General features: G+C 46.5%; 10 protein-coding genes, 1 long non-coding RNA gene and 4 pseudogenes across 18 annotated transcripts in view; 7 read left to right on the plus strand and 8 right to left on the minus strand.

Annotated features, from left to right (window-relative positions):
* LOC122420044 (zinc finger protein OZF-like) overlaps positions 1–6,432 on the plus strand; it is a 6,712-nt gene extending 280 nt beyond the window's left edge. The window contains exons 2-4 of the mRNA XM_043434771.1: positions 1,313–1,351; positions 2,999–3,125; positions 4,439–6,432. Of these exons, the coding sequence (XP_043290706.1) occupies positions 1,337–1,351; positions 2,999–3,125; positions 4,439–5,610 (1,314 nt within the window). The 5' untranslated portion in view covers positions 1,313–1,336 and the 3' untranslated portion in view covers positions 5,611–6,432. The remainder of the gene's footprint in view (positions 1–1,312; positions 1,352–2,998; positions 3,126–4,438) is intronic.
* A 5,862-nt stretch (positions 6,433–12,294) lies between these two features.
* Positions 12,295–22,005, plus strand: LOC122420045 (zinc finger protein interacting with ribonucleoprotein K-like). The gene is made up of 4 exons (XM_043434772.1): positions 12,295–15,190; positions 17,145–17,215; positions 18,647–18,773; positions 20,029–22,005. The coding sequence occupies exons 2-4, from the start codon at positions 17,201–17,203 to the stop codon at positions 21,174–21,176; spliced, it is 1,290 nt and encodes a 429-aa protein (XP_043290707.1). The 5' UTR covers positions 12,295–15,190; positions 17,145–17,200; the 3' UTR covers positions 21,177–22,005.
* Positions 22,006–39,572: 17,567 nt separating this feature from the next.
* Positions 39,573–48,187, plus strand: LOC122420512 (the record flags this gene model as incomplete). The annotated part of the gene is given in 4 exon segments (XM_043435653.1): positions 39,573–41,831; positions 41,928–42,950; positions 43,412–43,586; positions 48,060–48,187. Coding segments are annotated over 4 exon segments (3,585 nt in total), but the record flags the coding sequence as incomplete, so codon positions are not given.
* Positions 48,188–55,203: 7,016 nt separating this feature from the next.
* Positions 55,204–78,026, minus strand: LOC122420021 (zinc finger protein 304-like). 4 transcript variants are annotated; one of them, XM_043434693.1, is made up of 3 exons: positions 77,225–78,022; positions 75,297–75,423; positions 55,204–57,184 (listed from the first exon to the last, which is right to left on the minus strand). In XM_043434693.1, exons 1-3 carry the CDS (start codon positions 77,804–77,806, stop codon positions 57,150–57,152), a joined length of 744 nt encoding a protein of 247 aa, XP_043290628.1. In that variant the 5' UTR covers positions 77,807–78,022; the 3' UTR covers positions 55,204–57,149. The 4 variants fall into 4 exon arrangements, 3 of the variants coding, with proteins under 3 accessions (XP_043290628.1, XP_043290630.1, XP_043290627.1); XM_043434695.1 differs by lacking the exon at positions 55,204–57,184 and adding an exon at positions 62,621–68,476; XM_043434692.1 differs by lacking the exon at positions 55,204–57,184 and adding an exon at positions 70,468–73,483 and having other exon boundaries at positions 77,225–77,981.
* LOC122420041 lies at positions 57,195–61,128 on the plus strand (annotated as a pseudogene).
* A 1,636-nt stretch (positions 78,027–79,662) lies between the features above and the next one.
* On the minus strand, positions 79,663–85,800 carry LOC122420065. Its single transcript, XR_006263163.1, has 4 exons — positions 85,238–85,800; positions 84,315–84,441; positions 83,603–83,724; positions 79,663–82,996 (listed from the first exon to the last, which is right to left on the minus strand). It is a non-coding gene; the product is annotated as an uncharacterized LOC122420065 (long non-coding RNA).
* Positions 85,801–90,971: 5,171 nt separating this feature from the next.
* LOC122420513 (zinc finger protein 805-like) lies at positions 90,972–130,088 on the minus strand. The gene is given in 12 exon segments (XM_043435654.1): positions 90,972–93,270; positions 93,273–93,302; positions 93,305–93,397; positions 93,400–94,587; positions 97,440–97,535; positions 101,980–102,032; positions 103,030–103,156; positions 105,261–105,438; positions 114,802–116,429; positions 122,898–122,993; positions 126,917–127,043; positions 129,806–130,088. Coding segments are annotated over 12 exon segments (3,753 nt in total). The 5' UTR covers positions 129,839–130,088; the 3' UTR covers positions 90,972–93,166.
* Positions 130,089–132,557: 2,469 nt separating this feature from the next.
* AURKC (aurora kinase C) lies at positions 132,558–141,019 on the minus strand. 2 transcript variants are annotated; one of them, XM_043434793.1, is made up of 7 exons: positions 139,327–141,019; positions 136,032–136,068; positions 135,574–135,765; positions 135,043–135,181; positions 134,315–134,463; positions 133,032–133,206; positions 132,558–132,861 (listed from the first exon to the last, which is right to left on the minus strand). In XM_043434793.1, exons 1-7 carry the CDS (start codon positions 139,370–139,372, stop codon positions 132,691–132,693), a joined length of 909 nt encoding a protein of 302 aa, XP_043290728.1. In that variant the 5' UTR covers positions 139,373–141,019; the 3' UTR covers positions 132,558–132,690. The 2 variants fall into 2 exon arrangements, with proteins under 2 accessions (XP_043290728.1, XP_043290727.1); XM_043434792.1 differs by lacking the exon at positions 139,327–141,019 and adding an exon at positions 136,189–136,781.
* A 6,422-nt stretch (positions 141,020–147,441) lies between these two features.
* On the minus strand, positions 147,442–168,946 carry LOC122420023 (zinc finger protein 264-like). Of its 3 annotated transcripts, none has more exons than XM_043434700.1 (7): positions 168,560–168,946; positions 166,727–166,853; positions 166,359–166,446; positions 166,115–166,205; positions 159,751–159,979; positions 154,768–154,905; positions 147,442–154,102 (listed from the first exon to the last, which is right to left on the minus strand). In XM_043434700.1, exons 1-7 carry the CDS (start codon positions 168,584–168,586, stop codon positions 152,475–152,477), a joined length of 2,328 nt encoding a protein of 775 aa, XP_043290635.1. In that variant the 5' UTR covers positions 168,587–168,946; the 3' UTR covers positions 147,442–152,474. The 3 variants fall into 3 exon arrangements, with proteins under 3 accessions (XP_043290635.1, XP_043290636.1, XP_043290637.1); XM_043434701.1 differs by lacking the exons at positions 166,359–166,446; positions 168,560–168,946 and adding exons at positions 161,047–161,186; positions 167,169–168,536 and having other exon boundaries at positions 159,751–159,846; XM_043434702.1 differs by lacking the exons at positions 166,115–166,205; positions 166,359–166,446; positions 168,560–168,946 and adding an exon at positions 167,169–168,534 and having other exon boundaries at positions 159,751–159,846.
* On the plus strand, positions 168,793–186,019 carry DUXA (double homeobox A). Its single transcript, XM_043435655.1, has 5 exons — positions 168,793–169,021; positions 181,422–181,579; positions 184,200–184,309; positions 184,891–185,029; positions 185,911–186,019. The coding sequence occupies exons 1-5, from the start codon at positions 168,793–168,795 to the stop codon at positions 186,007–186,009; spliced, it is 735 nt and encodes a 244-aa protein (XP_043291590.1). The 3' UTR covers positions 186,010–186,019.
* Positions 186,020–199,702: 13,683 nt separating this feature from the next.
* On the plus strand, positions 199,703–206,343 carry ZIM3 (zinc finger imprinted 3). Its single transcript, XM_043435656.1, has 6 exons — positions 199,703–199,723; positions 200,745–200,801; positions 202,773–202,917; positions 203,469–203,570; positions 205,094–205,263; positions 205,324–206,343. Exons 1-6 carry the CDS (start codon positions 199,703–199,705, stop codon positions 206,341–206,343), a joined length of 1,515 nt encoding a protein of 504 aa, XP_043291591.1.
* A 5,719-nt stretch (positions 206,344–212,062) lies between these two features.
* Positions 212,063–215,566, minus strand: LOC122420516 (annotated as a pseudogene). Its single transcript, XR_006263302.1, has 2 exons — positions 215,553–215,566; positions 212,063–212,796 (listed from the first exon to the last, which is right to left on the minus strand). The product of XR_006263302.1 is annotated as a cystatin-C-like (transcript).
* Positions 215,567–215,732: 166 nt separating this feature from the next.
* USP29 (ubiquitin specific peptidase 29) lies at positions 215,733–219,841 on the minus strand. The gene is given in 8 exon segments (XM_043435658.1): positions 215,733–215,995; positions 215,998–216,297; positions 217,017–217,256; positions 217,872–218,157; positions 218,159–218,277; positions 218,280–218,615; positions 218,618–218,942; positions 218,945–219,841. Coding segments are annotated over 8 exon segments (2,766 nt in total).
* LOC122420053 lies at positions 216,517–217,773 on the minus strand (annotated as a pseudogene).
* A 47,415-nt stretch (positions 219,842–267,256) lies between the features above and the next one.
* Positions 267,257–267,354, plus strand: LOC122421809 (annotated as a pseudogene).
* The last annotated feature ends 21,004 nt before the right edge of the window (positions 267,355–288,358 follow it).

The following is a 288,358-nucleotide window of genomic DNA, read 5'->3' on the forward strand; positions in this document are numbered from 1 at the left end:
GAGATGATTATACTTACTTTTAATGGATCCTGTAGTTGTGTTTTCACACTCTTTTTGCATTATGCCTACTTAACAATTCTATAGTATACAGCCATTTAAGAGTTTTTCTTCTGTTTCAGTGATTGTACTCTGTTAATATTTATTTCACCATTATGTCATGCTCCTCTGGTAGTATTGGAAGAAGATGATTAAGTTATCTTGTTAAAACACTTGTTTTAAAGGGAGGATTAAATGAATCATTGTAACAATAAAAACTTATAATGCTGGGAATCCTTACCAAGATACTTAGAACCCAAGAAGGTATTTTCATGTTTATTTAAAGAGGATTGAACAGTGATCAGGTCATATAGGTTCTTTCCTTTGTCTTAAGTTTAAAGAGTCATCAGTGATGCAGTTATCTCAAACTGTTGGAAGCCAAGCAGTTTTACTCTGATTCTACCAATAATCCCTTTCTCACAGATTAATTTTCTGGTGCCATTTTCTTCTTGTAATTCTCTTTTTTTTTTTATTTTTTAATTTTTTTTGGTTGCACTGCTTGGCTTGTGGAATCTAGGTTCCCCAACCAGGTATAGAACCCGGGTCCACTGCAGTGAAAGTATAACATTCTAACCACTGGGCAACCATAAAATTCTGAGATTCATTTTCAAAGTGAAGTTAGTCAGTGGTGTTTCCATTCTCTACAACAGAAGAAAAAAGCTTGTAGGAAGTTAATCTGTTTGAACATTTATGGGAAAAAAACTGGATATATTAAAGAATGTGGTTAAAGTATAAGTTTTTTAAAAAAATTTTTTTAAGATAACCAAAGTATAATTGGAAAAGGAGTATAGGGACTCCTGTCCAAATGTTGGGTCCAACTACAAGCTATGAGAGGAAAAAGTTATTATTGGCAAGGGAGAAATGGAAGAATGGAATCAAATGGCAGTGTCAGAAAGAGCTCTGCTTAATTTTTATATGCATGGCTTGGGGCTATAATAGCCCTATATGACCTGCCACAAGCATCTCCTATCTAACCAGATACCTTATTCTTTGGATCATTGGGCTCCAGTCGCACTAGCCTCATGGAGCTACTCAGACACATCAGACATGAATCTGATAGGCTTTGCACTTATTAGTTCCACTTGTAGAAAACCTTTTCTGAAGTCAGACATATGACCTTATGGCACAAGTCCATAACATTTTCTGCCCTCTTTATGCTTTAGTTTTCTGTTGAGTAATTTGTCTTCACCTGAAATATTAAATAGTTATCTCATTAATCTTCCTTGTCTGTGTTGCTGATGGGAATTAAAGTTACATGGCCCTCCTCTTCCTACAGGTTCCATGTTCAGCAGAACCACTTATGGACTCTTCACTGGTGAGTGTTGGTGTGCTGAAAGGTTTCGCTGCTGCTCTTTGTGAACTTGGTGTCTGGACACCCTGGAGAAACTCTGAGTGCAGAATTCCAAGTCCAGGCCAGAGGGTATATGGAAAGATTCCAAATTTGGCAACCAGGGGACTGAAATGTGAAAGATTGTAGGTATAGGGGTTAGTATGTCCAAATGCTTGGGGATGCAATTGAGATGAGTGTATTTTAGGACTGTTGGGTCTCTGTTTATGCAGCAGGAACCGAGAACAAGGGAACCAGAGTCTGGGCTAGACTGGTAGCCTGATAAGACGGGTTTCTGTTCTGAGAATGATGGCAGAAATGGGATTTTTATAATAGAAAGGAAAACTGATGTGACTTTAAGTTTTAAGATGCTGCCTCTGGGTGCAGAATGCACAACAGCCTGGTGGAGAGGAAGACAAAGAAATACAGAAGCTGTCTTAATTTTCCAGATGTGCATGGCTCTAGCTGCACCAAAGTGGTGGATGTGGAGATATAAGAAATACTTGATTTCTACATTTTTTTTTTTTTAAAGTAAAGGCTGATCAGATTTTCCAATGTGAAGGAGTCACATGCCTCCAAATTTTTTCCTTTTGCATCTGGAAAGGTGGAAGTGCCATCAACTGATTTGGGGAAGTCTGGTAAGAGGACTTTTCAGTGAGAATATTAGGAATTGAGTTTCGGCCCTGTTAAGCCTCAGATACTGCAGTGGCTCCCAAGTGTAGGAGACAAGTGGATGGCTGACCATGTAGATCTAGAGTAATGGGGAGGCTTTCCGATGCTATTAGGGGACAGAGGAGACACAGACAGACAAGGAAGAGGAGTGGTCATCAGCAAGGAGGTAGGGGGAAGGGGAAGGCCAGTTGGTAGGTCAGGTTTCTGTGGGGAAAAGCTATGATACTGATGCAGAAGAAAAGCAGAAATGGGATAAATTGATAGCAAAGTCATGCTGGTGCTTATTTCTTCTCCTCTGACTCACTAGGCTTTCGTGGTGGAACTTGGGAAGCTTGTGACAGAATGTCACAGTTTCTGTAGGCTGTGTCAAGGGGGTGTGGATTTTGAATAGGTGTTATATGAACAAAGATTGTAACTGTTAAAGAGACATAATGTGCAGTATAGAAGTGGAATCTGACCAGAGGTATTTAGATTATGTGTCTTGTGACTGAGATAAAGTCAGGATCAAGGCCTGGTGAGAAAGCCAACTTTGTGGTCCAGGTGGTGATGATGGGGGTCAGATGTCTGAGAACGTCCACTGAGTGATATGATATGCATGTGGGGAAGGTGTGTGAACTGATTGACTGAGGGCTCTGTAGTAGTACTTTGAGAAGGGTGGGTTCAAGTTGCTGGTGTCTGGAGTGGATCACCCTGGGGACTGTCAGGCTGTTGTCTTACAGGAGAGGAAAGGGGCCCTGCATGCCAGGCCCACAGCCAAGAAGGCATCTGTCTGTAGACCTGCGTGTTGTTGCTGGGATTCAGAGCTAGTGCTCAATCATGAAGAGTTTTGGGTACCACTGCCCTCTAAATTAGGGAGCCAGGGAGGATGATGACACCAGAGTGAATGTGGATTAGGGTTGGAGGTGTTCATGGGGTCCTGGGGAAAGAGGCTGCTCATGCACACATCTGTTCCCATCATCATAGAGCCCTGTGACCTTTGAGGATGTGGCTGTGTACTTTTCCCAAGAGGAATGGAGACTCCTTGGTCAGGCCCAGAAATTCCTGTACCGCGATGTCATGCTGGAGACCTTTGCACTGGTTGTGTCTTTGGGTAAGGCCCTCACCCCTATCCCAGCATCCTGGACAGGTCTCTGCCTTTCCCCTTTTCTCTAAGAGCAAGTCTGTTCTGTTCACAGCTAGACGGTGGGCACCTCTTTATTACTGCTTCCCTCCCCCTGTGCTGTGGGTGCCAAGACTGAGTGAGTGTGTGTTCCACCTCCTTTCACAGGTGGCCCCAATGTCAGTGGCTGAGGTTTTCTCAGTAAAAAATTTTCTGTATCATAAGCCTTGGAGTTAGCTTAGTGATTTCCATTCATTTCAGCCTCTCCCTGCCAAGTTGACTCTCTAGACCCCTGTACCTTTGTGCAGCTTCTGCCTCCTTCCTGCTGACATTTCTTTGGGCCTCACTCTTTCAGGAATTGTTGGGACCCAGCATGGTCGCCATTTATGGGGTGCACTTGGCTATAGCTATGAGATTCAAAGATTATTTTTATCATTATTTTTTTCTTGAATTCTTTTGAGATTGGTTGTTTTGCCATGGGCAGTACTTAACACTAACCTGTCTTGTTCTTCTCTTAGAATGTGGATCTTCTAAGTCCCATGTTGTTGTCCAGTTGAAGCTGGGAGGACAACCTTGGGTATAGGAGAGAGTGGACATGATTTCAGGCACAGGAAGCAGGGCTCAAAATGGGTCTGGTCCTGGTGATTGACATCACAGGGAGCAGTGACGTTGTGGCTGGATTCAGTCAAATTTTGAATATGTCCTGGCCCCAACACTGTTTGTGGTCTAAGAGCAGTGACTTGTTATCTCATTTCTATTTCTCCTCCATTCTTGACACATTCCCCCTGTGATTTCTACTCTGGCTTCCAACCAGGATTATCCCTCACCTCTCTGGCTTCCACTCCTCATTGTTCCTCAACATCCTCACTCTAAAGCTTTCCACTGTTTGCCTATGCTTACTGTGTCATAAAACCTGCACCTTTCCTTAAAATAGTCCTGAACACCAGCTACTCAGTGACACAATATCGTGGGCCTCGACATAGCTTTCCACACAGCACACATGTGTCACTAGCAGCCAAGGCCCTGGTGAAAACCGTTCCTGTAGGAGTGCGTTGTGGACCACTGGCGCCTCCATTTAATATCCTCCCTCTTGTGTCTTTTGCCTGGTGAGTCCTTCCTGTTCTGTGATGTGCAGAAGCCCAGTTCTACAGATTGGGGCTTTTCCTTACCTGCCCACAGCTCCTTTGTCCTGAACTAGTCCCATGGATTTATTCTTTCTATATCAGACACATATGGCGCAACACATCTGCCTTTTAAAAAAACCTTTTCCTACATTAAGTTCACCCTCGTTTTTCTGATTTCAGGGTGTTGTCATACAGCAGAGGATGAACAGACACCTTCTGAGCAGAATTTTTCTGTAGAAGTGCCACAGAGAAATACCCAAAAGACAGACCTGTCCAGCCAGAAGATCTGTCCCTGGGAGATGGGTAACCTGGCCTTAGAAGGTGGTTTGTGTGTACCTGAGGTCCTGCGAACAAACCCTGGCCAGACACTGTGTGGGACAGATGTGAAATCCCACCAGGACGGTGGAGAGAAACTCATGAGAAGAGATTTGGGTAAGGCCTTAATGAAAAACTGCACAGTCCATGCATTGGAGAAGGCTTCTGTGTGCCAGGAGGCGAGGAAGGATTTCTCTGGTAGCTCTGGCCATGTCCAGCACCAGGTTAAACCACAAATGATGGAGTTTGTAGCAGAGTTTCACAATGGAGAAAAGCGTTTCAAGTGCAATGAATGTGGGAAACTCTTCTACCGGAAGTCTAGGCTTGCTCAGCACCATCGAGTCCACACCGGAGAGAAGCCTTATGAATGCAGTGAGTGTGGGAAAGTCTTTAGATGCAGCTCCAGCCTTGCTATACATAGAAGAATTCACACAGGGGAGAGGCCTTATGAGTGTAGAGAATGTGGAAAATTCTTTAGGCAACACTCCCAGCTTGTTGTGCACCAGAGAATTCACACTGGAGCCAGACCATATGAGTGCAGTGAATGTGGGAAAACATTCAGTACTAAAACCAAACTTGATCAGCACCGGCGAGTCCACACTGGAGAGAGGCCTTATGAATGTGGAGAATGTGGAAGAACCTACACCTGTAAACGCATGCTTATTCAGCACCAGCTAGTCCACACTGGAGAGTGGCCTCATGAGTGCAATGAATGTGGGAAAGCATTTAGATACATGGCCAGCCTTGTTATGCATAGAAGAATTCACAGTGGGGAAAGGCCTTATGAGTGTAATGAATGTGGGAAGTCCTTTAGGCAAAGAGCCCACCTTCAAGTCCACCATAGAATTCATACTGGAGCAAAGACTTTTGAGTGCAGTGAATGTGGAAAATGTTTTAGCCAAAATTCTATTCTTACTACACACCAGAGAGTTCACACTGGAGAAAGGCCTTATAAGTGCTGTGAGTGTGGGAAATGTTTTAGCCAGAAATCTACTCTCATTAAGCACCTGAATTTACACTGGAGAAAAGTCACCTGAGTGCACCAAATGTGGAGAATTTCTTTAGCTATAGCACCTGAAGGAGAAAAAAAAAAGCTGAAAAGTTCACACCACAGAAAGACCTCACAAGTGCAACAAATACGGAAATATTTTCTGTCATAGGTCAGCTCTGATTGAGCACTGGACCTTCACAGCCCAGATAAACCCAAGAGTGCGGAGAATGCAGGAAAGCGTTCAGCTGAAGGTAAAACCATATTGGTCACTAGAAAGTTCATACTGGAGAAAGATCTTCAAACGAGATGAAGAGAGAAGCCAATGAGCTGTCTCCTTAATGAATCCATCTTACTGAACAGGCACTATGAGGGCATCATCAGCTGAAAGCTAATGCCATCCATGTGCACAGCCCTGGTGTGCAGAGGGCCTGTGGATACTCGGTTCTCTGGAAGCTTTAAGGAGCTAAGATCTACTTCCTTACCTGTGCAGCAGCCTTGCCAGACTTCATGTCACTGTGAGTTTCTTCCTTCTACCAAATGGCAGATTGCCGTTCTGGTTGTCAGTCCCCTAGTGTGATCAGGGTAGGTAGACCTTTGTGCTCTCCTGTCCCTTGGAGGGAAGCATGTGTAGCCTGAGCACTTGGGTGATGTCATGCTCTTAAATCCTGTCAGCTGCCTAGGATATGGCCTAGGCAGCTTTGATCTTGGGCATCCAGTGTGGGTTCTACTGGCAGCTCATAGAGGTTTACTCTGGTGGTATTGGGTCGTGTCATGTTCAAGATGGATTTTCTAGCTCCAAGTCACCCTTTGGGGAACTGCCTCATTTTGCACTGCTTTGTGTAAAAATAAAGACTATTGTTTAAGACAACATGCATCTTGGGGTTTGTTCACCTTCAGACTGCTGTTAAGAACTAAACTGGACTGTCAAGATGAAGAGTAAAAAAGTTTTATGGGTGTTTCAGACTTTGTATAATACCTCAGTTGGAATGATATGACAGAGAACAATGTTCAGTATAGTTTTGGTCTAATTTGCATTGTCCAAGGGCTCCTGGTATGGACTCCAGGGCTCTGTGGAACTAATGCTGTGACCCGGACGTTAGGATTTTTGATGGGTCCCGAAGCCACCTTGAGATGAGGACTGTGAGCAACACCAGTGATTTTTGGAGCTGCGTGAATTGTTCTCTTTTCACGTGGGATATCACATCATCCCCCCAGTACTGTTCAATGGAAGAAGTTCTCTAGGTCCAGCTGGAACAGAGCCATGTGCCATAATGTGCATAGTGTGGCAGGCTGGTGTTGCTGAGTGTTAGGCTACAGACATCAGGGGGAGCCATCCTTGGTTCAGAACCAAGGGGGATTAGTAGGAACTGACAGTCTAGCAACAGGAAGGGATACAACTTTTCTAAAAGGGCATTCATAAATGTTCCCATAACTGTGGCTGTTGATGATAAGGTTTTTGCAGAAATTTTCAGAAGTTACAGACGAGTTTCTGTTTCTGTTTCGTCCTCTTGAGCCTGCAGTCAGTGACTGAAGAATGTAAAGGTTTTAGCATCGCATAGCATCTGCAAAGTGTTTATCTTAAGGCCATTGCTGCACAGTGAAAGCAGTGGGTAAATGAGAGTGAGAGTCCTGTAGTCCAGGCATGTGATTTTTAGGACCCAGGCAGAGTTCCTAAATAACTCAAGTGTAAGCACCTTTTTATTGTTCAGCAGTCTTCATTTCTACTGTGACACAATTCCTCCCATGAGACCAGGAGAGGTGATAGATTTGAGGTGTGGTTGCCAGAGTTCTTTTCCAAAATGGAGATTCAGATTTTTATGTGAAGCCAATTTCCCGATTTGGTTGAGATGTACAGTTGCCATGCACTGAGCATAACTGCAGCTGAATTACAAACTTACCAGCTTGCAAAGTCACAACCATCATCATAGCAAACATCCATCACTACCAGATGTCTCCCAGGATCCCAGGCAACTACTCTTGACTGATTTTTCTCTCATTAAATTAGTGTTTTCCAGACTTATATCATTGGTTTCTCTGGTGGCTCAGATGGTAAAGAATCCACCTGCAGTTAGGGAGACCTGGGTTTGATCCCTGGGTTGGGAAGATCCCCTGGAGGAGGGCAGGGCAATCCACTCCAGTATTCTTGCCTGGAGAATTCCCATTGAGAGAGGAGCCTGACGGGCTATAGTCCATGGGGTTGCACAGAGTTGGACAGGACTAAGCACAGTAATATCATTGAAGAAGTCTAAATGATTACTTTTGTAATTGTCGTTTTCTTTCCCCATGCACACTTATTTTGAGAATCATCTATAAGTTGCCAATGTGAATAACTCATTTTTTCCTGATAAATATGCTATTTGATATATTTTCATTTTATTTCTTAATCCACTCATCTCTTAAAAAATGGGGTTTTGTGGTTTGTTTCTAGTTTGCCTGTCACAGATGAGCTTACTGTAATCATACATAAAATCCTTTATATGAACATCCAGCTTCATATTCTAAAATGAATTACTGTACCCATTTGCATTCCCTTCAACAGTATTCAGTTCCCCTGTATTCCTCACCAGTACTTGGTTGGTATGGTCAGTATTTTAAATATACCTGTTTGAGAAGTGTGGAGATGTATCTCCCTATGATTTGATTTCATTTCCCTACTGATTCATGATGTTGACCATTTTTGTATTTTATTGGCAAGTGTATATCTTCTTTGACATAATGTCTGTTTTCTTATTAGTGACTGAGAATAAGATAAATATGTGGGAACTTGACTTTCTTTCAGTGACTGACTTTGCTGAGTGGCATAAATATTTGTACTGACAACATTATTCACCATGTATACTCCTCATTATTAACATATTTCTATTACTTTAGGCCTAGACAGTTAATAAAAAAGGCAACTGACCTTTCCTTGTTGTATTTGCCAATTTCCCGGCACGAGTCCTCCAACTGTGGGCAATTTCATGCTGTTTGTGTGTGGTTGTTACTGAACCAGAGGCGCAGCAAGCTAAATGCTGAGATGCTGAGGTTTGCTGGGGGGAATTTTCTTTCACAAGACAGCCACATGAGGACACAGAAGGACAAGTTTCAGAACCACCACCTTCTTGGAGGTGAGGTGCTTGTGATATTTAGGGGATAAAGAGGCAGCCTGCTCTTAGGTGTGGGGACAAGCGATCAGAGAAAAGGTGAGTTAACTGGCGTGTGCATTACATGCTTCTTCACAGATACATGTTCATAAATGGAGGCACTTTGCATGATCTGAGCATGGAATTTTAGCTATCTGATGTCAAAATTCATTCATCAGACACCTGGGCAGGCCCAGTTTTAGGGGTTGGTAGTTTTGATCATTTGTAGCCTGCTCAGACTGGAAAAGAGTTGACTCCATGTTCCCAAGAACTTGAGACTCCTTTACTATAGTGACCCATATGTCAGAGGTGTCACCTCTAGGGCTTGTTAAGGTGTCACCTCTTGTGTTAGCACCTTGGCCATGGGAAACTTACATACAACTAAAGGAGGGGGAGGGAGGTCCCCAGAGCAAGCTTAATCAGTGAAGGCAGCTTACAAGCAGGAGGGTTTTAACATGCTGTTTTCTTTTCTGTAGTTCTGTAATACAAGCCCAAGAATTTGTCGTTTGTCAGCTTCTGTTCATCCTTGGGGCATGTTTCAAGGTCACCTGATGTGGACGTGGGAAGACAGGTGGAGTAGCACACCTTTGTACTCTTATTTCCATTATCAGATGACTTTATCCTTGAGAACCCAGATAATATTAAAATGCATTAAAATAGGAATGGTATGAGTTTTGAGTATCTTTACTTGGCCTATGTAAAGGAAGACATACACGCCTGAGTTGTGCAACCTCTTCATTCCAAAGAAATGTCTGGCACTGACTTGCCCAAATCCTAGGAGATGACCTCTAAGCACTTGACATTTTTGGCTCAATAAGAGTGTCTTTGTTTACCTGGGGCCTTTCTTGTGCTGGGCTGTGCAGTTTATGTTAATACTGTACTGGGATATTGAGAGGCTTAGGTTCTCGATACCAGTTTGACATTTGGAGAAGCTAGAGAGTAACAGGTCAGTCACACGGGTGCCCCTTGTCTGTGTGACAGACACTCAGAAAACCTGGACAACACCTAGGCTTGCATGGGGTTCCCTGTTAGGAATACTAGATGTGCATTGTCATATGTCGATGTCAGACTGAAGTGGAGTGGTAGGGGGCAACTGGAAGCTGGCAACGTGATCTCTCTTGGACTCTGTCCTATTGTGCCATCTTTCTTTGCTGATTTTTATCTGTATCCTTCACTGTAATAAGCCATGCTGCTGCTAAGTCACTTCAGTCATGTCCGACTCTGTGCGACCCCATCCCTGGGATTCTCCAGGCAAGAACACTGGAGTGGGTTGCCATTTCCTTCAATTAAACAGCTTCCATGAGTTCCGTGAGTCCTATGGAATCTGAGGGTGGTCTTGGGCATTCCGGAACATAATTCTGTTTTGAAAGGGTTTCCTTAAGGATAATTGATGTAAAATATTTTAGCAGTGCAGGCTTTGATAAAGTTTTTCCCATGCTTATACTTCTCAAGCCAAAAGTTTTCTCATGCCATTTGAGAGTTGTCCCCCTTTTAACTATAAAATACAAACCTGAAAATCCTTTCTGGAATAGATATTTTTCAAACATAACAAAAATGGGAAGGGCCCTGTTTGATGCCCAGTGAACCAATTTGCAATTTTCCACCATTATTGATAATTTCTTGGGTATTGTTCATTCATATTCTCACATTATGGGTCATTTTCACATAGAACGCCTAGCCTTGTCCTGTCTCAAAAGACTTATGTTAGTACTTATTTTCACAAGATCGAAAGAAACCTGGCAAGGATTTTAGTCACTTTTATGAAAAAGCCATTACACCATATGAATGGAGGTTCTTCCATAAAACTGAAGTGGTGTATCAGAACTTTGAGAAAGAAGGTTATACTCCTGCTTTATGGCATCTCAGTTTATGAAATGTTTTCTAGGAAAGCTGTGCTTCAGGATGGCAGGAGCAACCTGTAATGTATGTTACTAAATTGTATTCCTTTCCTACAGCTGTTGTAATGAATAAGCTCAAAGTTGATAGTTTCAGACAGCATCTGTTTAATTATTTCATTGTTCTGGAGCCAGAAGTCTTAAGTCACTTTCACAGGGGTGAAGTCAAGGTGTTGGTAGGGGCATGGTCTCTCTAGAGGCTCTAGTGATGAATCGCCATCCTTGCCTTTTCCAAATTCCAGAGCTGCAGTCCTTGTGTTTGTTTACTCAAGACCACTTCTTTCATCTTCAAAGAGCAGCAGTGCAGCATTTCAGTCATCAGATCGCCTTCCTCTGCAGAGTACATCTCCCTCTGCTTTTCTTTTATGAGGAGACTTGTGTGTACACCCCCCAGGCCAACATGAACTTTAGGCTAATCTCATCTCAAAATCCCTAATTGCACTGGCAAAGTCTCTGACCATGTAAGGTAACAGCTACGAGGAGGTTCAGGGTTGAGGAACCAGTTGTCTCCAGGGATATTAATCAGCCTGCCACTTTGAGTCTTTTAAAAATGTGTTTGTTTTAAGGTATATTCATTGCAGTCATGATGCAAAACATTACTTGTTGTAGATTAATTGCCTTTAATCTCTTAAGTATGACCTTGTAAAAAAATTTTCCAAAATGTTGACATTATTGAGTCCTGTACCTAATTGGGATCTGCCACATTCTCAATTTCATGTTCTTAAGTTCTCAGAATTTTAGAATGCCGGATGCCCTGTGTTTGATCTCTTGCTATGTGTGCTGGCCCCTCCTTTTTCTCTTTCACATAGGACTGACCTCTTTCAGGTGCCACATCAGTGGAGCAGTAAGGACCCTGGGTGCTTGATAGTGTGGACATTACTATATCAATGGCAGGAGATGCTTAAAAGTACATGATGTTGTTGCGAGGTTACTAGGAAAGTTGTGATGACAGAGCTGGGTGCCTGTCCTGTGTTCATCATTGACTGATGCTTTGATCACTGGACACACACCGTTTTTTCCCCATTTTTCTTTTTGTTGCTACACTCCAGTGACACCCGCGCAGCCTTCACTGGTCACATGTGATCTTTCATTGCTCCCTTTACGGTGTTTCACTTTTGACCTACATGTTAGATGTTATGAAGTCTGTACATATTCTTACAGTCCTTGAAGTGAGGCATTGCTTTTGAGAGTCAGGTATGTCTATGTCCATCAGCAATGTTCAACACAGCGCTCACTAGTCACCAGTGGCCATATGCGTGTTGAAAACCATTTGATGAGAACTGACTTGGTGGCTGGCCCAAGTCCACCTTTGTCCTTCATTTCTTTTGTCTTTTTTTTTTTCCCTGACACCACATGACTTGTAGGATCTTGGTTCCCTGACTAGAGATTGAACCTGTGCCCACAGCAGTGAAAGCTTGGAGTCCTAATCACTGGACCAGCAGGGACACCCCGCTCCCACCCAGCCTCATTTGTTGTTTGTAGAGAAAGGCTCCAGTTTCCTAGACATTCCCTGCTTGCAAAGAGCAGTCTTAATCAGTTCCTAAGCAGAGATTCTAGAGAGTCCAGAAAAAAGGAAAAGCAGTCAAGTAAGAAAAGTTATGAGACCTTGAACAATAAATCAGTGATAAAGCAATCAGAGGAAGTCTACTGCTTCCCAAAGGGATATAAACAATAATCTAAGGCATGTCCTTGTGGTGTTTTACAGAAAGAAATTTGTACCTAGGTTGAGGATGGTGACTACATGCTGACCACAAGCACATTGACCTGAGCCTTCCTGGAACCATAAGGTTGCTGATGAAGATTCCTGAAGCATTGCCTTGTTAACTTACTACCAACCAATCAGAAGAAAGTAGGTGAGTGCAAACAGGTTCAGTTCAGTAACACACTAGACTGTTTAAAATATCTGCTAGCTGCAACTTTGCAGTTTCAACATTCTCCCTTGTAACTGTACAGCCATTTCAGACCCAAACCAATCTTTGCTTTGCAAGTACCCTTGACTTCCTTGGTGGTCCAGTGGTTAAGAATCTGGCTGCCAGTGAAGGGGACACAGGTTTGATCCCTGCTCCAGGAAGATTGCACATGCTGCAGGGCAACTAAACACATGAGCCACAGCTATTGAGCCCATGCCCTAGAAATCATGCTCTGCAAGAGCAGCCACTGCAGTGAGAAGCCCACACACTGCAACTGGAATAGCCCCCACTTTCCACAACTGGAGAAAGCCCACACATAGCAACGAAGACTCCGTGAAGCCATCAGTAAATAAATAGAAGCACTGTTGATTGTTGCCAGCTCCAATTTTAATTCTTGGCAAACAACTTATGGAAACAACTCTGGCCTTTATTTTTTGCCATTATAAGCTTTCTCCATTTTTCAGTTCAAGGTCAAACAATTCAAGTGCTTCTTGCATCTCTGTCTCCTGGGCTGCTGTCCTAACAAGCCCTCAATAAATGCTTGTTTAGTTCAATTAGGTCTTCATTTCTGAAATTTTGGTTAATGCTCAGTAATAAAAGTATTATGTAATTGACTATGTTGTCATTAATTTTTACTGTCCGTTGCCTTTAACTTGAATGATAGCCTCATGAAAGCTTTAGTCTCTGACTCTGTGGCCCTTGATGTGTGCCATGCAGCCAAATTAGTACCTGTAATTGGATAGATAGTTAATATCTGTTTTTTTAAAGAGGGAGTAAATATGATGCTATAGATACTTTGTTTTTAAGTATTCTGGCAAAGCTGTCTGCTCTGTTTTCATAGCCCTTCCAGGTGTACTTAAAATTTTTTTAAATAAATTAATAGATCACATGTTACAAAACTATAATCACAGGTTGGCAAAGTTTCCTAGGTAACTGTGAGCTCTGCTTCATTCCCTTACTTCTCAGAAATCATTGTGTCTAGGGACCTTGCTGAGATCTAAACGTTCACATGGTGAAAAGTGATTTTGACCACTAACTGAGTAATAAAATAATGATCGGTTTCAGCAGTTATAACACTTCACAAATATTTTCAACTCTTCTTGCATTTTTACTGCAGTTGCTGGTGAAATTATATTGTCCCCAGCCAGGAAAGAGGATCTTGTAATCCAATCCTTTATCTCAGGCTTCAGTTGCCCTCTTTGGAAATATACTAGGACTGAGACTATGCAGCCACTGTCCGGGGAGAAAATAGCAAGCAGGAAGTCACTTTTCAGATAGGTAGGTCTTAGCTGCTAGAAAAGTACTGAATACACATCAAAATGTGAAGTAAGAAATATGTGTCAGGTCTTGGATTGGACATTGTCACTTGGTTTACATTTCTTCTGAGGCATCCAGAGATGCAGCACGTGGCCCGCTTGCTTCTGGTTACCCGTCACCCCTCCTCTGTCTTGCTTGCTATGGCTCTGTCTTCACTCTCTGCTTCCGTGACCATGACCAAACACAGTGACACTCATAAATCTAAAGCTTCAGCATACAGGTATTGGTAGAGCAATAAGATAGTTTATTAGATGCACTTTCTGTCTGAGTGACAACCTGGTATCATGTGCCCATTTGCTCTTTAGGTTTGAGAGACATCTGAGATGCTGTATCTGGGTTCCTCTCATTTTTTTTATTTTGACTGCCTCAGGTCTTAGTAGTGGCATGTGGACTTCGTTGACCATGGGCTTGGTTGCCCCTCCGCGTGTGGAATCTTCCGGGACCAAGGATCCAACCCCAGCTTCCCCTGCGTTGCAAGGGAGATTGTTTACCACTGGGCCACCAGGGAAGTCCCAATATCTGGGTTCCTCCCTCTGATCAGCACAGACTACATTCCACAGAAATCTGTGTGTGTCCCCTTTAAGTAGTGTGTTCCAAGGAAATCTGGGTGCGTCCCCTTTAAGAAGGGTGAACCCCGCCAGTATTTGGAGCCTTAGGGTGAGGCTGAATTTTCCCTGACTTGGGTAGCAGCGCCCCTTGCAGTGCACTAGAGCGATGTTAACTACATTACCCGGAATGCAAGGCGCGGTGCGTATGGGTCGCTGGGCCAACTGAAAGCTCAGGACTGAGGCACTTCCGTTGTAGAGGACGGCGTCCGGGCGGGTCTTCCGGCGTCCAGAGAGGCGACATTTTTAAACTCTGATCTGGTAGCTGCTGGGGAAGTTTGGGTCTTAAAGGTCCCCAGGTAAAGACGCTGTGCCCGCTATTCTGAGGAGGGTCTGAGGCTGCGTGGCGCCATCCGGCCTGATTCTGACTTGGGTCCGGGACAGGCGCCGCCGTGCCCGGGCCCCACCGCTCTCAGGCTCTGCTGAGACGGCCAGCTGACAGATCCGCTTGAGGTAAACGCTGCCCTCTCCGGGCCCTCAGCCAACTCTTAACCATTCTGCGGTATTTTTGTTCTTATCTGTGTTCTCTTACTAGTGTCCTCTGTGTGTGTGTATTTCTCTCCCCAAACCTCTGTTTTTCTAATTTTGAAATATCTGCGTGGGAAAAAAAATTGCTGAGATCTTCCACCTGCAGTTGAAAAAGCAGCTGTTATTAATAGCCGTTCACTGGTCACGTCGAGAAACGAGATACAAGTAGGACCCAAAAGCCGCCTGTGGAGGTTCTGCCAAAACAATTATCCTGTCTCCCAAATGTTAAGGCGTTGTCTGATGTTTCAGGTGAACATTTCTTTACTTTCTTGATAGTTTTGCCGGCTGTGTGGAAAATATTCGACGACTGAGTTTCCCTTTGCTCAGTTTTAAAACTTTTCTGTGACTGAAATCATATAAGTATTTTATGTTTTTCTTCACTTGCACAAGATGGTGTGACTTTTCCCATTTTTTTCATGGCTATTTGCTAACTTTTCATTTTTTGTAATTCTATATAGTGAGTGAGTGAGTAAAATGTCTATAAATCCTGCTGTTGAAGGCTTTCTCTCTTTCTCTCTGCTTTCAGTATTTATAATCATTGCTATTCTAGCCATACCTTCCATGTGTTCTGTTGTATATAAAGGACATGTTAGTGTGTATTTAAATGAACGTTTCCACTTTTTTGATCTTTTGCTCCATGTTATTAATTTTAGCTTAGTTCTTTGAATGACATGATTGTACTTATTAATGGATCCTGTAGTTGTATTTTCATACACACTCATGCATTATGTAAAGTTAACAGTTTTGCAGTATACAGCCACTTGGAGGTTTTCTGCTTTTTTATTTTTTAATTTTTTTTTCCTGCTTTTTTAGTGATTGTACTCTGCTAATAATACTTACTTTACTATTAAGTCATCGTCCTCTGATGATACTGGAAGAGAAAGTGATTAACATATCTTGTTAAAATACTTGTTTTCAGGGAGACTAAATTAATCATTGTGATGATAGAATGTTATAATGCTTGAAATTCCTATCAAGATGTTTAGAACCCAAGAAGATATTTCCATGTTTATATAATGAGGGTGGAATAAAGGTCAGGTCCTATAGGTTTTTTCCTCTGTTTTGGGTTTGAAGAGTCATCAGTGATGTCCAGTTATCTCAAACTGTTGGAAGCCAAGCAGTTTTAGATTCTAGCAACAACCCCTTTATCACAGATTAATTTCTTCTGGTCCCATTTTTTTCTTGTAACTCTGTTTTAGTCTGTTTGAACATCTTGAATTCTATTATATAATGTTCTAATAATTTTAGATCAGAACTTAGTGTATAGCAATTTTTTAAAAAGCAATTTTTAAGATTACCAAAGTAAAATTGGAAAAGGAATCATAAACTGTTCAGAAGTTAGGTCAAACTGTAGTAATCTATGAGAACAGAAAAATGTTTTATTGGCAAGGGAGAAAAGAGAAGCAGCCAGTCAAATGGAAGTGTCGGAAACAGATATACTGAATTTTGATATATTAATACCTGGCTTACGGCTATAATAGGGGTTTCCGTGGTGGCTCAGCAATAAAGAATCCACCTGCAATCTAGGAGACACAGGCTTGATCTCTGAATAGGGAAGGTCCCAAGTGATTCCCTGGTGGCTCAGAAAATAAAAGAATCTGCCTGCCATGTGGGAGACCTGGGTTCGATCCCTGGGTTGGGAAGATCCCGTGGAGAAGGAAATGGCAACCCACTCCAGTATTCTTCCTGGAGAATCCCATGGACCAAGGAGCCTGGTAGGTTATAGTCTATGGGGTCATAAAGAATCAGACATGACTTAAGTGACTAACACTAAGGAGGGCATGGCAACTGACTCCAGTATTCTTGGCTGGAGAGTCCCATGGACAGAGGAGCCTGGAAGGCTACAGTCCATTGGGTCACAGAGAGTCAGACACGACTGTAGTGACTGAGCATGCACACAGAGAGCTATAATAGTCCTATATGACCTGCCACAAGCATTTCATCTGCAACCCGATATCTCATTCTTCTGGATCATTGAGCTCCAGTCACACTAGACTCGTGGGTACTACTCAGGCACATCAGACATGACTGATAGGCTTTGCACTTATTTGTCCCACTCTTGGAAAACCTTTTCTCAAGATATCCACATGACTTTATTGCATAACTCCATAACATTTTCTTTCATCTTTTACATGCTTTCGTTTTCCCTTGAGTATTTGTCTTTGCCTTAAATGTTAAATGGTCATCATTTTTGTCTATGTAGCTGGTGGAAATTAAAGTTACATTGCCCTGCTCTTTCCACGTTCAGCGGAACCACTTATGGACTGTTCACTGGTGAGTGTCGGGGGTCCTGGAAGTGTTTTGCTGCTATTCTTCCTGGACTTGGTACCTGGAAACTGTTCAGAATCCCTCAGCCCAGGTTTACAAGTCCAGGTCAGAGATAACTTGAAGATATTTCCATTTTGGGCACCCACTGGACTGAGATGTGAGAAGTTGTCTTAAGTTCATGGGAAAGTCCACACAGATGCTTGAGCATGCTGTTGAGATGGGTGTGTTTTAGAATTTGTATGTCTCTGTTAAAAGTCTGGTAAGAACAGAGAGCAAGGGGACAAGAGTTAGGGTAGACTGGTAGTATGAGAAGATGGGTTTCTATTCTGAGAATGATAGTGGAAATAGAATTTTTGGAATGGAGAGGAAAAGTGATGTGACTTAGGTTTTAAGAGGCTGCCTCTGGCTGCAGAGTGTGCAATCACTTGGGGGAGAGGAAGACAAGAGATAATCAAAGGACTGTCTTAATTTTCCAGATTTGCATTGGTTATAGCTGGATCAAAGTGGTGGATGTAAAGGTAGGAGGAATATTTGGATTTTAAGTAGAGGCTGACCAGATTTTCCAATATGGAGGGGTCACATGCCTCCAAAGTCTTTTTATTTGCATCTGGAAGAGTGGAAGTGTCATCAACTGATTTGGGAAAGTCAGTGGTTTTCAGTGAGAGTATTAGGAATTGAGTTTCAGCCCTGTTGAGCCTCAGATGTTCCAGTGACTCCCAAGTGTAGGAGACAAGTGGATGGCTAAACATGTACATCTAGAGTGCTGGGAAGGCTTCAGGATGCCATTAGGGGACAGAGGAGGAGATGGGGTACTGTCACAAGACAGACAAGAGGAGTGGTCATCAGCGAGAAGGGAAGGGGAAGTCCAGATAGTAGGTCAGGTTTCTTTGGGAGAATGGCTTTGAAATTGATGCAGAATGAAAGCAGAAATGGAGATGAAGTGATAGCAAAGTCAGGCTGGTGCATATTTCCCTTCCTGTGACTCACCTGGCTTTTGTGGTGGAACTTGGGAAATTTGTGACAGGATGTCAGATGAGTTTACTGAAGATGTGTCAAGCAGGTGTGTTCATATAACACCATTTTAAATGGGTGTTATATGAACAAAGATTGTAACTGTTGAAAAGACATAATGTGCAGTATGGAAGTGTAGCTGGACCAGGGGTATCTAGATATGCATGTTGTGACTGAGGATAAAGTCAGGACCAAGGACTGGTAGGGAAACCTTCAGAACAGGGCTGGGGAGCTACCAGTGAAGAGTTGGGGTGTGATGGGAACCTGTTACATTGACAAGGATTTTCTGTTGCCATGTGCAGAAGGGTCTATGAGGAGACAGGAGATAAGCCAACTTTGTGGTCCAGAGTATGGACTGGGGTTAGGGTACTTACGGGGTCCTAGGGAGAAAGGCTGCTTATGCACACACTGTCCCCATCATCCCAGGGCCGTGTGACCTTTGACGATGTGGCTGTGTACTTTTCCCAAGAGGAATGGAGGCTCCTTGGTGAGGCCCAGAGACTCCTGTACCATGATGTTATGCTGGAGAACTTTGCACTGGTTGCATCCCTGGGTAAGGCCCTCACCCCTGTCCTAGCATTCTGGCCAGTTTTCTGCCTTTCCTTTCTCCAAAGGCAAGTCTGTTTGTCTTAACAACTGGACAGTGGGCACCTCTCTCTTAATGCTTACAAGTAGCCCCAATGCCAGCTATTCTGAAATTTTCTCAGTGAAGCTTTTATAGGTCAAATGATTTGAATCAGCTCAGTGAGTTCCATTTCTCTCAACCATTGCGTGCTAAGTTGATTCTGTAGACCTCTGCACCTCTGTCCTCCAGAGTCTTTTCCCTTCCAGCTGACATTTCCTGGGGCTCACTATTCCAGGAATTGTTGGGATCCAACATGGTCCCTATTTAGGAGGTACTCTTGGCTGTTTCTGTGAAACCATCATAGAAGATTCTTTGTACTATTATTTTGGACTCCTGGGCCAGTACTGACCACTCACCTGTCCTTTCTTTCTCTTAGCACTTGTATCTTCTAGGTCCCATGTTACTGTCCAGTTGGAGTTGGGTGGAGAATCTTTGGTATATAGGACCAAAGTGGACATGATTCTAGCGACAGGAAGAAGGACCCAAAGTGGGTCTGGTCCTGGTGATTGGCAGCATGGGGAGGAAATGATATGGCTAGGTTCAAATCAAATTTGAAGCCTCCCCTGGTCCCAACGCTATTTACTGTCCAGTAATATTTATTTACGCTATTTATTTATAACCAGTGACTGATTATCTCATTTCTGTTTCTCCTCAGTTCCTGACAGATTCCTTCTGTGATTTCTACTCTAGCTTCCAACCCAGGATTATCTCTCATATCTCTTTCTTCCACTCCTCATTATTCCTCAGCATCCTCACTCTCATGCTTTCCATTTTTCACCTACGCTTAATGTGTCACGAGGCCTGCATCTAGCATTGAAATAGTCCTGAACACCAGCTGTTCAGTGACAATCAGAATATCCTGGGCCTGGACATAGCTTTCCACACAGCACACATGTGTCACCAGCAGCCAAGGCCCTGGTGAAAACTGTTCCTGTAGGAGTGTATTGTCTGACTGTGGCTCTTTGCACTACTTTCCATCTTTGTATGTTTGCCTGGTGAATCTTCCCTGTTCTGTGATCTGCAGAGGCCCAGTACAGCAGATCGGGGCTTTCCTGTCCTGCCCACAGTTCGTTTTTCCTGTTGGATTTATTCTTTCTATGTCAGACACAAATTTGTGATGGGGTTGCCTCTTTGTACATTTTTCTCCATGAAGTTCACTACCAGGTTTTCTTTTTAATTTCAGGGTGTTGGCATACAGCAGAGAATGTTTCTGTAGAAGTGCCACAGAGAAATACCCAAAAGACAGACCTGTCCAGCCAGAAGATCTGTCCCTGGGAGATGGGTAACCTGGCCTTAGAAGGTGGTTTGTGTGTACCCGAGGTCCTGCGAACAAACCCTGGCCAGACACTGTGTGGGACAGATGTGAAATCCCACCAGGACGGTGGAGAGAAACTCATGAGAAGAAATTTGGGTAAGGCCTTAATGAAAAACTGCACAGTCCATGCATTGGAGAAGGCTTCTGTGTGCCAGGAGGCGAGGAAGGATTTCTCTGGTAGCTCTGGCTATGTCCAGCACCAGGTTAAACCACAAATGATGGAGTTTGTAGCAGAGTTTCACAATGGAGAAAAGCGTTTCAAGTGCAATGAATGTGGGAAACTCTTCTACCGGAAGTCTAGGCTTGCTCAGCACCATCGAGTCCACACCGGAGAGAAGCCCTATGGATGCAGTGAGTGTGGGAAAGTCTTTAGATGCAGCTCCAGCCTTGCTATACATAGAAGAATTCACACAGGGGAGAGGCCTTATGAGTGTAGAGAATGTGGAAAATTCTTTAGGCAACACTCCCAGCTTGTTGTGCACCAGAGAATTCACACTGGAGCCAGACCATATGAGTGCAGTGAATGTGGGAAAACATTCAGTACTAAAACCAAACTTGATCAGCACCGGCGAGTCCACACCAGAGAGAGGCCTTATGATTGTGGAGAATGTGGAAGAACTTACACCTGTAAACGCATGCTTGAGCAACACCAGCTAGTCCACACTGGAGAGTGGCCTTATGAGTGCAATGAGTGTGGGAAAGCCTTTAGGTACTTCTCCAGCCTTTTTATGCATAGAAGAATTCACAGTGGGGAAAGGCCTTATGAGTGTAGTGAATGTGGGAAGTCTTTTAGGCAAAAGGCCCACCTTCAAGGCCACCAGAGAATTCATACTGGAGCAAAGACTTTTGAGTGCAGTAAATGTGGGAGATGTTTTAGCCAAAAGTCTGTTCTTACTAAACACCAGAGAGTTCACACTGAAGAAAGACCTTATAAGTGTAGTGAATGTGCGAAATGCTTTAGGGATAGAACTAGTCTCATTAAGCACCTGAATTTACACTGGAGAAAAGTCACCTGAGTGCACCAAATGTGGATAAGTCTTTAGCCAAAGCACCTGAAAAGAAAATTTCACACCACAGAAGGGCCTCACAAGTACAGTATTGTGGAAACTTGGTGGTCTTTTTTTTTTTTTTTTTCTGGTCAAACGTCTACTCCAAGCACCAGAACCACTGTGGCACAGGTAGACCCAAGAATACAGAGCATGTGGGAAAGTTTCCGCTGAAGGTCTAACCTCATCTATCACCACAAAGTTCATACTCAAGAAAGGCCTTCAAACCAGAGGAAGAGACCAGCAAATGAGCTGTGTCCTTAGTGAATACATCTTACTGAACAGGCTCTGTAAGGGAATCATCACCTGGAAGTTGAATGCCATCCATCTGCACAGCCCTAGTATGGATATAGCCTGTGGGTACCCAATTCATTGGAAGTTTCTAAGAAGCTAAGATCTACTTCCTAACCTGTGCAGCGGCCTTGCCAGATTTCTGGTCATTGTGAGTTTCTTCCACCAAGTGGCAGATCCTCATATGGGCGTCAGTCCCCTCAGTGTGATCAGGGTAGATAGACCTTTGTGCTCTCCTGTTCCTTGAAGGAAAGCACATGTAACCTGAGCACTTGGGTGGTGTCATGCTCCTAGATCCTATCAACTGCCTAGGAAAGGAACTAAGCAGCTTTGACCTTGCACATGCACTCTGGGTTCTGATGGTTGCTGACAGAGGTTTACTTTCTTTGATGGCATTGAGTCATGTCATGCTTATGACATGTTTCTAGCTTCAAGTCACCCTACTTGACAAGTGCTTTCTTCTAAGCAGTTCTCTTTTCTTTTAATAAATAAAAACTTTTTAAAGCCACTGCATTTGTGTGTGTTCCAATCTTTGTATTCCTCACTGAGAATAGTATCATGACAGAGAATAGTGTTCACTCTAGTTTAGGTCTACTTTGCATTGTTGTCCAAGGCCTTCTGGGGTGGACTGCAGGGTTCCTTGGGACTAATGTTGAGACCTGTGTGTGAGAATTTTAGGTGGGTCCTAAAGTTTTCCTGAGGTGAGGACAAGTGAGAGCCACCAGTGGTTTTTGGAGCAGCATAAATTATTCTTTTTCTCACATGGGATGTCACATCATTCCCCCAGTATAATTCAAGGGAAGAAGTTATGTGGGTGGAGCAGAGTTGTGCCATAATATCCACAATGTGGGCAGGCTGGTGTTGCTAAGTGTTAGGTTATAAACATCAGCAGGGAATCATACTTGATACAGAAAGCATCAGGGCATTAAAAGGAAGTAAGAGACTAGCAAACAGGTATGAAAGGGTCTTTTCTAAAGCTGCATCCAAGAATGTGAGTTTGGCTGTTTATGATCAGGGTTTTGTAGGAATTGTCCAGAGCTACAGAGCTGTTTCTCTCCTCCAGAGGCCCCAGTCAGTGTCAAACTGATTAAAGGTTTTAGCATCCCATAGTAGCTGCAGATTGTGAAGGTGAAAGTCGCTTAGTTGTGTCCAGCTGTTTGCAACCCCATGGACTATACAGTCCATGGAGTTCTCCAGGCTAGAATACTATAGTGGGTAGTTGTTCCCTTCTCCAGAGGATCTTCCCAACCCAGGGGTTGAACCCAGGTCTCCTGCATTGCAGGCAGAATCTTCACCAGCTGAGCCAGAAGGGAAGCCTTGTTAACTCAGAGCCATTTCTGCACATTTAAGATACTGGGGAAAACGAGTGAAAATCCTGTAGTCCAATCATGTGATTTTTTTTTTAGGACCCAGGCAGTGTTCCTGGATAACACAAATGGAAACACCTTTCATTGCTCACCAATCTTCACTACTACTGCAGCAAAATCCCTCACATGAGACAAAGAGATGTGATGGTGTTAATGTGTGGTTGCCAGGGTGCTACTGAAAAGGACTTTCAGAGTCAGTTTCAGGGGATTTCCCTAGCGGTCTGGACTCTGGTCTCTCACCTCCAGGAGCCTGAGTTTGATCCCTGGACAGAGAACTAAGATCTGCAAGCCACCCAGCTGTGGAAAAAAAAAAATTCACATTTTTATATGGTGTCAATTTCTATTAGAATTTAATTGTGCTGTTTAGTTGGTATGCATTGAAATGAAAAGCCCTACAATGTACACCTTGGTAAATTTTAATACGTGTAAATCCACAGAACCATCATCATCATTGCATCCATCACTCCCATATGCACCTAACATCCATTTTAGAAGTCCCAGGCAACTAGTATTGATTTACTTTTTTCCTATGTAATTTTTCTTTGTAATTTCTAGACAATATCATTGGGGTCTTAATGTTTACTTTTATATATTTTTTCATGATGCATAATTACTTGAGAATGATTTGCTGTTACGAGTAATTCTTTTTTTCTGAAAAATACACTATTTGGATATACCACCCATTGACTGTTTACCTGTCTTTTTTTTTTTTTTTTTTAATGTATTTTGTTGTGCCTGGTGTTAGATGAGGTACACAGTATATTTAGTTGTACCATGGGACCTCTTAGATGCATCACTTGGAGTCTAGTTCCCTGACCAGGGATTGATCTTGGGCTCCCTGCACTGGGAGTGTGGAGTCTTAGCTACTGGACACCAGGGAAGTCCCTCCATTAATCTTTAAAAGGGTGTGATTTTACTTATTACAGATAATATGAAGATATACATAAAATTATATGACCATGTGGTTTCATACTCAAAAAAGTCAATGATGATACCCTATTGCCATCCCATTGATATTGGGGCATTCCAGTTTTCTTGTATTCTTCACTAGTAGTTGGTTGATATGGCCAGTATTTTGAGTATTACCTCGTTAGAAAGTGTAGCGGTAGACTTCCCTGGTGGTCTAATGGTTGAGTCAGCCTACCAGTGTAGGGAACATGAGTTTGATCCCTCGCCTGGGAAGATTATTCATGTGGGGCAACTAATCTGGCGCACCACTGCTACTGAACTTGCATGCTCTAGGGCCCACGTGATGCAACTACTGAGCATGTTTGCTGCAACTATTGAAGCCCACGCACCTAGAGCCCTAGGTGCCCTAGAGCCCATCCTCTGCAACATGAAAAGCTCTTGCAGCTCAATCAAAGAGTGGCCCCTCCTCTCTGAAACTAGAGAAAGACTGTAGCAGTGAAGACCCAGTGAAGCCAAAAATAAAATATAGCTGTATCTGACTATGCTGATCGAAGTTCCTGAATGCTTCATTCTTATACTCATTTGCCAGGTGTGTGTCTATGATAAAATGTGAGTCTTTTATTAGTAACTGAGAAACAAAACTCTGCTGGAACTTTTTTTCAGTGACTTTGCTGGATGGAATAAGTATTTGTGCTCACAATATTATTCACGAAGTATAGTCCTTCCTCATTATTAACACAGTTTCCATTACTTTATGTCTAGACACATATAAAAAATATACCCACCCCTTTTGATGGTTGTGTTTGCCAATTTCCCTGATATGAGTACTCCAATTGTGGGCAATTCCATGCTATGAATATTAAGTTTTTACCTCAACAGAGGTGCAAAGAACCAAATGCTGACATACCAAGGGTTGCAGGGGAGGAAGTTCATTCACAATGCAGCCAAGCCAGGAGACAGTCTCATATCTACCTTCCTGAAGGCCAGGTGCTTGTGATATTTAGGGGACAAAGAGAGAGCGTGGTCTTAGGTGTGGGGACAGGCGATCAGTTAGCGAAAAGCTGAGGTAATTGGTGTGTGCATTACATGTTTCTTCACAGACACACACACACACAAAAAAAAGACACCATCACTGGCTCTGCTGTTTTCAGAGGGAACCAGAGAAACAACGCATGGTCCACCGGTTTCTTGTCGCCCCACACCCTTACTCTGTCTTGTTCACCATGACCGTGTCTGGAGTCTTTTCTCTTGACTCTGACCTGACAGACACAACTCATAAATTGAGTCTAAAACTTTAGCCTACATCCATTGGAAGAGCAATAAAACAATGTCTATCAGATCCCAGATATGCATGGATGAGATAGAAAGCATCACCCGCTCAGTGGACATGAATTTGGGCAACTCTGGGAGATAGTGGAGAACAGAGGAGCCTGGCATGCTGCAATCCATGCGGTCACAAAAAGTTGAACGCGACTTAGCGACTGAACAATAACATAAGTGGATGCACTTTATATCTGAGTGACAAGCTGGTATCATGTACCCACTTGGTTTTGTTGGTTTGGAAGCACCTGAAATATTATGTCTGGCCACCTCTCTGATCAGCTAAGACCACGTTCCATGAAAATTTTAGTTCATCCTCTTTAGAAAGCGTGAAACCCCACCCCCGTCCTCAGAGCCTCAGGACTGTCTTACTCAGCCAGCCTGGTGCTGAGGCGGGACGCTTCCCACAGGTGGGGAGCTTCGCCCCTTGCCAAGTCCACAGGACACGAAAATCAGGCACGCTTTCCTCGGCGCCTCTGGACCAATGACGCCTCAGGACAGAGGCACTTCCGTTCTAGCGGACGGTGTGTGGGCGGGCCTTCCGGTATCTACCGGCGAGTTGTTCCCGCGCTGCTGCGTGCTCGTGGGGAACCTCTGAGCGCTGGCCGGCCGAGGTCGGGGAGTTGGGAAGCGCTGTGCCCACTGCTCAGTTTAATTTGAGGATTGGCGTGGGCGCCATTCGGCCTGACTCTGTCTCGGGCCGGGACGTGCTTTTGTGCTCGGCCGCGTCTTCGCCAACAAATGTCGCTGCCCCCGGCTCGGCGTAGGTGTATCCCATTCAGGTAAATGCCGCGTCTTCCTCCCCCAACCCTTCTCATTCAGCAGCGATTTTGTTCTTTATCTGTGGTCTGCTGTTGTTTAGTCGTTCAGTCGTGTTCAACTCTTCGTCACCGCGTGGACCGTAGCCCACCAGTCTCCTCCGTCCACGGAATTCTCCGTGCAAGAATACTGAAGTGGATTGCTTTTCCCTTCTCCAGGGGATCTTCCCCACCCAGGGATGGAACCGGCGTCTCCTGCATTGACAGGCGGATTCTTAACCACTGAGCCACCTGGGAAGTGAGTGAAGTCGCTCAGTCGTGTCTGACTCTTAGCGACCCCGTGGACTGTAGCCTACCAGGCTCCTCCATCCATGGGATTCTCCAGGCGAGAATACTGGAGTGGGTTGCCATTTCCTTCTCCAGAGGATCGTCCCGATCCAGGGATCGAACCTGGGTCTCCCACATTGCAGGCAGATGCTTTAACCTCTGAGCCACCTGGGAAGCCCAGAGAAAATAAGATACTGAAACATTAATTAGTTGATATTGGCTTCCCTTGACAGAGAGAGATAAAAGGTATTTTATTTAGGAAACTAAAGGTGCTTGGTGCAACCCTGAGCTAGTTTCCATAAGAAAGTACATGTTTTTAGAGTTGGGTACCAGCAGGGTTTTCTTAGATTGGATTAAATCTAGTTGGGTAAATGGATTTTGTTGGGAAGGGGCTAAAACAAAACCGGAGTCTGTTTCTCCCTTCAGAGTTTTCTTGGAATACTGCTTTTGATGACAGCTGGTGCGTTCCTTTGCCTTTAAGTGATCTGTGTTTGCTGTTGAAGTCTTTTTACTTTGGTTAAATATCTGACAGATTCTAAAATTTCTTTCAACCTCCAGCTAACTTTAAGATGCTGTAGAAGGCCAAGGATTCTCAGAGAGAAATACTTTTTGTTAGTTTGTTAAATTACATGGGGGCATCCCAGGTGGCTCAGCGATAAAGAATTCCCCTGCCAATGCAGGAGACGCAGGAGGAGGTGTGGGTTTGATGCCTGGGTCAGGAAGAGCCCCTGGAAGAGGGCAAGGAGTTGGACATGACTGAACAAGCTCAAGCATGTACATGCATAAGTTATGTGGTTTCTAAAAGTCTAGGGCCTGTGTACTGTACCCCACAGGCTCCTCTGTCCTTGGGATTTTCTTGGCCAGAATACCGGAGTGAGTTGTCATTGCCTTCTCCAGGGACTGTCTTCCCAATCCAGGGATCAGACTGATGTCTCCCGCATTGGCAGGCCCCTTCTTTACCACTGAGCCACCAGGGAAACTATAGTTATTTTCCTTTGTCCCCCAAAACCTTGGCTCTCTTAATTTTGAAATATGACCTGTGCGGTGGGTGGGAGTGCCAAGAACTTCAATGTGCTGTTGAATAAGCTGTAAAATTAATATCTATTCACTGCTCATGTCAAAAGTGGTATGTACATCGGACCTCAGAAGCTGCCTGTGGGGTTCTTTCAAAACAGCTCTGCCCGTACTCAGAAAGTTAATGTATTGGTTAATGTTTTAAGTAAACATTTCCTTTATTTTATTTTTTTTAATTGATTTATTTTTACTGCATTGGGTCTTCTTTACTGCCCAAGGGCTTTGTCTAGTTGTTGTGAGCAGGGGCTGCTCTTCGTTGCGGTAGGCAAGCTTCTGTTGTTGCAGAGCATGGACTGTAGGTCAAGCAGGCCTCAGTAGTTGAGGCATGTGGAATCTTCTCGGATCAGGGATCGAATCCATGTCCCCTGCACTGGCAGACAGATTCTTAACCACTGGATCACCAGGGAAGTCCCTCCTTTCCTTTCTTGCTTTTTGTGCCAACTATGTGGAAAACATCTGATTACTTTTGTTTAGTTTCATTCATTTGTTTTAAAACTTTATGAAGATGAATGTTTTATGACTTTTCTCTTTTGCACAATATGGTGTGACTTTACCCATGTTTTTCATGGCTATGAATTTGTTGCAGGAAGGGGTGAAGAGGTAAGGGGAGAGGTCACAGCCTTTAAAAGAACGACATGTCCATAGGAGGTGACTAAAACTGGTTAGAACCAAGTAAGTCCAAGATGGCGTAGGATTTGACTTCCTGTGGACCTTTTGAACCTCATTATAGTCTCAGTGGAATACATTAGCATCTAAATATCACCACCAGTGCCATGACAGTTCTAAGGCTAATCATGAAAGTCCAAAAAGTGGGTGGTGGCCCAATTCCTGAACATCTGTGCCACTTCCCCCATAATGGTTGGAATAATTCTCCTACACATTAGCCTGTGAAATTACCCAGGGCGTAAGAAGCAACCTCATCATATTTTGAGGCCTCTCGCTTTTGAGATGGCCCACACTCTGTGGAGTGTTTCTCTCTCAGTAAATCCAGTTCTTACCTATCTCTCACTGAATTCTTTTTGTGAGGAGACATCAAGAACCTGCACTTCATTAAGATCTGAGACCAGATGTGCGATCTCAATTAAAAGTCCCCATGTGGGTTCTGGCCATTTCAAGTCCTGGTATGTGGGTTGCAGGGTCTCAGAGGCACCCCTTCCTGGGCCTGAGAGTGGGCTTTTGTCTAACACTCAGAAATGAATTGTTACAAGGGACACAGGTGCTGACAGAGCAAGAGGCTTTATTGGAAAGGGGCACCCAGGTGGGGGCAGCAGGGTCAGGGAACCCAGGAGAACAGCCCCACCACGTGGCTCCAGTTTTATGGTAATGGGGTTAGTTTGCGGGTTGTCTCTGGCCCACCTTTCTGACTCAGGGTCCTTCCTGGAGGCACACACATCTCCCTGCCAAGATGGATTCCAGTGTGAGGGATTCTGGGAGGTCGGCAGGACATACCATCTCTTCCCTCCTCTCAGACCCTCGTGAAATCTCCCAGTTAGTTTTCAGAGACAGCACCTCGGTCTTTCTCAGGACCTTCTGTTGGTAGGCATCCCAAGCAAGTGGTTGTCATTGTACTTGGCCAAGGCAGGCAGTTTCAGTCAACAGTTCCCTAACACATGGTTTTTCCTTTCTTGTGCTTTATTCTGTAGGTGTGAATATATGAGTAAAATGTCTTTGTAAGTACTCCTGTGGAAAGCTCTTCTTTGTTTATGGATTGTTTTTTCTTTATTTTTCTTTTTGCCCTGTTTCCTATATTTATAAACATTACTGCTGTAGCCATACCTGCCATGTGTTCTGGGGTATATACAGCCTGCATTTTCTAATGTATGTGTTAAAATTATTGTATTTAAATGTACATTTCCACTTTTTAATTTTGTTTTGCTCTCTCTTACTAGTGTTCACTTAGTTCTATGCATGAAATTATTATATATTATACATGTTTTATCTATTCCATTTGTAGATTTTGAAACACTTATTATACAGTACATAAACTTACAGCTTTACACATACACACGTTTAGAGGGGTTTTTTTTTTACAAATAATTTTTATTAGAGTATAGTTGATTTACAATGTTGTGTTAGTTTCAAGTGTACTGGAAGTAAATCATATATACAAATACATATATCCACTCTTTTGTAGATTCTTTTCCCATGTGATTCATCAGTATTGAGTAGAATTCCTTTGCTATATACTGTTAAGTTCTTATCAGTTAGCTATTTTATATATAGCAACAAGTTCAGTCGCTAAGTTGTGTCCAGCTATTTGCAACCCCATGGACTGCAGCACACCAGGTTTCCCTGTCCTTCATTGTCTTCTTGAGTTTGCTCAGATTCATATCCATTGGGTTGGTGATGCTATCTAACCCTCTCATCCTCTGCCGCCCTCTTCTCTTGCCTTCCATCTTTCCCAGCATCAGGGTCTTTCCCAGTAAGTCAGTTCTTCACATCAAGTGGCCAAAGTGTTGGAGTTTCAGTTTCAGCATCAGTCCTTCCAATGAATATTCGGGACTGATTTCCTTTAGGATTGACTGGTTGGATCTCCTTGCAGTCCAAGGGACTCTCAAGAGTCCTCTCAGCACCACAGTTCAAAAGCACCAGTTCTTCGGGGCTAATCCTTCTTTATGGTTCAACTCGCCATTCCGTACGTGACTACTGGAAAAACCATAGCTTTGACTAGATGAACCTTTGTCAGCAAAATAATGTCTGCATTTTCATACGCTGTCTAGGTTGGTCACAACTTTTCTTCCAAGGAGCAAGTGTCTTAATTTCATGGTTGCAGTCACCATCTGCAGTGATTTTGGAGCCTCCCAAAATAAAGTGTGTCACTGTTTGCATTGTTTCCCCATCTATTTGCCGTGAAGTGATAGGACTAGATGCCATGATCTTAGTTTTTTGAATGAGAGTTTTTAAGCCAGCTTTTTTACTCTCCTCTTTCACCCTCATCAAGAGGCTTTTTAGTTCCTGTTCACTCACTTTCTGCCATTTGAAGTTGTTAATATTTCTCCTGGAAATCTTGATTTCAGCTTGAGCTTCATCTAGTCTGGCATTTTGCATGATGTACTCTGCATATAAGTTAAACAAACAGAGTGACCTAAATAAACAGCTTCCCTGGTGGCTCAAATGGTTAAGAATCTTCCTGTAATGCAGGAGACCCAGGTTCTAGCCCTGGGTCAGGAACCTCCCCTAGAGAAGGGAATAGGAACCCACTCCAGTATTCTTGCCTGGAGAATTCCATAGACAGAGGAGCCTGACTTGCTAAAGTCCATGGAGTCACAAAGTTGGGCACGACTGAGTGACTTAATACTTTGACTTTCAAACAGAGTGACAATATACATCCTTGTAATCTTTTCCCAGTTTTGAGCCAGTCCTTTGTTCCATGTCCAGTTTCAACTGTTGCTTCTTGACCTGCATACACGTTTTCTGAGGAGGCAGATAAGGTGGTCTGGTAGTCCCATCTCTTTTAAGAATTTTCCACAGTTTGTTGTAATCCACCCAGCCAAAGGCTTTATTGTGGTCTAGGAAGTAAAAGTAGATGTTTCTCTGGAATTCTCCTGCTTTCTCTATGATCCAGTGGATGTTAGCAATTTGATCTCTGGTTCCTCTGCCTTTTCAAAACCCAGCTTATCCATATGGAAGTTCTTGGTTCATGTACTGCTGAACCCTTGCTTGAAGGATTTTGAGCATGACCTTACTAGCATGTGAAATGAGTGGAATCATGGTAGCTTGTACATTCTTTGGCACTGCCCTGTCTTTGGGTTTGGAATGAAAACTGGTCTTTTCCAGTCCTGTGGCCATTTCTGACTTTTCCAAATTTGCTGACATACTGAATGCAGCACTTTAACAGATTCATCTTTTGGGGTTTTAAATAGCTCAGCTGGAATTCCTTCACTTCCCCTAGCTTTGTTTGTAGGAATGCTTCCTAAGGCCCATTTGACTTCTTACTCCAAGATGTCTGGCTCTAGGTGAGTGGTCACACCATCGTGGTTACCTGGGTCATTAAGATCTTTTTTGTATAGTTCTTCTGTGTATTCTTGTCACCTATTCTTATTTTCTTCTGCTTCTGTTAGGTCCATACATTTCTGTCCTTTATTGAGCCCGTCTTTGCATGAACTGCTCACTTGGTATCTCTAATTTTCTTGAAGAGATCTCTAGTCTTTCCCATTCTATTGTTTTCCTCTATTTCTTTGCGTTGTTCACTTAGGAAGGCTTTCTTATCTCTCCTTGCTATTCTTTGGAACTCTGCATTCAGTTGGGTATATCTTTCTCTTGCTGCATTGCTTTTTGCTTCTCTTCTTTCTTCAGCTCTGTGTAAAGCCTCCTTGGACAACCACTCTGCATTCTTGAATTTCTTTTTCTTTGAGGTGGATTTGGTCATTGACTTGTACAGTGTTACGAACCTCTGTCCACTGTTGTTCAGGCACTCTGTCTGTCAGATCTAATTCCTTGAATCTGCTTGTCCCTTCCACTGTATAGTCGTAAGGGATTTGATTTAGGTCATACCTGAATGGCATATGGTTTTCCCTATGTTCTTCAATTTAAGTCTGAATTTCACAATAAGGAGTTCATGATCTGAGCCACAGTCAGCTCCAGGTCTTGTTTTTGCTGATTATATAGAGCTTCTCCATCTTTGGCTGTAAAGAATATAATCAGTCTGATTTCAGTATTGACCATTTGGTGATGTTCATGTGTAGAGTCCTCTCTTGTGTTGTTGGAAGAGGGTTTACTATGACCAGTGCGTTCTCTTGGCAAAACTCTATTAGCCTTTGCCCTGCTTCATTTTGTACTCTAAGGCCATGCTTTCCTGTTACTCCAGGTATCTCTTGACTTCCTACTTTTACATTCCAATCTCTTATGAGGAACATGACCTATTTTTGGTGTTAGTTCTAGAAAGTCTTGTAGGTCTTCATAGAACTGGTCATCTTCAGCTTGTTCAGCAGTAGTTGGAATTACTACTGTAGTAATCCACAGTTGGATTACTGTGATGTTGAATGGTTTGCCTTGGAAAAGAACTGAGATCATTCTGTCAGTTTTGGGATTGTACCCAAGTACTGCATTTCAGACGCTTATTGTTGACTCTGAGGGCTATTCCATTTCTTTTAAGGGATTCTTACCCACAGTAGTAGATACAATGGTCATCTGAATTAAATAAATTCCTGTCCATTTTAGTTCACTAATTCCTAAGATGTTGATGTTCACTGTTGCGTCTCATGCTTGACCACATCCAGTTTACCTTGATTCACAGACCTAACATTCCAGGTTCCTATGCAATAGTGTTCTTTACAGCATTGGACTTTACTTTCATCACCAGACACAGCCACAACTGGGCGTTGTTTCTGCTTTGGCGCAGCCACTCCATTCTTTCTGGAGCTGTTGGTCATTGCCCTCTCCTCTTCCCCAGTAGCACGTTGGACACCTTCCGATCTGGGGGGCCCATCTTCCAGTGTCGTATCTTTTTTGGCCTTTTCATACTGTTCATGGGGCTCTTGTGGCAAGAATACTGTAATGGTTTGCTGTTCTGTCATCCAGTGGACAGTGTTCTGTCAGAACGCTCCCCTATGACCCGTCTGTCTTGGCTGGCCCTGCACGGTACGACTCATAGCTTTGTTGAGTTATACAACGAAGTTATACAACCCCTACACCACGAATATATATACACACACACACACACACACACACACACACACACATATATATATTCCGTGGTATTTAGCTGGTAAAGAATCTACCTGCAATGCAGGAGACACTGCTTTGATTCCTGATTTGGGAAGATCCCCTGGAGAAGGGATAGGCTACCCACTCCAGTATTCGTGGGCTTCCCTTGTGGCTCAGCTCCTAAAGAATCCGCCTGCAATGCGGGAGACCTGGGTTCAATCACTGGGTTGGGAAAATTCCTTGGAGAAGGGAACAGCTACCCACTCCAGTATTCTGGCCTGGAGAATTCCATGGACTGTTTTTTCCATGGGGTTGCAAAAACTTGGACATGAATGAATGGCTTTCACTTCACTTCACCATGACAAGGCTGTGATCCCTGATTTATATATAGGGATATTTATATGTGTTTATATATTTATATTTAATATTTATAAATATATTTAAATATATATATATTTTTATATATCCCAATTTTTCTACTTCTCCGTCTGCTTCATCCCTGTTTTCCCCACTGGTAACAAGTTTGCTTTTCATATATGTGGGTCTATTTCTGCTTTGTAAACAAGTTCATTTGGGTTTTTTTTTCCTTCTTTTTTCATATTTGACATATAAGGGATATCATGTGGTATTTGTCTTTTGCTGTTTGACTTACTTCACTCTGCATGACAATCTCTAGGTCCATCCTTGTTGCTACAAATGGTATTACTTTGTTCCTTTTTTATAGCTAATAGTCCACTGTATCAGTTTAGTCACTCAGCCATGTCTAACTGTTTGTGATCCCGTGGACTGCAACAACGCCAGGCCTCCCTGTCCATCACCAACGCCCGGAGATTGCTCTGTCTCGTGTCCGTCAAGTCGGTGATGCCATCCAGTCATCTCATTTTCTGTCATCCCCTTCTCCTCCTGCCTTCAGTCTTTCCCAGCATTAGGGTCTTTTCCAGTAAGTCAGTTCTTCGCATCAGGTGGCCAAAGTATTGCAGTTTCAGCTTCAACATCAGTCCTACCAATGAATATTCAGGACTGATTTCCTTTAGGATGGACTGGTTGGATCTCCTTGCAGTCCAAGAGACTCTCAAGAGTCTTCTCCAACACCACAGTTCAAAAGCATCAGTTCTTCAGCACTCAGCTTTCTTTATAGGCCAACTCTCACATCCATACATGACTATTGGAAACACCATAGCTTTGACTAGACTGGACCTCTGTTGGCAAAGTAATGTCTCTGCTTCTTAATATGCTGTCCAGGTTGGTCATAGCTTTTCTTCCAAGAAGCAAGTGTCTTTTAATTTCATGGTTGCCATCACCATCTGCAGTGATTTTGGAGCCCCAAAAATAAAGTCTGTCACTGTTTCCATTGTTTCCCCTTCTATTTGCCATGAAGTGATGGGACCAGATGTCATGATCTTTTTTGAATGTTGAGTTTTAAGCCAGCTTTTTCATTCTCTTTCACTTTCATCAAGAGGCTCTTTAGTTCCTCTTTACTTTCTGCCCTAAGAGTGGTATTATCTGCATATCTGAGGTTATTGATATTTCTCTCAGAAATCTTGATTCCAGCTTGTGGTTCATCCAGCCTGGCATTTTTCATGATGTACTCTGTGAAGGAGTCTTTTGGGCCTAGAAAAGAAAACAACAGTCTCAAAGGCCCTTGTTGAATCATCTAACTTCAGAGAAAACAAAACAGAAGTTTAGTTCCGCCCTGGTGCTCCATGCTGGTTGCATCTGTCTGGGACTTATCACCCCCTGTCCAGAAACCTTCCACCCCCAAAACCTGCCCAGAAGACTTATCACCCCCTGCCCAACTATAAATGTCATCTCAACTAAAGAATACTCAAAATATCCCCCCTGATTAACGTTTCCCTTATCACTTCCACAAACCTCCCTATAAATATGAAGCCTCCCTGATCCCTCTTGGTGCTCAGCCTGGTCATTAGGCCGACTGTCACCCCTTCTTGCCTGAATAAAGATAACCTACTTCTGTTGAGGTCATCTTTCCTTTTCTGCCTCGGCCCAAATTATACCTTACACTCTGCATATAAGTTAAATAAGCAGGGTGACAATATACAGTCTTGACATAGTCCTTTCTCGATTTGGAACCACTGTATTGTTCCATGTCCAGTTCTAACTGTTGCTTCTTGACCTGCATACAAATTTCTCAGGAGGCAGATCAGGTGGTCTGATACTCCCATCTTTTGAAGAATTTTCCAGTTTGTTCTGATCTACACAGTCAAAGGTTTTGTCATAGTCAATGAAGCAGAAGATTTTTTTTTGAAACCCTCTTGCTTTCTCGATGATCCTACAGACGTTGGCAATTTGATCTCTGGTTCCTCTGCCTTTTCTAAATCCAGCTTAAACATCTGAAAGTTTGCAGTTCACATGCTGTTGAAGCCTGGCTTGGAAAATTTTGAGCATTACTTTGCTAGCATGTGAGATGAGTGCAATTCTATGGTAGTTTGAAAATTCTTTGGCAGTGCCCTTCTTTGGGATTGAAATGAAAAGTGACCTTTTCCAGTCCTGTGGCCACTGCTGCAGTTTCCCAATTTGTTGGTATATTGAGTGCAGCACTTTAATAGCATCATCTTTTAGGATTTGAAATAGCTCAACTAGAATTCCATCACCTCCACTAGCTTTGTTTGTAGTGATGCTTCTTAAGGCCTGCTTGACTTTGAATTCCAGGATGTCTGGCTCTAGGTGAGTGATCACACCACCATGATTATCTGGGTCATTAGGATCTTTTTTATGCTTCCCTGGTGGCTCAGATGGTAAAGAGTCTTCCTGCAATGCGGGAGACCCGGATTCGATCCCTGAGTCGGGAACGTCCCCTGGAGAAGAAAATGGCAACCCATTCCAGTATCTTTGCCTGGAAAATTCCATGGAAGGTGAAGCCTGGAAGGCTACAGTCCTTAGGGTCGCAAAGAGTCAGACACGACTGAACGACTTCACTTTCTTTCTGTGTATTCTTGCCACCTCTTCTTAAAATCTTCTGTTTCTGTTAGGTCCATATCATTTCTGTAGTTTATTGTGCCCATCTTTGCATGAAATATTCTCTTGGTATCTCTTAATTTTCTTGAAGAGATCTCTAGTGTTTCCCATTCTGTTGTTTTCCTCTATTTTGCACTGATCACTGAGGAAGGTTTTCTCCTCTCTTATTGCTATTCTTTGGAACTCTGCATTCAAATGGGTATATCTTTCCTTTTCTCCTTTGGCTGTAGCTTCTCCTCTTTTCTCAGCTATTTGTAGGACCTCCTCAGGCAATCATTTTTTTTTCTCTTTTTTTAAAATTCATTTTGTCTTTTTACATTTCTTTTTCTTGGGGATTTTTTTTGGGGCGGGGGGGAGATCGCTTTGATCCCTGCCTCCTGTACAGTGTCTCAAACCTCCATCCATACTTTTTCAGGCACTGCTTATCGTGAGGCTGCCAGGACTAACGCCATGACAAGCGGCCCAGACTAGGAGTAGGCCTAAGTCTCAGTTCCCCGAAATGGTAAGATTCCCTACCCCCATCAGGCCACCTGGAACCAGCCAATCAACATGCGCCCAGTAAGAAAAAGGGAACCTATCAGGGGAAGAGCTGAAAAGCCCCCTGAAAAGCCCGCGAACGCCCAAGTTTGAAAAAAGCCCGCCAAAGTTTGGACCAATAAAATTGCTTTGCAACCATGTAACCAATCCGCTTAAGCCAGCTATCACCGGCTTATGCTCACCCTATAAATTTGTGTAACAGCTTGGGCTCGGGGCCCTCTGATCCCGCACCACTGCGTTGGATGCGGCAGGAGCCCTGACTCGAGTCAGCAATAAACTTCCCTTTTTGCGAGTTGCATTGTCTTGGAGGCCTTCTCTCTTCCCACTTGGAGATTTGGACATCGGGCATAACATTTGAGGGCTCGTCTGGGATCCCTTGACCAGGGGAAGAGAACACTTCCAGGACAGAGGGGAAGAATAGATAATAGCACCGGTGCTCAGGCAGGACAGGAAGTCCAGTGTAAATCCGAGGCCCTGCTGTGAGGCAGGAAGGTATCTGGCACAGGAGAAAGCTTTCTATGGGGGGTTAGGAACTCACCCTGACATTAGGTCTGGTGGGGGAATGGATTGGACGTTCCAGCCGGCGCAAGACCGAGGCCAGCGAGCGCGCTGGAAGGCAGCCAGCTCTGCGGGAAGGAGAGTTCCTCTCCTGAGCCCGAGTCTGGTGAGCAGTGGACACCATTCGGTAAGGTGAACCTAGTACCGGGAGGCAAGAAAACTCAAGGGGCCCGAAAACCCAGCGCTGTGTTGTCGGCCGACGTTTGTCTGTGCGTGTGTTTGTCTTTGGCTCTCCGTGTTTGTGTGTGCCGGCATTGTCTCTGGTCTCGTTCTCTTCGGTGCATCATTCTTTTCTCTCTCTTCTGACTTATTCTCCTTCTCCCCTTCTTCTCTGATCTGCCCTCAACTCCTACTCTTTTCAGGAGTTTCAGTGAACAGGCGAACGGTTGTGGGGGCAATTGATGAGTCCCAGCCAGGGCTACACTCTGGCAGACTCTGAAGGCCCTACAATAAGTGAGCCTCAGTAACTAGAGCCCAACCGGGTGAAACTCTCCTTTAACATCCTTAACTGAGGACGTGGCCTAAAATTCTTTCTGTGGGCACGGGTCAGGCACTTAAAGGCCATTAGGGCGCCTGCCACTTGAAGACTCCCGTGAGAGGATAAGGGGGTCCGGAACGGGCTAGAAACCCCTAGGGTGCCCGCCCCCAGCAAGAAAACTTCCGTGCAATGACGCAGGCACATAAACAGTTCCAAAAGCATACCATAAGCCCAACCTCTTGGCCGCCACCACTCCCGGTAGGATTTTTGGTGGTCGTTCTCAGTGACTTCTTCTCTCTCTCTCTTCCCTACCATTTATTCTTTGACCATGGGTCAGGGAGAATCTACCCCACTTTCTCTCATGACTGACCATTTTTCGGATGTCAGGGCCAGGGCCCATAACTTGTCTTTACTAGTCAAGAAGAGTAAATTAATAACCTTTTGCTCTGCAGAGTGGCCCGCCTTCAGGGTTGGATGGCCTCCGGAAGGCACCTTTTAACCGTCCATCAAACAGGCTGTGAAGGAGAACATTATGGCTCCTGATCCCTGGGGCCATCCGGGTCAGGTCCCCTATGTCATGGTCTGGCAGGATCTAGTGGAAAATCCGCCCAAGTGGTTAAAACCTTTTGTTCACAAACCTCCTAGTTCTTCCAATTCACAGGTCCTGGTGATGGAGACCCCCCCCCCGGAGGAAACCAAAAAGAAAGAGGACCCAAAACTAGTCTTTCAGGAATCATCTTATCCAAACCTGATAGATCTAGAAATGGAGATGAGGCCTCTGCCATATGTGCCCCCCTTGCAATTCCCTCCGAGGAGAGAAGCTCCCACGGGTGAACCAAGAGGACTAGGAGGGCCAACGGGAACCGACCATGAGGGGGGACCAGCATTAGGGACCCGGGGGAGAACTAGGGGAGATAGGGGTGGGCAAGACCCTGGGGACCCAGAGTTACCTTCATCCACTGTTCAGGCACTCCCCATCCGAGTGGGACCAGCTAACCCAGACGGAGAGCGAACCTATCAGTACTGGCCCTTTTCCACGAGTGACCTGTACAATTGGAAGACCCCAAACCCTCCTTTCTCAGAGAAACCCCAAGGCCTCATTGACCTCTCAGATTCCATTTTGTTCACTTACAACCCCACCTGGGACGGTTGTCAGCAGCTGTTGCAGGTGCTCTTCACCACAGAAGAACGGGAGTGAATTCTGGCAGAGGCGTGTAAACGGGTCCCGGGGGCCGACGGGAGGCCAACCGCCCAGCCTCATCTCGTGGACGAGGGGTTTCCTCTGTTGTGGCCTAACTGGGATTTTGAGCGAGTGGAAGGTAGGGAGCGTCTCCGAGTGTACCGCCAGACTCTAATGGCTGGCCTGCGGGCCACAGCTAGGAAGCCAACAAATTTGGCAAAGGTAAATTTAGTAAGGCAAGAGCCCACTGAGAGCCCGGCAGCCTTCCTAGAGAGGCTGATGGAAGCTTTCAGGCAATATACACCTATGGACCCCCAGGCTGAGGAGTCACGCGCTGCATTTCTGTTAGCGTTTGTAAATCAGGCAGCCCCAGATATCAGGAGGAAATTACAAAAGATAGAGGGATTGGGAGAACAGACAACACAAGATTTACTGAAAGCAGCTGAAAAGGTATTTAATAGTAGAGAGACCCCAGAAGAAAGGAAAGAGCGAATTCGACGGGAGGAAAGGGAATTAGCTGAGAAGATCAGGACGGAAGATAGGGAACATAGGGCGAGGGAAAACCGGAAGAACCAGAGGGAGCTAGCCCAGATTCTTTTTGCGGGGATAAAGGCCGGAACAGAATTGAGGGAACCTCAAGACCCCTGGACGGGAGAAAAAGAGAAACCAAAAAGGCAGGCCCTAAAGAAGGATCAGTGTGCCTACTGCAAAGAACAGGGGCACTGGAAAAACGAGTGCCCTAAGAGGGACTCAAGGAGAGGAATGACCCAGAGAGAGAAAACCCCCCCTGGAACTCGAGTTCTGTGTGCGGGGGAAGACAGTGATTAGGGGAGTTAAGACCCGGCACCCCTCCCCGAGTCCTGGGTAACCATACATGTGGAGGGGAAACCTGTTGGCTTCATGGTAGATACTGGCGCCCAACACTCTGTTTTAAATAAAAAACTGGGACCAATGTCTAAGAAATCCAGCTTGGTGCAAGGAGCCACGGGGACAAAAAGATATTGTTGGACTACAGAACGAAAAGTGAATCTGGGGACCCACCAGGTGTCCCATTCGTTTTTGGTGATACCAGAATGCCCAGCCCCTCTACTTGGACGGGACTTGTTGACTAAAGTTAATGCTCAGATCCATTTTGACCCTGGGGAAATGTCAGTCACGGATGGACTTGGACAGCCGATACATGTCTTGTCTCTAGCTTTAAGAGATGAATACAGACTTTTTGCGCCTAAGCCCTCAGAGGTCATAGCACCAGATGTACAACCGTGGGTCCATAAATACCCATTGGCCTGGGCAGAAACAGCAGGAATGGGACTGGCCAAACAGAGACACCCGGTCGTCATTGAGCTAAAGGCCAAGGCGATTCCTGTGAGGGTGAAACAGTACCCTATGAGCCAGGAAGCTCGGCGGGGGATCACTCCCCACATTCGATGGCTCATGGAGGCTGGAATTCTCAAGCGGTGCCAATCCCCTTGGAACATCCCCTTACTGCCGGTGAAGAAGCCAGGGGGGACAGATTACAGACCTGTCCAAGACCTGCGAGAAGTCAACAAACGGTTGAGTGACATACACCCTACTGTCCCTAACCTGTATACCCTCCTGAGCAGTCTGCTGCCTGAGTACACTTGGTACACTGTGTTGGACTTGAAAGATGCCTTTTTCAGCCTACCCCTGGCGGCCCAGAGCCAGGAGATGTTTGCCTTTGAGTGGACTGAGGGGGAAGGCCAACCGGTAGTACAGCTAACTTGGACCCGCCTCCCACAGGGGTTCAAGAACTCCCCTACCTTGTTTAATGGGGCTTTGAGTGAGGACCTCTATGAATATCGGACTCACCACCCAGAGGTCATCCTGCTGCAATATGTGGATGACCTTATCTTGGCTGGAACCACAGAGGAGGCATGCAGCCATGCCACCGGGGACCTCTTACAGACCCTAGGCACCTTGGGGTATCGCGCTAGCGCAAAGAAGGCGCAAATAGCCCGGCAAGAGGTCACCTACTTGGGGTACAAGATCAAACAGGGGCAAAGATGGCTAACCCAGGCCATGAAAGAAAAAATATTGCAGATACCAGAGCCCAAGACCCCCCGCCAGGTGAGAGAGTTTCTGAGGACTGTTGGATATTGCAGACTGTGGATCATGGGGTTTGCTGAGAAGGCCCGGCCCTTGTATGAGGGAAGTAAAGAGACCCCAAACTGGACTTGGACTGAGCCAATGAAACAGGCTTTCCAGACATTCAGACAGGCCCTACTAGAAGCCCCAGCCCTTGCCCTGCCTAACCCAAATAAGCCATTCCAGCTGTTTGTAGATGAAAAGCAAGGAACAGGAAAGGGGTTCTTGACGCAACAATGGGGACCGTGGAAGCGGCCGGTAGCATACCTTTCGAAGCGATTGGACCCGGTGGCCGCTGGGTGGCCCCCTTGCCTTCGCATCGTTGCAGCCACTGCCCTCCTCGTCCGTGACGCTGACAAGTTGACGTATGGACAGCAGCTCTTGGTTTACACCCTCCACGCCATCGAAGGGGTTTTAAAGCAGCCGCCGGGTAAGTGGATCTCCATTGCCCGCTTGACACATCACCAGGCCTTGCTGCTCGATGCCCCACGGGTGCGTTTTCAGACCCCTTGCTTCCTGAATCCGGCCACGCTCCTACCTAACCCAGAGAAAGACCGCCCTCTCCATGACTGCAGTGAGATATTGGCTGAGGCCCTGGTGGCACGAAAAGACTTAACTGATGTACCCCTAAACAACAGTGAGCTAGTATGGTTCACCGATGGGAGCAGCTATGTAAAAGATGGGCAAAGGAAGGCGGGAGCCGCCATAGTTGATGATTCAGGACAGACGATATGGGCTGAGACACTTCCCCCAAACACTTCTGCGCAAAAAGCAGAATTGATTGCCCTAATACAGGCTCTGGAGCGAGCCAAAGGGAAGAGAGTCACCATTTTTACTGACAACCGATATGCTTTCGGCACTGCCCGTATTCAAGGTCCAATATACCAAGAAAGGGGATTTCGGACAGCTGAGGGAAAGGTCAAAAATTTGCCCGAGATTCGCAGGCTCCTGGAAGGTGTCCAACTGCCCCGGGCAGTAGCAATAGTACATGTCCCCGGTCACCAGAAAGGAGAAGACCCTAAGGCACGGGGCAATCGTGCCGCTGATGCGGCCGCTCGAGAAGCGGCCAGCCGGGACTACGCCGCCCCCATATTAGCCGTGGGAATTCCATCTCCTGGTATGGGGACTTTGCCACCAGTTCCCAAATATGCCCTCCCTGATCTCGCCTGGATCAACGAGGATACCACTCTCCAGAAGGATGACAAAGATGGATGGTACCGAGATCAAAACAACAACCTGATATTACCTGCTATCCTGGGTCGTCACCTATGTGAACACCTGCACACAACTACACACTTGGGAGAGAAAACGACCTTAACACTTCTCCAGACGGCCTGCCTGAGGTTCCCTCGACAAAATGCAACTGTACGAGAGATAATCCAGGCTTGCAAAGCATGCCAGCTGATGAGGACAGGGAAAAAGCACACTGGAACGCGGTACCGAGGGGAAGAGCCAGGGCAACACTGGGAGATAGATTTCACTGAGGTAAGACCAGGCAAGTACGGGTATCGCTATCTGTTGGTTCTGGTAGATACCTTCTCGGGGTGAGTGGAGGCCTTCCCCACTAAGGGAGAGACAGCAATAGTGGTTGCTAAAAAGATCTTAGAGGAGATAGTGCCTAACGGGCTGCCAGTGACTATGGGCTCTGATAACGGACCTGCCTTTGTGAGCCAGATTGTACAAGGGCTGGCCCAAGCTCTGGGGACAAAATGGAAGTTATATTGTGAATATAATCCCCAGAGCTCAGGACAGGTTGAGAGAATGAATCGGACCCTAATAGAAACTTTGACAAAGTTGGCAATAGAGACTGGCGGGGACTGGGTGACCCTCCTTCCCTTCGCACTCTTTCGGGCGCGTAACACCCCTTATAAGCTGAATCTTACCCCTTTTGAGATTCTGTATGGAAGACCCCCTCCTGTGTGTCCTATTTTCGAAGGAAAATGCCTGCCACCCCCTACTTTGGGACAATTCCAGCAAACTATGATGGCATTAAGTAAAGTGCATAACCATGTTTGGAAATTGATTCGAGAGATACACGAGGGCCAAAATAAGGGGGCCATCCCCTCACATAATATTGGCCCGGGTGATTGGGTTTGGGTAAAATGGCACCAATCTAAAGTATTAGAACCTAGATGGAAAGTCCCTTATGTTGTTCTCCTTACCACTCCTACCGCTGTCAAGGTCGACGGGATTGAACCCTGGGTTCACTGCAATCACGTGTGGCAAGCCACACCGGAAGAACAGGAAAAAGCGCGAGCAGAATGGAAGGCGAGTCCTCACCCGTCAAATCCTTTGAAACTGAAACTCGCCCGCTGGGAGGCCTCCTAATTCTCCTGCTGATGGCAGCTCTCATCGACCCAGGAGCGACCAGTCGCAACCCTCATCAACCTGCTAAGATCACCTGGAGACTCAGCGACGGGCAGACTCATGAGCTGCTCAACGAGACCTCAGGAATCCACCCTCCAAACACCTGGTGGCCCGATCTATATTTTGACCTCACCGGACTCTATGGGGAAGATACGCTTTGGGATAAGTACTATAGAGAGGGGATAAAATCGGGGGGCCTAGGGTTCTATGCTTGCCCGGGCTACATAAGAAATAACTGGAAAACCTGTGGTGGCATGGAAAGCTGTTATTGCAGGAGCTGGAGCTGTGTGACCTCTTGTGATGGACCCCAGCGGTGGGATGTCGGAAACAGAGATCTAGTTAGCTTCACCTTCAAGGACCCCAGACACCTGGGGCCTCAGGTACGAGTACAGTTTAACCAGGAACGGGCAAAAGAGGAAAACCGCTGGACATCGGGACTGACTTGGGGTTTTCAGCTTCACGTAAATTGGCCCGGCCCTTACCCAGGTGAGCTTTTAATCATTAGACAGGTTATTGAACCAGTGCAGGTACATAGTGTAGGTCCCAATCTGGTCAAGACATCACAGGGGCGTCAGGCGATCCCCAGGCCAACCAGCCCTAGACCAAGCTCGCCGGAGACACTTAGCAACTCCCCTACTTTGAGCCCTGGGTGGAACCCAGCGGTAACCCCAGGCCCCCTGGCTATTACCACTAGCTCAACGAGTCAGGACCCCCTGTGGGCTTTAGTAAATGCAGCCTTTACAGCTTTAAACTATACCAACCCTAATGCAACCCGATCCTGCTGGCTTTGTTATAATCTTCACCCCCCCTTCTACGAGGCCATAGGCCTCAATGTCTCTTACAACCTGTCTTCAGGCCAGAACCCACCCCAATGCCGATGGGAAGAGCGTAAGGTTGGCCTCACAATGAGTGAGGTTTGGGGACAGGGACTCTGTTTGGGCACAGTGCCACGTGACAACGCTCCCCTTTGTGCCCGGACTGTTGGTAACCTAAGTTTACATGGCACAAACTGGATTGTGCCAGAGGTTGAGGGTTGGTGGATTTGTTCACACACTGGGCTAACCCCATGTTTAAATGTGAAGGTTTTTAACCAGAGTCAAGAATTCTGTGTCCTGATTGGTATAATGCCAAAAATCTTATACCACTCTGAAGAGGTTATGTACTCACATTGGAAACGGGAAATGCTAAGACAAAAGAGAGAGCCAATCAGTGCGATCACCATGGCAACCTTGTTCAGTCTTGGGCTGGCAGGAGCGGGGACAGGAATAGCTTCACTTTCTCTGCAAGGCCAAGGGTTCTCTTCCTTGCGAGTTGCTATAGATGAAGATATAACTCGCATAGAAAAATCAATCAGCCACTTGGAAAAGTCTCTGACTTCCTTATCTGAGGTGGTCTTGCAAAATAGGAGAGGATTAGACTTGGTTTTTCTTCAACAGGGTGGGGTTTGCGCGGCCCTGGGAGAAGAATGTTGTTTCTATGCAGACCATAGAGGAGTGGTAAGAGAATCTATGGCAAAAGTGAGAGAAGGGCTGGCGCAACGAAAGAGGGAACGGGAGGCCCAGCAGGGATGGTTTGAGTCCTGGTTTCAATGCTCCCCCTGGCTGACCACCTTAGTTTCCACCCTCCTGGGCCCACTTATAGTGCTATTATTAATACTCACATTTGGCCCTTGTATTTTAAATCAGCTAGTGTCATTTATTAAAGAACGTCTAAACACCATTCAGATTATGGTATTGAGGCAACAATATCAGATGGTAGCCCAGGATGAAGAGAAAGATTCCTCTACAGAAACAACAAGACGTGGGGGAATGTGAGGCTGCCAGGACTAACGCCATGACAGGCGGCCCAGACTAGGAGTAGGCCTAAGTCTCAGTTCCCCGAAATGGTAAGATTCCCTACCCCCATCAGGCCACCTGGAACCAGCCAATCAACATGCGCCCAGTAAGAAAAAGGGAACCTATCAGGGGAAGAGCTGAAAAGCCCCCTGAAAAGCCCGCGAACGCCCAAGTTTGAAAAAAGCCCGCCAAAGTTTGGACCAATAAAATTGCTTTGCAACCATGTAACCAATCCGCTTAAGCCAGCTATCACCGGCTTATGCTCACCCTATAAATTTGTGTAACAGCTTGGGCTCGGGGCTCTCTGATCCCGCACCACTGCGTTGGGTGCGGCAGGAGCCCTGACTCGAGTCAGCAATAAACTTCCCTTTTTGCGAGTTGCATTGTCTTGGAGGCCTTCTCTCTTCCCGCTCGGGGATTTGGACATCAGGCATAACACTTATCAGATCTATTTGTCACTTCCACTGTATAATCATAAGGGATTTGATTTAGGTCATACCTGAATGGTCTAGTGGTTTTCCCTACTAGTTAGAGGCCCATTATCAGTTAGAGGCCCATTACACTCAGGAACTCAAGAAGAATGCTCATTTGTCTTCAAGGGAGAGGAGGCTTGACAAAACTCCATTTGTTAGTTTATCCTGAATGTGCCTGGAAATTCAGATGATACTAGAGGAGCCACTTGCCTGTATCTGGAGGAATCCTAGAACTTCTCATCCCGGAGCATGACGCGTCTGTTACACGCCAGGAGCCTGGGATATGGAGGCCCCATCTTCCTCTATGGTTCCCCTTTCTAAAGAGGTGGCTCCATATGTTAGGGGGGAAAAAAACCCTTGGCTGTGAGAACTCTTTGTGACCCCATGGACTGTAGCCCTACAGGCAAGAATACTGGAGTGCATTGCCATTTCCTCCTCCAGGAGGTCTTCCCAACCCAAGACTCCAACCCACATCTACTGCGTCATATGTGGGTTCTTTACCACTGAGCCACCAGTGGGCCGGCGCGCCTTGCTAGTTTTCTGCGAAGAAAACCACCGCACTGAGATCAAACTGCCCCTGCTTCCGCCCGTGCATCGGGGTCCAGGCCCCCAGGCCCTCCCGCTGTCCCAGGCCCAGCCTTTCATGAATATGCATTTATGCATGCCCCCAGGAGTACTTCTTCCCTAGTGCAGGGCTTGGCGAGCTAGCTTCCTGTCTCTTTGTCACAAGGAATAAATGCCTCTGAATTACCCGAAAGTTCTTGGTGTGTTCCCTGGCTATGCACGCCAAGGGAAGGAACCACTGAACTCGGTAACATGAAGATGCACTCAGCACAACTTGGAGGTCGTGCACAGACATCCTAGGGGCACTGTGGTAGGGTCTGCAGGCTGACACCCCTCTGCAAGCCTGCGCACACATGCACATTCCTCCACGTCACGACAGAAGAGGCGTATGAGAGTTGTGAGACACGAGAACACGACCAGGGTATGCGACACACATCAGAGGCTCGTGGGAATGGATGGGAGTGTGAGGACACAAGTGCACACAGGCTCCAGGGAGCAGGCATGGGAGAGGGAGGCCCCAGAGCCTGGTGTGTGGGTCACACACAGGACCACAATCACGCACATGGATGAGTGTGACCAGGCAGCCTCTACCTGGCTGGGAGACAGGCCCGTCCTTCCCCATCCTAGCACCACCCTTGCAGGTTTGATGGTGTGCTGATGGCTGGGGCAGTCTGAGCGTGGGTTGGAAAAGAGTTTCCAGATGCAGTATTTTAGAAGAGAGTTTATTGAGAGCAAAAGGAAGAGGTAGTCGGGGGCGCTGAGAAGACAGCAGGCTGACTTCCTGACAGACAGGGAGAGCCGACGCTTTTGTGGGGTTTTGGCCAATTTTTATAGGCTTGGGATAAAGAAAATTCTTATGGACAGAGATGGCACTAAGTCATTGGTCCGGGCTCTTTTGGTGCCCACTTGGCCTAATATGGAGGTGGGAACTGGCTGATTAGGGACAGGATGGGTCATGACAAACAAGATGGCCCATGACAGTGGTTGCCATGGAGATGGGCTGATTCTGCCCAGTCACCTCTGCCTAGGGTTCTACATTGATGGTGCTCGGAACAGGAGCCGGTGCTCACCTTGCATCCCCGGCAGACTCACGTTTGAAGACCAGTTGCACACAGGAGCAATGGACCCACGTGCGGGGAGCAGCAAACCTTATGGGAAATGCCTGCTGTGAGGGCCCAGTCTGAAGGGCACAGAGCTGGCGACAGGGCTGGGGGAGGAGATGGTCTCTACTGGAGGGTCAGCGTGCGCCGAGTGAGTTTCAGTGACAGTGGATTAAGAACGGCTTGGGGAAGGGAAGAGCTATTTATCTGGAGTGTTAGCCATTGTTTGGATGGTTTGTTTTACCCAGAGGGGCAGAGATGATCACCGAGCTGTGTGACCGTCTTGGGTGAGTCCTAATTCTTCCTCCTGGTGTTTCTTCAAGTCTTTCCTCTCGAGGGGACAAGCATTTCTAAGACTACCTGAGAAGTTTGCTATGTATTGAATTGCAGCTACACAAATCCTAGTAAAATACATAACTAAATTAAATTGCAGAAAAAAATTCCATGTTTCCCAGGTGGCATTAGTGGTAAAAAATAAAATAAAATAAAAAACACGTGGGCCAGTGCAGGAGACATAAGAGACACAGGTTCGGTCCTTGGGTTGGGAAGATCCCCTGGAGGAGAGCATGGCAATCCACTCCAGTGTTCTTGCCTGGAGAATCTCATGGACAGTGGAGCCTGGATATCTACAGTCCACAGGATCGCAAAGGGTTGTGTAACAAGCGACTAACCATGCATGCAAGGTAAATTCCTGTTAAATTCAGAAAAACAAACACGGAGAAGAAATCTCACGGCTTAATATTATTAAAGCTTCTGGGCGATCCCACAGGTCTGTCTCTAACTTCCACAGTGTTTGGTCAGGACAGACCCAGGATGCTCCTTCCTTCAGCCTCCGATCCCCCTCCAACCCTTTATTCACTCGTAACCTCCAGGATCACCCACTCAACATCCTTGGACTCTGGGACCAGCCAACACCATTTTCTGAGCTGAGCTGCTTATTGCCAGCCAGCTGTGAGCTTCCAGATTCAGAATAATTTCTCCGCCCAGATGAAGGCGACGTCACCCGCCTGGTCAAGGTGCATCTGAGGGCCTCCTACCTACCTCTGAGGGCTTCTCTTTCCACCCCCGACGAGGAGGTGGCTCTGGAGGGGGTGGGCCACGGTTCCTCAGATTGACGAAGGAGAAGCAGGAGGTCCCCGAGCCTCTCGAAAATGCAGATCCAACGCTGTGGCTGCACCTTCTTCCAGGATGTGCAGAAGTGGTCTGGGGATGAGGGGGTCAGACCCCGGACGCCATGGGGCCACCCTGCTCACTGAGAAGAACCTGAGCCAGGCCTTCGTGGGTCCCCAGGCCCCAGGTTTTCCCCATGCCGACTCCACCTCCCTGACTTCCTGGAGCCACGTCCTGCACAAGCAGGTGAAACTCAGATAATGATGGTTGCCCACCTGACCAACCTCCACAGGCTGGCTGGTCCCCAGGCTGGGCTGGGTGAGTTTCTCTTCCAAAGGTTCAGCCTCAAGCCGAAACAATCAAAGGGAAACCACAATGCTTTTTGCAGAAAAAAAGAAAAAAGTTTCTGTGAAGTGTTATAAAGAGCCTAGAACTTTACCAGGCAAACCAGGGTGAGCCCGTAGCATGTGTGAGTCCCACAGTCACGCCTGTAGTCTGATGCCCCCAGGACGCTCTTATCAGTCAGGATGTTTTCAAATTCCCTTCTATGGCTGGCAAAATCTTTGAGGCTAATTTCAAAACTGGATTAAATAATCAATGTGACCTTTGGTTTTAAAAAAAAGTATTGTCCACAAAGATATAAATATAACAAGTCCTCACTCTGAGCCCTCCTTGGCGCCTTTTATATAATCAAATGCACACTCTGTGTTGCCAAGGGCACAAACCCTCCTGTGGTGTTCTATCCTATGTTGTTAGGACACACACAGCTCTCAGTGAGAAAATAATCATTTTTCCCTGCTAAATGTGCAATGTCTGAAGAATAGCTTGTGGTTTCTATATTCTTTGCGAAAGTAGCATTTTGAAGATGTACACTCTTTTAGCTCCTTTTAGCTCACAAGATTGTAGCAGGGTTGTAGCTGTACCTGAATCTGAGTCCTGGGATCCATGAGTTGGAGATGGCGGAGAATTCACTCTCAGGAAATGATCCTTGGTTCAAAGCAGAGAGTTGTTCTTTCCATTCCTGTGAGCGCTTTGGGACAAGGGGCCCCGTAAAGAGACCGCCCCCCCCCCCCACCCAGAGCCAGAATTAGGAATGAGCTGCATCTCAGTGGGCAAAGGGCCCACTAGGGTTCATTCTATCATCCAGTTTTCTCTGCATCATCTTCATGGCTGTGGTTACTCAGAGGGGGGCCCCAGTGGCCTGGATGCTCCACACAGCAAGCACCGAGCTCTGAGGGGTGGGATGACATGGACCACAGAGACATGAACAGGGAAGAGGGGCATCATTAAGAATCGTACACATACGTGAGAGCAGATGCGAGCAATGGAACATCTCTGTTACCAAGACAGAGCTCATGAGCGAGAGAATGGGGGAATCTTGATGTTGTCAGACAGGTGAGTAGGGTGGTGGTCCCTGTGTCTAGACAGCTTTGATGCAGGAGAGAGAGGAGTTTCAGACCCTTCTGAGCTCTGCTGATAACCCGGGCCTGGGTGACTTTGAGGGTAGAAAAATCAACCCAACAACTACAAGGCAATCAAATATACTCACCAAGAAGGGATATCTCCACGAGCTGCCTGCAGAAGCAGCTAGAGTCATCTGGTCCAGAGCTGTTTATCACCTCACCCAAAACTGTCTTGGGTGGGGGGAGGGAGACATCCCAAAGTCAGGAGGCTGCTGAGCCCTCCAGATGAAGGGTAAAAGTGTCACTTTCTACATGTACAGTGACTCACATGCACTGCGTCCATGCCATGTAGTGGAGGAGGGAAGGCTCCATAACAGATACTGGCAAGGTTCCAGGCAGGTCCCAAAGGACAAGGCTACCGTGAAAGTCTCCAGTGGACTTGGGACTTAAGAGAAGTTCCCTAGGATGTCTGGATGCTTGCAGTTCAATTCCTGGCTGATTCCTCCTTCACAAAGACTAACCTCCAGAACTTTGCTGTGTGATTATGTAGGACAAGGAAAGAAGTACATTGCCCACACAGCTAAGATGTTTCCCTGATTTAAATGTACTAGTGCTGTTTCACACTGTTCATGGGGTTCTCAAGGCAAGAATACTGGTTTGCCATTCCCTTCTGCAGTGGACCACGTTTTGTCAGAACTCTCCACTGTGACCTGTCCATCTTGGGTGACCCTACACGGCATGGCTCATAGTTTGAGTTAGACAAGGCTGTGGTCCATGTGATCAGGTTGGTTAGTTTTCTGTGATTGTGGCTTTTAGTTTGTCCTCTGATGGTGAAGGATTAGAGGCTTATGGAAGCTTCCTGATGGGAGACACTGACTATGGGGGAAACTGGGTCTTGTTCTGATGGGCGGGGCCATGCTCAGTAAATCTTTAAACTGTTTTCTGTTGATGGGTGGGGCTGTGTGCCCTCCCTGTTGTTTGACCTGAGACCAAACTATGGTGGATGTAATGAAGATAATGGCAACTTCCTTCAAAAGGGCCCATGCATGCACTGCTGCACTCAGCCCCCCGACCCTGCAGCAGGCCACCACTGACCCACGCCTCTGCCGGAGACTCCCAGACACTCACAGACAAGTCTGGGTCAGTCTCTTGGGTCACTGCTCCTTTCTCCTGGCACCTGGTGCACACAATGTTTTGTTTGTGCCCTCCAAAAGTCTGTTTTCCCAACCCGTGTAAGTTCTGTAATCAAGTCCCACTGCCCTCCAAAGTCAAATTCCCTGGGGGTTCTGACATCTTTCTGATACTGAAAGATTAATTCCCCAGGTCAGCAGGTGCCCAATATGCTACTGGAGAATAAGGGAGAAATAACTCTAGAAAGAATGAAGAGACATCAGCCAAGGTGAAAACAATACCCAGTTGTGGATGTGACTGCTGATGGGAGTAAAGTCTGATGCTGTAATGAACAATATTGCATAGGAACCTGGAATGTTAGGTCCATGAATCAATGCAAATTGGAAGTGGTCAAACAGGAGATGGCAAGAGTAGACATCGACATTTTAGGAATCTGTGAACTAAAACAGAGTGAAATAGGCGAATTTAATTCAGATGACCATTATATCTACTACTGTGGGCAAGAATCCCTTAGAAGAAATGGAGTAGCCCTCATAGTCAAAAGAGTCTGAAATGCAGTACTTGGGTGGAATCTCAAAAACGACAGAATGATCTCTGTTCCTTTCCAGGGCAAACCATTCAACATCACAATAATCCAAGTCTATACCCCAGCCAGTAACACTGAAGAAGCTGAACTTGGCCGGTTCTGTGAAAACCTACAAGACCTTCTAGAACTAACACCCAAAAAAGATGTCCTTTTCATCGTAAGGGACTGGAATGCAAAAGTTGGAAGTCAAGAGATACCTGGAGTAACAGGCAAGTTTGGCCTTGGAGTACAGAATGAAGCAGGACAAAGGCTAACAGAGTTTTGTCGAGAGGACGCACTGCTCATAGTAAACACCCTCTTCCAACAACACAAGAGAAGACGCTACACATGGACATCACCAGATGGTCAATACTGAAATCAGATTGATTATATTCTTTGCAGCCAAAGATGGAGAAGCTCTATACAGTCAACAAAAACGACCTGGAGCTGACTGTGGCTCGGATCATGAACTCCTCATTACAAAATTCCAGCTTAAATTGAAGAAAGCAGGGAAAGTCACTGGACCATTCATGTATGACCTAAATCAAATCCCTAATGATTATACAGTGGAAGTGACAAATAGATTCCAGGGACTAGATCTGACAGATAGCATGCCTGAAGAACTATGGATGGAGGTTCCTGACATTGTACCGGAGGCAGTGATCAAGACCATCCCCAAAAAAACAAATGCAAAAAAGGCAAAATGGTTGTCTGAGGAGGTCTTACAAATAGCTGAGAAAAGAAGAGAAGCTAAAAGTAAAGGAGAAAAGGAAAGATATGCCCATCTGAATGCAGAGTTTCAAAGAATAGCAAGGAGAGATAAGAAAGCCTTCCTCAGTGATCAATGCAAAGAAATAGAGGAAAACAATAGAATGGGAAACACTAGAGATCTCTTCAAGAAAATTAAGAGATACCAAGGGAACATCTCATGCAAAGATGGGCACAATAAAGGACAGAAACGTTATGGACCTAACAGAAGCAGAAGATATTAAAAAGAGGTGGCAAGAATACACAGAAGAACTATACAAAAAAGATCTTCATGACGCAGATAACCACGATGGTGTGATCACTCACCTAGAGCCAGATGTCCTGGAATGTGAAGTCAAGTGGGCCTTAGGAAGTGTCACTACAAACAAAGTTAGTGGAGGTGATAGAATTCCAGTTGCACTATTTCAAATCCTAAAAGATGATGCTGTGTAAGTGCTGTACTCAATTTGAGAGCAAATTTGGAAAACTCAGCAATGGCCACAGGACTGGAAAAGGTCAGTTTTCATTCCAGTCCCAAAGAAAGGCAATGCCAAAGAATGCTCAAACTACACACAAATGCACAATTGCACTCATCTCACATCCTAGTAAAGTAATGCTCAAAATTCTCCAAGCCGGGCTTCAACAGTACATGAACTGTGAACTTCCAGATGTTCAAGCTGGATTTAAAAAGGCAGAGGAACCAGAGATCAAATTGCCAACATCCATTGGATCTCAAAAAAGAAAGTGAGTTCCAGAAAAACATCTACTTCTGCTTTATTGACTACACCAGAGCCTTTGACTGCGTGGATCACAACAAACTGTGGAAAATTCTTAAAGAGATGGGAATACCAGACCACCTGACCTGCCTCTTGAGAGACCTGTATTCAGGTCAAGAAGCAACAGTTAGAACCAGACATGGAACAACAGACTGGTTCCAAATTTGGTAAGGAGCATGTCAAGGCTGTATATTGTCACCCTGCTTATTTAATTTATATGCAGAATACATCATGCAAAATGCCAGGCTGGATGCAGCAGAAGCTGGAATCAAGATTGCCAGGAGAAATATCAACCTTAGATACACAAATGACATCATCCTTATGGCAGAAAACGAAGAGGAACTAAAGAGCCTCTTGATGAAAGTGAAAGAGGAGACTGAAAAAGCTGGCTTGAAATTCAACATTCAAAAAACTAAGATCATGGCATCTGGTCCCATCGTTTCATGGCAAATAGATGGGGAAACAATGGAAACAGTGAGAGACTATTTTTTTGGGCTCCAAAATCACTGCAGATGGTGACTGCAGCCATGAAAATAAAAGATGCCTGCTCCTTGGAAGAAAAGTTATGACCACCCTAGACAGCATATTAAAAAGCAGAGACATTACTTTGCCAACAAAGGTCCGTGTAGCCAAAGCTATGGCTTTTCCAGTCATGTAAGGATGTGGGAATTGGACTATAAAGTTGAGCGCTGAAGAATTGATGCTTTGGAACTCTGGTGTTGTGAGAAGACTGTTGAGAGTTCCTTGGACTGCAAGGAGATCAAACCAGCCAGTTCTAAAGGAAATCCGTCCTGAATATTTATTGGAAGGACTGATGCTGAAGCTGAAACTCTGATACTTGGCCACCTGATGCAAATAACTGACTCATTGGAAAAGACTCTGATGTTGGGAAATATTGAAAGCAGCAAGGAGAAGGTGATGACAGAGGATGAGATGGTTGGGTGGCATCACCAACTTGATAGACATGAGTTTGAGCAAGCTCCGGCAATTGGTGATGGACAGGGAAGCCTGGTGTGCTGCTGTCCATTTAGTCACAGAGTGGGACATGACTGAGTAATTGAACGGAGTGCTGTTTCAGTTTAGGCTAATAACTGTTTAGGCTGAATAACTTTCAGTGTTCACTGCATTCCTAATACCCTTCTGAGTGTTCAGTCGTTTTATAAGATTTAAATGTTTTTGATGACACTTGGCTAGATAAAAGGCAGCACTCTGTTCCTTAAGGCTTAGAATGTGATAAGGGCATCAGGTGGGGCACCCAACAGGCTGTACAGAGACATGGTAAGCAACCTGCACTGTAGGGAGCACCCTGTATATAGCAAGTGGTGTGCGGCTAGCTAGGATTCCCAGGCTTCCCATGGATGACCTCGTTGGAATAACTTCAAGGAGCAAGGGTACAAAGGCTGTCTTCAGTTGCCTGGTATTTTGGCCCTGGGACATAAGGGAAGGTGTATAGCAGTCCAGAGTGTGAATGCCTGATACGGACAGTGATTGGGTGTGGACTTAACCAGCTGCTTCAAAAGAGGAAATGACCAGCATCAAGCCAGGGAGTTAAAGTGAATGAAGATAGTGTTTTCATAAAATTACATTTCAAGGTAACTAGTAATGACCTGTTGTGTCACACAGGGAACTCTACTCAGCACTCTGTAAACGGAATCTTTAAAAGAGTGGATGTGTGTCCACGCACAGCTGACTCACTTTCCTGAGACACGACGTTGTAAATCAACAAGACCGTGATAACAATTCAGAAGTAATAAAACACTGCGGTACCGTCATAGAAGCAAACTTTCAGACCATGGAAGCAGAAGAGAGTGCCCAGAGCTGGAAGCCAATATATCTGAAGAAATAATCGAAAAGAGTGCCAAGACATTTCAACGGGAGGACAGTCTCTCCAACAAATTGTAGGAAAGTGGATATCTGCATTTACATGAATGAGGTTGGACTCTTACACCATGGCCAAAAATGAGTTCAAAATGATCAATAAGCTAACAGTAAGATTAAACTCATAAAACACTTAGGGGAAAATACATAGGGGGAAAGCTTCATGATATTGGATTTGAAATTTTTTTTTTTTTTTTTTTTTTGGTGTTGACATGAAAAGCATAGGAAACAGAAGGAAAAATAAAGATACAAAATTCTGTGCAAAGACACAACTAACAGTGAAAAGGCAACCCACCGAATGGAAGAAAATCATTTACAAATTGTATATTTGATAAGTATCTAGAACTGCTACAACTCAAGAATGAGAAAAATAACATAAAAAAAACAAAACACTTAAAAGTGGTAAACATTCATGTCAATGTATGACAAAACCCACTGGAAAAAAAAATAAAATAAAATAAAAAAATAAAAAAAATTTTAAAAAAGTGGTAAACATAGACACTTTTTAAATTTATAGCTGTACTGAGTCTTTGTTGCTATGCTCAGTCTTTTCCTAGTTGCAGCAAGTGGGGGTTACTCTTCATGTGTACAGGCTTCTCATTGTAGTGGCTTCTCCTGTTGCAAAACAGAGGCTGTAGGCATGCAGGCTTCAGTGATTGCAGATCACACACTTTGTTGCCCTGTGGCACATGGAATCTTCCCGGACCACGAATTTAATCCATGTCCCTTGCATTGGCAGGCAAATTCTTAACCACTGAACCACCAGGAAAGTCCAAACACATTTTAAAAATGAATACACACAAATGGCCAAGAAGTATGTGATCGCAAACAAAACCACAATCAGACACTACTTCACATCCATTAGGACACCCACTATGAAACATGAAATGGAAAATAAAATTATGTTGAAGTGGTTGTGGAGATACTGGAACTCTGTGAACCTTTGATGGAAACATAAAATGGTACATCCAATAGAGGAAAGTTCAAAATATCAAAAACAGAATGAACATAGAACAAGAACAGAATGAACAAGCGATTCCAATTCTGGCTGTACACCCAAAAGAATTGAAAGCAGTATCACAAGGTGATATCTATGCAGTCATTCTCACAGCTGCAGTCTTCACAACAGCCAAAATTGCACTTTTTACAGCAGCCAAAATAATGGGAAAAAAACAAGTGTCCATCAATGGATAAATGCGCTAACGTGGTATACGCATACTATTGAGTATTATTCAGCCTTTAAAAAGAAGGGACTTCTGAAATATGAAGTGACAGATGAAATGTGAAATTATGCTAAGTGAAGTGTTCAGAAATACACAACCTGTATGATTTCTCTTACATGAGGCAGTTAGGGCAGTCAAATTAAAGGACACAGAGAGTAGAATAGTGGTTGCCAGGGGATGGAGGAGGAGAGGAGCAGTTGTTATTTAATGGGTACAGAGTTGCACTTTTGCAAGAGGAAGAAAAGCTCTGGACATTAGTTGCATGACAGTAAGAATGTACTTGACAACACTTAACTGCACACTAAAATTCTTAAGATGGCAAGCTTTATGTATGTGTGTTTTAACACAAGAAAGAAAACAAACCCCAAAGTACATAATACGTACTTCACATCGCCAATCAGAGCTGACTTTTGGCTGAACTTCTTTCCCCGTTTGCTTCCTTCCTAAGATCTTCTTCTGGTGTGAATTTTTTTGGAGCCGAATGAAGTTTGGCTAGTTTTGGTATATAGACTTTCCAACATTCATTGCACTCAGAAGGCATTTCTCCAGGGTAAATTCAACCATGTTTAAGGAGACTGGAGTCGCGTGCAATGATGTTCCCACATCCGCTGTTCTCAAAAGGCCTCATATCAACGTGAATTCGCTAGTTTTTATGGAGTCTGGAGTTTTAACTACAAAACGTTCCCACATTAACGGGACTAAAAAGGCCTTTTTCCAGTGGGACTCCTCCAATGTCTAATGAGTGTGGAGCTGCAATTAAGTGATTTTCTGTATCAATGCACTAGCCACCTACCTAGCCGCCTCTCCCCACCCGGCTTTCCCCACGGCCAGTGACCTAGGCAATGGGGGCGGCAATGAGCGCAGCGTGGTCGACTGTGGGCTCCGGGGGTGGGGGGGTGGGGCTCACAGTCGGCTCTGGGCAGCGGGCTAACATCTCTCCTCGCGCGATCCATTCACTTCGGTCCCCACTCAGAACTCAATGCCCTAAGAACGGTGAAAAGAGCACGAAAACCGACCAGCTCATAGAAGCCAGAAGTCCTCCTCCTAAATGCACGCGGACGAAATCATAAGCCTGCTGAACCCTATTGACTCGGTGATAGGCGGCGGCTGGACCAATGAGAGGTTAGAGGTGGGACGAGTGGCTGCGTGCGCATCCTCGGGGGCGGAACTTCCGGAGTTCTTGCCTGTCTTCTCTCCCCAATATTCTGGCCTGGAGAATTCCATGGACAGAAGAGCCTGACAGGCTACAGTGCGGGATTAAACTTCCCTCGTCGGGCACCTAAGTGATGGGGCAAAAAAGCGGGGGGAGAGGCTCAGGGATGAGGTCGGCTCAGGTGGGTTCTCCGTCTCCCGGGCCCCCACCTGGTCCGACTCCCACTTCCGAGTCTGAGGTCCGGACCGAGGGACGCCCGCTCAGGTCCCTGACGGTCAGCCATGGAGTCCAGAACTGAGGCCGGCCTTGTGAGCGGTCGCCTTTCAGCCACTGAGCCGGGGTGAGGGAGAGAGTTCCCTCGGGGGCGACGGTGCACGGCTTGCAGATGCTACCGAGTTGGCAGCCTTGGGGAAACCTGGGGTCACTTTTTCTGGGACAGAAGGAAACGAGGTGTCTCACCTGAAATGGCAGCCTGAGCAGGTGGGAGCCGTGGAAGATTGTGCAGGGAATGGGGATTGGAGAACCTTGTCTAGAGTTAGAAGATAAAAATTGGGAGAAAAGGATGCGAATGGAGGCAGGGAGACTGCTGAGGAGGCCACCGCGATAGACTCCGGTAGAATTATGGGAGAGGCTGGACTAGAGAGGTAGCGGGAGATGGGGTGAGACTCTGGGTAGGTTTCGTCAGTAGAGAGTACAGGATTTTCTGATGTGCCATGTGTGACTGTGAGCAGAAGCAGGGAGTGAAGGGCCAACTCAGGGATTTTTTTTTTTTTTGCCTGAAAATATGTAGATGGAGAAGTCAGCGAGAGAGCAGGTTCCAGGGGGAAGATCATTGCTCTATTTGGACATGTTGATCCTGACACATGTCAAGATGGAGATGTCACCAAATGGAGATGGCATATGTGGAGGTGAACATAATGTCGAAGCAGAAGGAGGAGGTGGGGCTGGAGATATCAAAGGAGTGGAGGGTGTGGACTGGGCCAGGAGGGATTGGGTGGTGGAGGAGGTGCTCATGGGCCCTGTACAGGTGAGTGGAGGGGTTCCACCTCTTACCCGTCCTAATTATCACCTGGCTGGTTTTATCATCCTGATATATACACCCTCAGGGAATGGCAGTGTCCCAAGATTTCTGTCCCTTTTTTCTGTCTTGTTTCTTAGACCATGTGCTCTCACCAGGTCCAGAACCCTATGTTTAGTTATATGGAATGGTTCCATTTCTGACAACTGATGGGGGAAGGTGTGGCAGGGAGTCCTGGCCGCAGGTTGCAAAATGTCCAGACAGCTGCAGGTGATACTGAGGTGGGATGTGCAGGGAACTGTTGGTTTTGTCATATCTGGTGGGAATGGGGTGCTGGAGCTGGGATGCACAGGTATCAGGCCTTGACTGATAGCATGAGGTTGGTGGTGGTTCATAAACCACACTCTTCAAATTTTGGCAGGATTTTCCAGTTTTAGCACATCAGATGACCTGTGTTGAATCTCTCTGTACATGTGCTGGGCCTTCCTTTTTCTTTCTTTCACCTGGAGCAGCAGAGAGAACCCTGGGTACCTGATAGTGTGGACATTACTGCATCAATGGCAGGAGACACTTAAAAGTACCCGGGCTTGGTGCGACATCCTGGGAAAGGGTGTCATGTCAGAGCTGGGAACCTGTTCTATGTTCACCATTGACTGATGCTACGACCACTGGCCATACCTTGCTTCTTCCTTTTCTTCTGCATTTTGCTTTCTGTTGCCACAGTCTAAGCACACCTACGGGGGCCTTCATTTGTCACATGTTCCATTTCATTGAACACTTTGCAGTGTTCTACATTTGACCTATACATGAGATGTCCTGAGGTCTGCACATATTCATATAGTTCTTGGAATGTAGCATCACTTTTGTTGTCAGGTATTTCTAGGTCCGGAAACAACCTTTGCCACAGTGCCCACTGCCACTAGTAGCCATGCCTGTGTTTACTTGGAGGCCTGCCTTTCCTCCCTGCTATGGTCTGAATGTTAGTTTTGCCCCCAAATCCATATGTTGAAAACCTTGTGCCCAAGGTGACAATATTGGGAGATAGGGACTTTAGGGTGACCAGGTCATGCAGGCAGAGCCCTTGTGAATGAGATTCATGCTGTCATAAAAGCTCCTTCCACCATGTGAGGACAATGAGAAGTCTGCACCCTAGAAAAATGCAGACTGATCTCCAGATTCCATCTTCTACAAGTGTGAGAAATAAATTTCTCTGCCTTATAAGCCAGCCAGCCTGTGATATTTTATCATAGCATCTCAAATCAATGGAAACAGTGACTCTTCCTTCAGTCCTTAGCCGTGGTCAGGGCTCTCTCATCATGTAAGCTCCCCAGGTCCATCTCTGCATAGCAGACCTTCCTCTTTCTGGCTTTGGTCTTGGGTGTGTGTGACACACATATTTCTGATGGGGCTGTCCTTTCCATCAAAATCAACGTGCACTTTACCAGCATCTATCTGGTTACAGGTTGTTGGCATGGAGCCCAGGGTGAGGAGGCCTCTTCTGAGCAAGGTGTTTCTATAGGGATGTCAGAGGTCAGGACTGCAAAGCCAGATCCATCCTCCAGGAAGGCCCAGTCCAGTGACATGTGTGGCCCACTCTCCAGAGACCTTTTGCCTCTGCCTGAGCATGACGGAACGTACTCTGATGAAGGACTGTAAATTTGTGGAGTAGACCTTTTCCAGCACCAGGAGGAGATTAGAGACAAACTTTGCAGAAGGGCTGAGAGGCAGCCTTCATTTCTGACCAACAGCAGTGTTCACACAGGAGAGAGGACCTTGACCTGCAGTGGAGATGAGAAGCCCTTCCCGGCAGCACAGGCCTTCTGCAGCAGCTGGGCCCTCATGGTGAGGGGCAGCCACATGGGGACACTGAGTGCCAGGAGGCCTTTGGTCGTGAACAGAGTGGTTACAGGTGCGCTCGGTGTGGGAAAACCTTCAGCCGAAAACAGATACTTGTTGAGCACCAGAAAATCCACACTGGAATACAGCTTTATGAGCACAGCAAATGCGGGAAATGCTTCAAGTACAAAGCCTACTTTATAAAGTATCAGAGAATTCACAATGGAGAAAGCCCTTATGAGTGCAGATAATGTGGGAAATGCTTTAGATGCAACTACAGACTGTGAGACATGAGAGACTTCACACCAGAGAAAGGCCTTATGAGTGCAGCAAATGTGGGAAACCTTTCATGTACAGGTCTACATTCACCAGACATCAGAGAGGTCACAATGTAAGAAGGCCTTATAAATGTGGTTAATGTGGGAAATTCTTTAAGTCAACACTCATTAAACATGAGAGAATTCATACTGGAGAAAGCCCAAGTGCAGTGAATGTGGAAATTTATTTAGGGACACATCCGTCCTCACTAAACATCAGTGTTCACAGCACAGAAAGGCTTTATGAGTGCAGGAAATGTGTGAAATTCTTTTGGTATATCTCCACACTCACTAGATATCAAAGAACTCATACTGTAGAAAAGCCTTATGAACTTTCTGTTCTGTTCTTTATAAGCCAGTCTGTGAATGTGAGGAATTCTTTAAGTACAAGTCCAAGCTTATTAAACATTGGCAAAATCACGTTGGAGAAAGACCTTATGAATGTAGCAAATGTGGTGAATTCTTTCAGTACAACTCCAATTTCATTAAACATTGGAGAAATCACATGGAAGAGAGGCCTTTGAGTGTAGAGAGTGTGGGAAAGTCTTCAGCCACAAGAATGTACTTTTTCAGCATCAGAAAACCTGTGGGAAAGTGTTTAGCCACAAGAATGTACTTTTTCAGCATCAGAAAACCCATACTTCAGAAAGGCCTTATGCATGCAGAAAATGTCAAAAGGCCTTCGTTAGGAAGTCCCACCTCCTACATCACCAGAAAATCCACAGTGAGGACAATATGAGTGCCCTTAACGTGGAGAATTCTTTAGGAACAACCCCAACTTCATTGTGATCCCCACAGTCAAAGGCTTTGGCATAGTCAATAAAGCAGAAATAGATGTTTTTCTGCAACTCTCTTGCTTTTTCAATGATCCAACAGATGTTGGCAATTTGATCTCTGGTTCCTCTGCCTTTTCTAAAACCAGCTTAAACATCTGGACATTCATGGTTCACATACTGTTGAAGCCTGGCTTGGAGAATTTTGAGCATTACTTTAGTAGCAGGTGAGCCGAGTGCAATTGTGTGGTAGTTTGAGCATTCTTTGGCATTGCCTTTCTTTGGGGTTGGAATGAAAATTGACCTTTTCCAGTACTGTGGCCACCGCTGAGTTTTCCAAATTTGCTGGCATGTTGAATGCAGCACTTTCACAGCATCATCTTTTAGGATTTGAAATAGCTCAACTGGAATTCCATCACCTCCACTAACTTTGTTCATAGTGACACTTCCTGAGGCCCACTTGACTTCACATGCGGGGATGTCTGGCTCTAGGTGAGTGATCATATCATTGTGATTATCTGGGTTGTGAAGATCTTTTGTATAGGTTTTCTGTGTATTCTTGCCACCTCTTCTTAATATCTTCTGCTTCTGTTAGGTCCATACCATTTCTGTCCTTTATTGAGCCCACCTTTGCATGAAATGTTCCCTTGGTATTTCTAATTTAATTAATTAAATTAATAACTAATTTAATTAATATTAGCCTCTAATTAATATCTCTAATTCCCTTGGTATCTCTTGAGAAATCTATATTCAGGTCAGGAAGCAACAGTTAGAACTGGACATGGAACAACAGACTGGTTCCAAATAGGGAAAGGAGTATGTCAAGGCTGTATGTTGTCACCCTGCTTGCTTAACTTATATGCAGAGTACATCATAAGAAGTGCTGGACTGGATGAAGCACAGGCTGGAATCAAGATTACCGGGTGAAGTATCAATAACCTCAGATATGCAGATGACACCACCCTTATGGCAGAAAGCGAAGAACTAAAGAGCCTCTTGATGAAAGTGAAAGAGGAGAGTGAAAATGTTGGCTTAAAGCTCAACATTCAGAAAACTAAGATCATGGCATCTGGTCCCATCACTTCATGGCAAATAGATGGGGAAACAGTGGCTGACTTTATTTTTGGGGGGGGGGGGCTTCAAAATCACTGCAGATGGTGACTTCAGCCATGAAATTAAAAGATGCTTGCTCCTTGGAAGAAAAGTTATGATCAACCTAGACAGCATATTAAAAACCAGAGATATTACTTTGCCAACAAAGGTCCATCTAGTCAAAGCTATGGTTTTTCCAGTAGTAATGTATGGATGTTGGACTATAAAGAGAGGTGGACTATAAAGAAAGCTGAGCACCAAAGAATTGATGCTTTTGAACTGTGGTGTTGGAGAAGACTCTTGAGAATCCTTTGCACTGCAAGGAGAGCCAGGCAGTCCATCCTAAAGGAAATCAGTCCTGAATATTCATTGGAAGGACTGATGTTGAAGCTGAAACTCCAATACTTAGGCCACCTGATGTGAAGAAGTAACTCATTTGAAAAGACACTGATGCTGGGAAAGATTGAAGGCAGGAGGAGAATGGGATGACAGAGGATGAGATGGCTGGATGGCATCGCTAACTCAATGGACATCAGTTTGAGTAAACTCGGAGTTGGTGATGAACAGGGAGGCCTGACATGCTGCAGTCCATGGGGTCACAAAGAGTCGGACATAACTGAGCGATTGAACTGAACTGAACCACCTCGTTGAGAAAGAATTCACAGTGGTAAAAACCCTATGAATTCAGAGAATATGGCAAATTCTTGAGGTATTACTCCAAACTCCTAGTGGTAAAGAACTTGCCTGCCAATGTAGGAGACACAAAAGATGCTGGTTTGATCCCTGGGTGTGGAAAATCCCCTGCAGGAGGGCATGGCAACCCATTCCGGTATTCTTGCCTGGAGAATCCCATGGACAAAAGAGCCTGGAAGGCTACAGTCCATAGGGCTGCACAGATTTGGACACAACTGAAACAACTTAGCACACAAGAACGCCAAACTCTGTACACTGGAGAAGCACCCTGAGTTGATTCGGAGTGGACATTTGGAGTACAGGAAACATGGGAAATTTTGGGGTACATCTCTCAGATATCAAGAGTTCACAGCAAAGGAAGGCCTTCTGAGAGCAATGAATGTGGATAAGTCTTTAGGTGAAACAGCCCTGTTGCACATCAGAGATTTCACAATGGAGAAAGACTTTATTTGTGCAACAATTTAAGTTCAGCCAAAACTTCCACCTCATTCAGCATCAAAAAGTTCACAGCAGAGTGTTGCAAACGGGGAAAGACTTCAGCAAAATATCTGCTCTAATTTTGACTGTTGTAAAATATATGTAACAAAGTTAACCCTCTGCCTTTTAAATTGTACAGTTTAGTATGTGTAAAAATTCACTTATTGCACAACTCATCTCCAGAATTCTTGTCATCTGGCAAAAATAAAACTCTACACCCATTAAACAACATCTCTTCCTACTCCTTCCCTACCAGATATGTCTCTATGAATTTGATTACTCTGGATACTTTATACAATTATAATCATACATTTTTCATCCCTTTGCAACTGGCTTATTTAGTTTAGCATAATATCCCCATGTTGAAGCATTTGTTAGTACTTCCTTCTGCTTTGAGAAGGAATCAGAATTGACCCACCTAAGACATAGGGAAGGGTGCTGATGGAGTCAGTACTACTAATACTATGCCACATATTTGTAGACGAAGAAATCCAAATTTTATTGACATATTTACTGAGGTACTGACACATATTAAACCATTCACTGGAAGTGTAAAATGTTATTTTCACACGAGTGCATAAGGGAACCATCACCAACATCATAATAATGAACATGTCCATTACTTATAGAATTTCCACCGACCCCTTTGTATTCTCTCTCTCAGCCCTAGCCAACTTGCGATCTCCAGGGAGCTATTACAGTGTGAATTTTTTTTTTTTTTAACCACACCATGCAGCTTGCAGGATCTTAGTTCCCCTACCAGGGACTGAACCCAGGACCTCAGGAGTTAAAACTGCAGAGTCTTAACCATTGGACTGCCAGGGGATTCCCAATACAGTTTGTATTTCCTGGAACTTTATTGTTATTCATGGATGGCTGCTTTCGGTAAATGCATTTATTTTTTGTATATATCTAAAATGTATTTCTAGTATTATATTTAATATTATTTTGTGTGTACAAAAGCATGGCATCATATAGGAATAAGCAAGGCCCTGTAATATACTAGAGCTGCATTTTCTGACAATCACTCTGAGAAAAAGTTGTTTAAAGTGGGTAAGTGAAAAAAAAATAAAGTGGGTAAATTAAGTTTAAGGAAATGTGAATTGTTTCATAGGAAATTAATATCTTAAATTTTGAACCAAGCTTCCATTGGCATATCTTTCTATATTTTTCTTATTTGGCTTTTTTCTTGTAGTGTCTTTCAGCTGTGTGTTTGTGTCATAAAAGTTCTTATCCATTTATCATTAATCATTTTGGTGTGGTAAAATGTACATAAAATTTGTCGTCTATCATCTTTGTTTAGTGATGGATCCTGGCAGGAAATGGCATATGATAATTTGCTCTCCTTTAGAGCTGGGCTTCAGCTTTTGAAAGAAACTCAGACTAATAAACATTTCAATAAAAGTGTTGTTTGCTAGGTTGGACCACAGTCACTCATGATCAAGGCAGGAAAGATACCACCTCTCCAACTCTCCCTCATGCCCTGTCTGGGGTCTTTTGCATGTTGAAGGTCATGAAACAGTCTCTAAAGCTTTGGTCTACATGTATTTTACAGGCAAAAAGATAGGTGACAGCTATGAGTGGACATAGAGTGTCATATGATGTGTCCATTTCGGTGTGTAGATTAGAACTAGATGTGGTTAGTGTGTGCAGGCCAAGTCGCTTCAGTCATGTCCGACTCCTGGCGACCCTATGGACTGTAGCCTGCCAGGCTCTTCTGTCCATGGAATTCTTCAGGCAAGACTATTGGAGTGGGTTGCTGTGCCCTCCTCCAGGGGACCTTCCTGACCCAAGGATCGAACCTGCTTCTGTCTCCTGCATTGACTGGCGGGTTCTTTACCACTATTACAAATATATTACTATCTCAAATTACAGGTCCCTAAGCTTTGTGGGCTTTTTCAAGACTCCTCTACAAATTTAGGAGCATCCCATTTAAGAGTAAGCGAAGGCCCTCCCATGGCTGGAGCAGGGAACTCCTTTTCCTGGTGTCCCTGAGGGTGCTTCTTGGCTTTTACAGGTCCGGTAGGAAGTGACTTACTCTCCAAGAGTTGGTAGGTAGTGTCGGCAGAGGAAGCTACATTACCCAGAAGTCTCCCTGGTGCATGGCCGTAGCTGCACAGCCTTGTAGGTAGAGTAGTTTCCACTACCTTAGTTACCTGTGCTTTCTCAAAGTTGGTAGTTCCAGATTGTGGCTAAAGGCTAAGGGAGGATGGGAAGGGCTCTGGGAAATGAGATTCTGAAGCTGTAAACCCAGCGGGGTTTTGCTGCCTCTTAAAGGGCTTATACCCAGAGTTCCTTGGAATGTAATCTAGGGCATGTCACAGAAATGTTTAGAGACCTATTATTTCAGACTTCATGAATTGTAGCAAACGTCCAACGACTGCACATAGAAAGGGATCCACCATACTGTAATGTTACTCAGCATCGTCTCATAGTTGTCAGCTATCTTGTTGGTTGTCAAAAACATGAACACTCTGCTTTCCATAATTTTCAGTAGGTTCACTCAAACACAATATGAAAAGCCCCCAGACAGGGCTTAGGATGGGAGATGTGGAAAAGGGATGTTTGTAGTCACCAAAGTAGCTTAAAAGGGTTATGAGGTGCCCCTGGTTCCCACAGAAAACGTCTTTCCTGCCTGAATAGTCAGTGATTAAGAATGTGAAACCTCTCTAACAGAAGCAGAACTTATCTTGTGCCATCTTCTGCCAGGACAGTATATGCCCCTCAGAATCTGACCATGTGTGCAAAGGGGCCAGCTTATCCCTGATATAAAGGTTTGTGATTCCATAATCTCTTCTCCTTGCTGGGAAATGGTTTATCATTTCACTTGTAAATTATCGCAACAGTATATACACAGGGAGTTGAGGTTTGTCTTTGGAAAAATATTTGTTAAATGGATGTTATTAAATGTTATTAATAATAATTTTATAGTTTTTCAAGGGAAGTGGCAGAAATGGTTCTAGAGAAATTTATTTGTGACAGTGGGTGAAAAGAAATCAATGAAGTTTGAGTAAGAGTGACTGATCGCTTCTCAGCCTTTTGGCTAAGATCAAGTGTGAGTAAGAGTCACTGAGTCTGAGAAGTCAGAAAATGAAGCCGAGACCTCAAGGCTTGCTGAAACCTTAGACACACTCAGACTTTGGTTAAAAAATGTGATTATTTTCATATTTGAAAACATGATGCATTAACAGTTTGGAGGGAAAGGTAAAGACAATATTTAAAAAGAGTTGCCGATAGGTAAAAATGAATAAAGAAATTGTGCTGTTTGTACTTACTAACCTATAAATGTTCAGTTAGTACTAAAAAGGATTCAGGTACAAGAGTAGCTGCATGACATACGTTGGAAACAAGATTGCCAGCTCTTCTGTGTAGAGAGCACGTGTTCTGTGTCCGGTACTGATTCTGTCAGAACACCCTAAATATTCTGACTTCAGCTTTTTTTTTTTTTTTTAACATTACAAAAAGTTAGCAGTTAGAGCTATTTTTCTCTCACTGTAATTGTGAATTAAATAATTTAGGGGCAACATTAGCTCATAAACATGTCCCCATAAACAACCTTCTCATAATGCCTTATGGTCTCTTCTGAGAGTCTGGCTAAGGAAGAACAACATAGGGGACTGAGAATTAATGTGTTTATTTTTCATATGTGGAAGACAAAGACTTCCTTTAGCCAAATTCCAAAATCTTGAACAAGAAAACACATTAGAGATAATTTCAGATAATCTGTGAAAACTAGCCAGCAACAGCCTCACACCAGTAAACTCAAGCTTCCAGAAATTAGCAAATAATTGACAGTGCCAACCTTCTAGAATTCAGCCAACAGTGTTCAGGCCCCTAGGTAACAACCAATCAGTAAATGCCTCACTATAGCAGCCCCACTTCCAAAAGTTCCCAAGTCAACTGTACTGAGCCTAGTAATACTCCTGGAAATTCATCAGTCCTTAAATATGCCCATTTTTGAAAGTGCCAACTCCTGAATGCCAGACTTCCCATTTTGAGGTGACTGCCTGACAACTAGAGCTCTTCCTTGCAGGCAGGAAAACAGGTAGTTCTGCCCCTCTTTCTCTGTATTAGATAACAAGTTCAAGTCACTGTTAGTTCACAACTTTGCAAACATTTCAAAGGCTCAACCTTTTAACTCAGTTATGAGTTTGGACTTGTGACAAATTGATGCACATGGGAGATTGAAAAAACCAATTTTCTATTATTGCTCACCTTGCTATTATCTATTTTTTGTATAAACAATATAAAAATGCAAGTATACATTTTTTTGGTGATAGATTTCGTGGAGAGTGGATATTTCTTAAATGTGGTAAAAAGTCCTCTTCAAGGTCTTTGAATGATATGCAACTATTCATTCAATATTGAAAATGGACAACATTATAGTTAAACATGAGAGCTGTATGATTTCTTCAACTAGTATTAAAGCAAGTGAAAAAGTAATTGGTAAGAAAAATTCAGATTAACAAGGCTAAAAAATAAATAGGAGAAGTTGTAAGGAGCTTCCACACTGATTATCGTCATCAGTCCTCCAACTCGCACTACTGTTGAGCCTGTATCTCATTATCAACATTCAGTGGGGAAGGGAACATAAACTGGATGCATCCACTGTAGAAGCGGTGGGACGCCTATTATGTTCACTGTGGAAGCCCCACCAAGATCTGGTCTGCCACAGCTGCCACCGCAGACCCCAGCCTGCCACAGGTGCAGTCCCACAGACACCCCCCTGTGCCTTGCTTCTCAAGGACAACTTGAGTCCTTGACGATGTGGTACATCAGCAGTGGGTCTACACTCTGCTTTGTGTTGAGTTTCTTGGCTTTTCATTCTCAGTCTGACACCTGGAATTTGTTATTAGTTCCTAGTTGTTTGAGATACTTGGAGGATCAGGCCATTCCTTTTCAAACCTTTTTTATTGTCCTTTTAAATACAGTTATTGTTTTCTGTGCTGTCGAAAAGTGTAGTTTTGTTGTGAGTTGAATCATGGCGGGAACAGAAGTACTGCCCTATAAACCTGTTCAGACCAGCTTCACAGACCAATGGGCTTGCAGTTCTCATAGTACTGGAGGCTACATGACAAACTGCCCTGTGGGTCACCAATAAACCAAATGAGGACTCCTTCCATCTCGAAATTGTTGTATAGTAGTGTGAGCTGGGCAGTATTATAGAGAACATTCTCACCAGTATCCACGTGCCAGGGGAATCATTGTGGGTCTGTGGGGTGAAGAGGCCAAACATCAGGTTAGGAAACTAAGGTCCACAAGAATTACATTCCTAGTGACCACTGCCTGGCCTTGGGGTTGTCTAAGCCTGAATCTTCTCTCCCCTGAAAAATCCCTGTATTTCCCATTCCTGTTACAATCCTAATTCTGTGCCTGCCGTGCTGAATAAGATAACTGTACAAAGGATGACTTAAGCCCTCAATGGCCACTCAGGGGAACACCTGATTTGAACAAAAAGGTTCATTTGAGAGACCCCTTTGAAAATGAAGGAATTCTTTAAATAATTAGAATTCTCAGGCCCAATGGATAGCCTTTTTTATTAGTATGCAGAGGCCTCCAAATTCAATTCTGAAATAAGTTACATCGCTAAAGATTCCTTGGCCAAACCTACTGAGCAAGCAGACAAGCTTCAGCAGAAACAAGGGAGACTCAATGCCCTGTAAACCATCTCCATGACCTCCAGCTGCCTCCCACACTCAGCTCGCTCTCCTCCCACATCCCGGGCTCTCCCCTCCCACATTCAGCTCTCTGTACTGCCCCTTCTGATCTCTCTTCTTAGCCCCTCTCCCCTTGCTCTTTTTCTTGCTGACTCCCTACTGGTAAGCAAAAGTCAGATTGATACTGTTTGCAGTCGCAAATTAAGGATTTGTTGTGGGGCAAAACTCTAGGTTGGTGGACAAAAAAAGAAGATAACAAATTAACAAAATCAGGAGTGAAGACATTACTGACCCTACAGAAATTAAAAGTCTCATAAGAGAATATTATAAACAATCCTAATCCTCTCAAATGAGACAATTTAATTAAAATGGACAAATTCCTAGAAAGATACGAATTATTAATTCTGACACAAAGAATTTATATAGAACTATACTAAGTAGATTTTGATACACAACATGATCCAGTGGGATATGTCCCAGGAAATACAAGGTTGGTTTAACATTTGAATATCAATTAATGAAATATACCATATAAATAAGACACAAGAAAAAAAGCCCCCACAGCCATATGATGATTATCACAATAAATGGAAAGGACTGGAACAGTCAGTCTAGAAATACATTCACACTAATATAGTCAAGTGGGCTTTAAAAAGTGAGCAAAGGCTAAGGAATGGAGAAAGGATAGTCTTTTAAACAAATGGGGTTTTAAAAAAATGATCCAGACACAAATCTTCCACTTTTCAACAATATTTTTGGAAAATGGATAATAAACCTAAAAACAAAACTATAGAACATCTAGAAGATAACACAGGAGATAATGAAGACCTTAGGGTATGGCGAGGGGTTTTTAGCTACAACACCAAAAACGCAATCCATTAAAGAAAAACTGAGTATCTTGGACTTGACTAAAATTTAAAATTTCTGCTCTGAAAGCAGAAGACACTGTTAAAAGAATATGAAAAGATACGTGTCATAAGTCATTACAAAAGTGCAGTTAGAGCAACAACAACATGCTATTACTACACAACTATTTGGCAAAAATCCAAAACACTGACACCACCAAATGCTGACAAAGACATGGAGTTAGAGTTCTTATCTATTGCTACTGGGAATGCAAAAGGATTTTTTGCAGCCATTCTGGAAGACAGCGTCTTACTCTTACTGGACTTCCCTGGTGGTCTAGTGGTTAAGAATTTGCATGCCAGTGTGGCGGGCACGGGTTCAGTACTTGGTCTGGGAAGAATCCCACATGCCACTGAACACCTAAGCCCATGCACTACAACTACTGAGCCTGTGTGCTGCAACTACTGAAGCCCGCAAGCCTAGGGCCCATGCTCTGCAACAGGAGAAGCCTCCAAAGTGTGAAACTGCACACAACAAAAAGAGTAGCCTCTACTTGCCACAAGTAGAGAAAGCCTGTGCATGACAATGAAGACACAGCACAGCCAAAAAAATGAAAAAGTTAAAAAAAGAAAACATATTCTTACTACTACCCAGCAAATCATACTCCTTGGCTTGAACCCAAATGAACTGAATACTTACATCCACTTACACACAATGCATGATGCGTTTATTCATAAATGCCAAAACTTGGAAGCAATCAAGATGTTCTTCAGTGACTGGATAAGCAAACTTTGGTACATCCATACAATGTAATATAATTCAATGATAACTAATACACAGATCTTCACAGCTGCTTTATTTGTAACAGCCAAACCAGAAACAACCCAAACATCCACTAACAGGTGAATGGATAAAAGAACAATTGTGGTATATCCATACAATGGAATAGTACTCAACAAGACAAATGAGTAACTGATACATGCAATAATATGGCTTAATGTCAAAAAAGTTATGTTTGGTGAAAAGTGCCAGAGTCCCCACTCTCCACAAAGTATATAATTCTGTTTATATGAAATTCTAGAATATGCTTGCTACTATTTGTGAATTGCGGGAAAGGGGGGGTTAGAAAGGACGAGGAGGAAAGGATTATAAAGGGACCCAAGGAATCTCTTGGCTGTGTTGGATATCTCCATTATCTTGATGTGTGGTCTCGTCAGTATATACACATGCTGAATCATAAAACGTTTTACACTTTACATATATGCCATTTATTTCATGTCATCATACCTCAACAAAGATGTTAAGAACTAAATAATACCCATAAATATCTGTATTTACCATTCTTCTTGGAAAGTCCCATCTGCCAACTGTTTTGGTTCTACCATATCCCTCTCCACACAATTTAGGAGCATAAGCCCTGCCTCAGGATCAGCAAAAACTGCAGAGCAATGAAGTCCACGTCTACCTTACTCACTAGGAATGCTGACTGGTCAGAGAAGCCCAAGCCCTGAATCTTTCTTCTGTCACTGCTGGGGTTCCTGCCTGTGCAGTGATGGCCAGAAGGTAAACAGCCCAGGGAGATACAGGAATCCACAGACCTTCATTTACTGAGACAGTGTGTCAGCCACAGGAGACTCAGAGGTGTGAAGGTCCTGAGAATTTCTGTATACTTTCATGCCATAGAGCCAAAATCGCAGGGACATATAGAGATGCCGCCTTAAGAACAGACACCCACCCTCTCACGAGCCTCAGTCATCCCCACTCCATTATCTCAGTGTCTCTGTACCAATGATGATTCCGACCTTTCCTGGTGTGAGTCCTATAATCTTGAAAAGGGACACAGCACGTTGACTGCATTCATAAGGCCTTTCTCCAGTGTGAAGTTTCTGGGTGTTAAACAAGTTTAAGAGATGCAGCTAAAGGGTCACCAAAACTGTTGCATTCATGACGTCCTTCTCCAGGGTGAGCTTTCTGGTGCCGAACAAGATGGGAGCTTCTGCTATAGGCCTTCCCACATTCACTGCACACGTAAGGCTTTTCTCCAGTGTGAACTCTCTGGTGTAGAATGAGGCTAGAGTTGCGGCTAAAGAATTTCCCACATTCACTGCACTCATAAGGTCTCGCTCCAGTGTGAACTTTCTGGTGTTGAACAAGGTGGGAGCTACTAATGTAAGCTTTTCCGCATTCACTACACACATAAGGCCTTGCTCCACTGTGAACTCTCTGGTGTAGAATGAGGCTGGAATTGTGGCTAAAGCATTTCCCACATTCACTGCATTCATAAGGCTTCGCTCCAGTGTGAATTCTCTGGTGCACAATCAGGTTGGAGCTATGGCTAAAAAATTTTCCACAGTCATTGCACTCATAAGGCCTTTCTCCAGTGTGGATTTTCCGGTGCTGCACAAGTGTATCTTTACGGCTAAAGGCCTTTCCACACTCACTGCACTCATAAGGCCGTGCACCAGTGTGAATTATCTGGTGCTGAACAAGTGTGTCTTTGCAGCCAAAAGCCTTCCCGCATTTGCCACACACATAAGACTTTGCTCCTGTGTGGACTCTCCTATGTTTAATGAGGCTGGAGTTATGGCTAAAGAATTTTCCACATTCAATGCACTCATAAGGCCTCGCCCCGGTGTGAATTCTCCAGTGCTCAATAAGGTGAGAGCTTTGGCTAAAGAATTTTCCACATTCACTGCACTCATAAGGCCTCTCCCCTGTGTGAAACCTCTGGTGCTGCACAAGTGTGTCTTTACGACTGAAGGCCTTCCCACATTCACTGCACTTATAAGGCCTTTCTCCGGTGTGAATTCTCTGGTGCTGAACGAGGTGAGAACTTCTGCTGTAGGCTTTTCCACATTCAGTGCAGTCATAAGACCTTTCTCCAGTGTGAACTCTCTGGTGCTGCACAAGTGTGTCTTTGCGGCTGAAGGCCTTTCCACATTCACTGCATGCATATTGTCTTTTGCCAGTGTGAAATTTCTGGTGAGTTTTTAGGTGAGACAAGTGAATGAAGGCCTTGCCACACTCCGTACACACATGTGATGTTTCCCCATCATGAAGTTTTCTGTGGTGAATAAGAGTGGATTTCTCCTTGGACAGATTTCCACAAGGTAGGAACCTAAAGGATCGCACTTCAACCGCCTGAGTTATCTGGTTGTCGAGGAGAGTGAAGGCGTTCATGAAGGCTTTCTCATCATCAGTGCAATTGAAAAACATCAGTTCATCACTGTCTCCCTGGTGTCGCCTTAGACTGGACTTGTGTGCAAATGACTCCACAAACTCAGCTCTTCTGCATGGACTCAGTCCACTGTGAGTGCTCTGATGCTGGAAAAGGCTAGAGCTATCCAGCATGTCCATCCCTTTCCCCCTGCAAGTAAGAGGTCTCCCTAACTCATAGGTGGCACAGCTCTTCACACATGAGGCCTCATCACCATCCCCTTGGATGGGATTGTTCCCACCATGTGGTTTCTGGTGCTGATGAAAGTTCTCACTCAACAGGAATCCTCGCCCACAGGGGTCACTTGTGTTCTGTGTAGGGCATGAACCCTGGTGCTCAGCCAGGTGGAAAATGTCTTTCAAGAGCGGGTCACTTCTCTCACACGGATGGACTTTCTGGATAAGTGGACAGGACCCAGGAATCCTGACCTCTGACACTCCTTCTACACAAATGCTCTGCTCGGAAGGGGCCTCCTCGTTGTCTGCTTCACACCAACAACCTGAAAGCAAAGAATGCTAGTGAAGGACATGTTGACTTTGGTGGGAAGCAGCAAGTCCATCAACTCTGAGTGTGTGACACACCAATGAGTGAGTCCCTGGGCTTTTGCAGGATGAGGGGGCCAGGATCAGGATAGGGAAGGGCCCATTGTCAGTCCTGCACCTTGGAAGGTATGGAGGACTTCTAATGATGTGTAAAGACACAATGATAGTGGACAGTACTGGAAGCGGAGGCGAGGTCTCCAACTCACTCCTCTACAAAGGGTTTCAGCAGGGTCTTGGCTTTTGGTGTCAGGTGAGCCTGGTGCAGAAGGCTGTGTCCACGCCCAGGAAAATCTGATTGCAAGTAAGTAGCTGGCTCTTCTGGACTACGTACAGATATGTGCACAACTTACGACATGTTAAAGCAGCCAATGTTACAGAGCATTTTGGAGTAAGCTGAGGAGAATGAGTGACAGAGGCCAGAGAGGTGGGAAAACAGACAAGGAAAGGAAGACAAAGGAGAAACGCCAAGTACAATGAACGGTGAGGAAAGGGAGAAGTAAGGTACTGCTAAGGGCCTTGGCAAGAAAACACTGGTGAACAGGCTGACAGTACAAAGTGAACCCTGCTTCCAGATGGTTCTCTCAGTTCCTATGGGGCAGTGCTAGGCTCTCTCTGGCCTCTCAGTGTGGCTGGAGTCAGGTCCACCCACAGGCACCCAGTGCTTTCTACCTCTCTGCCACTGGGCAACTACATGGGATCTGGAAGGTGGAAGTTGTGGGGAAAGAAAAAAAAGCGGGGGGGGGGGGGGGTGCAGAAAATAACAACATTCTTGATCAGCCCTACTCCAATTAATAAAAAAAAAAAAGGGCAGGGCAAATGAAAGGTCCAGATAGACCATCCCACAGAGAAGAAGAGAAGATGTTAAAAAACAAAAACAAACCCAAAGGAGGACTCACCAGAACACCCCTATGCCCTCCACAAGCAGGGACTATGTCAGTACCTATAACTCCTGGCACAGTCCGTCCCCAACAACTGTCAGCCAGAGCCCTGAACTCCTAACCTGATCCAAAAAGGCTTTGGGCAGCAGGTGTCAGATTGCTCAGGGAGGGGACACCACCACAGCCCTGGGCATCTACAGCCCCTACCCTAGGGACCAAGATGGGAGGGAGAAGAGCCCCTGATTTGACAGGACAGGAAGAGCTGCCCCCAGGGCACCAGGGAAAAACCAAACCTAAGGACACTGCAGCAGGCGTGTGAGCCTGTGGCAGGCAGCCTCTCCGATGGCCCAGGAAGACCTATCACCTGGTGTTCTTGCCCTTGCATGAGCCACTTCCCTTGATGGAGGCGACACTGACTGACCTGTTTCTAAGAACAGAACAGGAAAAAATGATGGGATCACTGTTTCCAGGTCAGGTTAGAAAAAGACCAGCTACCATCCTGGACATTCTCCACTCAGAGAGAAGGTTCCTTCCCTGCTGTGAGATGCGCTACAGAAAGGCTACAGTGACAAGGAAGCCAGGGGGCGTCTGACCAACAGCCAGCGAGGAACTAACGCTTACAGTCTAACAAGTCACAAGAAATGACCTTTTGGAAACACAAAACATGAGTGAGTTCGTGAATGAGATCCTCTCAAGAATGGCCTTCAGATGAGAACAGTTTGGCTGGGAGCTTGACTGAAGCCTTATGACAGACCCTGAGCCAAAAGCACCAGATAAGCTGTGACGAGTTCCTAGCATGCTGAAACTTACATAATGCCTTTTTATTATTTTATGTCACTCACTTTTGGAGTAGTTTGACATGTACCACTAGATAACTGAAACAGGGACTTACCCAAGGCGGCCACGTGTGCAAAGTTCTCCAGCATCACACTGCGGTACAGGAGTCTCTGAGGTTCCTCCAGCAGCTCCCACTCCTCCCGGGAGAAGTACACGAACACATCCTCAAAGGTCACACCGCCCTGCCACGATGGGGACAGCTGAGCCCGCAGACAACAGGACTCCCCAGGCCCTCCACTCACCTCCCACCCCCTGGTTCCACTGCTCCCCAGTCCCCCAACTCAGAGGTGATACTCGGCCACGACACCACTACTAGCTGCCCTCTCCTGTCCCTCTGACCACTGCGTGCAGCCCAGAGCAAAATCAGACAGGTGGGCAGACAGAGACTATGTAAGCCACGGTCCAGCAGGAAGGGCACCAAATCTCTCCCGCTGGCATCCTCCTGACCATGCCTCCCAGACACAACTTTAAGGCATCAGCCCATGTTCTTCCCCATGTACATCACTCTGAACCACACCTTCCTCATATCTGGGGTCCTCCCCCCCATTAAGACTGAAAACTTTCCGGTCCACACTTCCAAGGCACATCCCACCCCTGAAGTCACTCTGCACACAGAATCCAGGAAGAACACCTTTGTGTCTGACAGGCTCCACTGCCACCCCAGTGCCTGAGCAAGACACCCAGTCCTCAGTGCCCAGTTGGGACTTTCTTTGCCACCATCAACACTTCTGTAGATCACTGCAGTAGCCTCCTCCCTCACGCCCACACTCCATTCTCAACTAGACAGCAGCCAGAAGGAGCCTATTTTGATTTGATTCTCTCTTCTCTTCCAAATCTTCCATGTCTTTTGTGCATGCTACATGTTCAGTCACTTAGTCGAGCCTGTTTCTTTGGGACCCTAAAGACTGCAGCCCGCCTGGTTTCTCTGTCTATGGGATTTCCCAGGCAGGACTACTGGAATGGGTTGCCACTGCCTCCTCCAGGGGCTCTTCCTGACCCAGGGATTAAACCCGTGTCTCCTGCATCTTCTACACTGCAGGCGGACTCTTTACCACTGAAGTATCCGGGAAGCCCATGTCTTTCATCACCTTCAAAACAGAAGCCCAGCTCCTCAGCCTGCCATTTGCCCGACTCCTGACCCTTTTCTCAACAGACAGAACTAAGACCCATGGCTCCCTAAGGACTCCCAACTCAATCTTACCTCTAAGCATTTGCATAAGATGTTCCTGAGTCTAATACACCTGTCCAGTCTTCCTCCTACTGGCTGCCCAAAGCAGGAACCTCTTCATATAACTCTTGGCTTAGATTCAGGGTGCTGGGCTAGAAAGGACCCCTCCTTTGAGGCCCCTAGACTCAAGCGCAGAGGGAGGGACAGGTGAAGAGTCACAGAACATCAATACGTCTCATCAGAAAACCTCCACTGCCCCCACTTTAAAAACTCCTCTAACGTCCACAGCCACCACTCTAATCACCCACAATCAACACGCTTGGACTACTGCAGTCGACTCCCTCCTGGTCTCACGTCCCACCCTCAGGCTCCCCCAGCCTTTCCACTGTACTACCAGAAGGAGCCTGTCAACATCGGCGTCAGATCACCTCCCTTCTCTGTTAGAAACCTTCCGTGGTTCCCATCACCGTCAGTACAGAGGTCCAGCTCCCCAGGCTGCCATTCCAGTCCGACTCCTGACTGCTTGCTCTCTGTTCTCAGCACACATAACCGCAGACACCTGCCGTTTCCAGAACGTGCTTAATTCCTCTTCACCTCCAAGTGTTGGTACCTGGGACTCCTAAGCCCTGGAAACCATTTCGCACCTCATCTCAACACTGGGAACGGGATCCTCCCCACGTATTCACTGTCAATGACCGCCCTTCACCGCCTTCTTACTCAAGAGAAGGGAGCGACGAAGGCCAAGTTCGGAAAGCCTGAGAACACAACATCGCCCACACCTGAGTCGGCGAGGACTTGAGGGACCCTCCACTCACCTGAGCCCGGTCCATAAGCGCCGCAGCCGCCATGGGGTCCTGTGAGCAGAACCTGGTCGAGAAACTGGCGGTTGGAGCTGCTCCGCGGGAGCAACGGGACCCGCACACCCCCTGGGTGCGGTGGGCCCTGGACGATGGTCGAGCTCCGAGCCTTGGTTTCCTCCCGGTCAAAACGGCGTACGGGCTCCGGGTGCCGCCTCCGGAAGCGAACGAGGACGGAGAGCGAGGGCGAAGGCCTGGGAAGGAGTGCGGCCCCAGTCCACTGTTCCGCGCTAGGCGGCCCGTCCCACGGCGGCGACCATGGATCGTAATAACGACGCGGACTGAGGCCCCGACCTTATTACCGTCCTTTCCTATTCGCTTCCCAAGAGTCGCACGGAAAGCGGAACCTACGCCGACTCGCAGGCCCCACAGCCCCTCTGGACAGTACCGGCGCCAGCAAAATACGTCACGACCGTGTGACCGGAAGTCCCGCCTCTGTCTGAAAGGGCCAACGGAAACGCGCATATTCTGGGCTGCCATTGGCGCAGAGCGGATGCACCGCAGAACAGACTTCTGGGTAAAGGAGTCTGTGGCCGACATCCAACCAGGGAAAGGGCCGATTTCAGGTTGTCCCCGACAGCTCCGAGGAAGCAGGTGGAGAAAGAAAAGTCCGAGAAAAATGACGTCCTGAAGTACCAGAAGGTGTTAGTTGCTCAGTCGTGTCCAAATCTCTGACCCATGGCTTGTAGACCCCCCAGGCTCCTCTGTCCATGGAATTCTCCAGGCAAGAATACTGGAGTGGGTTGACATTCCCGTCCTCTAGGGAATCTTCCTGACCCAGGGATTGAACCCGAGTCTCCTGCATTGCCATCTGAGCCATCCAGGAAGTGCCAGACCTCCTCATAAAGGCGACGCGCCCAGATTTCTGTGATGACTTGTAGGAAAGCAGCGTCTTCCGACGTCTCCAGCAGGTGGAGCATTCTTTCATCCTGGGAGAGCTGCTTCACCTCTTGGGAGTTTTGGGGACTGAGATTTAAATTGAATGATGGAAGGGAATTCTCTGGTGGCCCAGTAGGTTAGGACTCTACCCTTCCCCAACAGGGGCCCGGGTTTGATCCCTAGTCGGGAACTACGAACCCCAAGCTACTAGCGCAGCCAAAAGAAAAAAAAAAAAAAAAGGAAAATTGAAGATCAATATCCCTCTCTTGTGCAGTCTTCATGTAGTAACATAAATGTTCCTGCTATTCGTTGATATCCAAAACGGGCTCAGCATCCCTTCTGAACTTGCCCAAAACGCACATTCCGGGATCCAACCTACACTTTCTGACACAGAAACCCCGGGGGTGGGAACTGGAAGTCGTGACCACCTCCCTGCCCCAACTACAGCAACTGAAATGGGAAAATACCTTCCAAATGGGAAGTGAGATGAAAAGTGCTTAGCACAAGACCTGGTGCTGAACACACACAAGCTGTCACTGGTACTATTCATCATGACCACAATTTCTTACACATACAGCTAGAGGAAGATGTCGGAGGCTCCTCTTGGCAGAATTAATTAATTGGTTTGTGGAATTTGCAACAAAAACCATTGAATGTACCATCACCATTTGTAAACTGCATTGTAAGCGGCTGCTCAGTGTGTCTGAGCATGACTGGGACATGCTGGGACTCTTTGTGACCTCACGGACTGTAGCCCTCCAGGCTCCTCTGTCCAAGGAATTCTCTAGGCAAGAATACTGGAGTGGGGGGCCACTTCCTGCTCTGAGGAATCTTCCCCACTCAGGGATCAAATCCACGTCTCTTGCATTTCCTGCCCTGGCAGGTGGATTTTTACCAGTGCGGCACCTGGGAAGCACATCACACCCTTTATGTCAATAAAATTTGTAATCAACTTACATAATCTATATGCGCTTCTTTCTTAAGAGCAGAGTTAAATGTTTATCATCACACTCTATGTGTATACATATGATTATCTGCATTTGGAAATGCCCATGTAAATGTGTGTGTATGTGAGCGAGTGAGCTGTTGTGTGTGTCTCTGGATGGTTCCACCTATTCATGTACAACCATTTGTACATCTACATCTGTCAATGTGGCTGTACAAAGGTGTCTATCTTTGCTTCTCTCCATGTGCCCCTCTCTCAGTGTATCCATTCCTGCTGTCCTTGTGTAGCCTATGTGTGCGTCCAGTTTTTCTCTGGATGTCTCCACACTCCTGCACACCAGTGCCCGTGTCTGCATGTATGTATCTTGCTGCCGGTGGATGCGTCTGTGTGTTGTCCATGCACGTCCCTGTGAGCACTGTTCATGGTATGTATGGGACTTGTGAGCACACGTATCTGGGTGTCCTGTGTCTGTTTTCACGTGTGCGTGTGTCTTTGATCAATATAAATATATCCTCTCTATTCTGTGCCCTGGTGGGTATCTGTGTGTACATCTGCATAAAAAGAGACAGACGCACTTCCATGTTTATTATAGTTCACAACAGCGAAGATGTGGAAACAACCAGAATGTCCATCAACGGATAAATTGTCAGGGAATGTTTAACAGGAGGATTCCTATGTGCTGCTTCTCATAAATCCTCTGTTCCTTTTCAGTGGAACAGCAAGCCACTCCCAGGACTGAGGTCATTATGTGAGGCAGGCTTGAGTCTCCTTCAGTAAACATTCTCTTTACGATAAAACTGCTTAGTCTCGATCCTCTTTCTTGAGATATGGATTGTCACCTGACCTTGTGATCACTATTAATCCCTTGGTAACAGTTGCTGTACATTTGGTTTTCTGATCTTTATCATTATCGAAAGAAATGTCTTGTACAACAGCCTATATATACTCACAGAAAGATTATTAAAGCACCTTTGCTCCATCAGAGCTTAGGTGTCTTTTTTGCCGCCCCCCCGCCACCCGCCCGCCCCCTGGCTAATTCTCTGGAGTGTAGAAACCCGTCATGCTCACTTTCCTGCCCAGGCTTCCAAGTCCCCCTCGAGAGGGCGCCCTGTGCCTTCGTGAGCAATCCAAGACCTGTGTCAAGGGCTTTATTGGTTCTCTGCGTAAACCAGGGAACATCAGCCTCTTTCTCTTTGACTTTCTTATTGTCAACTCTGGACCACCAGGCTCCGGTCCATTAAAGGACCCCGACAATAAAGGAATAAAAACACATATACTCAGCCTTGATAAAAAAGGAAATCCTGCCATTTTCAACAATACAGATGAACCTTGAGAAAGTCATGCTAAGTGATATACAGCAAATATTGTATAATATCCCTTATGCGTGGAAAAAGCAAAACAAAACCAAAAACTGAGCTGTAAAACATTACAGTGATGGTTACCAAAGGCCGGGGGTGGGGTGAGGGGATGGGAGAGAGATGTTCAGGGGTATACACTTACAACTCGTAGACAAGTAATTCCAAGAGCTCTAACATAAAGTACCGGGATTACAGACAATAAAACTATATTATAAACATTAAACTTGCCAAGAGATATCTTATTTGTTCCCACCACTAAAAGAGATGATAATTCTGTGGCACAATGGAGGCTAACTGATGCTACGATGGCAATCATACTACAGTGTAAATTTATCTGATAAATATGTTGTACATCTTAAACATACATAGTTATAGGTCAATTATATCTCAATAATTAATGGATAAATAAATAAAAATGAAGCCTTAAACAGTTTTAAGTAGTTAAGTAAAATGGATCCATTCATAAGTGTGTCCTTATGTCTTTAGATTATAATTTTAGACAACATTTTTGTATCCTAATTTAAGTTTTAAAGGCTTCATAAATCAAGGCATCACCTAAGATGATGTTTCGTAACAAGTAACATTTGCAGAGATGTTCTCAAGCTTCCAGCTTTCCCGGTGCGGCATGGCACACAGCGCATATTAATTCAGGTGTTTAATCTCTCAAACAAATTGAGAGTTTGTTTTGCCACTCAAAAACAACAACAACAACAACAAAAAACAGACAATAAACTGTCATTGGTTTCTCAGGAAAACCAGAAAAGTCATAAATACATTTCTTGGCCTGTTATATCTACTTATATTTTTCTTTCTCCTTTGTTTTTGTTGTTTAAATATTCCTGTGGTTGCTTTTTCAGTGCATAGTAAGGGCAGAGTTATGGTTGAAGATTTTTGAAACTGCACAGTAGCCGCTGGTTCTCTCTCCTTTATAAATTCTCAGATGCAATGTCCGAGGATGGATCCATTTCCTATATGACTCTTCCAATGACAATAAGTGATGACTGATTTCAGAAGATTTTCTCACAGCATACGAACAGTTATTTCTCTTTGGTATAATTCCTCAGAGTATGACGCTTCCTCTGTTCAGAAGATTTTCCCCAGGAGTTACATTCAAAAGGTCTTTTCGCAGTATGAGTTCTCTGATAGTGCCTGAGACAAGTTCACATGTAAAAGGCTTTGGCCCATTTCTTACGCTCACAGGGTTTCTCCCCAGTGTGAACACTCTGAGGCTTGGTAAGGAATAAATGAAGGCAGAGGGACTGTCCACATTCACTGGATTCACAGCGTTTCTCCCTCATGTGAGCCTTCCCATATGGAATCAGGGAGGAGCTATAACGAAAGGCTCTCTGATATTCTTATACTCAAATGGTTTTTCTCCAGCATGGATCCTATTAGGCCAGACAAATAAGGGCGAATGAAGGCCTTTCCACATTCACTGTACTCTGGGATCCTCTCTTGTGAGAACCCTCACACGATGAGTGAAAAAAGTTGTCACAAAAGGTGTACCCACATACTTTGCACTCAAAGTATGACTGTCTTTGGAGTGGGAAATGTTACTTGGAACAAAAGCAGAGCAGACACAAGACACTTTCCCACATTCTCTGCATTCATAAGGCTTCTCAGTGTCAATGTGCTGTTACTGCATGAGCCTGACCACTCCTGTGGTTCTGCTGAGCACAAATCCTCACGTGCTGACTCGGGCCCACCCTCAGGAGAAAGGCACATCGATGTTTGTTAAAGCCATCCCACATTTCTTCCACTTGCAGAGATTCTTGCCTGCATAGATCATGGAAGCTTTCCCTGGTGCATGTGAGTTCTGTTTGTGAAAAGCATCTACAGGAGTAATTGTTCCGGTAATTGCTGGAGCACAGACTGTCACCTGTTCTCACACCGCTGTGTTCACAGCTCATCCTCCTCCTGAAGACTCTCCTTGTGGGAAACTGTCCCTGGGCTCCACAGCCCTTCTTGCATTTCTGATTTCTAGTTTGCTCTAACCCAGAGTCCCAGAGTCAACTGACCCTGGAGCAACGTTCCCTCCAACAAGGGCCACTGAGAGGCAGAAAGCTTTATGGCCTCAGTTGTGCTTTCCGGCCCAACGGGAACCAATACCCAAAAGGACCCCATGGCGATGACAGCAGAGAATAAGCTCCTGACACGCCCGCTTGGCTTCTCCCCATGGCGAGGGGCTGGGTGCTGGCCGGGAAGTTCTCTCCACCCTCCCTGCAAGTGAAGGCTGTCTCTGATGTATAGGATCCGTAGTACTTTACAAATGAAGCCTGCGTTTTCTCTTCTGAAGACTCCATTCTACCACTTCTGCATCTGGTCGAGGTTTACACTACACCCGAAATCTCTCCCCGTGATTCACCTGCTGGGAGTTCCCGGCGGCTCAGCCAGGGGCCAAACTGTCTTTCAAGACTGGGCCACACATGTCGCAGGGGTGAGCCGCGTGGGTGGAGGGCTCGGCCTGGGCAGTTCTCATCTGCAGCCGGCTCACAGGAGCCCCCTGCTCAGAAGGTGCGGCCACACCCGCCACTCCGGGCCAACGACCTGAGGGAAGACAGATGCACGTTCAGCTGGTGGCCTCCGGTAACAAATGTGTGTCTGATAACTGGCAACGGGTCTGTGGGACTGCGGGCCTCACAAGGGGCCCAGAATCAGGAGGAGGAGGGGCCTCTGACACTTACAGAGGAAGGGAACCTTGGAGGAGGGGATACCACGATGGGGCACAGTGTGACCAGGGGCTCTCTGAACCACACCATGCAGATGGTCTCCAAGCAAGGCTCTTGGTTCCTTGAGCCGGTTGAGTGCTGAGAAAAAGGGTCTAGCCAGGGCCAGAAAAACCTGGCCTGACAGAATATCTAACCTGGCCCAGAATAGACTATCTGGCCTGATAGTGTTCAAGGAAAACTAAGGATATGTGCACATCTCGTGACACGTTAAAAGAAACCCAATGCTGTGGAGTGCTGCATGGAGGAGCAAGAAGTCAGATAAGATGTGCGACTAGAAAGGGGGGTGGGATGAACAGGTACCTAAGAGCAGAGTAGAAGTGACAAATGAGCAAAGCATCAAAGTTGGGGAAGGAGACACTATAGACGCAGCGCAAATTGCTGCTATAAAGTGAAGCCAGCCCTGATGCCCGTGCCCTCCACTCACCAGGCCTGGGCCTCCTCCAGGTCTTCTCTGCTCTGACCGGAGCAGCGTCTACCTCCTCAGGCACCCCAGGCTCCCCTCCGGCTGCAGCTCGGTAGCCCCATGAGACCTGGAAACTGCAAGTCCTAATGGGAAAGAACAGCTGATGAGGGGCCAGTAGTGACCCCAGCAGACCCCCTTCACAGAGAAGATGGCGGAAGGGGGCAGAACCTGGGGCACAGAGAGGCCAGGGATCTGGCATGTCGGGGGTAGACTGCAAGACTTCTCACCCCCAAGTACTTCATCTCAAAGTTCCCGGCAGCAGAGGTTGGGGCGGCTTTGGGAAAGGAGGAAGGTGTCCCTCGCCCAGCCCTGGGACTCACACTTTTACTCCAGGGAACAAGGAAAGAAGCTGCGCCATGACAGAACTGTGAGGCATCGAGAACTGCCCGTGAGAAGAAACTACATCCAGCTCAGGAAACTGAGAATCATGTCCCTTTTAACGCCTTCCAGCTGAGTGCTGGCTGGGTTTAAACACTATTTTATAATGAACAGAATATAATTTTGTTCATTAGAAAATAATGTAACACTGTGGGATGGCACTTCCAAGGGCAGGTTGTAGAATATGCCTGATTCTTTACCCAAAGCAACTGTGAGATAAATGTTTGTCTATTCAATGCACTAAGCTTTGGGGTAATTTGCCAGGTAGCAACGGATAACTAAAAGAGGGACTTACCCAGCGATGACACAAGTGCAAAGTTCTCCAGCATCACATCACGGTACAGGAGTCTCTGAGCTTCCTCTAGCAGCTCCCACTCCTCCCGGGAGAAGTACACGAACACATCCTCGAAGGTCACACAGCCCTGCCACGATGGGGACAGATAAGCTGGCAGGCAGCATCTCTCCCCAGAGCATCCCAGGTACCTCTTCTCCCCAGTGTCCCAACTCAGAGGAGACGCCTGACTTTGCACCACACTGGTAGTTGCTCTCTCCTCTTTTCCCTCTGATTACTGTGTGCAGCCCAGAGCAAAACCAGGCAGGTGGGCAGAAAAAAATACTTCCTAAGCTAAGTACAGTATGACGGGCCTCGAACTCTCTCCTGCCAGCTTGTTGTCCTGGTGTCATCCAAACTGGATCTCCCAGGCACAATCACGCTCGCGCTCACCTTCTCCCACCAGTCCCCAGGACTTGGGTCTTAAAGCTATCGGTTCACAATCCTCCCGGGGCTCCCTGCCTCTTCCCTCACTTCCACAGCCTCCTCTGGGCAGCCAGAGGAAACCTATGTAACGAAACGTGTTAAATCACCTCCACCTTATCCCCAAACTTTCAGAAGGGAGGTCTAGCTCCTCTGGCTGTCATTCCAGGCCTGACCTCAGCCCGGTGCTCTCTGTTCCCCTAAGGCACAAGGTAGAGCCTGATCACTCCCAACTCAGGCTCACCCCTGAGAGTCGGCACATGGCGCCGAAGTTTACTCCCGAGGTTGTCAGTTTAGGAATCTATTCATATGCCTGAATTCGGTATCCTAGCCCAGAAGCGACTCCCTCCAGAGACCCGCGACCAAGAACAGAGAGAAGGGAAGGCAGAGCCCCCGGACAAACACCAGCAGCTACCGCCAGGGGCGCGGACGCACGGCGTGGCCCTGGGTGACCCTCCACTCACCTGCGCTGGGTTCATCAGTGCTGCCGCACCCGCCACTGCCACTGGACGCAGTGGGAGGAATGGGGCCCCGTGAGGCGGGAGACCAGGGCAGGGTCCCCTCGGGCTGCGCCTCAAACTCCGAACCTCGCTATAAAATGATGTCAAACAACAACAACAAAATGACGTCAAATGCCCGGAAGGCCCAGGCCGCCGTCCCCGGGGCCCTTGGCGACGGAGCGCGGGTGGAGGCCTGCAGAAACGTGCAGTCTCGATGGAGACTGGCAAACGCGAGGCGCGAAGTCTCCTGTCCCATAGACGGAGACAGTGTCACGGCGAAGGAGCCGGGGCTGGGGCGTCACGGCTCCGATGAGGTGCGGAGATAGGCCCGCTACCTCGCTGGCCTTACCCGCCAGGCCCTAGAGACACGGACCCGGAGCTGTGCTCCGGTCCACGTGATCACCTTTCAACCGTCAACCGCTCCCGGAAGGAGGCTCTACAGCAACGAGACAGGAAGTCCCGCCCCGAAGGCGCCGGAAACGCCCTTTCCCGGACTGTGATTGGCCTAGGGGTGGGGGCGGGCACGTCTGTGCACCATAGTTAACGCCCAGCCTGTGCCCACGCGCGTGCGCTATTTCCCTTCTCCTTGTCGACAGCCCCTCGGCGCCAAGAGAAGAGACTGGGAGATAACTTAGCTTCACTTTTCCTAATACAGGGCGGGGCTTCCTCTTAAAGGAGACTGCCCAAATTGCCATAGGCCTGGGGGCAATGCCCCGCCTTCTCTGATCAACGCAGGACTTAGGGCCCCTTCCAGACGCAGGGCACGAGGCTGAGCTCACAAGCTATGGATAATTCTTAAAGCGATGCGAATGCCAGACCACCATACCTGCCTGCTGCAAAACCTGTGTGCAGGTCAGGAAGCTACAGAGAATGGACACGGACCAACAGACCGGTTCAAAGTTGGGAAAGGAGTATGTCAAGGCTGTATATTGTCACCTTGCTTATTTAGCTTATATGCAGAGCATGTCATGCGAAATAACAGGCTGATGAAGAACAACCTGGAATCAAGATTGCTGGGAGAAATTATCAATAACCTCAGACAGACAGACAACACCATCTTATGGCAGAAAGCCAAGAGGAACTGAAGAGCATTTTGATTCAAGTGAAAGAGGAGAGTGAAAAAGCTGGCTTGAAACTCAACATTCAGAAAACGAAGATCATGGCACCCTTCCCATCACCTCATGACAAATAGATGAGGAAACGATGGAAACAATGACAGACTTTATTTTCTTGGACTCCAAAATCACTGCAGCTGGTGACTGCAGCCATGAAATTAAGACATTTGCTCCTTGGGGTTAAAAAAAAAAAAAAAACCATGACCAACTTAGACAAGTATTAAAAAGCAGAGACATTACTTTGCCAACAAAGGTCCATATAGTCAAGGCTATGGTTTATCCAGCAGTCACGTATGGATGTGAGAGCTGGACCATAAAGAAGGCTGAGCACTGAAGAATTGATGCTTTTGAGCTGTGGTGTTGGAGGACTCTTGAGAATCCCTTGGACTGCAAGGGGAGCAAACCAGTGAATCCTAAAGGAGATCAATACTGAATATTCATTGGAGGGACTGATGCTGAGGCTGAAGTTCCAATACTCAGGCCATCTGGAGCGAAGAGCCAACTCATTAGAAAAGACCCTGATGCTGTGAAAGACTGAAGGCAAGAGAAGGGCACGACAGAGAATGAGATGGTTGGGTGGCATCACCGACTTGATGGACATGGGTTTGAGTAAGTTCCGGCAGATGGTGAATGACAGGGAAGCCTGGAGTGCTCCAGACCATGGGGTCACAAAGAGTTGGACACGACTGATTGACTAAACATTACTACTGTCATTAGTATTAACATGGGGCTTGCCTGGTGGCTAGGACGGTAAAGAATCTACTTGCAATGCAGAAGACCCAGGTTCGATCCCTGGATTGGGAAGATCTCCTGGAGAAGGGGGCTTCCCTGGTAGCTCAGATGGTAATGAATCTGCCTGCAATGAGAGTCTAAGACACAGGTTCGACCCCTGGGTCAGAAAGATCCCCTGGAGAAGGGAATGGCAACCCCACTCCAGTGTACTTGCCTGGAGAGTTCCATGGACAGAGGCGCCTGGCTGGCTGCAGTCCATGGGATTGCAGGCACAATGCTTTAATGTACAAGGCTGTGAAAGGCTAAGTTGTGGATACCTCTTTGCAAGAATGTTGGCATTATTTATGCAAACACAATTCCTTGAGTTGGCAAGTAGCCTCTCAGGTACTGATTAAATGCTTTACATAAAACCATACATTTGTATGTACTACTTTGCATAGTTCTTCTTTTCTATTCATATTTAGTTATCTCTTAAAGAGCAGGTAGACTTCTTAAACTACAGGTAGGCACAATGCCCAAAGAGTTGCAATATTACAAGTAAGAGTCTGATCTTGGGAACATCAGGACTAAGTGCCCTCAGGTCCAAGTAGAGTGGAGTTGATAGTTTCACGTTTATGACATGATGACATATCGAGCTCCCAATGACTGGGGCCTCCTTCTTGCCCGCCTGTCCTCTTCTTCTGACCCTAAGGACTGGCAGACTTGGGTACAAATATGTGATGATGAGATGGCCCAGCTGGAAGCTCAGAGGCTTTTCAGGTCATCAGGACCTGTCCTCATCAAGACATCATTACCATCAACCCACCTCCTGAACCTACAGCACCCAAGGGAGTACTAAGTCCTGGGGAGGTTTGAGATTGAGAACCACTGAGGAGATTCCCAGAACGGTGCACAAATGCAAGAACAATTAAGACACACATCCACAACCACTTCTGCCTGTATTCATCTGGCCACAACTTATGCACACGGTCCCAGAGTTAACTGTTAAGGAAAGCTGGGACATGCTGACCTTCCAGGCATCCAGAAAGAGACAATGGAGTTTGTTAGGCATCTAGTCGGTTTATGTCACAATCCATCAGTTTGGTTACCAGACATATTATTTCTCCAATGCATTCTACACAGTCATCCTTTTATTATTCCAACAACTCAAAACCCTACCTAATTACTGAGCCTATTAGAATTTCTAGGATGTGTTGTTCTTGTAGCATGTTCAAATACTGTTCCTTAATACCAGGAAACTGTTAACACAAAATAAATCACCTCAAGTCACATACGACATATAGTGGGTCCAAGACATAGTGGATGGATATACTGAAAATGTTTGTCCAAAAGAGAATGAAATAGTAGATAACTCACCCACACATGACACAACACTGTAAAGCAACTATACTCCAATTTAAAAAAACAAAAAGTAACCCACACAAAATAGACCCTAGAACTACATTTAAGGCCAGAGGAAAATGATCCCAGGTGAAAGGTCTGCAGTGACAGAAGGACCGAAGAGCCAAGAAACGGGCACCTGTGAATAAAGGCAGTTAATTATCTATGTAAAACATGAACAATATCTCGTTGAGGAGAACAATGGAATTACCACGTGATCCTCAACAATATCCATCACATCATGCAAAAGGTTGATATTAACTTATACTTTGCTGTGTTAAAGACATGCATTATAATTTTTAAGCTTAAACACTAATAAAGCAGAAGTATAGACATTACCAACTAACAGTGAAGTTTAGAATGTAAATAATCTACAGAAATTTTTAAAAGAATGTGTAGACACAGAACTGAAGCAAAGATAACCACAATAGGAAGATGCATTTTAAATTAAATATGCCAGCTATCACATGAAATGTATATTGAATAAATGTTTGAATTAGATGTCAGTAGTTTTTAGTAGGCTGAAAACTATCCAGCAATATTCAGTTTATAAGTCAGTTTTGAAGATATGTTACAGAGATAAAGCAAATAAAATTTTGGAAAATAAATATATTAGTTATTTAAAAACAAAATACAAAAGGGTGCATTTGTATCTGAAAAATAGATTTAAGAAACAAAATAGCAGGAAGACATATTTTTAAATTTGTATACAATCTTAAACATCAACTTATGTAAAATAATTTTACTCTAAGAATAAAAAGTTACATCTATAAATAAATTGAAACATCTTAATGCTATCTCAGTAATTTTTATAAGGCAGGAATAACATTGGTCAAGTTTCTACCAGATCCATACACCAAGATGAATAAATCTGTCCTGACAGATACATATAGAACTGCATATGCTAAATAGAGGATGTTTGCTTTTTAGCACAAAATAAATATATATAAAACAGACAATAAACAGGACTATAAAAAATTCTTTAATTTGCATAGGATGAAATAAAACAGAATGAAATAAAGCAGGACACAGATTAGTAACAGAAGATGTGAATGAAAACATCTAAAGATGTGCTTGAAATTGTTAGAAAATAACTATGCCTGAAGGAAGTAAAGATCATCAAAATGTGCTTTTTGAAAATAATCACATCCTCAATGCCAACTGGATAGGGCTTTTATTAAGCAGTATAAAGGGCAGAATTCCAATGGCTAGGACAAACAGACATGATCTGGCTTTACCTTGAGAATATGGGCTTGCACTAGCCACCTGCCTTCTCTGCACCTCAGTTTTCTAATCATTAAATTGAAGAGGGTCTCTATGGTCTCTCCTCTAAAGTGCTCAAGTCCTATTATTCAAAGCATAATTTTGCTGATTTTAAATCATTATAAGATATGCAACTTGAAACTTCAGTGTACAATGTATCAAAGCTAATGACAACCCTACATATTCTCATGAAGTGTAGTTAATGAATTCCATTAAATGGAATCTCCAGGCCAAAATGGTTTCACCAGAGAATTCTACCAAATATTTAGAGAAGAAAGAAAACCAACTCTCAAAATCTCAACCAGGATGGGCGGGGGGCTGGTGGGGAGGGAGAAACACTCAAAGTTCATTTTGGGAGGCCAGTATTATTCAGACAGCAGTGTCAAAAAAATAAACTATGTATAGGCCAATATGCTCATGATTTTACACATAAAGTTTCTTGACAAAATACTGGCAAAAGGAATGTGTGTATGTCTGTGTGTTCCATATTCTATAACTACAGGGATTACTGCAGAAATGCAAGGCTTGGTCAACATTCAAATCCAGTCAGACAATCCATCATATAAACAGGCTATAGAGGAAAAGTCGTATGATCGTATCAGCTGAAAGAGAAAAGGTATTTGACAAAATTCAACACCAATTCATAATGAAAGCTCTTTGCAAATGAGGAGGGAAACCTACCAAACTTGATTTTAAAACATCTATATAAAAACCCATACTGTCATCTTATTTAATGGTCAAGCAACACTGAATACTTTCCCGTTAACATTAAAAACAAGACATGGGAGTCCTCATTCATCATTTCTATTCAACATTGTACTGGAAATTCTAGCTAGCAGAATAAAGAAAGGAAAAGGAAATAAAAAGGATACATCTAAGGAAGAAGAAATAAGATGTTCACTATTCCCAGGTAAGTGTTATTTGCTCAGTTGTGTTCAACTCCTTGTGACCCCAAGGACTGTAGCCCACCAGGTTCCTCTCTCCATGGATTTCCCAGGTAAGAATACTGGAGTGGGTTGCCACTTTCATGCTCCAGGGATCTTCCCAACCCAGTGATTGAACCTGGGCCCCCTACATTGCAGGCAAATTCTTTACCGTCTGAGCTGAGCTGCAGATAGATAACTTATTGCTTATGAAGAAAATCCTGAGGAATCTGCAAACAAAGAAACTTGCTAGAACTAATAAATGAGTCCAGCAAGGCCATAGGATACAAAGTCAACATATAAAAATTTAATATATTTCTCAATAACAGTAATGACAATGATAAAACTGAAGTTAAAAACTCAATAAAAACCTAACAAAATATGCTCAGGATCTGTAAGCTGAAAATTATAAAACACTTATGAACTAAATCAGAGATCCAAATAAATGCAGAAACATACCATGTTCATGGAGTGGAAGACTCAACATAATAAAGATGCCAAATTTCACAAAAATGATCCATAGATTAATGGAATTTCTATAAAAATCCCACAAGATGTTTTTAATATATAGACCAGTACATGTTAAAACTTATACAGGAAACCAAAGGAAAAATTGACATGGGAAGCTAAATCAATTTTAAAAACTATAAAGAAAAAAACGATAAAGAAGATGGAAGTACTTTATCCAATTTTAAGACTTAATAGCTACAGTATTCAACATAACGTACTAGCAGAGGTTTAAATACACAGATCAGTAGGATCACATAAAGAACTCAGAAACAGTCCAAAAATTAACATGCCCAACAGATTTTTTTTTTTTATTAATTTCAGTTCAATAGAGGCAGGATAGTCTTTTCAACTATTCAAATGGTGCCAAGAACAACTGAACATCCTTAGGCAAGAAAAACCACAACTTAAACTGCACACGGTTAATACAAAAAGGAACTCAACTTGTATCAGAGATTTAAGAACCTAGAGCTTGCTGAAGACTTCTTAGACAAGACATGAAAAGCATGAAGAGTGGCCTTCACAATAATGCCATAGAGTAACACAACAGAAATCACATGGCCTACAACGGCCATACAGAACTCGACATGGAGTCACTTGAAAAGCCCTGAGAGGGGTTCACAGTGAATACATGATTATTTTTATGTCTTTCTGTACAGTATATTTCTTAACGTGAGGTAATACTATCACATGTTGCTTAAAAAAATAAAAGGAAGGAATCTCAAAATACCCTGACAAATGATATTAGTCATTAGTCCTTATGCTGGGACTAAGCCAAAGGCGACAACCGTGGAACTCACCTGTACCTGTACGGACACAAGCTCATTTCAGTCGGAAAATTTCCAGTCACTTTACTTGACAGTGAGTCTTCACACAAACTTTTGTAAGATTAAAAATGAGATTCCTTCTCTGAATGTATTGCTATCATTTAGCTTACATTAGCTGCGTGTTTTGTTCTGTTTTGGCTGCAATTTAACCTCTAGAAACTCACTGAAGTGTTCGTGAAGCCTCTCTAAGGAGGAATCAGAGGGAAGAACCGGGACATGTGGGAAGGATGCACAGTTACACTGTCCTACTCACCCTACAGACAAATAAAAAGATAAAGAGATTAAGTATGAGTGTCAGCTGGTTAAAGACACATGACACATTATGTTTCAAAAATATCAATCAAGCAGGACGGTGGCCATGGAAGTCGGAATCCGCTAAGGAGTGTGTAACAACTCACCTGCCGGAAAAAAAAAAATCATTTCAGTAAAATGGGTTCATTCACACATACATCTTTATCTCCTTAAATATGAAAGTGTAAGGCAAGCCTTCATATTCCTCACAGACACAGGCTGCTCAAGGGTAGAGACAATGCTGTAGAACAAAGGTGTGTGTGCTAGCTGCTCAGTCGTGTCCGCCTCTTTGCAACCCCATGGACTGTAGCCCGCCAGGCTCCTCTGTCCATGAAATTCTCCAGGCGAGAACACTGGAGTGGGTTGCCAGTTCCTGCTCCAGAGGATCTTCCCGACCCAGGATCGACCCGGGTCTCCTGCATTGCAGGCGGATGCTTTACTGTCTGAGCTACTAGGCAAGCAAAGGTGGCTATTAGTAAATCTTTTCAGACACACTCTCAGCTGTTTAACTCTCCTGACAATGGACAGCAGTGCATGTGTATACAAGATAAATAAAAGGAACGAGGTCATCTGATCTCTGCAACAACACTCCTCTTAACTCAGATAAACTAAGGGATGACAAAATGCCTCAGGCTCCTCATGGATATCTGAAAGCTGTGTTTGCATTTCTTCTTCTCTTCCCTGTCTCTTCCTCTTTTGTTTAAATATCCCTGAGATAATTTTGCAGTGTAAACTGAGGAAGAAGATGTGCCTGAAGGTTTTGCTAAGTGCAAAATAAAGATTGGCTCACTCTCCTGCATGAATTTTCAGATACAGAATAAGTTTCCAGGCTGACTCCGTTTCTAACATGATTCTTTAGATGACAATGGATATCTTGCAAATAGGTTTTCTCACAGGGAAGAAAAATGAGGGGATTTCTTTTTGGTATGAATGATCAGATTCTGAGCAAGATGTTTCAATGGCAAAAGATTTTCCTCAGGGGCTACGTGCAGAAGTCTTTCCCCAGAAAGAGTTCTTAGAGGTTCGACTCTAAAGTGTGGAATGACATAAATGTGCAGAGTCGTCCCACATCTGTCACACGGCAGAGTTTCCCCCAGTATGAACCCTCTGGTGCTGAGTAAGGGATGAGCTGCAACTGAAGGCCGTTCCACACTCACTTCACTCACATGGCTTCTCTCCACTGTGGATGATGGAGTGTCGAACGAGGCTTGTGCTCCACCAGAAGGCCTTCCCACACTCCACGCATTTGTAGGGCTTCTCTCCACTGTGAATCCGCTGGTGGCTGTTGAAGTATGACCTGCGGCTGAAGGCTTTCCCACACTCCGTGCACTTGTAGGGCTTCTCTTCGCTGTGGGTGGCGAAGTGCCGGCTGAGGCCTGACCGACTGCTGAAGGCCTTCCCACATTCCTTGCACTCGTACGGTTTCTCTCCGGTGTGGGCCCTTTTATGGAAGATGAAGGTGGAGCAGTAGATGAAGGCCTTTCCACACTCGGTGCACACATAGGGCTTCTCCCCGGTGTGGATCCGCTGGTGCGTCGTGAGCTGTGCCCCGCGGTGGAAGGCCTTCCCGCACTCGAGGCACCTGTAGGGCTTCTCTCCGGTGTGGATGATGGAGTGCTGGATGAGTCTAGTGCTGTTAGAGAAGCCCCGCCCGCACTCACGGCACTCATAGGGCTTCTCCCCGGTGTGGATCCGCTGGTGCGCTGTGAGCTGTGACCTGCGGCGGAAGGCCTTCCCACACTCGCTGCACTCGTAGGGCCTCTCCCCGGTGTGGATCAGCAGGTGCTGTAGGAGGTGTGTGCTCTGGCTGAAGGCTCTCCCATACCCTGTGCATCCATGGGGCTTCACTCCAGAGTGAAGCTGCTCGTGTCGAACAAGGGAGCCATGTGTGCTGAAAGCTCTTCCACAGTCCCCACACTCACGGGGAAAGTTTTCTTCATGAGTCAGGGGTCCTGTCACCAGCCCACGTGACTCCCGTTCACAGAGCATGTCTCTTGGAGGGACTCGCTGCTGTGCAGTCCTCGAGGGCAGACGGTCATCTGTCCCCAAACCATGGTGATCAGGGTTCACTTTCCTAGGGAGTTCCTGCCCCTGATGGCCTATGCCTGGTCTCAGGGGACCTTCCTGCATCTCCAACGGCCCATCCCCATCCTTGGTTTGCACCAGCTGGGAGTGTTCTGAGTCCCATTGAGTCAGTTGTTTCTGGGGAGAGACTTTGTCAGATGAGGCTGGGTGGGAAGGGGCAGACTGTGGGGCCTCAGGGTTTTTGTTGTCACCTGGAGGGAAGACAAGACACAAAAAGGCTCATACGTGATGGCAGAGTAGAAGAAACTAAATCACCATGTCAGTGGGAATAAGATGAAGACAGGGGCCATCTTTTCAGCCTGCTGTCTTTTCAGGCCTCTGAAACCCAAGGTTGCAATTTCTTTCTTTCTCCTGTTTGAATTCTTGAAAATTTTAAAGGGAAAGCCCAGCAGGGAGAGTATGGACAGGGGACAGAATGTCTGGAGACGAGGAGGGCAGACAGGAATGGTGACACTGCGTGTGGTGAGTCTGCTGCAAACCACAACACCTCACGGTGCTCTGCACAGGGCAGCCAGCGAGGAGGTACCGAGTGCTCCCAGGTGGGCGGCAGGGACGGGCTGTGGAGGCTTCCTGGTGAGGGCAGGCCTCCGGGTGTGGCAGAAGCTGCAGCACACAGAAGATGATGAGGTTCTCTCAGCCTCAGGAAAGAGAACGAACAAAGGCACACGGTCTTCCAGAACCAGGGAGCTGCCCTGCATGAGGGCACAAGGTTGGAAAGAGGAGGGCTCTGAGATGGGATTAGTGTCCTTACGAGAAGAGAGAGGAGACAGCTTGCTCCTTTTCACTGCCACATGAGGACAGAAGGAGAAAGCTGCCATCTGCACACAGGGGAGTGGGCCCTCCACAACCGGGATCTGCCAGCACCTTGATCCAGGTCTTCCCAGATTCCTGAACTGACAGAACAAAGTCTGCTCTACCTGGGCTGTGGCTTTCTCGTTATAGCAGCCCACGCTGAGACAGGAGGGCATGAGCAAGGTTCTCAGGCTGGAGTCTGGGGATGTTAAGTGCATTGTGTTCAAAAAGAAACGAATAAGCAGAGAAATAATTCTATTCCTACATCAACTAGTCTAGGTCATTCATGAATCAGTGATGACAATGAGCCCACAGAGCCGTGAAGTGAAACCTGTACCTGAGCTCCACCAAACAGAAGTTAGGGTCATGTGAGTATCATGGTCTCTGACCACACAAACCTAGGCCTGAATTCCAGAAGAACTCAACATGAGCTTTATGGCACCTGGCAAGGCACTCAAATGTCACAGGCCTTCATTTTCCTCTTTTGAAAATTAAAGCTAAAATGAGAACCTGTCCTGTAGGACTGCTGTGAAGATGAAGGGACACACCACCTATACCATGCGCAGTGGAGGGCCAGACACGGGGCAAAAAAATCAATCAATCAGATTCAACCTTTTATTACGGATCAGTCCAATATGTGCACCAGGGACCTAACCAGGAAGCAGGCAAACTGATGGCGTGAGAACAAGAATGTGTGGGTTAACCTTGGAGAGTTTTTTAAGAATAAAAGGATGAACCCCTCTGCAGGGCAACAGCGGAGACTCAGGCAGAGAACAGACATGTGGACACAGTGGCGGAGGAGAGGGTGGGCGAGCAGTATCAGAACACAGACATCACCGTGTGGAAGACAGCCAGGCAGTGGGAGGCGAGGATGGAAGCTACACACGGGACACTCAGGTGACAGGCGAGGCTTTAAGGATGAAGCAGCACAAAGACCAGGCTCTACTGTTGATATGAAGACGTGCTGAGACCTCGGGGGCTGGGGAGTGGCTGCGAGGGTCAGTGTGGGAGACAGGAACAAGGGGCACAGAGCAGAGACAGGGAGACCAGCCAGGAGCGTGCTGGCATCACCCAGGCAGAAGCCGAAAGCCTGGACTGGGAGCGTGGGGACGGGTCTCGCATAGCTGGCGGAGGTGACGGACTCGAGACGTGCGCTCGGAACGGACAGGGTCTGGTGCCGCCTGGATGGAGGCGCTGGTGGAGACGGGCGTGCCGAGGAGCTGTCTGAGATGTGCCCGCCTCCTGACCTGCTCGCGAGGCGGGAGGAGTGGGCAAGGTCTGAGCTCTCTCTCGGGTGTGTCGAGTGTGAGGTGCCTTGAGGTTTGGGCAAAGAGGACAGAAGACGAGAGAAAGAGGGTGCACCTGTCCCCTTGATGCTGGGAATGTCGGTGGCAGAGAAGGTGGCAACGGGCTCCAGCTGTCCAGAAGGAAACGTGAGACACTGTCCTGACTCGCAAGCACTAGTCCTGTGACACCAACAGCTCACGTCTGCTGAGCCGCTCTCTACAGTCAGGTCCAGTGAGGAGCAATTTCACACACAATCTATTACATCCTCTAACCACCCAACAGGCAGAAACCATGAGGACTGTAAATTTCCAGGACTGAACAGAGTGTAACAAACCACGCTCACCAAACCATTTCTTTCCTCTCCGTGGACACACTCAGCCTCTCTTCCCAGCCCTGGGCACCAGATGACAAGGTCAAGTCGCAAGTCAGTGGAACATGAGGGAAACACCGTGTTGGGAGCTGCTGTGACACTCTTCCTTCTCTGTCTCCCCTCTGCCAGCTGGAGGATGCCAGGAACCCTGGGGGGCCCACACGAATGACAGGAGGCACTCCGGTCCCAAAACACTGCCTGCTCACAGCTCCCCACAGACCCACGTGGTTCTTGGCTCAAGAAGAACACTTTTCCGTACACTGTGCCACAGAGATTCTGGAATACGCCTGTCCGAGCAGCTAGATTTACCTTGGCCAAACGCACAGACAAAGATCGCGGAACATCCTTGGGCCACAAGGCTGTGTGCTATGTCACACCTAGTCTTTAAGCTCACGCTCATGGAGCTGAGAGCCTGAACTGACCTGACACACCCCACACCTCCCAGCAGCATCACAGGGCAGGGCAAGCATGGGTCCAAAGGCTGCAGGGATCCCCCGCGCCCATGACAAGAACATTCTCACAGAGCGGACGGGCCGTGGCCTCCATGAGGTGTGCATGTTGCCCTGACCCCCCTGGCCAGCTGTGGGTACTCACACGAGCAGGAGCCAGGGGTGGGCCCTCTTTTCGACGTCTGTGACTCAGGGCCAGGCTCCGCTGGGGAGATCAGCTCTGGCTCAGGCAAAGGACATCCTGTTCAGAGAGAAAAAAAGAGAATGTGGGGATGTGTAGGAAGAAGAAGCCTCTCAACCGAGACCAGGACTGCAGGGTTTGGAAGAGAACCCAACATGCGGCTGCTCCCCTCCAGGCAAACAGAACCCTGCACCTGGGAAACATGTGAGAACACCACCCTCGGTCCCCAAAGACGGCAGATGTGACCGCCGGCTGCACAGACAGGACCCCTCCCCGATCTCCATCCCCAGACCCCCGCGCCGCTGAGACTATTTCCTGAGGACTTTACCTAATTCAGTGGAGTCAGGGGCCTCCGCCTGCCTCCCTGAACACCAGCAACATGCAGGGTGTCCTGTTACCAGCACAGAACAGGTCAGACAAAGTCTGTGGGGAGAAGTCCAAGTACCCGCGGCCTTAAATGCTTCCCGGGTGCTGGTGACCAAACTGGCAGGCTATGGACCCTGGTCTCCATCGTCACACAGACAGCAGCTAAGGTCCACAGTGTCCCACATCACCTGCTCCTGCCCTCGGGAAGCAGCTTACGATGTCTGTGAGGGGACTGGCCTCAGCACCAGGACCAAGGATGTGGAGAAACAGACACCTGAGTTGGCACCCCCACCTGGGAGCCAGCATCACCTCTGAGCTTCTTCTTAGACAACATGATACATTTCCTTTCAGGCACAGACTGCTCCAAACACACATCAACAAAGGAGGGGGTCAGGGACGCAGATAAGCTGTTGGTGGAGGTACGGGGCCCACACAGAAAGTGCGCCCGCAGCGCAGATCCTAAACCACGGCCCAGGACTCACCAGTCATCACTAGGCAGATTTCACCCCATCTGCTTATGTGCTCAGGGACGGGGCGATGCAAATTAAGGAGCCTGCCCTTTGCTGTCAGGAGTCACGCCCCCTGTGACCCCAGGGACTTTGCCTGTGCTGCCCTGTCCAACTGGAAGGCTGCTTTGCCCACTTTCCTCTGACTAGCTTACTCGTCATTCTTTGGGTCTCACCTCAAATGTCACCTCCTGAGAAGATTTCACTAAACTGCGGCTTCTGAGTCTAGGAGCTTCATGGCATTTTCTTAACCCTAATGGTAAGTCAAAGCTCGTATTTAGTGGACTTCCTGTTTCCAGTTCTGCCTGTAAGAGCTTCCGAGTCCCCACTCCATCTGAACAACAAGTGGAAAGCTGAACAGACAGAAAAATCGAGTCGTCTTGGGTCAATAACAGAGGCTAGGGGACAGGGTAAGCTGCTGTCCCCAAGACTGGAGACACAGGGAATACAGTGAGTCACGGGAGCAGAGACCAGTGAGCAGAGCTGCCACGGGAACCAGCGCCAGGTGAGGAGACCTGAACGATAATTAAAGAGCTGCGGCAGGTTCAGAGCGGACAACTCTGAGAGTAAAGAAGTCAAGTGGGACTCAGTAGTAGGCAGGCCCTCAGTGTCGTGGGATCTCTCTCCACGTCACGCGCAGCTGTCAGGAAAAACTGCTGTGAGTCATGCTAAGAGCTAGAGCGAGCATCAGAACCTGACAGGCCAGGGATGCTGGAACCATCAGATCAGGAATTTTCAATGGCATTGATGAATATGCTAAGGGCTTTAATGAACGAAGTAGACAGCACCCAAAAACAGACAGGCAATGGAAGCAGATAGAAGGAAACTCTAATTAAGAAGCAAAAAGAAATGTCACAGATCAAACACCACTGATGAATGCCTTTGATGAACTCATTAGTAGACTGGATGTGAGAACCGATGCCCCCCAACCTCAAGACTTACAATAAAATTACGGTACTGAAGACAGTGTGATACTGGTGAAAGATAAATGGAACAGAATGGAAAGCACAGGAACAGACTCACATAAGACACTCAACGGATTGTTGACAAGGTGCAAACGCAACACGACAGAGCAAAGCTCGTCTCCGCCACGAACGGCAGAGCAACAGGACATCCACACGTCACAAACGCCACTGAGACAGAGGCCTTACACCCTTCACAAAATTCACTCAGAGTGAACCACAGATCTAAACGGAATAAAAGCCCACAAAACTCCTACAAGATATTACGGGACAAAACCTAGGTGGCTACAGGTACGTGACACCTCCCTAGATATAATACCAAAGGCATAACCCAGGAAGGAAATGACTGATAAGCTGGACTTCATAAAAATTATAAACTTGTGCTCTGCCAAAAGATAGGAGAGGACAATCCACACACAGACAGGAGAAAATATTTGCAAAAGACATATCTGATAAAGGACAGTTGTCCAAAAATACAAATATTTCTTAAAATTAGACAGTAAGAAAACAACCCCATTTTAAAATAAGCCAAATATCTTAACAGACAGCTTCCCAAAAGCAAGGACAAAGACCTTAAAAAACATCTCACCAAAGACAATATACAGATGCAAAACAAGCATATGAAAAGATGCTCCACAGACTGTCATCAGTTAAGTCGCTCCATCGTGTCTGACTCTCTGCAACCCCATGGACTGCAAAGCGCCAGGCCTCCCTGTCCATCACCAACTCCCACAGTTTGGTAAAACTCATGTGCATCAAGTCAGTGATGCCATCCAACCATCTCATCCTCTGTGGTCTCTTTCTACTTCTGCCTTCAATCTCTCCCTGCATCAGGGTCTTTTCCAATGAGTTAGGACTTCACATCTGGTGACCAAAGTATTGGAGCTTCAGCTACAGCGTCAGTCCTTCCAAAGAATATTCAGGACTGATTTCCATTAGACTCTCATCAGGGAAATGCAAACCTAGACACCAGTGCACACCTATGAGAAGGGGTAAAACAGGAACACTGACAACACCAAATGCTGGGGAGCATGCTGCGCTCCAGGAACCCTCATTCCACGCTGGTGGGAATGTAAATGATGCCACCATTCTGAAGTCTGGTGGGTTCTCAAAAAACTACACATGCCCTCACCACAGGACCCACCAGTCACAGTCCCCACTCTTGACCCAAAGGTCCTGAAAACTCACACTTGCATAAAAACCTGCATGGCTGCACATGGACATTCACAGCAGCTTTTCTCATAACTGCCTACATTTGGAAGCAACCTAGATGAGCTTCCCTTGTGGCTCAGCTGGTAAAGAATCCGCCTGCAATGTGGGAGACCTGGGTTCGACCCCTGGGTTGGGAAGATCCCCTGGAGAAGGGAACAGCTACCCACTCCAGGATTCTGGCCTGGAGAGTTCCATGGACAGTCCATGGGGTCAGAAAGAGTCGGACAGGACTGAGCGACTTTCACTTCAGATTTCTTCAGTGGGTAAGTGGGTGAACTATGGCACATCCAACCAATATCATTCAGCACCAAAAAGCCATGAAAGGACGTGAAGAAACAGATGCCCATTACCGAGTGAAAGAAGCCAATCTGAAAAGGCTAAGTACTATCAGATGACAGCCATATGACATTCTGGAAAACACAAATGGAGACAGTCAAAAAAGATCAGTGGCTGGTGAGGGTTGGGGGTGAACAGATAGGACTTTTAGGGCCACAAAAGTAATCTGGACGATACTATGATGGATACATGTCATCTGTCCAAACTCATGGAATGTACAATACCAAGAGTAAACCCTAACGCACACTATGGACTTTACGTCATCATGTGTTCATGTAAATACATCAGCTGTAACGAATGTACCATGTAGGGAGAACACAGATAACAAAAGAGGCTATGATCCCTTGGAGGAGGAAATGGCAACCTGCTCCAGTATGCTTCCTGGAGAATCCCATGGACAGAGGAGCTTGGCGGGCTACAGTCCATGGGGTCACAAGAGTCGGACACGACTGAATGACTAAACAACACCCAATGCGCCTGTGCAGGGAGCAGATTGTGGGAAATCTCTGTACTTCCTCTCCATTTTGTGAACCTAAAACTGATTTTAAAAAAATAGTCTTAAAAAGACATTTTTTACAGGTATGACCATATTCCAGGGACTATGCCAAGCAACTTAATTTAAATGTATTAAAAAAAGAACTGAATTAAGCTTATGTACTAATTTAGAAAAGAAATGACATACGTATCTAAAATATTGAGCCTGTTCATTCAAGAACAAGGTATAAATGTCTGCACGGATCTGAGTTTTTTTAGGTCCTAAGCAAAGGACTATTTTGACTGTCCTTGTGGACCCTGCATGAAAAATTCTATTGCAGGATCTCCTTACAGCACCCACATGAAGTACGTAGTGCAATAAGCAGCATTTTACAGATAATGAAACGGGGGCTCAGGCAGATGAAATTATCTGCTGTAGCCAGGACTCGGTGAATGGCTGAGCCAAGATGAAATCCAAGGTCTGCTCACCTCTGGCACCTGGCCTATTTACGTACAAAGCTACCCAACACTGTTTCAGAGAACGCTGAGTCCACGAGTAGGCGATGGCCATGACAAGGAGGATGATGTCGTCATTAACGGCAGCGACAGCAGCAGGGGTCCACAAAGGCTAAACCTGCTCTCACTCACCCTCAGGACCGCCGGCCATGTGAGGAGGACGCTGCATGACTTCAGGACACCGCCTATGTGAGGATGGACACAGCAGGGTTCAGTCACTGGCCCGGGGACACGGCGCTCACGGGCAGGGCAGCAGAGTGGGATCAGCCGCCAGGGGCCGAGCACCAGACCCGGCCTCCCAAGTGCTCCCGTCAGAGGGAGACGGCACACAGCGGGTGTGAGGCCAGCAGCCTCAGACAAGTGGCTGTGGTGGGGAGAGGGTGGCATGAGCAGGGGCCGGAGGGAGGGGCAGACCTGGGGACGCCAGAATTCAGTATTTCACGAACCACTAAAAAGAAAACCTTGGGGTGGGAATCCCACACTGTGATTGGATCAAATAGAGACCTTTGTACAAACATCAAGTATCACTTACTCTTGTCAAGATTTCACAAAATAAAGGACTCGTGCCACCAAAAAATGCAAAGGAGAGCTTTTCGTGATCAAGATGTGCCTTTAGAGTGGACAAGCTTTCTGAGTCACTCATGCCAACAGCCCTACTTTCCTTACCATCCGAGGACAGTGTGTGGGAGAATGACATGAGGCGAGCATGAACAGACACACAAGACAGACATCCGGAAGGAAACAGGTGAGGGGGATGCGGGTGGCAGAGAGAAAGCACTTGGAGACTACTTCCTTCTGCAGATTAGCTGCAGCAGCAAAAGAAAGAAAGCCACACGGCGGACCCACAGAGAGGCAGAACGGGAGCCCCAGAAGCCAGGGCAGAACACGCTTCTCTAAATCACTGCATCGGTCCCTCGGGGAGCCCAGCAGGAATTCTGACCTCCGGGTTCTGTAAGACGCCCCCGTTCCGTCCCAACACACCCTTTTCCTTTGGCTGTGACCAAAGGCAAACTAGTCTTCTGGTCCAACCCTCCCTCAGTGAGACCTACGGGGCCCAGGCAGGAAGAGGTGAGAACAGAAAACAGCTGAAGCTCTGGGGGAGGAGGCTGGCGGGTCGCAGAGGCCTTCTCAGCCCGCCGGGCCTGGAGCCAGAGGGGGAAGACAGCAGAGTGGGGGCCTCACCCAGAGACACCAGGAGCCTGCAAGTCTCCAGCATCACCTCCCAGTACAGCGTCCTCTGGACGGGGCCCAGATGCCCCCACTCCTCCTGGGTGAAGGTCACGGCCACGTCCTCGTAAGTAACAGGCACCTGGAAAGTAACAGAGGCAGCGGGGTTGGTCTTGGGGCTCTTGGTGGGATCTGAGCCCATTCCTTTCCGTGGCGAAGACGCAGAGACCCGACACCTCCCGCAGGCTGAGCTCGGGGCGGGCCACAAGGAGGCGGCCACCACCCAGGGGTGACCACAGCCACGGAGAGACGGAAGCTTCCCGTGTGGGAGCCAACGGAGAACGACACGAGGTCAGCACCGTCTGCAGGGGCGGTGGGGCACAGAAGGGTAAGGGCGCGACGATCTCAGAAAAATGAGAAAGAAAAGGGGTGAAAATATGACTGATATCCCAACACCAATAATAATCACAGCGACAGCACCCCGCACCCACTGGTCCCCACTGCATGCCTGCCTCGGGCTGAGCGCGTTGCATGTTTTGTTAAAGTGACTGAAAGTCCCCAGCCTGAAGCCCCATTCCTGAGGTCGGAATCCAAAGTCCTCAATCAACACTTGCCTGTGGAACAACTTCTCACGATCATTGCACACCTCACAGGAGCATCACCCGAAGCGGTGATAGCTTCATGGAAGTGGACAGGCCTGTACGGGCTCCGCTGCTTTCTGAATCCTGGAGACTCCCAGGGAGAATCCACAGGAACCACCCCTGCTCATCTCTATCTGAGACCTGTCAGCATGTGTCCCGGAGCAAATGCCTCAGGACCAGGGAGCAGGAATTGCTGAGGACGGTGCAGGCTGTAGTCAGGCCTCGGATGGGCTGTCTGTCTGTCCTGGCTGAGCAGGATGGAGCCTCCAGCAAATGAGCTGGCCCTCCCGGACACGCCTGCTGCAAATGCTCTCAAAGGGTGGGGGAAGTAAGACAGACAATCGAAGATGGCTCCGTAAGGCGGTCTTTACTTCTGCAGAAGGGCGCACTACAAAGGTCTGGGAGCAAGCACACGGAGTGGGAAATCCACTGTTTTTATTCCTAAAATGAGGGTTCCCTCCTCCAGCTGCTCACAGGCTGAGAGTCACACAGTTATAATCTTCCTGGAGGCCACCTAAATTTTTGATTGGATGATTTATAGTAACTGTTTAACTCACCCCTTTAGTTCTTTACTAATGTCCAGGGATAAAGCCCTTGAAATTAGCCCGCTAAAATATCCTAGTGAGGAAGGAGAATCAGGAAGTGAAAAGAACAAAGGGCTGGCAACTAGCTGCCATTTTAGAAATCTTATAAGCCGGTTATATACCTTTCTGTTCAAGGAGATGGCAAGAGTGAACATCGACATTTTAAGAATCAAAGAACTAAAATGGACTGGAATGGGCGAATTTAATTCAGATTACCATTAGATCTACTACTCTAGGAAACAACTCCTTTACAAGAAATGGAGTAGCCCTCATAGTCAATAGGAGTCCGAAATTCAGTACTTGGGTGCATCTCAAAGACAACAAAATCATCTCTGTTTGTTTCCAAGGAAAATCATTCAATATCACAGTAATGCAAGTCTATGCCCCAACCACTAATGCTGAAGAAGCTGAAGTTGAACGGTTCTATGAAGCCCTACAAGACCTTCTAGAACTAACACCAAAAAAAGATGTCCTTTTCATCACGGGGACTGGAATGCAAAGGTAGGGAGTCAAGACATACCTTGAGTAACAGGCAAGTTTGGCCTTGGAGTACAGAATGGAGCAGGGCAAAGGCTAATAGAGTTTGCCAAGAGGATGCACTGGTCACAGCAAACACCCTCTTCCAACAACACACAGGAAGAGACTCTACAGATGGACATCACCAGATGGTCAATACAGAAATCATACGGATCATACTCTTTGCAGCCCAAGATAGAGAAGCTCTATACAGTCAACAAAAACAAGACCTGGAGCTGACTGTGGCTCAGATCTTTAACTCCTTCTGGCCAAACTCAGACTTAAATTGAAAGAAGTAGGGAAAACGACTAGACCATACAGGTAAGACCTAATTCAAATCCCTTACGATTATAAAGTGGAAGTGACAAACAGACTCAACGGATTAGATCTGATAAACAGAGTGCCTGAAGAATGATGGAAGGAGTTTTGCGACATTGTACAGGAGGCAGTGATCAAGACCATCCCCAAGAAAAACAAATGCAAACAGGCGAAATGGTTGTCTCACCCGCATGGGGTCCATCCAGGCCGCCGCCATCGCGGAGCCTTGTGGAGAGCGTGGGGCCGCAGCGGCGGCTCCAGGATTCACCGCCCGCCGCCCGGAGGAGGCCTAGGGCGGGGAGACCTCGGCGGACCGTCGCTCTCCGAGCCTCAGTAGCCCAGGCGTAGAGGCCCAGGCTATCGCATCAGACCTGCGGGGATGGATCCGGGCCCCGGCGGGCGCTCAGGAGCCACCCCCGTGACGGAGGACCCGGGGCGAATGTCAGGCTCGCACACTGACCGACGCAGAGGTGAGAAGAACAGCTTCCTCACCAGCCTTTCCAGCTCCGGCAGGGGACAAGCGGCCACGCCGGCTTTTCAGTCCCTACAGCCCCAGGCACGCACTGGACACCGACTGATGACGCACAGTCATTAAAGCGCCCGGAAGTCCCGGCCCGGTCCGCGGCTGTCATTGGTCCAGCTTCAGCGCAAACTCGCGCCGCTCAGACTTCTGGGTAACGTAGTTTTTTACCCGTGCAAACCAGAAAGGAAGGTGACAATCGGGTCCTGACCCTGAATTCTGTCGTCTGCTGCTTTCTGTTCACCCCCAGGATCACTTTCAGGCTCCCTGTGTAGAGCCTTCTAGGCCCTTAGAGGAAGTTGTAATATGTTTTGTGCGTGTTCTAGAAATACACCCAGGAACTGTTTAATCTACCACAGTTAAGATACACAGAAATGGTAATGACTGATACGAAGGGCCAAATTTATGTTCCACAGATCCGTAGAAACTTGAGATGGGGAACGTCGCAAAGGGCCCAGCGGGGACGATCGGGACGGGTCAGGGGACAGAAGCAAACAATGCGCGGTCCAGAGCTTTTGTTTTCGACAGTAGAGGGGAGGCAAGGCGGCATAAACGGCTTGGTATTGGCTAGTCTGAATCCTGTCAGGCCTTGGAGCATGGAGGCCGTCCTTATTTGCCTGTCACAGGCCGTTAGAGGATGAGAAGCATAGTCTACTGAAGTGTAAGAGTCAGAAAGAAAAGGGGTTTCTATTAGGGGCTTTGGCTTGTTTAATCTACAGGTGAAAGGAATAGCCCCTAAGAGTAGTTTGTTACCTCTAAGAAGTGGCTAGCCCTGAAAGGAGCAGTCTTGGGATCCTCTGGTGGTTTAATGGTTAGGGCTCTGTGCTCTCACTGCAGAGGGTCCAGGTTTGATCCCTGGTCAGCGAACTAACATCCAGCAAGCTGCAGGGGCCCAGCAGTCAATCAATCAATCAATCGAGAGGTAGAGACCAAAAAAATAGGCAGAGGGGAAACAAAAACAACAAATACATGAATCTCCAAATTAAAAAATCACAGTAGGCAGAAATTTCCTTCAAGCCATCTATCTGGTTACAAGGACAGAAGTATAATGAGGTGGTCTGACTAGAGGCTTATGCTCAACACTGCTTCAAGGCAGGCAAAGGATGTTACCCATTTGTAATTTAGTTTAGACCATTCAATTGTCAGGTATGTAACATACCTGTGAACAGATTACAGATCTTTAACCCTCAAATCTCAAGGATGATGTCACTGACCATTCCAGAGGCTGCAGGCACCCCACAACTGAGATAGGAAAGGTGGTCTATGGGTCAGAGCCTGAGTACCAAGGGGAGCGGTGTGTACAACCAGAGACCAGACTCGAATGGGTCTCCAGTATCACGTCTCTCTAGAGGGCCCTCCCAGCTGAACCAAACACTCCCATATCATCTCAGTAAAACTCACAGACAGGTCCATGAACTTGACTAAGCCTGCAACAACACACTCTTTAATCTCCAGTTATGCACACTTAATAATGCAGGAATTATGACACCATATTCATTGATCTTCTTTCTTGAAGTCAAAGGCTACAAGTTTCAACAGCAGAACAGTAAAGGAGAAACTGTTGACATATGTGCACTGGAAATACACGGCGTTAACCTGGTTGTTAACCAATCTGTAGAAATAGAGGCAAATACAGGGAATATTTGCAAGTCAAATCACTTGGCAATATATCTAAATAGATACAAGATTTATTGAGAGGCATGATTCTCTCTCGTCAGATATTCTCTATATTTTGTCTTCATTAAATCCTGAACACGTGTAAGAATTTCTGCTGTGACGTAACTTGTTACAATGATTTATGTGTATTTAAACCTTCACCTCAAAGCTATGACTTATTTTTGTCATAGGAAACTGTATTTGCTTAGTATTTGTTAAAGGAATTTGAACTTCTATCCCATTTTGCTATCATTTAAGTCACTGTGAAAATGAGTTAACATGCCGTGCTATCCTTTGAACGTCACAATTTGCCCTTGGTTAACATTTAGGGACTTAGATTTTGGGATGCTTGCTATCATGCCCAGAAAGGATGAATGGCTCAGTGTAGGTACTGTCTGTGTATTGTGTTACTGACCTGCTATGCTTCTGAAGGTCAAAAATCTTATGTTCCAAGCAGAGTGCCCAATAAAAATACTGGGCTCTGAGGTTCTAATGAGCTCCCCTAGGAGCCATTTCACACATGCTGTTGAAATTCACTGACGGAACTTAAACTAAGCGCTCAGAACTCCTAAGGCTTCCCTGGTGGCTCAGACGCTAAAGTATCTGCCTGCAATGTGGGAGACCTGGGTTCGATCCCTGGGTCGGGAGGATGTCCTGGAGGACGAAATGGCAACCCATTCAGTACTCTTGCCTGGAAAATTCCATGGGTGGAGGAGCCTGGTAGGCTGCAATCCATGGGATCACAGAGTCGGACAGGACAGAGCAACTTCTCTAGAACTCCTAAGGCTTGTCCCTGGCTTCCTCTGGACTCCAATCCTTGTACCTTTCCCCTTATCTGAGATCGCTTTGTAATCTTTCGCTGTGACAAAACACAGATGGTAAGCATGATAATACACAGAGTTCTTTGATGTTTTCCCAGTAAATCATAACCTGGATAATCTTGAGGACTTTCAAAATAGTCATTCATCATGACTCTTATTTAAAGTCTGACCAGTCTGTTCATATAAGCACATGTAGTTTCTCTTTGTGGTCAACATATGTCATACACGGTCCCCATTATATACACAGCTTTGTGTAAACACTCTGTGAGGGAGGGAGGCGATCAATATAAAAATACACTGCAGTGTGTGGGCTTTCACCAACACACACACATACTGAGGGAAACAATAAATTTAATGTGTCTAATGAGGGAAACAAAAAGGTTAAAGGAACAGAATTGGACCATGGCTGGAGGTGAGGATGATGAAAGAAAAATGGCTGTAAGATGGCTTGGTCACCCAGACACAAGACACCGGGATTCACTGAGATGTTTTTCAGGCACCTCAAACACAGTGTCCAAAACCAAATCAACCTTGTCCTTCTTCGATCTCCCTGCTACTTCAAACTCAAGAGATTATCTATATCTTTGACAAAGTTATGAGATGATGCCAGCACTGAAGACTGAATGTGGTTTCACACTCAAACTGAAAGGGTGGCCAAAATATACTGCAAAATGAGAAATGGGGGTCAGAGAACAATGCATATTACTTGATCCATTTCAGTAAAAATGAGTAGTGACAAGGAAACCAAGGATTCACACTATATGGAGCAATCTGGGAAAGTGATACGGGCATGGACTCTGTAAGCCAGCCTAAATGCCTCTAATCCCTAAACTCATACTTTGGACAACGGTACAACTTTGGGCAAATTCCTTAATCTTTCTATTCCTCAGTTTTCTGATTTGTAAAATGAGGGTAATATTACCTACCACATCAACTTGCTAGAAAGGTTAGGAGTTGACATGTCTAAACATTCAAGACAGTGGCGGATGTACAGTAATACCATGTGTTTGCTTGCTCTTACAACTTCTATGGGTGCATCCTCATGGTGATGATTCTGGCCATGTGACACATGCATAAACTCAGTGTGTATGAATACACAGAATGTGTGGAATTATCAACAAGGGTAACAGACATGAGAGACATTCACCCTGGAGACACAGCTTTGGGAGAACTCTGTGGCTCACTGAGTGTAAAATGCCTTCAATGGGAATTATCTCATTCATGGAACATATCAAAGTAAGAAAACAGCGGCTTTGGATGGGCCCCAGGAAGCACACTGTTTAATACTAATACATGGGCTGAAGACAGAGTCTCTGAAGAAGGGCAAGACCTGAGAAAGCAGGGAAGGACATTTAAGTTAGAGAGGTGGGCAGCAGTCCAAACGGGGCTGGGAGGTAGGGGGAAGAGGACAAAAGGAAACTCTAAGACCTGCCTAAGCCAGGTGACCATGATAGAGATCATCCTGTAGTTGTCACTGCAGTGAAAGGGACATGAGGGGGCGAGGACAGGCAGTGGACTGAACAGTCACACAGCGTGTCTGTGAGAGAACAGAGAAGGGCACAGCTCAATGGAAAAGTGAGGCATAAAGTGCCTAGGGGTGAGGAACAGGGTACAGATTATGAACACAGAAGGGAGTTAAGAGGGAGAAGTTAAAGATCAAAAACAGAGGCATAAAAGAAACACAGAGGTCCTACCCACGCTGGAAAATATGGGGGAATGTGTTCAACCACAAAGAGGAACAGTGACTGTGGAAGAGGAGTAGCCCGTACTCTTCAGGTTGTAACAAGTCTTACTGAGCAATGAAATCTTACACACAAATCTTCTCTGGGGAACAGAACTCTGAACAAGCTGAAGGTCGCCCAGTTTTAATTTCTTGAGAACTATGTATGGATAACAACAAAGACTGCAGGTCTTCCGTTCCTCCAGGTAATTTAGGATTTCTATTCCAATAATTAAGATAAAGTACCAGAGACCAATGACTTTGGACTACAAGTTTTGCTGTGTTCTGAGTCCTTTTTGGCATCATAAACTAGGCAAAGAAATAGAAGATGTATAAAAGAACAAAACAGAAAATCAAACAATTGAAAAATTCAAAAACCAAAATGAAAATTCACTGGCTGAGCTCCATAGTAGATTATACATGAGAGGGAAGGAGTCAGTGAGCTCAAAGAGAGCTCAAAGGGAATTAACCAATATGAGCAACAGAGAAAAACACCCTGGGGAAAACAAAAAGGTACAAGTCAGAGGGTCCTATGGAACAAGAACAGGAGACCACCACTCTTGTTACTGGAGCCCCTGAAAGAGAGGGGCTGGAAAAACTATTGGAAGCGTAACTAAAAATTACGCAAATTTTCCAAATGGCATATACCACACAATTTTTAAAGTGAAGCAAACACCAGACAGGATAAGCCCCCAAGTGCTATGGCAGGTTGCATCCTGATCAAACTTCCCAACTCTCTATACAGAGAAACAGCACTGAGAGCACGTGACGCAACGGGTGCAGCACAGACAGAAACAATGAGCCAGACGGCAGCAGGTCCCTCATCTGAGCCCACGGGAGACAGGAAACGCCTTGCCTTCCAAGTGCTGAATGAAAAGAACTGCTGACCCTGAATCCCATACCCCACAAAAACATCCTTTGGGAAGGAAGGAGACATAAAGACATTCTTAGAAGAAGGAAAACAAAAAACATTTGTTACCAGAAAACCTACCACAAAAGACAGGCTACAGGTGTTCCTGGGGTAAAAAATTTTAAGAAACTGTTAATGGAAGACCCCTCTGATTTTAAGAAGGAAGAAAGAACAATGTAATGAGTAAAAGTAAACAGACTGTGCTTCTGATGAGTTTTGCACAAGTTTTGCAAAAGTGGTTTGACAGCTGAAGCAAAAAAAAAACACATCATCTGATATGGTGCTCAACATACATAAAGGAAATACTGAAGACAGTTATATTAAAGAATGGGGAATGTAAACGTACCCAATGGAAGTAAGTGTCTACACGTCAAAGTGCTAAAATGTTGATACTGTACACTCTGATAAGTTATGTATGTACAATACAATACCAAAAGTAACCACTAAAAAACATGACATATACTCAAAAATGTCACAGATATATCAAGTGGAATTCCTAACATTAAAGTAACTCAAAAGAAGGCAAAACAAACAAAAAGTAGCCCCCAAAACCAAACAACAGGGCAAAAAAAACCAGGTAACAAAAACATCATAAAATGGTAATTGTAAGCCCTAAAAATATCAATAATTATTTTAAACTTAAATGACCTAAACATACCAAGTTTTCAAAAGAAATCAGTAAAATGGACATTAAAAAATGAGGCTGCTGCTGCTGCTGCTAAGTCGCTTCAGTCGTGTCTGACTCTGTGAGACCCCATAGACAGTAGCCCACCAGGCTCCCCCGTCCCTGGGATTCTCCAGGCAAGAACAGTGGAGTGGGTTGCCATTTCCTTCTCCAGTGCATGAAAGTCAAAAGTGAAAGTAAAGTCAGTCAGTCGTGTCTGACTCTTAGCGACCCCACGGACTGCAGCCTACCAGGCTCCTCTGTCCATGGGATTTTCCAGGCAGGAGTACTGGAGTGGGGTGCCATTGCCTTCTCCAAAAAAATGAGGCAAGTATATGCTATTCACAATAGCACATATTACATTACTTGAAATGTAAGAATATAGATAAGGTTGAAAATGTAATTATTATGGAAAAATATAATCATGCAAACATTAACCAAAAAACTCAACAGTGAGTACATTAATATCAGATAAAGTATACTTCAAAGCAAAAAAATTTCACACGAGCAAAAAGAAAACAGAGAATAAAGATAAAAGGGTCAATACACCAAGATAACATAGCAATCCTAAATGCGTCCGTACCAAGTAACACAGCTTTGAAATACATGAAGTGAAAGCTGACAGAACTTAAAGGACGAAGAGACAATTCTAGAATTAAACTGCAGGACAACACCCCCATTCTCAGTTATTGACAGAAATTCAAGGCGGGAAAACAACAGACAAAGAAAATCGGAGAAACACTATCAATGAAGAGGATCTGGCACACAGATATACAAGCTCCACCCAATGACAGTAGGATACACATTCTTTTCAAGCAGCCTTACTGAACATTCAAGATAGACTATATCTTGGATCATAAAACAAACCACAACAAATTTAAATAGCCAAATCAAATGTAAAACAAATGAAATAAAAAATAAGAAGAAAGCACAAAATACTCCAAACACTGTAAAATTAAGCAACATACTTCTAAATAATCGATGGGTCACACAGACAGTGTTGAATAAAGAAATAATTAGAACTGAATGAAATGTAATTAGAACATAATAAACTACAACAGTACCGTGAGGGAAATTTATAGAATTTAATGCTTGTATTAAAAAAGTGAAAAAAAAATCCTCAAATCAATAACCTAAGCACCCATCTCAAGCAACTGCAGAGGAAAATAGTACCAAAGCAAATAGAAGAAATGATGTAATAAGGATCAGAGAGGAAAAAAATCAGTGAAATTTGGAAAAGACAGAAGGGAAAAATGATATAAAGTGCTGGTTTTTTAAAACAATTTTAAAAACTGATAAATGTCTTAAGAAGACTGACATAAAAGAGAATTAACACATTTCTAACATCAGGAATAAAATATGGGTTATAAATACAGAGTCTACTGCCATCAGAATGATAATAAAGGAACACTTTAAACAAATAAGAACATTTATATGAAATGGGACAATTTCTAGAAAAAGATAAACTGTAAAAACTTATCTGATATGAAGTAGAAACTGAAGAGTTCTATACATATTAAATAAAATAAATAAGTAAGTAAGAAGCATTCAAAAGAGAACTCTTCAAGACTAAAGGGTTCACTGGAGAATGCTATCAATCATTAAAAGAACACACCAAACCGATTCTATACTATACACTGTCTTCTGAATAATAGAACACCTCTTAATGCATGTTAGGAGGCCAGAATCACCTAGACCCCAAAATCAGACATTGACAATGGACAAAGAAAAAAAAAAACTATTTAATACGTACCACTGTCACTCATGAAATGAGAGGAAAACTTTTTCAACAAAATACCAGCATATTAAATACAGTAATATATATGAAAATAACTGTACTCCATGACCAAGTAGGGCTTATTCCAAGGATACAAGCCTGGCTCAACATTCAAAACTCAAATAAACGTAATATATAACAACAGGCTACAAAAGAAAAAAACACAAGATTCTATCAGTTGATTAAAAAAAAAACATTTGACAAATTCAACACTCATTCACAGCAACAAAAAATTCTCAGTCAATTAGGAATATGGGAAACTTTCTAAACTTGATAAAGAAAGCTCTATGAAGAAAACCTTACAACTAACACCACAGTTTATGTGAAAATCTGGATGTTTTCCCCCTACTATCAGGAACCAGCCAAGGACATGTTTTCTCACTACTAGTATTCAAAATCATATTGGAAGTTCTAGCTAGTGCAATAAGATGAGAAAAGGAAATGACAGGTATACAGATGGGAAGAAAGAAATAAAACTTCTCTATTTGCAGAGGATATTTCTATGTAGAAAATCCCAAGCATTCTATCAAAAGAAAGAGCAAGATTGTAGGATATGAAAAATATATATATTTCTGTATACTAATAAAGACTCTATGGAAGCTGAAAATTCAAAAATCAATGCAATCTATAATTACTAACAACAAACAAACAAAAAACCTACATCTATATATAAATCTTATAAAAATTGTAGAGGACCTATTATTGAGACTTATTAAATAATAATGAAATAAATCAAGAGATAGGAAATAAATATACAGAGATAATACATTCATAAACTGGAACACCCAAAACAGCAAAGATGCTGACTCTAAACATCTTAATCTGCCAATTTAACTCAATTTCTTTCAAAAGTCAGTAATTTTTCTAGTAAAAACTTGCACAAAACTTTACATGGAAATTCAAAATAATGAGGATGCTAAATCAGTTTTAAATAAGACTGAAGTTTTAAATAAGAAGACTGAACTGGGTAAAGAGGAATCACTTTACCCAATTAAAAGACTTACCATATAATTAAAGAAATCAGTAAACCAGGATTAGTACAGGAGCAGAAAACATCTGAGTGTTAGGTCATTAAAACCATATGAAAAACAGATTTGTCTTTAAAAAATCAAAGCCTAAATAGTCTTAAACGGTGCAAAAGAACATGACCGTTCATATGTGAATTCTTACCTCCTTAAATATAAAGGTATTTAGTGGCTCAAACCAAAATTTAAGCTCCTTAAGAACAGAGACAATGTTTTAGAACAAAGATATTCGATGAACCGTTCCAGACCTGTCTAACTCACCTTACACTGGACAGCAATGAATGTATACACAAGACACATAGTATAGGTTCTTTACCACGGAAACAAAACGCGCTTCCTCCAAGTTAACTAAGGAATCTATGACAAAGTGCCACAGTTTGGCAAGGAAGTCTGAAAGAAACTTTTTTGCAGTTCATTTTCTAAGTCTCTCCCTTCCGGTTTTTAAAAACATTCCTGAGATAATACTGAAATGTAAACTAAGAAGAAAGATGGAGCTGAAGGTATCCCGAAGTGCATAATAACCACTGGGTGTCTCTCCTTGATGAATTCTCAGGTGCAGAATAAGGCTCTAGGTTGGGGCAATTTCCAATATAACTCTTTAGATGACAATTAATATCCTGCAATAGTTTTTCTCACAGGGAAGAAAACTGTGGGGTTTCTCTTTGGTATGAATGATCAGATTCTGAGAAAGTTGTTTCTTCTGGCAAAAGATTTTCCTCAGTGGTTACATTCAAAAAGTCTTTCCCCAGTAGGAGTTCTTGAAGGTTGACTGAGGTTTGCCCACTTGTAAAGGGTCTTCCCACTTCTGTCACACTGACAGGGTTTCTGCCAGTATGAACCCGCTGGTGCTGAGTGAGGGACGAGCTGCGACTGAAGGCCTTTCCACACTCACTGCACTCATAGGGCTTCTCTCCAGTGTGGATGATGGAGTGTCGAATGAGGTTTGTGCTCCAGCAGAAGGTTTTCCCACACTCCATGCATTCATAGGGCTTCTCTCCACTGTGAATCCGCTGGTGTCTGGTGAGGCCAGACCTGCGGTTGAAGGCCTTCCCACACTCCGTGCACTCATACGGCTTCTCTCCAGTGTGGATGCTGAAGTGCCGAATGAGGTCTGCCCGATTGCTAAAGGCTTTCCCACATTCTTTGCACTCAAAAGGTTTCTCACCAGTGTGGGCTCTTTTATGTAAGATAAAAGTAGAACAGTGGGTGAAGGCCTTTCCACACTCGGTGCACACATAGGGCTTCTCCCCAGTGTGGATCCGCTGGTGCCTCTTGAGGTACGACCTGTGGTTGAAGGCCTTGCCACACTCGAGGCACTCGAAGGGCTTCTCCCCGGTGTGGATGACATAGTGGTGAATGAGGGCCGCGCTCTCACAGAAGGCTTTCCCACATTCGCTGCACTCGTACGGCTTCTCCCCAGTGTGGGTCTGCTGGTGCCACATGAGGTATGACCTGTGTTTGAACACCTTGCCACACTCGAAGCACTCATATGGATTCTCACCACTGTGGATGATGTAGTGGCGAATGAAACCCGGCCTATCTCGGAAGGCTTTTCCGCATTCTTTGCACACAAACGGTTTTTCTCCAGTGTGGCTCCTGTTATGCAAAACAAAAGTGGAGCGATGGGTGAAGGCCTTTCCACACTCACTGCATTTATAAGGCTTCTCCCCACTGTGAATCCGCTGGTGTTGCGTCAGGTGTGACTTACGGTTGAAGGCCTTGCCGCACTCCATGCACTTATAGGGCTTCTCCCCGGTGTGGACCATGTGGTGTTGAAGGAGATAAGTGCTCTTACTAAACGTTTTCCCACACTCTGTGCATTCATAGGGCTTCACTCCTGAGTGAATCCTCTCATGTCGCGCAAGGAGGCGTTTCTTATTAAAAACTTTCCCGCACTCACTGCATTTGAAGAGACTTTCCTCGTCCTGAGTCAGGGGATCTTTATCTGATCCACAGGCGTCGCGGTCATGGACAGCACCCCCTGGAGGGACGGGCTCCTCTGTGATCCCTGAACACATACCACCAGCTCTCCCTAAGCTGCCATGTTCACAGCTTGGTTTCCCAGGGAGCTTCCCCTTCTGGGCTTCTATCTCTGGTCTCAAGCGTCCTTCATGCCTTTCCAATGGCTCTTCTGAATCGTTGATTTGGCCCAATTGGGACTCCTCTGAAACTCTTTGTGTTAGCTGTTCCTGGACTGAGGCTCCCTCAAACAGGGATGGCTCAGAAGTGGTAGATTCTCTGGTCTTGGGTTTTCCTTTGTCACCTGAAAGAAATTCAATATACAAAAAACCTGTTAATAATGCCAGCATGGAAGATCACTATTTCAGTGTAAAAAATGAAGATGAACATAGTGCCTCTGTGTCTGCCATGTTTCCCTACCTCTGAATCCCAGGATAACAATGTATTTCTTTCCTGATGTTGGATTGTTAAAACCTTGAAAGAGAGAGCCAGAGGAGTGACTGTGTGAGGGGATGGGGTGCTGGAAAAAGACACAGTCAATTACAGACTGGATAGTTATGCAAATAAATAACTCATGTGGGTCCAGATAGTTTATGCTGAAGAGATGACTCAGTTCAAGGCCGAAAAGACAAATTATGTGATCAGAAGGCTGAGGTTTGAACCATAAGATAACAACTAGGAAACAGATAGAGGGAAGGCAGGACACCAAGTCACCCAAGCACTGATTCAATCAGCTGTTTTTATGTAATGAGAGTCAGTGGAATTCTTATGTTTAAAATACTCCATGCATATATTGCCACACATCAATGCCAAGAGGCTAATGAGTCTGACAATGTGGTAGCTAATGTTTGGAAGCCCTCTGAAATCTGTTAAAAAAAAATCTATTGCAAACTGACTGGACAAAGACTTTGCAACAACTAACTTATAAAAGCTCAAGGAGCTAAAGAAAGATACAGAGAAAGTCACGAAAACTAGGTAAAAACAAAATGGAACTATCAATACAGAGAAAGAAAACCTAAAAAGAAATGAAAAAGGGGGAATTCCCTGGACGTTCAGTAGTTAAGACGCCAAGCTCTGTCAGGGACCCAGGTTCAATCCCTGGTCAGGGAATTAAGATCTCGCAAGCCACACACTGCAGTCAAAAAAAAAAAAAAAGAGAGAGAGAGAATGAAAGAAATGAGAAAGAAACTCAGGAGCAAAGCTTTCATTAACTGAAGTGAAAACCTCACTAGAATGATTCAAATAAAAATCTGCATAGGAAGAAGAAATAATCTGCCAAGTTGAAGATAGAAAACATTATTCTATAAGTATTGAGTCTAACAAACAGAAAAAAGAAAAGATTGAAAAATAGTGAGTAGAGCCTAAGGGACCTGTGATATACTTAATGAACGAACATACTCACTGGGACATTCCCAGAAAGACATGAGAGATAGGATCAAAGAGACTATCTGAAGAGCTGAAAACATCCCAAAATGGATGAAACATCCAAACAGCTCAATGAATTCCAGGAAAAATAAACTCAGACACACTGAGGAAACTGTAATCAAACTTTTGTAAGCCAAAGAGAAAGTATAGCAAGTATGAAGCAACTTGTTATATACAAGCAGTTCTCAGTAAGATTATCAGATTTCTCATCAGAAACTTGGGAGGCCAGAAAGCAGCAGCTCAATATATTCAAGTGTAAAACAAACAAACAAAAAGTGTCAAGTAAGAATCCTATATCTGGCAAAACTGTCCTTCAAGAGAGCGAGGAAGAAATTAAGACATCCCAATATACAAAAGTTGAAGGAGTTTGTTACCACTGGATCTGCTCTGTAAGAAATTCTTCAGGGAGGCTTCCAGGTGAAACGTAAGAACACCAGACAGTAATTCAAAGCCATATGAAGAAATAAAGAGTTTATAATAGTAAATACATGGGCAGTTATAAAAAATAGTATTATTTTGTAACTCCACATTGTGTATTTACATGATTTAGAAGATTGTTTTTTAAACTGGTTAACCTAAAGGCTTGTATCATTATAACTTTAGTTTATAAGTCCATGTGTAGTTTCCTAGAAATCTAAGACACTAATGCATTTAAAAGAATTAGCAGTTTAAGTTTCTAGGCATACAACATATAAAGATGTCATTTTGTGACACAAACACTTAAAAGAGGTAATGACAGAGCAGTACAGGATTTTTGTCGTTACTGAAGTTAGGCTGGTATAAAATCATGTGAACATTAAAACTTTAATACATTCATCAAATATAATCCCATGATAACCACAAATAGCTAGAGAACATATGCAGAAGGAAATGAGAAAGGAATTTAAATGTTTCACTACAAAATATCAACTAAACAACAGACTATAAAGCAAGAATGAGAAACAGAAAACTATAATACATGTAGAAATTAAATATCAAAATGACAGAAGTCTCTCCATATCAGCAATCACTTTAAACGTAAATGGTTAAACTCTTCAATTAAAAGGCAGAGATTAGCAGGATTGATAACACATGATCCAACTATATGCCTTCCACCAGAGACTCACTTTAGATACAAAGACACAGACTGAAAGTCAAAAGGTGGAAAAGATTCTGTGCAAATACTAACAAAAAGAGAGCAGAGGTTGCTATATTAAAATCAGACAAGACAGACTTTAAATCAAAAAAGATTACAAGCAACAATGAAAGATACTATATAAGTAAAACATATAATACAGCAAGAAGACATTATAATTGTAAACAACTATATAATGAAAGATCAAAACACAAGAAACAAAGAATCAAAGAATGGAAGAGAGTAAGAGACGACACTACAAAAAAAGATGGAGACTTGAACATCCCACTCTCAATAACGGAGAGAAAAACCAGACAAAGGATAAGTAAAGAAACAGAGGACTTAACATAATCAACTAACTAGATCTAACAGCTACATACAGAACATTCTACCCAACAACAATAACATACACATTCTTCTCAAGTATACATGGGATATTTTCCAGAAGAGACCACAGTTAAATCACAAATTCTTATCTCAATAGCTTTAACAAGACATCAAACAAAGTATGATTTGTTTCTAATGAAAATGAAAAAACATACCAAAACTTACAGGATGCAGTGAATGTGGTTGTTAACAGGGAGGTTTGTAGCTATAAACACTTTCAGTGAAAAACAAAAAGATCTCAAGTCAACAGTCTAACTTAACAATTTTAGCAGGAAAAGAAAGACAAATAAACCCAAACCTAGCAAAAGGAAGGGTGAATGAAAGATTAAAGATAAATAGTACACAGAATTAAAAAATAGGAGAATATCAATGAAACAAAGTTATTCCGGAAAAGATCAACAAAATTGACAAACCTTTAGCTAGATGAACTAAGGAAAAAGGAAAAGAAAAAAAAAACCTCAAAATACTAAAATCTGAAATCAAAATGGGGACATATAATGTTGATCCTACAGAAATGAAAAAGAATATAAGTGAATACTGTGAAGAACTATATACCAACAAATTGGAATATCTAGATGAACTGAACATATTTCTAGAAACACGAAACCTGTAAAGACTAAATCACGGAGAAAGAGAAAATTTGAATAGGTCTATAAGTAGAAAGAGACTGAATTAGTAATCAAAATCTCCCAGCAAAGAAAAATCTCGGGAGACTTGATGGCTTCACTGGTCAGTCTAACCAAACATTTTTTTTAAGAAGTATTAAGACCAATTCTCAAAGTCTTCCAAAAAAAAACTAGAGGAAGAAAACACTTTTAAACTCATTCTGAGACTAGTGTTACCGTAATACCAAAGAGAAGTACGCTATAAGAAAACTACAAAGCAGGGACTTCCCTGGTGGTCCAGTGGTTAAGAACCTGCCATGCAGTGCAGGGGTTGTGGGCTCCCTGGTCAAGAAACTAAGACCCCACATGCCACAGAGCAACTGAGCCCACATGCCACAAGGCTGTGTCTCAACAAAAGATCCCACATGACTCAAGAAGACCCCTCATCCCTAAGACCTGACACACCAAATAAATAATTAAATATTAGAAGAAAGAAAGAAAGAAATATCCCTTAGGAACAGGATACAAAAATCCTGAACAAAATAGCAGCAAAACAAATTCAGCAGCATATCAAAAGGATCATATACCATGACCCATTGCAGTTTACTCCAGTAATGGACGGAAAACAGAAAGGAAGATAAAAAGCCCTGCTGATCATCTCAAGTGATACCGTAAAAGCCTTTGACAGAATTCATGATTAAAATTAAAAAATCCACAAACTAGGAATAGGAAGAAAGTACCTGATCATATGACAGACTTTATTTTCTTGAGCTCCCAAATCACTGCAGATGGTGAGTGCAGCCATGAAATTAAAAGATGCTTGCTCCTTAGAAGAAAAGCTGTGACCAACCTAGACAGCATATTAAAAAGCAGAGACATTACTTTGCCAACAAAGGTCTGTCTAGTCAGAGCTATGGTTTTTCCAGTAGTCATGTATGGATGTGAGAGTTGGACAACAGAGAAAGCTGAGTGCTGAAGAATTGATGCTTTTGAACTTTGGTGTTGGTGAAGACTCTTGAGAGTCCCTTGGACTGCAAGGAGACCAAACCAGTCAATCGTAAAGGAAATCAGTCCTAAATAGTCACTGGAAGGACTGATGTCAAAGCTGAAACTCCAGTACTTTGGCCACCTGATGCGAAGAACTGACTCATTGGAAAAGACCCTGATGCTGGGAAAGATTGAAGGCAGGAGGAGAAGGGGACAACGGAGGATGAGATGGTTGGATGGCATCACCGACTTCATGGACATGAGTTTGAGCAAGCTCTGGGAGTTGGTAATGGACAAGGAAGCCTGGTGTGCGAAGTCCATGGGATCGCAGAGTCAGACACTACTGACAGACTGAACTGAACTGAACCTGAACATAATAAAAGCCATATGTGATAAACCAGAGCAAACATCATGCTCAATAATGAAAGTCTAAAAGTTTTTCTTCTAAGATCAGGAACAAGGTAAAGACCTCCAGTTTCAACACTTCTATTCAACATAATACTGGAATTTCTAGACAGAGAAATTGGCAAGAAAGAGAAATTGAAAGGATACAACTTGGAAAGGAAGAGGTAAAATTATCTTTGCCTGTAGATGATAGTTCATTACCTGTAAAAGCCACAAAGATGCCACAAAATAACTTAGAATGAATGAGTTCAGCAAAGTAGCAGGACACAAAGTCAATACATGAGAAGTCAGCTGCATTTACATACATGAATAATGAACAATCTGAAATGAATATACAAAACAGTTCCATTTACAATAGCATGGAAAAGAATAAAATACTTAGGAATTAATAAACAAGGTGAAATACTTGTACAATGAAAACTATAAAACCTTGCTTAAAGAGTTAAAGATGATGTGAATAAATGGGAACACGCACCATGTTTCCAGATTGGAAGTGTGATATTGTTAAGATATCAATATTACCCTAAACCTACTGATTCAATACCACTCCTATCAAAACCCCAACTTTTCCTTTTTCGGCTGTGCTGTATCTTCACCAACAATGTTTTTTGCAGAAATAAAAAAACCCACCCTAAAATCCATAATGAAGCTGAAGGCATTTTGAATAGCCAAAGCAGTCTTGAAAAAGAAGAACGAAGTTGGAGAACACAAAACCCCTGATCTCAAAACAGCACAAAATTAAAATGACCAATACGGTGCAGTACTGGCATAAAACCCAACAAAACTGGCATAAAACCCAACAAACAGACCAAGGGATAGAATCCTGAGTTCAGAGGTAAACCCTCACATATATCAGGAAATGATTTCTGACAGGGGTGGCAAAACCACTCACGGGGGGAAAAGGACAGTACTAACAACTGAAGCCCCGGTGCCCTCGGCAGCACAGACGTGGGCACGCGGGACAAACATCACTGAGAGGCTTCACCCAGCAGGAAGAGGTGGGGGCGAGGAGAGGTGGGAAAGAGGAGGCCGAGGAGGGCTGGGAAGGAGCTGGGAGAGGAAGACAAAAACCACATTGTTCATCATGACCAATGGACATGGCAGGACCAGCAGCTCGCTTCCCCCGAGCCACCAGCAGCGGTGCAGACTCTGCGCTGAGCAGTTTTACGCTTTAAGTGTCCTGTGATCACACACCCCCAGCAACCCCAGGACCGAGAGACCATCATGACTGGCGCCTTCAGGAGCAGTCCCCCTCGCCGACCTCCTGCTCCTCTCCTGGGATGGAGGGCTCAGGCACAGCTCCCCGCCCACCGCCCCAGTGCGGCCAAGTGCCCGGTGCCTTCCAGTGGAGGGATCAGAGGGCTGGTGTTTGTGGGGGTCAGAGGGGCATCACCCCCCGCTTCTCTGCTAGCTGCAGGGGGTCAGGACCACCTGAAGTCACATACTGACGGCAGAACGAACCCGGGGCCCCGAATGGCCTTGTGCTGCAGAGCTCCCCGGGACCCACAGGGATGGGGCGTGAGTCAGAAACAGCGGCTCCACTGCTTGAGCACCGAGAGGAGAGGCCAGAGTCCCCCTGACACTGCAGCCAGGCTGTAACTCAGCCGCACTTACGTGCAGACACAAGGACATCCCGAACTTCACCGGAGTCACGGAGTTGGTGGGCGGCACCCAGGCCTGAAGCCCAGGACACATCTGAGCTTGTACACAGCTGTCCTCGGGAAGGACAGAGGGACCTGGGGTCAAAGGGCTCTGTGGCTTCCAGACCACCAGAGGCCCGAACAAGACGCTTCCCGGGGAACCAGGGCCAGCGGCCTCTGTGGGTCTCTGCCCACAGCGTGGCTCCTACCTGGACAGGTGCTTCCGGAGAGGTCTCTCTTCACCGTCCACAGCTCCTGCCCGTGCTCCAGCTGGTAGATCAGCTCAGGTCTGGGGACAGGACACCCTGGGCATGGAGAAAGGAGGAAGACACGGGGGCTTCTGTGAAAACTGGGAAGACCGCTCAGTCTCGTGTGGGACTTCAGGCTGTGGACCTCAGAATGAAGCTGCTCCCACACATACAAAATGTGGCACTGTGACCCAGAAACCAAAGACATGCCATACTGCCATAGAGCTTTTATCCCTAATACTAAATCAGAAGCTAATACACAGCTGACAATCACAGTCAAAGGACTGTGTTCAAACAACTTAAATGCACTACATCACTTCAAAATTGAAATAGATTTATGATGTCATTTAAACAACTGACATATTTAAAATATTGACTGTTTTTGTTCAAAACAAGGTTATGTGTCTTCATTGATTAGTTCTGTTTTTAGAACACAAGCAAAGTTTTGTATTGTTCTTCCTACAGACCACAGATGAGTCTATCCCAGGGTTGCTCACAGCATTCCCGGCAAGTACGCATTATGATCAGGACTTTTTTTTTAGCCATGCAGGATCCTAATTCACTGACCTGGGATCAAATCATCACCCTCTGAATTGGGAGGGCAGAGACTTAATCACTGGACCACCATTTTTCAAAAAATTAAAGTTCATTTACAATGTCATGTTTGTTTCGGGTGTCCAGCAAGTGATTCACATACACAAATACCCACATTGCTTTTCAGATTCTTTTCCATTATAGGTTATTATAAGATATTGAAAATAGTTCCCTGTGCTGTATTAGAACCTTGTTGTTTATCTATTATATACAGAGGTGTGTATCTGTTGATCCCAAACTCTTAATGTATCCATCACCACACCTGCTTTCCTCTTTCGTAACCATAAGTTTGTTTTCTGAGTCTGTGAATAGCACCATTTTATAGATAAAAACCATACAGAAACCAACAATCAGGCAGATAATGTGATCTGCCAAAGAGCCCACAACTGGTGAACGGCTGGGCCGACACGCAGTCCAGGGCTAACCATCTCGGCTCTGTGTGCTGTTCCACCACAAAGCTACACAATCCTGCTCCCGAAGGTGCTGAGTCCAGGTCTGAGATGACGCCGACCCTGATGGGTAACGATAGGAGCGGTGAGGTTCACAATGGTCACCTGCACAAAACCTGGTCACTCGAGGCACTGTTCTGACCCTTTCCAGAAAGTTACCCACTTAAACCCTGTTGCAGCCCTGGGAAGCCGACTCCACCTTACTCCAGTTTACCAAGGAGCACCCCGAGGCCCAGACAGGGTCTGTAATTGCCCAGGACCACACAGTTTTTAAGGCGCAGAGTGGGGACTGAACACCAGAGTCTGGCTCTGACCCTGGTCTCCCCAACACCTCACTGAGGAGGAAACAGCAGACACCATGAGTGGGGCCAGCATCCTGAGACCAAGTGCAGGGCAGCTGTGAGGGAGGGATGGGAACACCGAGATGCACCCGCTGGGAGCAGGACTGGGGAGGGGCAGACTCAGTAGACTTCGGCATTTCATGAACTGTGAGAAAAGAGTAAAACTGAGACTCCTGCGCAGTGATATGGTGACATCTACTGCCACCAATATTTCACTAAAAAAAGGATTTTTACTTCAAAGGAATGCCACAGAGGACAGCTTCATGAAGTGAAGGTGCATGTTCCTTACTGTGAAGTTCCACTGTAGCAGGCTCGCCACAGAAGCAGAGTTCCCCTGACTCTGCTGCGGGCCAGGCGAGCCCGAGGGTCACACGGGAGGAGCAGAACAGTGCCCGGATCAGGCCTGCTGTGCAGTCAGCCAGTGACCAGGGTGAGCTGTGACTGGGATTCACAGCAACACCGGTGCTACAGGTGACGCACTTTCTGTTTCCCACATCCCTTCAAGAAGGGATTCCTGTACAGCCCTGGTGAATGGCAAACAGAAACCCAGAGGCTAACAAGTTGAGGACAAGTCAACCCGAAAATGCAGCCACGGGATGGAACGGTGAGGGTTAAGGGCCAGCGAGCTCGCGCCGCAGCTCAGAGACGGTCCCCCTATTGAAGAGAGGAAATTAGCAACAGTTGGGGGGAAGATGGGTTTATTACTGAACCAGATTTTCCCTAAAAAATCAGGAGGCAGAGAAAGAACAAAGGATGGACTTCCTCGGGGGAGTTCCCAGGGCCCCTGATGAAGTGTCCACGAGCCTTCAGAAACCAGGCTTCTCAACCTCTAGACAACTGACATTCAGATTCAGAAAGTTCTTTGCTGAGGAGAAGGGGAGGGACTGTGTCTCTCCTGTGCAGTGTAAGGATGTGGGAGGAGCTCCGGGTCTTCACTCAGTAGTTGCCTATAGCAACTCCATCCCAGTGGTGACAACCCATATTTCCAGATGGGGCCAAGTGTCCCCTGGGGAATGAGAACCGCTGGCTTAGAGGATATAAATCAGGTGACGCGGGAGAGCTAGTGTGATGGGGAGGGGCCACTAAGAGACTCTGTGGTCAGGAAACAGTTGGTGAAGAGGCCAGGTGGCCATGTGCAGAGAAGAGGTGGCCACGTGAAAAGCCGAAATGCCTAAGAACACCCACCAGGCAGAGAGAACAGCACCTGCAGAGGCCTGGGGCAAGCATGTCAAGTATGTCAGGTATGCACGGAAACAGCAAGACGCCAGTGAGACTGGAGCAGTGAGCGCGGGGAGAGCCTGGGGAGGCGGGGGGAGGGATCGGGGCTCGATGGTGGGCGTTTTTATTTGTTTAATTTTGTTATGAAATATCTAAATACGTCAAGCGTTTCCTGATTTTCTTTAACCTCCTCTCACTAACACAGAACACAATCCCAGGTCTCTAAGAACAGGCCTGTCTCACTGAAGCCCTGGGCTTACAGCCCTCCCTTCCCTCAAACTGAGCGGCCTGAGGGGACCATCCCCGAGCTGCTGTTTCTCCACTGTGGCTCTCCGGCCCATGCGGACTGGGTCATCCTCGGCTGAGCGGGGCTGTCGTGTCCACCCTCTGGTGCTGAGGGGCATCTCTGGACTCATCACCAGACCCCGGGACCTCCCACCTCCATGAGTGACGGGCAGATGGGGCTGCAGACGCTGCCCGATGTCTCCTGGGCACAAAACCGCCACATGCTGAGAAGTGCTCCTCTCCCAGCTTCTCCTTCTCGGACCAGCAGATGATCCCGGCCGAGACTGAGCGAACATGAGACACCCGTGAAGGCGCAGGAGGACAGAGAAGCCCCCTGACTGAGACCCTGCGGTTAGATAGGACCCGCTGGCACTGAAGACAAAGGCCTCCTGGGGCCCCGGCTGCCTCACCCTCTTCCTGGAGAACAGCTTGTCACCCACATCCAGTGCACGCGGGTGTAGGGGACGCTTGGGAACAGGCCCCATTCGGTCGGCTCCCTCTCTGGAATGTGAAAACAGGAACCTCAGACAGAGGCCGGTCTGTGCTGGGCCCTGGACTGAGAGGCTCAGGCGGTCACTTCCACCTCACGGACACCCCCACCCCCACCCAGAGCCCTGCAGCAGAGAAAGAGCAACAATATAAACATATGGAGCAACAAGGCATCTGGGAGCCTTGGAGAGCAGGGACTGGGGTGGTCAGTCACTCCTGTCAAACCTGATGGGGTGCAAAAGCCATTCTGAAAAGACAAAGATGTGAGCAAAGCCAGAGGAAGAAGCCAGGACAGGAGACCCAGAAGCCAGGGTATAATCCTGGTTCTCGTATTTCAGTCCCATGTGGCCCAACTGGAAATGCTGCCTTTGGGTTCTGCAGAACATTCATTTCCTTCCACCACTTTCTAAAAGCCAAGGGGGAACTTTATTCAAAGAGACACAGAGACAGCAGGCAAGAGGAGGTGAATCTCAAACATGAGTGCTGCTCTGAGGAAGCAGGAGGGAGGGAGGATTCCTGAGTTCTTCCTGAGAAGCCAAGACGGAGCCAGGGTCTGGGATGAAGGCGGTGGCCGGTGCCCGCACAGCAGAGTGGGAGGCCTTACCCAGAGACACCAGGAGGCCGCAGTTCTCCAGCATCACCTCCTGGTACAGGGTCCTCTGGGCCGGGTCCAGATGTCCCCACTCCTCCTGGGTGAAGGTCACAGCCACGTCATCGAACGTCACAGACAGCTGGAAGTCAAATACAGATAGTAGCATCAGCTTTGGGACGACTGGGTCTGATCAGAGCTTGTCTCTGCATCGCTGGTAAAGGTGCAGCAAGGTGGAGGCCCTCATCACCAGGCACCTCCTCTGCACTGGGCTGAAGGGGAGGTGGGCAATGCTGTGGATGTAACACAATTCAGCCCTACTTCAGAGACACTGGGAGTATGGTTCCCGAGCACTCCAAAAAAGCAAGTCACATGATGTTTTTGGCTTCCCACTGCAAATAAAAGTTACGTTTAGGACTTCCCTGGTGTTCAGTGGTTAAGAATCCACCTACCAATGCAGGGGACACGGGTTTAATCCCTGGTCCAGGAAGATGTCACATGCTTCAGGGCAAGCAGACCCGTGTGCCACAACTACTGAAGCCTGTGAGCCCTAGAGCCCCCGCTCTGCAACAAGAGAAGCCACCACAGTAAGTCCATGCACAACAAGAGAGTAGCTGCCCTGCTCGCTGCAACGAGAGAAAGCCTGTACAGCAACAAAGACCCAGCACAACCAAACAAAAAAAGTTTTACAGTGTTTACACCATCCTGTGATCTACTAAGGGTGCAACAGCACTATGTCTAAGACAATAATTTGGATACCTTAATTACAAAGTACTTTATTGCTAAAAAATGCTAACCATCATCTTGAGCTGTAACCTTGTTCCGGGTGGAACATCTCAACTACTGTAAGAACTACCAAAATGTGACACAAAGACACTAGGAAAGCAAACGGCGAAAAACTTGCTGGATGCAAGGTTGCCACAAACCTTCAATCTGTAATACAAACAAACAAACAAAAAAAAAGCGCAGAATCTACAAAGCACAGTAAAGAAAACTGTGATCACGGTGTAAAAGAGAAGCGTCCTATGCAGAGCCCTTGGAAAATTACAAAAGTCAATGAAAACAACACTAGAACTGAGAGATGCAGACAGAAAGGATGCTACAATGTCAGAGGAGTGAGTATATAGTGATAATAATAATAATACAAATAATGTTAAGAACAGCAGTAGGGGCTACCCAGGTGGCTCAGTGTTAAAGAACCCACCTGCCAATGCAGGAGACTTGGGTTCGATCCATGGGTCAGGAAGATCCCTGGAGAAGGAAAAGGCAACCCACTCCAGTACCTTTGGTGGGAAATCCCATGGACAGAGGAGCCTGGCAGGCTGCAGTTCCATGGGATCACGAAGTGTGAGACAGGACTAAGCAACAGAACAACAACCTGAGTTTCACTGGTCCTGCTAGTTGCCTGCCCCATGCTGAGAGCATTGTGTCATGTCTAAAAGCAACTAAAAGGCCTTCCCTAGTTGTCCAGTGGCTAATATTCCACACTCCCAATGCAGGGGTCCCAGGATCAATCCCTGGTCAAGGAACGAGATCCCACATGCCACAACTAAGAGTTCAAGTGCCACAGCTAAGAACCTGCATAGCCAAACAAATAAGCATTAAAAAAAAAAAAGCAACTAAGTCCCTAGCTCTCAAGTCATCATTTTCACCAGTGACCCCTGACTAAAAACACCCCACAGAGTCTGCCTTGTTAATCTTACTCTCACCACCATATACTGGACATATTCTGTACATTCTCCTGAAATGTCCAGCAGATGCAGGACCATCCCTGTATGATCAGAACCACTAAGTAAACATAAACAATTCAGCCACCCTACTCAGATGAACAGCCCTACTACTGCAGACCCATCATTTAAATGCTCCAAGACATTGGCTCATAATTTTTTCACCTTACACATTCACTTACACATTCAGTGCTCACATCTTTGTATATCAAATGCTTTTTTTTTTTTGGCAGCGCTGCTCAGCTTGTGGGACCCTAGCTCCCCAACCAGGGATCAAACCCAGGCCCTTGGCAATGAGAGCGCAGAATCCTAACCACTGGACCACTAGGGAATTCCATTAGTTTTCTTGAGTTAGTACTTCAATCAAAGATGTGGAAATTCCTAATAAATTGACTGGTTCATACATAGGAATCCTGCAATATTATTCATTTCTGGTGTTGGATAAACTCTTATCACTAGGGACATTTGTGGCAGGTAGTTAAAGAGAAAGAAAATCAACTGGGCCCTCAACAATGACTACCAAATCATATGTTTAATTAATTAAAACTCTCTAAGGAAGGGGACAGGGGACTTCCCTGCTGGGCCAGTGGCTAAGACTCAGTTCTCCCAATTTGAGTTCCATCCCTGGTTAGGGAACTAGATCCCACATGCTGGTGTACCCAAATGAAAAAAAAAAAACTCAAAACTCTCTGACATATAATCCAACAGCATCCTCCATGACTGTTTAAGCGTGCACCTATGGATGGGCTTTCTCTGGTTGGTCTAAGTTAGAAGTGGGGAAAAGAATTAGGGAAAGGGTTAATTATTAATCAAGTCCTAGCCATTTGCGGCCGATGATACAAATGTCACTGTTTCTCTTCCTGGAAGCTCTAGCGATAGGAATTTGACTTTAGACAAGTCTGACTTAGACCGGGCAGGACTCCTGGGTTATTGATTGTAGATGACGGGCTGGGTTCCTAGGCAGGTTATCTGCCAAAGTTTCAATTTTATACGACATCTATTTTCCATTTGTATATTCAGGCTTGCGTGTTCTAGGACTAGAGATAAAGTGAGTGACGAGCCAGCTCCACTGGTCTCACACAAACACAACTGCAGAGAAACTCAATGCCTCTCCTCAATTCCACCCAGCTCAGGAGCTTTCTCCGAATCAGCAATGCCAGAAACACCGTCCACTCACCCGCGCCGGGTCCATCCACGCCGCCGCCATCATGGCCCCTGAGGAGATAGCGGGACCCGGAGAGGCGGCGACAGAGGCGAGTCCCGCGGGTTCAGCCGACCGCCGCTCGTTCCTTGCTCTGGGCGAGATGGCCGATCACTGGGAGGCTCACAGCCAGCTCGAACGCGCGGAAGGGAACCCAAGCCACCTTTCTACTCATTTGCAAAGACGGCACTGGAAGAGGCCACAGAATAGCTTTAACGCTCCCGACAGCTGGTGTGGACCGAACCGTCGCACGCAAACGACGTCTGCACCGGTGGGCCCGGAAGTCCCACCTCTCCGCAGGAAATGTCCCCTCCTGCGGTCCCCGACTGCGGCGCCTGCTGCAGGCGCGTGGTGTACCGCTTTCTGGGTAATGTAGTTTTTTTCTGTGCAGGCAGTGGAGCGTGTTCCAGAGCTGCTCCCAGTTTAGTTCAGTCGCTCGGTCGTGTCCCACTCTTTGCGATCCCATAGACTGCAGCATGCCAGGCTTCCCTCTCCATCACCAACTCCCAGAGCTTGCTCAGACTTATGTCCATCGAGTCGGCGAACCCCATGAACAGTATGAAAAGGCAAAAAGAGCTGCTCTACCTCGATGTAAAGTGTTTAGGAGACCCGAAGCTCCGAATCAGACCCGCTTCACAGCGGGCACAGCTCGGAGGGAGCGAGGGAGCACTAACGGTGAGGTGAAAAAACATGAATCAACGTATCCGAGCATTTTTTATTTTTTGGCTGGGCACAGGGTTCAGAGTCCTAACTACTGGACCGCTAAGGAATTCCCTTGGAGCATTTAAATGATATATCTGCAGTGATTGGACTGTTCATCCGAGAGAGGAGTGGTTGAATTGTTTGTATTTCCTTAGTGGTTCTAGTCATATAGAGATGTGGTCCTGCATCTGCTGGACATTTCACATTGAGAAGAATATTGAATATGGTGGTGGGAGTAAGAGGGCAAACTTTACATGGAGTGTTTTTTAGTCAGAAGACACAGAGGTGAAAAAGATGCCTGCAACGGTGGAGGACTTCCCTGGTGGTCCAGTAGCTTAGACTTGGTGATCCCAATGCAGGGGACCTGGATTTCCATCCCTGGTCAGGGAACTAGATCCCACATGCTGTAACTAAATGGTTGCATGCCCAAAGGAGGAGATCAGAGATCCCGAGTGCCCTAACTAAGACCCGGCACAGCCAAATAAATAATTATTTAGAGAGAGAAAAAAAAAAAAAAAAAAAGCACCTGCAGTGAGCAAAGAACATGTTTGAGCTCCCCACTGGGTAGTCTGGATATTTACTCTTGCTTTCGAATTGTGCTGAAGAGGACTCTTGAGAGTCCCCTGGACTACAAGATCAAACCAGTCAATCTTAAAGAAAATCAACTGTAAATATTCATCGGAAGGACTGATGCTGAAGCTCTAATACTTTGGCCATCTGATGTGAAGAGCTAACTCACTGAAAAAGACCTGAATGCTGGGAAAGATTGAGAAGGCAGGAGGAGAAGGGGGTGACAGAGGATGAGATGGTCGGATGGCATCCCTGACTCAATGGACATGAATCTGAGCAAACCCTGGGAGATGGTGGAGGACAGGGAGGCCTGGTGTGCTGCCGTCCATGGAGTCACAAAGAGTCAGACATGACTTAGCAACTGAACACCAGTCAGTTTATGGGAGATGAAGGGAGGAGGTGTCACCAGAAGGATGTGGCGGGGAGGCTGGAAGAGCACTTCTGCAATTGCTGCAAGCAGAGGTTAGATTTCAAAAGGGTTTGGAGATTGGTTTTTCCTGACACAATCAGAATATGACACCACCATGCAAGTGCTAGTGAATTCATTTGAGAATTGGCTGCAGCAACACATTTTATCTTAAAGATGGCAGCATGTTGGATGTCAGCATAAAGAGAGTGGAGTATGTGATCACTGGGTTAATTAGTCCTGTTTTACAAAGGACATTCTCCTGAAAACCTGGGGAGGAATAAAGTGAGTCTAGGGGCCCCTTTGATGGGGGTAGGTAATGCAATCTCCTTGGGCTGCAAGGAGATCCAACCAGTCCATCCCAAAGGAGATCAGTCCTGGGTGTTCATTGGAAGGACTAATGTTGAAGCTGAAACTCCAATACTTTGGCCACCTGTTGCAAAGAGCTGACTCATTTGAAAAGACCCTGATGCTGGGAAAGATTGAGGGTAGGAGGAGAAGGGGACAACAGAGGATGAGATGGTTGGATGGCCAACACAATGGACATGGGTTTGGGTGGACTCCGGGAGCTGGTGATGGACAGGGAGGCCTGGCGTGCTGCGGTTCATGGGGTCGCAAAGAGTTGGACATGACTGAGTGACTGATCTGAACTGAATGCACCATCAGGGTGGTTATCTGCGTAAAGTAATAACTAGTTTTCAGGAATAGTGGTTAAGTCACAATACCTTCCTGTGACCCAGGAAGGGCATCAGTTAGGGCTGCTCTCATGGGAAACAGTTTCTACGAGAAATAGATTCTACCCAGTCACACACCAGCACATGCAAAGACCTGTGTGGGACTTCCCTGGTGGCCCAGTGGTTAAGAATCCACCTTGCAGTGCAGGGGACGCAGTTTCCATCCCTGATCGGGGAACTAAGATCCCACAAGCAGCAGAGCAACTGAGCCCACCAGCCAAAGCTAGAGTCTATATGCTGCAATGAAAGATGCAACAAAGATCCTGCAACTAAGACCCGACGCAGCCAAACAGATGTTGTAAAAACAGACCTGGTACAAAATGATTCAACTTTTATTAAGTATGATAATAAAATGATGCATCTTAAAAGAGAAGAAACAAAAGACAAGTGAGATACCAGAGCCAACGGTGCTCCATGGGCAATCCCAAAGGGATAGGGGTGGACAGGGCTCAGGAAGCCGTATGAACAGATGGGGGCAGCACCCTCTGAGACTGGGCCCGGATCCATGGGTGCTCCAAGACCTGGACCAAGGGCAGCCTCTCCAAGGGTTGGAATCTGAGAAGCTTGGAGATCAGGTCGCGAGCTCCCAAAGACATTGATGGAGGAAACCTTAAATCTACCTGATGAGGCCAGAGAAGGAGAAGCATGTTAATTTCCTTGGTCCATTCAAGTCTCCGTCCTAGATCTTAGAAGACCACCACTGTGTGCGCCCAGACTCCGCAGGCCCACCCATCTCCCCACCCCCCGCCAACCGGTTCCCGCACGAATGCCCAGCGTGTGGCCATCCCACCTTGAGGATGCGTCTGTAGGTCTCACTAGTGGAGGCACTCTCAAAGGGTGGATTTCCTACCAGCAGCTCGTAGCAGAGCACCCCAATGCACCACAGATCCACCTTCTCATCGTATGTTCTCCCCTCGATCATTTCTGGGGGCAAGTAGTCCAGCGTCCCACACGTGGTCCTTCTCCTAGAGGGTTGCGGAGAAAGGGGCACCAAGCAGAAGCTCAGTACAAGAGAAGCTGTCCGTCCCCAGCTTCCAGGCCCAGGCAGTCCCCTCCCAAACACAGGAATCGGGAAACACTGAGTTTTAATATGCATCAAGGTTCTGAGAACACCAGTACTGGGACCCATCAATTCCATATTCTAAGATTCTTTCTACAATTATTTATATTTAGCTCATGATCCAGGAAGCTTTCACAAGGAAGATTTGGAACAAACTGATGGTGCAACAAGAGAGACCAAGTAAATTAGTTATGCTTTATTTTTTTTTCAAATTTTAAACTTTTTATTTTGTATTGGGGTATAGCCAATTAAAGAATCTGCCTGCAATGCAGGAGACCTGGGTTCACTTCCTGGGGCGGGAAGATCCCCTGGAGAAGGAAATACCAACCTTCACTTCAGTATTCTTGCCTGGAGAATTCCATGGACAAAGGAGCCTGGTGGGCTACAGTCCATGGGGTTGCAAAGAGTCAGACACAGCTGAGTGATTTTCACTCATACAGCTGATTAACAATGCTGTGGTAGTTTCAGGTGAATATTGAAGGGACTCAACCATATGTATACACGTATGTATGTGCATGTGTGTGTGTGTTAAATCACTTCAGTCATGTCCAGCTCTTTGCAATTCCATGGACTGTAACCTGACAGGCTCCTCTGTCCATGGGATTCTCCAGGCAAGAATACTGGAGTGGGTGGCCATGCCCTCCTCCAGAGGATCCTCACAACCCAGGGATGAAACCCACATCTCTTGCATTGGTGGGCAGGTTCTTTACCGCTAGCACCACCTGTGAAGCCCTATATACATGTACAATTATGCTTTGTTGATAGAGTAAAATTTGTGGCATTATGGCACAATAGTTCTTGATGTATTTACATGGAAACTTATTGATAGACTTATATGTTAAGAGGATTTAAAACAAAAGGTATAGTTGAACCGCATTCTTTCAGTCAACAAATATATATTAGAATATGCATTTCAAAAGGCAGTATCTAAACGCAAACCCAGTTTGTATCTGGGTCTTACATGTGAGATGACTTAAACTAGATCCTTCTCAACTGGCACCCACCGGACCTACCTCAGAGAAGGGGTGTGCACAGACCAGCCAAAGTCTGCAATCTTCACTTCACCCATAAGCCCCAGCAGCAGGTTCTCTGGCTTAATATCCCTGTGAATCACCTTCTTTTCATGGCAGTAGATCAGAGCATCTGCCAACTCCTCTATTATCTGTGTGGGCAATGAAAAAGTAGTCTGGAACTGAAGCTGGCCACAAGAAGATGATGATTCCTGCTTGATTCCCCATCTGGAGCCCTCCCAAAATCTCTTGCTTCCTATTTCTAAGTTCCACTCATTTATTCAGTGAACTCCCTCAGAGCATTTCATGTTTCTTTCCATAAGGTAGTGCAGTTAGATTCTGTTGCTTACAACCAAAGAATCCAAATTTATACACAGTACTTATTAATATTATGGGGGTAATTATTAGGGTATCCACCTAGAGGAGGAAATGGCAACTCACTCCAGGATTCTTGCTGGGGAAATCCCTTGGATAGAGGAGTCTGGTGGGGGTTACAGTCCATGGGGTCGCAAAGAACCGGACATGACTGAGCATTAGGGTATCCAAATATGAAGTTGTAGCATGTAAGAGTCACTATATATAATTTAGTGTCACTGTATATAAAGAGTCTCTATATATAATTTATAGAATGAAATAAAGAAAGAAGCCACATGGACATTCGTGAAAGCCTCAAGCAATGACCCCCACACTGTCCCATAGTAAACTCGTGAACCTGAGCCCTCCCACCTCACCGTGGCTGTACGCTGATCATCAAATGTGTGGCTCCTTTGCAGCGCCTTGTAGAGCTCGCCCTTTGGGGCATATTCTAAAATCAGGTACACCCGGCGGGCATCATGGAAGTAGTTGTACAGGCGCAGGATATTGGGGTGTCTGGAGGACAGAAGGAGTAAGTGTCAAGACTGCTCCCTAAAAAAACAAAAACACAGCTCCCTGAGGCCCAACTCATGATGCTATTATAAGTGACTGGTCACACAGAGGGGCAAATTGTGCTGGGACCAGTATAGGAACTGCTCGTCTGTAAATTTGTGAGGGGAAAACGAAGCAGGTGTCAGGATTCGAGTGTCTGATGCAGGGAGCTTTACATGGTATATAACTGGAATGAATTGCAGAGGGAAAAAAAAATATTTAAGATGAAAGCAAAGGGCTCATTTGGAGGTAGTACTGGGGGAAACGCTGAGTTCAGATGTCAGAAATGGAACAGCAAAACAGAAACAAGAAAAAAATAATAATCGGCACAGGAAACTCATAGAGACTATCCTTACTGGAGATGCGCCTGGATTTCAACTTCCCTGCGCAGCTGATGTTCCAGGCCTTCCTTCTCTATCTGGGACTTGAACAGGACTTTCAGGGCCACGATGAAATGGTTTTTCTTCAGGCGAGCCAGGTACACATTCCCAAATTTTCCCTTGCCGAGAGGACGCCCGATTTCAAAATCATCAATTGTGAAACGCCGCCTGACAGGAAAGAAAGCAGAGAGCCTCAGTTTCGGAGGTGGGTGGAGAGTCAGGGGTCCCTCGTGCTTGCCTTCCGCTTTTACTGTTTCCCTCTCCGGGCCCCTTTTCCTTCTTAAGGGCTCAGCCAGGGTGTTGGGTCCATAACTGTCGGTCCCCTAAGGCAACACTTCACACGTGAGGCTTGCTCTTCAACCTTCGGTCCCACTTCCCTTCCAATTCCTGATTAACAAACAAACAAACAAACAAACAAAAACAAAGGCGCTCACGCGGTTGGGGCTCTGGGTACTTGACCTGCTGCAGCCACTGAAAAAAGAAAAGAGATGTCCATACTTTGTTCTGTGCAACCCCTCACCCCCAACAGCCGACACTAGGCCTGTCTTCTAAACACCCTCTTTCTCTGTTCCTGGTACGCAATCCTTTCACCTGCGGGCTGCATCCCGCCCGCCTTCCTCACAGTTCCTGGATGGCTCATGACCAGAGATGGTGTGGAGGAGGATGCCCCGCGGAGCTGGGTGTCCAGGCAGGAGGTAACACTCGGGTTGAGGCTCCTGTAGTCGCCACTTGCTCCCTCACAGACTCGGGGAAGCAGCTGCGCAGCAACCTACTCGGAAGATCACCTCTCAGGGACTAAACCAGGACCGCCTTTTAGTGACACGGGCTAGGCTCTTTATACTAAGTGCTCTGGCCCCATTGGCTGAGCAGGTAGTTCCTGGTTGACTCCCATTGGTTGAAATTTCTGACGCTTAGGCAGAGTGCTCAATAGAAGAGGCAAGAATGAGAGTTTCCGGTCCGGTGATTGGGGGCGGGACTTAGGGCGGGATTGGGCCAATGAGAGGGCCGGGCATAGAGACAAGAAGGCGGGAAACGCCCCGGAAAGACCCAAGTGGAGGGAAAGGGTGCAAGCAGCGACCGGTGTGCAGTCTGTGCTGTTCAGTTCAGTTCAGTTCAGTCGCTTAGTCGTGTCCGACTCTTTGCGACCCCAAGGACTGCAGCACGCCAGGCCTCCCTGTCCATCACCAACTCCCGAGGCTTGCTCAAACTCACGTCCATCGAGTCAGTGATGCCATCCAACCATCTCATCCTCTGTCGTCCCCTTCTCCTCCTGCCCCGAATCCCTCCCAGCATCAGGGTCTTTTCAAATAAGTCAGCTCTTCTCATCAGGTGGCCTAAGTATTGGAGCTTCAGCTTCAACATCAGTCTTTCCAATGAATATTCAGGACTGATTTCCTTTAAGATTGACTGGTTGGATCTCCTTGCAGTCCAAGCGACTCTCAAGAGTCTTCTCCAACACCACAGTTCAAAAGCATCAATTCTTCAGCGCTCAGCTTTCTTTATAGCCCAACTCTCACATCCATACATGACTATGGGAAAAACCATAGCTTAGACTAGATGGACCCTTGTTGGTAAAGTAATGTCTCTGATTTTTAATATACTGTCTAGGTTGGTCACAGCTTTTCTTCCAAGGAGCAAGTGTCTTTTAATTTCATGACCGTGCTCACCATCTGCAGTGATTTTGGACCTCTAGAAAATAAATTCTGTCATATGTTCAGGTACTTTCTATTCCTAGTTTGTGGATTTTTTTTTTTTAAATCATGAATTCTGTCAAAGGCTTTTATGATATCAATTAAGATGATCATGTGGGCTTTTATCTTTCATTCTGTTGTCCTTCCATTACAGGAGTAAACTGCATTTGGTCATGGTATATGATCCTTTTGATATGCTACTGAATTTGTTTTGCTAATATTTTGTGAAGGGTTTTTTCATCCTATTCCTAAGATATTTCTTTGTAGGTTTTTTTTTTTTTTTTTTTTTGGCTGCAGTCACTATCTGCAGTGATTTTGAAGCCCAAAAAATGGTCTCTCACTGTTTCCTTTGTTTCCCCATCTATTAGCCATGAAGTGATGGGACTAGATGCCATGATCTTAGCTTTATGAATGTGAGTTTTAAGCCAACCTTTTCACTCTCCTCTTTCACTTTCATCAAAAGGCTCTTTAGTTCTTCTTTGCCTTCTGCCATAAGAGTAGTGTCATCTGCATATCTGAGGTTATTGATATTTCTCCCAGCAATCTTGATTCCAGCTTGTGCTTCATCTAGCCTGGCATTTTGCATGATGTACTCTACATATAAGTTAAATAAGCAGGGTGACAATATACAGCCTTGACATACTCCTTTCCCAATCTGGAACCAGTCCATTGTTCCATGTCCATTCCTAACTGTTACTTCTTGACCTGCACACAGATTTCTCAGGAGGCAGGTCAGGTGGTCTGGTATTCCCATCTCTTTAAGAATTTAAGAATATTCCATGGACTGCATTGTATCTGATTTTGGCTTCCCTTGTGGCTCAGCTGGTAAAGACTCCGCCTCCAATGTGGGAGACCTGGGTTCGATCCCTGGGTTAGGAAGATCCCCTGGAGAAGGGAAAGACTACCCACTCCAGTATTCCGGCCTGGAGAATTTCAAGGACTGTATAGTACCTGAATGACTGAACATGTATATAAATCTCTGACTGAGAGAGTTAAAATCAGTGACATAAGGCAGGTGCGGATGCTAAGTCCTCTCAGTTGTGTCCGGCTCTTTGTGACCCCGTGGACTGCAGCCCACCAGGCTCCTCTGTCCATAGGATTCTCCAGGCAGGAAGACTGACGTGTGTAACCATTCCCTTCTCCAGGGGATCATCCCTAACCCAGGGATCAAACCTGCATCCCTTGCATCTCCTGCAATGGCAGGCTGGCTCTTTACCACTAGTGCCACCTGGGAAGCCAAACGGCCGGTGTGACTGACTATAAATCAACTGCAGGAAGCTGCCAGGGTGCTGCACAGAAGAGCCAGTTCTGGCTCCATGTTGGATCTGTTTCTTTGACTTTAACCTTTGCTTTTAGTTATTGTGGCTTGTTTGCTTTTGTTATTATAACCATACATAACAGCCTGCCTCAGGGAACCCGCCCCTCAGCCTGACTGTTAAACTGAAGTACCTTTATTTAGCTCACAGAATCTGACCCAGCCCCTGTGAATGGTTGCACTAAAGAAGAAATTAACACATCCGGTACTATTTTGCAAGATAAAGGGCCGTTTTACTTGACTTCCTCACCTCTCCCTCTCTGTTTTAGAGAAGAACCTGGCATCCAGACCAAGATAAGATGATTATTTTAAGACATTAGTCTGCCATCTTCTCTGTCAGCCGGCTTTCTGAATAAAGTTGTATTCCTTGCCTCAACACCTGTCTCTGATTTTATTGGCCTGTCGTGTGGTGAGCAGAGTGAGCTTAGACTTGGTAACAGGGACGTGTTGTGCTGTTGGCACACACCAGGACCACGTGCAACTCAAGCTGCCCCAGCTTGAGGGTTCTGTCCTATTTAGGCCACTCCACAGGGTCCTCCTCAACCACTCACATGCACGAGGGTCACCATGGTGGAGCTCCCTGACGTCTGCTTCTGTCCTCAGATATCCTATGTGTGCCCTCCCTCGATACACCTGCCTCCTGCAGCCCAGGACTGCCCAGGCCATTTGGCTTGGGGGCGAGGACCCACAGCTGCACTTATTGCTCCCCTCTCATGTACTTACTACAGTACAGCTGACCCTTAAATGAGGGCTGGAGTGGGGTTGACATTCAGCACTGTCAAAAATCCACACACAGGACTTCCTTGGTGGGCCAGTGGTTAAGACTCCGTGCTTCCACTGCAGGTGCCACAGGAAAGACCCCTTGTTGGTGGCATGTAGTGTAGTTCGACAAAAAAAAAAAGTGGGGGGGGGGAAATCCACATATAACTTACGGTTAGCCGTTGGTTTTACCACCAGGGTTATTGGACTCCTTAATCAATAGAAATGGATGAGTGAAGTGCAAAAAATAGAAATGAGGTTTTTCCTCCTCTAAGAACAAAAGTAAAGGGAACAGTGAATAGGCTAGAGAAGAAACTTGACAGGCCTGAAAGAGCTCTTTAGGTGCTAGCCTGCTGTATTCCCCCCTCACCGGGCAGAGAATTAAAGCCATCTTTCTATATCCTCTAAACTCTGTCTCCATATTTTTTCATCTAGCATTGGTGGGCAGACAAAGTCATGACCTTGGTGATAACAAAGAGGCCTGAGGAGAAATTCAGGCAAGACTTCATAGGCAAGACTGCTGCAGGAGGGAGAAAACAAGTTAACAGGTTCCCTGACTCACTCCCTGAAGGGTGAGGGGCGAGTTGGTCTCTTAAACCAGGTGAGGGTAGGGGTGGGCCCAGGGGTGGGGATGGAGACGTGGCTTAGGTTGTCTACCACCCCCTGGGGGTGCTGTGTGCAGCGAGCATGCCAGTACACTGGTTTTGCTCCCAGTACCCTCCTTTTGTTCCCAGCTCCTCAGAAATGGCAGTTGAGTTTTTGGTCTTTTTGTATCTTATTGCTCATAATCTGCACATAAGAGCAATTATTTTTAGTCCTTGATAGTTTCTTTGTATTTTGTTGCTGGAGATGTTTTGTCCAGCTGAAAGTACTGCAGCAAGGGTCCTAGCCTGTCTCATCAGCATTTGCCATTCCTCTGTATCCCTGCTTCTGCATCCAGGGAAGGACTCTACCAACCCAGGACGGTGTAGTACTATAGTATATTGGAAGAAAAATCCGCATATAAGTGGCCCTAAGCAGTTCAAACCCCTGTTGTTCAAGGGTCAACTCTCTTTGTTGGACTCAGTAATTGGTTTGCACTTTGGGTCTCAAATAATAAAATCAACCCACATATTTGTTTGACATATACAGAAATTTAAAAACAATTGCAACTGATCTCTTTTAGACAGGAAATAGGGTAAATTGTTGGGGAAATATAATTTTTAAAAAAAGTCTCCTCCCCATTCAGAAAAGCCTCACTGCAAAGACGTAAAGAAATAAAATAGTTTAATGTTGTATAAGCATTAGACCAGAATGTGATGTGCATGACAGATAGCTGTTAAGAGACTTCAAAGAAGAAAACTCACCCCTTCATAGAGCCAAACAGGTACAACCCATTACATATGTTTTCAAATAAACAATTAGTCCTATAAAGTAAGGACAGCACCATTTGTAACACATAGTTCATGCTACACTAACCCAGTAATGGGGGTGATTACTTGCTGTTACACTGGCTTTCTATAGGGGAAAACTAAGCTCGCATATGACGGGAGGTAGTTTTGCTACTTGGAGCAAATTGGGCTCTTGCCCTCACCCCTGCCCCGCCAGAAACTGGAATGTCTGAGTGACAGTCGCTCAGTTGTGTCTGACTCTTTGTGACCCCCATGGAATTGGACCCCTAGGTCTTTAAGAAAGACATTCCTGGGTTGGGAGAGTATTGGGGTGTTTGAGTAGAAGCAAGACTAGTGTGGCTTAGCCTTAATTTGCAGGGATTAGAGGGGTACGAGATAAACTTGCAGGGAAAACTGCAGACAAACTGTGTAGAAGCTTGTCAGCCATTGTATGGAGGTTCTCTTATGCTCCTGAACATGTTCTAAAATGTACCTGGTGGGGAACTCCCTAGCGGTCCAGTGGTTAGGACGATGCTTTCACGGTTGGGGTCTGGGTTCCATCCCTGGCCAGGGAAACAATATCCCAAGTGGCATGGCCAAAAAAAAAAAAGACTTGATCTTCACCAGCTGCAAGATCACCTCTGCATCCTTAGACGGTCTTGCCTGGCAAGAGTGATTTCTCTGCTTCTGTCTGTGGGTCCCACTGTATCAGTAAGACCAGAAGGTTTATGCCAAGAGTGAGACTCACGATGACAGGTGGCTTGTGTCTGCCTGCGACTACCCTACGCTTTGCCTTCCGCGGATCCTGTGTCTCCGTGGTCAGTCTGGTGGGCGCTGCGAGCCTCGATAAGGGCATCTGTGGACCAGGAAGCTGGGGGGACCTTCCCTTGGCGCTGATGAGCACACTGTCACACAGCTCTGCGGAACTGCACGGGGGTGAGGGTGTCACCTGGGCGCGGTGCTCGGTTCCTCTAGCACTTTATTCTAGGTGACTTTTCCCTTTGGGGATCGCGGTCTCTGTCTTTCTGTGGTGCCACCAAGCCTGAAGGTGGTCTTGGGCAGACATGAAACTCTCCTTGAAAAAGGAAAATAATGACCTAGATGGGAATCCCGGTAAAGGCTTCCCTGAGGAAGTGCTATTTGATGTGAGACGTGAAAGGTAAGCATTCATTCTCCAGCCAAAGTGTAGGGAAGAGCCTAACAGCAGGTGGGGAAACAAAAGGAAACAGAAGTGAACAGCAGAGCAATGGGATCATGCAAGAGAAAAGGCAGCAACTTAGGCACGTCCCACACCAGGTAAGGCCCCATGGATGGGCTAGGTGAAGGCTTCGGCTTTTATCCCCAGAGTTCAAGGAAGTTGTGGAACGACTTAAGGGCGTGTGTGTTGGGCAGGTGGCAGACTAACCTGAGCTGCATCTCTGGGTTCAGTGTGGAGAATGGACTGGATAGGAAATATGGGTGAACAAAGATCTAGCTACTAAGCTGAAGCAGAAGTGATAGAGGATGATGTTATGGTCTAGGAAGGAAGTGGTGGATTACAGAAGACAAACCTGAGAGGCATTTAAGACGTGAAACTGGCAACTTGGTGTGTGGAGTGTAAGGAAACAGAGGTTACAAGGTTGAGTCAGGGGTTTCTATCCTCCGTCACCAAACAGTGCCATGTAGCACAGAAAGTGAAGTCACTCAGTCGTGTCCGACTCTTTGCGACCCCATGGACTGTAGCCTACCAGGATCCTCAGTCCATGGGACTTTCCAGGCAAGAGTACTGGAGTGGGTTGCCATGTCCTTCTCCAGGGGATCTTCCCGACCCAGGGATCAAACCCGGGTCTCCCACACTGTAGGCAGATGCTTTACCGTCTGAGCTACCAGGGAAACCCAGAGGCAAAACTAAAAGTGGACTGGAATCAGGGAGCAGTGGGAGCCGTTTCAGAACCTCTAAAAAGTCAAGTGGAGACTGACATCTTTGAAACACTCAAGTGGGACAGTAAGACAGTCAGGAAGTCAGGTCTAGAGCCCCAAGAAGTCAGGACTGGGAAAATAAATTACAATTTGGTAACAAAAGTCTGTATAGTCAAAGATATGGTTTTTCCAATAGTCATGTACGGATATGAGAGTTGGACTATAAAGAAGGCTGAGCACCAAAGAATTGATGCTTTCGAGCTGTGGTGTTGGAGAAGACTCTTGAGAATCCCATGGACTGCAAGGAGATCCAACCAGTCAATTCTGAAGGAAGTCAACTTTGAATATTCATTGGAAGGACTGACGCTGAAGCTCCAATACTTTGGCCACCTGATGTGAAGAACTGACTCACTGGAAAAGACCCTGATGCTGGGAAAGATTGAAGGCAGAAGGATAAGGGGATGAGAGGATGAGATGGTTGGGTGGCATCACTGACTCAACGGACATGAGTTTAAGCAGGCTCCGAGGGATGGTGAAGGACAGGGAAGCCTGGCGTGCTGCGGTCCATGGGGTCGCAATGAGTCAGACACGACTGACTCAACTAAACAACGAAGATAAGTGAAGCCAAGGATGCAGATGAAGCACAGGGAGAGACCACAAAGAAAGAAAGAAAAGGGACTGCAAAGTATTTGGGCATTTCAAAACTGCATGGGTGGCTAGAAGTGGATGAGTCAGCAAGGAAGAAAAAAGAAAAACAAGAGAGGAGGGAGAAAACCAGGAGAGTGATGGCACAGAACTTAAGAAAAAGAGTGTATTTCAAGAATGAAGTGGTCAGTGGGATGAAGTTCAGTCTCAAGACCAGGGCTTACGTTATATAAACATGGGAGTCACTGCTGATCTTGGCCAGGGTGATGAAGACAGCAGGACTCTAGGAAGGAGGTTCACAAGGCAGGGAGGTTTGGGAAATGGAGGAAAAAGAAAGGATGAGGTAATGGTGAAGTGCAGCTATGACAAGGAAAGGAAGAGAATCCCAAGGGCACTCCTGAGTTAGAGGGAGAGGGAGGAATAAAGATGTCAGTGTGTGAGACGTGGCGAAGACGGTGGTGCCTGATGCTCAGAGCAAAGGATGAGGACAAGTCAGAAAAGGGTGAAGGGACAGAGCAGATGAAAAACAGGCTTTAGGCAGGTGAGGTCACAGGGAAGACAAACATCGGGCGCACTCTGCGGTGGGGACAACGGTGATGACTGCCCAAGTGCAATGCAAGCACTTCAAACGTGTGTGAAGATTTATCCCTGACAGCAAGCATGTGAAATGACACTCCAACGAGCAATAGCGAGATGCTGAAAGATGATGGGACTACAGAGGCCGTAAGGGAGGAGGGAGGGGAGTGATGAGGGTGCCGGTCCGCTGGAAGGTGGTCAAGGGAACAAACGATGTAGCAGGACCTGGCACTCGGCACACAAGAGGCATTTCTTCCTTCACATCCCAGAAACTTGGAGAAATGATACACGGAGACGAAGTTGTCATTAATGAGTTTGTGGGCCCCAGGTAGTCTTGCTTCGTCATTGTCTGATGTGTGGGGCTGTGTGGGCATCTGAAACCATCTTGCTAGAATACAAACACCAGAGGAGACTGAGTGTGGTCTTACTACGGAACATCTTGGCCCCTTGGATACCTGCTTTCTACCTGGTCACCTGGACAGCCCCTGGTTGGCTGTCCTTGCCTGTGGCTCTCCACATCCGTCCAACTCAAAGATCGCACGCGGCTGGGCGCACCGGCACCCTCACTTCTCGAAGTGGCAGGTCTGCCTTGTTAAATTCTTAGTATTCATCATCTCATTACTACTTTCGGGCATTGTTTTCAAGTGTAGGATCTGCCATCCTGATACGAGGCCTTTGAAGAGTCACTTATGGCTCCAGTTAAGACGAGGGCCTGCCGTGCTCCATGGGGCCACATCGGGCAACCCCCGAGGAGTCAAGAGGCAAAGAGATGGAGGGGAAGGGTAGACTGCAGATACAGTGATCTTCACTGGGAGAAGTGGGCCTGGTGACGCAGGCAGGCCAAGCAGGGTCAGGATTTGCTCGTTTGGTTCATGCCGGCACAGCTCAGGGGGCAAGGGCTGCCCTCAAGTGCCTGGTTATCTGGGAAAGGGTCTTGAAGCATGGGACCCTGATAAAGTCAGTAGTTGAGGGCTCTGGCTCTGGAACGGCTGGTTTGTCTACGGAGGGCACACTCCATGGGGAAAGTCATCCGGAGATTAGCTATTTCTAGAAGGAGACGCCTCCACAGGGTCAGCGGGGTCCCAAATGTTACAATTTCAGAATAACACATGCTTCAACGTAATATCCAAAATAAGGGGGAGGAGGAGAGTGGCCAGGAAGGTTTTAAAGTCTTCCAGCAGGTAAGCCAGAGGTCACAAGCATGACAGGAGGGCCCATGGCCCTGACACTGCGGCTCTGAGGGAGGCCTGGTAGGTTGCCTGTTTATACTTACTTCAGACCGTTAAAAAAGTGAGCTGCGTAACACATCTGTGAGCAGAGATGACAAGTCTTCAACCCTCAAGCCTCAAGCACACCACCACTGGGCATCCCAGAGGCTGCCGGGCATCCCAGGACCAAGAAGGAAAGGGGGTCTGTGGGTCAGAGCCTGAGCGCCCGGGGAGCAGAGGTGCTCCCGGAGACCGGTTCCTGCCGGCCTCCAGCACCGCGTCTTTGGCGAAGTGGTCCCTGCAGGAACCACCTGCTCCCCCTCGCTCCAGGTCAAACTCCCCCACAGATGGTGAAGGTGACCAAGCCTGACACAAGGTGGGCTTTGATTTCAAGTGAGGTGTGCTGGATGATGCAAACATTCCTTATTTCTCTTTGCTAAAGACAGAGGCACAGAGTATCAACAGTGGCAACAGAGAGATGAGCAACTGTTGACTTATGTGCCTCAGAAACCCAGCACTGATCTGGCATTTACATCTTTATAAAGGTAAACAGCTGGTATATTTGCAAGTCAGGCCACTTGAAGCCATTCATCTATAAAGATACATTACATATGTACTAGGTATCTACACATTTATGTACATATATATGGCCTCAAGTGGTGTATACACATACACACATATATAACTATCAGGAAGAGGCAAGGTCCTTATCACCAGACTTCCTCTCTACGTTGTCATCACTAAATTAAATCCTGGCTAGTTTGTTCAGTTCTACTTTGGCTTAGTGATACTTAAAATTTTTTTGTTTATAATGATTTCACCTCAAAATTATGACTCTTTTAGGAAACTCTGCTTAACATTACAGAAGTCTGAATTTATTAATCGGCATCTTAGTTCCATTTAAGTTGCTATAAAGACATAACAGATCAGGCCCAATACCGTTATTCTCTTGAGCTAGCAGGTTTACTCCGGGCTGTGGTTTGAGACAGATTTTGGAGGATTTCCCACTATTCCCACAAATGAGTGGCTCCGTGTGCTCTAGCTTTCTGTGTACCGGTGTGGTTTATGCCAAAGATCTGCTGTCCTTCTGCAGGTCTAGAATTTGGTATATATGTTAGAGTTCCCAAGAAACCCTGAGTCTCTAGCTAGCTTCCTCAGTAGAAGTTTCACTCGATGGCTGTCCCTCCTTGACAGAGCTTAAACTGAGCACATCCCCTCTCACTCCCCTGAGCCAGGACAGTTGCAGATTGCCCCTGGTCCCTGTGCTTTTTCTCTTGGCTGAGTTTGCTTTGATCGTTTTGGTGGAATAAGCATGGCTGTTGAGTGTTAACAAAACATGAGTTCTGGGAGCCTTCCTAGCAAATTGATGAACTAAGTGTGGTCTTGATCACATGATACAATCATTCATCCCAATTTCCATCTGGCCATAAAAGCTTGTGGAGCTTTCCTTCAAGGTCAGTGTATGTTCTCTGTGGCGGCAATCACACACAGAGCTTTGTGTAAACACTGTGAGGGAGCCCAGCATCATGACAAACATCCCTGCTGCGTGCAGCCATTCACTAAAACACACATCTACTGGGTGTCTACTGGGGGAAAAACCAAAACAGAATGGGGGTGGTTGGACTGTGGTTGTGGTTGGATGTTGGATGCGGGGATGATGAAAAAATGGCTGCAAGGTGTCCATCTGGCCTGGGCAACAAGGCAGACGGCAGTGGGATTCACAGGGAATCCGGGCACTGAAAACCTCAGCCCTTTTCTATCTTCCTGCCACCACAGATCAACTATATCTTCTGCAGTTAAAACGGACTATGCAGCCATTAAAGAGGGAGTTTGGTGTATCTCACTCATCCTGAAGGGATGGTCAACATTAATGTCAAATAAGAAAAGTAATTTGCAGACAAATGATCAAGGTTTGGTCTACTCTGAAGTGGTGCATTCACCCATCCTGTGAAAGACAACACAGGTTAAATGTCAAGGGCACGGATTCTGCAGTCAGCTAACTCCAATCCCAATTCCTACACTTTCTAATCACCAAACCCTGGACAAATTCCTCAACTTGTCTATGCCTTTACTTTCCCATCTGTAAAATGGGGATAACACTACCCACTATATAGTCACTGCAAAGGTTAAAAGAGTTGATACATATAAAACAATGTTTGCTCGCTGTTCTAACGATAGGTTTATCTCCAGGCCATGGTCACATGACACATGCACACAGTATATATGAACAGTGGGTGTAGAAGGATGGCCAGCGAGAAACATTCAACCTGAAGACACAGACTGGGGGAACTCTGTAGATCATTGTGGATAAAATGTCTTGAGAGGGAATTAACTCACTCATGGAACACATCACAAGTGAGAAAACAAAGGCCACACGTGGATCCTGGGAAGTGGAATTATTTAATAGACGGAAAACACAGACCCTATGAAGGAGAAGGGCAGAAAGGCTCAGAAGCCAGCCAAGGACTCTTGAGAAAGAGGGTGGGCAGCACAAAGGTCCAATAATGAGGGGTACAAATGGGAACTCTGTGAGGACTGCGCAAGCCCGGTGACATGGAGGAGGTCACTCTTTAGTTGCCATGGAGCATGCCACAAGGAGGTGAGGACAGACAGTGGACAGAACGGTCCCACTGGGTGTGTCTCTGAGAGCAAGGAGAAGGGCGGAGCTCAGTGGGCATGTGGGGCAGAAAGTGCCCGGGGTGAGACTAGAGACTGAACACATCTGACAGCTGAGGCAAAAACGGCAACCACATCCAATACGGCGCTCGCTGCACAGATTATGAGGCTAGCAGGGCACTAAGAGGGAGAAGGGGAAGACCACAAGTACAGAAAGACGTACAGCACACAGACAGAGATCCTGAACAAGCTGGGGGGTGGAGGGGGGAATGCATTCAGTCACGAGGAGGACGAGTGATCCTGGAGGGGGAGTGACCGTGCTCCTTTGCGGCTGTAACAAGCCTTAGAGAAAAGGAAATTCTACACACAAGCCTTCCCTGGGGAACACAACTCTGAACAACCTGCAGGTCACACTTAGTTGTAAAATCTGTTCTCAGAGGTACCTGTGGATATAAGGCCTTTCATTCCTCTAGTTAATTTAGGATTTCTATCCCAATACAAAGATAAACCACCACAGAATCATGACTTTGCACTACACAGGTTTGTCTGTTTTCTCAGAGTCCTTCTTTGGCATTATAAACTAGGCAAAAATATAGAAGATATATATAAAATAACGAAATGGAAATCAACTGAAAAATTAAAAAAAAAAAACAAAAAACAAAATGAAAACTCACTGGGTGAGCTCAACAGTAGACTATATGAGAGAAGGACATCAGTGAGCTCAAAACAATCAATCGAAATTAATCAACATGAGCGAGAGAGAGATACAAACTGGGGGAAACAAAAAGACGGGAACTGAGGGCCCTAGGGAACAAAACGTGAGAATTATCACATATGTTACTGGAGTCCTTAAAAGAAGAAAAAATGTGAGGTTGAAAAAATATTTGAAGAGTGAATAATTTAGAATGTCCAAATTTGGCAAAGGGCATACACCACATGATTAAAAAAGCTGAGCAAACACCATATTACAGATGCCTTAAAGATAGACAAGTAACACATTAAAGACAGAGACTGAACACATCTGACAGCTGAGGCAAAAACGGCAACCACATCCAATACGGCGCTCGCTGCACAGATTATGAGGCTAGCAGGGCACTAAGAGGGAGAAGGTGAAGACCACAAGTACAGAGGACGTACAGCACACAGACAGAGATCCTGAACAAGCTGGGGGGTGGAGGGGGGAATGCATTCAGTCACGAGGAGGACGAGTGACCCTGGAGGGGGAGTGGCCGTGCTCCTTTGCGGCTGTAACAAGCCTTAGAGAAACCGGAAATTCTACACACAAAGATAGAGAAGTAACGCGGTGACATACAGGTTTCGCATATGAAACCATGGTGCACAGAAGATGGAACGTAGAAAAACAGACATCTTTTCTTTTGTCCTAAAAGAACTGTGGATCCCACATCCTATGTCCCACAAAAATATCTTTCAAGAATGAAGGGGAAAAGACATTTTTAAATGAAGAAGAAAAAAACATTCATTAACAGCAGACATACTTTAGAAAGAACAGATATAGGAAACTTGCCAAACAGAAGGGAAATGTTAATAGAAGACTTGGGATTTCAAGAACGTAGAAAGAACAATGAAATGGTAAAATTAGAGATACACAGACTTCACTTCTCATGAACTTTGTTTAAAAAAAAAAAATCTTAAGACAGTTGAGGCAAAAATTACAATATCCAATACGGTGCTCAGTATACAATGAGAAACTATTTAGAACAACTATATTAAGAACAGGGAATGTAAAAGAACCCTAATGAAATCAAGGTTTCTATATGTCAAAGTGCTGAAATACTGATAACAGTCTGGGATTAAGTTATGTATACGTAATACACTATATACAGTAAAAAAAAAAAAAAAATTAAGATATATACTCAAAAGCATTACAGATATATCAAGTGGAATTCCAAAAAATATTAAAGTAACCCACAGGAAGGACGGGAAAGCTAAATAACAAGAGCTAGAAAACAAGAGTAACACTATAAAGGGAATACAACAAAAAAACAGTTAAAATGGTAGCACTTATGCTCTAATGTATCATTAACTATTTTAAATTTACAAATTAAAAGTGGCAAAATGGATTAAAAAAATATGATCCCAACTACTGCTGTTACAAGAAACTTAAAAAATACAAACTGCAAACACTACAATTTCTTAATTGTACTTCAAGACTTCATCATTCCTCTCTGTGCAATTGACAAGAACTACTACACAGAAAGTCAGCAAGGATATAGAAAATCTGAAAAACATCCCCAACAAAGAAAATTGTGCAGACATTTATAGAAACTTCAGCCAATGACAGCAGAACACACATTCTTTACAAGAAGTCTTACAGAAAGAACATTCAACAAGACAAACCACACCCAAGGGCAATAAACAAACTTCAACAAATTTAAACAGTCAAACCAAATGTGAAACAAACAAGAAATCAACAACAGAAAATGGTTCAAACAGTAGAAAATGAACTAAAAAACTTCTAAATAATCCACAGGTGACAGAAGAAGTCTCTAAAGCAATCAAGGGGTATTCAGAACTGAATAAACTGTAATAAAAACTTGAACAGTGCTGTGGTAGAACTTTATAATACTTAATGTTTCATAAGAAAATAAAAAGTGTCCAATCAATAATCTCAGCATCCCTCAAAAATTAAAAAGTGCAAAATGCAACCAGAGCAAAGCAGAAGACAGGCTATAATAATGACTGGAACAGAAATCAGTGGAAGTAAAAACAGAAAGGAACAGAAAAAAAAGTCAGTAAAGTGCTGGTTCTTCAAAACAATCAGTAAGGTTGGTAAATGTCTAAGACGACTGACGATGATTAAAAGGAGTTAAAATGGGATAGAAGTACATACCTTGCTGCTGTTAAAAAAAATAATGAGGGAATACTTCCAACAAGTCTAAACTTGAGATGAAATGAAACACTTCTTTGAAGAGGACCAGCTATCCAATTTATCCAATATGAAAAGACACTCGGAATAGTTCCATATTTATCAACTAGTATCCAGAAAATCTCCAGGCCCAAATGGCTCACTGGACTATTATATAACATTACAACAACAATTGAAGACAATTACACACTGTCTTCCTAAGAAACAGAACTTGAGAGGCCACTATCACCTTGACACCAAAATCAGACAATGACAGTAGCTAAAAACAAAGAATGGCAACTATGCACCATCAATCGAGATTAGAGGAAAACTTCTTCAAAAAAATACAATCAAATTGAATGCTTTTATATTTTAAAACGTACACTCCATAACCAAGTGGGGTTTATTCCAAGGATGCAAGGCTGGTTCAATATGCAAAACTCAATGTAATACATCATATCAATTGGCTATCAAAGAAAAATCAGATGATCACATCAAGTGATGGGAGGAAAAGCATCCAACAAAACCCAACACTCAAGCCTAACAAAAATCTCACCAGATTAAGAACTGAGGGAAACTTTCTAGACGTGACAGGAAGTCTATGGAAAAAAACAAGCTTGTAACATTGTACTTGATGAGAAAACTGAAAGTGTTCCCCCTAATGTCAGAAACCAGCCAAGGATGTCCTCTCTTCCTACTCCTACTCAACATCATACTGGAAGTCCTAGCAAGCGCATTAAGAAAAGGAAATAAAAAGAACACAGATAGGAAGAAAGAAAAGTATTTGCAGTTGACATTTCTAGGCACAAAATACCAAGGATTCTATCTAAAGAAACGACTAGAAGTAATAACTGAGTTCAGCCAAGGCTACAAGACACCAAAATCCCACCCTCAGAACAATTATCTTTCTATATACTACTAAAGGAAATGAGGAAATGAAAGTTTAAGAATCAGTGTCAACAGAGAATACCCTGGCAGTCCACCGCCCCAGTGGTTAGAACTCTCAGCTGGCCTGGATTGGATCCCTGGTTGGGGAAGTAATATCCTACAAGACACAAGGAAAAAAAAAATCAATGCATTTATATATCACTTTTAAGAGTTTACAGGGCCTGAATTATTGAAGATTACAAAATGGTAATGAAATACCAAGAATGCTTAATGACATGTCATATCATGCACTGTGTTCATAGTGTCACTTCTGAACAAACTGCTCTATAGGTTTGAATCAATCTCTATAAATGCTGAAGCAAGATTTTTTTGCATGCTAAGATTTATATGGGAAATCCAAGGAACTAGGAAAGCTAAGTCAATTTAAATAATAATAGAGACGATTCATTTATCCAATTTTAAGATTTATGGCAGAGCTAAAAGTAAGTAAACAACAGACTGAATCAATAAAAAAGTCTGAATGTTTGCTGTTTAAAACCACCAAAAGAAGAGTTTGTTTTTTAAAAAAACTAAAGACCGAAGGTCTTAACTGGTGCAATAAAATGTGCCTGTATACCATGTGTGTATCTTTATCTACTTAAATACCTGCCCTCAACTATCTAACTCTCCCGACACTGGATAACAGTGAGTGTGTATACAAAGACCCACGAAGAGTCAAGGCCCTTTGCCAGTGAAATAATGTTCCGCTCACCCCAAGTAAACTAAGGAACCCATCTCAAAGTGCCATAAGCTTGACAGAGAAGTCTCAAAGGAACTGTGTTTGCATTTCATTTGCTTATCTAAGTTTCCATCTTCTTTTTACAAAAATTCCTGAGATAACACTACAGTGTAAACTAAGGAGAAAAACACAGCTAGTTTTCCTTAGTGCACAATAAACACTAGTCTCTCCCTTACGGATGAATTCTCAGATGCAAAATAAGGCTCCACGCTGGGTCAATTTCAAAATAGGTCTTTACACAACGATGGATGATCTGACAAGTTTTCTCAAAGCGAAGATACTTGAGGAGTTTCTCTTTGGTATGTACGATCAGATGTCACGGTAGATACTTTCTCTTGCAAAAGATTTTCCTCTGTGGTTACATTCAAAAAGTCTTTCCCCAATAGGAGTTCTCGGAGGGTGACAGAGGTTTGCCCACTTGTGAAGGGTCTTCCCACATTTGTCACACTGACAGACTTTCTCCCAGTATGGATCCTTTGATGCTGAGTGAGGGAGGAACTGCGACTGAAGGCCTTTCCACACTCACTGCACTTATAGGGCTTCTCTCCAGTGTGGATGATGGCATGTCGAATGAGGTTTGTGCTCCAGCAGAAGGACTTCCCGCACTCCATGCATTCATAGGGCTTCTCTCCACTGTGAATCCGCTGGTGTCTGGTGAGGCCAGACCTGCGGTTGAAGGCCTTCCCACACTCCGTGCACTCATACGGCTTCTCTCCAGTGTGGATGCTGAAGTGCCGAATGAGGTCTTTCCTAGTGCTAAAGGCTTTCCCACATTCTTTGCACTCAAAAGGTTTCTCGCCAGTGTGGGCTCTTTTATGCAAGATGAAAGTGGAGCAGTGGGTGAAGGCCCTTCCACACTCAGCGCACACAAAAGGCTTCTCCCCAGTGTGGATCCGCTGGTGCCTCTTGAGGTACGACCTGTGGTTGAAGGCCTTGCCACACTCGAGGCACTCGAAGGGCTTCTCCCCGGTGTGGATGACATAGTGGTGAATGAGGGCCGCGCTCTCACAGAAGGCTTTCCCACATTCGCTGCACTCGTACGGCTTCTCCCCAGTGTGGGTCTGCTGGTGCCACATGAGGTAGGACTTGTGTTTAAAGACCTTGCCACACTCGAAGCACTCATATGGATTCTCACCACTGTGGATGATGTGATGTCGAAGGAATCCTGGCCTGTGTCGGAAGACCTGTCCACATTCTTTGCACACGAAGGATTTTTCCCCAGTGTGTCTCCTCTTATGTAAGACAAAATTGGAGCGGTGAGTGAAGGCCTTTCCACACTCACTGCACTTGTAGGGCTTCTCCCCACTGTGAATCCGCTGGTGCTGGGTCAGGTAGGACTTGCGGTTGAAGGCCTTGCCGCACTCCATGCACTCGTAGGGCCTCTCCCCGGTGTGGATCATGTGGTGCTGCAGGAGGTGTGTGCTCTTAATGAAGGTTTTCCCACACTCAGTACATTCATAGGGCTTCACTCCAGAGTGAATCTTTTCATGCCCTGCAAGAAGGTGTTTCTTGTTAAAAACTTTCCCACATTCATTGCATTTGAAGAGACTTTCCTCTTCCTGAATCATGGGATCTTTACTTGATCCACAGGAGTCACGGTCATGGACAGCACCCCGTACAGGGCCTGGCTCCTCTTCGACCCTTGAACACACACCACCAGCTGTCCCTAAGCTGCCCTGTTCAGGACTTATTTTTTCATGAAGCTTCTCCCTCTGAGGGTTGATCCCTGGTACAAAGTGGTCTTCCTGCATTTCCAGCGGCCCATCCCGATCCTTCTTTTGTCCCAACTGGGAGTCCCCTGGGCCTCCTTGTGTCAGTTCCTGGAGAGAGGCTCCTTCAAACAGCGTTGGTTCACAACTGGTAGGTTCTGCGGTCTTGGGTTTTCCTTTGTCAACTGAAAGAAATACAATAAACAGGGCCTGTTAGTAACCCAACACAGAAGAAATGAAATCAGCATTTCAGTGAGAAAAAAATAAAGATGAAAGGAGTGTTCTGGGTCTGTTATGCTTTGCTACCACTGACTCTCAGGATTGTTCATTTCCTTCTTCCTTGGTCATTAGACTGCTGACTCCTTCAGAGAGAGTTTATGTGAGGAGACAAAGGGTATGGAGTGGACACACCACCACAACTTTACAGACGTGGCTGGACAGAGTAGTAACACCTCTGTGCGCTTTCGGTTTCTATAAGCAAGTACGCCCCAACTGTTGTAAGAACACCAGGAAGAGGGGAATTCCCTGGAGGTCCAGTGGTTAGGACTCGGTGCATTCACTGCCAGGCCTCGGTTAAATCCCTGGTCAGGGACGTACTTTATATTCTATGAGCTATCTGTAGCTCGTAGATGGGATAGCTCATTATGGGAACCTAGATAGACTATGCTAAAGAGATAACATGACGTGTGACCACAGCAGAAAGACCACATGTGTAATCAGAATCTTGGGGTTTTGAACCACGAGTTATCGGCGGGCGCTCTGGAAAGGGAAAGAAGGCTGGATACCGAGCCCCATGTTCAACGACTCAGTCAGTCATGCTTCTGTAACGAAGGTCAATAAATCTACATACCCGGGCCCTGGTGAGGTTCATGGGCTGCCAACGCTCTGTGCACATACTGCCAAACATCAATTCCTGGAGGTCGAGAGTCGCTGAAGACACGGAAGCTTCGTGATTGGAATACCTCCAGCCCTTCTTCTGATCTGTATCCTGTACCAAACATACTCTGTGAGCATAACAGGTTCAAGGGGAGTTTCTCTGAGTCTAGCAAATCAATGAACCCAAGGGTGGACTGGGAAGTCTCTCGACTTTCAGTTGGCTCAGCAGGCCCGGCAGTGCTGGATTCTATGATCCGGGGTTTGGCTAACTGTGTGCAGGAGGAGGCCAGGGGAGCTGCACACAGCAGGAGCCCCGCACCAACTCCAGACACCCAGGCACTGCCACGGAGACAGTGGGAGGGAGGCGACAGCCCACGGAGACAACGTACAAAAGCCCCCTGGCCACGAGGGTGCTGCTGATGAGAACGCAGGGGGGCCGACCTGGGTTACTGTGAAAACGCCCAGGACACAGCTCACAAGGCAGGATGGGAGGCAGGACGGAACAGACACACTGGGTCTGTTATGTCTCAACAGTACGGTGAGAAGACTAGCAACATACACACGGTCTAGATAAAGAAAATGTCAATACTTTACTTGAAGACATTAAAGAGGAGCTAAACCAATGAAGAATTTAATGTGGGAGATGGTGAAATTGGAGAGAGACGGTCAAAAGGTGCAAACTTCCCGTTTTAAGATTAAGTAACCGAGGGATGTAATGTACAACTCGATGACTGTAGTTGGCACTGCTGTGTGATATAAAGCATTGTTAAGAGAATATTCCTTAGAGTCCTCATCACAATGAGGAAACTTCTTCCCTTTTATCTTTTCAATGTATTTAATATCTTTTCAATGTATTGTCACCATGCTTATATTCAGAGTACATCATGCGAAACGCCAGGCTGGATGAAGCACAAGCTGGATTCAAGACTGCTGGGAGAAATATCAATAACCTCAGATACGTAGGTGACACCACCCTTATGGCGGAAAGCGAAGAGGAACTGAAGAGTCTTTTGATGAAGGAGAAAGAGGAGACTAAAAAAGCTGACATAAAACTCAACATTCAAAGAACAAAGATCATGGTATCGGGTCCCATCACTGCACAGCAGATAGATGGGGAAATGATGGAAACAGTGACAGACTTTATTTTCTTGGGCTCCAAAATCACTGCAGACGGTGAGTGCAGCCATGCAATTAAAAGACGCTTGCTCCTTGGAAGAAAAGCTATGAACAACCTAGATAACATATTAAGCAGAGACATGACATTACTGACAAAGGCCCGACTACTTAAAGCTATGGTTTCTCCAGCAGTCATGTATGGATGTGAGAGTTGGACTATAAAGAAAGCTGAGCGCCGAAGATCGGATGCTTTTGAACTGTGATGTTGGAGAAGACTCTTGAGAGTCCCTTGGACTTCAAGGAGATCAAACCAGTCAGTCCTAAAGGAAATCAGTCCTGAATATATATTGGAAGGACTGATGCTTGAGCTGAAACTCCAATACGGTGGCCACCTGATATGAAGAACTGACTCATTGGAAAAGACCCTGATGTTGGGAAAGATTGAAGGCAGGAGGAGAAGGGGACGACAGAGGATGAGATGGTTGGATGGCATCACCGAATTGATAGATATGAGTCTGAGCAAGCTCTGGGAGTTGGTGGTGGACAGGGAGGCCAGGGGTGCGCTGCAGTCCATGGGGTCGCAAAGTCGGACTTGACTGAGCGACTGAACTGATCTGATACAGGAAGATGCATGTTAGCTTAACCAACTGGTAATCACTTCATAATATATGTAAATCAAACAAGCATGCTCTATGCCTTAAAACTTATACAGTGATGTACATCAATCGTTTCTCAGTAAAACTGGAAAAAAAATGAATCATATGAAGCTTACAATTCTATCCCAATGAATTTGTATATTCAATACAATTTCCAATAAAATACCAATTGGGTTATTGTGCAACTCAGTAGTTTTACCATGGGATTTGCATGAAAAATCAAAGATGCAAGAATAATGAGAATTAAGAAAAAGATACCTACCTTAGCAGGTAATAGGATTCTAGACTGTAAGATACTGTGGTCCTGGTACAGAGAGAAGACAAACAGGCAATGGAAAAAGAACAGAGAGCACAGGAAACACCCACACATGGAGCTCTGGGGAATGGAAGAGAAGGGAGAGCAGCTCACAGTAAAAGCAAAGAATATAAAGTAAATGGAGCTAGAAAAATGCGTGACACGCTGGGAATGAGAACACTGTATTTCTGTCTCACGCTATCCTCAAATTCTACGTCACACCAGAAAGAGTTAAATGCCAGGCGCCAAGCTTAGAACATCTTATAACGAGAACATCTTTTTGATATTAGGGACGGAGCAGCACCTATAACTGACAGAAGTATCAGTAATGTAAAAAAAAATCCCTAAAAACAAAAGTCAAACAAGTTAATAGAACACCTGGCATTTTCGATGAACTGACATTTCAAAGAAGAAAATACAGCTGTTCTTCAGTATCCACAGGGGAATAACTGGTATCAGACACTTCCTGCTCAATACCCAAATCCAAAGATGCTCAAGTCCTTTACATAAAATGCCCGTTTCTGCACATAACCTACACACATCCTCCCGTGTACTTTACATCATCTCTAGAGTGCCTGTAATATCTAGTACAATGTAAATGCTATGTACATAGTAGCCAGCACAAGGCAACCTCAAGTTTTGCTTTTTCGAGCTTTCAGGGATTTTCTTTTCCCGTAGTGTCTTCAATCTGTGCTTGATGAATCTGCAGTCAGAACCTGCAGATGAGGAGGACAATTGTACAAATGGGCTGATAATTACAAGATAAGAAGCTAAAGCTTGTGAACAATTACGGAAATGCAAGGGAAGCTCACCTAAGACACAATTTTGTCAATTTGTCAAGCAAAAATCAATGTGCCTAAGAGCATCAAGGAAAGAACAGGACATAGTGGAATCTAGAGAATTATAGATAGGCAGATCTCTTTGAGAAAACCACCGCAATTGTCACCTAAACTTGAAAGTTTGCACAGGCTATAATCCAACAATTTTACTCCTAGAAATAAGACAGGCCTAATCGTGTGCAAGATGACCAATACATACGGATATTCAAGGTAGCACCGTTTGTGAGAGTGACAAAATGTGAAAAATTAAATGCCCTAGAGAGTGGATGAATATGAAACAGGACTATTTTTTATTTATTTGCTTCAAGTGGAAGAAACTTGAGCACATTTTTATGTTGAGTAGACAAAGGATAAAGTTACTAAGGGGCTTCCCTGGTGGCTCAGAAGGTAAAGCATCTGCCTGCAATGTGGGAGACCTGGGTTTGATCCCTGGACCAGGAAGATCCCCTGGAGAAGGAAATGGCTACCCACTCCAGTATTCTTGCCTGGAAAATCCCATGGACAGAAGAGCCTGGCGGGCTACAGTCCACGGGGTCGAAAAGAGTCGGACACAACTGAGTGACTTCACTTTCAAAGTTACTAAACAAGCAGTGAATAAGAAATATTTCCCTAAAAGGTGTAACCTAGACTCTGGTTCAAGAACTGGCCATGAAGTGTGCCAAGATCTCTTACACCAGGTGAAAGGAAAAGTAGAGCCTGGGAACCTGAGTGCGGAAGGGCTGAGGACCAAGCAAGAATTTACTGTGGAGGCTTGCTGACACCCCAGGGTCACACGCTGATACATCTGCGCTGGGGAGGCAGTCACTGTCGGGATGGCCGGATGCAGGGCGGCTGGAGGTGGGGGCGAGGGTCTGGGGCGGCAACCCGTCTCCAACCTGCATGGACGGCAGGACCATGTGCTTGAGCATGGGAGTGAGCACCGGGATGGGTTCTCTGCCAGGCGTGCTCACCTGAGATCCTCAGGCGGAGGTGTGTGGAGAGCAGGGGGCAGAGGCTGGGAGGCCCCTCTGAGGGGCCGCTGATGGCCACACACAGACGCCCAAAGGCCGGCTGGGCCACTGAGTGACTAGGAGTGGGAAGAGCACGCCTCTGCAGCAGCCCCAGCACCACGCACAACAGCTGCAGCACCCTCAGCCGCCCAGACGTGGACACACAGGACCCAGCAGGAGGGGGCGGGTGACAGGGGGCACGGGAGGGGGGGCTCCTGAGTGTCTGAAAGGACAGGGCGAGGAGGGGAAGCAGAGGAGGGCTGGAGAGGCGCTGGGAGGGGAAGACAGAGCCACATTGTTCACCATGACCAACGGGACATGGCGGTACCAACAGCTCGCTTCCCCCGAGACGACGACTACGGCGCAGACCCTGTGCTGAGCAGTTTTACGCTTTAAGTGTCCTGTGATCACACACCCCCAGCAACTCCAGGACACAGCGACTATCGAGACTGGCGCCTTCAGGAGCAGCCCCCCTCGCCAACCTCCTGCTCCTCTCCTGGGACGGAGGGCTCAGGCACAGCTCCCCGCCCACCGCGGCCAAGTGCCCGGTGCCTTCCAGTGGAGGGATCAGAGGGCTGGTGTTTGTGGGAATTAGAGGGGCGTCACCCCCGGCTTCTCTGCTAGCTGCAGGGGGTCAGGACCACCTGAAGTCACATACTGACGACAGAACGAACCCGGGGCCCCGAACGGCCGTGTGCTGCAGAGCTCCCCGTGACCCCCAGGGACCGGGAGTGAGTCAGAAACAGCGGCTCCACTGCTTGAGCACCGAGAGGAGAGGCCAGAGTCCCCCTGACACTGCAGCCAGGCTGTAACTCAGCCGCACTTATGTGCAGACACAAGGACATCCCGAACTTCACCGGGGTCACGGAGTTGGTGGGCGGCACCCAGGCCTGAAGCCCAGGACACATCTGAGCTCGAACACAGCTGTCCTTGGGAAGGACAGAGGGACCTGGGGTCAAAGGGCTCTGTGGCTTCCAGACCACCAGAGGCCCGAACAAGACGCTTCCCGGGGAACCAGGGCCAGCGGCCTCTGTGGGTCTCTGCCCACAGCGTGGCTCCTACCTGGACAGGTGCTTCCGGAGAGGTCTCTCTTCACCGTCCACAGCTCCTGCCCGTGCTCCAGCTGGTAGATCAGCTCAGGTCTGGGGACAGGACACCCTGGGCATGGAGAAAGGAGGAAGACACGGGGGCTTCTGTGAAAACTGGGAAGACCGCTCAGTCTCGTGTGGGACTTCAGGCTGTGGACCTCAGAATGAAGCTGCTCCCATACACAGAAATCCAGACCTGTGACCTGGAAAGCAAGGTCAGAAGCAGCACTGCTGGAACCCAGACTTCAGACAGCAGTGAGAGTTGTGTAGACAGCTCTTGTTCCCTTTGACCTCCTTCACGCAGAGCTCCAAGAGACTTGTTCAGTTGTAGCCAAGAGACCCAGATACAACCCCCTCCTTCCAGAGGCTGTTTCCTAATTTTCCAAGTAAGTCTCAGTCACGTGAGCATCAAAACCTTCCGGGATGTCTGGTTCATATCCAACTGAAAGCTAATCTCTGCAGACAGGGCCTGGGCAGCAATAGATTAAAACCACCCCAGACGCTGGCCTCAAGAAGGGCCAAAAACTCAGATCTCCACCAACTGGCAGGTGACCCACACCAGGCCCTCTGGAGGAGAGCGCCCCGGTCCAGGATGGCTGACTGAGGGGACTTGCTGGTGCCATGCCCTGCAGCAGCCTGGGTCGCCCATCAGGTCGCCTGCCTGTCAGGAAAGCTGCCCGGGACCCTAGACCAGGAAGAGGCAAAGAAGCAGACAATTGGGTTGCAAGTCACCAACCCGGGAGCCAGTTCCAGCCCTGCGCTTCTGACTGGTGAGTTAATAAAAAACTTCCTCCAGAGTGAAGACTGAGCTGGTCTGCCACATGCAGCCACACACAGATGCAGGGGCAAGACACGTGGGTTCCACAGGAAGTGGGTGGCAGAGGCACCAGGACTTGCAGATGATCCCCTCTGGCAGATCCAGGGTTCATCACTCATCACTAAGCAACTGTTCTCCCCTGTCTGCTCCAATGCCAGCACAGGGCTCAGCCACCAGGAGTCACCCTCCCGACAGCCTCAGGGCCTTTGCACGTGCTGACCCTCCTCCCCGGGTCTCTGCTCAAATGCTGCCCCTGAGGAGACTCTGCTGAGCCTTGGCTGGGCCCAGGTGCTTAACCAGCCCACCATATCACTATCAACCTTTAATCTTAATTATAAGTGAAAATTAACTTGTACAGGGTATAACCATATCACAGGGATTGTGCCAAGCAATTTAAATGCATTACATTATTTTAAATGGCAATAAACTGATCGAATAATTGAAAGAACTCACATATTTGAAACATCGACTCTTCAGTCAAAATAAGCTTTGATGACCTCATTGATATGTCTTTTTCAGATCCCAAGCAAAGTTCTGAAGTCTGAAGCTGTGACTGGCCAAGTCTGCAAGGGCTGGGAGTCCCTAGCTGCCACCTGATCTGAGAAGAGACTAATCTTATTAGTTGGTCTCTTTGTGGTCAACATACCAAGTTTCTAGGTTGGTGACCCAGGGGCAACCAGGTAACTGGTACTGCACCAGGCCCAGGTCCCCTCAAAGATGCAACTGCATCAACTGAGCCGACATCACTGAAGTCTGGGGGCAGGTGGGAGAGGCACTCAACCCAGCTTACTCCAGACTGTCCAGGCCCTGCCGTGGGTCTGGGCGCTCCTGTGGAACAGACGCCCAAAGGTCACACCTCTGCTGTCTAGAGGCACGAGCCCCAGCCCCTCCCTAGAAAGGGAGGCCGCTGCTCACAGACTCACCACTTGGGACTGCTAGGAGCCTACCAGGAAAACACCCAAGTAAAAGAAAAATGGTCGGGGATAGAAAGGTGGCCAAAAAAAATTATTTTTGTTTGGAAGGTAAAAAAGGAGTGGGGAGGAAGAGGATGGGATTAATTATTATGCCATGCACCAGGGCCATGCCAGGGAGAGGCTGAGCTTAGAGGCCCAAGCCCCTCCCCAATAGGAGATAGACTAAAACTAAAAACCAGGGCTTTAAAAGAATAGAAGCCCAAAAGAGAAAAAGGGAGGGAATGGTGGCACACACTTTAAACCTTACATACCAAGCAAATGCCAGGTCTAGCAGACACAATACTGGTTCTAGACTGGTACTGATTCAAACATAGTAACAACAAAAACCAAAGCAAAAGCCCTAGATAACAAGGAGAGAGTAAAACATTTAACAAAATAATATACAATACATAACTAAATTAGAACACAGTTTATAGTTGGACCCAACTGGAAATCTAAAATTTTTATACTAAAATTTACATAGTAAATTATTATATATAAGTAACATAACAAAACATATTTAAAAAGTTTGTATTACTGAAACATAACAAGGCACAGATTGGTTTGTCTGACCCTACAACACAAGTTTTTGAATTATCTTCAGAATTTGCTAAAATGTACCAACAGACAAAACCTCATGAACTTAATACTGTGGCTCAAATCATAGTTATAACCGGGAATCCCCCTAAACTGAAACACTGCACTCTGCCATCCTAAAAAGTAACTAAATCCTAAAGAGGAAAAAAGGGCATGTCTCACTTTAACTCTATAGCTTTGCCTGAACTTCCTATAGGCCAATATCCACTGTTCTTAAAAGTACCCTGCATTGGGCATTGATGCTCTGACATAATACATAATTAAAATGAATTTCTGGCACTTATAAATTAATTGACTTGATGAAATGGGACCCCACACACCCAAGTGAAAATAATTATTCAGCCCAATGTTAAGTTGAAAAGTAAATTTCAGGGAGCAAACCTTATGTGTAAGACCTAATTCATCAAGGGGTGATGATCCCCACTGTTACTCCATTTGACAGCCCAACTGTGCCTGTTCCTAAACCTGAAAAGACCCAGGGCCCCTCACTGTGGGTTACTGAAACCTTCATTCTGCAGTCCCACCCAGCTTCAGCGTTCTTATCATGGATTGAATTGTGTTCCCCTAAGCTGAATGTGTTACCCCCTAATCCCCAATGTGATCTGACTTGGACTTAGGGCCTTTAAGGAGGTAATGAAGATGAAAAGAGGTCATGGGGTAGGGCCCTGATCTGGTAGGACTGGTACCCTTTGAAGAGGAAGAGAAAGTCCCTCCAAGCCAGAGCAAAGGTCAGGTAAGGACTCCCAAGCAGGCGGTCAGCAAGAGATCCTTATCAGGAACTGAATTGGGACGTCCAACGTCCAGAAACTGTGAAAATAAAGCTGTTTAACCACACAGTAGAGGCAGTCTGAGCTGACGAACAAGATCCACACACCCCAAACCCAACATTATTAGAAGCCAGTAATACTTGCCCTGACAGACTGGGCTGAGGTGCTCTGTCTGGTGTCAGTTTTGACAGGCTCACAGCCTTGGTCTGCCTTCACTCTGAAGGGAAACAGGACTCCCCTCCCATCTCCCAGGCTGCCAACACCCACACCCTCGGCAGCTGAGACCTCAGCTGCGCCCCTTCTCTGCAGGAGCGCAGGAGACATTACATCGACCACAGCCTTTCTTTTTTCTTTCTTCTTTTTTTTTGACCACAGCCTTTCTAAGGAGATGCTATCTGACACAGGACAGACAGTAGACCAACATCTGTTAAACCTCTGGGGCTAGTTTTAGATAGCACTCCCATTTAGTATGACTTTGGTGGCCATGTATTCGTTGATAGATTTTACTTCAACTCCCTGATGCAGATACTTATAAATCAGCCCACCCTGAACGGGGCTCCCTCCAACAAAGGCTCTAAAATCTGCTCCCAATACTGCTGGAAAGCCAGTCCCACTAGAGCCCTCAGAGACTCCTTCACTAAAAAGGCTTTGCCGACCTCTTCGCACACCTCCTGGAGTTCCTGAAGCATGGACCAGGGCCATGAGATGCCCAGACTGTGCCCTCAGCCTGCTGCAGCATGCTGTCCAGGCCACCACGAGCCACACACAAGGCTCTCCTGACAACAAAGGCCCTCTCAGATCTGGAGCCTCTGACCTCCACATCCAGCTGCCCATCATGTTCTGGGTCATGAAAACAGCACAGACCAAGCTCAGCACAGCTACTGGGGACTCAGGACAGGATGGCACAGACCCTAGGCCCTCCGACACATTCTGATGGGAGGAGGCGGTGGCTTCTCCTGTCCTCAGCTCCTTGCCAAATGCCGTGGTGCTGGGGGGGTCGCCCTCCCAGGCTACCCGGGGAGCTCCTCGGGACTGAGTGAGTGAACCGCTGTGAGGTCCCTGACTGCTGTCCATCACACGTGATGCTGCTCCGTAGAATGCTGCTGCTTTCTGCCCTGTGGCCAGCATGACCCAGTGAAAAGTGGGACCTAAGGAACACTGTGTGGCCTACTCAGGGGGCCATCTTAGTACCAGAGGCCCTAATCAGCAAACGGCTTCACATTCATTATCAACTGCTGGGCCATCGCTTCAAAACTGCCTCCTTCAGGCTAAAGAACCTCTTGTCCCACAGGTACCACAAGAACAAGTCAAAGTCACACGTCCCTACATTTATAGGGGTGACCACGCAAGCCTTGCCAGGATGCTCCTGAGTCCCTCTCGGATGACAGGCATTACTGACAGTGACCAGGATACACATTTCACTTCACAAACTACACAATGCTGCACTCTGGTGAGAGGCAATCAATTGAGCTCCACAGCCCCAGTAGGCCCCAAACAGCTGGTTTAACTAGAGAAAAACAATTTCCTTCAACAACTCCTTTTCAAATTCTAGTCTGACAAATCCCCAAATAAACCTCTGTCTCGCCCCGTAGCCTTAATTCAAGGTTCCCTGGCCTACTTACACCACACACCAACTTCAGAAACGCCCCACTGCCCTTTGCTACGCTGAAGGGGCACGTGGCTCCCCTCTGTGCACACCAAGACTGGCTCTGCAGCAGCCCACGCACACTGCCCTCCCCGTGGTCATGCACGGAGCCTGCCGTCATCCCACGAGGCTGGAGGCGAGACCGAGGGGGCACACGCCCCGGGGACACGGTGACCAGGGACTGTCCCGGAGCCCGGGCAGCTGCTCATCTGATGTGGGATCCACCTGTGAGCTCCAAAACCAAACAGACAGAGCAAACCTTGAAGAAGAGCCCTATGCCACTCTGAGAACTGCTGTTCTGACACTGGTCTGGGTACCTTCAACGGTTTCTAACTCAGAGGCCCGAACCCTCCCAGTAAGCCACTGTGTCAAACAAACCAGCAAATGCTGAGGTCGGCATCAAGTCGAGTGTGTACCCACTTGCGAAGGTTACCTTGTCCCACACCCCATCAGTGAAGTGGACTTCACCCGGGGACACTAAAACTCTCTCTCTAGTGGACATCTATGAACTGCCTCTCCTAGGACAGAAATCAGATCTGCAGCTTTTGGCTTTCTTTTAGGGATTCTATCATACACGATCGTGTTCCTGAGCTGCTGTCTACAATCCTGGTACATTCCTTGACCTGCCAAATGTGAGACCTGGTAGAGAATGCCACTATCTGTGACATTTTAGAAACAAAGGGAGAGTATGGCTTCCCTCACAAGACACTTGTTTCCTATAATCAACCTTCTAACCCTCTGAAGAGAGCGGCACCCGCTTCCCAAAGGTGCCTCCCCACTACCCACTCCAGCTTTCCACCAGAAGGTGTGGAGAAGAGGGCCACAAGAAAAGCCGAAATGCCCAAGAACACCCACCAGGAAAACAGAACAGCGCCTCAGAGGCCTGAGGCAAATATGTCAAGTATGTGCGGAAACAGCAAGACGCCAGTGAGACTGGAGCAGTGAGCGCGGGGAGAGCCTGGGGAGGCGGGTGGAGGGATCAGGGCTCGATGGTGGGCATTTTTATTTGTTTAATTTTGTTATGAAATATCTAAATACGTCAAGCGTTTCCTGATTTTAACTTCCTCTCACTAACACAGAACACAATCCCAGGTCTCTAAGAACAGGCCTGTCTCACTGAAGCCCTGGGCTTACAGCCCTCCCTTCCCTCAAACTGAGCGGCCTGAGGAGACCATCCCCGAGCTGCTGTTTCTCCACCGTGGCTCTCCGGCCCATGCGGACTGGGTCATCCTCGGCTGAGCGGGGCTGTCGTGTCCACCCTCTGGTGCTGAGGGGCATCTCCGGACTCATCACCAGACCCCGGGACCTCCCACCCCCGCGAGTGACGGGCAGATGTGGCTGCAGACGCTGCCCGATGTCTCCTGGGCACAAAACCGCCACATGCTCCTCTCCCAGCTTCTCCTTCTCGGACCAGCAGGTGATCCCGGCCGAGACTGAGCGAAAACGAGACACCTGTGAAGGCGCAGGAGGACAGAGAAGCCCCCTGACTGAGACCCTGCGGTTAGACAGGACCCGCTGGCACTGAAGACAAAGGCCTCCTGGGGCCCCGGCTGCCTCACCCTCTTCCTGGAGAACAGCTTGTCACCCACATCCAGTGCACGCGGGTGTAGGGGACGCTTGGGAACAGGCCCCATTCGGTCGGCTCCCTCTCTGGAATGTGAAAACAGGAACCTCAGACAGAGGCCGTTCTGTGCTGGGCCCTGGGCTGAGAGGCTCAGGTGGTCACTTCCACCTCACGGACACCCCCACCCCCACCCCCACCCAGAGCCCTGCAACAGAGAAAGAGCAACAATATAAACATATGGAGCAACAAGGCATCTGGGAGCCTTGGAGAGCAGGGACTGGGGTGGTCGGTCACTCCTGTCAAACCTGATGGGGTGCAAAAGCCATTCTGAAAAGACAGAGATGTGAGCAAAGCCAGAGAAAGAAGCCAGGGTACAATCCTGGTTCTCCTATTTCCGTCCCATGTGGCCCGACTGGAAATGCTGCCTTTGGGTTCTGCAGAACATTCATTTCCTTCCACCACTTTCTAAGAGCCAAAGGGGTCTTTCTTGCCCAAAGTGACACTAAGGTAGCAGGCAGAAAGAGATGAATCTCAAACATGAGTGAAGCTGTATGGCGGGTAGGCATGGAGCTAGAGCATGCCTGCATGGCTGAGTGAGAGGTCTTACCCAGAGACATCAGGAGCCCGCAGGTCTCCAGCATCACCTCCCGGTACAGGGTCCTCTGAGCCGGGTCCAGATGGCCCCACTCCTCCTGGGTGAAGGTCACGGCCACGTCATCAAAGGTCACAGACACCTGTCAAGCAGAGGTAGCAGAGCTCATTTCTAAAAGGCTGGTAAAGGTGCAGAGAGATCAAGACCTTAACCATGGAGCACTGCCTGAGGGCTAGATCTAGGCTGGGCTGAAGGGGAGGTGAACAATGTTATGGACATAATACAGTAGTGTATTATGAAGTCTGTAAGAGATGCCTCCTATGCAGGGCCACTGGAAAGTCACACAAGACAATGCAAGTGACGTGTGGGCTGTGAAATGCAGACAGGGCTCTAGGACATCAGAGGAATGATTACACAATGGTAGTAACAGTATCAATAATGGTAACAACAGCAGTACCTGCGCCTCCCTGGTCCTGCTAACTGCCTGACCCATGCTGAGGGCTTCACATCCTGGTTTAAGCGATTACAAGTCCCCAGTTCTTTTGTCAGTCTCCCGTGGTTTGCATCCAAACTCTTGAAACCCGAGACTTGCCAGCTGTCTTACCGTGGAGACATCACTCACTTCATCTCTCTGAGCCTCCGTTTCTGGATCAATACAATAACAGTTCCCACTTCACCAATAACTGTCGTGAGTTTTAGAAAAGTATTCAACATTCTACGGGCTTTGGCATTCTCCTTGATTCTCCCACAGGCTCTGAGTAAATCTCTCATTACCTCCATGCCAGTCAATCACCTGAGGCTAAGGGAGCTCCACCAATCCACCCACTCGTGTGTCCTACAAACCAAAGGCAAGATTTTTAACGCAGGCCAGTGTAATTCAGGGTCTGACAGTGTAACCTGACATTCTTTCACCAAAATGAACACCTAGTGATGACGTTGTGAGGCATTTACAGGAAATGTTTGCTGTTAAATCCATTTCATCATGCCTGAAAATATTTCTGTGAACATGGACAGAGGAGCAGAGCCTTCATCACAGACCTCCCGGGATAAACGCCTGAAGGGGTGGATCTACCTGGGTAATGGCAGGGTCTGGACCAATTCCCTAGCCCCTCCTGGGTCCCGAAACTCCCAGGGAGATTCCACAATGAACCGTTTAGCCTCTTTCTTCCTGGGCCCTGCCAAAACTCACCCAGTACCAGGACTACTTCAGACCGGGGAGCACAAATGGCCAAGGCTAACGCTCGCTTTGGCCATGAGATTGGCCACCATGGCTGACCTGGCTGAAAGTGAGTGTAACATTCGGCAAAGCCCCACAGGATCTCGCCCACTCGAGACACGTCTCAGCCTCTGGGAGGAACCATGGCAACCTCGCGGGCCTTCTGTTAACTTGACTTTGTCGGTGCACTCATCTCGCCCTCCAACGCCCAAGGCCACCAGGTGGAGTAACACCAGGGGAAAGGGGGTGGGGGGCAGGGTGTATCCTCGCAGTACACGGTGGGGTTAGGGGTTTACCAAATATGACGGGGGCTCCTCAGGTGGTTCAGTGATTAAGTAAAGAAAAAGAAGCCGCCGCCCACGGACAGGGGAGCCTGGCGGGCTACAGTCCATGGGGTCACAAGAGTCGGACACGAATGAGCGACTGAATAACAACCTGGAGGAGGCAGCAGTCATTTCTCTACAACTTCCGGGCACTTGTCAGAGCCCAGCAGCTTTCAAGACCGGGAATACATTAAGTGACAAAGCGGCTCCACAAACCAGAGCAGACGGCCGCGGGGACACATCCGGCGTGCCTGCCGGAACCGCCTCAGTGCTAGAAAATGAGCGGTACCGTCACTGGCGTCCACGCACCTGGGTCCGGTGGGTCGGCACCGCCATGACGGGAGCTGCGGTCCAGGCCGCCCGGGGCGGCCCGCTGCCCCTCGCCTCCGCCCGCCTGGGCTGGGCGACCGCGGCTGACCGCCGCCCTCCGCGAACAAGCCGCCCCAGAGCCGGGCGCCGCCCTCGTGAACGCGGAGACCAGGGGCGCTGCTGAGGCCCGCAAAGGCCGCGGGCCGGCGGGTGACCAGGGCACGCCACCGCCTATGGACTCACGACCCGTTCAAAGGCACGAAGGGGATCCGCACCCCTCTGCTCGGGCCCCACGAAAGGCCTGGGGAGCCTCGCTGGCCCAGGTCTCCGCCCGTCGAATCCTGCCGGGAGCTAACCCTGTAGGCAAATGGCGTCCGCAGGGAGAAACCGGAAGTCCCGCCGACGCCTCAGGAAACGCCTTACGTCATTGGCCAGCGCCTGCCTCAGGCGCACAGCCTCTGGGTAAGGTAGTCTGCGCTAGATCCGCGAAGGCGAGGAGCAGGGTAACCAGCGGAGTATTCCTCCACACAAAAAGCTGAGGCCGGCCTAGACGTGCTTCTTCATACTGGACTCAAGTCGGGTGGACGAGGGGCCGGGGGCGAGAGGGTCTGTGCAGTGACCCAGGGAAACTGAGGCTAGGAGTGCTGGGACATTAGCCCCCGGTGGGGCCAAATGCAAAGCGTATGGGGCTGTGACCTGGGCTTGCAGCTGGCCGAGTGGTTTTCCTTACCCCGCTGCTCCTTCCTGGATCCTCTCTCTCTCTCTCTCTCTTTTTTTTTTTTTTGTTACTCAGCGAGGCTTCTGGGCTCTTAGTTTCCCGACCGGAGATGGAACCCGCATCCCTGCGGTGGAAACTCGGGGTCCTAATTGAGGTAGGAGCTAGATGGGCTTCAGGTTAGACGTTTACAACTAGCCTCCTGTTTGCATTTCCAGAGACAAGATGTAGGTGGACTCCAGTCAAGGCATTTAAAATCAGCCCCCTGTTTGCCCTTCAAAATGGAAGTAACAGAAACGATAAATAGCGAGTCTTTGTTTCTTGTACACTGTGTTCAGTTCTGTCCGACTCTGCGACCCCATGGACTGTAGTCCGGCAGGCTTGTGTGTCCATGGGATTTTCCCAAACAAGAATACTGGAGTGGGTTGCAGGACTGAACCCTTGTCTCTGGCGTCTCCAGCATTGCAGGCAGATTCTTTACCACCTGGGAAGCTCTTGTAAATGCCTTAAGATAATAGTCATGGCAAAGACAAAGGGGTAAAACCCTGTTTGGGTAAAGTATCCTCCTTTTTTGGGACAAAGGAGACACTGCACATGAGCAGAAAGGCTCCTTGGGGTCAAAAGTCAGGGGATAACACCAGGCCATAATGAGTCTCCTTCCAGAAGCCCTCACTTCAAGATCCATCTTGGCTGAGGGGGATGTGTGTGTGTGTGTGCACCCAGGGGAGGGTCCTGAGACAATTTAGCCAGGAGCGGGGTACAAAGTGAGATGATTGGCCAGAGGGAAGACAAAGACCCAGAAAGCTGCCCCCTTGTAAAGGATTTAAACTTCCCAAAGTCATGACTCTTTAAATTTGCCCATGCACCTTTCTGCATGTATTTTTCAATAAACTTTTTACTTTACACTTTACTTTCTGCCTCCTTGCCTGAATTCATTCTTGACTAGGCATGCAAGGACTGGGGACTCAAGCCCTAACTGCTGGCCCCTGTGGTCCAGTGGTTAGGACTCCTGGTCCGGAAAACTAAGACCTTGCTTCCAGCTACTGTTCACTGCCACTTACTAGTGTGTGTGTCCAAAATCATAACCACTGGGCCACCAGCGAATTCCCAAGAGCCTCTTCTCGAAACCTAGCAGGACCATGTGGAGCCTCCTCCACCACCACACCTCTCTGTGTCCCTACTTCTCGTTTGTGGCAACAGCTTTAGTTGACTTGGCCTCCCTGATTTCCAAAAGGTGGGCTCCAACAGTTAATCATTTTAAGAGGCAACAATTTGAACAAAGAAGAGGCAGTCAAACAGAGAAGGAGAAAATAACTTAAGCAATAGGTCAATCTGTAGGACGGGGTCATAAGAGCTTAGCTTTCCTCAAGGAAGACAATTAACAATGTCTGAAACACTTTTTAAGTTGTTTTTTTATAGAAACCAATTTCCCACCAGGTGGAAACTGCTGACCTCAGACACATAGAACACAGACTGCTTGGAATCAGAAGATTGATGGTGAGATTCCTGAACACCACCCTGCTACCTCAGCACCAAACAACCAGAAAATTCTCCATGAGCTGATCACGCATCCTGGGACCCTCTCCCCTAACACTGTCTTTAAAAACCCTTGCCTGGTGGTCCAGGGGTTAGGAATCTGCCTGCCAGTGCAGTGGACATGGGGTTGATCCCCTGGTCCGAGAACTAAGATCCCACATGCTGCAGGGCAACTAAGCCCATGCTCCACAACTATTGAAGCCCTCATGCTTAGAGCCTGTGGTCAGCAACAAGAGAAGCCGCCACAACTCAAGAGTAGCCTGCAGTCTCTGCAACTAGAGAAACCCTGAGCATAGCAATGAAGAGCCTGTGTGCCCTAAGACCCAGTGCAGCCAAATACTAATTAATTAATTATAAGTAAATGTGTTTCTTAAAAATAAAAACCCTCGCCTGAAGTCATCAAGGTGTTCAGGTCTTTTGAGTGTGAGCTCCCCATTCTCCCTGATTTTCACCCTGAGATAAACGCTGTGCTTTCGCCACAACCCAGTGTCAGGTTGGCTTTGCTGTGCATGGAGTGAGTGAACCGGAGTTTGGCTTGGTAGCATTCTAGGGGAACAGATTTTTTTTAAGTAGCTTAAAAATTACCCTGACAAGGAAACCAGAAGTCCCATCTTGATGCACGGCACACACGCCCTACTGCACTTTCCTGAGTCTTCCACCCTGAGTCTCCTTCATGTATGGTTGACCTAGATCAGCTGAAGAATGGGTTTTCCATCCCCTGAAATGGGGAAGCCACATGTTGAAGAGACCTGGAGGGAAAATGAAGACTCCAGGGTTGTTTTTTTTTTTTTTTTGCTTCCCTGGGTCTTTGTTGCTGTGCAGGGTTTTTCTGTAGTTCTGGCGAGTGGGGGCTACTCTCTATTTGTAGTATGAGAGCTTCTCGTTGCAGTGGCTTCTCTCATTGTGGAGCACAGGCTCTAGGGCACACGGGCTTCAGTCGCTGCAGCCCGTGGACTCAATAGCTGCAGCTCCCGGGCTCTCGAGTGCAGGCTCAATCGTTGTGGCTCATGGGCTTAGTTGCTTCGCAGCATATGGGATCTTCCCAGATCAGGGATTGAACCCATGTCTCCTGCATTGGCAGGTGGATTCTTTACCACTGAGTAACCAGGGAAGACGAAGACTCCAGTTTTTAACATGATCAATTGGAAACTTTGATGAGACCACAAAGTGTGTGTGTCACTTAGGCATTTCAACCTATGATTGAACATTAAGAGAGAGTTCAAGCCTGCATATATAAATTTCAAAGTTGTTACCTTACACTATCATTTCAAGTCATGGTTAGATGAGACCGTCAAGGGAATGAGTGAAGACAGAAGAAGAAAATGATCAGAGTGTGAATACTAGACCTAAGCAATTGATGACAGGAAACTAACAAGCTCATGTCAGAGCTTCCAGTGTCCACCAAGAGGTAAATTAAGCAATCTGAGAAGTCACCATTGCTGATTTTCCCCCCATAAATGTGGAGCTGAAAGAATAAAGTGCATTTTTCATGATTTGAGGGTACATACAGATTGAGAAATGGAATTAGTGCATAAAATGCCCCTAAAGGATTTAATTTTTTTTTTTTTTTAAGAAGAGAAAAGTGGAAGCAGTGATAGGTTTTATTTTCTTGGGCTCCAAAATCACTGTAGATGGTGACTGCTGCCATGAAATTCAAACACACTTGCTCCTTGGGAGGAAAGCGATGACAAACCCAGACAGTGCATTAAAAAATAGAGACAGTACTTTGCCAACAAAGGTCCATATAGTCACAGCTGTGGTTTTTCCAGTAGTCATGAACAGATGTGAGAGGTGGACTACAAAGAGAGCTAAGCGTGAAATAGTTGATGCTCTTGAATTGTGGTGCTGGAGAAGAGTCTCGAGAGTCTCTTGAACAGCAAGGAGATCAAACCAGTCAATCCAAAACGAAATCAACCTTGAATATTCATTGGAAGGACTGATGCTGAAGCTGCAGCTGCAATACTTTGGCCACCTGATACAGAGAGCTGACTCAGTGGAAAAGATTGTGATGCTGGGAAAGATTGAGGGCAAGAGGAGAAGTGGGTGGCAGAGAATGAAATGGTTAGATAACATCACTGACTCAATGGACATGAGTTTGAACAAACTCTGGGAGATAGTGAAGGACAGGGAGGCGTGGCATGCTGCAGTCCACGGGATTGCAGAGAGTCAAACACAACTTAGCAATTGAACAACACAAGATATTTATTTCAAGGCATTGGGTTATGCAGTTGTGGGGCCTGGCAAGTCCAGAATCCACTGGGTAGAGAACAGATTGGAGACTGCCGTCGGAACTAACGCTGCAGGCTTGAAGCTGAACTTTTTCCTCAGGGAAACTGCACTTTTCCTCTCAAGGCCTTACAGCCAATTAGATAAGGAAGACTCAATCAAAATAAAATCCTTTGCTTAAAAGATTGGATAATCAGTTGACTAACTGATTGCAGATGCTGAGCACATCAACAAAATACCTTCCAGCAACACCTAGATTAGTATTGGATCCAATAACTGAGTAGCATAACCCAGTCCGGTTTACACATAAAACAAGCAATCATATCCCATCCCCTTCTCAATTTGGCACTCACACATATTACCTAAGACCATACTTAAATCCCCAAAGAAAACAAACTTCTGCCTAACGAGATCAAATCTGGTCTTGATCCATTGTTTGATAGATGATATCACATATGATAGATAGCATCGCTGACTCAATGAACATGAATTTGAGAAAACTCTGGGCGAGAGTGGGGGGCAGGGGAGCCCGGCGTGCTGCAGTCCGTGGGGTCACAAAGAGTCAGACACGACTTAGCAACTGGACAACAACAGCAACCGCAGCATTGCATATGACGGATTATCTGTGATGCATGTAACATGAGCCCTATGAATCTATTGATTTAATGTTAAATTCCCTGATATTGGAAATTTCCCTCTGGCTGTGTGAGATAATGTCTTTTTTTTTTCCCTCCCTCAAAAAATGCAAACAAATATTTAAGAAGAAAGAGACAGTAACTGTAATGTTCTGGAATGGTTTAGGCAAATATAAATTGATGGATAATGGGAAGGAAAGAGAGAATGAGAATGCTACAGCAATGTGACAGAATGTTCGTGGATAAATCTATGTTAAGGCTCTAGGGAGCCTTTCTCTGTGCTATTCTTAAAAATGGCCTGGACTTCACTGATAGTTCAATGGCTAAGAATCTGCCTGCCAACTCGGGGACATGGGCTCAATCCCTTGTCTGGGAAGATCCCACGTGCTGCGGGTCAACTAAGCCCGTGCACCATGGCTACTGAACCTGTGTGCTCTGGAGCCTGTGCGCCACAATAAGAGAAGCCCATGTCCTGCAATGAAGGCTAGCCCTCGCTACCTGCAACAGGAGAAAGCCACACGCAGCAAGGAAGACCCAGTGTGGTCAAAAATAAAATAAAATAATTTTTAAAAATTTCCTGTAATTTTTAAATCATTACACACACAAATATATCTATATCTATATAGATATATGTATGTATATAACCAGTGTGGGCCTCAAAATCCTTGCCTCTTGGTGTTCTAGCCTTTGTACAACCTCTCTCCTCAATTTGGGGCCACATCTGTAACTTGCTTCTAGACATACAGAATACACCAAAGGTGGTGGGATATATGTGATTATGTGTGCAGGGTTAGACCTATCTTTCTGGATTCTCTCTCTCCTTTGCTGGCTTGATGAAGCAAGTGACCATGTTGGCAGGCTCACAAGATAAGAAACCCAGGCAGTTTGTAGAAGCTGAGGGTGACCTTCACCAACAGACAACAAGAAGCTAAAGCCTTCAGTCCTACAACCACAAGAAAATAAATTCTAGCCACAACCCAAATGAGTTTTGAAGTGTCTTGTTTCTCAATCCAGTCTCCGTTGAGACTTTGGTCCTCACTGACAACTTGAGCACAATCTTGTAAGACCTTGAAGCAGACAACTCAGCTAAGCTGTGACCAAACTCCTGATCCACTAAAAGTGTGAATTGTTTTAACTGCATTGTTTTAAGCCACACATGTATGAAAACATTTACACAGAAACAGAAAAGTAATATACAATGGAAGTAATATACAACATAAGAGGATGCTTTCTCTACAAAAAATCTGACTACATTGGCCCCATGGTCTTAAAAGTCCTCATAGTCTTTTACTGCTTTCTGTTTTTTTCCACCTCAGTTTCCTGCTCCATGCGCTGGCTTGATTCACACTTGCCTTAAATCCTATGCCAAGGGGACTTCCAATGCAGGGGAAGCGGGTTCCGTCACTGCTGGGGGATCGAGGAGCCCACATACCGCAAGGCAGCTAAGACCTCACGCCACAGCTAGAGGAGCCTGCAAGGCAACAAAGAGCCCACACAGCCAAAAAAACAGGAAAGAAAGAAAAAAATCAGACATTTCTTAGAACACATGAACCTGAAATTCATTCTAGCCAGTTTCTTTCACATTTAAAAAATATTTAATTTTAAGCATTGACCTTTTAAGTCAATTAAATAGAGCTCTTCTCTAAATTTAATTTTGATAACTTATCTAGAGGTAGAGACTTTTATCAAAGGTATAATGTGTACACAGACATATAAACAGGCAAAAGAGGAGATCTCATGGCTTTGACACTTGGGTGTGAATCAGGTATTACAATGTAAACTCACTAGTTTATAAAGAACAGTTGGAATAAGTTAAATCTGCTTGCTCAGATGACTAAAGCTTTCTTATTTGCGGGAAAGACTTTAAAGATCTGTATCTATCCTTGACAAACCCTAGAAGAGGTTTAAAGAGGCGATGAGGGCTTCGTTGGTGGCTCAGTGGTAAAGAATTCACCTGCCAATGCAGGAGACACGGGTTTGATCCCTGATCTGGGAAGACCCCATATGCTGCGGAGCTACTAAGCCCGTGAGCCACAACTACTGAGCCTGTACTCTGGAGTCCACATGCCTCTCCACAAGCCTGCATGCCCAGAGCCTGTGCCCTTAAGAAGAGAAGCCTGAACACCACATCTAGAGAGGGGCCCCCACTCATGGCAACTAGAGAAAAGCCCTCCCAGCAGCAAAGACTCAGTGCAGCCAAAAATTAATAAATAAACAGAATTAGTTGTTTGTTTTTTTTTAAATGAGGCAATGAATTAGATTTTGGGTTAGGGAGACTTTCCAGCAAGTCTTCCCAGTCTTTCAATTTAGGGTAACCCAGGTACCTCTTCTTGAAACTAAGTTTCAAGGATAATCTACTCCTCCAGAGAGGATTTTAGCACCACCCAACATGACTTAGGTTCATCAGCCAATAAGGGGAGATCTGAGAACCAGGAAGGAATTCCTGGCTATTGTAAACAGTGCTGCCATGAACTGAGGAGATAAAGGGTATGGAGTGGACACACCACCACAAAGTTATAGACGTGGCTGGACAGAGTAATAATACCTCTGTGCGCTTTCGGTTTCTGTAAGCAAGGATGCCCCAACTGTTGTAAGAACACCAGGAAGAGGGGAATTCCCTGGAGGCCCAGTGGTTAGGACTCGGTGCATTCACTGCCAGGCCTCGGTTAAATTCCTGGTCAGGGACGTACTTTATATTCTATGAGAACAGATAGCTCATTATGGGAACCTAGATAGATTATGCTAAAGAGACAACATTACGTCTGATCACAGCGGAAAGACCACACATGTAATTAGAATCTTGGGGTTCTGAATCACGAGTTATCAGCTGGCGCTCTGGAGAGTGGAAGAAGGCTGGACACTGAGTCCCATGTTCAATGGCTCAGTCAGTCATGCTTCTGTAACGAAGGTCAATAAATCTACATACCCAGGCTCTGGTGCATGTATTTTTTGAATTATGGCTTTCTCTGTGTATATGCCCAGGAATGGGTCATAAGGTAACTTAACTTCAGGGTGACTGCAGCCATGAAATTAAAAGACTTTCGCACTTTGGAAGAGAGGCTATGACAAACCTAGACAGGGTCTTCAAAAACAAAGACATCTCTTTGCTGACACAGGTCTGTACAGTCAAAGCTACGGTTTTTCCAGTAGCCATGCATGAATGTGAGAGGTAGACCATAAAGACGGCTGAGTGCCAAAGAATTGATGCTTTCGAACTGTGTTGCCGGAGGAGACTCTTGAGAATCCCTTGGACTGAAAGGAGATCAATGCAGTCAATCCTGAAGGAAATCAACTGAATATTCATTGGAAGTACAGATGATAAAGCTGAAGTTCCAATACCGTGGCCGCTCACTGGAAAAGACCCTGATGCTGGGAAAGATCGAGAGCAGGAGGAGAAGGGGGGCAACAAAGGATGAGAATAGTTGGATGGCATCATTGACTCAATGGATATGAGCGTGAGCAAACTCCGGGAGACAGTGATGGACAGGGAAGCCTGGTGTGCTGTAGTCCATGGGGTCACAAAGAGTCAGACACGACTGAGTGACCGAGCAACAACAACGGGAGCTCTACTTTTAGTTTTTTAAGGAACCTGCAAACTGTTTTCCCCGGTGGCTGTGACAATTTACAGTCCCAGCAACAGCGTAGGAGGGTTCCCCAAGGTGCCACTTAGAGCACTGTTCCTCCTGAGTGGTGTCACCTGACCCTCTGACCCCTCCTGAGTCACACAAACATATATGAGTAATAAAAATTTCTCTGTTTTGCACTACTGTGGATGACAACTATAAAAAATTAAAAGAACGTGTCAGCTTCCCTCAGAACTGACCAATGACCTTGAGAAGAAATTGCGAAGGAGAGCTCCTTATAGTCACGGCACACGTGCCCTCAGATGCCTAACTCCTGACAGGACCGGATAGGATCCTGCTTTTATTTACAGTTGTTTTATTTTTGGTCACACCCAGTGGCATGTGGGATCTTAGTTCCCTGATCAGGGTTGGAACCCATGCCCTCTGCACTGCAAGGTGAGGTCTTAACCACTGGACCTCCAGGGAAGTCCCTATCTACAATTCTTACATTTTGAAAACGTGGACTTTTTGCAATTAATTTTTATTTTTTAAGTACTGCATTCAAATATCATTTGTCTTGATCAGAGAACTTTCAGCATCCGCCCCTTAAATATTGCTCCCTAGAAATGAGAACCTCCTTCGCCTCACCCTAATCCTGCTGCTTGACTTCCCTTGTGGCTCAGATGGCCAAGCGTCTGCCTACAATGTTGGGAGAGAGACCTGGGCTCCATCCCTGGGTCGGGAAGATCCTCTGGAGAAGGAAATAGCAACCGACTCCAGTACTCTTGCCTGGAAAATCCCATGGACAGAGGAGCCTGGTAGGTTACAGTCCATGGGGTCACAAAGAGTCGGACACAGCTTAGCTACTTCACCTCACTTCAATCCTGCTGCTAGTTATTAATTAAATAAGAAAAGGCCACCACTTCAAAAGATAAGTGAAGAATATGAAAAAGCAATTTCAAAAAGAATAATATGTACATAACAAACATTGGGGAGAAAAAAGATGCGTAAGTCCAATGCTACTCAAAAGTGCACTCATTCAGGTGTGGATGTTGGTATAAATCATTCAATCTCGGGGGACTTCCCTGGTGGTCCAGTGGTTAAAACTCCTTGCTTCAAATGCAGGGGGCGTGGGTCTGACTCCCGGTTGGGCAACTGAGATCCCACATGCCAAGGGGCACGGCCCCAAAATAAAAATAAGTCAATAAATAATTCATTCAAAGGAAGAAAAGATCCTATCGAGTCCTTGCTGGATTAGATGGGTTTATACTTAAGTAAGTGGGCGGGGCCAAACAGACTGCTCATATAAAAGCCAACCTAGCCAGCGCTGCTTCCGTGCCTTCTGCTGGAACCAGACTTCGGAGCTCTCTTTCAGATGGCTCAAGACAGTCCTTCAGACAGTAAGTTCCTCACGCTTCAGCCCGCTGTGCTCATTTCCTTGGTTAGTGGGGAGGGGGCGGGGAATTGGACTGAAAACAGACGGGCTTGTGAGAAGGTATGGGAGTCCCATTTTTCAAGCGTTTAAATAACTGTGCTAGGGAAGAGAAAATAGATTCCTCATGTAATATGAAAGCATGCTGTTTTCTCTGCATCTGAGCATTGGGAATTTCAAAAAGATGGAGGCACGCAAGAACCAGACAATCCAGGAGGAGGCTGAAAACAACTGAACTATACAAAGTGTTGTTATGAGAAGGGAGATGGGAGGGGAAAACTGATGGGAAGAAGGAAGAGGAACTGTGTGCTGTGCTGTGCCAAGTCACTTGAGTCGTGTCCGACTATTTGCAACCACCTGGGCTGTAGCCCGCCAGGCTTCTCTGTCCATGGGATTCTCCAGGCAAGAGTACTGGAGCGGGTTGCCATTTCCTTCTCCAGGGGGTCTTCCCCACCCAGGGATGGAACCCGCGTCTCTTATTGGCAGCCAGGTTCTTTACCATTAGCGCCACCTGGGAAACCCGAAGAAACGATGGGGGTCATCGAAAAGTCCTGAGACCAGAAAGTTTTTGGAATCGAAGTAGCTTTCGGATTTCTCTCTCTAGACTGAACTTGGTCTCCTGAACTTCAGTTCTGAGCATCTAACTGCCTGCTTGTCTGTAATAGATATCTCAAAAGCAACATGTCCCAAATGGAACTCCTTATGTTCAGACCCAAATTCTTCCTCCTCCTGTTCTCCTTGCTCACCAAATATCCATTGTTGGTGCCCAAAACCTAAGCATTCTTGACCTTGTCTTTCTCTCATAGGGCTTCCCTGGAGGCTCAGATGGTAAGGAATCTGCCTGCAATGCAGGAGACCTGGGTTTGATCCCTGGGTAGGGAAGATCCCCTGGAGGAAGGGATGGCTACCCACTCCAGTGTTCTTGCCCTGGAATTCATAAGCTACACCTAACCAGGCTGAGAATTCTGTTGGCTTTAACAACACACTTAAACATAAACCATCGATGCTGGATTATGGCAAGAATTGACCTCTCTGCTCCCATCCTGGCCCTGATTCAATCTATTCTCAACTCTGTATCCTGTGTGATCTTGTCAAACTGTCTGATCAACTCTTCTCCCTATCGGCCAGCCAAGAGTGTCCCACTCTGCGACCCCATGACTGTAGCCTGACAGCCTCCTCTGTCCATGGGATTTCCCAGGCAAGAATACTGGAGTGGGTTGCCATTCCTTTTTCCATGGGATCTTCCTGACCCAGGGATTGAACCTGGGTCTACCTGGGAAGCCCCACCATACTAGGAGTCAAAGGCACATGGCCTGAAGAGGTCCCATATAATCTGCCCACTTGGAGGTCTAAGACCTCATCTGCTTCTGATTCATTTTCTCTTCTCCAACCCTCCTGCTCTACCTAGCTTATTTCTCCATCATTTTTTCCCCTCATTACTTTGTCTTATGCGTTACTTTGTCTTATGTGTAAAATTCCATTACGGGAATATACCAGGTTTTACTTATCCATTCTCCTAGCAATGGGTGCTCAGTTGCTTCAGCTATTACTACACAACAGCATTCTGAAAAATGTCATGGAGATGCATTTGGGGTTAGAATTGTAAATTATTCTTTGTAATCCATTACAAAGAAATGGATTTGGGGTTAAAACTGCCTACTGTTGTTGTTTAGTCACTCAATTGTGTCCGACTCTTTGCGACCCCATGACTTGTAGTCCACCAGGCTCCTCTGTCTGTGGGATTTTTCAGGCAAGAAATACTGGAGAGGGTTGCCATTTCCCTCTCCACGGGATCTTCTTGACCCTGGGATGAAGCCCTTGTCTCTTGTGTCTCCTGCATTGGCAGGCGGGTTCTTTACCACTAGCGCCACCTGGGAGACCAGTGTGGAGGCTCCTTAAAAAACTAAAATAGAACTACCATATGATCCAGCATGTTCTTTTCTGTGAGGTATCAACCAAAGCAACTTAGAATCTCTTAAGTTTCCTCTTTGTATGAGTCCAGTTCCAAACGAACCTGTAGCATTCACAGTGACTTTTCTTCTCATCTTATTTAGTTTACTAAGCCTAATTCATTCATGTTCCAAAATAAAAGCCCAGTTTTCCAGATTTGGCTATTTTAATGAGCTGTATCATATCTAAAATCATGCAACATGATTTTATTCCCTATTTGAAGACTCTACTGAATGTATGAATTGTGTTCGCTTCATAGTGTTTTAAAAAATATTTGTAGGAGGATTTCCCTGGTGGTCCAGCAGGTGAGAATCAATGCTTCCATTGCAGGGCGTACAGGTTCAAGCGCTGGTTGGGGAACTAGGATCCTGCATGCTATGCAGTGAGGCCAGAAAAAAAAATTGGAAACTGACCCTATTTGTTGAGGGCAATGAAAACCTGAAAGGAGCTCAACAATACCTGTAACAGGTGCTCTTTATGAGTTCAAATGTCCATCATTGTCATGACATCACCCGCATCTTCCTGACTTACATTGTTCTTGATCACATAGGATCGGGACACATCACTTTTTCATGTTTTTTTTTTTTAAACAGAAGACATTGTGTCCCTAGTCATGGCCTTCAGGTCAACTAAGGAAGCTTCAAGAATCACCACCCTTGTGCACTTAAGGGTTCTGGGTTCTGGGTTCTGGTGGATTCAAAATGAAAGGAGGAAATGAGAGACAAGCGCCAAGCTGAAGCGTGAATACATACAACGGTCAATTTAATGCTTCTCTCCTCCGATTTATTGGTCTCTCTTTCCCCAGAGACCGTGGCGACAAAAAAGTGTAGGCGCAGCCGCACCTCGTTCACAGAAGAGCAGTTGAAGATCCTCGTCCAGGCGTTCAGCCAAAACCCTTACCCCGGCTATACTGCCAAACAGAGACTTGCCGTGGAAATCAACACTGAAGAGTCTAGGATCCAGGTACATCCAAAGTTCCAGATCTCCAGGACGAGCAGCAGAAACCTGGGGACTTGGGGTGGGAATGGCGGGGTGGGGACTTACCTGTGGCCCAGTAGCTAAGACTCCGAGCTAGATGTAGCGAGACATAGCTACAGGTGTTTGTGTCGACTTAAGAAACAGTCACAACCTAAAAGTTGAGAGTTAGGTTTTTATTCAGTAGAAATTTTTAGGACTTCAAGCCCGAAAGGCAGCATCTCAAGTAGCCCTGAGAGAACTGCTCCAAGGAGGCGATAGGGGAAGAGGGAGGAACCGGCCTATATGTGTGCTCAGTCAGGTCCAACTGTTTGTGAGAATACTGGAGTGGGCTGCCATTTCCTTCTCCAGGGCATCTTCCCGACCCAGGGATTGAACCCACAACTCTTGTGTCTCCTGCATGGGCTGGTGAATTCATTACCAGTAGCACCACCTAGGAAGCCCCATGTTATAAAGAAGTTGCAACAAAGTCTGAACATCCAAAGGATTTTTGTGATTTAAAAAAAAAAAACCAGATATCCCAAGTGAAGGAATTTAGTGCTTTTCTATGTATGAGATGGCGCAAGAGTCTGGGCTCACTGAAATCTTCCTTTTCATACGCACCCCAGCTGTGTGACCAGTATCCTGTGTTTTTTCACATCCTGAGCTCCCTTGGGACTCATCCTAAGGATCGGCTGCCATCTGATGGCTGTTAGAGTCCAGGTATTTTCTCCTTTCTGAGTGCCCTGGAGGGCTGGAATCAGCGATGAATGTGACATCCTTGTATACGGATATGGCAGGAGATACTCCATTTGCATAATTTTTTGAGAATGCACACCTCAAAATTCAAGGAGAGTGAAAATCTTTCCCCACACAAATTTTAGTAATCGCAAAAGTTATTAACTGAAATTGGTACAATGTTTCTGGAGGACAATCTGTCAATATGTGTTAAACCTGAATGTTCGTGACAGTTGACAGCATATCATTTTAAGGATTTTGGTTTTTTTTTTTTTTGCCAGGAAGATAACTTAGGATGTTTGCAATAATGTAATTGTGAGAATATTCATAGCATTTTGTGCTGCTTCTTTTTTAATTAAGTTTTTGGCCATGCTGCCTGGCACGCGGGATCTTGGTTCCTCAATCAGGGATCAGACCTGGGCCCCCTGCAGTGGAATTGTAGAGTCTTAACCACTGGATCACCAGGGAAGTCTCAGCCTTTTGTGCTTCTAATAGAGAGCTGTTGGGGAGAAACCTCTATTCAACAATAAGGAGGGACTTCCCTGGTGGTCCAGTGGATAGGGGCCCTGGGTTTGATCTCCGGTCAGGGAACTAGATTCCACATGCCACAACTAAAGATCTCATGTGTCACAACTAAGACCTGGCACAGTCAAGTAAATAAAAAATAAAATATAAAAAAAGAAAGGGGAGTGGGAACCATTCACTGAGCACATATCATGTGCCCGTGTGATAAGGGCATTGAGTGGAGCGCTTTGCTTGACCCTCAAATGAACTCCCAAGAATGTTGCTCATAACCTCCCTTCAAGAATGTGGACACTAAGAGTGAAGGAGCCCCTAGGAGTGGGCAAGAAATGTGCAGATATACCTTCAGGAAAGAGGAATGGTGTGGTGGCTGGAAGATACACCTATTCCAGGGTGTAAAAGCCGAGTAGGTCATCATAGGTGATGTGGTCACAGATACAGGCAAGTGTCTGATGACAGGGTAAGATGCCAGAGGAATGATGGATGATGTGATGGGTAACCTTCTCCTGTCAGTGAATTCTAACAGACCAGGGAATAGCAGACTGGTGTTCTTGTGCTCAGTAGCGTCTGACCCTTTGCAGCCCCCATGGGCTGTAGCCCTCCAGGCTCCTCTCTATGGGATTTCTCAAGCAAGAATACTGGAGTGGGTTGCCATTCCCTTCTCTAGGGGATCTTCCCAACCTAGGGATGGAACCCATGTCTCCTGGACTGGCAGGTAGATTCTTTATCACTGTACCACCTGGGAAGCCTAGGCGTGCAGTCGCAGATTCATGCTTGACAGAGATCTTACAAGGAGAATAATTACAGCATCCATTTATTAACTTAAAAAGATTACTACAGGGGACTTCCCTGGTGGTGCAGAGGTTAAGACATTGCCTTCCAATGAAGAGGTGTGGTTTTAATCCCTCATCAGGGAGCTAGGATCCCACATGCCTCATGATCAAAAAACCAGAAGGTAAACAACAGATGCAATATCATAACAAATTCTATAAAGACTTTAAAAATGGTCTATATAAAAAATCTTTTAAAAAGAGATTATTATAGCAAATTGTGTTGGGACCAGGTCATGAAGATGCTGAATGCCAAGCCTTGATCTAAGGCTTAGTTGAATGTGACCAGGATCAGTGATAATCCTGAGTCTAGGGTTCATAGGAATCACTGCCTACCCCTCTTTTGGAGGCCATGGCATGGCACGCAGGGTTTTAGTTCCCTGACCAGGGGGTGAACTCATGCCACCTGCAGTGGAAGCAGAGTCCTAGCCACGGGACTGCCAGGGAAGTCCCAGAATCATTCCCCTTGGAGAAGAGCAGCAACGGGGCCGAGATGAAATAAACATGTCTAATTCTCTCGTTTTCTTTTCCTCTCTTAGATATGGTTTCAGAATCGAAGAGCAAGGCATGGATTCCTGGAGAGACCCAAGAAGAACTTAGGCTCAAGCAAAGACCACGCCTCCCCCAAAGAGAAGATTCAAGGTAAACAGCCTGCTCCAGTCCTGCTCCCCACCAGAGCCTCCTGGGATGCAAGTGCCTCTTGAGAGTGGCGCCACCTGAAAGAAACCATCTCTTCCTCTCTCCGCCTTATAAGAAGAGAGTGGGAGATGAATGTTTCCTCCTTCAGGGTTTCCTGATCAGGGCATCCCAGGAGCAAAGGGTTCAACATGGCCCCTGGAAATTCCCCACAAGGTCCAGATATTCTGAGTCTTAGCTTTTTTTTGTGCTGGAGTCTAGCAATTCAGCCAAATACTACTGCTTCTCACAAGAGACATGGGTTCATTCCCTGGGTTGGGACAATCCCCTGGAGGAGGAAATGGAAACCCACTCCAGTATTCTTACCTGGGAAATCCCATGGACAGAAGAGCCTGGCGCCCTACAGTCCGTGGGTCACAAAGAGTAGGATGCTACTGAGCACACGCTCTTCTAGAACCTTCCACCTGAATAACCTTCTCAAGGAGTGGCAACAGATTCCAAGTTAGACAGTGAGATGTTTGGGTTCCTCATCCAAATATGTAAGCTGATCCCAAATGTTTCTCTACCTTCACTCCTACCTACTCCAGATGGAAGAGACAGACGGTGTCGTACCAGCTACAGTTCCTCTCAGTTACAAACTCTCAAGAACGCGTTCACAGAAAACCCTTATCCTGGGATTGACTCCAGAGAGCAACTTGCTGAAGAAATTGGGGTTCCAGAGTCAAGAGTCCAGGTAATCGAAAAGGGACTTGACATTGTTATTAAGAAAAACAAGCCAATAGCATAATATGTTGTAAATGAAAAAAAGATAAGCAGGACAGATGAAAAATGGGATTTCTGGCTTGACTAGCGCTTCCCCAATGGCTCAGGAGGTGAAGAATCTGCCTGCAATGCAGGAGACACTGGAGACTCGTGTTCAATCCCTGGGTGGGGAGGATCCCCTGGAGGAGGAAATGGCAACCCACTTCAGTATTCTTGCCTGGAGAATCCCATGGACAGAGGAGCCTGGTGGGCTACAGTCCATGGGGGTCCCAAAGGGTTGGATATGACTAAGCATGCATGCACCTATGGGATAACAATGTCTTCCTAGAAGACATTACCCTATTCTGGATCATAGAGTAAAATTGGGCATTTTTGAGAGGAAGGAGAGAAGTGGGAAGAGAATTTCAGGCAGAGGGAAAAGTTGAAATACAGGTATGACTCTTTAGGAAAGACTAATACTTATAATGAGGGAATTGTGAGGACTTTCAGGATATGAAACCTATCAGTAGATCATAAAGGTATTTGTACAAGATTCAGAATTTTGAGGAACATCTCTGGTGGTCCAGTAGTTAGGACTCCATGCTTCCACTGCAGGGACATGGGTTTGATCCCTGGTTGGGGAACTAAAATCCCCATAAGACACAGACACAGCAACAACCAAAAAAAAAATCAGAATTTTGAACTTTGAGATGTGATAGAGTTTCCCCGATGTCATATGGAATGTCAGTGATTTCAGAATTATGCCTAAAAGAAACTATCTCTTCCTCTCTTTTGCCTTACAAGATGAGCAATGGTGAGACTTGCATGACATAAATTTTTTTTTCAGTAAATCTCTTTGTTTTACCTACTTAGATTTGGTTCCAAAACCGAAGATCTAGACTCCGTATCCAGAGAAAAAGAGGCCTTGAAGAAGCTTCAGACCAAAGACAAAACCAGGGACAGGATCTCTGATATGGGAGAGTTCAAGGTACTAGCCTGTTTTTCCCAGTGTGACTCACAATCAGAGTCTCCTGAGTGCCAGTTGTTCCACACGGTGGAGTCAACTCCAGCTTCCTCTGGGGCAGCGGATGATGTTTCCACTCAGGTGTGCCTCCATGGGGTCCGGGGGTGGTCACAGTCCCCAAGGCTCTTCCCGAGTCTGTGGTCCTCCCGAGGAATTCCACTGCCCACTTTTCAAGCTCTGAACTGGAACCCAGAAGCCCTGTTAGTATGTGAGCTTTGTTCACTAATGTTTTCCCTGTTCCTGGCACATGGTAAACAATCAAATTTCATGGAAGGTATGACTGAGTTACTGGTGGAATGAACCCTCAGGTGTGTTCTGCCAGGGGCTGGCTAATGCACAACTTTCCCAAGGGGTAAGGAGGTTCCATATTTGACTGGAAAGTTGGAAAGAGTAGACCTCCATTTTTGTATGTATAAACTGGTTTCTTCAATTTTTCTTTTCCCTTTCTGCTTTAGGTATACAGAATGGCATTCCATAGTGACTGTTTTATCTCTCTGGAGCCAGAACAAAGTGAACACGGAGACAGACTTGGTATATTTGATGTCATCAGCCTGGACTCCACATTAATTATATTTCTGGGAACATACCCCTCTAAACATACCTTCAGCTTCAGCTTCTGGAGATGGTAAAGAGGACTTCAGGAGGCAGAGACAGATGATACAAAGAACCATGCAGCCCTAGTGACCAAATCCAGATTCAGAGTTCAACAGATCTTGAGGACAATGAAATAATTATAAATGATATCATTTTTTTGGTCATCAGAATACGACTGTAATCTAGTGACTTTCCTGAGTTCTGTGACCCACTGTAGCAAATTAATCAGACCCAAGGAGAAGGGTTCCTGGGAACCTCTGATTTATAGCCCATTGGTCAGAAGTACAGGTAACCAAGTGAACTTGAGATTAGCTGGAGGCATTTATAGTCAAAGAATAGATTTAATCAGAGAAATGAGAAAAATGCAGCAACAAAGGAAAACAGTCAAACAAGATGAAATTTTGTGTGGGAAGGTCATGTACACACTGCTATATTTAAAATGGATAACAACAAGGACCTGCTGTAAGCAGAGGAAAGTGCTCGGTGTTATGTGGCAGCCTGGACAGGACTGGGATTTGGAGAAGAATGGATACATGTACATGTGTGGCTAAGTCCCTTCACTGTCCACCTGAAACTACCACTACATTGTTAATTGGCTGTACTCCAATACAAAACAAAAAGTTTAAATTTTGAAAAAAATAGATGAAATACTTCAGCCATTAAAGTCGAGGATCTTTAGTTCCCTCACAAGGGCTATCTTGGGCTTCCCAGGAGGCACTAGTGGTAAAGAAACTGCCTGTGAATGCAGGAGTCTTAAGAGATGAGGGTTTGATCCCTGGGGAAGGGCATGGAAACCCACTCCAATATTCTTGCCTGGAGAATCCCTTGGACAGAGGAACCTGGCAGGCTACAGTTCATGAGGTCGAAAAAGAGTTCAACATGACTGAAGTGACTTAGCACACAAGGGCTATAGATCATTTTCTGAGCCATATCCTTTAATACTGGAACCCCCATCAGTTGGAAGAAGTTGATTACATCATGACCAGACTATAGGCATGACTTAAGCTGCTCCATCCTACACAATTCTGAGAGTTCATCTCAAGGAAATAGGAACAAATTGACCCTGGAACTGAAGATTAACTGTACTTGAAACAAACAAGATGACACTGGTCAGACCACCCATGAACAATTTCAAGATGACTGTCAGACATGACTGTATTCCTCTGCATGTAGCCACCCCTCTCTACCTGTGTATTCTTGAAATTCCCCTTTAAAGTCTCTTGCCCTCTGATCAGCAATGGGGATTTGGTTCTTTGGAACATGAGTCCAGCTTCTCCCCAGGATTGTCAGCTTTCCCAATAAAGCTATCTTTGCTTTTACCTAACACGTCTCTCTCCGTATTGGATTCTTGAGCAATAAGCAGTTGAATCTGAGTTTGGTAACAGAGTCTCAGGACTGAGGCCCTAACCTGTGAAATATGACACTATCTCCAAGTTGATAGAGTCAGAATTGGGTTGAATCGTAGGATATCCACTAGTGTCCCTAGCACTGGTTGGTTGGAATTGGGTCCAGAACCCAAATGTATGTCCAATATAGTAGCCACACATACATATACAAAAAACAAACCACCAAACAATATAGCAGTCACACACACTAAAAAAAAACCCCAAAACAATATAGTAGCCACAAGTCACAGTGGACCACTGGGTACTAGAAATGATGAGTGTGACAGGAAGTGAATAACAATTTCATTCAACAGTACATGAACGGGGGATTCCCTGGTGATCCAGTGGTTAGTTATATGCTTTCACTGGAAGGAGCACAGGATTTGATCACCGGTCAGGGAACAAGATCCTGCATGCCACGAAGTGTGACCAAAAAAAAAACACATTTGTCTTTCTGATTTAATAAATGTGCACTTCAAACACTGGGACCTGCTTATTTGATGGTGTTGACAGGTTTGAAAGTATAGTTTAAATTTATATCTTAATCACAACAGAACCAAAACTATAAGGATATATTTCAAGAGAATATACATACATGGCCCAAAAGAAAAAACTTTAAAAAAGATTGTGCTAAAGCCCTTAACACGGGGCTTCCCTGCCAGCTCAGGGGTGAAGAAAGCGCCTGCCAATGCAGGAAACACGGGTTCAATCCCCAGTCCAGAAGGATCCCACAGGCCAAGGAGCAACGAAGCCCGTAAGCCACTACTATTGAGACTGCTCTGGAGTCTGGGAGCCGCGTCTGCTGAGCCCGTGTGCTGCAGTCACGGAAGCTGGCACACCCTAGAGCCCACGCTCGGCAACAGGATGAGAAGCCCACGCACTGCGGCAAAGAGCAGCCCTTGCTTGCCTCAACTAGAGAAAGCCCCCACGCAGCAATGAACACCCAGCATAACCAAAAATTAAAAAAAAAAAATTAAGCACTTAATATGAATGTTAATGACTCCTCAGGTAGGAAAGAAACAAAATATTCATGTACCAGAAGAAAGACTGTCTGATCTGATGTTTGGGAGAAAGTTAATTCTACGTAAGGGGTGGCCAAAGAGGCAGCCCCTTGTAGGAACTTGAGATCTAACAGAAAAGGAAGACATTAAGCCGTCCAAGGATTGACAATCCGCTTTAGTTCCAGAAAAGCATCTGCTGCTGCTTTATTGACTATCCCAAAGCCTTTGACTATGTGGATCACAAAACCTCTGGAAAATTCTTAAAGAGATGGGAATACCAGACCACCTGACCTGCCTCCTCAGAAACCTGTACGCAGGTCAAGAAGCAACAGTTAGAACTGGACATGGAACAACAAACTGGTTCCAAATCAGGAAAGGAGTATGTCAAGGCTGTATATTGTCACCCTGCTTCTTTAACTTATATGCAGAGTACATTATGCGAAATGCTGGACTGGATGAAGCACAAGCTGGAATCAAGATTGCTGGGAGAAATATCAATAACCTCAGATATGCAGATGACACCACCCTTAAGGCAGAAAGCAAAGAGGAACAAAAGAGCCTCTTGACGAAAGTAAAAGCGAAGAAAGAAAAAGTTGGCTTAAAGCTCAACATTCAGAAAACTAAGACCATGGCATCTGGTTCCATCATTTCATGACAAATAGATGGGGAAACAGTGGAAACAGTGACAGACTTTATTTTGGGGGGCTCCAAAATCACTGTAGATGGTGATTGTAGTCATGAAATTAAAAGATGCTTGCTCCTTGGAAGAAAAGTTATGACCAACCAAGACAGTACAGTAAAAAGCAGAGACATTACTTTGCCCACAAGTGTCTGTCTAGTCAAAGCTATGGTTTTTCCAGTAGTCCTGTATGGATGTGAGAGTTGGACTATAAAGAAAGCTGAACACCGAAGAATTGATGCTTTTGAACTGTTGTGTTGGAGAAGATTCTTGAGAGTCCCTTGGACTGCAAGGAGATCCAACCAGTCCATCCTAAAGGAGATCAGTCCTGGGTGTTCATTGGAAGGACTGATGCTGAAGCTGAAACTCCAATACTCTGGCCACCTGATGCGAAGAACTGACTCATTGGAAAAGACCCTGATGCTGGGAAAGATTGAAGACAGGAGGAGAAGGGGACGACAGAGGATGAGATGGTTTGATGGCATCACCGACTCAATAGATATGAGTTTGAGTACACTCTGGGAGTTGGCAATGGACAGGGAGGCCTGGCGTGCTGCGACTGAGCTGAACTGAACTGAACTTGTGCTTAAAAGGGCATCCATCTGGAGAATAAAGAGGGCAAGTAAGAGATGAGAGCCTGTGGAGGAGAAGCTGCCGCTGTGAGTTAGAGCATAACATCAGATAGGGTTAAGATGAAAGTAAAATGTCCCGTCCACCTGGTTTGCCGGTTGTTGTTCAGTCGCTCAGTCGTATCTGACTCCTTGTGACCTCATGGTTTTCTTCGAAACCCCTGAATCTGTCTGAGGAATGGCAACTCTCAAGGTAAAGATATTAATAATAATGAGCACTAACAATTAACTTTGTGCTGGGCATCCTTCTGAGTTCTTTACGTGTATCCCATCATCTAATGCTCACAGCCTCTCCACCCTCATCATGCTGTTACTGATGAGGCAGTAAGTCTGGAGTAAGGAAGTCTTTTGCTGATGGTACAATGGCTGTGACAAGCAGAGCCAGAGCGTGCCTTGTTAACCACTGACTCCCCAGCCTCTCCCAGCGTGGGGAGATTGTCAGAGGACATGGCTTCAGTTCAGAGGAGGGTCAGTGCTGGAGGAGTATCAATTTGAGAGCGATAAGTTTCCACTGATGCTCTCGAACTGTGGTGCTGGAGACTCTTGAAAGTCCCTTGGAATACAAGATCAAGATAGTCCATCCTAAAGGAAATCAACCCTGAATATTCATTGGAAGGACTGATGCTGAAACTGAAGCTGCAATACCTTGGCCACCTGATGCGAAGAGCTGACTCATTGGAAAAGACCCTGATGCTGGGAAAGATTGAGGACAGGAGGAGAAGGGGGCGACAGAGGATGAGCTGGTTGGATGGCATCACTGACTTAATGGACATGAATCTGAGCAAACTTGGGGAAACAGTGAAGGACAGGGAAGCCTGATGTGCTGCTGTCCATGGGGTCCAAAGAATCGGACACGACTTAGCAAGTGAACAACAACAGCAACAAGCTTCCATGTGTTGTAAACTATAGCAGAATATTGTAAGGTATTACAATATTGGAAGGTTCCTGGATCATATTCCTTACATGTTAGGTTATAATTATTTATCAAAAACTTTTTTAATTAAAAAACTTTTTTTTTGGCTGCACCGAGAGGCATGTGAGATCTCAGTTCCCCCACCAGGGATCGAATCCATTCCCCCTACAGTGGAAGCATGGATCCTTAATCACTGAACCACCAGGGAATTCCCCTTCAAATTATATTTATTTAAGAAAGATGCTTTTGTCACTGGATTCCAGTTCTGAGCCTGGGGACAGTACCTACCATTTAAAGCCTCATATTCACTTTTCAAAAAAAAAAAACCTCAGTCACATTGAGGCCTGTGGGCTCTCAGTTTCCCAAACAGGGGTTCTAATGACTAGACATCCAGGGAACTTCCAGGGAATAGACTGGAGGTGGGGAAAGATTCAGGTGAATTTCCATAGAGACAATAAACCAGCTTGTGATGTTCTTATGTGCTGGGGATAAACCCAATTCTATCAACTTTTTGACCATCTACACCACTCTGAAACTCTTGTTGTGACTCTCTGGAGATTAACAGTGATATTGTCAAATAAGACTTCGAGACTCCAGACAGGAATACCCCTATGGGCTCTACCACCATTTATCTTTGAATCTGAGAGGCTGAGACCTGGGACCAGCCACTGGAGCGCCTGCAACTGGACAAAGGCCTCCTCCAGCAAGAGATTCAAAAGATCTAACATTCGTGTGTACTCAACACGGTTATGCAGTAAGATACAAAAAGGCCACAAACCAACTGCTGATTCTGGGATGCCTGGAGCAAAAGCTGGGTGCTTCACACGATCCCAACACATGGCATCACCAGAGAGCGTGCAGACTGCCCGGGCCACCTCTCTGGTGGCCTACGACCTCTGGATCCTCGCCCACCCTCCCCCTCCCCGTTTAAGGAACCAGCCCGCTGTCCTCCAGAAGGAGCCAGGGCACCTGTCATTTGTCCTTGCTCCGTTGTGCTGCAGTGAGAGTCCCAGAAAAGGCTTGCCTGAATTTCTCATCTCGCCTCTGATCCGTTTCTGTTCATCAAGGAATCTGAGGCTCTGGGTTGGGAACTAAACAAGCTTTCTTTGGGAAAGGAATTAAATATATGCATGTGTGTGTGTGTATGTATATATATAACCATTATATTCCACCATTATATTCAGCTTATAGGTCATTAAAAATTAAGTTGTCAAAAAACAGTGTTTATAACAGTGACATGACATGACAAGCATGTGCTCAATCTTCCCTGACTCTTTGCAACCTCATGGACTGTAGCCCGCCAGGTTTCTTTGTTCATGGGACTTCCCAGGCAAGAAATACTGGAGTGAGTTGCCATTTCCTTCTCCAAAAACATCTTAAAAATTTTTTTAAATTGTATTGGAGTATAGCCAATTAACAGTATTGTGATAGTTTCACGTGAAGAGTGAAGGGACTCAGCCCTACACATACACGTACCCACTCTCCCCCAGACTCCCCTCCCATCCAGGCTGCCACAGAACCCTGAGCAGAGTTCCCTGTGCTACCGTAGGTCCTTGTTCGTTATCCATGTTGAATATAGCAGTGTGTGCATGTCCATCCTAGACACGCTATCTCTAGCTCCTGTCTTTCCTTACCTAACCAGCAAGCATAAGTTCATTCTCTAAGACTGTGAGTCAAAACCATCTTAAGAAACCCTCTCCATTAACACAAACAATAAATCTGAGTGCTAACACTTTTGAAGGATAATAAAGCAACTTTCTCATAGAGATTCTGGCCTTTGCCACTGTTAGGGGGATAAAAAAAGAGTGATGTAAAACATTCCTTTCATTTTTTTCTTCAGTTTTGGTCTTCCCTGATGGTTCAGACGGTAAAGAAGCTGCCTGCAATGCAGGAGACTTGGGTTCGATTCCTGGGTTGGGAAGATTCCCTGGAGAAGGGAATAGCAACCCACTCCAGTATTCTTGCCTGAAGAATTCCACGGACAGAGGACCCTGGCAGCCATAGTCCACGGGTTGCAGAGAGTCAGACACAGTGGAGCCACTATCAATTTTGGCCTCACTACGAGGCTTGTAGGACCTTAGTTTCCCAACCAGGGGTTGAACTAGCCCCCACAGTGAAATCACCGAGTGTGTGGACCACCGGGAATTTCCCCCAAATCCTTTTCATTTTACCACTCTCCCCACTAGGGGCTGACTGGTAGAATCAAAAAGATTTTGATTTTGATATCATTTTACAAAAAGATATTTTTTATAGAAAGGTTTTAGGTTCACTGCAGAATTGAGAGGAAGGTTACTGAGTTCTGATATGCCCCCTGCCCCCCCCCCCCCCCAGCCCACGAACACCCTTCCCCTCTTATCCACATCCCCCAGCAGAGAAGCACATTTGCTGTGAATACAATTGTACTGAAAATCCCTTGTGTTTTGCATTTTCATCCCTCCCCTTTCCAGTCAGGTCATTTAAAAAATGGTTTCCCAGGTGGCGTTAGTGGTAAAGAGCCTGCCTGCCAATATAGGAGACACAGGAGAGGCAGGTTCAATCCAAGAATCGGGAAGATCTCCTGGAGGAGGGCATGGCATTCTTGCCTGGGAAATCCCAATGTCAGAGGAGCCTGACTGGCTGCAGTCCATGGGGCCACAAAGAGTTGGACACGACGGAGCATACAGGTATTTTAAAAAATATCCATCTTCAGATATGTCTGGGAGGAGACCAAGTCTCTAGCAGCCTACCTCATGGAGTCGGCGGTAATCTTTCAGAATTCATTTGAACAATCCATTTTGGAACGTCGCCATGTCTAGGCAGCGGATCATGAAACAAGCATTTAAATTCAAGACCCAGCTGAGGCTAGGCCCTGCCTGGCACAGTGGTCTCCTTGTGGCCGTATCAGGACGGCTGAAGAGCCCTTGATGTCAGAGCACATGGGGCTTCCCAGGCAGCTCAGGGGCGAAGAATCCCCCTGCCCAGTGCCGGAGAGGCAAGCTCGATCTCTAGTCGGGGAAGGTCCCCTGGGGGAGGAAATGACCCACGCCCGTATTCTGGCCTGCAGAATCCCACGGACAGAGGAGCCTGGCAGGCCACACTCATGGGATCGCAGAAGATGAGAATGAGCATGCAGGCATTGGCGCACCCCCTTAAGGCAGCGGGACTTCCTCCCCTGTGAGCCCGATTCCATGCCAGTGTAGTCAGCTGATGAAAGCAATTGAAGTAAGCCATTTTCAATTTGCTAGCTGTTTGCAACCAGAAACAAACTTACGAAGATAAAAAAGGCATTATTAACTTTTATTTTTATATCGAACTTTCTGATAGTTTAATCCAAAAATATTCAACCTTTTTTTTTTTTTAACATTGAAAACCAATGTTGGGGAGCTCAAAGAATAAACTAATAAGTAAAATGTTCTTGTTTAATTTATTTCATGGGACTTTCAGTCATGTGGATAAATATTGATGTTTTTCTTTATCTTTTCAATTTAGGATGAAAGATTTCACTTGTATGGGATTTTTAAAATTTCCATTGGAAATACACTGGCCTGTTTTTTAAAAAGAAGTTTTGTTGTTCAGTCACTAAGTCATGTCCGACTCTTTGCGACCCCATGGGCTGCAGCACACCAGCCTCCCCCGTCCTTTACCATCTCCCGGAGCTTGCTCAAACTCAAGTCCATTGAGTGGGGGGATGCCATCCAACGACTTCATCCTCTGTCAGCCCCTTCTGCCTTTCACAACATTTATTTGTGAGGTTTTATGGAAATTGTAGCTGAAGATGTCTGATAGGATTAGAATAGGTGGGGCTTGCTGTTTCTGACCAGATGGTCTTTGTTTCCTGACTAGATTAGGATCTTGAGATGAGAAGGGTGGGGCTGATTACTTTTGTTTGATGGCTCATTTAGCTTTTAAATACACACATCTTTTCATTTCCAGTCCACCCAAGGAGAAGAAAGGACCACAGGCGCTGGGAATCAGCCTGGAGGGTTCACACCCGACTTCGCTGGAGGTAGGCTGTTCTTTCCCCTTCCTTGAAAGTCAAGCATTTTACATTTGTACGTTGGAGTTCTGAATTTTCGTGTTAGAAAATGGTGCTCCCAGGACGTCCCCACTACTTGCAATGGCTTTGAATCCTCAGCACCTCGGCCCATGGTCCGGTTCTGACTTCACTGTTTTCTGTGCTCAGCTTGCGTGTCTTGTTCTCTAGCGGAGAACCCATCTCTAGCACAAGAACCCATCTTGGCCCCACGGTCTGGGCACCGGCTCATTGCAAAAGTGCAGCTGAACTTCTGTTCCTTTTTTCCCCCAGTTCAGCTCCGTTTTATATGCCAGTGTCATATCTCTACCCATTACCTTCATCTTCTTTAGTCGCTCGGTCGGGTCTCTTTTTGACCCTCTGGACTGTAGCCTGCCAGGCTCCTCTGTCCCTGGGATTCTCTAAGCAAGAACACTGGAATGGGTTTTCATTTCCTTCTCCAGGGGATCCTCCCAACCCAGGGATCGAACCTGTGTCTCCTGCATTGGCAGGCAGATTCTTTACCACTCAGCCACCAGCGAAGCCCCCAAGATTGTTTTTGATAATTTTGTTTTTAAATTTCTCGGGGATAGAGGGTCTTTTGTTTCTTTTTTTTTTTTTTTTGGTCTGGCTGCGCCATGCACGTCATGTGGGATCTTAGTTCCCTGACCGGACTGAATCCTCAACCCCTGCACTGGGAGTATGGAGTCTTAACCTTTGAACTGCCAGGAAGTCCTTGATGTGGTTTTTTTTTTAGATAAATTTGTTTCTTTTTTTTTTTTGGCAAGGGGGCATGTGGGATCTTAGTCCTCCAAAGTCAAAGAAAGTGAAGTCGCGTCTGACTCTTTGCGACCCCATGGACTATAACCCACCAGGCTCCTCCATCCAAGGAATTCTCTAGGCAAGAGTACTGGAGTGGGTTGCCATTTCCTTCTCCAGGGGATCTTCCCAACCCAGGGATCAAACCCAGGTCTCCCACACTGCAGGCAGACACTTTACCATCTGAGCCACCGGGGAAACGGTCCTCCAACCAGAGGTCCAACCTGCACTCCTGCAGACGACGCAGAGGCCACCAGGGAATTCCCCGTGATTTAATTTTTTTTAGAGCAGTTTTAGTTTTACGATACAATTGAGAGGAAAGCACAGAAATTTCCCATATGCTTCCTACCTATCCCGTGTATAGGCCCTCCCCCCTCAACATATATTAACCAATCATTATCAACAGTCCATGGTTTTCCTAAGGGTTCACTCTTTTTTTGTTTGTTTGGGTTTTTTCTCCCTTGTTACCTATTTTTAAGGGTTCTCTCTTGGTATTGAACGTTCTTCGGGTTTGAACACACATGTAATAACCCTTAACACCGTATCATTCAGAGGATTTTTCACTGCCCTAAAGACCCTTCATGCTCTCCTGCTCTGCCTGGTTCTCTCTCCCTTTCCCCGGCCCCCTGGCAACTAATCTTTATTTATTTGGCTCAGCCAGGTCTCAGGTTCCGCTGAATCTTTAATCAAGGCACGGGAGAACTCTTAGTTGCAGCATATGGGATCTTAGTTCTCTGACCAGGGATTAAACCCAGGTCCCCAGCATTGGGAGTGCCAATCACTGGGCCACCAGGGAAGTTCCGAAACTAATCTTATTATCGTCCTCATAATTTCCCTTGTTCCAGAATGTCATATAGTCAGAGTCACGCAGTATGTAGCTTTTTCAGACTGGCTTCTTTACTTAGGAATATGCATTTAATTTTCCTCCACATGTCTTTCTATGATGATGGCTTATTTCTTTTTTGCTCTGAATAATATGCCATTGTTTGGATATATCAGTTTATTTACTGAAGGACATCTTGGTTCCTTCCAAGTTTTTCAATTATGAATAAAACTGCTGTAAACATCTGGTCCAAATGACAATGGTGCTGAGGTTGAGAAGTCCTTGTTTATACGAATAGGTAACATCTACTCTCTGTATCCTCAAATTATGAATTTGTCTCCTTTTTTGTTTCTGTTTAAAAAATGAATGAATGAGAATGTAGGGTTTTATTTCTTTATACATTTTGAAATAACATATTCACAGATACTTTAGAACAGTCTTTTAGCAATTTTTTAAATATCTTGTATGACTTTTGCCTACTATGAAAGAATTTTTAAAAACACATACACTAGGGATTTTATACATTTTTCAGTTTCAAAAAGAGGAACACGTCAATGTTTAATTTTGAAACTACAAATTGTATAGAAACTATATTCTTAAAAAATATCCTTTTCCTCTTACTTGTTTCTCTAATCCTTATAACCAAGATACTATTTCTACTAATTGTCCTTCAAGAGAGCGAAGTTACCTAAAAAGGGAGCAATAAGGAAACACAAGCGTTAGAAAAACTGAAAATGATGTCAGAAGGCAATTATTACTTGTGATAAAAAATATCCATTGAGCAGAAGTTGAACAAATGACTCCATAATCTGTGAAAGTAGGGAAATGTTCACTGGTGGCAACTCAGAAAAGATGGATAAATCAGTAACTCGTAAGAAAAAGTGAAGTTACAAAAAAGCCTTTGAACCATACTTTAGAGGTATTAACATTTTTTAAAAATAAATAAGCCGGGAGGGAGCTCCCTGGTCGTCCAATGGTTAGGCTACTGCACTTTCACTGCCAGGGACCCAGGTTTAATCCCTAGTTGGGAAATTCCCTGTAATGTAATACTTTCTTTTTAAAATGCAGAGAAAAATGAAAGATGAAACTAAGACATCTTCACAAAGAAAGGCAAATACTGTACAATATCAGTTATATGCCGAATCTAAGAAATACAACAAACTAGTGAATGTAATGAAAAAGAAGCAGACGCACAGATACGGAGAATACACTAGTGATTAACTGTGGGGAGAGGGAAGCAAGGAGGGGCAAGGTGAAGAGGGGCGAACTGCTCGGCGTGAAATAAGCTGCAAGGATATGCTTTACAACATGCAGAATATAGCCAGTATTTTGTAATAACTACACATAGAGTATAACCTTTAAAAATCATGACTCGTTATATTGTACACCAGTGTGGCTTCCCAGGCGGCACTGATGCCAATGCAGGAGACATGAGAGACGTGGGTTCGATCCCTGGATGGGGAAGCTCCCCTGGAGAAGGACACAGCAACCCACTCCAGTCTTCTTGCCTGGAGAATCCCATGGAGAGAGGAGCCTGGTAGGCTACAGTCCACGGGGTCACAAAGAGTTGGACACGACTGAGCGACTTCACTTTCTTTCATACTTCAATTAAATGAAAATAAGGGACTTCCCTGGTGGTTCAGTGGTTAGGACTCCACGTTTCCACTGCAGGGGGCACAGGTTGGATCCTGGGTTGGGGAACAAAGATCCCACAAGCCACCTGGGGCAGCAAAAAAAAAAGAAGAAAAAGCAGTTATTTATTATTTTTAAAATTAATATGTTTATTTTATTGAGGCATAGTTGACTTAGAATGTTTCAGGTGCACATCAAGGTGATTCAGTTATATATACACACATATTTTTCATATTATTTTCCATTATAGTTTATTACAAGATATTGACCATCATTCCCTGTGGTATACAGTACACCTTTGTTGCTTGTTGTGTATCTATGTTTTTAAAATTAGAACTCTAGCATTCCATTCATACTGAGTCAAACAAGTGGAGTCAAAATGTCCTAAATATTTTAGCTAGGCAAACATGCCTACGTTTTCTAAAATATATATATTATATTTTACATACTATTTATATATATGTACATGAAAGCCTTTCTACCACGCTTGATAAAAGCTTGAGAAAGAACATCAAATAAAAGAGAGGAAGAAAAAGTAGCTGTTATTGGAAAGAGAAAAGAGCAGATGTCTTCAGAAATTGACACGACCAAGGACAAAGGGCGTCCACTGCTCGCCCCAGGCTTCTCCTGCCTGGGTTCTGCCCCCCTGGGGAAGGGACCCTCTTGCGGGTGACATGGCCTGTTTCCTGCCTTGCTTGCCTGTGAGAGGGAAGCCTGTTTCAGGTTTGGAAGACTCCAGAGCAGTTGGAGGAAATAGGGGGAGCCTGCCTTCTCTGATGAGGCAGAAAATCCAGGAAGACGCCCTCTCAGGACCTTTGCTTGTTCTGTTCTGCATCTGAGGCTGGGTTCTGAGAAAGCTGACTGTCCTTCCTACACCCACTTGGCAAGTTTATGCGTGTGCTCCGCCGCTTAGTCGTGTCCTAGTCTTGCGACCCCATGGACTGTAGCCCTCGAGGCTCCTCTGTCCGTGGGATTTCTCCGGCAAGAAGACTGGCGTGGGTTCCCATTTCCTCCTCCAGGGGGTCTTCCCCACCCAGGGCTCAAACCCAAGTCTCCTGCATTGGCAGGTGGGTTCTTTACCCCTGACCCATCTGGCAAGTTTATGGGCCATTGCAAATCAGGCTGAACGGACTCAGAGACAACGGTGCCTTTGAAAACTCTGACGGGTAAGAGGCATGAAGGCGGACTCCCGGAGGGTCTGCAGGCGGCTGACCTGACGACTCCCCCTGCACACACTAGAGCCTGCACCCTCGGATCCGTAAGAAACCTTTGATTGCAGCACCCGGGCTTGCCTGATGGCTTAGGGGTCAAGAATCCGTCCGCCAATGCGGGAGACAAGGGTTCGATCCCTGATGCGGGAAGATCCCCCATGCCGAGGAGCAACGAAGCTCCACACCTCCCTCCCTCCAGCTAAGCACCACAACTGCAAAGCCTGTGCCGGAGGGCCGGGGAGCCGCAACCACTGAAGTCCTCGAGCCCTGGAGCCCCGGCTCCGCAAGAAGAGAAGCCTCCACAATGAGCAGCTCGCTCACAACTAGAGAGCAGCCCCTGCTCGCTGCAACTGGAGAAAAAGCAAGGAAGACCCGGCACAGCCAAAAATACATAAATCAATACAATTCATATTTTTTAATTATTAAAAAAAGAAAGAAAGCTTTGATTACTGTACCTGTAAGTTGCTTCCACTCGTTTGATGAGAAAAATAAGCCGATGGTGAGATGTCTTCTCCTTGATCCTTTTTGTGCACTCTCCTAGTTATTTGTGCCAGATTAAGTCTCTTCTGTCCTATCCGACTCTGCGACCCCATGCACGGGAGGCTCCTTTGTTCAGGGGGTTATTCAGGCAAGAATACTGGAGTGGGTTGCCATGCCCTCCTCCAGGGGATCTTCCTGACCCAGGGATCAAAAATGCATCTCCTGCGAGACCTGCATTGCAGGCAGATTCTTTACCGCTGAGTGACCGGGAAAGCCCCCATAGTTATTTACTTGAAGGCAAAGGATTACTAGTAGAATCACAGGATCCAGGAGATGTGTAAACTGTGAGAGGTCAAGGGACTTCTGTGGGTTTATGCCACCCAGTGGGGTCGGCCCCTGCCCGACAGGGACCGCCCGGGGACAAGCGAGGGCTTTGCTGAAGGGTCCAGGCAGTGCTCCTTGTACTGGGGGACTGGGCAGCTCCGGACATTCTGCTTTTTCACAGCTCTCTTCTGTTTTCCCTCAGCTCTTCCTTCCCGAGACTGTCATGGCTCAAAAAGAACAGGAAATGAGCAACATCCAGGTGAGTTTGTTTTTTTTAAGTCCAAATCATCATCTCAAGCAAGCAAACATGTCATCTATATTCCCATTCCTCAGAATTAACCTCTGCTAACCTCTTTGGCAGTTTTTCCTTCCCTCCTCCATCCCCGCTCCCTCCCTTCCTTTGATAGGCTCCACAGTTATCTGGGGCCAGCATCCTGGTTTCACATCCTGAATTCCCTCGGGTCTCACCAACTTCCCTTAATCGCTGATGACTGTGACATCCTTCGCTTACTGATCTGGGAGACAGTATCTTATTTCTCGCATGTCTAAAGGAGGGGTGCCCTTTCCCCCTAGTAGCTCAGTTGGTAAAGAATCCACCTGCAATGCAGGAGACCCCGGTTCGATTTCTGGGTCGGGAAGATCCGCTAGAGAAGGGGTAGACTACCCACTCCACTATTCTTGGGTTTTCCTGGTGGCTCAGCTGGTAAAGAATCCACCTGTAATACAGCAGACCTGGGTTCGATCCCTGGGTTTGGAAGATGCCATGCAGAAGGGAAAGGCTACCCATTCCAGTATTATGGCCTGGAGAATTCCATGGACTGTATAGCCCATGGGGTCACAAAGAGTCAGACACAACTGAGTGACTTTCACGTTCACTTTTTGCCCTTTTCCCAAACCAAAGAAAGCTGCTAAACTGGGGTGTGTCAAAATCCAATTTCCATGCCATGTGAAAAACAGATTGGAAGGCATCAGTTTAGAAGCAGTGAAAGAGTAAGGGTGTTATTGTTTAGTCATCAAATCATGTCCAATCATTGGGGCCCCATGAACTACAGTACGCCAGGCTTCCCTGTTCTTCACTGTCTCCCGGAATTTGCTCAAACTTATGTCCATTGACTCGGTGATGTCATCCAACTGTCTCATCCTCCGTCGTCCCCTTTTCCTCCTAGAGTTAGGATGCCAGTGCCTTGTTCTAAATAAAGGAACGGATTTGAGTTGGTTCTAGTGAGGTGGATGAGCCTAGAGCCTGTTACACAGAGTGAAGTGAGTCAGAAAGAGAAGAACAAATTCTGTATATAAACGCACATACATGGAATCTAGAAAGACGGTACTGATGAATATTGCAGAGCAGGAATAGAGACATAAAAATAGAGAAGAGACTTGTGGATACAGCCGGGAGAGGAGAGGGTGGGATGAACTGAGAGAGTAGCATTGAAATAATATATACCCATTTTACCATATGGAAAATAGATAGCTGGTGGGAATTTGGTCTGTGCTCTGTGACAACCTAGCGGGTTGGAATGGGGGGAAAGATCATAGGTACTTCTCTGGTGGCCCAGTGGTTAAGACTCTGAGCTTCCACCGCAGAGGGCACAGGTTCGATCTCTTATTGGTGAACTAAGATTCTATATGCCTTGTGGCACAGGCGAAAAAACCGCAAAGAGCTTAACATGTGATAAATCATAATTATCTTAAAAAAAAGATATTGTGGATCAGTGAACAGTGGGGAAAATGGAGACCACTAAATATCTGAGAGAGGTTTAGAAAGTATAATTGATGGAACTGGATTAGGGTTTGTAGAATCGTAACCCTGAGGTTATGGCTCGTTGGTAAGATATTTCAGGTACAGTTAATTTTCTCCCAGACACAGCAGTCAGAGAGAGGCTTCCCACGTGGCTCTGTGTTAAAGAATCCATCTATTAATATAGAAGCCACGGGTTCAATCCCTGGGTTCAGAAGATCCTGTGGAGAAAGAAATGGCAACCCACTCCAGCATTTTCTTTTTTAGTCTGTTTTTTTTTATTGAGGGGATAATTGCTTTGCAGCACTCCAGCATTCTTGCCTGGGAAACCCTATGGACAGAGGAGCCTGGCAGGCTACAGTCCACGGGGTTGTGAAGAGTCGGACACAGCTTAGTGACTGAGCACACATAACACTCAGCGAATAACATGCACAATTCCATCTTGGCTCCGTGGGAATAAATTCCTGTGGATCTGGGGGTATCTTTCTGCAGGTCAGGAGCGTGTTACAGGGAGGCGTGACCTTTGAGGATGTCACCGTGGCCTTCACACGGGAGGAGTGGCAGCGACTGAGTCCTGAGCAGAGGGACCTGTACAAGGATGTGACCTTGGAGAACTTCAGGAACCTGGTCTCCGTGGGTGAGCATGGCTCCTTGGGGAGAGTCACTAAACGCCCGAAGCCTGAACCTCGTGGCACTCGACCCGAGTAGCTTACCAGTTTTGGCTGTTAGATGCTATTTGCTTTGGATATGTTCACGGCAGGACAGAGACTAGGGCATGTGAGGTGCATGTGGGCTAAATTTAAGGAACCCTCCATCTCAGGTTGTGTAAGTACCATGAGGATGAGTGAGGGCCTCTTTCAGTTTTGTGGGTGGGGCCCTCTCCCTCCACCCCAGTTCTGGCCCTGATTTTTGGGAAAACTTCATCTTCCAAAGAAAAAAAAAAAAGGCATTAAAAAATTTCATTTGGATTGACAGCCCCTGGGCACTCCTAGCTGTATCTTCCCCATCACTGCCTCAACCAAAGCTTGAACCACAACACCCACATTCACACATACACATTCGAACACGTAGGAACACCCTCAGACACACGGCACTCACACAAACACACTCATGGAAACACACGCAAACACACACCACGTTCCCACAAACACACACTCACCAACATCAAACTCCATTTTCCCTGAACAGGAGGAGAGGAAGCCGCCAAACCAGAAGTGATCTTGCGGTTGGAAAACGGTGAGGAGCCGTGGACGGTGGAAACGCAAGTGCTGAGGAGCTGTGGTCCAGCAGGTACCTAACCAGGAGAGGCGGGGCTAAGGTCACGTGGGTGGAAGTCATCCTTTTTATTTTGGCCGCACCGCGCCCCTTGTGGGATCTTAGTTCCCTAATCAGGGTTTGAACCCGTTCTCCCTGCACCAATTCCTAACCACAGGATGGCCAGGGAATTCCCCCCACCCCACCCCACCTTTTAGAAAAATCACTAAGTCCTTTAGCCTGAGTGGACCAAAGTCACGTGGAAGCTACTGACTTTTTTTGTTATGAGAGAATCTCCAGGTATTTCTCTCCACACAGCCACGTTCCTTAATTTTCACCTGAATTTTCCTCTACAAGTTAACTGTTTCTCCTCTCTTTGGGCTCTCCTCTGCTCCCTGTGGGTTCAACTGTGAAGCTCCCCGCACTCAAGTGTTTTCTTTGACACAAGGGCCTTCTCTTACAAAGGCATGATCACAGGGGTTGACCCTGGGTACTCAGCACTGAATGTAATGCTAATATTCGTCTATAAACGTCATTCAAATTTCATGAATTTTCCCAATAATGTGCTTCACAGCAAAAGAACTGAAAAAGTTGGATCCAAAATTCGGCTGCTTGACTTACATAGGAAAAGAATCTAGATAAGAAATCTATATATACACAGATGGACCTTCCTGGTGGCTCAGTGAAGAATCTGCCTGCAATGCAGGAGACCTGGGTTCGATCCCTGGTGGGGAAGATCCCCGGGAGAAGGGTATGGGAACCCACTTCAGTATTCTTGCTGGAGAATCCCCAGAGAAGCCTGGAGGGCTACGGTCCACGGGGTTGCACAGAGTCAGACATGACTGAGCGGCTAAGCACACACGCATTTATTTAGGAAAAAACTAACCAGAATGCATACATTGCAGGTAACTTTGAGTATAAGTCTGTCATGGAGCTTAAGCTCTGTTTATCTGAAAGTAAAGATACGGTTGTTACACAGCACGTTACCTTCTGTAAGCAGTCGGCAGGCATTCAGTTGTGGTCAGTTGTCATAGTAAGTCCTGTTTTTGATCATTCTTGATCAGTATCACCTGAGGTTACACCTACTCCTTCAGTGTTCCTCTATAAAGTTTCAATTAAGTTAGCTTCCCACAGACTTTACACCTGAAACCAGAATGATCTCTTCAATAGAGAATTTACAACATCTCATTTCAATCATGTGAGTGGGGGGATTCACACAGAGCATTTCTTTGTATTCTTTTTTTTTTAATTATATGATTTATTTATTTCTGGCTGTGCTGGTTCTTCGTAGCTGCACAGGCATTTCTCTAGTTGCAACCAGCAGGGGCTGCTCCCTAGTCACGGTCCTCGGGCCTCTCGATTCGGTGGCTTCTCTTGTTGCGGAGCTTGGGCTCTAGAGCAGGCGGGTTCCGGTAGCTGGGCACACCCGCGGGCTTAGTTGCCCTGTGGCATGTGGAATCTTCCCAGACCAGGAACCAAACACGAGCTCCCTGCATTGGCAGGAGTATTCTTACCCACTGTACCACCAGGGAAGTCCATTTCCTTGTATTCTGTTTTAGAAAAAGACTGGGCCATTGAAGAGCAGAGTGGGAGATTCCAGGACATAGAGCGGAGCCTCAAGACTAAAGTTGCATCCGTCAACCAGGAGACATTGACTGAGCACGAAGACCTTGAACGTGACAAGCCTAAAGAAATCTTCCTGCTGGGCGCAGACAGTGTTCCTTCAAGGGCCAGACTCCGTGAAGGTGACTCATGCGGAAAACATTTGAAACATAGTTTAGACACACAGAAAAGCTATGTAAGAAATAATACGTACAATATATATAAAAGAAGAATTGGCAATGATCCATCTAAGCTGAAAGAAAACCAATTTTTGTGGAATGCCCATCGAAAGTCACTCAGTTCAAAATCATACCTCCAGAGTCCCCTAAGGACACAAGCCGTTAAGGAATCCTTTGGACATAATACACGTAGACGGGCATTCAGCAGGAAGAGGAGGACTGATGAACATCAGAACACTGATACAGGAGAAAAATCCTATGAATGTGACAAATGTGGGAAAGTCTACAAGCAAAAGCCCAACCTTGTCCAACACCAGAAAACTCATACTGAACGGAAACCCTTTGAGTGTCAAACATGTGGGAAAGGCTTTTCCTGGAAATCCGCCTGCATTAATCATAAGAAAATTCACAATGAAGAGAAAGCCTATGAATGTGATAAATGTGGGAAGTCCTTTAAACAGGGCTCAACCCTCCTTCAACATAAAAAAATTCACACCGGGCAAAAGCCCTACAGCTGCAACAACTGTGCAAAAGCATTCATCTACAAGTCAGATCTCATCAAACACCAGAGAACACACACAGGAGAGAAGCCTTATAAATGCAACGTATGTGGAAAGGCTTTTGCCCAGAAATCCAATGCCATTGACCATGAGAAAATCCACTCTAAGGAGAGAGCCTACGCCTGTGAGCTGTGTGGTAATACCTTCATCCAGCAGAAAAATCTTATTCAACACAGAAAGATCCATACTGGAGAAAAATGCTACGAATGTGACAGATGTGGGAAAGCTTTCTTCCAGAAGTCAAATCTTCACAGCCATCAGAGAATTCATAGCGAAGAGACGCCCTACCGATGTCAGGAATGCGGAAAATTCTTTAGCCGGAAGTTAGGCCTCCGCCTGCATACAAAAATCCATACTGGACAGAAACCTCATGAGTGTTCTGAATGTGGAAAAGTCTTCCTTGACACGTCATATCTTATCAAACACCAGAGAAGAATTCACAACAGATACACAGCTCCTGCACATTAAAATAGGGCAATGCTCCCCTTAGAGGCTAGCCTAGAATAGTCCTCCAGGAGTTCCCACTGAATGATCAGTAAGAACACTCTGTCTGAGGGCAGCCTGGGGGTGCAGTGTATCCTTTGAGGATTGATTTTGTTTATTTGTTCAGCAAATATTAAGTACCCTTTGTATACCAGGGATTCTTTTAAACACTGACGATGTAGCAATAAACCAAATTGACAAAAATGCTCATGGAGTTTTGTTCTAGTGAATACAATCTGTGGTATCCATTTTAAATTTTTATTTATTTATTATTATTTGTAATACATCTCTTTATTCTTTTTCAAAAAATATTTTTTAAAAGATGTATCTATTTATTTTGGGCTGTGGTGGGTCTTCACTGCTGCACCTGGGCTTTCTCCAGTTGCGATAAGCAGGGGCTCCTGATCACAGCAGCTTCCCTGGTTTTGGAGCACAGGCTCTAGGTGTGAAGGGTCAGCATTGTGGTGCACAGGCTTAGCTGCCCTGAGGCATGTAGGGTCTTCCCAGACCTGGGATCGAACCGGTGTCCCTTGCATTGCAAGGTGGATTCTTAACCACTGGACCATCAGGGAAGCCCTAAAGATTTTTCAGCATGGACCGTTTTTTAAAATCTTTATTGAATTTGTTATAGTATTGTCTGTATTTTATGTTTTGTTTTTTTGGCCAATAGGCATGGGGGAATCTTAGCTCCCTGACTGGGGATCGAACCCACGCACACTGCATTGGAAGGTGAAGTCTTTTTTAAATTTTATTTTTAATTGTACTTATTTCGGCTGCCCTATGGGGCCTGTGGGATCTTAGTTTCCCCACCAGGGATCGAACTCATGCCCCCTATATTGGGAGTGTTTTAACCACTGGACTTTCAGGAAGTCCCATGTATTTTTTAAAAATGTAAATACTATCACTAATTGGGGACAATAAACATAAAATGGAACAACATAGTTGCATCACTAAAATGCCCTGGATGAATTGTATTAGTATTTATTTATTTGTGTTAGTATATGCTAGTATTTATTTATTTGGGGCTTTTTATTTGGGAACATGATCTGTTAAGTCAATACATTTAGCAACCCAGGAGAAATATACTGAAAGTACCTGGTAAGTCTTCAAAGTTGGAAAAGAAAGAGGGACAAATAGATGTTTCACACCACAAAAATCTCTGCCCTCCTCCCCACTTCACTTTGTTTTCCAAGAGAAAGGGGAGATAATTCATCTCTCTTGGTGAGCAGGAGGAAAAACCCCAGAATGGTTGACTCCACCCATTGTGAGCACCTAGATTCCTGTCTCAACTACAAACTGGTTCTCCCCGAGGGCGTTTGGCATCTGTCTCTGCAGAGACTGAATTATGTGCTCGAGAACGGAGGCCAGGGTGGAGAGGGAGACACTTTGTGTCAGAGAAATTGATGGCACCGGTCTTTAAATAGTTATTTTCAGAAACTGATTTCATAATCCCAGTCCTTGCATCTCCTTGTATCTAGAAAATCACTAAATCCCTTCATGGTGACATCAGCTCCTCATGAGCAGCAGAAAATGTTTTGTAAAGTAAGTGCTTGATTGCACTGAACTCCCCCTTCACCAAAATCTCACATGTAGACCTTCCCCCGCTGCCTCTTTGGAGCAGTCTCTCAGAGCTATCTGAGGTGCTGTCTCCTGAGCCATAGTCCTCATTTTGCCTCCAATAAAACTCAACTCATAGCTCTTACCTTGTACATCTTTTTTAGTCGATACCTGGAACCAATCTGTCCATGGGTTGCATGTATTTTTTTTTTAGTATTTCTTTGTGGTTTGGTTGCGGCATGTGGGATCTAGTTCCCTGTCCAGGGGTCGAACCCAGGCCCCCTGCACTGGGAGTGTGGAGTCTTTGCCTCCGAACCACCAGGGACGTCCGCATGCATTTTTGCTGCTCACTGCCATGCAGTATCTTACTCCAAGTCTCACACGTGTCTGCTTAGCAAAAGCAAGGGAGCCTGGAAAATCACATTTTTAGCTAACCAGGCTTTGCAATGCAGGAAGGTAAGCTGGTGGTGGTGGTTTAGTCGCCTAGTCGTGTCCGACTCTTTGTGACCCCATGGACTATAGCCTGCCAGGCTCCTCTGTCCATGGGATTCTCCAGGCAAGAATACTGGAGTGGGTTGCCATTTCCTTCTCCGAAGGTAAGCTAGAAGAGGATTAAAATGGGTGTTAGCTCGATTCACTCTCTGTCGTGGACAGTCCACCCATGGAGATGGAGTCTTCAGAAAGTTGAATTCCACACAACAGCAGAAACATCTTCCTCCTTCGCATAACACAACCATCCCTCATCTAAATGGGAATTCACTCACCCTCTCTCCCTTGGGGAAGTAAGTCTTCTGAGTCATTCCTTTCCTCCCTAAATGATTTCAGGTTCAGCTACTACCTTGTCTTTATAACTTATAACCTGGAAAGAAACATTTAAATACCAACAGAACATGACAGATGTCACAGTAGGGGGAAGAGATAAGAATAAGGTGAAATTTGGATTAGACAATAAATTGAGTAAGAAAATATTATCAAGGGAAACAGTTATGGACAGTGACTGGAGTGCTCCTGAGGCAGGGGGTGGCCCCAGGCTAGGCATTTACAACTGCTCACACCTCCTGGGGCCTTGCATTCATTAGCAGCCCCCTGTTTACATTTCCTGAAGCAAGAGACCAGCGGGCTCCAGGACTACATTCTCCTGTCTCCCTTTCGAGATCTCCACCTCAGTATAAAAACCAGCAGTGGGAATAGGGTAAATTACCAGACATCAGGCATTTTTTTTGGCAACAAGACTTGGAGTAAACCCTGTAAAAACATTAAGAGATCACTCACCTCCCATCCTTGGGGCAAGGGAGACAAAGTTGTTCAGTTGCTAAGTTGTATCTGACTCTCTAACCCCATGGGCTGCAGCATACCAGGCTCCCCGGTCCTTCACTATCTCCCAGAGTTTACCCAAATTAATGTCCATTGAATCGGTGATGCCATCCAACCATCTCATCCTCTGCCACCCCCTTCTCCTTGTGCCTTCAATCTTTCCCAGCATGAGGGTCTTTTCTAACAAGTTGGCTCTTCACATCAGGTGGTCAAAGTATTGGAGCTTCAGCTTCAGCATCAGCCCTTCCAATGATTTTCTTTAGGACTGAATGGTTTGATCTCCTTGTTGTCTAAGGGACTCTCACGAGTCTTCTCCAGCACCACACACGTGCAAAAGCCTTCATGGGGTCAAAAAATCAGAGGATGATGCCAGGCCATAATGAGTATTTGGCCACCTGGGGCGAAGAACCAACTCTGGAAAAGACCCTGATGCTGGGAAAGATTGAGGGCAGGAGGAGAAGGGGACGACAGAAGGTGAGATGGTTGGATGGCATCACTAACTTGATGGACATGGGTTTGAGCAAACTCTGGGAGATAGTGAAGGACGGGGAGGCCTGGCGTGCCGCAGCCCATGAGGTCGCAAAGATTCAGGACTTAGTGGCTGAACACACACAATGTTGAATAATGGGTCTTGCTTCTCCCAGAAGCCTGCACTTTGAGATTCGTTTCAGCTGAGGGGTGCATGTGCGCCCCAGGGGAGGGTCCCAGGGTAGGTCAAGTGTGGGAAAAGAGTCAGATCATTGGCTAAAGGTAAACAAAGACCCGAAGACCTGTCCTATGTAAACGACTTAACTGCCTCTGACTGCACGCCTCCTCTCCAGAACACCACGTCCTGTCTCTGGGTGTGCCTCTCTGCCTTGGTTCTGCCTCAGCTACACAGAACGTCTCTCTGTGCCCTCCCTCCCACGTGTTGCCGAGCTGTGCCTCTAATAATAAACTTTGTACCTGCATTTACAGTTCTTGCCGTGGGGACTTCCCTGGTGGTCCAGCTTCCACAGCAGGGGGCACAAGTTCGATCCCTGGTTGGGGAACTAATATCCCACCTGCCCCCTCCAAAAAAAAAAAAAAATCTACAAATAACAAACACTGAAAAGAGTGTGGAGAAAAGGAAACCCTCCTACACTGTTCACGGGAATGTAAATTGGCACAGCCACTATAGAAAACAGTATGGAGATTCCTCAAAAAATTAAACATAGAGCTGCGACATGATCCAGCAATCCCACTCCTGGGCATATAGTCAGACAAAATGATAATTTGAAGAGATACATGCACCCCTGTGTTCACAACAGCACTATTTACAATAGCCAAGACATGGAAGCAACCTAAGTGTCCATCACCAGATCAATGGATAAAGATGTGGTACATACATACAATGGAATATTCAGTTCAGTGCAGTTCAGTTGCTCAGTGGTGTCCGACTCTTTGCAACCCCAGCAAAGAGTGGCCTGCAGCACACCAGGCTTCCCTATCCATTGCCAACTCCCAGAGTTTACTCAGCCATAAAAAAGAGTGAAATAATGCCATTTGCAGAGATCCGGATAGAGAGTATCACACAAAGTGAAATGAATCAGACAGAGAAAGAAAATATCATGTATCACTTACTTGTGCAATCTAAACTATGACACAAATGAACATATCTATGAAACAAAACCAGACTCACAGCACAGAGAGCAGACACATGGGCAACCCCCATGTGGTTGCCATGGGGGCTGAGAGGTGGGAGAGGGGTAGGCGGGGAGTCTCAGATTAGCAGATGCAAACGACTGTATATAGGATGGACAAACAACAACGTCCTACTGCAGAGCCCAGGAAACCATATTCAACATCCTGGGATAAACCATAATGGAGAAGAATATGAAAAAGACTGCATATATGTATAACTGAATCGCTTCGCTCTAGAGCAGAAATGAACCCAACACTGTAAATCAACAAGTAAAATAAATAAAAGATGACAGCTTACCACGACTTTCTTTTTTGGATATTGAGCTTTCTTTACAGTTGACAGTGCCCTGGGGGAGAAGACAAGAAATGCACAAGAAGGCAAAGATAACTGGAGGCAAAGGAGCAGAGGATGTGGGTGTGGAGGGAAGATCTGGGAGGGAAGCTAGGAGGCCTTGTGAAGTCATGGGTGAGGACCTGAGAGAGGAAATGACATTGTATATAAAGGGGCTAAATGAAAATCAAGCATCCAGGGAATCATCGGATGTTCCAGATCTCTGGTATCCACGAAGCCCAGGAGTTTTCTTTAAACTCACTGCCGTCAAGGTTCGTTTATGTAAATCAGCGTGTGTGACTCCACCTCTGGCTTCACCGGTCAGTGGTGCTATCCCGGTGTGAGGGAGACTTTGACCTTGGAACTGATGGCCTTCCCTCTTGTGGCATCTGTAAATGCAATGGGTTTTAGAGTTACTGCTTTATTTTTTCATTTTAATTCCTCTGTACTTGTTACGATTTGGAAAGCAGAATGTGACTTGAGCCCTTCATTTCCATTCACAAAACTTGGCTGTTACTTTGCAAAGGGCTTTACAACATGCCTGGGTAGGCTGATAATTTTGCTAGAGAGTTATTGCTTTTATTGCTTTCCCTGCCCTTCAGTGACGCCCAAGAAGGTCAAAGACACATGTGAGAAGTAGAGAGAGCATAGTAGGCGAGGTGACACAGTGACAAGCATATTATTTTGGACATTAAACTATGTAAACAAATTTATATTTCGTAGTTATGTATGTAGGACTGGAAGACAACACCAAAATCCGAATAGTGGAATTACTGACATGTCTCTATTTCTTTTTTTAAAAAAATTCCTTTACTTATTTTTAATTCTTTTTTAAATTTATTTTTAGCCGCTGTTACTCTTTTATTGAGTAAAATAGCAGAGCACCGTGCACTTGGAAAGCAGTTAGACGGAAGACACGAATTAGAGCCCCCTGGCAGATCAGACAAAGCCCAAGGAGCCTGTGTCTGCGTGGGCGGCCAGGGGCAGGCACGGCCAGTAGGCAGTCACCCACCGCAGGTGCGGGCGCTCTGCAGGGGCGTGAGTGAGAGGCGGTCAGTGGCCTGTCTGACACGCAGCCCCCTATTAATCCTGGCAGCTAAACTTCAGCAGCTTGACGGTGTTCATCCATGGGACGACGTCAACCTGGAATGAGCACAGCTTTCCCCCTCTTCAGGTGCGGCTGGCCATGGAGGGACAGCTGTCTAAGCTGGCCTGGGACCTGGTACGTGTAGTCCGTCCCCGACACGACCTGCTTGCGGGCGCGCACCACGCGCGTCGCGCGGCTCTGGTAAGCGTCGTTGCTCCGCTTGTTGAGCTCGCTGACCGCAAGGGACAGCGCCCCCTGCACGCCCTCCTCGTTGGCGTCCGCCTCCGTCAGGCCGCCCAGCAGGCGACTCTCTCCAGGGCCCTGCGCGGCCGCGGGGCTCACGGCCAGGGCCAGGGCGACGATCAGGGCGGCCAGCAGGAGCAGCGGGGAGCGCGGGGAGCCCCCCGTGGTCTCTCGGATGCGACCACGCGGCAGCCGAGGGCGATCCCGAGTGCGGGCACCGCCCCCGCCCCGCCGGCCGCGGCGCCTTTAAGGCCGGGCCGCGGTGGACCGCCCGCCCCTCCCACTTGGCCCCGCCTCTCCCGCCCAGTTGCCCCGCCCACCTAATTCTTTTTTTTAATTAAAAAATTTTGTTTCTTTTTTATACAGTACTTTCTGTCTTTCCCCCTTAAATGCTAAAAATAATACTTAAAAAAACCTTGTGCATAGTTCTGTTTGCTTTCCCCCACCTCCTCTTTCTTGCATCTAACTGTATAAACTTGTCGCATATTTTATACATCACCAGGATTTTTTTTTCCCATTTTTTTTGTCTTAGTTCCCCGACCAGGGATTGAACCTGGGCCCCTGGCAGTTAAAGCCCCAGGTCCTAACCACTGGAACCCCAGGGAATTTCCCACCAGGATAAGTTATTTTTTTCCTCACCAGAACTTTCTCTCTTTGTACTCACAAAAGCCTCTCTACTTTCACACCCTTACTCCTATGACCTACTGACACTCAGCACTGTAAGACTGTTTAAGCCTTGGCTACTAGATTACTTTATACGTGTATGAATATTTATAGTCTTATTCATATTAATAACTTCAGCAACATTTTAAGATGCTTTTGAATTTTCAAAATCAAACTCATAATTTTTTAATATACTCAATTTCCCATTAATTATTTCCCTGCAATTCCTGCAAGAATGTAAAAATACAGTTGATTGTACTGTAAAATAGCAAATTTTACCAGTAATCAGTCACAAAACTTTGTGAAGCCCAGTCAATGGTACATGTATTGGTTGGGGTTTTAACACATTTACAATGGAAAGGTATGCATTCATGTGAGGAACTTGAAAACACACAATTAAAATCCTTTACATAAAACAAAAAAATCCTTTACACAAAACAAACAACTCATATATATACTAGTGAAACATGCGATGATACTCTTCACAATAAAGCAGCGGCTCTTATATTTTCTGGAACACCAGATCTCCATCAATTACTGAGTCGTGCCCCCAGTTTCTGATTCAGCTGGTCTGAAACAGGATCCAGGATGTGCTGGGAGCCAGCACACTAGATCCTACCCACGACAAGGTCATGAGGGAGAAAACCTGACAGGCAAGGCGAATCAGGTTTTCAGGGATTTCTAAAAGCTGCCCCCGGCTCTCACCTTAAAGATGATATCTGTCTTTCTGATGCCTGCCTCAATAGACTACTCCCTAATTTCTGTGACACAGGCAGAAGGCCTTCCCTGATCTCTTCCCAAATAAGAATCAATTTAGAACTTTAATCAATAAGTTTCCCAGGTGGTGGTATTTTATGAGATTATTCAGGGTGAAAGGAGTGTTTTAATTTAAACTCCTTTGCTGGTAATTTGTTAGCCAAATGCATTTATGCGCTTGGTACTAATATGCATGATTGCTTATAATATCCTAATCATAAAATAGCATAAAGAACCTGATTATATAAAAGCCCTAATAGATATAGAGCCTTTTTAAGGGGTAAAGGAGTCCTATTAGAAAACATAAGAAAAATTATTCTATAGGTGGTTATTGGGTTGTGATTTGCTTGCTGTGTTTTTGCTTGCTGTATTTTTGCCTTTAATGTGCTAAGGTTATGTTATAGAAACCATTGTTAATATAGTTAAAGATCTAGAGAAATAAGAACTTAGCCCTAGTGTGGTACCAATGAGATGGTTGTTAATTGTCAGCCAGGAGTGCTAGGCAGAGGCTACCTCACCAAAGTTGCAGAGTCAGTGTGGGGTAAACTTCTTAGATAAACGCAACTGACAACTTCTGCAGAAGGATTAATTTTTGTGTTAACAAGGTTATACTTCTACTCTGTACTGTTGCCCTATGAGACTGCTACCTTACAGTTAAGGTCACCATAAAAACGGAAAATAGGTTTACATTCACCTGACCTGCATAAAATGTTAATAGGCCCCCAGGCCAGAAGATAATGTACAAGACCCTCATAAACAAAGAGGTATGCAGAAAACACCCTGGTTTCGTGAAGGACAAGCCGACGTAATGTTAAACTATCTTCCCCTTAGAAATGTACTAATTTAGGGTATAAAAGCTATGGTAAAAAATAAAGCATTGCCAGACTCTGCCAGACTCTCTGCACCCCCGTCTGGTCATTTCTCTCTCTCCCTCTCTCCCTCTCCCTCGCAGACTTGGCCCTATCAAGGCTGGTCTCAAGTGTCTTCTCTCTCTCGCCGATGCTGTTCATCCTGAGGGCACCCCCTGGATCCTGCCGAGGCTGGACCCCGGCAAGGATGGTTCATTTCTAACCAGCCTCCGGCTACTGCTGCCACTGCAGGACCAACATTTTGGAAACGACCCCATTAACACGAAAAGCGATTTTCCAATCTCACAGGCTAGGACAACCCATCTCAGTTTGAGCTTCGGGGTTTGCTGCAGAGTTAGCATGGTTATTTCCCATAAGAAGAGTTTCTGTTTGAACTTTACTCTGAAGCTCCTTGTCTTCTCATCTCTGGGTAGAGCTCAGAATCATCCTTCCACGGAGGAAGAGGGGCTGGGTGAAGCAGGCAAGCAGATTTGTGCAAGAGTCATCTCTTTCTTTCTTATTTTTTTAAAGTTTAACCTTCTTTCTTTTTTAAATTTTTGTTTATTTTTACTTTTTGGTTGCTCTGGGTCTTCGGTGCTGTGAGCAGGCTTTCTCTCGTTGCGGTGAGCAGGGGCTCCTCTCTAGCTGCGGTGCGCAGACATCTCACTGCAGTGGCTTCTCCAGCTGTGGAGCGTGACCACTAGATGTTTGAGCGTCAGCAGGTGCGGCTCACAGGCTCCAGAACATAGGCTCAATAGCTGTGACCCATGGGCTTGGATGTTCTGCAGCACGCGGGATCTTCTGGACCAGGAATCAAACTTGCGTCCCCTGCACTGGCAGGCAGATTCTTATGCACTGAGACACCAGGGAAGTCCAGAGTCATCTTTTTCTTATTCCTCCTGAGGGATCTCCCCTATCTCCACTCTAAGTGAGAGGTCCTTGCCTTTCTCAACAGCGCCTGAAAGACCTCATCGTGCATATAAAAGAAGATATACCCAGTGTGAGGCCTAGCCTCCTGCATCACGGACTCTTGGATTTCTGATACTACTAGGTCGTGGTATGTGAACCAGGCCTGCTTCTGAAAATCGTAAACATTGCTGATGTGCTGGCCTGAATCTGGGGGGCTCCTGAGATGGCTGATGACACGGATGAGCCGCTCGGTGTTTCCTTTCACCCTTGGGCTTCAGTTTCTGTGTCCTCCCTGTCTAAAATTCCAGGGTTCGTGCCAGCACCCAAAGCAGTGAGGGAGTCCCTGTTATCATCTTTCTGACGATCCTGGAAGTCCTTTTCTGTGTATTCCTGGGCACCCAGCTCCCTAACGCCTGGAGGTGATTCCTGTCGGGAGAATTCCTCGATGATTCTTTTCCAATCCTGCTGCTGCAGTTGTTCAGCCATGCCTTGAGATCTTTCTGGAATCCTGTTTTCATGAGCCTTATAAAACTCTTCAGTGGACTCCATGACACTGCCCACTTCTAGCTCTAAGAATGCGTTGCTTGTCTCAGATTTCTTTTTTTTTTTTTAAAGACATTTATTCAGCATCATGATCAGACTATTACATTTAGCAATCAATAGCATGGGTGCAAAAAAAAATCTACAGTAAAACCCTTTGTTGGAATGCTTTACACTTTTCACAGAACAGAAACTAAAATAACCTGTTATACGATTAGTCACAAGTGCAGTCCTCGATGTACACATACACATGAGTATTGTCTAAAACATGTCTTCTTTGTAGCAGCTGGGCCCTGCCACCACTGTGCTTGGCTGAGTTCACAAATCTGTTGTAACCTGTAGCTTCCCTGTCGCTTCTCTGGCTCTCCTCTCCTGCTAAGCTTTGTTTCCGGGCAGTAATTAAAACCTTCTGCCACTGCCATAGCTACTGCTGCTGCTGGAACCACCATAGCTACCTTGGTTTTGGGGTTTGGCAAAGTATTGGCCTTCACCACCCTAGGGGCCAGAACTTCTCCCATCCAAGTACTAACCAGGCCCGACCCTGCTTCGCTTCCGAGATCAGACGAGATCGGGCGCGTTCAGGGTGGTATGGCCGTAGACTGGAGGCCAGAACTTCTGCCTCCGAAGTTTCCTCCTTTCAGGGGTCCAGAATTTGAAGACTGATTGCTGTAATTGCCAAAATCACTGTAGCTTCCGCCACCTCCAAAATTGCTTCCGTCATCACCAATTCCATTCTATCCATCCCCACTGCCACCGTATCCGCCAACATCACGGCTGCCACCAAAGCCACCTCCACCGCTGAAGTTTCCTCCGCTACCAACGTTGTCATTCCCACCAAAACCACCTCCACGACCGCCACCAAAGTTTCCAGAACCGCTTCGACCTCTCTGGCTGGGTGAAGCACTAGCCATCTCTTGCTTAGACAGGGCTTTTCTCACTTCACAGTTGTGGCCGTTCACAGTGCGGTATTTCTGAATGACAGTCTTGTCTACAGAGTCATGGTCATCAAAGGTTACGAAATCAGAGCCTCTCTTTTTGCCACTGCCTCGGTCAGTCATGATTTCAATTACTTCAATTTTTCCATACTGTTCAAAATAATCTCTCGGGTGATGTTCTTCAGCGTCTTCTTTAATGCCACCAACAAAAATCTTTTTCACCGTTAAGTGGGCACCAGTTCTTTGAGAATCTTCTCTTGACATGGCCCTCTTTGGTTCCACAACTCTTCCATCCACTTTGCATTCGTGGCCGCATCCACCTCCTCCACCTTGGCGTATGTGACAAACCCGAGGCCTCTGGAGAGCTTGGTGTTTGGATCCCTCATTACCACACAGTCTGGGAGCGTTCCCCATCACTCAAAACGGCTCCTCAGACTCTCATCGGTTGTTTCAAAGCTCAATCCTCCGATGAAGAGCTTCCGCAGCTGTTCGGGCTCTTTGGGAGACTCTGATTTAGACATGACGGCAGTGGAGGCGGGGAAGTCTTCAACGATGCTTTCTCAGCGGCGTCCACGGGCAGTCAGATTTCTTAAGGTCCGTATCTTCAGGCACCTCTTGGAGCTGAGCCTCTCCAAGACTTGATGTGGGCTGCTGGTAAGTTCACTTACTTGCATCTTCACAGATCATGAGACATGTGTGTTCTTGATCCATCCCTGAGTCAGCTGCTGGCAGCTCCTTTTCTGCCTTTTCTGAAGCTGTTATATTCTGTTTAGGACCGTTTTCCACGTCTCTCTGCTGCTGTTCTTGGTTTGACCCTTCAACGATCTTCTGGAATGTTAGTGGTTCAGCATTCTTTGCCAAGGAATCGCTGGATTCTGAGATCAACTTCTCTGAAGGTGACGATGGGGCGAGGATCTCAGAAACCATCTCTGGAGAGACTTCTAGCATTTTGGAGTCCCTGGGAGGTAGGTGTGTTACTGGCAGTAGGAAAAGGTAACTTGGTGCTCTCACTGCGATGAGAAGATGAGCTTAAAAATTTAGCAATAGCAACCGGTTGGTTATCCTTCACCAGCTATAGTGTTTCAGATGGATGATGAGCAGTCTGGGAAGCTTACTGAATTTGTGCATTGCAACAGATGTCTCGTGGGTGCATTCATTACAGTTGTACTCGAGGTCTTCTGCCCTAAAGAAAAGATCAAAAGAATTCTGAATAGAGGACAGTTGTAGTTTTGTTTCTTGGGGAGGGTTGATAGAAAGATAATGACTTGGCTCCGTCTTGAGAATGACCTGTCCACAGGCTTTACAGATAATGGAGCGCTGCAATTCAAACTCAAAGTTAGCCACAACGGGACTAACAAACGTCTGGCAGGCAGCGTTATCCGTATGCATCTGCGAAGATGAATTTCCATCCCGGTTTCCCTCTCAGTCTTTAAAGCAATGTTTAATTTTTCCATGTCTTTTTTCAGCTGCTCTAAACAGTACCCTAAAAACTCGTAAGCATCGTTCTGCATGTCGCCAGAGAAGGTCTCTGTAACAGCTGAAATAGCAATTTTAATATAGACAAGTAGCTCTTTCTTGCCCTCCAGGTTACAAATATCTTTTAAAGCAAGTAGCTGGGTCAGGCACCTAATAAAAGCATCAAAGGGAATTTTCTTCCACGATATGCCCTTCATGAGTAAATCATCAGCAAATGAGGGAATCACAAACAGTGACTGTAAAATTGCATTCATGTAAGGTGTTCGTTCCCCACTTTGGGGAACCCTTGCCAGAATTGTTCTGGGTGAGTGTCAAGGTCGTCCCATCTTAGGTCGTCATGGCTATATATTTGTTCTGATGGAAACTCCAAACCTGTTTTGCAAGAGAGAGCCTGGATTGAAACAACAGTCTGAGCTAGATTGGCATTTTCAGTAGAGATGGTCTTGCATGTAGAGCCACATGTTGAATTTCTAAGTTTTTCTTGACCTTCTGAATGCGACGGTTCATCCTTGTTACTTTCTGTATACTCAAAGGAATCTGTCTTCAATTTCTTGTTAGGTTCAGCGTTACTTTTTTTCAGGGACGCTTCATTCATCTCTCGAGCAGGTGATAGCATTTTTTCCCTCTTTGCTCCTTGATTTTCTAAGAGTCCTGTTCTGGCAAGTGTTGCTGACTTGAACAAAGTCATCTTCAGAGGGGAGAGAGTTTCATTTGCTTTTTCTGTATTAAAGGGTCCATCACGGGGATTGTCACGGACTTGGTGAGATGGAGTTTTGTCCATTTCCTTCTGTGTGTTCCTTCCACCAAAAACACCCCAATCACGATTGTGTTTCCTGGGTGGCTGGGGTTTGTTTTGACAGACTGCGTCCAGGAAGGCCTTCGACTGTTCAGCATCCCCGTAGGACAACTGGTCAGTGAACAACCAGCTGTTGTTTTGCAGAGCTACATGCAGACAGCTTTGTCTCTCTCCACGATGTGTAAGACCCACACTTGTAATACTGTTGCTGAGCTGAAGAACCCGGATAAATCCTTCAGAGTTGGAGATCACTGCCAGGCTGATTTCCTTCTCTGCTTCCACTGTTTCCACAAGAGCTTCTCCCTCTTTAGTTAGCCCAGTCTTGCTCCAAATGCGAACAAAGCCATGTATCTTTAGAAGACTCATCCCATCTTTGCAAGGAAAACTTATGTAACCTGAAGAATAAAAGCACACACATACACTTTAATCTAGAATGTATTATCGGTAGTGGAAAACCCTATGTAATAATATTCATTCTGTGTTCTCCTTAGGCTTAGGTAAAAGACACTTTTGGGGGGCTACTTACCTGCTAAAGCTATGGCAGTTCCCTGATGGCTCAGTGGTTAAGAACCTGCCTGAAGTGCAGGAGATGCCGGAGATGTGGGTTCAGTCCCTAGGTCGGGAAGATCCCCTGGAGGACATGGCAACCCACTCCAGTATTCTTGCCTGGGAAATCCCAAGGACAGAGGAGCCACAACGAGTTGGACGTGACTGTGCAAGTTGGCAATGGAAGCATGGTAGTTCTCCAGAAGACCTAGATTCAGAATACAAGCTTTTGGATTTTCCTGGCGGTGCAGTGGATAAGAATCTGCCGGCCAGTGCAGGGGACACGGGTTCGATCCCCCATCTTGGAAGATCTCACGTGCTGTGGAGCAACTGAGTCCGTGCTCTAGAAGCCACCACAATGAGAAGCCTGCACACTGCAATGAAGACCCAGGGCAGGCAAAGATAAACAAATAAGAAATTTAAAAAGAAAAAAGAACGCTAAAAAGAAAAGAATATCAGCTCTTTCAGGGGACTGTTAGGAGGGGTGGGTGATGAAGGATGGCTTAAAAGGGGGATAACTAATGTTACCCAGTCATGCTGTGAATTTAGGTAAGTCAAGGGGAATTTCTATATCTGGTTCTGAGTTTCTTTTTCTGTGGCATTCAATTTTATTTATCATATCATGGTCATGCAGAATGAAGTCAACTAACCAGTTAAACCTGAGTTTTATAGCCAGGGAGAAGAGGAGGCTTAGGATCAGGGTCTCTAAACATGTCCTTAGAGTGGTTATTTGCATATCTATACAACTCACCATTTGTAAGGGGCAGTTCTGTACTCTACTGGAACAAAAATCTAGCCTCTTCGTTCAATGACTTCACAGTCCTGTCCCTGACTTTTCTCTTTTACATGCCAACATTTTCTTACCTTAGTGATGTCTTTGTTCTAAGCATTACTGATTATTGGGCAAATCGGTTTACCAGTGTTCTCCCATCTGGGTTTTTATTTATTCTTCATATGAAGTGGAGGAGGACCCTATGGTTCTTGCCTCCCATGTCCTCAGCCTGCCTTTAGGCTGTGGAAAAATTTTAGCCAAAGAATAAGTTTAATCAGAGAAGTGAGAAAATGTAGAAACAAAGGAAAACAGTCAAAGGAGATCAAATAGTAATAGTTTAGTCAATAAGCAGAGTCAAGGACCTTTAGTTCCTTCTCAAGGGCTATAGACAATATTCTGAGCCATATCCTGTGAGCTGTCTTGTAGAGACTGGACCCCCACTGAATGGAAGAAATTAACTACATGATGACCAGACTGTAGCCACAACATCAGTTCAGTTCAGTTCAGTCACTCAGTTGTGTCCGACTCTTTGCGACAAGCTGCCACAGTTCTGAGAACTGGCCTCAAAGAAATGGGAACGAACCATGGAACTGAAGATGAACTGTACCTAAAGCAATGAAGACAACGCTGGTCAGACCACCAATGACCAGTTTCAAGGTGACTGTCAGAGCTGAGTGTGCTGTTTCTGCATAGTCTGACTGTTTCTGCTGTTTCTCCCTCTGTCTATAAATGCTCTTGGCCCCTGATTGTCAGTGGGGGTGGGGTGGGGGTGGGCAGAGGGAATTCAACCCCTCCGCCAGTTGCCAGCATCCAAAATAAAGCAAACTTTCCTTTCCATCAACCTGGCCTCTTTACTGGCCTTCGAGTTTTGAGCAGCCAGAACCCACTTTCAGTTACAGATACAGTGATATGATATTTAACCAGTTACTACCTGATATTTCACTGTGTCAAGGGCCGGTCAATCCTAAAACAATTATTATTACCCTGCAACTGGGGATAAATCAGCATTCATTGTAATAGGAGGACCGGAGGGCAGAAGGGTTGTTACAAGGAAAATTGGGACAATTTTATCAGGAAGCATGGCTTCCCTGATAGCTCAGTTGGTGAAGAATCCTTCTGCAATGCCGGAGACCCTGGTTCAATTCCTGGGTCGGGAAGATCTGCTGGAGAAGAGGTAGGCTACCCCTTCCAGTATTCTTGGGGCTTCCCTTGTGGCTCAGCTGGTAAAGAATCCGCCCACAATGCGGGTGACTTGGGTTTGATCCCTGGGTTGGGAAGATGCCCTGGAAGCAGGAAAGTCTGCCTACTCCAGGATTCTGGCCTGGAGAATTCCAGGGACTGTATAGTCCATGGGGTTGCAAAGAGTCAGACATGAGCAATAAATGCCACATTAGGAAGAATTGGTTTGGAGAAGAATAAATTCTGGGTATGCAACTGGCCATGTCAAATATACACAGAGGAGGGGAATGGGCAAGGTGATGAGCTGGTGTACCAGATAATTAGCAAAATTCAGAGAGAGAGAGAGAGAGAGAGAGAGAGAGACACACACAGAAAGCCATACATCTCAAAACAGAAAGAGAGAAGACTTCCCTGGTGGTTCAGTGCTAAAGAATCCACCTGGCAATACAGGGGCCCCGGTTCGATCCCCGGTCGGGGAAGATTCCACCGTATTGCGGCGCAACGACCAAGCCCGAGCTCTAGGGCCTGCATGTTGCAACTTCTGAGCCCACGTGCAGAGCCGGGCTCTGCACCAGAGGAGCCCCTGCCCTGCAAGGCAGAGTAGCCCCGCTCGCTGCAGCTAGAGAAGGCCCAGGCAGCGATGGAGACCCAGCGCAGGCCAAATAAATAAATTAAAATGTCTATACGGAGGAAGGGAAAGGAGTAAGATGGTCAACTCTTGTACCAGATAATTATCAAAACTCAGAGAGAGAAATAGAGACAGGAAGAGACATACATCTCAAAACAGAAACAGATTTCAGAAACTTGAAAACTCTCTTAATTTTCCTTCTTTTCCCCACTCATTTGCTCATTTCTTTTCAGGCCGTCGGGAATGGCGACTCCCCTCTGATATTTCAATTTTAGAAAACAAGCATCAGAACTCCAATGAAACCAATATAAAAATTGCCCTTTGCCCATCCATGCTTCATCCTGAAGAAACATGAGTCAGTCTGGAGAGCTGTCCTCGTCACACCTGGGCAATGATTACTTAGGGTTGTGATAAGAAAAAGATAACAGGTTTTAAACTCACCTCCCTTGACAATCCTGTAAGTTAATCCACTCTCAAAAGCATTCCAAGCGCACCCCTCCCTAATCACCCAGATTAGGTTAGTTGAATGAATGTTGAAAGAGCATAAAATATCTTAGTGTTATTATTCAAATAATTTTGGCCTTACAGATGTGAATTCTGTCAGAGAAGGTAATGGATAGCAACTCTGGTTTAAATGCTTATTCTGTTTTTTTTTTTAAATGCTTATTCTGTTTTTTTTTTTTAATGCTTATTCTGACTAGAGATTTTTAAGTTGTATGTGATAAATGTTATTTATAAAAATTAACCTTAAGGGACTTCCCTGGTGATCCAGTGGTGAAGGCTCTGTGCTGCCAATGCAGGGGATGCAAATTCAATCCCTGGTCAGGGACAAAGATCCCAAATGCCCTGACGCTATAAAAATTTAAAAAAAAATACAATTAAGATGAATAGACATGTATATAAATACATTGCATATAATCCCATCACCTTTACAGTTTTAAAGTATAGTTGTAAATTTTCTATGAACTCTGGCTTTCACCCAACCCGTCTTAGCCAGAAACTTTCATTCCTCCTTTGGGAAAACAGCTGTTGGCTGCTCACCACACAGCACGCACTGTTCCAGGTGCTGGAGATACCTCGGCGACGAGACAGCAAACTCCTCTCCCTCGGCGAAAGTCGCTCAGTCGTTGACTGAGTCGCTTTGTGACCCCATGGACTGTACAGTCCATGAGATTCTCCAGGCCAGAATACTGGAGTGGGTAGCCTTTCTCTTCTCCAGGAGATCTTCCCAACCAGGGATCAAACCCAGGACTCCCGCATTTCGGGAGGATTCTTTATCAGCTGAGCCACAAGGGAAGTCCAAGAATTCTGGAGTGGGTAGACTATCCTTTCTGCAGAGGATCTTCCCAACCCAGGAATCCAACTGGGGAGGTCACATTTTGTGGAAGAGGCACATCATAGCCTAGTAATCAGGAAACTAAGCATTTCACACAATTTCACATTCAGTAAGAAGAGGTGTGGACAAGCTTTGGAAGTGTGCTAGAGAAGATTCTTGAGAGTCCCTTGGACTGCAAGGAGATCAAACCAGTCCATCTTAAAGAAAATCAACTCTGAATAATCATTGGAAGGGCTGATGCCGATGCTGAAGCTCCAGTACTTTGGTCACCTGATTCACTGGAAAAGATCCTGATGCTGGGAAAGACTGAAGGCAAGAAGAGAAGGGGATGACAGAGAACTAGATGGTTGGATGGCATCACCGACTCAATGCACATGAGTTTGAGCAAACTCTGGGAGTTGGTGATGGACAGGGAGGCCTGGAGTGTTGTAGTCCATGGGGTTGCAAAGAGTCATGACTTAGCAACTGAACAACAGAAACTAACACAACGTCATAAAGCAGCTATACACCAATAAAATTAATTGAAAAAAGAGAAAGAATTCTTCTCCTTAGACACCTCCTTTTCTTCTTCCCTTCATCATAATATCTTGCAAATTCATTAGTTCCTTTTCCCTCCTTAACCACTGACTTCAGTCTCATAGCTCCCTGCATCTTCCGAAAAGTCCATTTGAAAGTCACGGTTTTCTTTCTCCTGGCTAAGTTCTTCTTGACTTTATCAAACCCAGGGCTCACTTTTTATAACAGGTATTTTATTTTATATGCCTCCGTGAACCACACTGAGGTGAGACTCCTGGCTAACGCTAGGGAATTCCCTGCTGGTCTGGTGTTAGGACTCTGAACTTTCACTACTGGGGCCCAAGCTCAATCCACAGATGGGAAGCTAAGATCCCACCAAGGGTCATGGCGCTCAACCCGGGGCTCCCGCTGCCCTGGCGGGGCGGTGAGGGCCAGGGGCTGTGTGTACACGTGTCACTGGTTCACCTCCTTGTACCGCACACACTGATACAACACTGTAAACAACCATCCTCCAATTAGAGACAAATAAAAAAATCAAGAGTCACAGATGTCCGTAAATGCTGGGGACTCAACTGCGGCATTTTCCACTCCTCCTAAATGTTGAAACTCTAGTTGCCAGGTGATTGTCTTTGGAGCTGAGGCTTTGATGGAGGGAATTAAGCGTGAGGGAGATGACAAGGGTGGCGCTCTGATAGGGCTAGTGTTCTAACTAGAGGCTCCTCCCCCACACTTTTCCCTCTCTCTGTTTCTCCTCTCTTGCCATCATCTTGTCTTTATCACAGCTGCGGCAGTTTTCTATTGAAATGGATGTACTTTTTAACATTTGTTTTTAAGGCAACTAGAGATGATCATGCTAGGTAAGTCAGAAGGAGGACAAACACCATGTAAGATAAGATCACTTACATGTGGAATCTGAAATACTACACAGTCAATCCATGGCTGATTCATGTCAATGTATGGCAAAAACCATTACAATATTGTAAAGTAATTAGCCTCCAACTAATCAAAATTAAAAAAAAATAAATAAAATATGACACAAACAAACCTATCTACGAAACGGAATCACGGACATAGAACACAGGCTTGTGGTTGCCAAGGGGGAAGGGGTTGGGGGAGAAATGAGAGGGAGTTTGGGGTTAGCAGGTGTAAGCTTTTACATCTAGAATGGATTAACAGGATCCTGCTGGAAAGCACAGATTTTGTTCAAAACCCTGTGATAAACCACAATGGAAAGGAACATTTTTAAAAAGAATGTATATGTGTGTATGTCAATCACTTTGCTATATAGCAGAAATTAACACAACGTTGTAACAAATCAACTATAATTAAAACAAAATGAGAAAATGAATAAAGTGGGCCTATTTCAAGAAAAACTGTTAAGAGCGGGATAATATGGGGAACTGTGATGGTGACGCTGAAGTGTCTCGCTTGTGGGGCTTCTTACTTGAACCCTGCTAGCGACAGACACCTGGAAGGAGAGAGGAACCTTCTTGAAGACAAACCTAAGGGCTTTATTTCCTATCGTCCAGCGCCACCTCGTGGTAAAATAGAGGATAGCGGTCTCGCTGGAGACGCCGCAAAAGGCCTTATTTCTTGTCGTCGATCACCACCTAGTGGTAATATATAGCAACTGCCACAGGAATTCGCGGACAAAATCACACGCATAAAGACAAAATAATAAATTAAAATACAGCAAATAATCCAAGGAGGCATCATGTGTGCTCAGAAATATAGTTATTGTCCTCTCACTAACTGCATGAACATTAAAGGCTTCAGTTCACTTCAGTCGCTCAGTCGTGTCCGACTCTCTGTGACCCCATGAATCGCAGCACGCCAGGCCTCCCTGTCCATCACCAACTCCCGGAGTTTACTCAAACCCATGTCCATCGAGTCGGTGATGCCATCCAGCCATCTCATCCTCTGTCGTCCCCTTCTCCTCCTGCCCCCAATCCCTCCCAGCATCAGGGTCTTTTCCAATGAGTCAGCTCTTCACATGAGGTGGCCAAAAACTGGAGTTTCAGCTTCAGTATCAGTCCTTCCAGTGAACACCCAGGACTGAGCTCCTTTAGGATGGACTGGTTGGGTCTCCTTGCAGTCCAAGGGACTCTCAAGAGTCTTCTCCAACACCACAGTTCAAAAGCATCAATTCTTCTATGCTCAGCTTCCTTCACAGTCCGCCTCTCACATCCATACATGACCACTGGAAAAAACATAGCCTTGACCAGACGGACCTTTGTCAACAAAGTAATGTCTCTGCTTATTAATATGCTATCTAGGTTGGTCATAACTTTCCTTCCAAGGAGTAAGCATCTTTTAATTTCATGGCTGCAGTCACCATCTGCAGTGATTTTGGAGCCCAGAAAAATAAAGTCTGACACTGTTTCCACTGTTTCCCCATCTATTTTCCATGAGGTGATGGTGTCAGGTGCCACGATCTTAGTTTTCTGAATGTTAAGCTTTAAGCCAACTTTCTCACTCTCCTCTTTCACTTTCATCAAGGGGATTTTTAGTTCCTCTTCACTTTCTGCCATAAGAGTGGTGTCATCTGCATATCTGAGGTTATTGATATTTCTCCTGGCAATCTTGATTCCAACTTGTGCTTCTTCCAGCCCAGCATTTCTCATGATGTACTCTGCATATAAGTTAAATAAGCAGGGTGACAATATACAGCCTTGATGCACTCCTTTTCCTATTTGGAACCAGTCTGTTGTTCCATGTCCAGTTCTAACTGTTGCTTCCTGACCTGCATACAGCTTTCTCAAGAGGCAGGTCAGGTGGTCTGGTATTCCCATCTCTTTCAGAATTTTCCACAGTTTATTAAAGGCTTAGCAATATGCAAACATCCCATTCTTTCTTTCCCCCCAAATCGTCCCCCTCTTGACTGACTACATGTTTTCATGATTTAAATACTGCCGTGGGCAATGAAGCTTCCCTGCTGGCTCAGCTGGTGAAGAATCCGCCTGCGATGCCAGAGACCCCGGGTTCAATTCCTGAGTCAGGAAGTTCCCCTGGAGAAAGGCTAGGCCTCCCACCCCAGTATTCCTGGGCTTCCCCGGTGGCTCGGATGGTTAAAAAAAAAATCCGCCTGTAATGTGGGAGACCTGGGTTTGATCCCTGGGTTTGGGAAGATCCTTTGGAGGAATGCATGGCCATCCATTCCAGTTTTCTTGCCTGGAAAATTCCACTGAGAGAGGCGCCCTGGGCTCAGAAAGAGTCGGACAGGACTGAGTGACTCAGCAGAAGAGGAGACAATCAATGAAAGGGTCAGAAAAAATTTTTTCTTAAAGAAGAAGAAGAAATTTAGATGGTTTAGAGCAGGAACTTCTCAAGGTAATGCTCCTAGGCCTTCTAAACCAGGATCTCTAATTTGGAGAGCTTGTCCAACACAAGCTCCAATACTTTGGCCACCTGATGGGAAGAGCTGATGCATCGGAAGAGACCCTGATGCTGGGAAAGATTGAGGGCAGAAGGAGAAGGAGGCGACAGAGGGTGAGACGGTTGGATGGCATCACCGACTCAGTGGACATGAATCTGAAGAAACGAGGGAGATAGTGGAGAACAGAGACACCTCGCGTGCTGCCGTCCACTGGGTCGCAAAGGGTTGGACAGGACTTAGTGACTGAACAACAATAAAACACAAGTAGCCAAATTATCTCCACACCCGTTGATTCACCTTAACACACAACCCACTTGCTATATCTACCGACAACTCAGATGGCCTGGATGGCATTGCTTGGGGGTACTGTGATTTTGGAGCTGATGTTCCCCACTTGGCAAAATCTCAGCTAAAACAACATTCCCTTACATCCTGGTCATCACACTGCTTCAGCATAAATTAAAACAGGCAACAAGCAAGAGTGCCTAGTGCTTACATATAAAATTAATGTTCAGGCTCAGTGAATTATCCACAAGATTGTCACCTGTCATGTTTACACATGAATGTCAACAGAACTTCCAAAGTTGGTGTGTTCTTAATTTTCTCTTCACCCGCATCTTTGTCCCATCACTCTCTCTGTCTCCACAGCTTTTTTTTCTCTTTTCCTTTCTTGGGTCACGCTTTGCAGCTTGTGGGATCTCAGTTCCCTGGCCAGGGATGGGATTCATCCTTGTGCTGGGAGAGCAGAGTCTTGACCTCTGAACCGCTGGAGAATCCCCGCCCCTCCCTTTTGTAGTTCTTCTGAGAACTCTGTTTATATTCATTGTCAAGTCTTCCATTGGAGTATCTAGGGTTCTTTTCTGAAAAAAAATAAAGAGAGAGAGAGAAATCTTTAAGAATAACAAAAATCAGTAGTCACATGAATTGAGAGAAAGATAGTTACTCTGTTGTCTTTGATTCTTTGTGACCCCAGAGACTGTAGCAGCCAGGCTCCTCTGTCCATGGGACTCTCCAGGCAAGAACACTGGAGTGGGTTGTCCTTCCCTTCTCCCGGGGATCTATCCTGACCCAGGGATCGAACCTGGGTGTCCCGCATTGCAGGCAGATTCTCTACCGTCTGAGGCAGCAGGGGAGAGTTGAGAGAGCAGCATGAACATATACGTTACCACGTGAGGGACAGATGCGAGTGGGAAGTGGTTACACAGCCCGGGGGCTCAACCCGGGGCTCCCGCTGCCCTGGCGGGGCGGTGAGGGCCAGGGGCTGTGTGTACACGTGTCACTGGTCCACCTCGTTGGACCGCGCACACTGATGCAACACGGTAAACAACCATCCTCCAATTAGGAATAAATAAACAAATCAAGAGTCACAGATGTCCGTAAATGCTGGGGACTCAACTGCGGCATTTTCCACTCCTCCTAAATGTTGAAACTCTAGTTGCCAGGTGATTGTCTTTGGAGCTGAGGCTTTGATGGAGGGAATTAAGCGTGAGGGAGATGACAAGGGTGGCGCTCTGATAGGGCTAGTGTTCTAACTGGAGGCTCCTCCCCCACACTTTTCCCTCTCTCTGTTTCTCCTCTCTTGCCATCATCTTGTCTTTATCACACCTGCTGCAGTATTCTATTGAAATTAATGTACTTTTTAACATTTGTTTTTAAGGCAACTAGAGGTGATCATACCAGGTAAGTCAGAAAGAGGACAAACACCATGTAAGATCACTTACATGTGGAATCTAAAATGTGACACAGTCAATCCATGGCTGATTCATGTCAATGTATGGCAAAAACCATTACTATATTGTAAAGTAATTAGCCTCCAACTAATAAAAATACATAAAAAATAAATAAAATATGACACAAACAAACCTATCTACGAAACGGAATCACGGACATAGAACACAGGCTTGTGGTTGCCAAGGGGGAAGGGGTTGGGGGAGAAATGAGAGGGAGTTTGGGGTCAGCAGGTGTAAGCTTTTACATCTAGAATGGATTAACAGGATCCTGCTGGAAAGCACAGATTTTGTTCAAAACCCTGTGATAAACCACAATGGAAAGGAACATTTTTAAAAAGAATGTATATGTGTGTATGTCAATCACTTTGCTATATAGCAGAAATTAACACAACGTTGTAACAAATCAACTATAATTAAAACAAAATGAGAAAATGAATAAAGTGGGCCTATTTCAAGAAAAACTGTTAAGAGCGGGATAATATGGGGAACTGTGATGGTGACGCTGAAGTGTCTCGCTTGTGGGGCTTCTTACTTGAACCCTGCTAGCGACAGACACCTGGAAGGAGAGAGGAACCTTCTTGAAGACAAACCTAAGGGCTTTATTTCCTATCGTCCAGCGCCACCTCGTGGTAAAATAGAGGATAGCGGTCTCGCTGGAGACGCCGCAAAAGGCCTTATTTCTTGTCGTCGATCACCATCTAGTGGTAATATGTAGCAACTGCCACAGGAATTCGCGGACAAAATCACACGCATAATGACAAAACAATAAATTAAAATACAACAAATAATCCAAGGAGGCATCATGTGTGCTCAGAAATATAGTTATTGTCCTCTCACTAACTGCATGAACATTAAAGGCTTCAGTTCACTTCAGTCGCTCAGTCGTGTCCGACTCTCTGTGACCCCATGAATCGCAGCACGCCAGGCCTCCCTGTCCATCACCAACTCCCAGAGTTTACTCAAACTCATGTCCATCGAGTCGGTGATGCCATCCAGCCATCTCATCCTCTGTCGTCCCCTTCTCCTCCTGCCCCCAATCCCTCCCAGCATCAGGGTCTTTTCCAATGAGTCAGCTCTTCGCATGAATTGGCCAAAGTACTGGAGTTTCAGCTTCAGCATCAGTCCTTCCAATGAACACCCAGGACTGATCTCCTTCCAGGATGGACTGGTTGGATCTCCTTGCAGTCCAAGGGACTCTCAAGAGTCTTCTCCAACACCACAGTTCAAAAGCATCAATTCTTCAGTGCTCAGCTTTCTTCACAGTCCAACTCTCACATCCACACATGACCACTGGAAAAAACATAGCCTTGATTAGATGGACCTTTGTTGGCAAAGTAATGTCTCTGCTTTTTAATATGCTATCTAGGTTGGTCATAACTTTCCTTCCAAGGAGTAAGCATCTTTTAATTTCATGGCTGCAGTCACCATCTGCAGTGATTTTGGAGCCCCACCCAAATAAAGTCTGACACTGTTTCCACTGTCTCCCCATCTAGTTCCCATGAGGTGATGGGCCCAGATGCCATGATCTTAGTTTTCTGAATGTTGAGCTTTAAGCCAACTTTTCACTCTCCTCTTTCACTTTCATCAAGAGGCTCTTTAGTTCTTCACTCTCTGCCATAAGGGTGGTGTCATCTGCATATCTGAGGTTATTGATATTTCTCCCGGCAATCTTGACTCCAGCTTGTGCTTCTTCCACCCCAGCGTTTCTCATGATGTACTCTGCATATAAGTTAAATAAGCAGAGTGACAATATACAGTCTTGACGTACTCTTTTTCCTATTTGGAACCAGTCTGTTGTTCCATGTCCAGTTCTAACTGTTGCTTCCTGACCTGCATACAGCTTTCTCAAGAGGCAGGTCAGGTGGTCTGGTATTCCCATCTCTTTCAGAATTTTCCACAGTTTATTAAAGGCTTAGCAATATGCAAACATCCCATTCTTTCTTTCCCCCCAAATCGTCCCCCTCTTGACTGACTACACGTTTTCATGATTTAAATACTGCCGTGGGCAATGAAGCTTCCCTGCTGGCTCAGCTGGTAAAGAATCCGCCTGCGATGCCAGAGACCCCGGGTTCGATTCCTGAGTTAGGAAGTTCCCCTGGAGAAGGGCTAGGCCTCCCACCCCAGTATTCCTGGGCTTCCCCAGTGGCTCGGATGGTTAAAAAAAAAATCCGCCTGTAATGTGGGAGACCTGGGTTTGATCCCTGGGTTTGGGAAGATCCTTTGGAGGAATGCATGGCCATCCATTCCAGTATTCTTGCCTGGAAAATTCCACTGAGAGAGGCGCCCTGGGCTCAGAAAGAGTCGGACAGGACTGAGTGACTCAGCAGAAGCAGGAGACAATCAATGAAAGGGTCAGAAAAAATTTTTTCTTAAAGAAGAAGAAGAAATTTAGATGGTTTAGAGCAGGAACTTCTCAAGGTAATGCTCCTAGACCTTCTAAGCCAGGATCTCTGATTTGGGGGCTCAGCCCTGTGTCTACAGCGGGCTCTGCTGAGAGCCTCAAGCGGGGGCGGTTCTGCCTCCTAGCGGACACTTGGGGGATGTCTGGAGACATTTCGGTTTTCACACGGGGCAGGAGATCGGGGGTTGGAGGCCAGGTCACAGTTCTCCTGAGACTAAGGATTAGTCCCAGATTGGCCTTAGACTCCAAACGCCAGCAGCGCCAGGGCGAGAAGCAGCACCCGGGCACAGAGGTTCCTCCACGCCCCACCCGCCGCCTCAGCCTCCTCTCGGCCAGCATCGCACACCCGGCTGAGAGCCCGCGTGCTGACCCTGATGGGCAAGGAAGCCATTCCACACCCCTGCCTCCTGGTGGAGCATTAACCCGCCCTCGGGGGCCCTGGCTAGCTGCTCGAGCCCCAGCCGCCTGTGCTTTGGGCCGCTCGGGAGGCCTGCCTGCGGGCATTTTCCTTTTCAACCTTCGCTTAACGGCAGGCATGTCTCAGACTTATAATTTAAGAGAACCGAGGTCACATCGCAACCGCAGTTGAGGGAACACAGGTAAATGATGGGGAGGAGGCCAAGACGAAGACAGGAGAAATGTTCACATGTTGAGGGGTGGGGAGACATTCTGGCTTACGCGTGATTCCATTTACCACCAGCCGGTTCTCAAAACGTTAGCTACGAACCGCTGCCAACTGCAACCTCACGGGCTCAAGGTCTCCCCTCGTAACTAAGCAACCATTTCAGACCCCAACCAATCCTCGCTCCACAAGCACACGTTCTTGCCAGATTCAATGATAATTCTTGACAAACAATTTGTTACCTGTGGTTTTTGCCTTTATGAGGCTCTTCCATTTTGTAATCCAGTGGAAAGAAAACTCTTTTCTATTCCTATCATAGAGTTTTGTTTTGTTTTGTTTTGTTTTGTTTTTGGTCCACAGCATGCAGGCATGTGGGATCTTAGTTCCCCGATCAGGGATTGAACCCGTGTGGCTCTACAGTGGAAGCTTAGAGCCTTAACCACTGGACCAGCAGGAAAAAATTTATATATATATATATAAAACTATATAAACTATATATAACTATATAAACTATATATATATAAACTATATATATATATATATATAGTTTACTGATGGTTTCCACTAACAATGGTAACATCTACACCTGTGCACACTCACATCGACCCTTACATTGACTCTGCATTGAGTGTTCATGGAGGGCTTCTTGGAGGAGGTGACATTTAAGCTGCAGCTTGAATGATGAAAGGGAGCCAGTGAATTCCCTGGCAGTTCAGTGGTTAAGACTAGAGCTTCCACAGCAGGGGGCACGGGTTTGATCCCTGGTCTGGAAACGGATCTCACATGCCAGGTGGCGTGGCCAATTAAAAAAAGGGGGGAAAGGGGTGGGGTGGGGGATGGAGAGTCAGGTTTGTGAGAACCTGGGGTAAGAACCTGAGTCATGAAAGAGCGACCCCAGCCCTCGTTAAGGGAGTACATTCTGATGGGTCTCGTCCTGTCTGGGAGGCTCTGATCTCCTCCTCGCTAATGGTTGGATTGAGGGGTTACCACAACCCAGATCTGGCCAACGGGAAGGGAGTCTGTGTGTGCTGAGACGTCTTTGAGAGTGATCCTTACTCCTGAGATGGCTTCTTTCAGCCTTCGGGTGTTCCTGTGGTGGGGAGGGTTCCCGAAGCCGCAGCTGCCACCGGGCGTCCAGCCCGAGCCCGGGGTCTGAGGTCCGCGGGGCGACCGTGGTTCCCGGAAAGGCCCACGCCTTCCTCTGACCTCTGCTGCCTGCGGGCCTGCTAGAAAGAGCCAGGCGGAGAGGGAGACAGGGACAGACGGGAGACAACTGAACGCGACGGGAAAGAAGCTCGGCTGTCTCCTATTTTCCCCTTAAAACTAGGGGAGTGTGGAGGGAAGCAAATAAATCACAGGGAAGAGGAGAATAATTTGAAGAAAAGTAAAGGGCAGAGCAGGGCATGTGACAATGAAGTGCTGTTAAATATTCTGGGCCCCCCTCCCCGCCACACACACACTCACACACACACACGCACACACACTCACCCACACACTCTCATACACACACACACTCACTCACACATATACACACTCACACACACTCAAACACACTCACACACACTCACATATACACACTCACCCACACACGCAAACACACTCACACACTCACACACACGCACACACAAACACACACTCTCACACACACCCACTCTCTCACACACACTCACACACAAACACACACACTCACACACTCACATACACCCACACATACAGTCACACACACACTAACACATACACACACACTCACACACACGCACTCTCACATACACACACCCTCACACTCTCACACATACACACACACACTCACACATACACACACTCTCACACATACACACACACTCACATACTTTCACACACACACTCTCACACACATACACACACTCTTGCACACATACACTCACACACACTCACATACACTCACATACTCACACACACTCTTACACACATACACACACTCACACACACATTCTCATACATACACATACCCATTGTCACACACACACCCACTCTCACACATACACACACACTGTCACACACACATACACACTTTCTCATACATACATATACCCACTCTCACACACACACACACATAAACACACACACACTCTCAGACACATACACACTCTCATACACTCACACACACTCTCACACTCACACACACTTACACCCTGCACATGCACTGAGGCATCTCACCCCATTTCTGTCTCCTATAAAAAATGAACAAGTGTATATATATCACAGTGTACCCGTTTACTTGTGCATATGTGGGACCACCACCAGCAATTCCACTGGAAAAACAAAAGGGCCTTTCCACAGCCCAGCCCAGCCCTCAAGAAAGCAGTGCCTTTGCTTGATTGCATGTACTTACCTGTTTATTTCATAAATATTTATTTATTTTTTTAAATCGATGTCCAGTTGCTTTTATCTGAGTAATTTTATGTGTCTCTGTTGAGAAGGAAAGCTTAAGAGCAACTATCTTAGCAAATGTCAAGCATATCACACAGTATTATTATCTGCAGTTGCCACGCTGTACATTAGAGCTCAGAATTTGTCTTAAAACTGAGAGCTTAAAAAAAAAACAAAAAACTGAGAGCTGGTACACTTCGACCAGCATCTCCCGTTCCCCAACCCTCACCCCAGCCCCTGGCAGTCACTGTTCTACTCTATGAATTTGATTTTTTTTTTTTTTCAGTTTCCACGTATGTATAAGCGGAATCACACTATATTTGTCTTTTCTGCCTGGCTAATTTCACTTAGCATAATGCCCTGAGATTTAATCCATGTTGTCACAAATCACAGCTTTATTTTTAATTATTTAAATAACTATGCTTTGAGCTACTGGCACTTGCAGCCAATGGTGACTAGAATCTGGAATTTCTTCAGCGTCCGCAAAAGACTGCAAAACCATTTAATTTAATTTTTAACTGTATGGCTTGCAGAATCCTAATTCCCTGAACAAGGATTGAACCCGGGCCCTGGGCAGTGAAAGCACAGAACCCTAACCATTGGACCACCAGGGAATTTCCACTTTATTTTTCATCCTTTTGTAAAAAATTCACGTTTTCATTTTAATAGGGACAAAAGCAGGCGTGACACACGTTCTGGGGGCAGCAGAAGGTCTGAGCCTTTCTCAGCCCTTTCTCTTCCAGCCACGCAGGCCTGGCGTCCCCTCGGCTATGGACGAACGTTTGCTTCCCACAAATTCGTTTGTCGGATCCTCACCACCCGTGTGTTGGTATCAGAAGGCGGGCCCTTCGATGATTGATTAGGTTTCAAGGCGGGAGACTAACATCCCCATAAAAGAGGCCCCAAGAGCTCCCTCTGGTGGACATAGCCGGAAGTGACCCTTCACAGGGCGTCCCTGGTGGTCCAGTGGTTAAGATTCCGCCTTCCAGTGCAGGGGTTACAGGTTCCATCCCGGGGAAGGGAGATAAGTTTCCACGTGTCTCGTGGTGGCCAGGGGGGGAAAAAGAAGAAGAAGAAGAAGAAGAAAAGGTAGCCGTTTGCGAACCAGTAAGGGATTCCCTTATGACTTCCCTGGTGGCTCAGATTGTAAAACAATCTGCCTACAATGAGGAAGACCCTGGTTCGATCCCTGGGAAGATCCCCCTGGAGAAGGGAATGGCAACCCACCCCAGTATTCTTGCCTGGGAAATCCCATGGACGGAGGAGCCTGGTGGGCTACAGTCCACGGGGTCGCAAAGAGAGGGTCTTCAGTTCTCAAGGGCTTCCCTGGTGGCTCAGACGGTAAAAAAAAAAAAAAAAAAGAAATCCGCCTGCCAGTGCAGGAGACCCGGGTTCATTCCCTGGGTCAGGAAGATCCCCCGGAGGAGGGAAAGGCTACCCGCTCCAGGATTCTTGCCTGGGAAGTCCCATGGACGGAGGAGCCTGGCGGGCTACAGTCCATGGGGTCGCAAAGAGGCCGGCTCGACTGAGCCACTGACACTCAGACTTTTCGCAAGTGGGGTCCTCACCAGGCGCTTCATCTGCTGGTGCCTGGGTCTTGGACTTCCTGCCCAGAACTGTAAGAGAGAAACGTCTCTCACAACCCGCCAGATAGGTGGGGATTCTGTTATAACAGCCCCGAGGGATGAAGACAACCCCTCTACCCTCTTGAGGTCATAGAAATTCCCTCCCACCTGGTGTGAAGATAGAGGCTGTTGCCATGGACGCCAAGGTGGGTTGGGGGCCCAGAAGGAGAGCCTGGGGAAAGGACAGCAGGAGCCTCAGAGACTGAGACTTCGCGGGCTTTGCAGACCACGTGGGGCTCAAGTCCCTGCCTATCCACACAGGGGACGCACCCAAGGTGTGAAGGCGAAATGGAGACACTCAAGAAGCGCGGCTTCCTTGCTGCTCCAGTGGTTGAGGATCCGCCTGACAGTGAAGGGGACACGGGTTCGATCCCTGGTCTGGGAAGATCCCACATGCTGCAGAGCAGCTCAGCCCGGGAGCCACAACTCCTGAGCTGCATGCCCTAGGCCCGCTGCTCCCCAACAAGAGCAGCCCCGCTCCCCCCAATGGAGACCCTGCCGAGCCCCAAAGAAAGAAGGAAACTCAGCAAGCGGCTTTGCCTCTCGAAGCCCCAGGTTCCCCTTTCTGAACACAAGCTACAAGTGTTCCATGATCACGAGGTCGCCGTGAGCATAAAGCAAATGCATCTTACAAAGTGCTCAGCTGCAGATCTGATGCCCTTTGTTGCAGAAACCGGTACCCGGGACACCAAGCCCCACACTTGCAGAGGTGGAGAACTCAGGGTTCTCACGCCAGCGGGCCCAGAGGGGTTAACCCTCCGAGCTCTGAGCCCCGAACAAAGGGACAGGCATGATTAAGCAGGTTTGTGGGTTTGCAGGGGCTGGGCGTTTGCAAAGAGCGGGACAAGGGTGAGTGACATAAACTCCGGTTCCTAGTATTGTGAGTCCCCACTTTCTGAGAATGCGTGACCTAGACTTTGCAAGGAGCGAGCTGAGTTACAGAGGCGGAAAGAGCAGGAGGTTATGTGAAAATATTAACTTTTCCTTTTCACCTTTAGCCCGAGTTTCTCAAAGTGGAGCCGGAGACCACATGCCTCGGGGCACTTGGGCAGAGGGGCGCCGTTGTTGAAAATGGAGAATCCTGGGGTCCGTAAAACTAAAAAGGAAGCAAAAGCTCTCCTCTTCATAGTCTCGCTCTTAAATATCACCCTGCTGGACTTCCTCGGGAGTCCAGTGGTTAGGACTCCGTGCTTCCAATGCAGGGGGGCTCAGGTTTGATCCCTGGTCAGGAACTAAGATCCTTCTTGCTGTGTGGTGCAGCAAAAAGTGAAACAAATAGACGAGGGGGGCTTTGAGGAATAAGCAGAAGTTCAATGGATTGGAAAACTTGGGAGAAGGCAGCAAGATTGCTGAGACATGCTCACACTAGAGACTATTCCTGTTGACCCGATGGGCAGGCCAATCGGAGCCGGGAAAAGGTAGACCGTGTCTTGTGGTCACAAGGCTAGGAATTAGCAAAAAGGGCCCTGAGACCCACATCTCTCCACTTCTAGTCAGATTTTCTCCAGTGTTGTCTTTCTCTCTGGCATTAAAAATTGAGCTTCCTTCGTGGCCCCTGGGAAGATAAATAAATGGGGGATTTCCTTGGTGCTCCAGTGGTTAAGACTCCTCTGCCCACACAGGGGACGTGGGTTTGATCCCTGGTCCGGGAAGATCCCCCATGCCACTGGGCAACTAAGTCTGTATACTACAACTACTGAGCCTGCACTTCGCAGCGAGAGCGGCCCACCCCTCGCTGCAGGCAGAGGAAGCCCGCACACAGCTAGGAGGACCCCGCGCGGCCGTGATAAATAAATACGCACAATGCAAAAAATAAATGGACAAATACATAAACTATCACCCTGCTTCCTTTGCTTCACAGCACATGTCCATATCCAAACCGGGTTTTGAAAATTGGTTCATCGGCCAAGGGTCTGTCTTCCAGGGTGAACTCCGCGCAGGGTACAGCCTGTCTGGTTCTCGAGGGCACCCCGCCCCCCAAGCCTCCCACCTAGACTGGGTCTTACCGCTTAACTAACCTTGAATGTGTTCTTATCTTTTTTTCCAGTGCCCATAAATAAAGTTTTACTGGAACATGGCCACACTAATTAATTTCCATATTGCCTGCGGCTGCTTTCCTATTACAACAGAGAGCGAACGATCTGCTACAAAGGCTGAAAGATTTACAAGCTGGGGCATTCCCAGGCAGTCCAGTGGTTAGGCCTTGGTGCTTTCACTGCCAAGGGCTCAGGTTGGATCCCTGGTGCAGAAACTAAGATCCCACAGGCTGCGCCATGAGGCCCCAGAACAAAACAAGATCAACAACCTGGCATTTTACGGAAAGTGTTTGCTTATTCGTAGCTCGGACGATGAAGCATCTGCCTGCCGTGCAGGAGACCTGGGTTTGATCCCTGGGTGGGGAAGATCCCCTGGAGAAGGAAATGGCAACCCACTCCAGGATTCTGGCCTGGAGAATCCTGTGGATAGAGGAGCCTGGCAGGTCACAGGCCATGGGGTCGCAGAGTCAGACACCACTGAGCAACAAGACACACGCGAAATAGAGACTGAGGGAGGCAGACATGCTTTCCAGGGGGTAACCTGGGAGGCCTTCCCAGTGGAGGTGATACTGAAGAACTGAAGAATCCTGAGGCATGTGGGAAAATCTGAATACGGTTGAATAGATCAGTGTTAACTGTTAAATCAATGTTAGATGTCCTGAGTGTGAGTCTGACTTCCCTGGAAACCGCATATAAGTGAAGTCACACAGTACTTGTCTTTTGTGACGGGTTTATTCCACTGAACATAATGACCTCGAGGCTCAGACATGTTGAACAGATGCCAAACATCTTCCTTTTTGAGGCGGGCTGGTATCCTGTCACACGGACCCATCACATTTGGTTTGCCCATCTGTTCTGTGGTGGACACTTGGACCACTTCCATGGTTCAGCGTTTGTGACTAACAGTATTATGAACACAGATATACGAATCTTCAGTGTAATATTGGCGAAAGGAGGGAAATGCCGGAGACTCATTCTGAAAGACAGGAACCTAAGGTCACAGGGAAGAGTCCCTGCTCTAGGTGGAGAGGCAGACGGGCTTCAGAGCGGCCGGCAGGGTGTCAGGTGAGAGAAGGCCTCCAGCCAAACCTGGACCAAGAACAGGAGGCGGGAAGGGGGCGGGCAGAGGGGCCCCCCTGGTGGAATCATGAAGGTGTTCCCTGCTGCTTCTGACCTGAGAGACAGGGCCAGGACCCGGGTGCCCCTGCTCCCGCCCGGGTCCACTCACTTGGTTCCAGACCTTCTCCACGGACTGAGGTCAGTTGTCAAAAAAGAGGGCGCTGCTAGAACGCTCCCCACAACTCCCTCCGCTGGGAGAAGACAGACCCGCTCATCTTGAATATTGGGGCTCCTAGTTTTATTTCAGCCCATTTCTTTGGTCCCCAAAGTGGGAAATCAATCCCCAGAGGAAAACACACGCAGGTAGAGGAGGCGGGTGGGCCCGGAGAGGGGATTCCACCTGCTGCCCAGGTGTCTGGGCAGCAGCAGTGGGGCTCAGGCCAAGAGCGCCAAGGCCGGGATCGGAGCCCGGCTCCTCTGCAGAGGGCTGTGTGTCCCGGGCCAGGCGCACAGAGGCCTCTGAGTTTCAACTTCCTCCTGGACGATTTCTTTACAAAAATTCCTGGAAGGACTTCCCTGGTGGTCCACTGGTTAAGAGTTGGCCTGCCAATGCAGGGGACGTGGGTTCGATCCTTGCTCTGGGACGATCCTATGTGCTGAGGGGCAACTAGGCCTATGCCCTAGAGCCGGGGGGCTGCAGCTACTGAAGCCCACACACCCTAGAGCCCGTCCTCTGCTCCAAGAGAAGCCACCCCAGGAGAAGCTCACGCGCCACAGCTGGAGAGCAGCCCCAATCACAGCAAGCCAGAGAGAAGCCTGCGCAGACATCAAGACCCAGCGCGACCAAAAATAGGTGAATATGTAAACAAAAGCAAAGACTGTAACCGGGGACAGGAAGGGCATGACGTAAGGACGAAGGCGTCAACCCCAGAAGGAAATACAACAACAGCAAGAAAAATAGCAGCTCGAGGAGGGACCTCCCTTGTGGTCGAGTGCTCCGGCTCCCAGAGCAGGGGACCCGGGTTCAACCCCTGGTCAGGGAAGTAGATCCCGTGCTGCAACTAAGACCTCCTCCAGCCAGATAAACAAATTAAATAAAAGGTATTTTTAAAAAAATTCGTGGAGCCCTAACTCTTCCAGTCATTGCCTTCAAAGAACTTATGCTGTAATGAAGAGACAGACAGTGAATATGATAAAATGAAATCCATAGGCTGTTAGTGTTGGTTATTAAGGGGTTTTGATGCCCCAAGGCAAAGACCTCCTGGAAGACACCTATGGTGAATACCTTGGTTATGGTTCAAATGAGGGAGAAAGTGCAATAGGAAACTGTAAGATGATATTGAAAATACTTATAATATTGAACAGGTGTTTGATGCAATATGTTGAGAACCCTATTATAGGCTTTGGATTTGAGTTGGGGATTTTGAGGACAGCTTATGGAAGCTGGGTTATGTTCTAGATGAGATGTATCAGGGACTGAGCTTCATTCTGTGACTGAGTTTCTTAGTAAATGGGGAAGGAGGGTCTCGACCAGAGAACAAGGCTACAGTTGTAACTGGTTAAGAAGCTGCATTAGCCAGGAGTGAGGACGGTTTGGTGACTTTCATGACGTGGACGGTGTTCCCGTCTTGTCTGTGTTCAGACACGATTCCCGAGTGGCTGTGTTTTGCTTTCATCCATCACGGTTGCTGAGTGGCCTTTTCTGAAGCTGATGTTCTGTAAGAACACACTTTTTGTTGTTGCTATTTGATTTTGTTTTAAATTTAAGTGTAGTTGAATTAAAATATTGTGTTAGTTTCAGATGTATATGCAGTTCTGTGTATATATTACACACACACACACACACACACACACACACACGCAAGATACTGAATATCGTCCCCTGAGCTATAGGGGTTTCCAGGTGGATCAGGGGCACAGAGTCAATACAGGAGACACAGCTTCGGTCCCTGGGTCGAGAAGACCCCCCCGGAGAAGGAAATGGCTACTCTCTCCAGTATTCTTGCCTGGAACACCCCAGGGACAGAGGAGCCGGTGGGCTGCAGCCCATGGGGTCACAGAGAGCCCGACACGACTGACCGGCTGAGCACGCAGACACCCCGTGCCTAGGTGAATCACGCTGATTACTTTCCATATGGCAGACTGTACCTGTTAATGCTCTACCCCTCGTTTATGCCTCCACTCTCCCCCAGGGTGACCATAAGTTGTTTTCTATGTCTGTCTCTGTTTTGGAAAGAAGCCCATTTGTATGTGCGCGCACTGCTGAGGGTTGATGTTTAACGGAACCCGAGCCCCCGGACCGGGGGCCGCCCTCCTGCTCCCGGAGAGGAAGGAGCGCGAGGCAGGGAGGGGGCCGGGGTGCCGGGTGCGGGGGGCGGCCCGGGCGCGGTGTCCTTGAGAGGGCGAGCGCCGCCGTGCAGGCCGGGGGGAGCCGGCCGTGCTGTCTGCCTGGTGGAGGCCGGGGCGGCGGAGGGCGGCCTGCGGGGGTCAGCGCGGCCGCAGCGGGCGTGGGGCTCGGAGGGGAGGCAGGAAGCCTGGACGAACAGACAGGCCAGGGCTCCGCCTGCGGCTTCTACCCCAGCAAGACGGAGCCGGGGGAGGATTTCCAAAAGGAGCCCAGGGCAATTCCCCCGTGGCTCAGTGGTTAGAACCCACCTTTTCACTGCTGACGGCCTGGGTTCCATCCCAGTGGGTGGGCTGTGATCCCACAAGCTGTCTTATGCACACACGTGTACTCGGTCATGTCCAACTCCTTGCGACCCCATGGACTGTAGCCCACCAGGCTTCTCCATCCATGGAATTTTCCAGGCAAGAACACTGAAGTGGGTTGCCATTTCCTCCTCCAGGGGATCTTCCCAACCCAAGGATGGAACCCAGATCTCCTGCAAGCCCCCCACAAGCTATGCAGCAGCCAAAAACAAAGTAAAAAAACAAACAAACAAAAAATTTAAAAAGTAAAGAGGATTTTAGGATAATGACAATTATGTTGGGTGGGGAGTAGACCCGGGGGGAGAGCATGGAGTTTGGGAAAACAGATTGGGGGTGGTGTGTTCTTGAAATCATTCAGCCAAGAGCTGTGAGTGTCATGGACCAGGGCAGTGACGACAGGCAAGGTGAACTGTTGTTAAATTTTTAGGTATATTTTTGGATGAGTATTGGACCTGATTTTCTGAGGACTGGCTATGGGATGTGAGAGAAGGAACTGAGGATGAATCTGAGCTTCCCAGGTGGCTCAGTGAATGCAGGAGACGCAAGAGATGCAGGTTGGATCCCTGGGTGGGGAAGATCCCCCGGAGGAGGACATGGCAACCCCCCCCAGCGTTCTCGCCTGGACAGTCCCATGGACCGAGGAGCCTGGCGGGCTCCAGTCCATCGGGTTGCAAAGAGCTGGCCAGGACTCAGTGACTAAACAATTTAGCAACAAAACAGCAACAACAGTTACCCAGGAGTGAGGACTGTTTGTTCATTTCTGTGACGTGGACGATGTTCATGTCTTGTCTGTGTTCCGACACGATTACCGAGGACTGTGTTTTGTTTCAATCCATTAGGGCTGCGGAGTGGCCTTTTCTGAGGCTGGTGTTCTGAGAGAACACACTGTTTTGTTTTGTTTTAAATTTAAGAGGAGTTGAATTTCAGGTGTTCAGCAAGGTGATTCGGTTATGTATAGATATAAACCGCGCACACACACACACACACACACACACACACACACACGCAAGATACTGAATATCGTCCCCTGAGCTATAGGGGTTTCCAATACAGGAGTCAATACAGGAGACACAGCTTCGATCCCTGGGTCGAGAAGACCCCCCCGGAGAAGGAAATGGCTACTCTCTCCAGTATTCTTGCCTGGAACACCCCAGGGACAGAGGAGCCGGTGGGCTGCAGCCCATGGGGTCACAGAGAGCCCGACACGACTGACCGGCTGAGCACGCAGACACCCCGTGCCTAGGTGAATCACGCTGATTACTTTCCATATGGCAGACTGTACCTGTTAATGCTCTACCCCTCGTTTATGCCTCCACTCTCCCCCAGGGTGACCATAAGTTGTTTTCTATGTCTGTCTCTGTTTTGGAAAGAAGCCCATTTGTATGTGCGCGCACTGCTGAGGGTTGATGTTTAACGGAACCCGAGCCCCCGGACCGGGGGCCGCCCTCCTGCTCCCGGAGAGGAAGGAGCGCGAGGCAGGGAGGGGGCCGGGGTGCCGGGTGCGGGGGGCGGCCCGGGCGCGGTGTCCTTGAGAGGGCGAGCGCCGCCGTGCAGGCCGGGGGGAGCCGGCCGTGCTGTCTGCCTGGTGGAGGCCGGGGCGGCGGAGGGCGGCCTGCGGGGGTCAGCGCGGCCGCAGCGGGCGTGGGGCTCGGAGGGGAGGCAGGAAGCCTGGACGAACAGACAGGCCAGGGCTCCGCCTGCGGCTTCTACCCCAGCAAGACGGAGCCGGGGGAGGATTTCCAAAAGGAGCCCAGGGCAATTCCCCGGTGGCTCAGTGGTAAAGAATTCACCTGCCAATGCAGGAGATGCGGGTTTGATCCCTGGCTGGGAAGATCCCCACGTGCTGCAGGGACAGCTAAGAGTCTGTGCTCTCGAGCCCGGGAGCTGCAGCTACAGAAGCCCACACACCCCAGAGCCCGTGCTCTGCACCAACTGAAGCCCCCGCAAAAAAAAATAAGAAGCCCCTGCAATCAGAAGCCTGCGCACTGCAGCTAGTGGGTCCCCTGTTCATCACAACTAGAGAAAAGCCCATGCTGTGGTGAAGACCCAGCATGCAAAAAAGGAAAGGCATCTAGGGAAAGTGCCCGGTGCCTCAGTGGTTGGGACTCCACACTTCCACTGCTGAGGGCCTGGGTTCAATCCCTGGTCAAGGAACTAAGATCCCCCAGGCTGTGTGGTGGCCTAAGTAAATAAATAAAATTTTTTAAAAATACAGAGAATTTTAGGATAATTACAATCAGGCTGTGTTGAGAGGAGACTCAGGGGGCCAGACTGGACGTTGGGAAAACAGGTCGGGGGTGGTGTGCTCCTGAAGTCATTCAGCCAAGAGCTGTCGGCGTCAGGGACCAGGGCAGTGACGATGGGCAGGGCGAGGAGTTGTTGAATTTTCGGGTGTATTTTTGGACACGTATTGGAGCTGGTTTTCTTTTTGAAAACCTTTGTGTGTGTTTATGTATTTTAGTTTTGGTTTCTCTGGGTCTCCGTTGCTCTGATGGGATTTTCTCTGCTTGCGGGGGGCAGGCTTCTCACCGCGGCGGCTTCTCTGGTTGCAGAGCGTGGGCTCCAGAGCACAGGCTCAGTGGTTGTGGCGCTTGGTTGCTCTGAGGCACGTGGGCTCCTCCCCTGCCTGGGATGGAACCCATGCCTACTGCATCGGCAAGCAGATTCTTATCCACTGTACCACCAGGGAAGCACCAGGACCTGATTCTTCTGATGGACTGGCTATGGGATGTCAGAGAAAGAACTGAAGGTGGACCGGTGGGTCTAGGTCCTGGGCAACTGGGATGTGAGATCCCACCATGGGAATGATGCAGGAGATGCAGGTTGAGTGGGTGGCAGCAGACACCAGCGGCTTCCATTTGCATTTCTTATGCTGAGATGCCTACGAGATGCCCAAGTGGAGATGTCAGAAAGGAAAATGGTGGGGACTTCCCTGGCAGTCTGGTGGTTAAGAGCCCTGCTCCCACTGCAGGGGACACGGGTTCGATTCCTGGGCAGGGAACTTCCGCACTCGGTGCAGTGAGGCCAAGGAAACCTTAGGTTAATACGAAAGGGATGTTGATATTTTCAAGGAGAGGGTGCAAATTAGGCAACATGGAATGTTTCACTGCGTTTGACTACATTAGGGAAATTGATCCCAGAAGTGTTCCACTGTGCATTTTCTTGTGTGCCAGGACACCGTGATTAACATGTCCAAATAAATAAAGCCCTGCAGATGATAAAATTCAGCGCTGTCAGTTCCCAAGATTTGGATGGAAACTGGGTGGAGGGCTGAAAGCCGGGAAAATTTGCTGAAACAGGTGGGTATTGAGACAAAATGAATGATGGTAAACAGATGTCTCCAGGAGACTGTCCACAGCGTTTGGCGTCTTAGAGAAACCTTCCCCACTCTTAATTACACGGGGATGTATATCATTCATGGAGCCCGGCCGGGCCTTTAGCTCAGTGGAAAATTCCGCTGACAATCTGCAAGCTGCCTCTCCTGGCCATGCGCGCGCGGTAAACAGCCTTGCTGCTTTTCCTGCCAGAGCACACGGTATCGGCGCTGTTATTCTCTGCACGTCGTCCCCAGTAATGTCCCTCCGACTCCTGCTGCCCTTTCCCCTGCCCCCAGCCTGCCCGCGCCGCCTACATGTATTTCCCGGGTAGTCATCGCAGCCGCCTCGCGCGCGCGCTCCGGTTCCGGGCCGGCCCTGCGTCAGTGAACGCTGCCGGAGGCGCCGCGTTGCCCGAGCTGACTTCCCAGAAGTCGTGCCTTCCTTGCCCTCTGCTCTCGAAGCCCTGCGCCCAGGGCCGCTGCAGGTCCCACTAGGTCCACTTCCGCTTCTCCCACTGTCTGCGGACGTCTCAGAAACACTGGGCACGGAAAAGGAAAATTAACCAGGAGAAAACGCTGCGTACACGCTTCTCTCCTCGGGGCCGGATGGCCATCAGTGAGGCCCGCCTGTGTATTAGTCTGGGCTCTCTCGAGAGGCGGGACCATCAGGGCAGACTCGTCTATACTGTGCGGTGCGGTGCTAAGTCGCCGCAGTTGGTCCGACTCTTTGTCCCCTCTTGGACTCTAGCTCGCCAGGCAGCTCTGAGCTTTCACGCCATGGCTTCGGTTCAATCCCTGCCCCGGGGAACTAAGATCCCACAAGCCCTGTGACAGACAAAAAAAAAAAAAGCTAGACACATGACATTAAATAATGTTTGAATCAAAAGAAGAAACAAACTTCCTCTTCAGTATCTTTAGGCCCATCGCAGAACATAAAGGATAACATCTTAGTTTGGTTCCAATGTCTTTGCTGTTCAGTCGCTCAGTCGTGTCCGACTCTTTGTGACCCCATGGACTGCAGCACGCCAGGCCTCCCTGTCCATCACCAACTCCCAGAGTTTACTTAAACTCTTGTCCATCGAGTGGGTGATGCCATCCAACCATCTCATCCTCTGTCAACCCCTTCTCCTCCTGCCCTCAATCTTGCCCAGCATCAGGGTCTTTTTCAGTGAGTCCACACTTCACATCAGGTGGCTAAAGTATTGGAGCGTCAGCTTCAGCATCAGTCCTTCCAATGAATACTCACTGTTGATTTCTCTTAGAATGGACTGGTTTGATCTCCTTGCAGTCCAAGGGACTCTCAAGAGTCCTCACACACCACCAGAATTTGAAAGTATCAACCCTGAATGTCTTTAGCGAATATTATTCACCAGCATCTCCTTTGAGCAAAAAAACCCACAAACAAACAGACAAAAGCAAGTTTTCGGCTCAAAACCTTGGCTGGCAATTGCATCTAACTAATGTCAAGCAACATCATTTGTGTGTGTTTTCCTTGTATGCTTATTTTCATCTTCCATGATGACAGAAAATGGTGCTTCCATTCAGGGTCATGATTTAAAATTCCCTTTAAAAGGAGTTTATAGTTCAGGCATAACAGAGAGCAATTTAAAAGGAAAAGAAAAAAGTATTGTGTCCAGTATTATCACAAAGACTCCGATGTGGCAAAGTCCGTCAATGTGGGACATAAAGGACTGTATTTTTGTTTTTAAAAATGTCTTAACATTAAGTGGTCTCGGCCGCCCTGAGTCTTCGGTGCTGTGTGCGCGTTTCCCTGCAGCGGCTTCCAGGTGCACGGGCTTCAGGAGCTGTGGCACGCAGGCCCTAGGACTCGCGGGCTTCAGTAGTCGCGGCTTGAGGACTTAGTTGTTTCACGGCACGTGGAACCTTCCCAGACCAGGAATTGGCCCCTGCATTAGCAGGTGGATTCTTAACCACCAGGGAAGTCCTAAAGGGCTGTATTTTTGAAAGCTCTCTGCCCACCAGTCTATTTTCCACACTCATATCTGAAGAGGCCTTTCTAGAATGCAAATCCAGCCACATTATTTCTCAGGATAAAACCTAATTTTTCCCCAGGGAACCTTCCTACACTTGTGGGAATGTAAATTGGCACAGCTACTATGGAAACAGTATGGTGGTTCCTCAAAAAACTAAAAATAGAGTTGCCATAGAATCCTATACTCCCACTCCTGGGTATATATCCAGATAAAACTCTAATGCAAAAATATACATGCACCCCTGTGTTCACAGAAGCACTATTTACAATAGCTAAGCAACCTAGATATCCACCAACAGATGAATGGATAAAGAAGATATGTACACACATGATGGAATATTACTCAACCATAAAAAAGAATGAAATGATGCCATATGCAGCATAGATGGACTGAGACATTATCATAGTAAGTGAAATGAGTCAGATAGAGAAAAACAAATATCATTTGATATCACTTAAATGAGAAACCTAAAAAATGATACAAATGAATTTATCTATGAGGCAGAAACAGAGTCACAGACATAGACAGCAGACTGTGGTTGCCAAGGTGAGGGGGGAGACAGGCAGAGGGTGGAGCAGGGCTGAGATTAGCAGATGTAAACTAGGAGGTACAGGATGGATAAGCAAGAAGGGCCTGCTGTGGAGCATAGGGAACTCTAGCCAATATCCTGGGATAAACCACCATGGAAAAGAACATGAAAAAGAATATAAATATAGGAATGGCCACCCACTCTGGTATTCTTGCCTGGAGAATTCCATGGACAAAAGAGCCTGGTGGGCTGCAGTCCATGGGGTTGCAAAGAGTTGGACATGACTGAGCATAAAACAAATGAATATAAGACACACACACACACACACACACACACACACACGTTAGTCACTCAGTCTGTCTGTGCGCTCCTCTGTCCATGGCATTTCCCAGGCAAGAATACTAGAGTGGGTAGCCATCCCCTTCTCCATGGGATTTTCCTGACCCAGAAATCAAACCCGGGTCTCCTGCACTGCAGGCAGATTCTTTACTATCTGAGCCACCAGGAAAGCCCCTATATGTATATCTGACTCCCATATGTATACACTTGGCCATACAGCAGAAATTAATACAACATTGTAAATGAACTATACTTCAATAAAATAAAATTTAAAAAAACCCTCTTTACCCAAACATGACTTATCAGAGAGCAAACCAAGCACTCAGATTCTGGTGTCCAAATGCCATTTTCCACTCAAGGGACCCAGCACCGCCTGGAGAAATGGCTGACTCTGAAGCTGGGCAAGAAAAACAGAAGATAAGCCCAAGGTATCTTGTGCCTAAAAGTTACGGGAGGACTGGTTAAAAAAAAAAAAAAAAAAAAGTCAAAAGGACACAGATGCAAACTTGAAGGGAGTTTCACTATCAAAGCTGGAACAGTTTCAGGAAAACAATAAACTCTGATGGTAACAAATGATATCCCACAAACTAAAGACAGAATTCATAAATCAAGACTGAGTCAATAAACATGGAAGAAAGGAAAGCGCAGAGCTGGTGGGCGGTGAGCCCCACTTCCTGGTTCCCTGATGTCCGTCTTCCTGCTATAAACCCCTGCGGTGGGAGGGGTGGGCGAGCTCCTGGGGCCTCTTTTATGAGGACCCTAAACCCATCATGAAGTTTTTTCTCCCAAGACCTATGCATTTCCAAGAGGCCCAACTCCTGATACTGTCCCACTGAGGATTAGGTCTCTCTTTTTCTTTTTTTCATTGTCACCAAGAACTTTACTGAACTCACCATTTTGTTTCACTACTTTCTGTCATTTTTCATTTGTTGTTTAGTCACTAAGTCATGTCCAACTCTTTTGTAACCCCATGGACTGTAGCCCACCAGGCTCCTCTGTCCATGGGATTTCCCAGGCAAGAATACTGGGGTGGGTTGCTATTTCCTTCTCCGGGGGGATTAGGGCTTAATATATGAATTCTGGGGAGACACAAACGTTCAGTCTACAGCATTGAACTAAGACATCAGCTCATCCACCAGTCACCCAGGGATGTGAGAGAGGTAGCCCATGTGTATAGATATTATTTATATTCTTTGCATATTGTCTATTTTATAATTACTATCTAATGTAATATTGAGTTGGCCAAAAAGTTTGAGTTTTTCCCTAAGATTGTATGGAAAAATCTGAAGGAACTTTTTAGCCAAGTCAATATATTGTATCAAATTATATATATTTATATATATGCTCCTTTCTGCCGTTTTAACACAAATTGTAGCAGCCCTTCATACCATTACACACCTTGCTTTCATTTCACTGTATATTTTGCTTTTTCAATTCCTAAAGGACATCTTTATGATTTTGCCCAGCATCACTGAATTCCATCGAATGCAGTCCTCAGAATTTATGTAGCCAGCCCCTCTCTTGAAGAATATTGAGTTTGCTTCAGGCTATGCTACAATAAGAGCTAGAGTTTGTAAAAATGTAAGTTTTCTATGACCAAGCTGAGGGATGAAGCAGGAATAATTCATATGGTTCGATTTCCCTGGCTGATTAGACTCGCCCACACTCTGGGTATTTCAGGTTATCTACATGCGGGGGTGTTTGTCATCATCTCTGAATTCTTTGTTGTCTGTTCTGTTTAGGATTCTGACATAAATTCTGGCTGAGAATAAACATTTCAAGTTTATTCCCCACCAAAACCTCTACTTGGCTCCAAAATCATTGCAGACGGTGACTGGAGCCTTGAAATTAAAAGACGCTTGCTCCTTGGAAAAAACCTAGACATGAAAAACCTAGACAGCATATTGAAAAGCAGAGACATCACTTTGCTGACAAAGGTCCATATAGTCAAAGCTGTGGTTTTCCGAGTAGTCATGTACGGGTGTGAGAACTGGACCACAAGGAAGGCTGAGTGCAGCATAATTGATGCTTTTGAACTGTGGTGTTGGAGAAGACTCTTGAGTGTCCCCTGGACTGCAAGGAGATCAAGCCAGTCCATCCTAAAGGATATCAATTCTGAATATTCACTGGAAGGACTGATGCTGAAGCTGACGCTCCAATACTTTGGCCACCTGATGCGAAGAGCTGACTCATTGGAAAAGACCCTGATGATGGGAAAGATTGAAGGTGGGAGGAGAAGGGGATGACAGAGGATGAGATGGTTGGATGGCATGACCGACTCAATGGACATGAGTTTGAGCAAACTCCTGGAGCTGGCGATGGACAGGGAGGCCTGGCGTGCTGCAGTCCATGGGGTCACAAAGAGTCGGACACGACTGAGCGGCTGAACAACAACAAAACCTCTACACAAACTCTTCTCTCTAAACTGCCATCGTCTTCTTAGGATCAAACTTTAGAGCCACAATGACCATGCTTTTTTTTTAAAACCCATTCTGTGAAAAGGCCCATAATCATTAGAGGAAAACACGGACAGTTTATACAGTTTCACGGGGAAAAAAAAACAAGCAAACATTTGCTCGAGCAGATGTTCAGCCCTTTGTCCCTCACACCATCTGCTTCCCCTCCTGAAGCACCGAGTTTCTGAGTTTCCCCAGCCCTCCAGAGTCCCACGGGGAGGCACCTGTCCCCAGATCCTGAACTCTGATGAACCACGGCCGCCTCTCAAAATCCACAAAAGTCCATTTCTGAATGAGCGGACAAAGCCCACCGCCCCGCCACCCCGCCCTCCCCCGCGGACCCTATAAGCCATGTCGTTTGGCTCATGAGTCGCGGTGGAGCCTTTGGCGTCTTTCAAACCCTTGTCGGCTTCGTGGGGGTACTTGGGTGCTAATGGGTACCAGAAAGCAGGTGCGGAGCATCTTCTGAAAGAAGGCCGAGTGGAACCCTCGTGCTGAGGTTTGTCAGGGGGAGAGAGACACTTGAAGCTTTTGAAGCCCAGTCTGCGTTCGGCATAGTCAGGCCTTGTCTCACAATTATCACATTCAAGTGTGCACAATGTCCCGGGCACTCAATCACCGTGTGTCCGAGGAAGAATGGGACACGGCTGAATGGTCGGCAGAGATAAGACGTCTGTCGCCGGCACCTCCAGCAGCTGCTTAATGGTGGAAGCTGCTATTTCTTTAAGTCAGCAGCAGGTTGCATGGCCCATTTCATCTCTGCCCTTCTGCAAAAACCCCACTCGAGGAGACACTGCTAACGAGCGCTAAAGGTAACGTGGGCGGGGGAGGGATCCAGGACCGAGCCCTCCCCACACCCCCCATCACACCATCCCCAAGTCCAGGCCGACTAGACTATTCCTAGGCCCCTCAAGGGTACTCGACTGACAGGAGCGGTGGAGACGGTTGCCATGGGGACCACCGCTGAAGTGAGAGATGCGCAGGGGTGAGGAGGAGCGGCGGGAGGCCGAGAGACTGGAATTTTCCAGTCCCTCACATCACGTGATGTGCGGGTGCTGAGCCGAGTCTGGACAGAGGGCGGCCTGTCAATAAACATCTGTATTGATTATCTGCGGATGAGTCAATTAACATCTGTACCTATTATTTAAGAATTTGTATGAGACACAGATAAATATCGATGGCGCTAGTGGTAAAGAATCCGCCTGCCAATGCAGGAGCCACAGGAGACAGAGGTTCGATCCCTGGGTGGGAAAGATCCCCTGGAGGAGGAAATGGCAACCCACTCCAGGATTCTTGCCTGAAAAGTCCCATGGACAGAGGGGACTAGAGGGCTACAGTCCCTGGGGTCGCAGACAGTCAGGCACGACTGAACCAGAAAGAGAAAAGGCGTGAGATACAGAAAAATATTGGTATCTGTTATTTGGGGGAACACAGGGTCTTTAGTGCTTGGCTTGGCCTCTCTGAAGCCTCACCTTACTTCGCTCAAAAGGGAATAATCATCACTCCAGGCTACTGGGGGATGCAGTCTGGTTTCCCAGGCCTCACTAGTCAGCTGTACCTTGAGGATCACCCGTGCAGGTGAAAGGCAAACCCAGGGGTACTCTCCAGACTTTCTAAAGCAAAACACCTTGTCGGAGCATTCACCCACCTTCCCACCTGTCCTTCATTTCCTCTTACCCTGATAATTTTCTTCCCATCTGTGTTTTCCAACATGGCAGCTGCAAGCCACTGTGGCTATTTCAGTGCCTGGAACGTATCTAGTCCCCCCGAGACAGGCTATAATTGTGAACTACACATTGGATTAAAAAAAAACCTAGAAACAAAAAAATTAAAACATTTCATCGATCTTTTTTATTTTTTACATCAGTGTTATTGGTTTGAATGGCAATATTTTATATTGGGTTCAGAAAATCTACTGTTAAGATTACTTCCGCCTATGTCTTTATCTTTTTTTTTTTTTTTAATGTGACTATTGGAAAATTGGACACTTGTGGCTTCTATTGCGGTTCCACCATGCAGTTTTATTGTCTAAAATAATGTGCAGATTTATTTCTTACTCATTTGCTTTCTGCATCCTCGCTTGACGGTGAACATTCAGTGAAAGACCTTGTCTGTCTTGTTGATCCTGTATTAAATATACACATCTGGCCCTTAGGAGATATATTTTTAATGACTTGAAATCTCAAGGAGATATTTCAGAAGAGGGAAGATCTTTGAATGTCAGAAAGTCACAGAGGAAAATTCTTTGTCATTAATCTTTACAGCTAAACCTGGACCTCATCTGATGTGTTAACTTTGGGTGCTGGAGAAACTAGGAATTTTTAATATTAGGAGGACTGTGGGGGGCAGGTGTCTGAAATTGTCCCAGGAGAATAGTTTGGACTTGGGGTTTAGAGGAAAATGCATGCAAAGTCTATCCATCATCAACAGAGATAACTGGCCTACCTTCTCTTGTAAATTCTCTGATCACTCCCCCCGACCAAAGTCACCCCTGACCTGTCGCTCTGTGGCTTATCCCAATATTTTATTCTCCAGAGAATGTAATACTATCATAGATTTTAACATATTGTGAAATGAAAGTGCCTCCTGCTATATTAACAAACAAGAACTGTCACAGCCATCAGCGACTTCTGGCCCCCACATGTGAACGACCGTTCCCCAAACTGTGAGCCAGCGGATCCTGCCACCCCCGCGGTGATTGCTGAGGAGCTGGGGAACGCAAGAAGCCAGGTGGACAAGGATACAGGACTGGCCCCAGACAGCTGAGGTGCTAAGGAAGGAACGCATGCAGGGAGCCCAGAGCCTTGCATCTTCCCGCCCATCGAAGGCTAAATTCCTTAACTTGACACCTGATCTTTGATGTTCAGCTGCCCGCTCCCTTTCTTGAAAACTTGCATATATCCTGACTCCCCTCCTGCCTCCTTGGAGCAGTTTTCTCAGAGCTACTGAGGTTCTGTCTCCCGGGCTTGGAGTCCTAAACACCCCCACCCAAAAAAATGCCTCTCTGCTTTCAGGTTGTGACTATACTTCTTTAGTTGACTATATATGCACATATGTGTGTCATATATGTGTATATACTTACATATTATTTATATATGCATTTTACATATATTATACATATGCATGCACACTCATTCTTAGCTGTGTCCGACTCTTTGTGACCGCATGGGCTGTAGCCCACCAGGCTCTTCTGTCCATGGAATTTTCCAGGCAATAATACTGGAGTGGGTTGCCATTTCCTATTCCAGATTTCCAGACTTAGGGATTGAACCCATATTTCTTGTGTCTCTTGTATTGGCAGGCAGATTCTTTACCACTGCGCCACGTGGGAGTCCCTAGTTTATATGTGCATGTATTATTTATATATAAATAATATGTATAGCAAATAAACAAATTATTTATGATAAATAATATATGCAATAATCATACAATACATGTATTACTGTTATGTATTATTTGTATATTACAATATTATTTATATATAAATAAAAGTGTGCTTGTATTTACATATATATATTTGTATTTACTGGATCTTCAAATAGGAAGCCAACTCGTCTGAAAACGAAAACTCTGTTTTAGGCGACCACCACCTAGAGCAGCGTCTGGCAAACAGCAGTCACCCTATAAACATTTGTCGAACGAATGAATCAGTCAAATAACTGATTATCGGCGAGAACAAAGGCTGTTTATGTCATTGGTGCCAGAGGCTGCAACAGAAACCTATGACTTTCACTCGGGTCTTCAGGTTCCCCCACCCCTCCTGCAAAGACGCCATTTAAGAGGTGCCCATTTAAAATTGTGACCTTATCAAAAGGCAGAATCCCCGATCCCAGGCAGGGATTCAGGAAGCCCGTGTGTCCTTCCCCCGGACCTCGCCCTCTGCTCGACAGCTCTGGTATCCATTACTCTGCCCTGGTCCTTAATAGCATTGGCGGGGTCTCAGGGAGGCAGGCAGGCTCTGTTGCCATAGAAACTGCAGCCGAGGTGATGGGGACAAGGCTGAGAGCCACTTAGCGGATGGAACTTTCCAGACTGCGTGGGGGTTACAGTTCTAGCCTGCCATATGAACCGATTCCCAATAAATATTTGGCGGGGTGGGGGGGGGGAGAGCTTGAACAAAAATACAGGATTATGGGAAAGTGACGTCACCTTTCTGAGGCAGTTTTCTCATCTAAAATTGGGGAGATATATATATATATTTCTGGATCCTTGGAGTGTGGTGCAGATTATAATAGATGCCGTTTGTAAATCACTCGGCGCCGTGCCTGTCGTAATGCAGCCAGGATTTAAACAAAAAACTATGTTCCAGGATTCACCTGCGTCAGAATGGGGAAGCGAGGCAGAGAGAAGTAATTAAACACCCGGAGTCCTGGGCTGCCCTTAGACCAACGAAATAAGAACTCAGCCCCCAGCTCCCTCCCCTCCCCTACTCAGAGTCCTGATTTATTTTATGCACATCATCTGAGCTTGCCTTCACCTGAGATTACCTTCTTCATTTCTTTTCTTTCCCCTAGTTTTATTGAGGTATAATTATGAGATGTTTTGATATATGTATATGTTGGGAAATGACCACAATCAAGTTATGGACACACCCCTTACCTCACAGTTACAACTTTGTGTGTGTCTGTGGTGAGCGAATTTAGGATCAACTCTCTTAGAACTTGTCAGGTACACATTTGTATACTTTCATAATGACTCAGACGGTAAAGAATTTGCCTGCGATGCGGGTTCAATTCTGGGTTGGAAAGATCGCAGATGGAGAAGGGACTGTCTGGAGATGGTTATCCATGCCAGTATTCCTGCTGGGAGAACCCAACGGACAGAGGAGCCTGGCAGGCCACAGTCCATGGGGTCACGAAGAGTTGGACATGGCTTAGTGACTAACACACACAGAGTCATATGAACCACAGTCCCCAGGTTGTACATTAAATCTGCAGAACTTACTTCTGCATAACTGAAACCTCCGACCCTGTGACCCCCATCTCCCTGTGGCCCTAGCCAGTTCGGCCGCTCAGTTGTGTCCAACTCTCTGTGACCCCATGGACTGCAGCACGCTAGGCCTCCCCGTCTGTCACCAACTCTCGGAGCTTGCTCAAACTCATGTCCACGAGTTGGTGATGCCATCCAACCATCTCATCCTCTGTTGTCCCCTGTTCCTCCCGCCTTCAATCTTTCCCAGCGTCAGGGCCTTTTTTTTTTTAAATTTGCCCTAACCCTTTTTAAAATTTGCCCTAATTAACTCTTTTCCTGGTATGCTGCAGTCCATGGGGTCGCAAAGAGTCATGACTGAGTGACTGAACTGAACCCTTTTCCTATTTTATTACCCGCCTCCCCGCCCCTGCCCTCAATCTTTCCCAGCATCAGGGCCTTTTTTTTTTAAAATTTGCCCTAACCCTTTTCCTGTTTTATACCTCCCCCACCCCGCACTACAGAGAGAGATCCCTTCCGTGGGATGGAGACCGCACCCCTGGTCCACCCCGGTGCCTGCACTCAGCAGGTGCCTCACTATCGTGCACATAGATGTGTGGAGGCATCAACGCGTTGTTCGGTGGGAGGAGAGGCGTCTGAAAGGCCGAACAACTTAGGAAATGGAGAGTGGGACAGAGGACGCATTTGTGGGGGGATAAACCATTAAGGGAGGCGGGCTGGGGGGGCGGGTAGGGGAGGCCTTGGTGTTCAGACGGGGGGAGGCCTCGCTGCCTGACCCTGGGACTGCAGGCAGGAGAGCTGAAGGGGGAGAGAAGCCTCGGGGGCATCTCTTCCCACGGAGAGGAGCCCGCGCCCAAGCTCCCAGACACCTGGGAGCCGCGAAGGCCCCAGCTCAGAGTCGCACGAGGGTGACACAGAGAGGGAAGAAGGTGGGCTGGGGCTTGTGCGCAATGAGCAGCTCAGAGCAGTTTCCATTTCCATGAGGATCGTGATCTATCCTCTCCCTCTCCTTTGTTTTATTTTATTTTGTAGTTTATAAATATTTATTGCATTGATGAGTTTATTTTTTTTGAATTTTATTTTATTTTTATATTGCAGTGGTTTTTGCCATACATTGACATGAATCAGCCTCTCCTTTGATTTAAAATAAGGGTCTGAAATGATGCCATGTGCAGCAACTGGACGGACCTGGAGATGATCATACTGAGTGAAGTCCAGTCAGACAAAAGGAATATCCTGTGATATTACTTACATGTGGACTCTAAACAAAATGATGCAAGTGAACTTATTTACAAAGCAGAAACACCCGCAGACTTGGAGAATGAACTTGTGGTTGTTTGGGCGGGGCAAGGGTGGGAGGGAAGGGATGGTTAGGGAGCTTGGGATGGACAAGTAGGCACTGCTCTGAATTTAAAATGGAGAACCAACAGGGACCTATTATTGTACACAGCATGGGGACCTCTGCTCCATGTGATGCAGTGACCTAAATGGGACAAGGACTTGCAAAAGAATAGAGGCACCTATCAATTTATGTGTAACTGAACACTCTGCTGTAACCTGGCACTAACGCGACACTGTGGATCAATTATACTCCAATCGAAAATAAAAAAATAAATTAAGTGATGAGCATTACATACTCACTACAAGGGTGAAAAATAGACTGAACCCTGAACGTTGGGGAGAGGTATGGAGCTCCAGAAATATATTGCTGATGGGAGAGGAGCCATTTTGGAAAAAACTGGCATTTTCTTAAAATGAGCGCTTTCCTTCAGTCCGGCCTCAGTGCTCTCAAGGGCGCAGAGAGACACCCCCTATGAAAGGCGACCGCGGCCTCAAGCTCACGAACCAGACGCTGATGAGCGTCTGAACGTAGCGGGGGCGTGCGCAGGGCGGCCAGGCGGAGAAGGTGCGTCTCCTTACCGCGGGCAGCTGCTTCCACACCAGCCAACGGCTCGTATGCGTGACATCGAACCAGTGTTGCTAGATGCTCTGAATTTTCAAGAAAAATCGGAACACCATATTTTTATGTTGAAATGAGATCTCCCAGGATTTCGCTGCTGCTTCAAGGCTTATCCATCGGTGGCGGGCTTGTAAAGGGGCTGCGTCTTTTTTTTCCTCCCTTCTCATTGAAGAACTTCTTTTATATATATATTGCAAGGCAGGTCTGGGAATGAATTCCTTCCATTTTTATTTGTCTGAGAAAGTTTTTTGTTTTTTCTTCATTTAAAAAAATTTCTTTTTTATTTATTTGACTGCATTAGGGCTTGGCTCGAGGGGTCTCCAGTCGTGGCCTGCAGGCTTAGTTGCTCCACAGCATGGGGGGATCTTAGCTCCCTGACCATGGATTGAACCTGTGTCCCCTAAATTGCAAGGTAAACTCTTAACCACTGGGACACCAAGGAAGTCCCTCTCTTTCCTTTTTGAAGGATAGTTTTTCTGGAGATACAGTTATGCGCTGGTGGGCTATTTTCTTTGAACACTTAAATAGTTAACAATTAAAAAAAATTTTTTTTTCTTTGGCCGCACTGACGGCATGTGGGATCCTGGTTTCCTGACTAGGGTTTGAACCTGTGCCCCTTGCGTTCGAAGCCCTGGAAGTGAAGAGTCTTAACCACTGGGCCACCAGGGAATCCCCAGGCATGATTTTTATGGTGGGCAATTTGCATTAAGGAGGCAAAATCTTAGAAGGCTCTTTTCCTTTGACCCGGCGGTTTTACTTTCAAGAACAAATTGCACTGAGACACCTGTATTACACTCACATGTAACAGCAGGGGCATACCCGAGTTGGCGGCAGCCTTGTTCGTTACCGGGGAGTGGCACAACCTCAATGCGCAAGGTGAGATGTCGCGTGACAACCACACGGGGGGATGCTCTGAATCTGTACGAGCAATGGGTCATCCGCCGAGGTCCCAGTGTAGACCGAGCGCCGGGATTTATTTGCTTCGGACCCACAGACACCCTCCTCCCAGCTGCTCTTCTTCCAGCTCTCACCCCAGCCCCCGTCTTGTTGGTGTTCAGTCGCCCAGTCGTGCCCGGCTCTTTGCCATCTCGTGGACTGCAGCACGCCAGGCTCCCCCGTCCTTCACTATCTCCCGGAGTTTGCTCAAACTCATGTTCACTGAATCAGTGATATTTTAGAGCTGGGGGAACGGAGGCACCAAGAGAGGAAGCCCAGAGTCCCAGGGTAACACGTGGACAATCTGGGAGTCAAATTTAGACAATGGGTTTAATCCAGGCTTTTAAGCACCAAACTATGCTGTCTTCACATTAATTAGGCAATAGCAAGCTGCAGAAAAATGGGTGCAAAAATTACTATTCTGTTTTTAAATGGAGGGGACTGCCAATGTGATGTGCTTATAATGACTCATCAGGGATGATGTTCCACATTCCTCAGAGGGTACAGGGTGACTTGGGACTGGCAGGAAGGTTGAATTTTCACTAGACAATATTTCCCATGAGGTTATTATGTCCACAGAGTTGAGATGTAACCACCATTTAAAATGTACTATCACTGATGCAGACTAAGTTTTCATCAACAGGTGAATGGATAAAGAAGATGTTGTATATATACACAGTGGAATATTACTCGGCCATAAAAAAGAATAAGATAATGCCATTTGCAGCTGCACGGGTGGACCTAGAAATTATCATACTGTGTGAAGAAAGTCAGAGAAAGACAAATATCATGTGATACTGCTTATGTTGCTGTTTAGCTGCTAAGTCATGTCCAACTGCTTTGTGACTTGATGGACCGTAGCCCGCCAGGCTCCTCTGTCCATCAGATTTTCCAGGCAAGAATACTGGAGTGAGGTGCCATTCCTTTCTCCGGGGGATATTCCGGACCCAGGGATCAAACCTGTGTCTCTTATGTCTCCTGCATTGGCAGGTGGATTCTTTACCACGGAGCCACCAGGAAAGCTCATGATATCGCTTTATATGTGGAATCTAAAATCAAGATAAAAACAAACCTACTTATAAAACAGAAACAGATTCACAGACATAGAAAATAAATTTATGGTGACCAAAGGTAAGTGGGGGTGGGGGGAGGAGGGAATAAATTAGAAGTTTGGAATTAGCAGATACACACTTTTATATATAAAATAGATTACTAATACAGATCTAGTGTATAGCACAGGAAACTATATTCAATATCTTGTAATAACCTGGAATGAAAAAGAATCTGAAAAAGAATATATATATATATGTATGTATCTTTATATCTATGTCTGAATATATATGTATATGTATCTTTATATCTATGTCTGAATCCCTTGCTGGACCCCAGAAATTAACACAACATCGTGAACCAGCCATGCTTCAGTGAAGATTTTTTTAAATTGATTTTTTGGTTGAAGGATAATTGGTTTACAGAATTTTGTTTTTTTCTGCCAAACCTCAACGTGAATCAGCCGTAGGTATACAAAGAAATAACAAAATGTACTACTGTTAAAAAGGAAAAACTAAATTGAAAATGACACTGCTGGGTCTGCCTTCCCAGAACTGCGCGCCTGCCATCACAACAACACACGGTTCCCCAGTCCGCGCCCGGCAGCTGAGCCGCAGTCCCGGGAGCCGCGTCCTCGAAGGAGGCTCTGCGGCTTTTTCTTCGTCCTCCTGGGTCTCTCCAGACAGAAGCCTGGAGCTTAAAATAGGCACAGAATTAATGTAGCAATTGAATTATCTGTGTTCATCATCTATTTAATCCAGTCAATATGTTTGGAATAAATAAGTGGTTTAAGGAATGAAGGAACACGCTGGCGAATAGGTGGGGTAGATGGTATCTGAGGCTCTCTTGGGCGACTTGGGACGTCTGCAGAAAACCCGCCTGGATTCCGCCCCACCCGCCCCTGCACAGACCCCAGTCTAAAGATGCACTTTAATTGGATCAAAGTCGTGAGTGGCCTGCTAATGGGGAGCCCCCGCTCCGGCCGCCCCCCTCCCCCTCATCAGGCCGCGGTCGTTTATCAGCCTGGAGAGCTGTCGGCGGGCGACATCCGTTGCTATGGAAACCGCAGCCGGCCGGGGAGGCGGTGGGGGCTGCCGCAGGAGCGGGCGCGGGGCGGGGGCCACCCGGAGCCTGGAATTTTCCAGGCGCAGGACTTAGACTGTGTGTGCGTGTTCGAACCCTTGTCTGGACTCGGGCGGGGGAGGGTCCTTGGGGGCGATGTTGGGAAGGGGGGCTCTGGCCTCTCCCCCACCCCCATTCTGAACCTCCCTTCCACAATGCAGAAGAGACTTCATGGGGCTCTCTGCCCTGGAGAAAGGTAGAGATTGTAGATAACGGTAAAGATTCTAGAATCTTCCAGAATCCCACCCCCATCATTTTCCTGCAGTGCAGGCTGAGTCATGTCTGACTTTTTGGTACCCCATGGATTTTATGTGGCTTGCCAGGCTCCTCTGTCCATGGGATTCTCCAGGCCAGAATACTGGAGTGGGTTGCCATGCCGTCCTCCAGGGGATCTTCCCCACCCAGGGGAACCCCGGGTCTCCTGCATCGGCGGGCGGATTCTTTACCGTCTGAGCCCCCAGGGAAGTCCCCGCCCCCGTTTGACGTGTCTGCAGCGTTGTCCTGCCTTCTGCTGGGGTCGGAGGTCTCTGAGAGTTGTGCCGCCCTAGTGACCTGGGGGGCCCTGAGAGCGCTGGGCGGGGCCCGGCACATAGTAGGTCCGCAGGACAGACAGCCTGACTCGGGTGAACGAAAGGGTGAGCCAATCAGTGTTTTCTGTGCTACCACAGCCTCACAGGAGCAGACTGGAAGGGACGGAGTTTCTGGATTCTTCCGGCCTCCACGGGAGGTAGTTGTGACCCCGACCCGGCTCCTCCACACCCCCTCCCCCGGAGGGCGCCCGTTCCGGGAAAGGCACGCGGCACACGTACTCCCCCTCGGCTGGAGGGCCTGGGCTTTATTGTTTCGGCTTTATTTACGTACAACAGACACGTTAAAATTGTATACATTCAAGTTGTACGGAGTGGTGATCTGATGCAAGTATACACTGAAATAACCATCAGAGTCACGTCAATATATCCCTCCTCTCCAAGTCACCGGTTTTTCCTTCTTTCTTGTCTTTCTCCTTCCTCCCCTCCCTCCACCGCCTCTTCCTCCTCTCCTTCCCCTTCAGGTGTGTGTGTGCTGAGAATGCTCAACGATTTACCCTCTTAGCAAACGTCATCTTTGCACTACACTGCCAAAACTGTAGTCACATTGCCCTAGGACACAGGAGGTCCCCGGTGCTTACAGGTCCGCCCTTGGCTGTGGGCAGGCGCTCTTCAATGGTACCTCCGTATTTGAACCCAGGTCGGTGAGCTGTGCACCCCGGGGCCAGTGGCTTAACCTCTCTGTGCCTCCCTTTATTCAGCGGCGTGAAAGGAGGATAGTAACAACGCCCCTCCCCTGGGTTCAGTGAGCACTGAACGCAGAGCTTGAGCATGACAGGGGCTCAGGAGGGGATATGTGTAGTTGTCTTTTGTATATATTTTTTCACTTCATAAATATGTGTATACCTTGCAGTACATATAGTAAGTAATTAATCATCAATACACAGTCGGCCCCTGAACAGCGTGGGGGGTTAGAGGTGCTGACTCTGTGCAGTCAAAAACCTGCATGTATGACAAAACCCACTGAAATGTTGTGAAGTAATTAGCCTCCAACTAATAAAAAAAAAAACCTGCATGTAACTTGGTGTCAGTCCCCTGAATGCTTGGTTTCTTGGTATCCATAGGTCTAATCGTGTAGCACTGCGGGAAGTGCTATTGAGAAAAATTTGCAGATAAACGGATCTGTGAAGTTCAAACCTGTTCTGTTCAAGGGCCAGCTCTATTTTACCCATTGTGTGTTCACTCATTAAGTCATGTCCAACTCTGTGACCCCATGGACTGCAGCACGCCAGGCCTCCCTGTCCATCACCAACTCCCGGAGTTTACTCAAACTCACGTCCTTCGAGTTGGTGATACCATCCGACCATCTCATCCTCTGTCGTCCCCTTGTCCTCCCGCCTTCAGTCTTTCCCAGCATCAGGGTCTTTTCCAATGAGTCAGCTCTTCGCATCAGGTGGCCGAGGTATTAGAGCTTCAGCTTCAGCATCAGTCCTTCCAGTGAATATTCAGGACTGATCTCCTTTAGGGTCGACTGGTTGGATCTCCTTGCAGTCCAAGGGACTCTCAAGAGTCTTCTCCAACACCACAGTTCAAAAGCATTAATTCTTCAGCGCTCAGCCTTCTTTATGGTCCAACTCTCACATCTGTATATATGTACATAAAATCAATAAATACAAGAGATTTATATATATAATACATATTTTATAAATTAAAAGCACATAGACTCAGCACACACACATATAAATCAGTGGTTCTTAACTGAGGGTGATTTTGCCCCTCAGGGGACAATTGGTCAACGTCTGGAGGCATTGTTGTCGTCACAACTGAGGGCTGATGCTGCTGATATCCGAAGAGCCCCCTCAGTACCCACAAGAAAGAGGGACCTGGCCTCCAAGTCCGGTCCACACACATACATCTATAACAGTCCAGACCAAAGGCTTAAAAAGAAACACAACTCAAGCCACAGACATAACAACGTTTCTAGTATCCTCGTTAAAAAAAAAAAAAAAAAAATAGAAAAGGAACGAGTGAAATCGATTTTAAGACCAGCTCTCATTTAACCCGGTGCAGCCAACTTGCAGGCCGATTTGTTTTCAGGAGGAAACGGGAAAGTAGACAAGACCTGAGTACACGGGGCCGCGGGCAGAGAGGAACCCTGACTGTGAGTTACACTCAGATCTTCAGCTGCTCGGAGGCTCAGCGCCCCAGCCCGCGCTGCTCACGGGTCTACTACGTCTTCAACATCTCGTCGCACGGCCTCGGTATCACGGCTGGGAAGTCCCTGGCCTCCGGTGGGGAGGGTCCTGCCCGCTCATGCCAAGGGCCCGGCTTCCTTCCCTGGTTGGGAACCATGATCCCCAAAGTCAGGCGAGGTGCTTAAGAACAGACAAAACCAACACCGCCAACGAGCTGCCCCATCTCCTCCTCCTCCTACAGCCTCTGAAACCCGGTGTGTGCCACACTTTACAGCACACGCCGACTCACACCAGCCGCATTTCAAGGGCTCAGGGCCGGCGGGCCTGGGGCCTTTTTGGTGGGGCGCATGGCTCAAGGAACACGCTGGTCACAACGAACAGAACCGCCAGCAGAGGGCGTCAGAGAATAGCATGGATTTACTGAAATAAGGACAAGTACCGCATGATATCGCTCCTATGTGGGATCTGAAACACAAAACAAACGCATGAACATAACACAAAAAGAGAAACAGGCTCACGGATGTGGCGAACAAACCCGTGGTCACCAGTGGGAGAGGGAAGTGGGAGAGGGAGGCAGTGCGGGGGAGATGCTGAGTCGCTCGGTCCCATCTGATTCTTTGCAACCTGTAGCCCGCCAGGCTCCTCTATCCATGCTCTTCTCCAGGCAAGAATTCTGGAGTGGGTTGCCATTTCCTTCTCCAGGGGGGTCTTCCTGACTCAGGGATCGAACCCAGGTCTCCTGAATTGGCAGGAAGATTTTTTTTTTTTTAATGCCGCTGAGCCACCTAGGAAGCCAAAACCAGACAAAAACAAAGAGAAGGGGGGAAAAAAAAAAAGGACTGAAAACAGATTCGGTGCCCGGTGGGGTCTGAAAGCAGTTTTTCTTTATTTAATCTGTATTTTCTCAAGTTTCTGCTCTCTCCTCCCAAGATTTTTTTCTTAGGTTAAAAAAATGAAAAATATCACAGAGTTACTCTAAAACCCATCCAGCTGGACAGAAATGCGTCCAACAGGCAGAGCCTGAGAAAGGAACAGGCCTGTGGCCACAGCAGGCCCCTTCCCCGTGGAGGAGACGGCAGTGCTGGAGGCTGACGGGCTGGGTCTCACCTCGCTCCGTGCTGTGTCCTCCCCAAGGAACACGGCAGAGTGTCCGTCTTCCCAGTGGGTCAGGACCCCCTCCGCCCCGTGGGGGGTGACCACAAGTCCTCCCACAGTAGGGTGCATGACCACCCCGTGTCCTACCAGGTAGGAAACTGCAAGATCCCTGTCATCCTCAGCACCCAGCTCGTTAGTCACTCCGTCGTGTCTGACTCTGTAGCCCGCCAGGCTCCTCTGTCCATGGGATTCTCTGGGCAAGGATACTGGAGTGGGTGGCCATTTCCTTCTCCAGGGGATCTTCCCCAACCAGGGGCTGAACCTGGGCCTCTGGCATTGCAGGCGGATTCTTTCCCAACTGAGCCATCCCAGCCATCGTCAGAACCCAGCCGGTAGCACCGATATCCTGACCAGCTTGATTCTGAGAAAAGCAGTGGTGATGATGACTACCACCTGTTGAACACCCTCTCTTTGGACAGGCCCTTTCCAAACGAGCCACGTTCCCCAACAACCGTGTGAGGGGGTACTTTGATGATTCCCGATTTCCAGACGACTGGGGCTCAGAGAGGTTAAGGAACTGGCCCGAGGACACACAGCCGGTTGGTGAGGCTGGGATGAGCTGAGATCCACACATGCTTGCCAGGTCACGTGTATACGGGCAGTGTCGCGGCACACGTGCGCAGGCACGGGCCTCAGACAAAGGGAAAGCAGGCGGAACCTGGGGCAGGGGAGGGCCGAGACGCGTGGATCAGAGCCCTGCAGCCCGGGGCGCTCCTGCCTTCCCTGCTGTGCGCTGTGAGCGCGTCTCTGGTCTCCGCCCACCGACCCCAGCGTCCACACCCCCCTCCCCGACCCCCCTCGGGACAACCCACAGTGTCTCAGGTACTGCCCAACATTTCCTGGGGGCGCAGTCGCCCGGTTGAGGGCCGCGGCGTGGCTTCGTGGGACCCCTTTCTTCTGAGGCTTCGGTTCACACCTGCCCCTTCCTCCCGGACCGCGGGGGGTCACGCGTGAGAAGGATGCGGGCGGCGCAGGAGGGCCAAGCCCGCGAGACCTTTGGCTTCTCTGCCCACGGCGTCCTCTGCACCGCGCGGCCGAGGGGCACCTGTGTAGACACGGATTTGACGTCAGCCCCTGCGGAGACCCGCCCACGCTCAGCACGCAGGCCGCTGTCAACGCGAGCCCACGTCCACACCCTCACCACCGCCCGCTGCGCTCTCACGCGGCGGCCTTCCTGCTGCTCCCAGAACCGGCCGCACGCGGCCCGACCCCAGGGCCTTTGCTCAATCTAGCGCGTGCGTGCTCAGTCAGCCGTGTCGGCCTCTGTGCGACCCCCTGGACTGCAGTCCGCCAGGCTCCTCCGTCCATGGGATCCTCCAGGCAGGAACACTGGAGGGGGTTGCCGTGCCCTCCTCCAGGGGATCCTCCCCACGCAGGGATCGGACCTGCGTCTCTTATGTCTCCTGCATTGGCAGGTGAACTCCTTCCCACTAGCACCACCTGGGAAGCCCTCACAGTCTAGAGGGCACAGCGGATCCGGTTAGAACAGTGTCTCTCCGGTCATTTCCGACGGTGAAGGGAAAATTGCCTTTATTTGTAAGACTTTATTTCATTGGAGTGTGGTTGATTTAGTGTTGCGTTAGTTTCAGGTGTACAACAGTGATTCAGTTATACACACACACACACACACACACATTCTGTTTCATATTCTTCTCCATGATGGTTTATCACAGGATATTGAACCGAGTTTCCTGTGCCCCACAGCAGGGCCTTGTTGTTTATCCATCCTATATATAATGGCTGACATCTGCTGACCCCAAAGCTCCCAATCCTTTCCACCCCCACCCCTTGGCAATCACGAGTCTGTTCTCTACGTCTGAGTCTGTTTATGTTTCACAGATAAGTTCATTTCTGTCATATTTTAGATTCCACATATCACTGATATCCCAGGGTATGTGTTTTTCTCTTTCCGACTTACTTCACTTAGTATGATCATCTCTAGGTCCGTCCATGTTGGTGCAAATGGCATTATTTCATTTCTTAAATGGCTGAATAGTAAACTTATCTTTATTTTTTATTAATGTTTTAAATTATTTTTCCAGGTGTCTTGAGAAATAATGGGCATATGTCATTGTATAAAAATTATGGGGGGAGAGATAAATTAGGAGTCTGGGATTAATATATACACACACCGTGTGTATAAAATAAACAACAAAGATTTACTCTACAGCACAGGGAACTATATTCAATATCTTGCAATAAACCATAATGGAAAAAATAAAAAAAGAATACAGATATATACATATCTATGTATAACTGAATCACTTTGCTATACACCAGAAGCTAACACAATATTGTAAATCAAGTAAACTTCAATTTAAAAATTGCCGTGCTCACTTCAACTGCACATACACTAAAACTGGAATGATCCAGATAAGATTAACATGGCCCGGGCTGAAGGAAATTCATGAAGCATCTCACATTTTTAGAGTCTTTCAAAGGGCAGAAAGTCTTGGGACTTCCCTGGTGGTGCGGTGGTTAGCACTCAGCGCTTTCACTGCAGGGGGCCCAGCTTCAATCCCTGACTGGGGAACTAAGATCCCAAAAGCTTCAAGGTGTGGCCCAGAAGAAAAATTTTTTAAAAAGCAGAAATTCTTAATTTTTATGAAGTCAAAATTATCCTTCTTTATTAATTTTTGAATCATGGCTTTTGGAGTAATATCAAAGAGATACTTGTATTAACTCACAGTCAGAAGGACTTTCTGCTAAGCTTCCTTCTAGTAATTTTATATTTTAGATTCCTTGGACGGTTAATTAAAATTTTGAGCTAATGCTGGTTTACTCTGTAAGTTATGAATTAAACTTTTCTTTTAACATATCAATAAAAATAAATTAAAAATTACCTTTAGTGAGCCTATTTCAATTTTAAGAAGCAGGGAGTCCACCGAATTTTTTAAAAAAACTGTTATGGAGGGAATCACATAGACAATAACATTAATGGGTGGGTATACAGAAGGAGTTTTGAGAGGACTGGAATTTGTTGACTGTCATTCTGGCAGCACAGATAATCTTCCTAAAACGCAGATCTGAGAAGGAGCCGCTGCTGTTTAGAATCCTGCCCTCCGGAGAGGAGAAATAGGTTACGCACAGTGCTGGCATTCGATACAAATCTGACCCCAGGTCCCCTCTGGAACCTTCTTCTTTAAAAATATTTATTTACATGTATTCATTTGGCTGCGCCGGGTCTTAGTTGCGACGTGTGGGCTCTAGTTCCCTGACCAGGGATCGAACCTGGGCCCCCTGCTTTGGACGCGCAGAGTCTTAGCCACTGGGCCACCAGGGAAGCGCTGACCAAAGCCTTCTTGCCGGTTTCCCGCCCCCTCTCACTCCGTGACTGTATCAGACGCGGGTGCCCACCCCTCACCGGTCCCCACCGGCCTCCCCACAACCTGTGGGCCTGGGAGGACTGGGAGGTGATGCACATGACGGGTCTTTCGCTCTTACCTTCGCTCTCATCCGGGGGAACTCGCCCCCGGACCCTCTTGGTCCCCGGCTGACGGGGTCTCTTCCTTGGGGCTGACGACACACCTGGGAGGGGAAGACGGAACACTCGTTAAGGGAGGGCGATTCTGGCCCCGCGGACCGGGTCAGAGCCGGGCTAAGCGGAAGCTGGGCTAAGCGGAAGTTCGGCTAACCGGAAGTTCGGTAAGTGCCACTGGGCTCCTGTGGTGAGCTCCATCAACACGATGGAGAAGGTAGGGGCTGCTGGGGGAACAGGGCTGGGGTCTCCTGTTCTAGTTCATCTTCAGGGTTATTTATTTTCACTTAAAATCTAATTTTATTCATTTTTTTAAAACAGGCAACACATTCAAAGGTTCAAATAGGCAGGCAGTGAAAAGACTTCCCTCTGGAAGGTGTGGAGAAAAAGGAACCCTCCTACACTGTGGGTGGGGATGTAAATGGGTGGGGGTAATCTCTGTGGAAACAGGCCGGAGGGTCCTTAAAACACTAAGTATAGAGTTACCACATGATCTGGCAATCCCACGTCTTGGCGATGATAGGGAAAAGACAAAAACCATAACTGAAAAGATCCACGCATCTCTATGTTCATTGCAGCACAATTCAGAATAGCCAAGACATGGAAGCAACCTAAACATCCACTGACGGATGAGTGGATGAAGGAAATGTGGGGCATATGTACAATGGAATATTACTCACCCATGAAAAAGAATGAAATGATGCCATTTGCAGCAACATAAATGGACCCAGAGATTGTCATACTAAATGAAGCCAGACAAAGACAAATATCATATGACATTGCTTATATGTGGTCTAAAAAATATGCAAATGAACTTATTTGCAAACAGAAACAGACCCACAGACATAGAAAACAAACTTACGGCTACCAAAAGCCATGGTGGGTGGGGGGGGTGGATAGATTGTGAGTTTGGCGTTAACAGCTACACACTACTATATATATTAATAAAATAGATAAACAACAAGGTCCTACTGAATAGCACAGGAAACGATACTAATATCTTGTAATGACTTATAATGGAAAAGAATCTGGAAAGGAATATATATGTGTGGATAACTGAATCACTTTGCTGTTAATTTGAAACTAACACAACATTGTAAATTAACCTATACTTCAACTTAAAAATTTATACAAATTTTTAAAATGTGAAATAAAAAGGACCTCTCCCCATTCTGTGGTACCCAGTTTCCTTCCTAAGAAGCAACCAGTGATACAGGCAACACTTTCTGTTTATTCATAGAGTTATGGACACACAAGTAGATACATGTATAAATGTCCCATTTTTCCTGCAAAATGTAGTGTATGAAACCCACTGTTCTGTATCTTCTCTTTTCCCACCAAAATATATTTTGGAGATCATGCCATATTGGAATTTAAAATACTTTTGTGTTCCTTTTTTTCCCCCATGTCCTTCAATTATTATTCTTTATTTTTTACCTTTAGTTTGATTAAAGCTAATTTTTTTTGGCAGATCTTCATTTACAAGAACCTTAGAATGATAGTTATCCTCACATATGAATGTAGCCCCTTCACATACATCACACAGCATTTGGCCTGTGCTCCTTCTTAATAGCTGTGTAGTATTCCATTTTATGAATTAAACCAGAAATAATTAAAAAATAATGATATTATGAATTATTATTATTCATGTGGGTGCATGCCTGTGTTGTATCTAGTCTTTGATGAGTAAAAACCTTTTTGTTTGTTTGCTTTTTTGGTTTTTTTGTTTGTTATGTTTTTTTGTCTTGCTGTAAGGCTTGCAGAATCTTAGTTCCCTGACCAGGGATTGAGCCTGGGCTGGGGCAGTGAACACGCCAAGTCCTAACCACTAGACCACCAGGGAATTCCCAACAAGTAAAAAAATCTTTCTTTAAAAAAAAAGAAATAAAAGGAATAATTCTATTTTCTTTATTTTAACATTAATTTTTTTGGCATATAGTTGCTTTACAACATTGTATTAGTTTCTGCTGTAGAGAAAAGGATTGAAATGATGAGTGCAATGGAATAAATGTTGCTATTTTGCCTACTTTTGTCTCTTTTTAAACTTTCCAGCGACCCTGTCCTCCACCCATCACTTCAGGCACTGAAGGCCAAAGCCATCTTTCTGCCCTGTGCATCTGACCACATCTTCCTTTCTCTCTTTTTAAAAAATATTTTAAAATTTTATTGTTGGCTGTGCTGGGTGTGGGCTTTCCCCAGTTGTGGGGAGCCGTGGCTCCTCTTGTTTGGCCCGTGGGCTTTAGAGCGAGGGTTCAGCAGTGGTGGTGTATGTGCTTAACTGCCCGCAGCACGCGGGATCTTTCCAGATCAGGGATGGGACCCGTGTCCCTTACACTGGCGCATGGATTCTTATCCACTGTGCCGCCAGGGAAGTCCCCTCCTTTTATTTCAAACTCCACTGCCCCCTGGCGGGGGGGCGGGGTAGGGTGGGGGAGACTCAGAAAGAGGTGATCTTTATTTTTAAATAATAATCTTTCACTCTAATCTTGTTCAATTCCTACCACATCCAGGGTGGCAGGCGCCTCTCAGCTTCAGGAGAAGAAAAGGAAACATTGATAGACCTCTCTGGTCACTCTGGGTTACAGGGTTTCTTTTGGGGGAAGCAGTTCACAGACAATCGTTTTACTGCAAAGCACCCCTGCTTGGGATCATGAGTGAGAAACAACATCTCAGAAACCATGGGCGACAGACTCTGAGCAAAGTGCCCCAGGGGTTCCCCCACCAAAGCCCCACAGCCGTGGGCAGCCTGCACGGGGTCTGTAGCCCTCGAGGCCCCTCTGTCCATGGGGTTCCCCAGGCAAGAACACTGGAGTGGGCTGCCATTCCCTCCTCCAGCGGATCGTCCGGACCCCGGGATCACACCCGTGTCTCCGACGTCGCAGGCGGGTTCTTTACCATCTGAGCCCCCCGGGAAGCCCGTTCTGTTTCTCCGGCCGCGTTCAAAGCGGTCCACAGCACGACTCCCCGACGAGGACGCAGAAGACAAACGAGTTTTCCGTTGTTGCGAGCCGACCGGTTTCCTATCAGGCAGATCTTGGAGCTTCGGCTTCCCAGGGGCGGACATACCTGACCCATTCGTCACGGGATCGCCTTTCCTTACAGCTAATCCCCCGACAGCTGCACGGCCCCGGTGCTCGCAGGCTGAGTCTGAGCCGCGCGTGAAGGCCGCAGAGGCCCGCGTCCCCGCCTTGATCGCCCGGCAGCTGCCGCCAGACTGTCCATAAGGGGGCTGCTGTTCATCACCGCGAGCTCCGAGGAACCCCGTCCGAGAGGCGGGCGGGAGCCAGACACCCCGGGCCTGACGATTCCGAAAGGCTCTCCGGAGGAAAGGCGGGAGGGTCTGCGACACCCCTGCTCGCCCTGCAGCCTGCCCTGCTTGTAGAAGCAAACCCTTTCACCCACCACGATGCTTGTACAGCACACACTCAGGTTTTTCCAAAATCCGGGCCGTGTTCGGCTGGCTTTTTGGAAATGGAGAAACCTAGGACTCTGGAAGAGGCCTCTAGTAGTGGCAGTGTGAGTCACTCAGTCGTGTCTGACTCTTTGCGACCCCAGGACTGTAGCCCACCAGGCTCCTCTATACATGGGCTTCTCCAGGCAAGGATACTGGAGTGGGTCGCCACGCCCTTCAGTATTCTTGCCTGGAGAATTGTATGGAGGTGGAGCCTGGCGGGTTATGGTTCACAGGTGTCTTTTGTGGGATAGACAGGGCAGAGCACAGGGACAGAGTGGGTTTTAACAAAACACAACAAAACCCCACAGAATTGAAAGTCCGCAAGACTCTGGTATTAAAGCATCTGCCTACAATGCAGGAGGCCCAGGTTCAATCCGTGGGTCGGGAAGATCCCCTGGAGGACATGGCAACCCTCTCCAGTGTTCTTGCCTGGAGAATCCCATGGACGGAGGAGCCTGGTGGGCTACAGTCCCTGGGGTCGCGAAGAGTCAGACACGACTGAGCGATTTCGCTCTCACTTTTCATGGGGCTTTAGAAACAGGTGAAGGGAGAGGGGAGGGATAGGCTGAGAGTTTGGGATTAGTATTAATATATATATTGATAGTATGTAGGGCTTCCTTGGTGGCTCAGTGGTAAAGAATTCATCTGCCAATGCAGGAGACGGAGGCTCCATCCCTGGGTCAGGAAGATCCCCTGGAGAAGGAAATGGCACCCCACTCCAGTACTTTTGCCTGGAAGATCCCGCGGACAGAGGAGCCTGGTGGGCTGCAGTCCCTGGGGTCGCACAGAGTCGGACACGACTGAGCGACTAGACAACAGCAATAACCACAGCATTATAGCATATATAGGATGAAAGCTAGTATATATAAGACGGATACGCAACAAGGACCTACTGTATAGCACAGGGAGCTATATTCAATATCCTGGGATAAACCATAATGGAAAAGAATGTTTAGAAGAATGTACACACACACACACACACACACACACACATATCAACAACGGCTTCACAGGTGGCACTAATGGTAAAGAACCCGCATTCCAATGCAGGAGATATAAGACATGTGGGTTCTATCCCTGGGTCGGAAAGATCCCCTGGAGGAGGGCAGGGCACCCCACTCCAGTATTCTTGCCTGAGAATCCCATGGACGGAGAAGCCTGGTGGGCTACCGTCCATGGGGTTGCAAAGAGTCGGACATGACTGAAGCGATTGAGCACACACAACAACAAATATATATATATTTGTTGATATATATGTATATATATATATATATATCACTGAGTCACTTTGCTGTATATCAGAAATTAACTGTAAGTTAACTCTACTTCAGTAAAAAATTAAGAAAGAAAAAACCAGACTTCCGCCTCTTGCGTGTTTTTCCGGACCCTCCCCGATCCTTCTCCACAGTCACCATTCACCTCAACAGCCGGCCCACGTCCAGACTGCTCTGTGCCACGTCGGAGACACGTGTGAGGAATCCACATGCACAGACTCACACTCGCTGGCCCTCGGGATCCGCATGTCCTCACCCCAGATGGGATGAGATGGCCCCCAGCTCCCAGGGGTGGAGGGGGAACTCAGACATTGTGGTTAGCATAGAGCTGGGGGTGTGCTAGTGTGGGGGCTGGGGAGAGAAAGAGAGAGTGTGTGTGTGAGTGTGTGACGTTGCCGCGGGCTGGGACGAGGGAGGGACAGGTGGACCATAGAGGACGCTTAGGGCACCGAGATGCTCTGTCTGAGGCTATCACGGTGGGCCCATGTCATTCCACGTCTGTGCAGACCCACACAATGTACAATGATAGAGTGAATGGTGACGTAAACTAGACTCCGGGGACAGCAAGGTGTCAGCGCGGGCTGACCTGTTGTAACCAACGTCCCGTTTCGGTGGGGGGTGTTGACGACAGGGGGCTGGGCGTTTATGGGACAGCAGGTGTAGGGAACCTTCTACGTTTGCTCAATTTTTTTTTAAATCCATCAGATTTCCTCAGTTTTCCCCTCATGTCCTTTATCTTCGTCAGGATACAATGTTACATTTAGTTGTCATGATTCCTTAGGTACCTCTTAGCCCTGCCAGTTTCTCAGACTTTCCTTGTTTTCTTTTTTTTTTTATTTATTTTTTTGGCCTCGGAGTGCCGGGCTCTTAGTTCCCTGACCAAGGATCAGACTTGTGCCCTCTGCACTGGAAGTGCCGAGTCTTAAACACTGGACTCCCAGGAAAGTCTCCCTTTGCTCAGTTTTACTGTGAACCTGATTCCTCTAAAACATTTATTTTTCACTTAAATTTTGAAAAAGTTTTATTGCACTTGAAAATATGTGGCTTATTTTCAAATTTTTTTTTTGATATTGATTTTTAACATAATTCCACAGTGGTAAGAGAACAGACTACATGATTTCAATACTTTTAGATCATGAAATTTTTGCACCTTGTTTTATGTCCCTGGATATGTTCCAGTGTCTCCGAATTTACAGTCTATGTGAACTTGGATACCATTAGTCTCCTGCTGTTGTGTGACAATTGTATAAATCTTAATTATGTTGAATTGGTTCATAGTCCTCTTCAGATCTATCATATCCTTCTACTTCTCTCTCTATTCATTCTATTAATTTTTGAGAGTTTGATATTGAAACTCCAAATAAAAATCTTACCTTATCTACTTAAAAATAATTGCAATATATGTGAAACTATATGTAACTTTGGGGCTTCCCTCGTAGCCTAGCTAGTAAAGAAACCGCCTGCCATTCGGGAGACCCTGGTTCAATCCCTGGGTCGGGAAGATCCCCTGGAGAAGGGATAGGCCACCCCCTCCAGTATTCTTGCCTGGAAAATCCCATGGACAGAGGAGGCTGGTGGGCTACAGTCCATGGGGTCCTAGAGAGTTGGCCCTGACTAAGCAAGCAAAGAAGAAATGGACTAGCCAACATAGTCAACAAAAGAGTCCGAAATGCAGTACTTGGGTGCAATCTCAAAAATGACAGAATGATCTCTGTTCGTTTCCCAGGCAAACCATTCAATATCACGGCAATCCAAGCCTATGCCCCAAACAGTAATGCTGAAGAAGCTGAAGTTGAACGGTTCTATGAAGAACTACAAGACCTTTTAGAACTAACACCCAAAGAAGATGTCCTTTTCATTATAGGGGACAGGAATGCAAAAGTAGGAAGTCAAGAAACACCTGGAGGAACAGGCAAATTTGGCCTTGGAGGACAGAATGAAGCAGGGCAAAGGCTAACAGAGTTCTGCCAAGAGAACGCACTGGTCACAGCAAACACTCTCTTCCAACAACACAAGAGAAGACTCTACACATGGACATCACCAGATGGTCAACACCAAAATCAGATTGATTAAATTCTTTGCAGCCAAAGATGGAGAAGCTCTATACAGTCAGCAAAAACAAGACCGGGAGCTGACTGTGGCTCAGATCATGAACTCCTTATTGCCAAATTCAGACTTAAACTGAAGAGAGTAGGGATAACCACTAGGCCATTCAGGTATGGCCTGAATCAAATCCCTTATGATTATACAGTGGAAGTGAGAAATAGACTTAAGGGACTAGATCTGATAGAGTGCCTGATGAACTATGGATGGAGGTTCGTGACACTGTACAGGAGACAGGGATCAAGACCATCCCCATGGAAAAGAAATGCAAAAAGGCAAAATGGTTGTCTGAGGAGGCCTTACAAATAGCTGTGAAAAGAAGAGAAGCAAAAAGCAAAGGAGAAAAGGAAAGATATTCCCATTTGAATGCAGAGATCCAAAGAATAGCAAGGAGAGATAAGAAAGCCTTCCTCAATGATCAATGCAAAGAAATAGAGGAAAACAACAGAATAGGAAAGACTAGAGATCTCTTCAAGAAAATTAGAGATACCAAGGAAACATTTCATGCAAAGATGGGTTTCATAAAGGACAGAAATGGTATGGACCTAACAGAAGCAGAAGATATTAAGAAGAGGTGGCAAGAATACACAGAAGAACTGTACAAAAAAGATCTTCACGACCCAGATAATCACGATGGTGTGATCACTCACCTAGAGCCAGACATCCTGGAATGTGAAGTCAAGTGGGCCTTAGAAAACATCACTATGAACAAAGCTAGTGGAGGTGATGAAATTCCAGTTGAGCTATTTCAAATCCTGAAAGATGATGCCGTGAAAGTGCTGCACTCAATATGCCAGCAAATTTGGAAAACTCAGCAGTGGCCACAGGACTGGAAAAGGTCAGTTTTCATCACAATCCCAAGGAAAGGCAATGCCAAAGAATGCTCAAACTACTGCACAACTGCACTCATCTCACACGCTAGTAAAGTAATGCTCAAAATTCTCCAAGCCAGACTTCAGCAATACGTGAACCATGAACTTCCAGATGTTCAAGCTGGTTTAAGAAAAGGCAGAGGAACCAGAGATCAAATTGCCAATATCCGCTGGATCATCGAAAAAGCAAGAGAGTTCCAGAAAAACATCTATTTCTGCTTTATTGACTATGCCAAAGCCTTTGACTGTGTGGATCACAATAAACTGTGGAAAATCCTGAAAGTGATGGGAATACCAGACCACCTGACCTGCCTCTTGAGAAACCTGTATGCAGGTCAGGAAGCAACAGTTAGAACTGGACATGGAACAACAGACTGGTTCCAAACAGGAAAAGGAGCACGTCAAGGCTGTATATTGTCACCCTGCCTACTTAACTTACATGCAGAGGACATCATGAGAAACGCTGGGCTGGAAGAAGCACAAGCTGGAATCAAGATTGCTGGGAGAAATATCAATAACCTCAGATATGCAGATGACAACACCCTTATGGCAGAAAGTGAAGAGGAACTAAAGAGCCTCTTGATGAAAGTGAAAGAAGAGAGTGAAAAAGTTGGCTTAAAGCTCAACATTCAGAAAACTAAGATCATGGCATCTGGGCCCATCACTTCATGGGAAATAGATGGGGAGACAGTGGAAACAGTGACAGACTTTATTTTTTTGGGCTCCAAAATCACTGCAGATGGTGATTGCAGCCATGAAATTAAAAGACGCTTGCTCCTTGGAAGGAAAGTTATGACCAACCTAGACAGCATATTGAAAAGCAGAGACATTACTTTGCCAACAAAGGTCCGTCTAGTCAAGGCTATGGTTTTTCCAGTGGTCATGTATGGATGTGAGAGTTGGACTATAAAGAAAGCTGAGCGCCAAAGAATTGATGCTTTTGAACTGTGGTGTTGGAGAAGACTCTTGAGAGTCCCTTGGACTGCAAGGAGATCCAACCAGTCCATCCTAAAGGAGATCAGTCCTGGGTGTTCATTGGAAGGACTGATGCTGAAGCTGAAACTCCAATACTTTGGCCACCTCATGCCAAGAGTTGACTCATTGGAAAAGACCCTGATGCTGGGAGGGATTGGGGGCAGGAGGAGAAGGGGACGACAGAGGATGAGATGGCTGGATGGCATCACCGACTTGATGGGCATGAGTCTGAGTAAACTCCAGGAGTTGGTGATGGACAGGGAGGCCTGGCGTGCTGCGGTCCATGGGGTCGCAAAGAGTCGGACACGACTGAGCGACTGAACTGAACTGAAGCACAGCACATATGACATGTGTAACTTTGTTCAGTATTTTCCAAGTTTCCTATAAATGTGTTGTCATATTTTATAATTTAAAAATAAAAAATAAATAAAATCTATTATTTTTGTAAAAAAAGGAAATACACTGAAAACAAAAGTGGGCAAAGCGTGGCTGAACCCCCGGTTCTCAGTCAGGGGTGCCGGTGCCCACCAGGGAACACCTGGAGATGCTGGAGAGGCCTGTGGCTGTCGCAGTGTGAGGGGGACCCGGGAGTGGCATCCGGTGGGGGGAGACCCGGCTGCCGCTGGGCGTCCCACGGCAACGGGGACGGCCCTGCTGCAGACCACCCGCCAGCCCCAGAGGCCTGCGGAGCCAGGAGTGAGTCCCGGCGGACAGCCGCTTGCCAAGGGTCTGAGCAACGCTGCCCTTTATTTTTATTTATTTTTTAAATTTGTTTTCTCCAGTTAATCTGTTTTTGTTTTTAATATTTATTTACTTATGTGGCTGCAGCGGGTCTTCGTTGAGGCACGTGGGATCTTGTCCGCTGACTGGGCGTTGAAGCCTGGGCTCCTTCACTGGGAGTGTGGGGTCTGAGCCACTGGACCACTAGGGAAGGCCCTCATTTTTACTTTTTAAAATGTTCTTGATGTACAGTTGATTTACAGCGCTGAGCTAATTTCTGCTATATGGCACAGTGACTCAGTTATGCAGCAGATATGTGTTATTTCTCATATTCTTCTCCATTATGCTTATCCTAGGGTATTGAATATAGTTCTCTCTGCTACACAGGGTAAGACCAAGGCAAGATTTTTTTTTTTTGAGGTAAAATTTTGATGGGATATATTTTTTAAAAACCTTTGTTGAATTTGCTACACTGTCCCTTACACTGTCCCATGTTTTATGTTTTGGTTTTTCGGCCCAAGGCACTTGGGATTTTAGCTCCTCAACCAGGGATCAAAGCTGCACCCCCTGCATTGGAAGGCGAAGTCTTAAAATGCTGAACCACCAGAGACGTCCCTGACGCAATATTTGGAAAAATAAAAAATAAGGCCAGAAATCCAGGATGTAGGCAACACCAACATTTATAGTCCAGACAGGATCAGACTCTGAATTCTGCAGGATTTATCCATTCGTTATCCAGCCCAACACACCCGACTCTCGACTCTGTGAGATCCTGTCTTTAGTTAAAATACAGATATTTTCTTCATCGTGGATTTTTTTACCCATGAATTTGGAAATGTTAAGGAAACGCTGCATTCAAATAGCATCTCCCTTGATGTCTGCAGCCCCATCAGTCCTGCACTTAAGAAAAAAATTTTACACCCAAGTAGAGCGCCTCTCTCGCTTCATCCTGGAACCTCCCCGGGGGCCGCAAAGAGATGCGGTTAGAATTTCCGCATGTGGCCACGTGGCCGGGGCGGACCCTCGGCTCTCCGGAATCCCACGGAGTCTGCACTGAGCTCAAGGCCAGGCAGGATGAACCCCCGCGGAACTGAGGATGGGAACCGCTCTCTGGGACCCAGCCCGCTGCAGCCGGCGTGCTGGAGACAGTCCTTTCCAAAACACGGAAGAAAACTTTAACACTAACCATCTGTTTGGCAAGTCGTTATCACCACATTCTGTTCCTAAGCACTTTTCCCCCTGCAGTGGGAGAATTGGTCATTTCGCAACTTCTGCCCCCACAGACCCTTCTTGCTAGTGTCTTGGAGCCAGTGGGTGTCCGATAAATGCTTACTGGACAAATTCCCCCAGACGTGAATTAAAACGAGGGGGGCTTCCCCTTCTCTGGGAGTCTTGCTGTGGGTGTGCGTGTGTCTGTGACGTTTAACAGTACATTGCGTGTGCCCTTATATACACGTCTAGTGTTCAAACCGTGGTGCTGGAGAAGACTCCCGAGAGTCCCTTGGACTGCAAGATCAAGCCAGTCCATCCTGAAGGAGATCAACTGTGAATACTCGCTGGAAGGACTGATGCTGAAGGTGAAACTCCAACATACTGGCTGATTAGAAAAGACCCCGATGCTGGGAAAGATCGAAGGCGGGAGGAGAAGGGGATGACAGAGGATGAGATGGTTGGGTGGCATCACCGACTCAATGGACATGAGTTTGAGCAAGCTCCGGGAGACAGTGAAGGACAGGGAAGCCCGGTGTGCTGCAGTCCGTGGGGTCACAAAGAGTCGGACACGAGTGAGCGACAACAAAAAAGCAACAGCCGCACGTGAAAGCATGGTCCGGACACGGACTTCAGGCGACACGTCTGTGGCCTGTACGCGAGTGCTGTGGGAATGGGTCGCCATTTAGTTCCAAGAGTTCATAGGGAGAGCGCTTTACCAAGGGGCAGCTTGAGGTCAGAAAGCCCTGACGCCGGCTGAGGGGGCCGAGCTAGGCCGTGGGCCGGGTCTGTGTGGCCCCAGGTGGGTCCCTGGGACTCACCGCTCTGCTCAGCGGCCCCCAGATGTTCATTCTAACACACGAGCCAGAGCCTCTGTCCTGGGGTCTGGGTGGGGGGCACTGTGGTCGCCCTCCCGGCGTGTGGTCCTCGGGAGCGCTTGTGGGCTGCCCCGCGGAGCGTGCGATGGTCTCCTATGCCCGGTCACAGTCCAGCGCAAGCGCGTCCTCTGGTCAGGGATCCGGCTGGAGGTTGGAGGGCCGCTCCAGGGTGGAAGCAAGGTCTCACTCGGGCTGCGGTCTTATCTGGGGCTCAGGGCCCTCTTCCAAGCATGCACATACAGAGAGGCACACACAGGCACACACAGACACATACAGACACACACAGAGACACAAACAGACACACAGAGACACACACACAGAGACACACACACAGACGCACACAGGCACACACAGACACATACAGGGACACACACACACAGACACACACACACAGATGCACACACACAGACATACACACACACACACAGGCACACACAGACACACACAGACACACACACATACACTCACACACACAGACACACAGACACATACAGAGACACACACACACAGACACACACACACAGACACACACAGGGACACACACACACACAGGCACACACAGACACACACAGAGACACACAGACACACACACATACAGACACACATAGAGACACAGACACACACAGAGACACAAACAGACACACATAGACACACACACAGACGCACACAGGCAGGCACACACAGACACATACAGGGACACACACACACAGACACACACATACACTCACACACACACACACACAGACACACACACAGATGAGACACACACACACACACACAGACACATACAGATGCACACACACACAGACACACAGACACAGACACACACAGGCACACACAGGGACACACACACACACAGACACACACAGAGACGCACACACAGAGACACACAGATGCACACACACACAGACACACAGACACACACACACAGATGTACACACACAGACACACACACACAGATGCGCACACAGACATACACACACACAGACGCACACACACAGACACACACACACACAGACACACACACACAGATGTACACACACAGACACACACACAGATGCACACACACAGACACAGACACACACACAAATGCACACACACACAGACACACACACAGATGCACACACACAGACACACACAGAGACACACAGACACATACAGACACACACACAGACGCACACACAGAGACACACAGATGCACACACACACAGACACACACAGGGACACACACACAGAGACACACAGACACATACAGACACACACACACAGACACACACACACAGATGCACACACACACAGACACACACACAGACACACACAGAGACACACGGACACATACACACAGACACACACAGATGAACACACACACAGACACACACACAGATGCACACACACACAGACACACACAGAGACACACAGACACATACAGACACACACACACAGACACACACACAGATGCACACACACAGACACACACACACACACAGACGCCCGGTAGGCAGAACCACTCCTGCAGTCCCACGGCCAGGACCCCTGCCTCTTCTCTGCTGTCGGCGGGGGTGGGTTCAGCTCCTAGCCCCGGGCCTCCTGCAGGGAATCCCACCACGGCAGGCGCGTCCCCCTCTTCCCAGCAGGAGCGTGTCTCTCTGGTTCCTCTGTGACAGGCTTGGAAAGGGCTCACCTCATTAGGCCAGGCCCACCCAGGGTCCTCCCCTTCTGCCGTGGAACAGAACCCCATCACGGTACCGGAGTCCGTGTACCCACGGGTCCCGCCTTCACTCAGGGGACTCCATGGAAGACGGGAGCGGCTGCAACACCGTCAGTTTCACTTCACAAGGGACTTCCCTGGTGGCCCGGCGGTTAGGACTCTGTGCTTCCACTGCAGGGGGCACAGGTTCGATCCTTGGTTGGGGAACTAAGATCCCGCCTGCAGTGAGGCCCCCCCAAAGAAGGCGTTTCACAAGACGGTGAACAGCAGCCGGCCAGGGACTCGGGACCCGCCTGGGGGCTGGCTCCCGCCCCTTGTCTCACTGCGGGGGTCTGCAGGGACCCTCCTCACTAACCTAACGGTACACAGGGAATTTCTCCTGGAGCCAGAGATGCATCAGAACTGAAGCAAAAACAGCATGTGTTTTCTCGGGAGAAGACAATTTCCATGATTCTAATCTGGTGGTTGCCAACTTGTTAAAAACAGTTCATTCCCAGATTTCACGTTTGCTATTTTTGTTACTTCATTCAACAAGTATGTGTCGTTTGTCGCTTCTGCTGGGTTGTATCTGGAGAGAAAGTGGTACTATATTTTTGTTGTTTTTAAAACGTTTTGGCCACACCACGTGGCATGTGGGATCTTAGTTCCTGAAGCAGGGATTAAGCCCGTGCCTCCTGCAGTGGTAGTTCGGAGTCTTAACAGCTGGACAGCCAGGAAGTCCCAAGAATGTGGGACGTTTGAAGAAGTAAAAATGTTTGGGGGAATAGAAAGCATTGGTGAGAGATGGGGTGGAAACGTGACCCAGCGCAGACAAGCCACCCCGCCTCATGGAACTCAAACTCTCCTGGAAGGAGGAGACAGAAAATCAACAAACCCACGCCACAGTTTCGAGAGTAACTCTGGAAATGGCCCTCCAAGGTGACGATGTGGCAGCTGAGACCTGAAGGATGAGACGCAGGATGTCTGGGGAAGGGCTTCCCCAGCCAAGGGCAGGGAAGCAGGAGTGAAGGCCGTCAGTCCCTCAGAGGTCCTTGGACAATCCCATTCCGGGACACCCTCTGGAGCCGCTTCTCAGAACACAGAATGACTGAGTGTTTGTAAAGCTCAGTCCGGAGGGCTGAGGGCTTTCTGCTTCCTTTCCGCCAATGAGGGGGCCTGGCCTCCTGCTTTCCGGTTCTTGCAGTGGTCAGCTGTGCATTCTCGGGCCAGTCACTTAACCTCTCTGTGTTTCCCTTTCCTTCCTCCTAAAATCAGTTAGGGGACAGGAACTAAAATATCTCCAGATGAGGACAGATGGCCCTGTGGGAAAACAGGCAAACGATCTGAACAGCCTGTGCGTTCCCAGACAGGTGAATGGAGAAAGGAATTGAGGGACAGAGATGTGATGGAATGCGACTCAGCCTTGAGAAAGGAAAGAGGTCCTTCCATCTGGAACAGCACAGTGACCCCAGAGGAAGTCATGCTAGGGGACACAAGTCAGGCAGACAAAGAAAAAAATGCACACTCTCACGTGTGTGGATTCTGAAAAAGTCCAATCGCAGAAGCAGAGCGTGGAATGATGGTTACCAGAGTGGGGACATGGGGAAACAGAGGGTCGAAGGGGACAACGCTGCAGTTGTGAGGGATGAGAAGTCTGGAGGCCTAGTGTGCCGCACCCAAGTGTCCCCTGACAGGGGTGGGCAAAGGAGACGTGGTAAATATACACAATGGCGTATTACCCAACTGTCGAAAAGAACGAAATCATGCCGCTTACAGCAACATGGATGGACCTAGAGATGATCATGCTAAGTGAAGTAAGTCAGACAGAGACAATATCATATGACACTCCTTGTATGTGGAATCTAAAAAAATTACACAAAGGGACTTATTTACAAAACAGACCTGCAAACATAGAAAATAAACTGTGATCACCAAAGAGGAAATATGGGGGGAGGGATAAATCAGAGTCTAGGATTAGCAGGTATAAACTAATACATACAAAATATACAAGGATATGCTACTGAATAGCATAGGGAACTGTATTCAACACTTTGTAATAAACTATATGGGAAAAGAATCTGAAAAAAAAAAATAAAGGCTTCCCTGGTGGTTCAGTGGTAAGGAATCCGCCTGTCAATGCAGCAGACAATGCAGGGTTCGATCCCTCGTTCGGGGAGATCCCCTGAAGGAGGATGTGGCAACCCGATCCAGCATTCTAGCCTGGAGAATCCCATGGACAGAGAAGCCTGGTGGGCTGCAGTCCACGGGGTCACAAAGAGTTGGACATGACTTAGCAAGCAAACAACAACATACATATACATATATATTATAGTATAGTATATATATATAATTATATATATTCAGTTATATAGATATAACTGAGTCCCTTTGCTCTACACCTGAAAACTAACACAACACTATAAATCCACCATCCTTCAATAAAGATAAATAAAGCAAATAAATAATAAAAAAAAATACTATGCTGAATACTGGATATTTGCTGAGAGAGTAGATTTTAGGGGCTCTCATCATGCAGATAACGGCAACTATGTGAGAAGCTGTTATTTAGTTTGCAGTAATCATTTCACTAGGCATGTGTGTAGCAAATCATGTTGTTTGCCTCAAATATATGTAATTTTTATTTAAAAAATAGAATTTTACAAAGGAGACTTGTCAGACCCCAGAAAGCCTGTTCCTTTTTGTAGAAAAAGGAATCTTTAGAAGGTTTTCTAGACCATTTTTCATGAACCAGTGAATATTCAAAGGAGACCTAAGTTTGAAGCCTGTACCAAAGCCTGTGTCTGTAACACCTGCCATACAATACAAACTTCAACTTCTGTGAGTCCTTAACATCACCTCTGAATTTTCATGAATTTCTGTTTCACAAGGGTAATTATTTTACATTTACTGGCAGAGGCATACAATAAAGTTCTTAGTATTTTAAAAAAAACGAGAGGGAGAAAGAGAGACCTGACCAGATAGTTCACCAAGGAGATGTAGGGAAACACTTGAATGGGTTCAAATCACGACCCCCAGGAGGACTGAAATTAAACGCGCTGAGACACCCCACAGCCACCGGAAGCCACAGGAACATCAATTGCTGACCATACCCAGGCCTCTGCGACTCTAACCACTGCTGGGAGGGGGCGGGGGACACTCACCACCGCCGGGGGGACACTCACTACCGCTGCGGGGGGACACTCATCACCGCTGGGGGGGGACACTCTCCACCGCTGGGGGGGGGGGCCACTCATCACCGCCGGGGACACTCACCCACCGCGGGGGGACACTCATCGCTCCGCTTGGGGACCACTCACTACCGCTTGCGGCTGGGGACACTTTCCATCACCGCTGGGGGGGACACTCACCACCGCTGGGGGGACACTCATCACCGCTGGGGGGACACTCATTCAACCGCTGGGGGGGGACACTCACCACCGCTGGTGGGGACACTCACCACCGCTGGGGGGACCTTCAACCACCGCTGGGGGGGACACTCACCACCGCTGGGGGGGACACTTTCACCACCGCTGGGGGGGGGACATCACCACCGCGGGGGGACACTCACTACCCTTGGCGGCGGGGGGACACTTCATCACGCTGGGGGGACACTTCATTCACGCTGGGGGGACACTTCATCACCGCTGGGATCGGGGGGACACTCACCACCGCTGGGGGGGACACTAAAACCACCGCTGGGGGGACACTGATCACCGCTGGGGGTGGGGGACACTCATCACCGCTGGGGGGACACTCATCACCGCTGGGGGGGACACTCATCACCGCTGGGGGGGGGAACACTCACCACCGCTGGGGGGGGACACTCACCACCGCTGGTGGGGACACTCATCACCGCTGCGGGGGGGACACTCATCACCCCTGGGGGGGGACACTCACCACCGCTGGGGGGGGGACACTCATCACCGCTGGGGGGACACTCACCACCGCTGGGGGGGGGGACACTCATCACCGCTGGGGGGACACAGAATGGTACATCCGCTAGGGAAACGATTGGTTCACCTCTTTGATAGTTAAACACACACTCACCCTTCCATCCAGCTTTCTCAGTCTGAGTTATCTGACCTACAAAAAAAGGACTTACATTGAGAAAAACGTGAATGCAAAGGTTTAGAGCAGCCCTACACCCATGTTCACTAAAAGTTGGGTGGGACCCCAGGGTCTTTCATGGACAACAAGTGACCCATCCCACCGTGACATGGCCCATCCATACCACGAGATGCAGCTCGGCAACACGCAGGATGGGAGTTTTGGATTCGGTTCATTTTAACGAGTGTAACTTCAATTCTGAAAACCGAGACTCGGTTCCGTTATGGGAACGTTTCAAGGTGTGTTTGGACAACGCGGCTGCTAGAAGCCTCTCCTGCAGCCACAGATGGTGTGAAATCTTGATACACATCCAGTTTATCTGGTCAGATTTATCTTTCAAACGGAGAAGGGCCATAACCATGAAACATGCGTGAGATAAATGCAGACCAGATCGTAGAACATATTCTTTATCATTGTGATGTGGGTTACATCTTGAAGGGGTCATGTTTGGATGCCTTGGGTTAAATGCAAAGGTTGGAAGACTTTCTAGAAGAGAGAAAATAGGTTGAGGTTGTCATGGAGGCAGAGTGATGAGGCTATGCTCATCAGATGGAGAGGTGGTGGCCCCACCGCTGAGAAAGATGGATTCGAGGTGCACTGTAGTCCTGAGGGCCTCTCTATAACTCTGGGACGGTGCTGAAGGGCTGGTGTCAGCCTCCGCTGTTCAGCCCCGTTGGTGGAAGGACTGGGGAGGGGAAGGTCAGGGACGCTCGGAGATCAGGAGACACTTGGGCACCTGAGGCTATCGGTAGACCTTGTCCGTCAACAGAAGCGGGTTTCAAAGTGAGACCTGAGTGTGGGTCCTGATGGGCTGTGTGTCCAGCAGAAGCCAACTCAGTCTCTCTGTGCTTCGGTTCCGTCCTGCATCAAAGTCGGGAGAAACACCGTTCCTCTGTCAGGGTAATGGCGCATGTGGGCTCAGTCGTGTCCGACTCTGCGACCCCACGGACTTCGGCCCGCCGGGCTCCTCTGCCATGGGAGTCTCCAGGCAAGAATGCTGGAGTGGGTTGCCATTTCCTCCTCCAGGGGACCTTCCCGACCCAGGGACTGAACCTGCGTCTCCTGAGGCTCCTGCACTGCACATGGATTCTTTACCACTGTGTCACGGGAAGCCAAGGTAAGGGGGCAGCACCTAAAACACCGACCAGCTCCGGCTGCTTTTGCCCCCTTAAAATACGCTGTCGATGGGGACTTGCCCGGTGGTCAAGATGGGAAGGAATCCGTCTGCAGCGCAGGAGACCTGGATTCGATCCCTGGGTCGGGAAGATCCCCTGGAGGAGGGAATGGCTCCCCACTCCAGCATTCTTGCCTGGAGAACCCCATGGACTGAGCAGCCTGGTGGGCTACAATCCATGGGGTTGTAAAGGGTCGGACACGGCTGAGCCAACTAACTCTTTCACTCTGGTGGTGCAGTGGCTAACACCCTTCCCTTCCAGTGTAGGGGGCCCAGGTTTGATCCCTGGTCAGGGAACTATATCTTATTACATATCTTATCTCAAGATAGTCAGATAAGTAAGAACTATATCTTAGCTGCAACTAAGAGTTTGCACACCCCAACTGAAAAACACCCGACCCTCATGCCTCAACAAAGACCAGAGATCCAGTGCCACAGCTCAGACCCAGGGCAGCCAAATCAAAAGCAACACACACAAAAAAACCAACAAACAAAAGCCAAACACAGGCAGGGATCGATCAAACCGGGAGTGAATTTACAAACAGCCTGGGAACCGTGTCCTCAGGAGGACCAAAATCTGCAATCTAGGGAACTTGAAATGTTGCCATCAGCGCCTTTTGTGGAGCAAGAAGTCCCTCAGTGGGGAAAACCCGACTTCCAGCAACTCAGAGCAGCTTCTACAGGCTGATTTGAGACCAAACCCAAGTTTAAAATTCCCCAGACCCCTTACATTTCAGCCCCGAAACCTGGATCGGGGAGACAGACGGGAGCCCGGACTCCCCTCTCCTTGCCAGCCAGCCTTTTCTCTCGTCCCAGGCTGGAGCCACAGGACTGGTTTCTCGCGGGGCAGCGCCGGGGTAGTGACACGTGGCCGCCATCAGACTGTGGAGTAATGCGGCGTGGGTGTGTGTGTTGGCTCCTCCACTTCCCAGCTGCGTTCTTGTGCAATTCTCTAAATAGAGGTTTCCAACCCTGTGTGTTGAGGATAAAAACAGTTCCTCTCCCGTAGGCGTCGTTGGAGGATTCGAAGAACTGCGTGGAAGGGAACCAGGAGGGTGTGTTTCTCTTTCTGGCCCTTCGCTCCTGCCCTAGTTTTCACGCTCCAGCCCGGGGATCGGAAAACCCAGCCCCCAGAACCGTCCTGTAAATGTACATTGGTGCAGCCACCATGGAGAACAGTGCCTTGGAAACTAAAAATAGGGTTACCATATGATCCAGCAGTCCCACTCCTGGGCATATATCCAGACAAAACTCTAATTTGATAAGACAGATGCCCCACCCCCCCCCAGGGGTTCACTGCAGCGCTATTCACAATAGCCAAGAGAAGGAAGTAACTTATGTATCCCCTTGACAGATAAACGGATCAGGAAGGTGTGGTACATAGACACTGGAATATTAGTCAAGTAATACTGGTGAAAAAATACGCCATAATGGCATTTGCGGCGACGCGGATGGACCTAGACATTACCATACTGGAGGAAGTAAGTCAGAAAAAGAAAG

This window comes from Cervus canadensis, chromosome 18, assembly GCF_019320065.1.
Source record: "Cervus canadensis isolate Bull #8, Minnesota chromosome 18, ASM1932006v1, whole genome shotgun sequence".
In the NCBI taxonomy this organism is placed as follows: domain Eukaryota; kingdom Metazoa; phylum Chordata; class Mammalia; order Artiodactyla; family Cervidae; genus Cervus; species Cervus canadensis.

Coding starts and splice junctions, on each gene's coding strand:
- DUXA (XM_043435655.1), top strand. CDS start 168,793: ATGGACTCACGACCCGTTCAAAGGCACGAAGGGGATCCGCACCCCTCT. Junction 169,022..181,421: donor CTCAGGCGCACAGCCTCTGG/GTAAGGTAGTCT, acceptor CTCTTTCCCCAG/AGACCGTGGCGACAAAAAAG. Junction 181,580..184,199: donor CTGAAGAGTCTAGGATCCAG/GTACATCCAAAG, acceptor TTCCTCTCTTAG/ATATGGTTTCAGAATCGAAG.
- ZIM3 (XM_043435656.1), top strand. CDS start 199,703: ATGAAGGCGGACTCCCGGAGG. Junction 202,918..203,468: donor CAGGAACCTGGTCTCCGTGG/GTGAGCATGGCT, acceptor TTCCCTGAACAG/GAGGAGAGGAAGCCGCCAAA. Junction 203,571..205,093: donor GAGGAGCTGTGGTCCAGCAG/GTACCTAACCAG, acceptor ATTCTGTTTTAG/AAAAAGACTGGGCCATTGAA.
- AURKC (XM_043434792.1), bottom strand. CDS start 136,237: ATGAGCCATCCAGGAACTGTGAGGAAGGCGGGCGGGATGCAGCCCGCA. Junction 136,069..136,188: donor GGGCGGGATGCAGCCCGCAG/GTGAAAGGATTG, acceptor TTCTTTTTTCAG/TGGCTGCAGCAGGTCAAGTA. Junction 135,182..135,573: donor GAAATCCAGGCGCATCTCCA/GTAAGGATAGTC, acceptor TCTGTCCTCCAG/ACACCCCAATATCCTGCGCC.
- LOC122420023 (XM_043434700.1), bottom strand. CDS start 168,586: ATGGCGGTGCCGACCCACCGGACCCAG. Junction 166,447..166,726: donor CGGGCTCCTGATGTCTCTGG/GTAAGACCTCTC, acceptor CTGTCTTTTCAG/AATGGCTTTTGCACCCCATC. Junction 166,206..166,358: donor CCCAGATGCCTTGTTGCTCC/ATATGTTTATAT, acceptor TTCACATTCCAG/AGAGGGAGCCGACCGAATGG.
- LOC122420021 (XM_043434692.1), bottom strand. CDS start 77,806: ATGTCGGCCACAGACTCCTTTACCCAGAAGTCTGTTCTGCGGTGCATC. Junction 75,424..77,224: donor CGCTTATGGACCGGGCTCAG/GTGAGTGGAGGG, acceptor CCATCGTGGCAG/GGCGGTGTGACCTTTGAGGA. Junction 73,484..75,296: donor TGCACACGTGGCCGCCTTGG/GTAAGTCCCTGT, acceptor CTTTGCTTTCAG/GTTGTTGGTGTGAAGCAGAC.
- LOC122420045 (XM_043434772.1), top strand. Junction 18,774..20,028: donor TGCACTGGTTGCATCCCTGG/GTAAGGCCCTCA, acceptor TTTTAATTTCAG/GGTGTTGGCATACAGCAGAG.